This window comes from Pogona vitticeps, chromosome 10 (assembly GCF_051106095.1).
Source record: "Pogona vitticeps strain Pit_001003342236 chromosome 10, PviZW2.1, whole genome shotgun sequence".
Taxonomy (NCBI): Eukaryota; Metazoa; Chordata; class Lepidosauria; order Squamata; family Agamidae; genus Pogona; species Pogona vitticeps.
Window position 1 is genome coordinate 1 of NC_135792.1, and position 217,783 is coordinate 217,783.

The 217,783-nt window shown below is 50.9% G+C and overlaps 7 protein-coding genes, 4 long non-coding RNA genes and 1 other non-coding gene across 26 annotated transcripts; 4 read left to right on the forward strand and 8 right to left on the reverse strand.

Moving 5' to 3' along the window:
- The first annotated feature begins 2,225 nt into the window (after positions 1-2,225).
- On the forward strand, positions 2,226-9,886 carry LOC144584379 (uncharacterized). Of its 3 annotated transcripts, none has more exons than XR_013538582.1 (3): positions 3,426-3,620; positions 4,998-6,782; positions 7,643-9,886. It is a non-coding gene; the product is annotated as an uncharacterized LOC144584379 (long non-coding RNA). The 3 variants fall into 3 exon arrangements; XR_013538583.1 differs by lacking the exon at positions 7,643-9,886 and having other exon boundaries at positions 4,998-6,401; positions 6,627-7,458; XR_013538581.1 differs by lacking the exon at positions 7,643-9,886 and having other exon boundaries at positions 2,226-3,620; positions 4,998-7,458.
- LOC140701834 (uncharacterized) lies at positions 4,340-14,440 on the reverse strand. 2 transcript variants are annotated; one of them, XR_013538585.1, is made up of 5 exons: positions 14,266-14,440; positions 13,245-13,348; positions 12,820-12,973; positions 6,059-6,376; positions 4,340-5,130 (listed from the first exon to the last, which is right to left on the reverse strand). It is a non-coding gene; the product is annotated as an uncharacterized LOC140701834 (long non-coding RNA). The 2 variants fall into 2 exon arrangements; XR_013538584.1 differs by lacking the exon at positions 6,059-6,376 and having other exon boundaries at positions 14,266-14,426.
- A 2,364-nt stretch (positions 14,441-16,804) lies between these two features.
- On the reverse strand, positions 16,805-48,553 carry KIAA0513 (KIAA0513 ortholog). 6 transcript variants are annotated; one of them, XM_078380414.1, is made up of 14 exons: positions 47,442-47,471; positions 42,391-42,443; positions 33,986-34,522; positions 32,172-32,271; positions 30,459-30,532; positions 28,978-29,048; positions 27,789-27,996; positions 26,695-26,735; positions 25,968-26,055; positions 25,424-25,501; positions 24,867-24,896; positions 20,934-21,014; positions 20,360-20,454; positions 16,805-20,189 (listed from the first exon to the last, which is right to left on the reverse strand). In XM_078380414.1, exons 3-14 carry the CDS (start codon positions 34,342-34,344, stop codon positions 20,140-20,142), a joined length of 1,275 nt encoding a protein of 424 aa, XP_078236540.1. In that variant the 5' UTR covers positions 34,345-34,522; positions 42,391-42,443; positions 47,442-47,471; the 3' UTR covers positions 16,805-20,139. The 6 variants fall into 6 exon arrangements, 4 of the variants coding, with proteins under 4 accessions (XP_078236540.1, XP_078236542.1, XP_078236543.1 ...); XR_013538586.1 differs by lacking the exon at positions 42,391-42,443 and adding an exon at positions 23,367-23,578 and having other exon boundaries at positions 20,058-20,189; positions 47,442-47,580; XM_078380416.1 differs by lacking the exons at positions 42,391-42,443; positions 47,442-47,471 and adding an exon at positions 48,439-48,553.
- Positions 48,554-50,288: 1,735 nt separating this feature from the next.
- Positions 50,289-62,533, reverse strand: FBXO31 (F-box protein 31). 3 transcript variants are annotated; one of them, XM_078380411.1, is made up of 10 exons: positions 61,973-62,533; positions 59,418-59,489; positions 58,332-58,451; positions 56,646-56,722; positions 56,040-56,207; positions 55,843-55,917; positions 54,775-54,884; positions 53,732-53,885; positions 52,599-52,972; positions 50,289-51,853 (listed from the first exon to the last, which is right to left on the reverse strand). In XM_078380411.1, the coding sequence occupies exons 1-10, from the start codon at positions 62,457-62,459 to the stop codon at positions 51,631-51,633; spliced, it is 1,860 nt and encodes a 619-aa protein (XP_078236537.1). In that variant the 5' UTR covers positions 62,460-62,533; the 3' UTR covers positions 50,289-51,630. The 3 variants fall into 3 exon arrangements, with proteins under 3 accessions (XP_078236537.1, XP_078236538.1, XP_078236539.1); XM_078380412.1 differs by having other exon boundaries at positions 58,365-58,451; positions 61,973-62,532; XM_078380413.1 differs by lacking the exon at positions 58,332-58,451 and having other exon boundaries at positions 61,973-62,528.
- Positions 62,534-63,507: 974 nt separating this feature from the next.
- On the reverse strand, positions 63,508-63,580 carry TRNAM-CAU (transfer RNA methionine (anticodon CAU)). Its single transcript has one exon. It is a non-coding gene; the product is annotated as a tRNA-Met (tRNA).
- A 2,837-nt stretch (positions 63,581-66,417) lies between these two features.
- Positions 66,418-72,040, forward strand: MAP1LC3B (microtubule associated protein 1 light chain 3 beta). Of its 2 annotated transcripts, none has more exons than XM_072980636.2 (4): positions 66,418-66,595; positions 68,597-68,652; positions 69,485-69,591; positions 70,445-72,040. In XM_072980636.2, the coding sequence occupies exons 1-4, from the start codon at positions 66,556-66,558 to the stop codon at positions 70,617-70,619; spliced, it is 378 nt and encodes a 125-aa protein (XP_072836737.1). In that variant the 5' UTR covers positions 66,418-66,555; the 3' UTR covers positions 70,620-72,040. The 2 variants fall into 2 exon arrangements, with proteins under 2 accessions (XP_072836737.1, XP_078236544.1); XM_078380418.1 differs by lacking the exon at positions 66,418-66,595 and adding an exon at positions 67,557-67,850.
- A 458-nt stretch (positions 72,041-72,498) lies between these two features.
- On the reverse strand, positions 72,499-104,627 carry ZCCHC14 (zinc finger CCHC-type containing 14). The gene is made up of 13 exons (XM_020788346.3): positions 103,917-104,627; positions 99,266-99,389; positions 89,981-90,054; positions 84,772-84,843; positions 84,473-84,582; positions 82,073-82,167; positions 81,911-81,965; positions 80,520-80,802; positions 78,787-78,878; positions 78,412-78,536; positions 77,968-78,108; positions 76,423-77,895; positions 72,499-75,885 (listed from the first exon to the last, which is right to left on the reverse strand). Exons 1-13 carry the CDS (start codon positions 104,478-104,480, stop codon positions 75,830-75,832), a joined length of 3,264 nt encoding a protein of 1,087 aa, XP_020644005.3. The 5' UTR covers positions 104,481-104,627; the 3' UTR covers positions 72,499-75,829.
- Positions 104,628-118,270: 13,643 nt separating this feature from the next.
- JPH3 (junctophilin 3) lies at positions 118,271-162,210 on the forward strand. Of its 3 annotated transcripts, XM_072980925.2 has the most exons (5): positions 118,417-119,113; positions 134,056-134,833; positions 156,164-156,288; positions 157,475-158,394; positions 160,579-162,210. In XM_072980925.2, exons 1-5 carry the CDS (start codon positions 118,732-118,734, stop codon positions 160,657-160,659), a joined length of 2,286 nt encoding a protein of 761 aa, XP_072837026.2. In that variant the 5' UTR covers positions 118,417-118,731; the 3' UTR covers positions 160,660-162,210. The 3 variants fall into 3 exon arrangements, with proteins under 3 accessions (XP_078236545.1, XP_072837027.1, XP_072837026.2); XM_072980926.2 differs by lacking the exons at positions 156,164-156,288; positions 157,475-158,394; positions 160,579-162,210 and adding an exon at positions 135,716-135,998 and having other exon boundaries at positions 118,412-119,113; XM_078380419.1 differs by lacking the exons at positions 134,056-134,833; positions 157,475-158,394; positions 160,579-162,210 and having other exon boundaries at positions 118,271-119,113; positions 156,164-156,278.
- LOC140702222 (uncharacterized) lies at positions 128,110-150,657 on the reverse strand. Of its 2 annotated transcripts, XR_013538589.1 has the most exons (4): positions 146,712-150,620; positions 133,038-133,180; positions 131,610-132,027; positions 128,110-130,236 (listed from the first exon to the last, which is right to left on the reverse strand). It is a non-coding gene; the product is annotated as an uncharacterized LOC140702222 (long non-coding RNA). The 2 variants fall into 2 exon arrangements; XR_013538588.1 differs by lacking the exon at positions 128,110-130,236 and having other exon boundaries at positions 131,572-132,027; positions 146,712-150,657.
- Positions 162,211-164,344: 2,134 nt separating the features above from the next.
- Positions 164,345-175,877, reverse strand: KLHDC4 (kelch domain containing 4). Its single transcript, XM_078380420.1, has 12 exons — positions 175,555-175,877; positions 175,104-175,195; positions 173,774-173,852; positions 172,602-172,700; positions 171,825-171,961; positions 171,017-171,109; positions 170,131-170,290; positions 168,761-168,830; positions 168,193-168,401; positions 167,493-167,910; positions 165,370-165,525; positions 164,345-165,130 (listed from the first exon to the last, which is right to left on the reverse strand). The coding sequence occupies exons 1-12, from the start codon at positions 175,657-175,659 to the stop codon at positions 164,961-164,963; spliced, it is 1,788 nt and encodes a 595-aa protein (XP_078236546.1). The 5' UTR covers positions 175,660-175,877; the 3' UTR covers positions 164,345-164,960.
- Positions 175,878-183,693: 7,816 nt separating this feature from the next.
- LOC144584380 (uncharacterized) lies at positions 183,694-185,932 on the forward strand. Its single transcript, XR_013538590.1, has 2 exons — positions 183,694-184,797; positions 184,936-185,932. It is a non-coding gene; the product is annotated as an uncharacterized LOC144584380 (long non-coding RNA).
- A 4,420-nt stretch (positions 185,933-190,352) lies between these two features.
- On the reverse strand, positions 190,353-217,007 carry SLC7A5 (solute carrier family 7 member 5). Its single transcript, XM_020788388.3, has 10 exons — positions 215,916-217,007; positions 208,277-208,402; positions 200,654-200,759; positions 199,897-199,941; positions 197,754-197,877; positions 194,756-194,859; positions 194,480-194,576; positions 193,719-193,868; positions 192,958-193,135; positions 190,353-191,153 (listed from the first exon to the last, which is right to left on the reverse strand). The coding sequence occupies exons 1-10, from the start codon at positions 216,505-216,507 to the stop codon at positions 191,098-191,100; spliced, it is 1,578 nt and encodes a 525-aa protein (XP_020644047.3). The 5' UTR covers positions 216,508-217,007; the 3' UTR covers positions 190,353-191,097.
- Positions 217,008-217,783: the final 776 nt, after the last annotated feature.

The following is a 217,783-nucleotide window of genomic DNA, read 5'->3' on the forward strand; positions in this document are numbered from 1 at the left end:
CCCTAACCCTAACCCTAACCCCCTAACCCTAACCCTAACCCTAACCCTAACCCCCTAACCCTAACCCCCTAACCCTAACCCTAACCCCCTAACCCTAACCCCCTAACCCTAACCCTAACCCCCTAACCCTAACCCTAACCCCCTAACCCTAACCCTAACCCCCTAACCCTAACCCCCTAACCCTAACCCTAACCACCTAACCCTTACCCTAACCGGAAACTGGAAACCAGAAACCGGAAACCGGAAACCGGAAACCGGAAACCGAAACCTAATCCAGAAACCAAAACCAAAACCGAAACCGAAACCTAATCCCGAAACCGAAACCTAATCCCGAAACCAAAACCACAACAAAAACCACAACCGAACTCTAATACCAAAACCACAACCGAAAGCACAACCAAAACCACAACCGAAACCGAAACCAAAACCGAAACCACAACAAAAACCCCAACCGAACCCTAATCCCAAAACCGAAACCAAAACCAAACCCTAATTTCCATAATTTCCATAATTCCCCTAATTCCCCTAATTCCCCTAATTCCCCTAATTTCCCTAACCCTAACCCGCTTGCGTTCAGCCTGGAGGCAGGCAGTACATCACGGCCTCTCCCAATTTGAAGAGACCCTTGTCCAGCAGGCTGAAGCAAAGAGGAAGTCACAAAGGAAGCAAAACCAGGAAGCTGGACAAGGGACAGATTGGATTTGTCTTCAGTGTGGAAGAGATTGCAACTCTCGAATTGGCCTCCTCAGCCACACTAGACGCTGTTCCAAGTCCTCCATACAGAGCACACTACCATAGTCTTTCGAGACTGAAGGATGCCTACACAACCCTCTTGGTGGCGCTGTGGGCTAAACCACAGAAGCCTATGTGCTGTAAGGTCTATAAATCTGCAGCTGTAAGGTCACATCCATGCGACGGAGTGAGCTCCCGTCGATTCTCCCAGCTCCTGCCAACCTAGCAGTTCGTAAGCATACAAATGCAAATAAATACGTAGGGACCACCTCGGTACGAAGGTAACAGCATTCCGTGTCTAAGTCGCACTGGCCATGTGGCCACGGAAGATTGTCTTTGGAGAAAACGCTGGCTCCGTGGCTTGAAAACAGGGATAAGCACCGCCTCTAAAGTTGAACACGACTGGACAAAAATTGTCAACGGGAACCTTTACCTTTAACCCTAACCCTAACCCTTAGGGTTAGGGTTAGGGTTGAAGGTAAAGGTTCCCGTTGACAATTTTTGTCCAGTCGTGTTCAACTTTAGGGTTACGGCACAGTAAGAGCAGGGGGAGGGGTGGAGCAGAGGGTGGGGCAGAGGAGAGGGTGGTGCAGGGGAGAGGGCGGAGTGGAAGAGAGGGCGGAGCGGAGCAGGGGGGAGGAGGGGCAGATTTTTGGGAGGCACAGACTTGCACCTGCTTCGCAGAGGGCACGGCGGAGCCGAGGGAGGGGCAGATTTTTGCGAGGTGTGGGTTCGCCCTTGCTTCGCCGAGGGCAGGGCGGAGGAGAAGGTGGGGCGGGGCGGAGCCGCTGGAGGGGCAGATTTTTTGGCGGCGCGGGCTCGCGCGCGCGCGCGCGCGCGCGAGCCCGCGCCGCCAAAAAATCTGCCCCTCCAGCGGCTCCGCCCCGCCCCACCTTCTCCTCCGCCCTGCCCTCGGCTCCGCCCTCCGCTCCGCCTCCCCTCCTGCTCCACCCCCCCTACTCTGGCCCCTCCCTACTCTGCCCCCTCAGCTCCACCCCCCCCTCCTGCTCCACCCCCCTACTCTGCCCCCTCCCTACTCTGCCCCCTCCCTACTCTGCCCCCCTCAGCTCCACCCCCTCCCTACTCCGCCCCCTCTGCTCCACCCCCCCTACTGTGCCCCCTCTGCTCCACCCCCCCTACTGTGCCCCCCTCCTACTCTGCCCCTCCCCTCTACTCTGCCCCTCCCTTCTACTCTGCCCCTCCTCCCACTCAGTTAGCTGCCATCCACCTCTACAGCACCTAACCTACAGCTCTCTCCTTATAACATTACTACAACCCGATTGCTATTTAAAACCCCCAATCCTGCAGCCTTCTAGGTCACAGTGGGCTCAAAAAATTCCATCGCGCCTTCTATTTCGGTCTGTTCACACTTCTTTTTCGTCTTCCACTCAATTGCCCACCCCAACTCTCTCCTCCAATTCTTATTTTTACACCAATCTTGAAAAACATTGCTAGAAACCCTCCACGATGCATTATGGGACCCTTTTACGCAGATCATGCATTTAAACCCTTCCAACCTCAACTCTTGCAGCTCACGTTCAGTTCAACAAAATGCAACTTCCTTGCTTTTTCTTACGCTTTCACTTTTAGCCCTTTTACACTCTTTTTGCCATCCCGACTCTCCCCTACCATTCTTGTCTTTACATAAACCTTTCAATCCTTTGTTACAAACCCTCCTCCATGCGTTCCACAAATGTGCTCGCCAAAACCACATTTCAAACGATTAAACCACACGAACAAAGCCGCACCGAATTTATTCACATCTCTCTCAACTCCAAAAATACACCTTGCGCTACTTTAACCCAAACCCTACTTTAAAAGCTCATTTCTCACCACGCTCCCACAATGCATTGCACACCCCTTACGCCGATTTTTTAAACATTGCTCTTCACATACACACTCCGGACCGCGCTTGGGATGGCGCTAATTAATACGAAACGAACCAGAACTGTAAACCCTAAGGAACACAAACCCACATCCTATTTATACCGATCGCTGTGACCTCAAACAATTCACCTTAAAGAGCTTTAAATACCTCGCTTCCAAATCACCGTCCCGTAATTCAGTGACAACTTCTTAGATTTTTTTTAAACATTTCTTTTCAAATAAGAATTCAAACGCACAATTACGACGGCACGAATAAGTAAACCCTAACGAACAAAAACCCACATGCAATTTACTCAAATCACTGCCGCCTACAAGATTTCAGTTTTCAGTCATTTAAATACCGCACCTCCGCAATGCCCTTTAACAATGCAACACGGACCCCTTTTCCTTTCAAAACCACAACTCAATCCCTTTTCCTTTCAAAACCTTTCAAATTTTCAAAAACCTTTCCCAGGAGATGTAAAACCCTCAAACGCTCCCCCTTCACTTGATTCGTAGAAACAGGGGCACCTCCCCAACGGAACCCTAGACACTCTTAAGCTCTTCTCTCTTTTGCTTAACCAACGAAAGAAACAAAAACCACCTCTGGCACGGCACAGTCCCTTCATTAGTACCTCGAAGGCTTCCCCGCGTAGAACTCAACCCCCCCCCAGCCCCCGCACGAGAACGACCCCGACTTGCTTTCGCATGGGAACCCGAAGTCGAAACACCCCTCAAGCGGCATTTACCTCTCCACAGCACCGCCTCCTCCCGGGTTTTTTTAAAGCCCATTGGTTGAATTCAATCCACTGCCCGATACGCCCCCCAATTAACTGGGCAGTCTCGTGACGTAGAGCCCCTCACCTCGCGCGTTTCGGATCAAAACTAAACGGGAGGGGTGGGGTTTGCTGGCTGGCCGCTGTGTCGTCAACCGGAGGAGACCGGCGGCGGCGGCGGCTGCGGCTGCTGCTGCTCTTGCTGCTTCTTCTTCGCTTGCTCCACAAGTTCGTTTCGGATTTCAGGTAGCCAAGCCTGACCAAGAAGGCCTTTTTCTTCAGATCAACGTTCAAAGTTTGTTGGGGGGGGGTGATAAATTGGGTGTTCAGCGGGGCGGGGGGGGGGGGTGTTTCCATCTGACGAGCCCCTAGAAAAGGTTTGATCCACCTTGGCAGCCTTTTCTACACAAAGTCAAGCCGTTTATTACCTTCCTTTTTAGTTGCCTGCGGTTGTTTGGAAATCTAGGCTCTCTCTGATAAAACTTATAGTCGGGGACCTGTGTTACTCTCCTGCAATTCCCCCCCCCCAGGAGGGTCTCATCTACTGTCTGCCAGCCCGACCCCATCAAATAGCCAAACAACCTCTTTTTAATGGATCTTGTGCTGTCCAGAGGTTTTGGCTCAATAATTTCAAGGACTTAATGGTTTCCTCTGTGTTGCACAGACTATTAAACTACAGCTTCGTTCAAAATATTTCCTCTTCCATGATGACAGGCTGCTACAATGACTCAACCGCAAAATGAAATGAACCTGCAACAAAATGAATATGTATTTCTGAATAAAAATAGTGCTGCCTAAAAATACTGTCCTCCTATTTTGGCTTCTCGGATGAAACATCAGGCACTGGTCAATCGTAGTTTTCTTCAACTGGGGTGTCCAAATCTACTAAATAAATCGGGAACTTGGAATTTCTAATTTGGCCATTCTAAGTGTGTGTTAAAAAAAACACCAGACAAAACAACGACTTATGCAACGTTGGCTTTATTTCAGGGAATCGAATGTTGCCTAAGGAATGTTCTTTCCCCCCAAAACCTCTTTCAGTGGGTGTGGCAAAAACAAAACAAAACAAAAAAAAGAAGACATTCCCAAACAGGAAAATAAAGCAGTGGGTTTCTCTCTTCTAGGCATGTACTTAATAAACAAAAACTGGCAGCCACCCCTGCCTGTGTCTTCTGGGTGGAAAAATTGTATGCAAGAAACAACGCCTAGGTTTCAAAGTGCATGATACCAATTTTCATCCAACAGCAGAATGTTAATTCAATGCTCTTGTTTAATTCAATGTTACTCCTCTCGGTGGGTATTTGAACCCAGGCTTGCTGATTTATTAACGCGCTCTCTCTACTACAGCAAACTGGGTATTTTTGTTAACAATAATCATGACAGGAATAACGATGTTCTACAAATTTATGGGTTAATGACTGATTTTAACTGTTAAATATTGTCTTTTAATGCTGTGAGTCCCCTTGGGTCCTGTTTTTAGCAGGAAGACAGGGTAGAAAAACGTCAAATGAATAAAATCTTCATCGTCATCTAAGTTGGAGGGCTGTTTGTCAGGTTCTATGGATGAAGCGGATTTGTAGGAAGCGATCCGGTGAGACTAAATATTTTACTTTGCTTTAACAGGAGCATCGGAGACATGAGGAGGAGGTGCTTGCAGCTTCATGGAGCCACTGAAAGTTCTTCTATGAACGTGTGGACGAGGAGCTTCCGTTTTCTCTATTAGTATTAGTGTTCTTATGCTTTATTTTCTTGTTCCCTGCCAAAAGAGAAAGAAACAAAATGCAAAGGAATGCTTTTCATGTTAATGTGCCTCTTATCATTAATACGGCAAGCTTAGTTTTTTCTTTATTGGATGACAGGATGAAGGCAATCCCTTTGTGGGCTTTTCTTCAAGGATGCTTTGGTGTCTCTTCCTATATAGAGGAAGGTGTAAGCATTCTATAGCTGTCTTTTCGGCAGGGGAGTTGGTGCACGAGATTTAATTCTGTATTTTTCTTTATAGGATGACGGGGTGAAGGAAATCCCTTCATAGATTTTCCTTCAGAGGCTATCCAAAACAGACAGGATACACTCTGCAAGTACTTACTAATCTTCACTTGGAGACAGTTGCTCATCATACATGAGAGTAGTCGTAAGACCACATAGGCGGGATATAAAATAAATAAATACACCCCTGCCTCTAGCCTTGAATCAGCGTTGCTTCTGAAAGAGCCCAGGAGTCTGGCCTTCCGTGGGGGTGGAGTGGGGGTTAATCATATACGGGCAGTGTATCATAAGGAGCCACTGTAGGCTCAAGAAGTACCCATTATTGTAGCTTAGTAATCAATCTAGAGTGACTAACACAGTGGTTCTTAACCTTTGTTACTCAGGTGTTTTTGAACTGCAACTCCCAGAAACCTCAGCCAGTAGACCTGATGGTGAAGGCTTCTGGGACTTGCAGTCCAAAAACATCCGAGTAACAAAGGTTAAGAACCAAGAGCAGAATGCTTAATTTAATGCTCTGTGATGTTTCTCAACGAGGATTCCGGCCCGGATTTCCTGATTTCTTAACGTACTCTCTCCACTACACAAAACTGGATGTTTTCGTTAGGAATAATCAGGATAGGAATAACGATGTTATACAAATTTTTGGGTTGATTGCTGATTTTGACTTATAAATATTGTCTTTTAATGCTGTGAGTCACCTTGGGTCCTGTTTTCAGCAGGAACACAGGGTAGAAAAACTTCAAATGGATAAAATCTACACGGTCGTCTTAGAACTCATAAGTTGGAGGGCTGTTTGTCGGGTTCTCTAGACGAAGCGGATTTGTAAGAAGCGATCCGGTGATACTAAATAGTTTACTTTCCCTTAGTAGGAGCGTCGGAGACGTCGAGAGGGAGGTGCTTGCGCCTTCGTAGAGCGGCCAAAACGTCTTCTATAAACGTGTGGAATAGGAGCTTCCGTTTTCTCTATTAGTATCGATAAAGGAACGTGTGCTGTGGTGGTTTCTTTTTCTTAATACCTGCCAGAAGAGAAAGAAACAAAATGTAAACTAATGCTTTTGATGTTAATGTGCTTCTTAACGTTAATGTGCCAGGATTAGTTTCTTCTTCTTTGTACGATGACGGGACGAAGGAAATCCCTTCGTGGGCTTTCCTTCAAGGATGCTTTCGTGTCTCTTCCTATATAGAGGAACGTGTAAGCAATCTATAGCTGTCTTTTTAGGATGTGGATTCTGTACAGGACATTTGATTCTGTATTATTCTTTATAGGCTATCTTCCTATGGAGATCCATAAACAGACGGGATCTGCTCTGCAACCGCTCAGGGATCTTCACATGGAGGCAATTGCTCATCGTACATCCCACGCCTCTGGCCTTGCGTCGGCGTTGCTTCTGAAGGAGACCAGCAGTCTAGCCTTCTGTGCAGGTGGAGTGGGGGTGGGAGTTAAGCCCATAGGGGTAGTTTATCATAAGGAGTGATTGTGGGCTCAAGAAGTACCCTTTATTGTAGCTTAATAATCAATCCAGATTGGGTAACAGGCTCCAACTGGTCTCGTCGATAGAAAGTGTCAAGATACTTCCGCAGGACTAAAACGTGGTGGCCGGATTGCGGACTGTGGTTCCTGATAGGGATCGCCTTGCCCTCGTGTTATGGCAGCTCCGCAGGCTGCCGATCGGTTTCTGGGCTCAATTTAAACAGCTGGTTTTGACCTATAAAGCCCTTTCTCTTCAGGCAACTCTTCCCGGAGTGTCTGCCTACCTAATTGTGGTTTTTAGGTGGATTTTCATGCATTATACCTATGACTGGATGTTTACTACTACTTGTGTTTTGCTTTATTCAGCGTGATTTTACTTTGTTCATTTATAATATTCACATACTGCTTTTACCTTTAATATAATATTTTGTTGATGGAAGGTGCCTCTCTGTATTCATTGGTCCTAACTTTAAATATGGCCTTTTAATGATGTAAACCACTGTTGGATAGTCCTTGTTTCTGCTTTTAACTATTGTCTTTCAACAATGTAAGAGGCCTCTTTAAGGAGAAAGGCGGGCTAAAAGTATTTTAGATAAAATGAATAAATAAATAATAGTGTCTTGGAAACCTGAATTTCAGGATATTTTTTCCCACCTCTGCCCCTGGCTGTCAACTTTGTGTGACATCCTCTCGGTAAATGGACGTGACCTTACTCTGTTGGCGTTGCCCTGCATCACAACCCGTTGCTGTCCAATTAGCGCTAGTTTGTTACAGTCGTTCAAATATTTTTTTTTTCTAACTTTGATTGAAGGAAAATGGAGAAAACTGCAGCTCCATATGGAACCTCCATCCTTATGAGAGCCTCGTGGTGGACTGGTTAAAATGCTGTACTGCAGCCAAAACTGCTCACGACCTGGGGTTCGATCCCAGGTAGCCGGCTCAAGGTTGGCTCAGACTTCTATCCTTCTGAGGTTGGTAGAATGAGTACCCAGCTTGCTGGGTGGGGGCAATGTGTAGCCTGCATAATTAACTTGTAAATCACCCTGAGAGTGCTTGAAGCACTATGGGGCGGTATAGAAGCAGCACACTTTCCTTTTCTTTTTTTGCTTTCTATTTTTCGCTTACTGTGCCTGGGTCTTTTTTAACAGCTTGGTACTCTTGATCCTCTTATGGAAAAACTGGTCCTCCCCGCCTCACCTCCAGCCATGGGAATTTCGGTGGGGAAAGCCTGAAGAATAGGGCTCCCCCTCCTTGGAAGTCATCCAGGAGTCCCCCAACAAATGCCTAAAGGGGAAACTTGTGATCTTAAAAGCAGCACAGGTTCTTGACTCCTGAAATGGACCTCAGTCCACAAGAACTAACTCTACCCTTTACAAGGACACAAAATCTTTGGTTTTGGCTGTGAAAAAACAAACCCGGTAACCTGACATGATGCTTTGCGAGCATCTTGCTCCTGGTACGCTGCATCTCTTCCCTGAAAGGAGAAGTGTTCTCCGTGCTGTCCTTGTCCAAGCAGGTGGAGACCTGTCTCTTCAGGCAGGCTTTTCCTCAATGAATAGTGTTCAGTGGGGTGGGGGGGTTATTTCCATCTGACGAGCCCCTAAAAAAGTTTGAGCCACTTTGGCAGCCTTTTCTACGCAAAGTCAAGTCGTTTATTACCTCTTTTTTTAGCCGCCTCCGGTAGGTTGGAAATCTTGACTCTCTCTGATAAAACCTCTCGTGGGGGACCTGTGTTACTCTACTGCAATCCAGTGGTTGCTCAGGAGGGTCTAATCTACTGTCTCCCCACCCGACCCCTATCAAATAGCCAAACAGCCCCCTTTTTAATGTATCTTGTGCTCTGCAGAGTTTTCGGCTCAGTAATTTGCAGGGGTTAATGTTTTCCTCTTCTTGCCTATGTGTTGCTGAGAGTGTTAAGCAGCGTCTTCGCTTCAAAGATTTCCTCTTGAATGATGACAGGCTGCTAAAATGACTCAACTGCAAAATGAAATGAACGTATTGTACAACAAACTGAATATGCATTGATGAATGAAAATAATGCTGCCTAAAAATACTGTCCTCCTATTTTGGCTTCTCGGATGAAACATCAGTCACTGGTCAATCTTAGTTTTCTTCAACTTGGGTTTCCAAATCTACTAAATAAATCGGGAACTTGGAATTTCTAATTTGGCCATTCTAAGTGTGCGTTAGCCTTGGATCAGCGTTGCTTCTGAAAGAGCCCAGGAGTCTGGCCTTCCGTGGGGGTGGGGTGGGGGTTAATCATATACGGGCAGTGTATCATAAGGAGCCACTGTAGGCTCAAGAAGTACCCATTATTGTAGCTTAGTAATCAGTCTAGATTGGCTAACACAGTGGTTCTTAACCTTTGTTACTCAGGTGTTTTTGAACTGCAACTCCCAGAAACCTCAGCCACCAGAGCTGATGGTGAAGGCTTCTGGGAGTTGCAGTCCAAAAACATCCGAGTAACAAAGGTTAAGAACCAGTGGGCTAACAGGCTCCATGTGGTCCCGTCGATGGAAAGTGTCACGACACTTCCGCAGGACTCAAACGCGGCGGTCGGATTGCGGACTATGGGTCGTCATACTGATCGCACCGCCCCTGTATTACGGCAGCTCCGCAGGCTGCCGATTGTTTCGGGGCTCAATTTAAACAGCTGGTTTTGACCTATAAAGCCCTTTCTCTTCAGGCAAATCTTCCCAGACTGTCTGGCTACCTAAGTGTGGTTTTTAGGTGGATTTTCATACATTATACCTATGACTGGATGTTTACTACTACTGGTGTTTTGCTTTATTCAGATTGATTTTAGTTTCTTTATTTATAATATTCATATATTGTTTTTACCTTTAATATAATGTTTGGTTGATGTAAGGTGCCTCTCTGTATTCATTGGTCCTAAATTCAAATATGGCCTTTTAATGATGTAAACCACTGTTGGATAGTCCTTGTTTCTGCTTTAACTATTGTCTTTTAACAATGTAAGTGGCCTCTTTAAGGAGAAAGGGGGGCTAAAAGTATTTTAGATAAAATGAATAAATAAATAATAGTGTCTTGGAAACCTGAGTTTCAGGATATTTTTTCCCACCTCTGCCCCTGGCTGTCAACTTTGTGCGACATCCTCTCGGTAAATGAACGTGACCTTACTCTGTTGGCGTTACCCTGCATCACCACCCGTTCCTGCCTATTTAGCGCTAGTTTGTCACAGACGTTCAAATATTATTTTTTTCTAACTTTGATTGAAGGAAAATGGAGAAAACTGCAGTTCCATATGGAACCTCCATCCTTATGAGAGCCACGTGGCGCACTGGTTGGAGCAAATGAACTATGAAACTCTGCGATCTCATGGACACAACGACACCTGCTTAAGAGGGGAAAAATACAGTTATTCCAAATGACAAGTACAAGCGCCTGTAAAAAGGGGGAGAAAACCAGGGGGCAGCGGGTGGAATTAAAAGCAGTAGAAATGAGCCACAACCCAAGGTGCCCTTGATGCTCGGAAGAAAAAGACGGCTCCCTCGCCTCTCCAGGGTGAAATAATAAAATCGCAACACAAACAAAAAGCCCAGAGTGGCCTTGGCTGCCAGAGGGGCATTATATAAATCAAATAAATATATAATTAAATAAGTAATTAAATTTAAATATATAAAAGAAGGAAGCATGAAGAACTTCAAGTCATTTAATGTGAGGGCGACAACTACCAGGATGAGTCCTGCCCTGCATTTCCCATGGGGTTTGGAGGCAAAAAGAGGGAGGGAGGGAGGGAGGGAGGGACCGAAATCCACCGAGACCCTTTTAATCCTTTCCTTCAGGGCCAGCCTCATGGGGAGGAGACCAACCGTAACTCTGCACATGCCCAGAGATTTGGTGGCTTTTCCCACCTTGGATCATATTCATCTCCTAAAGGACTACAAAGCCCATCATGGGGTGGGGGAGAAGGGTCCCAGCAGTCACCCCACCCTCCCCCACGGGCCTCCTTACCCAGCCGCCCTCCCCGGTCGGAGCGGGGCAGCGTCCAGCGCAGGCCGGGTCTGCCACCGACCTTGCAGCCGGAACAGCCTCTGGGTGCCGCAGGGGCAGGCCGGACAAATAATGGGGAGACACGGGGGGGAAGGAAAAGCGTGACGCACCGGCCTTTAGCGTCCCAGCGTCGCCATGGCAACGGGACAGGAAGGGGCGGGCCCAGAGGACCTGCTCTCCGAGTGCAAAGGGCTAGAAGGTCCCCATGGCGACTTGCAGGAAGAGGCGGGCCCTGAGGACCTGCCCTCTGATTTCCATTGGCTGGGAGCGGCTCCATGGCGACGCGACAGGAAGAGGCGGGACCAGAGGACCTGCCCTGTGAGTTCTGAAGGCTAGAACATCAGCATGAAAGGCCCTCTGAGTCCAAGCGTGCTAGACGGTGCCTCTACTCCCTTGGCCGGCCACTTCTTCGCTCCCTCTGCTGGCAGCCTCATGCCGGAGGACCCTAGCCATTTCAACCAGCCCCCCCCAGGCTTCCCGGCTGGGGGAATTAAAAGCGCGGCTCCTAAAGGGCTCCTGCTCGATGGGGGGGGGCATATCCTGAGAGGGACCTAGGAGGAGGAGGAGGAGGAGGAGGAGGTGGAGGAAGAAAAGGAAGGGCGCCTCGCTCTCCCAGGGACTGGGGAGGAGGAAACCTCCTCGTGTCTTTTTTTCCTGGTTCGTCTCCCAACGTTCAAGAGGACGACTGCAATTCAATGAACTTTCGGTGCTTGTCTATTTCACCTGCTTTTTATTAGTAACCCCCCTCCCCTTTTCTCCTTTATCAGCCACTTGTAAAGGTGGTTTTAGATATCTGTAATTTCTCATTTGAACTAAGCGTCCTTTCTTTAAATTAAAATATTTGTGTGCCTTAATAAGATTACTGCATGAAACGGTAATAAATAAATATAGTTATAAATGATTATTATTGTTGCAGTTATTTTTATTGTTCTTCTTCTTATTATTATTGCTTTTTGCCCTACTGTCCACGCTGTAACAGGTGGCAATTTATTTCTTTATTTCTTTATTCTATTTATACCCCGCCTATCTGGTCATTTCGACCACTCTAGGCGGCTGTTTAATTGGTACACTGTTTAATCGGAAAGCTACCAGATGTCTGCGCCTGGATCTTCTTTACCGTTGTCCACGCCCCGTAGCTGTGGGTCTTTATGATGGCAATTTTAATTGTATTTTAATCGTATTTGAATTGTATTTTAATCATTTTATATTTTATTGTATTGAATTTTAATTGTTGTAAGCCGCCCAGAGACCTTTGGGTAGAGTGGGAGGCATATAAATTAAATAAATAAATAAATAAATAAATAAAATAAGAGAAGAAACTCATGGTCCCAAAGCCGTTTCCTGAAGTCTAAAAAGTAACACTCGCGCTCACACAAAAGAGAATGCAGGTGGGGGGGGATGAGAATTTTCAGGTTTTATTGGCAACCCTTTTGCATATTCACCATTACCCATTACCCATGCAAGTTCAGATGTAAAACCGGCCGGCGATGAACGTACTTTAAAGAAGACACTTTACTAGGATATTAAGAAACAGATGATTCCAATCCCCCTCCCCACCCTGCCTTGGTGGGCCCTTTCACTGTATTTTTTGAGATTTAGAGAAGGGAGTGGGATCCTATAGTGCCACGACCGAGAGCGTAAGGGGGTCTGCGTCTCTTACAGATGGGCTGAGACTCATGGGAAGAATGCAGGGAAACGTGGGTGCGTTTGTTTTAAAGAACCCTAATAATGGATGACAGACTCCTCTGAAGCACTGCCGCCTGAGCTCTTCGAATAAATACAGCAAAGGCAGAAAGCTGTCTGCTGGCAGCCCGAACAGGGAAAAAGAAAAGGCCTCCTCTGCCTGGCAGATCACGGCGTAGGGCGAGAGGGTCCTCCAACCTTCCTTCGGCCCTGCTCCCCCCCCCCGTGCGCGCTGGAGGAGACAAGAACAATAAAAGCCAGAAGAAGAGTAATAATAAAATAATAACTTACATGAAACACAAAGAAGACGGTCACGGCACTCAGCCCCGAACTGCGCTTTCTCTCGTCCTTGGCGGGAAAGAAGGGGAGATGGAAGTCCTCAGGAATCTCCACCTCGGGACTCGAACCCGAGCTGGGAGGGAGACTGGAGACAGCTCGCCATGTCCTGCAGGCGTAAAGGGCCGAGAGACATACGCACCTGTACACACATCTGCCTTAATCCTTTTTTGTTTTGGACCGGCCATCCTAACGGCAAGTTTGAAAACTGCAACTCTGTGCATGCCCAGGGGCGTCAAAATTACCCAGAGCGTTTTTTTAAATGGTTATTTCACACCTTTCTTCTCTGTTAACAACTACAAGGGCCGTCACGGGGCAGAGGGGCTCGTGACAGACCCGCATGGTATGCCTACCATCCCGCCGGCCCCCTGCACACTTACCCGCCGACCTTTCTGGATCCGGTCGTTCCTCGAGGTTGCAGGGTGGCGCAAACGAACGATGAAGCTCTGCATCCGCGTGAACGAGCTCACTGAAAGAACGACACCTGGTTCGGAAGGGAAAATCCAGTTATTCCAAATGACAAGTACAAGCGGCTGTGAAAAGGGGGAGAAAAGCGGGACCAGGGGGTGGAATTAAAAGCAGTAGAAATCAGCCACAAACCCAGGTCCCCTTGATGGTGGGAAGAAAAAGACAGCTCCCTCTCCTCTCCAGGGTGGAATAATAAAATCACAACGCAAATAAACTGGCCAGAGAGGCCTTCGCTGACAGATGGGCGCCATATAAATCACATAAATCAATAAGCAAATAAATAAATAAATAACACACGCACGCACACACACACACACAAACACACGTAAATACAGACATGCATGCACGCATACTTACATGCATACATAAAAAATAAATAAAAGAAACAACCATGAAGAACTTCAAATAATTTAATGCAGTGAAAAGTGAGGGAGACGACTGCAAGGCCGCAACGCAATCGCAACGCAAACAAACGGGCCAGAGAGGCCTTGGCTGCCAGATGGGTGCTATATAAATCGCAGAACAAACAAACAAACAAACAAGCACATGCATCAATAAATACATGCGTGCATACTTACATACATAAAAAATAAATAAAAGAAACAACCATGAAACACTTCAAATATTTTAATGCAGTGAAAAGTGAGGGAGACGAGTACAAGGCCGAGTCCCGCCCTGAATTTCCTATGGGGTTTGGAGGCAGAGGGAGGGAGCGAAATCCACCCAGACCCCCTTTAATCCTTTCCTTAAGGGCCAGCCTCGTGGGGAGGAGACCAACTGTAACTCTGCCCATGCCCCAAAACTTGAAAAATCCCGAAGACCGCCTTTCCCACCTTGGATCAGATTCATCTCCTGAAGGACTACAAAGCCCATCATGGGGTGGGGGAGAAGGGTCCCAGCAGTCACCCCACCCTCCCCCACGGGCCTCCTTACCCAGCCGCCGTCCCCGGTCGGAGCGGGGCAGCGTCCAGCGCAGGCCGGGTCTGCCACCGGCCTTGCAGCCGGAACAGCCTCTGGGTGCCGCAGGGGCAGGCCGGACAAATAATGGGGAGACACGGTGGGGAAGGAAAAGCGTGACGCACCGGCCTTTAGCGTCCCAGCGTCGCCATGGCAACGGGACAGGAAGGGGCGGGCCCTGAGGACCTGCTCTCCGAGTGCAAAGGGCTAGAAGGTCCCCATGGCGACTTGCAGGAAGAGGCGGGCCCTGAGGACCTGCCCTCTGATTTCCATTGGCTGGGATCGGCTCCATGGCGACAAGACAGGAAGAGGCGGGCCCGGAGGACCTGCCCTCTGATTTCAGAAGGCTAGAACGGCTCTGGGGCAACTGCCAGGAAGAGGCGGGACCAGAGGACCTGCCCTGTGAGTTCTGAAGGCTAGAACGTCAGCATGAAAGGCCCTCTGAGTCCAAGCGTGCTAGACGGTGCCTCTACTCCCTTGGCCGGCCACTTCTCGGCTCCCTCTGCTGGCAGCCTCATGCCGGAGGACCCTAGCCATTTCAACCCCCCCCCCCCAGGCTTCCCGGCTGGGGGAATTAAAAGTGCGGCTCCTAAACGGCTCCTGCTCCATGGGGGGGGGGCATATCTTGAGAGGGACCTAGGAGGAGGAGGAGGAGGTGGAGGTGGAGGAAGAAAAGGAAGGGCGCCTCGCTCTCCCAGGGACTGGGGAGGAGGAAACCTCCTCCTGTCTTTTTTTCCTGGTTCGTCTCCCAACGTTCAAGAGGACGACTGCAATTCAATGAACTTTCGGTGCTTGTCTATTTCACCTGCTTTTTATTAGTAACCCCCCCTCCCCTTTTCTCCTTTATCAGCCACTTGTAAAGGTGGTTTTAGATATCTGTAATTTCTCATTTGAACTGAGCGTCCTTTCTTTAAATTAAAATATTTGTGTGCCTTAATAAGATTACTGCATGAAACGGTAATAAATAAATATAGTTATAAATGATTATTATTGTTGCAGTTATTGTTATTGTTCTTCTTCTTATTATTATTGCTTTTTGCCCTACTGTCCACGCTGTAACAGGTGGCAATTTATTTCTTTATTTCTTTATTCTATTTGTACCCCGCCTATCGGGTCATTTCGACCACTCTAGGCGGCTGTTTAATTGGTACACTGTTTAATCGGAAAGCTACCAGATGTCTGCGCCTGGATCAGAGGCAGGTAAATTTGATTTTAATTGAATTAATTAAAATCACAGGGTGAATCACTGCAAACCAGATTGACTCAAATTACTGGAGACCTGCACTGCCCAAAAGTACTACAGGTTTTTATTTCCTAGGTCAAAATTAGGTCTTTGAAATATTGCACATATTAAGTGAAAATTTACCAGACCTCCATGTTTTTGAAAATATATTTTCAAATAATAATAAAAGGCATAGCTCTCAGAGGTTTGATTATATGTGATTTTTTCTTTCTTTTAAAGTCAGTGATTTTCACCTCTTGGTGATGCAGCAGAAAGGCCAGTGAATTATGTCCTGGATGCAACCTGACAGCACATAAAAATAACTGCACTCTTGCCTCCTGTGATCTTGGTATGCATTTCTCAGAGTAGATGTTTATTAAAATCTTCTCGCCTAGGTGGATTCTTCTTCCAATAGTTGACACTTCTAGCTGAAACCAATAGCAAGTCACCAACAACTTTTAGAAGGCTCAACTAACCAAACCCTGACTGAATATGGGGGCCTTCTCTCAGTGCAACTTACTAGGGGATTTCAGACCCTAGTGCGTTACTGTGTCTACATTCAGAGGGAGAGGGAAGGCCTTGATTTTTGTACACAAATTTTCAGACAGGGATTAGGTGGGCTTGCCTCTTCCAAACACTCAGCTGAAAGCTATCGGGTGGTTTTTAACAGAGTTTCCAAAAACTTCATACATTTTATCATAACCTCGTAGGGCAAATTTGAAAAATGTGTATAACACATTTGAAATAAAAATTGTCGTATTTTATATGAGTAAAAGAAGCATGCTAATGATAAAAGAAAAAAAAAGAAGAGAGGCCAAATGACGCCTGCAGGAAAGCCCGTGAGGGCATTTCCTTCTCCCTGTCATCCTTTAAAGAAAAATACACAATCAAATCTCCTGCACCGACTCTCTTGCCTAAAAGACAGTTATAGAATGCCTACACCTTTCTCTCCATAGGGAGAGAGGCCAAATAACCCCAATAGCTGCCAATAGTTATGGCAGGAGTTTTCACTCAGGGTTTTTCTTTGTAGCCTGACAGGGAGAAGGAAAGCGAGCCTGAAAGGGGCTGCCGAGGGGTGGTAGATATTGTTGTATTTATATATTTATACTATTCCAGTGAAACAAACAGCAACTAATATTGTTTAAATTAACTAATATTAAAAACATTTCCTTTTAAAATGTAATCTATAAAAGAAGAAAGCCTTTGCATGCTAGGATAGACTTGGGGGTAAAATATAAGGGCACATTTGTGTGTGGCATAGAAAAGCGCATATAAAAGAGACTGAATTCAGTGTGAGTTTAAAAAGAAGAAAGGAAATTTTATTTCATTTCTCCAGTCTTTACATAACAAGAACCTGAAATGCTTCTCAACACAAGTTAAAAATAGTAAGGGTCCACAAGAAATAACAAATCATGCACTCTCTGCGCCACTTTTCTTCACCACAAGCTCATATTTAAGACATCGATACAAAGTTTTGCATAGGATCCAGTACAACAGAACTTTGATAAATAGACCTTTAATATACAAAACAGTCAAACACAGTATGTAATATTCCAGGGAAACTCAAGTAGCTCTATGGAGATGATATACAGGAACACTGCTTTATCATTGTACTATACATTTATATGTCTGAGGGAGAGGGAGAGAGATTCTTCACAGTAAGAAATTTCTAGCAATGTAAGATAATCAGAGCTCTATTTGGAAAAGGGAAGGTGGAAGATAAGCAACAAGACAAAGAATGCCTTTCAAATGACACATTAGTAAAAAATTTGAAAGCAGAAAAAAGGATAATGGGTTTTTTGGTGGGCATATCTAGTTTCAATCCTGGATAATTAAATAAATGTAAATATCAGTAAATCCTTTCGCAGCATAAAGTTAACCCCTAGAAAGATATCCCTTTTGTTCTGTTCTTTCAAACCTTGAAAATAAAAGACACACACACACACCCAATCATAGAGGACACAACACGAATTCCCAGTTTAACCCTAGAATGGATATGATGTTCCCAATTTTTGCATGCATCTTGGAAGGCTTGAGTCACAGTATAGTCATCACTTGACACTTTGCACAGGAGATTAATACAGACCTGCTGTGAGACAGAAGGCACGCGAGAGAGGGATGCCCCACTCGCTGGAGAGCCCCCCCACACACACACAGCGAGGATCAGGAGGAGGTGAGTCCCCAGCCGGCGCCAGGACTCTGCGGCAGAAGCTCAGCAAGGGATGGAAATAGAGGAGTGGACTGGGAACTCGCAGGTCCAGGAGGGAAAGGCAGGAAAAGAGAGGAAGGAGGAGGTGGAATTTGAGGCAGGAACAGGGGAGGTAAAAAGGAAGGAGAGTCCGTTCCACCAGTGCCAGGCTGGGAATGTGTGTGGATGGAGGACCCCTGGACAGGATGATGGGAGAGGATGAGAGTGCCTAAAGATGAGGTGGATTATAGAAGAAGAAGGGAGATTCCCCCAAGACCCTCTTCTTGGGGAGAAGCCAAGGCGAGAGAGTGGAGGAGGAGGAGGAGGTTGAGAGAAAAGAAGGAAAGAGTAGAGAGAGAAAGGAGAGAGAGGCCAGAAGGGAGATGAGGAAGAGGAATTACAGGGAGGACCCTGGGGGGATCGAGACCCCCCGAGGGATGAACCCTGTGGAATCTCGAACGGGAGGACATGACTGTGCCCTTGCTGGAAGGTTTGACGGAGCAGACCGTGAGAGAGACTGGGTCCCTGCTGATTGACCGGGACCCGGGAACAATAGTGATGGCAACCCATTCGCACCTGACAGCGCAACAACATTTGAAACAGAGCCCTAGGAGGCTCAACAGATCTCCAATTCCATACTTGCTGGTTACAGCGCATTAAAAGATTGCATCCAGAAAGAACTATCAAGGCTTCCTGGGAACAGTACAAAGTCTATTTGCCCCTGCTCAGGGAGAGGAGGAGGAGGAGGAAGTCCTCAGCCTGGTACCCTCAGAACGAGATGATGCTCTTGTCCTCCCAGCCAGCATTTTGTGCTGGACAAGGAGGAGGGAACTTGCAGTCCAACATATGTAGAACTGAAGCCCATGTAGGGCACAGAACCTAATCTCAATCTCTCTCTCTCTCTTTCTCTCTCTCTCTCTCTCTCTCTCACACACACACACACACAGAGAGAGAGAGAGAGAGAGAGAGAGAGAGAGAGAGATCAAAACCTGTTGAGGTTCACTACATGCAGAAGGGCAACCATGCAAGTGTTTACATCCACCATTCGCCCAGCTATGCAGTCAGTTGCACATTTGGGGCACAGCGAGATGTTGAAGACACTGACAGTTGAACAACTAGGTAGGTAGGCAGGTAGGTAGTGGGTGGGTGGGTGGGTGGGTGGGTGGGTAGGTAGGTAGGAAGGAAGGAAGGAAGGAAGGAAGGAAGGAAGGAAGGAAGGAAGGAAGGAAGGAAGGAAGGGACAAACAAACACACGCACACAAACAAGCACAGGGCTAACATAGTTGGATTTTCTGAATGGCTGCAATAGTTGGCACATATAGTATAATCTTCTGAGAGTGGTTATCTGACAAACACTCCAGTTGACCCCCCCCCGAACTTTCACATCTGCTAATAATGTTTTATTGCAAATGGCTGTGGGAAGTGGCAGCACACCCTTCCTTTCTTGCACCAACAAGAAAGGTTCCAAGAAAAACACACACACACACACACACACACACAAAAGAGTGAAATGTGACACAGATATGCATTAACTAAAAGGTATGCCGTTGAGCGCTCCAGGATCTTTTTGGAAAGTGGATCCATAAGAGGGCTTGAAAGCAACAACGGTCACCTATCCGGGCAACTCTCGGCAGCTGTTCTCCCCCTCTGCTCTGAAGCAAGCAGGTGGGCAACAGAGAGTGCCAAGCCAAAAGACATCATGGCTCCCTGCGTTTAAACACTCTGGGAAATTAGGTTTTACATACAAAGGACGTATTTTTTGACATGTAGTCCAAAACATACTGATACCCCTCACCGCCCCACTTTTGCACCAGCTTCTTCACCTAGACAGAAAGCTCTGTCTTTAGAATGGCTGGGTTTTCAAACAATAATACTAATGAAGGAAGCATTGCCCTTTTCCCTCTGCTACAATTCCGTTCTTTTATGTTTCTGCTTCGCAGACATTTGCTGCTAAATATGTTCTGCAACAGTACCTGGAAGGCAGGAGAGAAGGGTGAGGCCCATCCAAGGATGAGCTTTTCCCTTTTAGAAATAGGCTGTACTTTCCCATCCCTGCTTGCACTGCTCTACATGCAGATGTTCTTGAAGAAAATTATTTAGTCAGTCAGCTTACGCAAAAAAAGATATACGGGAGGAAGCTGTAGAGAGGAGTAGGCAGCTTAGATTGCCAAGATCCTGCATCTACGGGCGACACTGTGCTACTCTACACACTTGGATGACAATCATGCAGGTTTATCACAGTGTCTGTTGGTTTTGCTCTTTTTTTTCTTTTTCAGTCCACCTGAAGCTTCACATCATCTCAGAGATGGGAGGATGCACATTTTCACTTCACTGGCTTCTGTTCTCTCTTCATCCTTCTCTTTCTTTCTTTCTTTCTTTCTTTCTTTCTCTCTCTCTCTCTCTCTCTCTCATCCCACGTTGCAGCAGGCAGGTGTTAATTCTACTCCGAGGCCATTTGTTCAATGTGGTCACTCAGGAGCTTGTACTGCTCTGTAAACATAGAACCAACTCGAGGAATTGATCTTTTAGGAGACACAGTGAGTATTAGAAATAAAAAAAAACTCTGTTTACTGGCACTACATTCTATCCATTTACAGAAGGAGGCTACAGTCCATGAAAGCTAATGTGGAATAAAACTCTTCCCAGAGAAATGGTCTTACCTTCATCTAGGTTGCCAATCACTGCCTGCTTCTTCAAGAAGTCATTACAAAGCTTCTTGTTCAACCCAAAAGCCAGCATGTTATGAGTGAAAGTGCTGCAGCAGAAAGAAGAAACGGGCCTACTTAAGAACACTGATTGATGGGCTTGCTTCAGCTGCAGAAGGTCCTGGATTCAATCTCTGGCATTTAGATCAAAAAGATTTCCATTAGCAAGTGGTTGGGAAATCATCTCTGACACCCTGGCAAGCGACTACCCATCGAAAGAGATGTTGGCGCTGCCAGACGGGGGGTCTGGGCGTTGGCACCACTGAATGTGTTCCCTAGGGTTGAGAGAGCCACAGCCCAACACATATGGACATTCAGGGTGTCACGACAGGAGGGCAAAATTTTAGTAATAATTTGTTATTCTTATCTATTGGAAGAAATGGGATTGGTGTCTGCAGAGATTTTCTGTCACCCGCGTCAAAATAAGTTGGCTCCCACTGGTCAGCACACATCTTAAGCCAGGTTAGGGGCTGAGAGAGGTGGACTGCCCTTCACTACTTTATCCCAGGTCAGTTTCTTCCACACTTACCCCAGCTGCCCGAAGGTGATATTCTCATTAAACCGCAGGCTATCATCTCTTTCCTCTTGGGTCATGTGGCACCATTTCTCCCTGCAAACATATCAACAGACCTTGTAACCAACACACAGAGTCATGTTTAGCCAACATCCATCAACACGGGGCAACTTATGGGAGCACAGGATGTACACGCCACTGATTTGCCTCACTTCTAAAGCAGGACATCAACCAGGATTTAGTAAGTAAAGAGGCAGACTAACTGGTACAGTCTGTAGACTAGCCTGTTGCTAGCTTCACACCTTGTATATTTTACAACTAAAACTAGGACAAAAGCAGTTGTTTAAAAATACACATCTCTATTTCCTTTAGATGCTTGCATTTTTCACCTTCTCTTCTCTTTTAAAAGGGAAAAATCTCCAAATGGATACCTTTGTGGTTGTTCTCTCTTACTTGTCATCATTGTAAGTCTATCCATAACCCCTGAATTGCCATTTCAGGGATCAAAAAGAGGGAAAGACAACCCCATTAGTGAAGGGTGAAAAGAGGGAAAGAACAGGTGCAAAACGGAATATCTCATTAAAGGCTCTTCATAAGTTGGCATATCCCTAATAACCTGATGAATGCTCTGCCAACTCCCCTTACACAGATAGAGGAACCAAGGTTTTGACAGAAAGCAGAAGCCAAGGAATAAGCCTGTAGCCAGCACTGGATTCAAACCAGGTTACTAAGTCTGGCTGCAGCAGCTCTTAAAAGCAACCAAGAGTCTTATCGCACTTCAAGGACTCATCAGTTTTATTTGGCATTAAGTATTTGTGAAGTGCTGCCAAACTGTCTCAAAGGGATGGCTGCATGATGCAGGCACTGCAAATATCTGAGGCGCCATCTGAAAAGTTTATGCCAAATAAATCTCATGAGCCTTTCAGGGGCTACAAGACTCTTCACTGCTTCCAATCACTCTTCAGTTCTTGGCAATATATTGGTTAAAAATAGCAGGCTTGGAGGTTGGAAGAACTCCCTCCTTTGAATACAACTGACAGAATCCTCAGCCAGTGCAGCAGCGGCCATTCTGGCGAGGGAATTCTGGACACGGTCACCCAGAAAGCAGCATTTCCAAGCCCTCAGTTCACAAAGCACTGGAGAAGTACTACGAATCTGAGTTGCCCAACCTCCAAGGAGTCAAAAGTTAGACTAGCTGTTAAACCCCTGTTATGGTCCTACACTTCACCAGTTCCAGTAGAAGGGAGATCCCACAGGCCAACTCAGCATCAGAAAAAAAAACCTCGTAACTGGAAAGGAACATATATGACCCTTCTTTGTGTCCTTACCGTCTTCTTACCATTTAAAATCCCCTACTACTTTTTTCTACAGAAGAGGCTGGAAAGATCCTGCTCTCTGCTGTATAAACAGCCTTTCAATAATCAGAATTCCACTGTTCTTATTGGTACTTTACTGATGCTCAGTAATGAGTCCTCTAATGAGTCAGGGACGCTCATTATAACTAGCCTAGCTGTCTGTTTAAACCTATGCTAATACTTTTGATACATATCTTCTGTGGGAGTTTCAGAGACCGGCATGTTACACAGCTATAGATCACCCCTTCTAGCTGGCCACTCATAATTCTTGGAAAGAGAAATCAAGAGCATGCATGCTTCTAGATTCTCACCAAAATACCAACTTAGCCCCATGTGCAAATGTCTGTCAAGAATCATGGTGGCTCAGAGCTGAGCAACAATGGGTAGAACAGTCCCTTCTGGGCTATAGCGTTTGAGACTATTTCTTCTCTGGGGAGAAAGAACTGTGGCATTTCTTGACAAGTAATTAAATACATTTGCACATATAGAAAACTTCCTCTTCAGAGGAAGGCTAGGTCAATATCCCCTCAGATGTATTAGCTTTCTAAATGCAGAAATTCTTTATAACTACAAAAACATTAGCAAGAAGCTGTCCGTCACTACAGGTGGGACAAAACTCAAGGTGGGTCACTTATAGGATGCTTTTTGCTTTGAACAAGAGTCTGGTAAAGCTTGCAGACATCAAAAGAGGCAACAGAAAAATGAGGGAGGATGTGAAATTATACAAAGAAGGGAATAAATGGAGGAGGCACAACTGGAGGAAACAAAAAGTTGGAGCAGAAATTGTAAAGTGTGGCCTTGTGCACAGAAGATGACAACAGACTGAATAGGAGCAGACTGGAGGGAGAAGGATTTCTGAGCAGGAAATTCAAGCCTGTAACCCTGAACTGTTCTTCATGGGAAACAGGAACTTGTGAACATGAAGTTTAAGGTAAGAGAAAGATCTCAGAATGGTGATCACACTGCCTGAGTCTGAAAATGTCCAGAAAGCCAAAGGTTAATTGATTTAGCTGGCCAAGGATTGATGGGTTCAAGGAGTACCCAGCTGGTCCACTCTGCTAATAAATGCCAATTGAATCCCTCAAATGCTCACCTTCTCTGCACTTTGCCTGATTTGATGGGAACTGGGTTATTGCTGGACAGAGGCCCAATGCTGGCCTGCCATCCCTCAGGCAGTCAGCCAAGTTTGGTACTCAAATCTCTCTGGAAGTTTATCAGTGCAAATATCTGCCATTTTGGAGCGGCTGCTCCTGAGGTGCCTTCAGCTTCCCACCTTCATGTTCCGACAATAAGACATTCACTGACCTAGCATAAAAAGGAGGGGAGATATGCATACTGGTGATAAGCAAGGCAGGGGCGAGGTGGGGAGGGGAGACTGGACACATAAAGCAGGCATTATAAGTGAATGCAAACAGAAGGAAGAGAACGCCAAGCAACAGAGGCAGCAGCATCTTGAGAGAAGAATTAAAAGCAAAAGGAAACAAAGAAAAGGAGGTCAGACATCTGTACTTAGAACTCATTCATGACTGAAAGGAGCCTGGATCAAACAACAACAACAACAAAAACCAGCCACAGGGACTGACATGGAAAATGGTTGTTTAGGAGGTCTTCAACCTCACAGGTTTACTCCATGATAGGGAGAATAAACATAAAACCACTGAAATCTGCATAATAAATGAGCTGCTAGGAAGGGGGCTTCAGTGTTCCCAGAGTAGAGAGGTGGAACCTTGTTTCTTTGCTTGTTTGTTTTGGGAGGAGGTGGGGTGACTTGTAGCCCTGGAGCCTGGCGTCTGAGCCCTTGGAAAGGCCCTCTGAGGTTCCCTATGTGACTAGGGCTTCTCCCTCTAGCACCATGGCTTGGCGGCTTGGTTCTTTCCCCATTGGTATGGGGTTCTCTCCATTCTAAAAAGTTTAAGTTAAAAGGTTTCTCCTAAATCTCCATGACGGCAGTAATAACTTCTAACTAAAATATGTTTGCATTCTGGATTCCTCCTTTTGGCTTTGGCTTTGGTTTTGACCAACACTCCAGGGTGAAAAAGACAGTCCTTGTTTTAAGAGACTTGGAAAGCGATTTGAGACAGTTCCCTTCTCAGAGTTTAGCACTGATATTCATTTTGTCTGGTCCAGCAAGTTGTGCAGGTTTTGAAAAAAAGATGCAAACGCCTGCAAAGTACACCTACCAAAGGGAACAGTGAAATTAGCAAAAATCCAGCCTTAAAAATACGTATTTTAACCAAACAACAATACATTATCCACTCTTGAGTCCAACAATACAAAGGAGGACACACTATATGAACAATATTTGCCAAACTGGTTTTCACTATAACTGTACTTCAAGCCAAGAATCTTCAGGTGCACTTTTCAACTCCTTGATGAAAGAAAAAATAATCTACTGCCATTTCCAGTTTTTAGTTTATGCGGCTTTAGTTGTCAAGAGCTCAGGTTTCCAGTTTTAAATTGTTCCTGTCCTCCAAGGGAATTTTTTGCACTCCACCAAATACTGTGCAACCTCAGTGGCCACTTTCTAGACCCAAAGTGAGCGGACAGGTAACTGTTTAGAAAGAAGGGAAGAAGTAAATGTGGACAGACACACCTCGTTTCCTCTTCCTCTCCAGCATTCCCTCTGGAGTGGCAGCAGAAAGGGCCAACAGAAGGATACATGTTATAACCATGCAAAAAGTATGGATGTAGAGAAAGAAAGGGTGGAAGAATTGACCAATTTAACAGAACAGAACAGAGAAAAAGAGAGATTATAGACACAGACAAAAAGAGAAAGAGATATTAATCGTTGGGGTTAATTTGTTTCACCCTCCGCTTCCCCACAAAGCAATGCAAGAAGTGGTCCTTCCGGGGCTCTAAGATTCCTGCCCGTCAGTCTCTTGTTTGATCATGCTATCAAACCAAATTGCTGTGTTTTCCCCTTAAACCTTCTTTATAGCATTTTAAAAGACTGGTGCTTCCACCAGTGACCCTGACTGCCCGCCAATCAAATCAATGGAAGGGACACAGGCCTGATCGACAGTGGAGGATGGGAGAAAAAAATTGCCAACCTATAAATCAAAGACTGTTCCTCACCCACCGCCACATAATCCCCACACTGTTATCCCCTGTTGCAGAGAAAAAAACAACAACAACACTGGACACTCCAACCTGGTGGTGGGCGACCGCTTCCGCCTCTCACAGTGGACCGCATCAAAGAAGGCTGCATTCCAAAACCGCAGAGTGTGCCTGCAAAATGGGCAGGGACAGGAAACATGTTGGGACTGGAGGAAGCGCTTATTTCAATACTGAAAGTCTAAACAGAGCCATGTTTCAAAGGATTGATTGCAAGTGGGGGCCAAGAGACATGATTTCAAGATATATTTTAAACTTACTGCTAAGAAATTCTTCAAGTTTTTTGCTATTTCTTTATTACTCCTATGGTTTTTGTTTTTGGAAAACAGAAAAGAAACATTAAGCTAAGAAGGAGCAACACATCAGTTACTTTTACATTTTTGTTATGATTACAGTGATAAAGTTCTTTACAAGCTTTGACAACAGGGCTAGAGGTGTGTGCCCCAACCCCTCCCACTACACATGGCTTCTTTTCACTCAAGAGAAGAAATGTGCGTGAAGCCGGCCGCAGCCACCTCCCTCAACCTACCCTGTGTGCATGGGCTCCAGAAGGGGGGCAACAAGGACATGTGAGCCTTACCAGATGGGCTGCTGCTTCAAGTGCATGTACAGGTAAATCTTCTCCCCTGCTTTCTCCTCCTCTGCCTCCTCAGGACTGTACAGAGAAACTGTAAAGTGATATTGGTCAGGGACTACCCCGTATATGCCAAAACATATGCCTATAGGATGCCTGCCTTGTTATGAAACTGGATGAAGGGGAAGCTCTCCAGAAGATGGCCTGCAGAAATCCATGGGCCGGTCATCTTCATGAGAGCTTTCTGCGGGGGCAGCTCCTCAATTGTGGAGTACAGTACCGTCAGAGTCACAGTGAGCCCCAGTAGTGCTCATTTTAAGGACATGCATGAAAGAACACCTTCCTGGCTAGCTTGTAAAGGCATTTAATAATTACTATGGCTATTTTCATTATCTGTTTATAGACAAATCTGATTTTATTGAAAAACAAAACTTAAAACAAAATTTAAATGGTTTCATGGCAGTATCTGTTTTCTGTTTCCTTCTTTTTAATCTCTTTTTTAAATTTCCCAAAATACCTTGAACACTCTTCCATAGTGGAAAGGCAGGGCAGTAAGGATTATTTGGTGAATCAACTCCTCTGTCATTTCCACTCATTCAGTAGAGCTACTCCACTTGTGACTTACTGTGCTATATAAGATGATTTGCCCTTCCTGCCGCTCTGTATGTTAATTATTCGAAAACAATCTGCATTTTAAACTAAAAACAAAGCGAAGATTGTCAGTGTTACATACCTGATTTCTGGATTTTCTCTCTCTGTTTCTCTTCACCATTGCTAGAAAAACCACCAAACAAATGTAGGGTTGTTAGTGAAGAAGAAGAGGCATCCAGACCCTCTGGCTAGCCCTGAGACCCTGTTCCAGAGAAACTGGTTTGGTAAGGGACTACTCATAAATCCTAGTGGCAAAGAGGGGAACCTTCCCACTCTTTGGTGCAATAAAATGGCAGGACTCTTGTTTCTAATCCACCATGAACCATGAGAGAGCAGTAGAGCCTGACAGCTTCTCATGGCAAGACTGGAACAGACTCCTGCCTGGAATCTGGAAGATCCAGAAGCCCCTTTGCTGGACGGAACTGGACAAGAGGACGTGGGAACAACAGGGGGCAGCACAGGCTCATGTCCTGCTTGCGAGCTTCCCACAGCGGCCCTAGGAACAGACAGACACCTGGGTGGGAGGAAGCCGCTACCCTGCTGACCCAGCAGCCCGGCTTTTATTCTCTTCTCTTCTCTTCCTCCCCCCCCCCAGGCACTCTACCCCTAAGCAAGATCTTTTGGATGAAGTACAGGCCACAGGCAGAGACCAGGGTTTGACGAAGCTGCCTGGGGGATTTGGAGAGCTGTACTCCATGACTGCCACTCTTCTGGATGTGAGCAGAGGCACAGCAGTGTAGATAAAGGCCAGCTTTAGTGGTCTGTCTCAAACAAGATGCCAGTTCACACATGGGGGAAATGGATGCATTACAAGACTTGATATTCTAGGGTCAGAATGGAAAAAAAAGAAGGGTCCTGATGGACGGATGCTAGCAAAGAAGATGCCCCCCACCCCCCCAAAGCAAGCTACTCCACTCTTGAGCCACTTGTCCTATGCCTAGGTTTCTCCTCAAATTTAGCCTACATTGGCTGCCCTGAAATACCCAATGTTGGTTCTACACACACTTTTGCAGCAAGAGAGAACAAACTTGCACCCTCTTCCATTTGGGAGATCTTCAGTATTTAAAAAAACTGCTAACATGTCTCCCTTAATGTATCTCTTTTCCTGGCTACATGTATCCCATATTTTCCCACTGTTCCTCCTAGAATCTTCTCTACCTCTAGAACTGGACTCACTTATTTTTCTTGGCCACAGGTCCTTTTAGCTTGCTTTCAAAGCTTCCAAAAAATCCTTTCACGTTCTCTGTCTTGACAGACGTGTTCTTCAGGAGCCGTTCCGCAATGTCTTTCTTTTCTGCCAGCCAGGTATTAGCTGACTTCAGGTAAGAGTCAATGCTGCCGGTGGGCTTCTCCTTGGACTCTGGAGGCAGCGCTTGAGGCTTCCCTGGTGGAAGATAACCCCCCAGAGGGTTAAGCACACACCTTAGCATGGCTCTACATCTCCCAAAACACAAAGTCCGTCCAAGACTAGTTTATTCTCTCTGTTTATTTTTAAATAAACACTACAAGCCCTCATAATTGGATGGCCAGATAGTTGAGTCAGTTAGCTGCCTGGCCACAAGTCTGATTCCTCACTGGGCCTCCCAGGAGAGCAAACCTATGTGGACTTCTGCACAGCCCTAGAAGAAGGGAATGGCAAACCCCATCTGCGTTCTCTGCACCTAGGAAACCCTGGCTCTAACCGTAACTACAAATCAACTGGACAGCATGCAATTATTTTTATTAGCCCTCATATTTACAATGGGACTTTGAACTGAGATAAATCAGGCTAAGTAGTTGGAAATGTCAAAGCAATAAATGAACAGAAAACCATGACATTTCTCAGCTCTTGTCCATTCAGAGACGACATACACCACATACACACGTCCGGGTCTAACTGTTTTTTTTTTTTGAGATTTGGAAGGAGAGCCTAACAAAAAGTTATGGGGAATGTGAAAGCTTGCGTGCCATGCCGAAACCTTTGGGCTGGTCTTAATAAAAGTAGTGTCTGACCTTGGATTTTGGGGTTAAGGTCCAATTCCGCCCCCCCAGCCAGGGAACCCACCAAGTCCAAAGAACTGCCACTGCTTTCTGCTGCTCTCCACAACACTGAATAATTTCCAAATGCTGAGCAATGAAGGACCCCTGAGTGCCAGGCACTGTGAAAGGCTCCTCTTTAGGCATCAACAGTGCAGGCAGTCTCTGTCAACAGACCACCAGCAGTCCTCAGTACATCCACCTCAGTGGACGCTCACTGGGGTGTTGAAAACCTTATTAGGATTGCCACAGATCTGACACAGCTAGAGAGCATGTAACAGACTAGATGCACCCTCTCACCACCCAAGCAGGATGAGACGCATGCACAGTGGGCAAGAACATTGCTTACCAACATAGTAGTAGGTGAAACACATGGTCATCAGGTTCTTGGCAGGGCTAAAGTCATCCATCTGGTGACACCTGAACCATTAGCGAGTTAAGAATAAAAGAGATGCTGAAGAATGAAAAAAGACGTATCATCTCCATACTGCAAAATACTAGCATGACGGCTTGGTGGTAGGAAAGGGGAAGCATAATCTGCTCCAATGCCATGTGGCAGAGACGCCCCAGAGAGGGGTTGATGTAGACCAGTGGTTCTTAACCTTTGTTACTCGGATGTTTTTGAACTGCAACTCCCAGAAACCCCAGCCAGCACACTTGGTGGTGAAGGCTTCTGGGAGTTGCAGTCCAAAACTCCTGAGTAACCCAAGGTTAAGAACCAGTGATGCAGACTCTAAAGGCCTGGGTTTGAATTCTCACTTGGCCACCAAACTCTGCAGGTGCCCAGGGGCCATTAAACATCCCCCAAACAGTAACCCAACAAACTATCTCACAAAACTACTCTTGGAACAAAGGGGTGGTGCTGAGAAGTTACCTTTATTGACTGACCCATTGATTGACAGATTGATTGGAAGAATAGCTTTCCCTCCCTCCCTCCCTCCCTCCCTCCCATTTATACCCCACTCATCTGGGAGGGTAACAGCAGGTAAAAATACAACTACACACCCCAGCCCTCAAAAATATAAATAATGAGACCCAGAGAAGATATTAATAGCCCAAATAAGACAGCCAACCAATATCCAATACATGGGTCCACAAAGATGTCAAAGGGAGCAAAGATGTTTCCAAAAGTCTTCAAACAATATACCGTGTTTCACCAAAAATAAGACAAGGTCTTATATTAATTTGTGCTCCAAAAATGCATTAGGACTTATTTTCTGCAGATTTTTTTTCCCATGTACAACCATCGGCATTTATTCACACACAGTCCTGTCATCTTCTTCTGGTTGCTGCACAATGAGTCCCTGGTGGAGGGCAGGGTTTCACTTAACTGGGGCTAATTTTTGCGGTAGGGTTTACATTATGAGCATCCTGAAAAATCATACTAGGGCTTATTTTCAGGTTAGGGCTTGTTTTCGGGAAAACAGGGTAGTTTTTACCCATGGGATGAAAATACTGAGATAAAAATTGAGGCAACAAAAAGAAGAGATAGATTTGGGAGTCATGTGGCTTTCTAGCCTCAGCTCCCCACATATAAAGTGAACCAGCTGGGGGGAGGGGGGAATATCCAGAGTGCTATTAAGTTTTTAAATATTTCTCATGGGTTGATTCTATTGCATTCCAAACTCAGTCATTTCCTAAAGCAAAATCATGTGAAGATACAATGAACTAACAACCCTGTGATGCTGGTTAGACTTGAGTGTTAGGAAATGTAACCCAAACCCTCTGAACCCAAAGGCGATACTGCCATCCTATACAGACTTTATCTAGGAATAGGTACGACTGAACAAAACGGGATTGTCTCTTGTTCTGAAGCTTGACCATACTCACTCGAAAAGGACCACAGCAAAAGACTGCACAAGGCGATAGAAAGTCTGCTCTGAGACACACTTGGAATTGCAGCGCTGGAAGGAAACAGGAACCAGAAGAGGGTCAGGCCTCCAGTGCATGTCCACGGAACAGGCGTTTTTGCCGCAGTAAGAACTGCAGGCAAATGTGCACACCTGGACTACACTAGCAGACAGGTTGGCTGAAGTACTTTCTGTTTCTTGTCTTTCACCAGCCGCTTGGACAGTTGCTTCAGCAGTTTTGCAGTACTTTTTAAAGTGGAAGGGCTTTTAAAAGATCTGTACAACATTTTGGAACCTTTGAGAGGCCTACTTTGCAACCTAGGTAAGAGCGACACGATCAGAAGTTGGCAAGTTGTTCAGTGATTATAAGAATCAGTTGTTGAAAAGAAATAGCCATGTAAGTCTGTGTCAGCAAGTTGGCAAAATTAAAGTGAAACGGAGAGGAAAGGGCGGGGAGGGGGAGAGACATAACCAAAGGACAAAATACTGTAGCCCTATAAAAGATAACAGGTTTGTTTTGGTGTGAGCTTTTCCGGATCCAAATCCACTTCCTCAGATCCTTGGAATGCTCCTATTTCCCTTCTGTATTTATACATACCCTAGTACTGGCAGAATCTGACCAGATGATACAGGCCAAAGACAAAGTGGCAATGCACTGGGGACTAAAGAGGATGACAATCAAGATATTAACTGCTTAAAACTGGAGGCAAACCTGGGGTGTTTATCTGTCTGCCAAATAGGTTTGGTTGTCAAAGAAACACCTGGAGTGCTTTCTAGAGTGAGTTCAGCTTCTCTCCAGCTCCCACTTCTGAGAGGACGCCCCCCAAGCTCTGTCCCAAAGCAGCCTCTTGAGAGCAGCTTTCAAAATATTGCACAGGGCGCTTTAACATGTGGCAAGCCTTTTACAAGGTTCAAAACCCTGCCCCTCTCCCTCAGAGGCTGATACGTATACTGTACAGCGTTATCCCTGGCTCCTTCTTGTTGTCTGTTCTGGTAATTACATCGTGGACACACTGTATGTACCGCTGTTTTTTTTTCCCATTCAATAAGAAAACGCTGAGAGTGGATACTGATCCTGTGGATAAAGAGGTCCTACTGTGTCATGCCTTCTGCCACATGGGAATACAGGAGCCCCGTGGCTCTTCTGAAGCAGCCAGGAATTCCCCAGAACATTTAAAAGTAATTCAGTGATGCTTGAATTACAGAGTTTGTTGCCATTAATACTGCACTGTTCAAAAATGAAATTTGCTGCATCACTTGCTACACATCCCTAAAACTATCTTCAAAATGTAACTATTAACATTAACGAGAAAATATTATCAGTATACCAACAAAGTACCACTATTACCACTTTTCTGTTAATTTTAACATGTGACTTCATCATCATCATCATCTCTCTCTCTCTCTCTCTCTCTCTCTTTCTCTCACACACACACACACACACTCAAAACCCCACCAAAAAAAAAAACCAAAACAAAGAAACTCATCCCATCTCAAAAGCTCCTGACCCTATGAATACAAGGCAGAGAGCTGTGTTACCTGTAACTTGTTGTTTCCATGGTTTGGGGCTCCCTGTCAGTGGAGGTCTGCTATCTCTGGATTGTGTAATCAAGTTTGACAGGAAACAGAACCGGGGGGGGGAGGGGGAACCCAGCTCCACCACCCAGACATGACACCCTCTAGGCCTCCTTACCTGAGCACTCACGTATCTGGCAAACCATTCCCTGCCTTTGGTGTTCTCCCCACTGCAGAGTTCCCCAAATTTGGCCTTCTCCTCTTGGTCAAATTCCTCTCTGGAATCACAAAGCCACAACACAGAAACCCACTTGTGCCATGAGGGCAAGAACACCAACTCTCAATAGCCTCCCATGTCAATCTGGCTACTGCCAGGACCTTCTGGGAGAGAATGCTATGTTGACTCATGTTACTTCCCCCCCCCCGCCCGATACCTCAATTGTGTTGCGTTTTTTGATCAGATAACAGAGCACAGATCTGTTTAGTGGGCAATCTCTCTCCAGGGCCTACCTTTCCGATTCACCACTCTTTCCTTTTTGTTTTGCCTTCTGCCACCATGGACAGCAATCTTTTGATTTCTCAATCAACGTCAAGTACGAGGAGTGTTGCTATTCCCAGGTTCAAGGGGTCATCTACTGGTCCAGAGAACTGTGAAAGTCCTGACTGGCTGAAAGTGCACTGGGGAACGGTCCCTAGACTAGCTGGGGATCCCAAATCCTGGAGAGTGCTGCTTGCTTGCTTGCTTGCTTGCTTGCTTACTCGCTCCCTCCTCCCGCCTCCCTAGGAGGAGGAGAGCAGGAACACGTCTATCTCCCGACGGCAGGAGTGACTGGCTGCCCCTACGCGACAACCTGTGGGCCAGATACCCCACCCTGCCTCCTTAGTTAGGATTTCAGGAACCATGTCGAGAAGGGCTGTATCTCTGGGGAAGGGCCCCTGCTTACTTTATGGGTGGAAGGTTCTAGTTCAGTCCCTCGTGCCTCCAGATATACTGTAGCTGAGAAAGGCTTCTACCTGAGAGCCTTGAGCAGCACGGCTGACCTTTGCATAGTCAGGTTCATTTACTCCCACCCACAATGCATTGCTACAAACAGACCAATACATGGTTGCTGTTGCTGAAGCCCCTGAAGGACGAGATGCTGGACAGGACACCTAAGGAGCCTTCCCTTTGACATTTACCATTTAAATAAGGAGGAGGATTAGGGCACCAGAACCAGCCTAGCCCAAACTGGGATCATCAGAATACAGGGATAATATATGTGACAGAGTTGATAGCTCTTTCTAGGAATAAGCTAGAAAGATGTGTGAAAATGCAATGTTTTTGATACAACTAAAAAAATAACCCCAGAAAAAATCCATTATATCAAATTAGGCCATGATTTCATCTAGGGTCAAAATATCCGGAAGCCACTAGGCTGAGAGAATCCGTGGTATGCTAGTGATGCCACATTCACTGTGGCTGGATGGATCCGTTCAGTTACAGTACATGCCATGGAAAGCTTCATAGGTTTATTTATCCATAATCCCTCTTCTTTATCAGTATGTGATTATTAAAACATATATCTAAACCTGAGAAGGCCAAACCTTTTCAACTCAACCATTTGTTCTATGGGATGCGGGCGCGGGGGGGGGGGGAGAAACTACTGTGGAAGGACAGGCCAGCGAGTGCCTACTTTGCGTGCAGAAGACTGGTGCTCCAGATGAGAGGTTTAGCAAGTGGGCCGCACAAGAGACACCTCGGCCAGGCCATTGAGCCGGACCCACCAGAGGAGATACAGCTGGAAGAGAGCAATTGTCCCGACATAGGACAAGGCAGTAGCTCCCCCTGTTTCTAGGCTGTATCTCCCATATTCCTCCAGACGGTAACAAGGCCCTGGAGCAGAACTAGCCTGCAGGCAGGGAAGGGGCCAGCCCAGCCTCTCTGCTGCCTCTCCAGCCACCCTGCTATCCTAGTCCGTCCCTGTTGAGAAAAACGCCCAGCCGCTCACTCACCCGCCAGCGAAGAGCTTCTCCACGTATTGCCGAATGAACTCCCTCTGTTCTGCTACCGCCTCATCCTTGGATGATTCTGTGCTTTGGTTGGATGAGGAGGACTCCGAGGAGGAACGGCGCTGGTGGCTCCAGCTCTGATGGGTTGGTGAGTCTGTCGTGTCATTCTCGCTGTCAGCAGATTCGGTGGCATCGCTCTCCTCAGCGACCACAGCCACATCCGCCTCCTGGCTACCCAGCAGCAGCAGCCCACTGCCACTGGTGGCAAGCGGGGCAGTGGGCACAGATTCAGATGTGTCCGTGGTAGAAGGCTCAGAGTCAAAGTCAATAAGGTTCCCCACAGGGACATCAACAGCCTCCATGACTCCAGGAGAAAAATGTGCCAAACACCGTGGATTGGGGTCCCGGACTCTGCCTCCAAATGTCCCTATTGGGTGAATATGGAGGCCATCAGATGGCAAACAATGCCAAAGGAGCCTGGGAATGGTCCCTCTGGCTGTCAAAGCATCCTTCTCTCTCTGCCCAGTCTCTTCAAGGCATCTAAGGGGGAGACAAAGATGTAACAGCTTCTTCTGACAGCAAGCTTTACAGCACTCAGAAGAAATCAGACAAAAGGAATTCAAAGGAGCTCTCCAGAGTGCTGGCACAGCCCTCCATTTCACTGACCATTTAATGCACGAGGAGTTGTTCAAAGTGACACAGAGAAGGAGACAAGCACCCATCATCTTCACTGTGATCCTGTCAAGAATGTGACCCCAGAGGCTGGGCAGGGAAGGGCCCCTCTTCCAGAGGAATGTCCTTGCAAAAATAAGCTCCATTTCCCACCTTCTCTTGGGTAACCTTCAAGTGCCAGGGCAAAACCTCCCCTTTTTGGGAACACTTCAGCCTCTGGTTTTCATTTTTAATGTAGGGTTTACCATTTATTGCTGGCTCTCTTTCAGCTGGTTTATTTTTCTTGCAAAAAATTATGCATTTCATTTATTACAATTGTTTTATGTTTGTAAATTCTCAAAGAGCACTGCTAGTTAGGTGATGTATAAAGATTTACAATGAATGGAATAGTTCATGTGAGAATGTATAGATTGAGCACCAAAAGAAAACTCTCATGGGCTCCAGCAACATTCATCTCTATAGGCAGAAATTGCAAAGTCACTGACTCAGCACCAAGATGCCCTGGCATGCTATGAAACCTGGTGCTCAGGCAGCAGAAATGCTAGCATGGTGGAGGCACTAATACAGTAGTTAAGTCAACTATTAAGAAAGAGTCTTGTGTGTATTCACCATGTTTCCAAACGTTCTGATGTCTGCAGCCTGTACAAGTGATTTAAATTAGTGGTTTATTTTGCATAATTTATTTGGAATTCACCGGAGTGAGGGAGGCTACCAATCATGGAAGTCCCTGATGTATTTCCTCTGTGTGTGCCTTCCACCCCCTTGCAATAATATTCCAGGCACGTGGAAGCTGGGCTTTGCAGTCTTGAGGGCTGATGACGTGATTAATTTTTTAAAGGGCTGCAGTTTACTGGAAGGAGAATTCAGTATCTCATTCAGAGTCCCACACTGCGCAACCACAGCTCTCAGATCTGCAATGAACAACAGGTAGCTCGCCACAACTGGACCGTAAAGGTACAGTAAGAGCCAGGTATATGTGGATGCTCCCTCGTCTGTTTAAGTCCATCTCCCCACTAAGCTAGAGTATTCCAACACCTTCTTTTGTGAGCTGTTTTCCCACAAGGTTAACTTCCAAAACCTTGAATTTCAGTGTATTTATCTCCATCTATTTTTAAATAACACAGCCTGCCATGGGACACACTGGATGTCCAACAGCTGGTAACTCCCCGCCTCTGTTTCTTGAGCCTGGCACAAGAAACACTTCCTGTAAAGCAACAAGATGTCTGGGAAAGCTCTGACGGACGAGTAGGTAGCACACGAGCCTTCAGTGCAGGGACTGCAATGTGAGGATAGGTGTTGTCCCAGTCAGTGCACAGCATGCCAAACAGCCCTGATCCTGACAGGGGATCACATGAATGAGTGTTCCTCCAACAAAAACAATTCAAAAAGCCCCCCACACACACACAAACACACACACAGATGCTTATCACCAGCCTTCACTCTCACCCCTTCCCGGTAGGAGACCCTACAATCTACAGGGAGGGGAGGGCAATCTCAGCTTCCTCTAATCTCAGATTGCATTGCCCTTTCCCAAACTCCTTGTTACACACTGAAAACCAGAGTACATCTGTGTGGGGATGTTTCTCTCTCAGACAGATGCCACGTCCAGCCCTCTGTCGTCCAGCAGCAAATGGACCAAAGCAACTGGCAGCCACTGTTGAAGAAAATGCACTTTGTTCTCAAAAGCAGAAAAGCCACAAGAGGCCCCTGAAGAGAATAAGTAAGAGGATGCCTCCTAAAATCCAAGGGGCACAGTTGTCGTCCTCTACGGATCAGGGCAAGCAGAGAATCTGCCTCCCTCGTAGGCCTTTGGCTAGTCTTTCGTATCAACATAGAACTGCTTGCTGGAGATACGAGTGCTCGCAGAGGACAATACTTGATAGACGTATGCTCCCTCCTGTTTTGTGTTTTATTTCAAAGCCACAAAACGAGTCACGTGAGCAGGTGGACAGAAAGCTTGTCTCCAGGTCTTTGCAAAGCCAAATTAATGCATAGGACATCACGCCCTGAACCTCGAAAGGCCTGGGAAGCTATTTCTGGACTCCCACTCTCGGATTCCACAGGGACATCTGCTGAGCTCTGGCCAAGACTGCCAGTTGGGAGCGTTTCCCTGGATTAAGGAGGCTTCCTGCCCAGTTCCGAGGCAAGTGGCTCTTTGGCTCACTTGCAAAGTGGGGTCAGGGCTAGGATCTTTTCCTGTCCTTGGGGCAGTTTCGCTACTCCAAATAGGCTCCCACCTTCCTGAGGCTCTAGGAAGCTGAACCCTTGGTTCTGATACCAGCTGCTTCAACCCTCCTCCTGACTCTCCGGTTTGTGGCTGCTCCTCAATACCTGCCGGTGGCTCTGCTCCAGGCTGGGCGCCACCCAAAGCCAATTGTGCTCCTCCTGTCAAGGCGGGGCAGGGAAAAATGGAAGCACAGCAGCTGCAATTTAAATGGTTCTTCTTTCTCCACCACTCAGCCATTCAGAGAATGAAGACGACTCCCTGCCCAAAAGAGTCGACTCTTTTCCCAGCTGGGTTCCCGATTCTCCTTGCCGCCTGCATGACAGACTTTCTCCCTCCTTCTCTGAAACACATCATCATTACAAATAATTGCACACGTTCAAGTGCCAGGAGGGGATGACAAGCAGCACTGGAAAAGGCACGAAGCAGCTGCTGGTGTCGGTAAGCAAAGGCCCCTGTTGTTGGCTTCTGACCAAGTCTTTTCAATCCTCCCTCAATGTGGAAAGACGAGAAAAGAAAACCAGCACTTTCTGCACAAACCAAGCTCAAAGTCTCAGCGCCACAGCCTTCCTCTAATCAACCCAAAACCTGTTCCTGGAAGCACAAAGATCTCCTCTATCTGTGCAGCCAACTGGCTTGACTGTGGAATAGGCTGGAAATGGGAGAAGGAGTGCCATGAAGATGGGACAGGAGCGCCCATTTCGGAATTCCAGCTACACTGTCCCGTCCCCAACATCCAAAGCTCCATGATAAGGAAGTGGAAGCCGTTGAAACCAGCCCCATGGTTAAGAACAGGAAGCACAGAAAAAAATGGTCAAACATCACACACCCGCATTTAAATGAAACTGAGAATAGTTTGTGAAGCAAGGATGCTTGAGGGGTGGATGTCCTGCTTTGCTAAGGCACTGGACTCCTGGCCCTTTCCTGGTCTCTCCAGAAGACCCGAAGAGGGAGCAGCAGTGGAAGGAAGGAGGACAAGAAGAAAAGATAAAGTAAATATACTCAACTATGATGTAGGAGAGAGAGCAGGACATTTTGTCTGGGTGTAATTTTGTGTATAGGAAACAAAGAAGGTGGGATGGGGGAAAGAAACAGGCAGAGGACCACCGTCAGTTGCCTTATAACCCTGGAATATTTAGGCATAAAAATGGCCACAATAAGGAAAGCAAGAGGCACCCAAATCTTATTTCCTGGTGGGTCAGAACCAGCATGAAACCTGTGGACTTTGCACCTCAGCATTGTAATAACTGTAAAAAGTTCCTTGTACTGTATTTTATTTCCTTACTTCCCATTTATTAAAAGCAGGCAACATGCTCTCTCTGTGCATCTTTCAGATCTCTCTGGCACCTGCGGAAAGGCACACTGTGTAAAACGCACTCTAACACACAAAGACAAGAAACAGGAGGAGGAAAAGAAGACTCAGCACATCCTGTTCTAAGCACTCCAGCGACCGTCACCCACTTGCCCATTGCTGGCGTTTGCTGCACACCCCAGTCCTCAGATGTGCCCTTCCAGGGGAGCAAAGCAAGGCTGCTACCCATCAGGCCTGTGAAGCCAGCTGCACTTCCCCCTCTTCTTAGGATTGCTTAAAACCAGCACCACATGGCACAGGGACGGTCTCTGCCTAAAAGTATCCCTCCCACCTCTCTGGCTGAGAGATCACATGCAGGCATTTGCTTCCACGTATTCACTGCTTGGAAATAAATAAATAAATAAATAAATAAATAAATAAATAAATAAATAAATAAATAAATAAATAAATAAATAAATTCTTTCTTTCCTTTCTTTCTTTCTTTCTTTCTTGGGGGAAAGACTATAATCTCCAAAATCACTGGCTATAATGACTAGGGTTATCTGAGAGTTGCAGGCAGAAAAAGGAATATTTCCATTGTCTGCGTGGAGACGCCAACATGGATCAAGAAGTGAATGGTGCCCATTGGAGGAAGGCAGGAGGGTGACGGCCTTGGGCATGAAGCACTTTGCAAGCAGAGATGATCCCTCTGCAGTCTGCTTGGCACAGCTGGTCTGAAAATTCTTCTAGCTTTGCACTGACCAGAGAAAGAGGAATCGTGCTAAGCCCAGGATCAACAAAGCCAGAGAGCACAGATAATGACCATCTCAATGCAACACCCTCCTCCTCCTCTCTCTCTCTCAGGGAGAGAGAGGGACTCTGTAGAGAAATCTGGGACAGTGGCTTGAAGGGAAATTACACAACTGGTGACTCATATCCAGTGACATTTAAAAATACAGGAGGGGGGAAATGTCTTACCAGGATTCAGGAGAGGCAGCAGCTTCCTTCTTCTGGGAACAGCTTAGGAGGTGAGCTGCCTTCGATCTACCTTATAAACTGTCTTGCTCCTGTAACCCTAAGACTCAGGGTCCACCGCAGGAACCAAAAAAGAGGCCACAACAATATTCTAGAGACCTGGAGCTGTTCAGTAGGTTAAAGTCTCACAGCAGCTATGTCATGTTTTTAAAGGAACTAAAGAATTAAATGTTTAAAGAAGCACATGGAGAAGACATTTATATTTTATATAAAATAAATAAATAAATAAATAAATAAATAAATAAATAAATAAATAAATAAATAAATAAATAAATAAATAAATAAATAAATAAATAAATAAATAAATAAATAAATAAATAAGACCAAAGGAAAGAAAGAAAGAAAGAAAGAAAGAAAGAAAGAAAGAAAGAAAGAAAGAAAGAAAGAAAGAAAGAAAGAAAGAAAGAAAGAAAGAAAGAAAGAAAGAAAGAAAGAAAGACAGACAGACAGACAGACAGACAGACAGACAAGCACTGTGATAACAGGTGGACATGAGCTCAAGAAAGACCACCTATGACAACAAATTTCAGAGTGGTTTCAGCTTGCTAAGATACAACAAAAAATACCCTGTTGTTTTTACACCATATGTCCTGTTTGAAACCAACTAATTAATTTTCACCAGCAGGAGGTGCATGCACATGCATGTGTGTGTATACACACACGCCAAAATACACACATACATCCACACATACTGTATATTGAAGCAGATACACCCAAGCATCTTAGAGCTTCTACTTGCCTTTGGGGAGCCACATCAGACGACCTCTGACACCGAAGCAGCTGTATGGAGGCCAAGCCATTCCCCAGATGACCCTTTGCTTTCCTACATTTATTTTAGGGGCCCCCAGTCGAAAACCTGCCAACCATCTTGGGCTCTTGCTGGAGACATTGCCAGCATGATCACTGACCTGAATGATGTGCCGCTTGATTTAAACGCACCAGAAAAAAGATGAGGTGTAATAATTTATGGTTTCAGCTCTCTCTCTCTCTCTCTGTCTGTGTGCGTGCGTGTGTGTGTGTGTGTGTGAGAGAGAGAGAGGGAAAAAACCCAAGGCTCTAAACTGTAGCAGCCCTCTTGCCCATGTCTTCTTTTGACTAAGGCAGAAAAAAACCCTTCGCCCAACAGCCTGGATGTTTGAATCCTGCTGCTTACAGGCCTCTAAGCAAGCCCACCAGCACCCACCCATGGAGGCAGGAGGCAACCCAAGAAAAGTCTCTGCCCAGCCTGCCTCGTGTCAAGCCAGGACACACCATGGAAGGTTGTCACTTGCCTCAACTATGCTTTTTCTTCTCCCTTTTCCATATTCTTCTATTACAGAAATTAAGTTAAAAAGCAGGAGGATCCCTAGTCATATAAAACCTGTGGCTGAGCTTCTGGAGCATTACCCTGGTTTTGTTTTCTACACAGTTCCCAGGAGAATTTAACATCCAGAAGTGCAGCCCAGGGATATTATTAGTAGAAATGTGGAAGGTTTTCACTGCTTTGGTCTCTGCAGGGAGGAGGCGGTGAGGGTGGAGCCCGTACAGACCGTGCAGGTGCCACAGAGAGGCTGGCACCCCTGTTTAGTATGGCCTTAACTAGGAATGTCAAAAAGGCAAAGAAAGGCGACCCAGAAATAATGAACCAGCCATTCTGGATAGTACTGCCCCAGGAGTCATAGCTTAGTTCCAAGCAGGGCAAAACCGTACTGTGTTTCGAAGGGGAGCTGAAAGAGAAAGGACCACCTGCCAATTTGAAGATTATCTAGAATAGCATGAGGTTTGTTTATTATTTTTTAAGAGAACAGATATAGCGGCTGATGACTGTCCTGATATTTGTAGATACACAATACGTAACTCGTTTTCTTCTTCTAGAGAAAGAAAGAATGCTGGCGGACGTTCCTTAACAACCAGATCTAGATTGTAGTGATGCTAATGAACAGGAAACCGGTAGTTTGAGCTCAATTCAGAATGCCCCCTGGAATGCTTTCCACTCTTTGAGAAAACATTGATATTTTGCCAAAAACAAACAAACAAACAAACAAAAACACCAATGCAAATATTGACATCTGAAAGGGAGAGGACAGGAAGGTCTTAGAGGAAGTCAGGCTGTGTGGAGCAAAAGCCCACACCCTGAGTCCCTCCAGGTGTTCTGGACTTCCGCTTCCCGAAGCCCCAGCATGAGCATCCCTCCCGAGGACCACACAGGCAGACTGGCCAGGGGTGGCGGGAGATAAGAGGAGGAAACATCTGAACCCTGCCAGGTGAGGGAAGGCTGGCCTAGATGTGGTTGCGCTGGATGCCTACCTACAGAAAACCGGCCACCTGGAAGCTACTGTCCCACAGCAGCCCCCCCTTCTTCCCTCACCTGAACACTTCTCCCCCTTCAGTATCACAGGCCCTCATACGCAAACTACCACACACAGGGGAATTGTGGGACAACTCTGCAGATATTTTTCTTGCCCAGCTGAAGCCTGGTTTCTCTTATGTATGTATCCACGGATTTTAAACTAGAGAGGAGTGAGGTTATACTTTTCACCAGGGAGAAAAGACCCTGACGGAAAGGTGCTAAAGGGAGCATAACTCGAGTTGTGCTCTATGCAGACAGGAAGCTCAGCCCCCTGCTAGCTGGGAGCTTCCTTTTGGAGTAGGAAACGAGAGTAGAGGGAGGCCTATCCTGCTAAGCCTTGTCACCAGGTGAGTCAGCAGGTGTGAGTCTGTCAGGTGGACCTTCCAGAGTAGAGAATTATGGGATTTGTAATCCAAAAATATCCAGACCCCATGCCTAGTGCTCCAAGTTCCTGCTTTGTTCATTCAGAGGTTTAATGCTATAGGAGGAAACGGTGGGAAAGATTATTGGCCCACAGATTGGAAAAGTTCCCAGAATTCCACCAGCCACTGTTGTCAAAAAAAGCACTCCAAAAAGCATTTACTCTACAGAAAGAGAGCACACCTTGCTGAATCTCAAAAAACACGAATGCATGTAGTCACAGGTCCAAGTGCCTGCTGTAGTGAGATAAGCTGTAACATCACCAAACAGTGGCAGCCCCCTTTTTCTCCCGGCTGGGGGGGGTGTCTCAAATCTTTTTTCAGTGATGTAGTAAATCATTCCTTCCTATTGAGCGTCATCTCCCAGCTTTCCAGCTGGACCGCCCTGCTAGGCCAACGACTCAAGAAGCAGGGACGAGAGGCAGGTTTCAAGCTCACCAAATTCTCAAGGCTGTGGCTCCCAAGCGAAGTCCCGGGGCGCAAAACGGAGCCTGGAGAGGGAAGGGGGGCGGGGGGAGGGGAAAGGCAGTCATTTCAGATGCATCGCTCCCTTAATTGCCCCTGGAATAGGGCAAGTGGGTCTCTCCCACCCAGCCCGTGGGCAGCCAGGCAACAGTGGTTGCCCACTCTTTCCACCCTGCTTCCCCCGAGTCACTCGCATTCAAAAGGGCAGGGAATCTGGCCATAAGGTTTGTGGTGACCAGACCAGAGCACAGAGTGCTGTCCTCTGAAGATGCCCATGGCCACAGAGACTGGCGAAACGTTAGGAAGAGCAACCTTCAGAACAAAGAGTCAAAGAGCCTGAAAAACCCACAACAACCGTTAGAACCCGGCCGTGAAAGCCTTCGCGAATACAAAAAGCACAATATCTGACAGGAAGCAAAGAGCACAAAGAGACCAGAACCTCCTTGGCACCCAGAGGGGCAGGGGAAAAGGGAAGGGTTCAGTGGGCTGTGCCACTGTTGCAGAAATAACACAAAGGCTTGATCACGGCTTTTCCGCTGAAAGTGAGAATAGAAGCAACTTTCTGGGCACAGAACAGAGATCAGTCCAGAACGTCAGCATCTCCTGAGTCGTGACGACTCTGGCGGGACTTTCTTGAAAGGTGGCAGCAGTCTGACACCAAGCGCGACAACGGCACACATTTCCCCATCCCAGGAGACACGGTCGCTGGATGTTGCCTTTTCTCTGGGAAAGGGCTGAGAGGCCACCTTCCCCAAATGGATGGCAGGACTGAGTCTCAGTCCAGCAGCGACCCAGATCCCATCAAGGCGGGAAAACCATAGGAAGGATCAGCAGCCCCAGGTTTGGGGCACCAAGCCGATTCACAACTTAAAAAGAGAGGAGTTGGTGGTAAATGCCAAAACAAGACCCAGCAGAACTTCCCAGTACAATCAGAAGGCCAAGAAACAGGGATGTGAAAAATCTCTCAAGCCTAATTTTGTGGCTTTTCTTTTCATCCCACCTGCATTTATTTTCTTTCCATCTTTTTTGTGTGTGTGTGTGTGTGTGTGTGTGTGTGTGTGTGTGTGTGTGTGTGTGTGTGTGTGTGTGTGTGTGTGTGTGTGTGTGTGTGTGTGTGTGTGTGTGTGTGTGTGTGTGTGTGTGTGTGTGTGTGTGTGTGTTAGGTTATGAGGCTGCTTTTTCCTCATGCACTACTTCTAATGCACTGTTATACAACCAGACCGATGCATTTTCTCAACTGAATGCCTTGTAATGTGCATTTTAATTTCTGATACTTGTCACAGGTGATCCAGTTTTAAAATGTGCACATTGCTTTGTGCACAATATCTTTTTTTCTAAAGTGCCCCATAAAGCCTCAACAATGTATGAAATTTGAACATAATATATGTGTCTTTTTGAACCTAATCTCCAGAACTGTGGAGATGCTACATTTGTTAAGGCCAGAGAATAAAACAAATGCATTTCTGCTTCCAGGCTGGAAACTGTGCCCTCCATCATCTCACATGCCACTCCAGTTTTCTCCACTTCTGTACCACATGCTCCTCTAAAGGGGGAGGGGGGGGAATGGTGAACTGCAGCAATGCAATCTCTAACTATGGGACAGTTCAGTCGCTATGCTGTCAGCTGAACCAGTGGCGACAGACTGGGAGGAGGAAAAAGGAAAAAGAAAGCAGATGATGCTATTCTAGTGCAGTGCTGTCAATTAATAAGAACCAATTAAAGAACCTAGTATCTTTGGTGCTAGAGTTTAATGGGATTGGGTTCAAGCTCTATCAAATATTTTCCTCTCTCTCTCTCTCTCTCTCTCTCTATCCCCACCGCCCCCACCCCAAAGCAAAAGAGAATTAATCAGATGGAACAACTTTTGTCAGCTGGATGGTCACACAGTGGAAAAGAAAGCCTGAGTGGAAGATGGCCAGGAGGGATCAAGCGCACAAGGTCATTCCATTGGAGGCACAGTGAAGACAATCCCAAATCCTGGCAGCCTGATTGTTCATTGCAAGCTGAGCTACGTTCACAAGTTCAGCCAGACCCGTCGGCACCCTCACAGCCCACCGTGGAACAGCTTGGAAATCAAAAGACCATTCCTTCCTCCCTCGGGTTCTGTTTTGAGCAGAGTCAGGAGAATGGTTCAACTGAGCTGGAGTAAAGTGATACTGTACTAACTTCCAGTATCCAAAACAGCATCTTAAAAGGAAGGGAAATGGAATGTAAATATTGAAATATGAATCAATTGCATGTAATGATGAAATGACCATAGAACACAAGCCTTTCTCACAAAATGTTTTACACAGGGTTAAGCTTCACTCAGAACTGCCACTGTATTGGATCTCTGAACCTTTAGTGACCTTTTGTCTCAACTGTTTACAGTTCAAAGGAACTGTGTATTATTCAACACTTCAGCTTACACAACTCAACAGCAGGCTGTTCTAGCAAAAGTACTCCTTAGTGCACCTTCTTCTGCCTGAGCTGATCATGTTGAATTTCACACAACACAGCACAGAACCCAACCAACCAATACAAATAAAAGAAAGAAAAACCTTTAAATCAAAAACCTGTCACCTGCTTAGAAAACAGCTTGGTTCTTATACTCTATTTTCTCAGATTTAATATTTAAAAAGGGAACCTGGTTCAGTAATAAAACAAGAGGGTTGGGGGAAAGATACTTCAAGCCTTTTTTCTAAACACCACTTCATTTCCAGATTTATAAACAAACTTGACAAGACACATTGCCTCATTGTGTCCATTCTAAGCTAAGCAACATTGTTGCTAAAATGCAAGAAGAATACATCCAACAGGATGTATTCAGGGAAGAACCTTAGAATAGAAGGTGGCTAATTCCTGCCACTAGGAAGAAAGATGCCAGTCATTGGAGAAATGGCCAGAGAGGATCATGGCCCACCTGGACAAAAGGAGGCATGGCCAACGGGCAGCAGCCAAGCTGAGGGCAAGCCTTCCGCAAGGTGCTCAACACACCCACTTTTTCTTGAATTCATTTCCATACCAAGGAGAATTCTAGTCCTGATCACATAAAGCCTGAAGTCCCTCTAGAAGGAAAAATGACTAAGCTAGGCTGTTCTACTTTGGGCACATCATGAGAAGACAAGACAAACTGGAAAAAAGACAACAATGCTAAGAAAAGTTCAAAGCAAGAGAAAAAGAGGAAGGCCAAATATGAGATGGACGGGCTCCCTAAAGGAAGCCACAGCTGCGCCTTGGGTTGCAAGAGCTGATCAGGAACTGTTGAGGAAGAGGGCCTTTCGGGGGGAGATCTCTCATTCGTGAGGGGCCCGACAGGTGGGGTGGTGGGAACCGCAGAAGACAAAAACATAACAAGCTGCCTCCCTGTCACCTGAAAGGCAACCAGCCATCCCTACGATTGGCTGCAACAAGCTCTCCCTGGAGCCAGCAGACCCCCTACTTCAAGGCTGGAGGTACAGAAGACTCACTTTCCACCATCCAAAAGCCGGGACATCCCATTTATTTAGGCAGGCAGGTGCGCCTCTTCTCACAAAAGCGCTTCCAAACCTTACAAACCTCAATGTATTCGTGAAGGCTTACAAACCTCCCTTGCTCAGATCTCTGACTAGGGGCCATCCTGGAGGCCACTTCTATCAGCTGGAATCCATCAACGTAGGAGTGACCCAAAGTCTGAGGACCATTCGCCCAAGCCTTGGCAAAGGAGATCCCTTCCCCTTTCAATTCCTAAGGAACGCATGGCCCACGAGAGGGGGAATGGCTCCTTCCAGCAGCTCAGGCCTGCCAGGCAGGCTTGGCGTGCACACCGTTCAAGAGGCAGCCGAGAAAGAGCACTCTTTGAGGAGCTGGCCTGGCTATCGTCAGGCAGAGCAGTGCAGCACAGCCATGCCCCCGAATGTGGGGCGAATCCTCCTCTCTGGAACCTCTACAGGAGCTCCTTCCTTCTGCTTTCTGACCCTCAAGGAGATGGTGACACCACGTTCCTGTTGCATTTCTCGTGGTGCCCGGACGACACAGGTGGGCAAAGACCAAAGAAAAATAAAATACACAAAGAAAACAAAGAAGTTGCAGCACCTTATAGACTAATGGTTATATTTTAATGTCAGCTTTGGAGGCCAAGGACGCCTCCACTGATTTCAAGCTTCAGGCGTGGCCAAGGATCATGTGGCCATACTTACAGGGCCATTAAATCAAGGGAGCTCCTCCAACAGGGCTAGCCCTAACCAGAGTGGACACACTCATTCAATTAAACCTATGTTAAGCGCTGACTTATCCCAGCGCCAGTGATTCAATGTTCTACTCAGGTTGGGACAAATACTGGATTTAGACCATTCATTTCAACGGACCTGCTACACATGTGGCACACTTTGAATCCGATTCTATGAAGTCTGCGCACTTGCATACAAGGTGCGGGTCGCCCCTGCCTTGGGCCTCGCCCCTGCCCAGCAAGAAAAAGACGTTTTGTGGACAAATCACTTTGCCGAGGAATAAAACTACCAGGCCACAAACATCTGCAGGAGGAGAGGCAACGTCCTCTGAAACAAGGCCACCAACCGCCGTCCTGCCGCACCGCCGTCAGGGCAGGAGCCCCGGCGAACTCCGGCGCCCGCCACGGTCCGCTAAAGAACGGTACTCTGTTCATGCCTCGAGGCTTGTCCGCCAGCCAACCCGACGAGCAAACACTGTAAGCAAGAGGGTGGGGGAAAAGAGGCAGGAACTCCCACCTTGGCTGAACATTTGGGAAACTGAGGAACAAACGGCCTTTGGCGAAAGGGGGAAAAAGCCACGCATCTATTTGCCGGGGCTTTGGAAGGACGTCGCCACCTCCCGCTCAGGGCCCTCCGGAAGCTCCCTGGGCCGTCCCTAGCTCCCGGTGGCGGAAGGAAAGGCACTCTGCACGTGCGCAGGAGCGCCCTGCACGCCGAATAGGCAGGCTGGCCCAAGCGCAGCGACGACACGAGGATTCGCCCAGCGGCGGCGCGGGGGTGGGCGAGGAGGCCCCTTTGCCCCCCCCGCCCCCCGGCTCCGCGGAGCCCCCCACTCACCTCCTGCCGCCGCCTCTCTGCCTCGCTCCCCCGGCGGCTTCCTTCCCCCCCCCCCCCCCAGCCAAGCGTTCCTCCCGCACCGGCCCCGCCGCGTCCTCCGCTTCCTGCGGGCGGAAGGAGAAGCGCAGACTCGGGTCCGTGGCTGCCACGTGAGAGAGAAGACGGGGGAGGAGAGGCGGGGCGGGAAGGGAGGCGGTCTTCCCGGTCTAGCACATCATCCGGTGCCCTCGAGTCCGCGCTGGATGACGGCGGCCCTTCTCTCCCGGAGGAGCGGGCGGCGGCGCGGTGGTGGCTCTTGCTTTTCCCAGCCCGTCTCTCCCTCCACGCCCGGAGGAGGAGGAGGAGGACCCCGCCGTCGACGGGAGCGCAGCCTTGGCCCCTAAGCCCCCACCCCCGGCTCGGGCGGTCCCTCTCCTTGCCCGCGGCGCGAAGCGGGCGGGCGGGCGCTCCGTGGGCCTGATCCCGGACGGAAGGGACCCAGGGAGCCCTGGCCGCCCCCCCCCCCCGGCGGGCAAGGCGCTCGCTCCCCCGTGGGCGCCTCGGAGGCAAGCGGCTGCGCCGGGAAAGGAAGGGCCGCCGCGGGAAGGCTTTCGTGCCGGCGCTTTAGACGAGCGGGCGGTCCCGCCGTGGGCAAGTTTCCTTCGCGCGCAGTTGAGAGCAAAGAAAGGCAGCCGAGGGCGGCGGGGTGTCTTGCCAGGCCAGGGCCCCTTCGGGCCAAGTTGCCAGGCCGTGCTTTCTTCCCTGCGGTCGAGTGGGCGGCAAGAAGAACCCCCCCCCCCCCCCAGGCATGTCGAGGAATCGAGAGAGCGCGAACCCGCGGCAGACCCGGCGCTCGGGTCAGACCCGGCGGGCGCCCTGCCTGCGAAAGGCCGGGCGAGGCGAAAAGCTGCGGGGCCGCCCCCCCGCCCCCCCCGGGTGGCCGGAGCCGGCAGAGCCCACGCGGGACGGGCATCGCCTCCGCCCCCTGCCTCGCTCTTTGGGGCCCGCCGCTCCCCACCTCTGACGGAAGGCTCGACTGTACGTTCCTCGCGATCGGATCTTGTCTCTCTTGCTTTGCTGGCGTGGCTCCCGGCTGACTCCGCCCTTGCTGAAACGGCAAAAAGGGCGAACGCCGGAGGAGGAGGAGGAGGCCAGCTCTGCCAGGTGCGTTACTCCTTTGTAGGAGCACCAGATCAGTTTCCTTCGGTTGACTCATGACGCCTCCTGGGCAGTCAACATTTAATTGAAAAGCTATGCTCTAGGGTTGGATGCTCTTGGTGAAAACCACGAGTCAGCACCCAGGGGGAGACCAGGCGCCCAGTAGATCTGCAGGGCCTGGCTCTGCCGGGGGGGGGGGAGGGAGTGACTCCGAGGCTGCTCAGCCCCCCCCCACTTGCTGCCCGGGCAAAGAAATTAAACTGGCCTTAAAACAAAACACAATCACTTTTGCAGCTTGGCTGTTGGTTCTCTGGCTTCCTCTTGCACATGGCAAAGGCCTTGTGCCTTCTGCACAAGCAAACCTCTGAACTGTGGGAAAGGCAGACACGTGTCTCACAGGGGCCTTAGCAATGTTAACAACTTCATCTCTGCTGTTCACCTTCGACTCTCACAAAGGGAGATGGCAGAGGAAATCCTCTTCCAGGCAATCTACAACTCCCAAGTTCCAGAGAGCCCAGCAGACTTCAAGAAGTGGACGAAAACTGTCACGAAGCCTAAACCTTCTCCCTGCCGCCTGAGCTGTTGGGAACCCCACAATCCCAACGTTGTGATCCCTCCTGTAATCCATCTGGGCTTGTCACAGCCCCACTGGGCTCACTTAGTCTGAATGCAGGGACCGGATGTCAGCTGGAGGGTAAGGCAGCCCCTTCCACACAAAGGCTCTCCAAACCAATACAAGACCTTTAAGTTCTTTTCCCCCCTCTCCCCCACACGTGTGTGTGTGTGTATGTGCACACACACGCGCGTGCCTGTTTCAGACCAACCCACCCACCTCCAGGGCGGTTTATCTGCCTTCCCCTGGACCTTATTGGACTAAATCAATGGGGTTTAATTGGGCTGGAGTTTAGCTCTGGCTCCACTCATTTTGCCTGCTGACGGTGCCTCCCCACTTTCCCAGGGCTGCGTGAGGTCTCCCAAAGGATGTGGCTTGTTAACAGAAAGGGCAGTGCATCTTATGGGACAGAATTCAAAATACAGTGGAAAGCACTGACACAGCATGAGCATAAAGCAAAGAGTAAATGCGTCTGTCCTCAGCCCAGGGGAAACCAACATCAGAGGAACAGAGAAAACATCTAGTCATGTTTGTTTCCTTGGCCCTATGACGGACCGTATTTGGGGGTTTCTAATAGAGCTTTTGCTAGAGATTCCAGAGAGCAGCAGCAGCAGCAACAGGAAGGGAGGGGAGAAATGCCCATTAGACATTGGTTTGCCATCTCCAGCTGTCTAAAGGGAGATTCTTTTGCCAAAGGCCCCGGGGACAACCGAGGGAAGGGACAGCCGTTTTGGAACAAGCCCTGGCACGCTGGACCAGGGCCAAGCTGCTTCCTGCAGGCTTACTACACAAGCTGCCCAAGGTTTCAGCATGTGAGCCAGGCATGCAACGCCAAGAGAGGAAGGCCCCTCTTTTCGTGGGGGTGGGGGTGAGATGCTTGGCCTTAGGAAGTCCCGACCCTGAGCAGATCTGCTTCAGGCGCCCAAAGGGGGCCTCCGCTTCGAGCTCTAAAAGGCTGCTCTGTGCAGAGTCACCAGGGGCCCAGCAGGTCTTCCCAGATTTGCCCAGTCGGGTCGATGGACGCCTTCCCTCTTATAAAAAAAAAAAAAGGGGGAGGAAGGATCCAGATCACCACTGATTCTGCAGAAGCCCTCACATAAGCCAAGAGGCCTGCCCCGTTTATTTGCCATGGAACACAGATATTGTCTTGGGTGCTGCAGAAGGATCTGTCTTTAGCCACAGTAATATTGAAAACACTGCAAATTAATCAAGGAAAAAAAGCGCCTCCCCACCCCTCCCCAAGGAGTGGCCACTTGGACCTGTGAGGGTCTGACCCACAGGCAGAAAAAAAAAGAGAAGGGCTTAGAGCAGGGTTTCCCAACCCCGGGGGGGGGGGTGGTGGTGGTGGTGGTGGTGGGAGTGGGGGAACTATTTTGATTGCCAAGGGGCTCGGCAAAGTGTTTTCTGAGGAAGTCACAGGTTGCTTTTAGGTGTTGTAGCCTTTGCTAAAGCCTTTCTTCCTTGACCTTTCAAAGCGGGATATTAAAGTTAGCCTATACTGTCAGGTGTCTGAATGAGCAGCAGGCCCTTTGGGGAAGGAAAGAAGCCTCTGCTTTCTGAGAAGGGATGATTTTACTCCATTAAAAGTGCCTTTTTATGCAAACATGGTGGTGGTGGTGGTGGCGTCACAGGTTACTTGGCTCAAAAAAGGTTGGGAACCCACTGGCCTAGCGGCTCCCTCCGCCTGCATGACCCTCAGCCACGACAGCGGCACCTTATAGGCCAGAAGAGCTACGGCGGTTTCATCAACAGAGAAAGGGAGGCAAGACCACCTGTGGAGTGAAAGGCCAAAGACGGCCAATTGTTGGCCGAGGCGACTGGGCTGGCCTGGCCTGGCCCCTCCCAAAACCCCTGCCAGCTTTTACACTTCACAGTGGAAGAAAAGCATCCCGGGGGAAGTGGGAGAAGACTAAGCCCTGCATGGTAGGAAGGCTCAATACCCATCACCCTTTTAAAGCGCCATCCGTGGGGTGTCCTCGGAAGAGAACGCTGCAGAATGGCTTGAAGAACGAACGGCTGCCCTGTCCAGAGAGAACCACCCTCAGCCATCATGAGTTTAATAAGACATGGGCTCACACTTGCCGCTCAGTCCCATGTGCTGCCTGCAAGGCGAGGGAATCCTTTGTCCGGGGGGAGGGGGGGGTCAGCAAAGCCCAAAGGGGAAGGTGGGCCAAAAGCAGGTGAGCAGGCTGCCTCCTCCAGCCACCTATCCAACAGGCAGAGAACACTCTCTATATTACAAACTAGACACAGCATACAGGGGAAGTACCGTTAGTATGCGAAGGAGCAGGTGAACATTTGGATTAAAAGGCCGTGTGGAGAAGTGCATGCTGTCCCTCGCCATGAGACCCCCGAACCACCTCCCCCGCCCCTCCATGAAGAAGAGAACGGCAGATCCTCTCGTGGTCTTCTTGGAGGAGGCCCGCCACCTCTCCTCCATCAGGACGTCAGCAACTGAAGGTTCTTCAGCATTTCATCAAACGCCTCGCGGGAGGGTGGGTCTGCGTTCTGGAAGGCCACCTTGATCCGGCTGTAGAGGCTGAAGGACTGCAGCTCCAGCCAGATGAAGCCAAAACGGTCCTCGTCAAACAGGACGAAAACCCCTGGCGTCTGCTCCGGACTGGTGAACCCGTGGCCAGCGATGAGTCCCATCCCGTAGAAGCTGAGGAGCACAAAAGAAAAACCCAGGGGACGGTGAGCGTTTGGGCCGCTGGGGTTCTGCTGCGCTGCCACACGGCCCAGGACGTCCCGTCGGGGAGAGGGTGGCCCCCGGGGGTCTCGCCCACCCTGGTGCTCGGTGGTTCAGGTCTCATGATCTCTTCCCCCATTCCAGAGTTCAAGGGGGTCTTTTAAGTAGCACTGATTCTTTCTGCAGCTACAGGGGACTGTGCTGACGACTCAAATCAAAGCCCCCCTCCACAGGAGAGCACAGCCCCTCCCCATCATGATAGTGCCCCATTTCCTGCTTTCACTCAACAGTTTTGGAATGGGGCATATTTCTCCCATGTGATGCTTAATTATTCTGTTCCTGCTTTTTTGCCCTTCTGTCATTTCTTCCATTACTGAAAAGCATCATGAGAAATTTTTGATAGAACTGAAAGGCCCACTAAAGCAAAACAAGGTTGCCACCCCATGGGCTCCTGGGGAAAAAAAGAGCCCTCCCCCTCCCGTCCCCCAGGACACAAACCAAACAGCCTTTCTCTGTGTCTAGAGACACCGTCCGTCCGTCTGTCTGTCCGTCCGTGAGCAGCGCCTGAGGAGCTGGAATTCTTTGCGGGGGCTCAGCTGGATGGCCCAGCAGACCGGGGGGGGGAGCGACACGGGTCACAGGCCGTTTCTCTCTTGAGCCCCCCCAAAAAGCTAAAGCTCCTCCCTCCCTCCCTCCCTCCCTCCCTCTTCGTGCTTACCAGGCTCTGCAGGTCCGGGGGTAGTCTTCGTTCCTGGAGGCGATGCCACCTGGCAGCACGAAAGGGCAAGGGGCCGGCGGGGAGCCTTGAGCCGCGGAGCCTGGCTCATCCACCGCCAGACCCTCTCCGCCTCTGCCCGGGCAGGGCGCCTCCAGCTGCGGCTCTTCACGGGGCAGCACCTGCCCCTCCTGGGCGGCCCCCTCTTCCTCAGCATCCTGCCGCCTCTGCTGCTCCCGCTGGACCTGCTGCTGCACCTCCAGGACAAGCCGGGACAGCTCACTGAAGTTGCTGAGGTTTTCGATGTCTGGCAGCTGGATAGGATGCGCCAGGTCTATCTCGACCGTCTGTTGGCCAGCTGGGATGTTTGGGTCACCCTGGAGAGGGAAGGAGGGAAGGGGGAGAATAAGGGAAAGAGAACAGAACGGCTCCCCACCACGCCAACCTGCCGCCACCTCAGCCCTTTCGGCTGTTGCCCTTCCCTCCTCCTCCTCCTCCTCCTCCTCCCCCCCCCTTGGCCTCCACTGACCTCTCTGCTCTTTCTGCCAGGCTGCTCTTTGTGACCAGGGCAACCACGCCATACTTTCCAAGCACCCAGACACACACACGCACACACACGACGTCTCGATTCCCAGTGTACTTGATTCTTAGACAAAACCTCTCCTCTGCCACCAAGGCATTAACCCCCCCCCCCACCCTCAGCCTGGGGAAAACAGAGGAGCCACTCAGGTGGGCAGTACCATCCCAAGGCAAGTGCGCCTGGCCAAACCTCTGTTACGCTCGTGGCACTCACCCACAGCATCCATTCTTCCAAAGACCTCGGGAAGGTTCTGCCCTATTTCACTGCCTATTGGGAGACCGGCTGTGCAGATAAATGGCTAGCCCCAGTCAGCCCAAATCCATGAAGAAAGTCCGGGCAAAAGGCCTGTCGGCCGGAGCTGCGCTAGCTGAGGGTTCCTGGTTGCAAACATGACCCCCCACACACACCCAAAGCCCCTCTTTGCCCCATCCCTCCACCTGGCCCCCTCCGAGCAGGTGAGGGCAGGCGGACAGGCAGGCAGCCCCCATTCTGTGCCCCCAAAGGCAGGGCAGGGCACAAGGCCCCCTTCCTGTGGGAACGGCCCAGAAACGCTCACCGTGATTTTTGTCCCTTTGGCTTTTTTCCCATGGAAGCTGAGCATGACGATTTCGAGGCCGTGGCTGCCGTAGGTCCCCTTGAACAGGCCCGGCTTGATGAGATCCTCGGAACTCTGGGGAGGGAGGTAGATGCGTCGGTACGTCAAGCAGTTGCTGGAAGAGGAGGTTGAACAGAAATGAGGTGAGTTTCACCCCCAACCCTGAGTCCAGCCCAGGGATGGCCTGCAAGGCCTAAAGGTTGACGTGCAGCACCAGGGCGTCTCTTTTGAAGCCAGGCACCCTTACCAATGAAGCTTTTTTCCAAAGGGAAGGGGATGCCCAGAGGAGAAGGCCAGTGGCTGCCCACCCACGGAAGTGTGTCAGACCTCTGGCCTCCTCCCCCCCCAACCCCACCCCTTCCTTATTCCCTCTGCCGGTGATCATCTCTGTTCCTCCCGGTCAGAGCCCTGCTTCAGGCCTGCTCCTTTGCAACCCTTCGGTTTTTGCCAGGGAGATCTGGCACATTTGAGAATCAACTCCGAGGAAGAGGCTTTTGCCAAAAGGAGCTTAGGATCAGTGTCGTTCAAGGCCATTTCTTTTTGCCCAACTGACTTCAGCAAATGGAAAAGTGACACTGGCCCCCTTCTGTGCTGGACCAAAATATCCTCCAGGGCAAGGGAAGGGGCAGGCTTGGGTGGCCGGCGATGCCTGAAGAAGGGAACAGGAGACCGAGAGGGAGGCTGGGCCCCTCTCACGCATCCCTCAGCTGCCTGGTGGCTGCCTGGCTCGTGGCCTCCGCGAACCATCTCCCAATTGGTTTTGTAACTAAAGAAGATACGTCTGAGGCCCAGACGGCAGCCTCTGCCTCTCTGGCCAAAGGAAGCCAAGCCTCGGCAGCCTTTTCCCCTTAGGAGCTTCCCCATGCTTAGCGAAGGGCATCAGCAGCTCCCTTTTCCTAGGCTCATTTATTCTTGAATCAAAACAGTTCACTCTATTTTTGGCTGTGGCAGCAGAAGAACACGAGAGGGTCCATGGACACCCTGCTTCTCCTCCCCCAGCTTACTCGTATTGGCTTGTGTAGATGAACTTCATCAGGATGAGCTCCTGCATGTGTTCATGGAAGATGTCTTCCAGCGTCCGCCCCCACTCCTCCCGCAGCCACGTCCGGAACTCCTGCAAGAGCCCAAAAGAGGGAAAGCGCAGCCCGTGAGCCTCCACACACGTACGCACGCACGCCTGCCCGGCACGGGGTCCAAGCTTGGCGCAGAGTTGCAGAAACAAACCAAGCTGCTCCCAGCAGCAGCAACGGTGGCTAGTCTTCCACTGGGGTTCACCCAGCTTCCCAGACCTCTCCAGCGGATTGCCCTTTCTGGCATCCCACTGAAAGAAGGTTGTGTCTTGAGCTGGCCAGTTCATGGAGTCTATGGCACAGAGTGACAAAACCCCTTCTGCCATGACACACTGCTCTCCCTATGCATCTGTCGTCCTCTTCACACATTTCCAAAGCTGCAGCTCAAGCGCTCAAAGGACTGGTGGGCTGGGAGTCCAAAAATCCCCTCCCCTCGACTGTGCTAGCCTCTCCAAAAACGACTGTTTCCTCCTTATGCCCCCACTGACCCTCAGACCGGCATGTGAACCCCTGCAGGGGCCACTGAAAAAAGATGAGCCTCAGGCAAAAGGGGGCCAACCCTGAGGGCCCCAGCGGGAAGGTCCTGAAGGCAGTGTCTGCTGAGGCCTGTGCTGGCCCTGCAGAAAGAAGGTGGGGGTGGGGGTGGGGTGGGCTTAAGTAGGTCTGCACTTTTCAATGCGTAAAACTTCCCAGGGGCACGGAGAAAAACAATGCTTCTCTCCCCCTTGGGGATTATTTTCTTTCCAGAGGGATGATGTGTGTGGGGGGGTACCCTAAGTTGCCACCCCTGGCCCAGATGCAAGACGCCATTGTTTTAGGCCAGCGTATGAACACAAAGAGGAGTAAGCTCAATGGGGCTGATTTATGAGGAAGCAGGTAGGGTTTCTCTGCAAAGGCATGGGACAATTTCCCTCCTCCTCCTCCTCCAAGGCCAGCCAGAGAGGACAGTTCAGGGGGGTCCCTCTGTCTAACAACCCCCCCCCCCCGCCAGGCAGGGCTTACCTCTTGTCTTCCCCCTGACATTCGGTGGTGATCGGTCTGGTTGCACTTGGTGGAAAACTCGTCCTTCTTCACAATCTGTGCAAATGAGAGAAGCTCAGCCAAGCCTGTCATGCTCAGAGCCGCACCCCAGACGGAAAGGTCCAGGGGGAGGCCTGGCGGCTCCTCCTCCAATGCTTCAGGAAGAAGCAGGGGCTCACCTGGACGTGCCCACTGTGGGGCCCCTTGTGGCCATACATGCATTCCACGGTGGCGCTCTTCCTCTCCATCAAGTGGATCCGGAACAGGGGCTTGAACCTCATGGGATCGTCCACGTGGGGGTCGTGCGGGGGCAAGTACATCCAGCCAATAATGAACAGGCCATCCACCTGTCAAGGGTGAAAGGGTGAAGGCTTCAAGACCCATCTGGCTTTCCTCGCAAGAGTGATGCCCGGTGAATGGCTCTTCAGAGGAGGAGGAGGCACCGCCCAGCCATCAGGCAGGTTCCCCTGAGCTGCTCGGAGGGCAAGCACATTTGCCAAGAGGGGAAAAGAGGCACTTCTCTCCTGGAGCTGCCAGATCCAGATTTCTGCCAGGCCACGTGGCCCCGATGGGTCTCCGACCCCTCTCTCCTTCCGCAAGACCTTCTGCAGGGACCTGAAGGGCTGCCCCTTCCTCAAAACACACGGGCGCTTCTAGCACCTCAGTACAAGCACAGAGATCAACCGTCCAGCTTTCAGCTGGAACCAGACCTCCAACTCCCTCCCGCGGAATGAGGAGGAGAAGGCTGAAGTGAGTGCCTTGAGGCGCTTTGCCAGCATACTCACCACCACGTTGAGCAGTCCCCCATAGGGCCCGATGTCTGGTTGCCAGAGACCCAGGATGTGCCGGTATCGGTGGAGCACTAGAGAATTGGAGGGAAACGCCAGGATATCAGAGGAGAGAGAAAGAAGGGACACGTTCTGAAGCCAAACAGAAGTGTGCAGCTGGGGTCAGAGAGCCCCGTGGACAAGAAGGACAAGGAAGCAGGGCGGCCAGCCCGAAACCCACCTCCTCCGTAGGCAGATCCACTTATTGGGCCCAATTTACTCTGCTTCTGCCAATCCTGAGGAGGAGCACAGATGACAGGGAAGCCAAAACCCTCACCTCTCCCCAATTTTAATGAAAATCCTTGTATTAATACGAATCCAGTTCACTGCTATTTATTTCAAGGGATGAGCCAGTTGAGGCATGGACGGGGGGGGGGGGGATACCCAGGAAATCTAGGGCTGGATCTCTGCCACTTGAGGTCTGGGTGTTAAGAGGAGGAGAACAACGAGTTTCAAGTCTGACGCATTATGGATGTTAATTTTAATATTGCACGTTCCCTCTTGGCTTCCTCCTTCTGGTTGCTGACCATATGCACCCTGGCCCTGCTGTAGCCCCAGTGGGTGCAGCACTGGGAGAGCCAGTGCCACACAACAAGCCCTGAGGCTTCAGCTGGTCCACCGTGCAAAGCAACAACTGTAATGACTCGGGTCATTATTCTCAGTAAACCCTTAGCACCTGAAACCTTTGGGGAAGCCAACAAAAGGGAAGCTCTAGCAAAAGTAAATGGCTTAGAAGACTCCTTGAGTTCAGCAGAACAGCTGGTGAAAGCATGTGAAGGTTCCTTGACTTGGCTCAACTGCACTCTCCACTAATTACTGGCCAATGAATGGCTACTGTAGGTCTAATCTGAATATTTTTGGACTTGGACACAGGATGTCCCATTGCCCGGCCAGCATAATCAGAAAACCATTCTGTACTGAAGAATGCTAGAATATATGATCAGACTTCTTAAGGGAAGGAGAGCTTTCATCCAAACATCTGACCTGCTTTCAAAAACAGAGGAGTCGTCTTTCTTTTTCTTGGTTCTTCCTCTTAGTTTCTGGTTCAAGTTCATTTGAACACCTGCAGCTCAGCCTGCTTTTCTGCCTTGAGACTTAACCAGATGCAGATTTCTTTACATGAACATTAGAAGGCCCTTTCCTCTTCCTTCCCTTCCTCCATTTTCCTTTCAAATCATCTCTGCTGTAGAGCATTAGAGCACTCAGAGGCTTACACAACTAATTTGCAATCTTTCTGCCAAGTTGGTGAAAGGAAGCTATGGCAAGTACGGCATTAGTTCCCATTAAGGCCAGGTTTCACCCAGTCCATTCTGGGTTCAGCAGGGACTCCTCTAGCCCCAAGGTCCGGCAGCAAGTCTTAGAAGACCCAATGCAGAATCCACAGGATGGAGGTATGGAGATACAGAATGCTAGGAGGCAAGCTGTTCAAATCCTGTTCTCCTAGCCAGGGAGTGTTACACCTTTGCAGTCATGCAGACTCTCAGGCCCCAGAATGACATGACAGGGGCAGAAGACTGATGTTTTCAGACTCTGCTGACTCCTTACAGTGACACCCGGTGTGGGCAACACATACAGCTGGCCTCCAATGGCCCGGAAAGCTCTACTTGCTAGTTTAGTGGTCAGACAGGCACACACCATGCTTACACAGAAATGCAGAAAGCATTTGCCAGTACATACGACAGGTGTAAACATCTCGGTATTCCATATGCTCATAGTCGGGAAGGATTTTCATAAAGCGCCCTGACTTCACTCGTGGATTTATACCTGAACAGACACAGGAGGCTGAGTATGAGAACTCTGGTCCCCATCATCACCCCCCCCTACTTCTTCCCATGCCACACCCACATCTACAGCACTGGGGTGCTGCTGCTGCTGCAGAAAAGGGGATGGAGTTTTTAAAGGTAATAATCACAGAAGACATCTCAGGGGGCTGCAGGAAACCTTGAGGGAAAAAGCAACGTGAAAGTAAGAACTTTCTTTTACAGAAGGAAATATAGCCCCCCTCCCCGTTTCTCACAGAGGTGCCAGTTAAATCAAACCAAGGACAGTCAAGGGTTCATCCAGAGAAGCCAGTGTGAACCTCCTCTAATCACATTTTTGCCTAGGTAAGCTGAACCAACATTAGGCTCCACTCAAGAGACAGCCAAGGGCTGTCAAGGGCTAAGGAGGGGTTTATTTATTTGCTTCTCCTGGAAAAAGGTTCTGGTGCCCCCTCCGCTGTGACAGCCATGTACCTTTGGACATCCCAGAGATGGGCACACACTGGCATGAAGCATGAAGAGGGTTTGGCTCAAAAGGCAGGGGCTTGCATGCTGACTGGAATTGTCTTAAGAACAGCTGCACAAAAGTAGGTGATCCCTTTGATCTGAGCAGTGGCATCGGTCCAAAGCCTGGCCAAAAGGCTAAGTAAGGAAGCTCGCCCAAACCCTGGCCTGAACCACCACCTGGCTCATCCATGCAGACTTGCTGCTAAGCCTGCTAATAATGAACAACAAGAATCAGGCCCATCATTATATTTAAAGGAAGTGGGGGCGGGAGAACAGCTTCAAATATGGACATTTCTGGAGTGCACAGATAATGAACTAATATCATTGGGGCTTCACAGGTACAATCATCCAAATACATGACACCCTCTCCACCTGACCCTTTTTGAGTCTTTCCAGTCAAAGATCAGGGCAAGTCCCCATTCAGAAAAAGAGGTAGAGCAGGGCCTGCACATAGAGCACTTACGTTTGGCATACACATCTCGACATGACACTCCGGTGATCTCCAGTTTCCTCAGATTTTCACAGACACCATATTCTGCAACAAGACAAAGAAGAGCACATCAGTAGTATAATCCCTTATAGTACTCACGTCAACAGGAGGAGGAAGGAGTCCCTGTATGGTGCCATTGGGAGAGGAACATTTCACTGCCTTGCCCGGCGAATCTGAGGGACTTCCACTCAAGGGACCAGCCTCCTCTTTGCTCTCATCATATCATCCAGAATGAAACCACCACCGTCATGGCCAAGTACCGTTCACTCTCTTTCCTGTGTTCATACATGTTGGCTACAGTCCCAGAATTCAAAGGACTGTTTTTGAAGTTTGGACAATAAGCCTCCTGCAGCATCTCAGAGGAGATGTTCTGACCCACAGTTTTGTTACAGCTCTAGCTTTCACAGAATATAGCTCAATCCATCAGATGCATGGAGCATCTTCCAGTGTTTAAAGTACATAAAGAGTGCCTATGGCTAGAGAAGCAGACCGTGCCTAGTGAGGTCAAAACACTTTGTGCATCTGATTGGTCATGCCACAGTCCAAAAGAGGCAAAGCTACTTTAAGGCTTTAAAATTATACAGGAGTGTGTTGTTTCTCAGCAACAGGATAAAGTGTGTCCCCCACTTTGATGTTTAGGCAGCTCATGAATGGCTCATTTGTGTGCTTTGCAAGACAAAATTAGGGGTGGGTAGGCTTGTAATGATGGGTGCAAGTTATAACAGGGATTCTGCATTTCGATGGAGATGTTTCCTCGTGCAACAATAGTGTAGAAAAGAGTGCTGCTGAAGTTTGCATAGGTTTCCCTTCACTGGAAGACACCAACAGAGATAAGTATCTATTCTGCTAACCAAAGTGTAAAAGGTAAAGATTGGGAGCAGGGCAAGAAGGAAGGAAAGATCATTCAGATAACCCACAAACATTTAGCTGTTTTCGGAGGTAGCTAGCTGGGGGTTCGGTCTGCCCTGAAAATATTGTCATAACGACAACATTGTTACGTCAAGGACCTTCTCCAATTCAAAACTCTGGGGAAGTTTGTGCTTTTTGGAAGCTTCCTACCTCACTTTCAGAATAGGGCACAGAGCTCAAGAGGGCAAATTATAGCAGAAAAAAACAGGCAGGAGAAATTTGAGAGCTTTGAACAATGCAAAGTCCTCATGACACCTGAAACACTAACAAGTTCATAAACTTTGTTGGTTTTGCTGTATAAGGCCACACAACAAAGCTACAGAACAGGAAAAAAAAGTTTGAGTATCTCTCTTCAGGATCAAAGCCAAATAAAAAACTAGCAAAAATAAATTCCCCATAGAAGTCCATTTTAAAAAGCATCTATACAAATTTTACTAACTAAAAGGTACATCAGCATTTCTGAGATTTCTAACAGTTTTGGCAACAATAACATTAGGAAAAGGTGGCATTTTTTGTTTTTAAATCCACAAACTGAATGAATCAATGATGGTCTGACTACATACAGGTTCAAATGGCCACAGAGATCATTCAGAAAGGCGGATGACAAGTTACTCTTTTTATTCATGCCGAGTTAAGGAAGTACAAAGTATGTGTTTATACATCAGTGAACCACCCGGTGCCAAGACAGCAGCCCTTGGGCTCTGCCAATGTGGTTTTCATTTGTCCCAATTTGCTGGAGCATTTAGTCCCTACAAGAACTTCCAAAGTCAAAAGCCAGGCTGGCTGAGAAACTGCCATCGAATCTACCCAGGTTAGAAACAGGCTTTTCAAGTAAGGGTTTAAAGAAAAGAAAAGAAAAGAAAAGAAAGAGCAAGTACCCAAAGTTGCCCTCTTTCTATGTGGAATGCCTTCGATAAATGGCCAGAGATGAGCCAACTTCTGCAATTTGCTAGTAGGTCAGCCTCAATATACTGTAGTCCTGTCAGCTCAAGAGCATGATTTGCTCATGCGTCACGCTTTATTCCTTCTCTTACCCTGCTTCAAACTAGCCCTTTTCATTGGGAGCAAATGTCAGGCTCTTGACCAGCCATGCAAGTCTCCCTAACCCACAGAGCTTTGCCTCAGAAAAAATAAGGATAAAAACATGGACCGAGAAGAGAAGTGGCAGCTAATCAGCTCTAACCGAGGCATCCCTTTCCTGCTCTCAAAGCGCCCTACCGCCCTGGAAGGCCTCCTCCTCCTGCTGCTGCTGCTGCTGCAGGAATGGACAGAAAAGGGGGTTGTCGGAGGAGAAATCCCACAACCCGGAGGAGGAGGAATGGGGGGGGGGGGTTCCGGGGATCGCCTCCTCCCTCCTCGGCCTTCACGCAGCTGGTCGCTCTTCTTCTCCTCCTCCAAGGGGCCGGCAATTCCCCTTTGGGAGTCAGGCTTGGGGGTTCACTCAGCCCTCCATCCTTCCAAGGTCAGTAAACCGACCGGCCCAGCCGGGGACACCCCGAAGGGAAGGCGGGAGATCATCGCCGCCCGCCCACGGGAGCGCCCCTGCCCGGCTGGTCCTCCCTCCCTTCCCTTCCCTTCCCTTCCCTTCCCTTCCCTCCCTCCGCGGGGCGGCTGCTGACCTTCCCGGCAGCGCCGGCGCCAGATGGTGTCGGTGCGGAGGAGGCGGCGGAAGGCCCGGCAGACCAAGGCCAGGCTGGGCAGGTCCGGGCCCGGCAGGGAGCCGAAAATCTGCACCAGCAGCTCCGGCGGCAGCTCCAGCAGCGACAGCCCGGCCGGGCCCCTCCGCGGCGGCGCCGCCGCCCTCCCCTCGCCCTCGCCCTCGCCGCCGCCGCCGCTTCCTCCGCCTCCTCCCGGTCCTGCTCGTCCCGCTTCCTCCTTGGGCCTGCCGTCCTCCTCCTCCTCTTCGTGCTCCTGCTCCGGCGCCGCCTTCTCCACTTCCACCGCCTCTTCCTCCTCCTCGTCCGGGTCGGTGTCCGGCTCGCTGCTGTCCCCGGCGGCGGCGCTGGAGGAGGAGGAGGCGGCGGCGGCGCCCCCCTTCCGCTGCGCTGCCCGCCGGCGGCAGCCCCTGGTCGCGCCCACCCCACAGAGCCGCGCGCAGACCGCCATGGCCGCGGAGCCGCCTCTGCTGCGGAGGGCCGCCGGGCCAGAGGGAGCCGCCGCACGCGCAGCTCCGCCCCAGCCAATCCTAGGCCCAGCTCGCTCCGTCGCCCCGCCCACCAGCGGGCCACCGCCCCTTCTCTCCGTGTTCCCATTGGCCGCGGCGCGACGCCAATCACAGTCACCACCTCTCCCCGACCGCTCCTGGCCATGGTCCGCGCCGGCTCTCTTGCTCCCGCCCGGGCCGCAAAGGCTGTCAAAGCGGCCACGCCCTACCGGAGCGGCTATTGGAGCGCAAGCACGCAGGCGCCCTCCTCTCCTCTATGGAGGCCACGCCCCCGCGGCGTCCACGGCTTAGAAGAGCGCCCACCCTTTGCGTCACGTCGCCCCGCCTTCTGCCTCGGGGGGACCCCGAGGTCATCTAGTCGCTCCCTCGTCAGTGGAGCAATTTCCGCCTGGTCCCGAAACAGTTGCCACTCGCCGGCATTATGTAAAATCGCGTAAAACAACGCCTACGGGATTTGCTCTTTAATCTGGCTGAGATTGACCTTGATGACGTTTATTTAAAAGGAAAATGCAAGTGCTTGCAGAATCAATAGAATAATAGTTTAACGAGCCACTTGCTTGAAATGTTAGCAAAATTTATTAGTAGCAATTTATTACTGAGCGAGCAGAACATCGTCTCTGCAACGGCTCTCGTCTCCCCGGGAAACCCTGGTAAGGTGACGCCCAGCAGGCTTGCTTTTTTGCCAGGATCCTGGTCATCTCGGTGCGGAGTAATCTCTCTCCGCGCAGAGGGGGAAGGGAATCCCAGGCAGCCACCATCACCCTCGTCTTCCCCCACCCAGCACGACCCAGGTGAGCTTCTGAGCTAGATATCTAGCGTTTCCGTTTGCTCCCTGTAACAGGAAACGAACGGCTCAGGCAGCCCGTTTTCCTTCGCCCATATTGCTTATTCTACCCCCACCGTACCACATCCCGATGACTTGCTTGTTTCTACTGCATTGCAAGAACAAAGCCGAGTGAAAGAAAACGCAAATCGCAACAAAAATATACTTGCCCCGTGTGAGGCTCGAACTCACGACCTTCAGATTATGAGACTGACGCGCTGCCTACTGCGCCAACGAGGCTGTTGGAAGCTACACCTCCCCAGTGTTCTTGCTGTTTGTGGACGTACCTTGCAACGTTTATATCGCAAAACGTTGAGGGCCCCCAGCATTTCCTGGAAATAATTTGTTGTTGCTCAGTACAATATACAGTACTTGCAAGAAATCGTCACTTTTGTCTTTCATTTTCTTAGGAACTGTTATAGCCAATGGAAGAGACTATAACTCAAACTTAAATGATAGGAAACTTGAGTAGACTAAGTGATAAAACTGATTTGTCACACAGCATACAAACAGTATATAAGAATTTCTAATTACATAGTACAATCCTATACATATCTAGTCTGACCAAAGTGCCCCTATGATGTGTGTGTATTTCCTGCTAGGTAAGGCTGCATTGTATCCTTTATAAACATGGCAGAAAGTTTGTGGGTAGGTTTTTTGGTTTGGTTTTCCTGAAAGCTTCCAGAGCAATAATATCTAGAAGCATCAAATCTCAACCGGCCAGGCAGGTTGGAGGATTCCAACATGTGCCTATAAAATGTGTAATGCATTTACCTAAATGATCTCTGAAATGATAAAAGCTGGGGGGAGGGGAGTGCTGTGGGAACTACTAATGACTACTCACAGAATGGGGTAATTATTTTGCTGTTTTAGTTGCAAACAATTTGGGAGTCAGAAATCATTGAAAAGCTACCACTCATCACTACCAGTCCATTCAAATTCTTTCTTGCCTCCTCTGTCTTGATCTGGTGATGCACAGGACTGGGTACCAGAAACCACTGAGCCCAAATCAGTTATACCGACTGCAAGCATTTAAAAAAGAAATCAATAACCATTAAAGATTGATCACACAGGAGACAAACAGACATCCTTTCCATCAAAGTGCACAAGGCAGTAAAGGCTCCTTCCCCTTCAGAGTGCTTCCCTCATAGGCCTTCTAGCGCCACCAGACTGGATTTCTATAGGCCAGGGAAGGCATCCAGGTCTCCAGCAAGCCTGGGATGGTTTGTCAGTTCTACAAATAAATACACGAGAAAATACTGTCACAGAGAGGGGTTTACTTTGCTGTATTCTTCATATTGTCTGTGAAATATTTTCTACATTCCTCTTGTTTTATGATCAAATGAAACAAAAAGGTTAATTAAATGGGTGTCTGCTTCTCTGCCTGCAGAGCCACAAAATGGTCAGTAACCAGGAATGGCAGATTATAAAGACCAGCAAAAAAAATGGCCCACAAATCTGGGGGGGGGGGGAGAAAGATTTTAATGCCAGTCTGAGCTCACAGGAGGAAAGAAAAGACGGGAATATACATGGAGGAGAACTGCTCCCAGGCCTGAGATAAGAGAAGCCCTGTCAGGCAGCCCAGCCACAAGCATGCCTGTCTTCCCTTTTCCAAGTCTCGGGAAGGCCACCAACAAAGCATTGCCAGGGTCTGTGCAGAGCTTTACAGCCTTAATTTGGTGTTGGAAATGGACCACTCATATTTTCTCCCTGTTTCTTTGGAAGTGCCAGATTACATCTCTGTTCTGTTCCAGAACATTCAGCTGAAAGTGACATCTTACTTGAGAGAATGAAATTCGGTCAAGCAACAGGGGAAGGTTTGCTTTTCTCTTCTTATTTTGTTTCTTCCTGATCCATCCTCCCAAGCCAAGGAGATGAAACAAACATTGTTAATGACAATGACCTGAATGACAGCTCTCATTAGAGCTCAAGAGATGCCACTGGCACTTGCAGTGCCCATAAATTATGTGGTGAAACAACTGGAGGAAATAACTTGGCTTTGAGTAATCAGTAATTCAGTGTCTGCTGATCTATTCTTGCAAATATTGATCAGAACATCCTGCAATGGACTTAAGTGTTGCCTTCTTGCCACAAACACAACTGCAACACATTTACTGTATAGGCTATGCAGACAAAAACAAAGTAAATAAACACAAACAACCCAAACACTGTTGCACCTTAAGACCAACTGTCTTATTTCACCATGAGTTTTGATAGATGAAGCCACTTCTTCAGAGACGGAGGAAAGTCTATTTATCCAACAAAGCGCTTACTGAAACATAACCGCCTTTAAGGTGCCACTGTTTTTGGTTTTATAAATTTTGTTTTCTAATGGCTATGTTTGTACAGACTAACACAGCTACGTCTACGAAAACTGTTGGCATCACGGCCCTGCTCCACAACGAGAGAGACACAGAGTCTCCTTAAACAGGAGCAGATGTTCTGCAACAGACTCGAGCCGGTTTTAGAGAGGTTTAAAAGGGGATTAGAGCCACGCACGGCTGGGGGCGAAGGCTGACTTGTCACCAAGGCTAAATCCAGCCTTTCGGATCGGAGGGAGCGGGTGTCGTCTCGAGGTCAGCCTTCGCCTCTCCAGAACCCTACAGGGACTTCCATGGGGGGCTGCCGGGTGCCTGGGGAGTGAGAGGACGAGGCGGAGGAGGAGGAGGCCGGGCTTCTCCCGCGGGCTTCCCTTTCCCCGGCCCTTGCCAAAGAGGCGACGCTCGGCGTGCCACCAACGACAGCCACCCTCGGAGGGCTGCCCAGCGTTTTCCGGGGCGCCTCCGAGGCCCCAGGCCGCTTCTCGGCCCGCGAGACTCTGCGCGAGGATTTGGGGAGGGGTTTGTCTGCCCTTTCCTCCGCGCGTCACGCGCTCAATCTTCCTCTCGCGCAGGCGCACTCGCCTCACGCCTGCCCCTGCCTTCCCTCTCCTGTCCTTGCCCAGGCGTCGAAGGTTCATTGCCGCGCACGCGCCAAGTCGCGAGGCAAGCCGTGGAGGAGGTGGTGGCGAGGCTGATGACGTAGGCCCTCCTACGTCACCACCCGCCGTTCCTCGTCCCCCCAGTCCTTCTTTCTCCTCCCTCCGCTGTGACGCCAAGCGCCGCGGGTCAGCTGACTGGTGGGCGGGGCTTGCGCGAGAAGCTCCGAGCGGCCACCGAAAGGGAGGAGGGAGAGGCAGCCGAGGAGCCCGAGCAGGAGCCGCCGCCGCCGCCGCCATGCCCTCGGAGAAGAGCTTTAAGCAGAGACGCACCTTCGGTGAGCGGGAGGGGGGGAGACACCCCCCCACACCTGGCTGGGGAGCGACCCTCCCCCTCCCCCCCTCGTCGCGGACTGTCAGGATGGCGGTGGGGGGAGGGGAGGAGGGGGACCCCTTCTTTCTCCTTCCCCCCCCCCCGGAATGGCCGGGCAGGGGGAGGGGGAGGGGGAGGGGGAGGGGGAGGGGGAGGGGGGCGTTCCTCGCCTTCCATTTCCTGTCAATACCTCTTCCTCTCCCACCCCTCCCCCGCAGCTCCCCCCCCCCGTTTCGCGGGCTCTTCTGGGCAGAAGGGGAGGGAGGCGGCGGCGGGGGGGGGGAGAAAGGAAGGGTAAATTAAGGGTCTTTGTTTCTTGGGGAGGGTCTGAGGCCTTGAAGGGGGCGCTGGTGCTGCTGCTGCTGCTGCCCTGGCCTGGCCTGGTGTGTGTGTGGGGGGGTCAGCATTGGCCCCGCCTGGATACCGGGCTGTTGGGGGACTGGAGGGTGCAAGCCTTCCTCAGGGGTGGGGGTTCCAGCCCATTTTCTGGCGGGTGCCTTGGGTGGGAAGAGGGACTGGTTCCCCCCCCCCGCTGGAGGGGGGGTCCGCAGGCAGGGGAGGCAGGGCTCGTAGGGAGGGCCTTTCCTCCCACCTGGCCTGAGGAGGTCAAGCAAAAGAGGCGCGTCCTCTTCTTCCTCGGCCTTGTTTGTTTCTGATCTGCTGTGTCAGCCGGTGGTGGTGGTGGTGGTGACGACGAGGCGTGCTGGGTTGTTTGTTTGCTCGCTCGGTGACTCAAAGTGGTGATCTTGAGAGGATGACCCTGTCCAGCTCAGGACAGGCTGAGCTGGAGGCAATATTGCGTCCCGGGTCACCCCAGCCCCAGGAAAGGAGGTGTGTGGCTTCCCTAGGTCCCACCTGCAGGTTTCTGCCTTCCTGAAGTGGCCCAGGCAGCTCGGCGGACCAGCACACCCTGGCCGGGCTGAGTCACAGCGTCCTCTTTCTTTCCAGTAGCCCGTTGGAAGAACCCAGGAAGGTTTTTTGGTTCTCCTTTTTGTTCTGCCTAAACTGGTTTTCCTGCCTGTGTGTTAGGATGGAACAAGAGTCATGGCTTTGTTTGGCTGTTGCACCACTGAAAAAGAACAGAAAGGTCATCCTTGCCATGTGTTTTGTTTGACAAAGCAAGTTTCAGGCACTTTTGGTCTTGCAGGTTTAGTTTTTAAAAATCACATTTTAAATGATCATTTTAAATGCAATGCAGATCTTATTTCAGAATCACCAAGGTGAGAAAATACAAAAACTGATCTAAAAAATTCTTCTGATGAGACTTGTCAGCCAGGCTATTTAGACTGTAAAACTGAGGCAAACAATTGGTCAGTATTGAAAAGACGGGAACTGAAAATGGATGAGTCTTGTTTTTGTTTGCTTATATTTATGTTACTGCTAGGAAGGGCTGCTTTTCCCCATGATAGCATCAAACAGTAAGACTTACTTTTCTACCTCTGCCCCAATCTGCCTATCTAGTACACCTCTTCCCACTGGATTTACAAATTTTGCCACAAGACTATATGCTAGTGGAAAGGGAGGAGAGTTGATCCCTTTCTTTCTTCTGTGGCTGCAGCCTTATGCTTTAGTACCTGCCTGACAACTACAGATGGCCGTGAATTCCAGGTGGGCACTAGTAGACTGGCTAGGAAAGGGAGAGGGTTTTGTCCTTAACTTTAAAAGCATTGTGGCCGATTTGGAGGGAAACCCCTCCTCTGCAGCCAGCATAGAAGTTCACTGCTGCACCACTGGTCGGCCTCTAGCGGGGCAGGCACATTTCTGGGCTTCTTTAAATGACTCCCAACTGTCACAGCCCAGCATGGGCATTTTTCCCCCTAATAGCTGAAGCTCCACCCATTTGAGACCATGTAAACATGTATTGAAAGGCAAGGAGGTAGTAAAGAAATTGGATATTCAGAGCAGTGGGTTTTCTGTGAAACTGTGTTATATCTTTTCAAAACTCTCTGGGTTTTTTTATCTGCAGAGCAAAGAGTTGAAGATGTGAGGCTGATCAGAGAGCAGCATCCAACAAAGATACCAGTGAGTAGACTTCCATTTGTTTTGACTATTTCTTGGAGAAGCCAGAAGATCTCCTCTTTAAAGATGTAAAAGAAAAATACACTCTTGTTAGTAAGTTGGACTCATTTGTGGTGAGGAACGGCTGAAGACAGGCTGAGATCCTGGTTCCTCCCCTGCCATTTTATTTTAGACTCTGCAGGTTTTTTTTTTTTTCCTTTTGTCCTCACTCCTCCTTCCCTGTTACAGTATATGGCAACATGGAGAAAAGAGGTGTAGTGGCAATTAAGATAATAGATGGCGAGAAAGTGGGCTTGCAACTACCCCAGATATCTGCAACCATGGTGGGATGGGGGGGGAAATGACTAATTTCTCCCCTCACCCTGCATTTTTGCAGGCTCTTTTCCCTGCTCCAGCCAAAGAAGTCTTGTATAGATAACTGCTGTGACAGCCTTCAGTAAAAAACTCAGGATATAATGCATAGTAGAAACAAACAAACCAAAAAAACCCAACCACTCAAAACCACATCAAGGTAAAACTGCAGAAGCAGTATTATATACAGTAAATGGTGTGAATTTGGTAGACTGCATTAAGCCACAATTGACACAGGCTTAGACGACAGGCTAATGTGCCTTACTTAGAATGGTTTTGCCCCAACACCGGAATGATAAAAAAAAATGACTTCCCTGAGGAAGTTATTTCATGGACAGAGCACTACAACCTCTCAAGTGGGTATTGCCTGGCAGACACTGTATAGGATGGAGGCACAGAGGAGGCTTCTAAAAGCCAAAGGATTCTAGCAGCGGTGTAGAGTAGAAGTTGTGTGTTATAGCTCTGCTCTGGTCCTCTTTTGCAGGTAATTATTGAAAGATACAAAGGAGAGAAGCAGCTTCCTGTTTTGGATAAAACTAAATTCCTAGTCCCAGATCACGTCAACATGAGTGAGCTGATCAAAATTATCAGGTATTTAACTGAAATCCTTTTTGTATCATCTGTGGCCTGCTTTTTGGGGACAGTCTGTAAATAGGGAGGGTTACACCTGGTGAACTTTGTGGATTTCTTTTACCTGTAGCAGCTCAGGTTGGGTTAGAAGGAGAACAAGATAAAAAACAGGGTTAGGATTGTCTTCTATTCTATTTGACGTACAGGAAATGTATACTGAATGTGCAAATATAAAGACTGGTATGTATGTGTATGATAAGAGGGGAGGAGCCTGTAGTGGAAATATTGGGGGAGATAGAAGGGTGTAATGATGGCTGAAGATACTAAGTTGAGATGGGAGGAATTAAAGGGGAAAAAAGCTTAGGTCTTCTGTGTGTTTGGCCTGTGTGAGCACAGGACACAAACAGCAATAGAAAATTGATGTGTAGGAAAGGCATGCCTATAGAAATGAAGATAAGCCCCTGTTTGTGGGGGAGCAGAGAGATAAAATGTGAAGCCTGTCAGTAGCTGGAATGTAGGTTTTAAGATGGGAAAAGCCCTCCATGCTGTCTAAAGTCAGCCAAACTGCACACCCCTCCTCTGTGGTACTCTGTATGTTCCTTAAGGCCGTCTTCAGAAGGTGGAGGGTCCCTTTCATCTCAGGGAGGTGCACCAGATGGTGGGCTGCAACTCCCCGCATTCCTCTCTTCTTGCTGCCATAGGGTTTGGGTTGACCAGAGTTGCCTCCAGTGACATCTAAAGGCTGCTCTTTGCTTGGCCGTGTCTTAATCCACTATATCGTTTTGCAGTCAGTTCAGGGCTATGATGGGGAATGGGATATTGCTCACCATAGGATTTCCATGGACAGCTCTGAAAGGCTTGCTTTATTTTTCAGGCGTCGCCTACAGCTGAATTCCAATCAAGCTTTCTTCTTACTGGTAAATGGACACAGCATGGTGAGCGTTTCTACACCGATTTCAGAGGTGTATGAAAGCGAGAAAGATGAGGACGGATTCCTGTACATGGTCTATGCCTCTCAGGAGACCTTTGGTATGATATCCTCTGTGTAAACCCTACCCAGTGGCTTGTAGCCTAGGATAGTTTTTACCCCTTCCGCCAAGAGGGAAACGAAGGAGTGTCACCAGCCTGCTCACCGTAGTTGCGATTAGCAGGTGTTCCCATCATACTTTGCTTTTGTTTGTGAATATTGGAGTGCCAGTATGGACCAGCCCAGCTTCATAGACCTGCAACAAATTCACACAGGCAGATTTGCTTTTTAAAACCCTCTGGAATTTGACTGAAACCATACCATGTGTGTTACACTGACAATAAAGGGAGATGTTCTCATGACTCTGATCGTAGGAACTGGGCTGAATGATAAGTAACACTCAGAAATACATCTTTGTGACATCTCCTCTGTTAAATCCTGCTTGAGCTCCTAAAAACTGTTTTTAGAAAGGGAACAAACAGGAGTAAAGGCTGGCTTTAAATCCATGGTGAATTTTGATAAGTCAGTGGATATGGTGGGGAGGGAGGAATAATCCTGGTATAGCTACTTTAGATGATTACATCAGATTGCTAATTATTTCCATATATCAAATGCCACAGCTTCAATCTAGTTTTAGGAAATGTGTACTTTAAAGCTAGGTTATGTATGATGTAACAGTTATCTAGGAAAAACCTCAGCCTATTAAGATCCTGTTGTAATATGTTGTACACCTCCTCAAGATTTTCTCTGTTAACCACACCACCATCCTGAATCAAAGAGGACATGTTTTTGTCCTTCAGGTGTTAGTTGAGCACTTGACTGAAAAGGGGGATTTTGAGAGAGAGGGAGTGAGAAGATTTAAAGGATGATCACAGAAAGTTTTATTTGTTTGTATGTATGAAGCACAGTAATCTTTCTACAAGTCCTTGATTTTTGTTCAAAAAGGTGGAATAGCTTTTGAATCACGCCCTTACTAAAAACTCTGGTTTCTCTCAATATTACCTGCAAATTCAAAGCATGCCCTTATGTTTTAGATTGGCTGTGTTTGGGTAACGGGAGCAGCCGAGAGTTTGGTCACTTGCCCTTCCTGCCATGTGCATGGGAACTAAATCTCAGCTTTGTTGTAAATAGGATGTTGTCCTATGCAAAAGGAATAATTCAGTTAAGTGGCTAACGTAATGAAATGTACTAAATATATCCTTGTATATTCATGTCTGTGAGTTTAATTATTTTTATAGCAAGCTTCCACTAATGAGAGAAAAGAGCAATGCTTAATTTTGGCACGCTGTAGTCCCTCATTAAGTGACGTAGTTTGTTCCCTCGCATGCATCTGTTCAGTGCTTGCTTTTATTTGTTAAAATGTTCACTGTAAGCTTTCACTTCTCTGTAAAATTTTAACATATTCTGTTCAGTTTAATATCTTCAAGACAGCCATCCATATAACTGATGCTTGTACAAATGTTTTTTTTAAAAAAATACTAATATGGACGATTCCATCCTGAATTGATTAGAAGCGTGGTCATTCACAAGTCCATTCCGATCTTAATGCTATGTCTGAACTAAAACAACAACAACCCATAACCACCACCCAATTTCTCCAAAGTTTTCACTGATACAGAAGTGAAAGATGCCATGGCCTCATCTGTGATCTGTGAAAAATTACCTTTCCTACAAATATGGCAAGCATCGTACTTAGAACAGGGAATGCTGCCGTAGGACTGAAGGAATTTTTTTTTTTTGCTGGAAAGGACCTTCTATTATCCAGTAGTCTAACTTGCTGAATAGACAGCTTACAGAACCAAAGCTGCTGCCGAGCTTTGTAGTCACTATTTTGAGATAAGACATTGTTTGTTAACCTTTGGTTTAATCTACTGTGATTATTACACCAAAGCCTCATCATTTTTTAAATCACCAATGCAAAATTGGGATGTCTGAACAGAGACTACTACTATGGTCTTTCATTTTTTTTCAGTACATTAAATTTACTCAGATAAAAACATTCTAAAAATGTACAATTTTACCTTTAACAAAGTATAATAAACATAAAAATCCCAATACCAGAATACTTGACATGTACAGTCCAAAATCAAGTTAGATGAATATTAAATATTTACAAAACCTTTAATATTTATATAAAGTTACATGCATGTTTTGTAATACTAGATGTAAAAGAAATGGCTCAAAATGGGCAGAATAGTTTCCTTCATTCCTAGTGGAAAGTTATATTTGAAAATAATGTTAACCTGCACTTTTGAAACCTAGGTGGTTCCTACGGCTAATAATTTATTATACAGAAATAGTCCCAAGGCTATAGTAATACTGTAAGTTGTTTGAATGTTGGTAGGTTTGTGACTTACCATGATTTCAGGTTCTGCCTTTGGCCGTATCCAGTACAGCAGCTTTACAACAGCTGCAAGCATGGCATACCTCTTAGCAATAAAAATACCCTCTACCAGCTTAAGAAATTAAGTCAGCTGCAGAGACTAGGGCTTTAACAGAACAGTATCCTGTACCCTGCAGAATATGCCTTTCCAGAGACTTATCTTTGTAGCTTATCTTTGGCTACCTCAAGCAGTTTTTTTTTCCTCGTGGGTGCACAAAATGTAAGCTTTTATCAAGCGGTTCAGGCAAGGGCTTCTTTAGTCAGGGCTGTGCTGCAGTTATCTACTGCTGACATGGTTCCCAATCGTCAAACTGTGTATCTTATACTTCAGTCACATGTTGCAAGTGGTACTTCTCCAACATAGTCCGTTATGCTAGACTGGGAGTCAGGAGGGTCTGTGCTTCCTACTATCTTGTCTGGAGCTATTGGTGATTCTGCCTTATGTGCTACCACATCCACTAGTTCAAAGTTACAGCCAAACTAATATACACAGTCTTTTAGGAAAATGTTGATTTTCCTTTGAAGGAGGGTTGTATGAATCCCCATCAGCTATTGGGCTGAAGTCAAACAAGGGGAAATAATGACAGTTTCCCTAACAGGTTTGCTTTGCATGTCTCAAATCAGTACTTTGGGAAGCAGACATGATCAACTCTCCCGTGATCTCCTCTTGGACTCCCTTGGCTTTACAAAGTGAGAGCTGTTGTCCATGCCATTTGAAAACAAAATGGCTAGGGCACAGACTGTTCCTTCTGCCTGGAAAAAAAGGCAAGAAAAGAAATCCACAGGTTTTTGGGAAGGCCAGATGTCACAGGAACAAGTTTGAGAGATTTTTGCAGTTAAGGTGCCTGAAAGTTTGAGTAGCATTAGATGGTTCCTATTTTTAAAATGAATATTTGGCTTTCATCTGGCAGATATTCCAGGCCAGTTGAAAAGTTCATCTCAGTAGTAATCATAAAGGTGCACTAAGGAATGATAAGTTGCTTTTACATTAAAGCAAAATAAATGGCTGTGTTTCTTCTCATTAACATCGTAGGTTTTAAACTTTTACTTTAGAATTACAGCCGCTGCAAACATAACTCTTATTTAAATGTTATATGCTAGGGTCACACAAAGGGAGCTGAACTATGATCCTACTAAAATCAATGTCGCATAATTTCCTGATTGTTTTCATTGGGGAATAAATTCAACTAGCTTAGTCTCATGCCTATCCTATGTAATACTGCTTGAGTGAAACAGGGCCAAGGATATGACATCTCCATTGCATAGAAATAACTGAAGTTGGATATAGGGTGCTAGAAACCTGATGCTTTTGCAGCTTTGGACACGGATTTCCAAAAATCTAAGCAATGCAATAAATCTCCTTGAAAGGTTTTCTTACAGAGGTTAGTTTTTATGCCAACCCCCTCCCCCAAGATGCCTCCAACCAAGCGAACATCGGGCGTCTGTTTCTTAAAGGCAACAGGTATGACAAGCATAGGGCTATCAAGACATTATAAAAAGCAAAACCAAATGCCCCATCCTCTGCTCTTCCCAGTATCCTCTTCAGAGCAAGAACCTCTTGTGCAGTGAAACAGCCCACAACTTCAAATCTTGTTGTATTTCCAGTGGCAAGATCTAGTCAAGTCACACAGCCACCCTGCCTAGGCTCACAGTTCCCATTACAGCAATACTAATTTGCCAGATCACAAATTAGGTGTGAGGCAGTCCAAACACTGACTCTGCTAATGAAGCGAAACAATGACAAGAAACACACCAGACAGAATTAAACAAATGCCTCCCTTTAGCAAGATGAATTCACGTTTTTCCAAGTCTGCCCCAGGAGTTTTGCCAGCTTCATCCTAACTTGGATTTAGTACAAAAACCTACCTAATCGTCAGTGCTAGTACTTTATAATGTATTTCAGTTCTAAGAGATCAATGATAACCCTTTCCAAGATGTGAGATAAAATATCCATTGTGACATCTAAATTGGTAGCAATGCAAAACACATCTCAAACCCTGCTGTCAGAGTTTGAAGTCTGAAATTCATTGCAAAGGCAGAGTAACTTCCTGTGGCAGAAAACAACATGTGGGTAACAGCTTCTCCAGTGGTAGCTGTGATGAATTTTCTAAAGCCCCACTTAGGAGTTCAGTGCCTGGCAGTAGACCCTTGGAAATTAAATGTATTCCACAGCTGGTAACAGATTTCCACTTAGAAACAAATGCTGACAAGCAGAGTGTAATGGTTTCCAGAATGAACCGAAATTTTCACCTCTGTTCTTTTGGGGGAGAAAGGGAGTAAGGAATAAAATTTATTTTATCTGAAGTTCACATAACCTGCTGGTGCCCATTTCCAATGGTTGGAATGTCTCTTGCACTGGTCTGAGGCTGCCATAAGTGCAGAGAATAAGAACAGAAGGATTCATTCTTCTGTAGTGCAATCCTGTAAAATCCCAGAGTGTAGTGCCCGATTTCTTTCAAGAAAAAGTAGGCAAGTTTACCTAGGCTCAAAATGTCAAAGTCCAGCTGGCAAATGGCTGCTGGACGCTCAGCCTCTGGCTTTCACTCCCGATTACAACATCACTTCCCAGGAGTTCACCCTTCCAGTACAAAAGACCAAAGCAGGTCATCTTCCCTTCCGCCCAAGGGCTGCTGTTTGTGTGGAACAGAAAAGACTGTCGGCCAGTTCCACTATCCACGAGAAGGTCCAACATTAAGATCCGTGTTATAATTTTGGCAAATGAGTAAACGGGTTGACAATGCCCCCCACCCCCCATTACAGTTCCTTCTTATGTTGACATCAAGCACCTTTGGATTTAAAAAAATAATAAACTCAACAAGTGGACTGCCCAGGTTCCAATTCCACGTTTCTTAATTAATCCATGGCTTTTGCCATTAAACAAAACAAAAACTACGTCTGTAAAGTTAGTGTCAGTCTGCGGAATCTAAACTTTCAGCCGGTGGAGCATATTTTAACCGAAATGTACCTGCAGGAAGAAGAATGGATGCAGGTCAGTTGCATAAGGTTCAGACAGGGTAACCAAGGACACATTATATAGTTCTGAGTCAGATGTCTTTCAAGAGAGTAACAAGTTAAACATGAGAGGTCCCTATTTGTGAAAGAAACCAGGAGCAAGGCCTTCTGCCTCTGGGATGCCAACAGCCTTCAACCTCACAGCTGAGAAACCAAAGAGCAGGCCCTTCCTCCCCCCCCCCCCCCGCCGCAGGATTCTTTGGGCTCTGTCACAGGCTCACTCCACAGTCACCCATCCCCCTTCCTTGTCCCTTCAGCATTTCAGGCCAGCTGGATTCAGTTTGTTTCCACGGCCTGTTGCTCCAGTGAAAAGAGCAGGGTACTGGCAGAATGCAGGTGAGCTTTTTTAGTGAGCGCCACCTGCATGTTCTTGCATATATTTATCGGCTTAAACCGATCGTTTTTTGGATTTCCCTTCCTCTGCCCAAACAGTCATATTGGAACCCATATTCTGAGCAGTGGATCCCCTGCAAACTAATCGGTTCCTCACCTTGCCGATTGAAATCCATTGGGGGCTGCTTGCAGTCTTGCGCGCGATGCCCACTGGCTCCACAATTGTAACAGGAGAGATTCCCGTTCTTCTTATGGCCTGTCCCTCCACCGCTGCCGCCCATCATGCCGGGGGCCTGATACACCCCTGCTGTCCCTGCCATAAAACTCTGCATCGGTGGCACGGCAAAGGTGGACGGTCCGCTCATGACTGAGTCGGCTCCGATGCCACTGCTGTACGGAGAGGGAACCATCGGAAAAGCAGAGCTCCCGCTGTACTGCTGGGTGTTGAGATAGCCATTGCCGCACAAAGGGTTGAAGGGCAAAAATGGGAAAGTAAACATGGACGGGCCTGAAAAGGGGTGCTGGAAATAGTTGGCATAACTGACCGTCATGCCACTGGAACCACAGTTTCCACTGCAGCCACAGGAGCTGCACACCATACACCCTGGGGGTGGGGGCAGCGGAGGCTGCTGGTGTGGGTGTGGGGGGTGGTTATTCTGGTTTGGTACGGGAACACTCCCTGCTGAGCTGCCGCTGCCACCGCCACCACTACCACTGTTGTTGTAGAAACTGTTCTCGGCAGCTGGCGACAGGGTGGGACTTGAGCTAGGAACAGGGCAGGTGGGGACATTGCTCAGGTTTGCAAAGGAGGTGGGTGGGTGGCTGTTGGAAGAGGCAGTGTTGCTGTTTGCACAGAAGCTGCTGCTGGGCATGGGGGCAACGGGCATGCTGCTCATCGCAGAAAAGGCCACTTTGGTGTTGGCTGTATAGAGAGCTGTCCGGGGGCTGATTATTGCTGGGGACATACTGAATTGCATACTATTGGAGCATGATGATGGGCCCACAAGGGTGGAATCAGTAGGAACGGAGGAAGAGACCAGGAGTTTAATGGGGGGTCGTGCCATGTGGAAGACGGTGCTGGCAGCAGCGGCAGTGGCAGAGGAGCTTGTTTCCACCAGGATTCCTGGCTGTGCTGCTGTTTTCACCATCCTGTCTAGGGTGGAAACGTGTCCCATTTTGGTTCGCGGCCCAAAGTTCACTGAAGGCGCTGAAGAGCTGTTTTCAGGGACTCCAGAGAGCACTTGGATGGACTGATGAGACGCTGGCATCCCTTCCATAACCGTGTTTCCAAAACTCTTCTCCATTTTCATGCTGCTTCGAGGTAGCCCCAGGGAGTATTTTGTCCTGTCTTCCCCAGACAAAAGCGAGTGCATAGATGATGATAGGAGCTTCATGTCTGTGGCTCCCCGCTCAGATTTGTGCATAGAGTTCAGTATTCTCATTGGAGTGATGTGAGGGGAGCCTGCAGTCATCAGCTGGATGGGCACAGGGTGATATGTGGACGGACTGGAGCTTGCCTCATTCTGCACAGGCAAAACCTGAGCAGTTGGCCTGGTGGCACCAGAGCTGAAATGATTCAGGATTGGGATTGGCTTCTCCTTCTCAGAGGATTCCAAGGGGATCTCTAAACCTACAAGACAGACAGAGGTCAGCTATAGCCCACCAGGTAAACCCTGCAAGACAATGAGGCGCCTTTCCTTACGTCTCTCACTCTCTTCTGCGCTATCTGAGCTCTCTTCCCGGGTCTGGATTCCCATGGGGCTAGAGGATGAGCTGGAGTATTCTGAGGAGCTTCCTTCACGGGGGTTTGGAGGGCCTGGCTGATCCACCTCGACACGTAGCTCTTTGGGGGAAAGAGAGAAAAGGGCAATAGGTTTTAGAAGTCCAATGGGGCGCACTCTTGCATTTCTTTGAAGAGACACACAGACAACCTATGGGTGTTACTGGCTATATGGCACCTTGCAGAAGATTGTGCAGGAAGGTCAATGTGACAGAGTGCCACTGTTTTGGATCACTTTTATCTCAGAGCCACTGGATTTCTCTTTACACAAAAAAAGCCAGTTGTCCACCCTCACCATGGCTGAATGAGCAATATTTAGGATTTCTTGGGGAATAAACACTCGCCCAATTCATGCATACGATTTACCTGTTGTATGGTTACCACGGATGCTCTGGATCGGGGCCAAGTGTGTTGTAGGAGGAACTCTGGCCACCCCTGTGCTCACAGAAGAAGAGACAGCTGGATTCAGGGTCCGTTTCTCCGACTTCTCCCTAAGGTAGAAAGTTGTGGAAATCACTACATAAAATAAAGTATCTAAAATCTGACTGTGTCCTCTGGCATTATGGGGCTGCATTCAGATGTACTGTTTTTTTCTCTTCCAAAGAGTCACGGTGGGTTTTGATATGAAAAATAAGACTGTAAAGGTTGACTCTAGAGAACAAGCTTTGGAGTTGAGCAAAGACAGAAGCAGGGCTTTGCTTTCTCCTTGATCTGACACGTGTTTTGTTCTTGAATACTTACTTTTCCAACTCCAGCTGGGTCTTGAGTTTCTTTTTTGCTCCCATGGTGAGAGATTCAAATTTATTCAGATCTTCTTCTGTAAGGCTCAGGAACTTGTACAGAAAATAAATTAAAACTCAGTTTTATGCTACGTCACATTTACAGACATAAAAACTACATTGTGAAAAATATACATCAGCCTTCATTATGAAACCTCTGAAAATAGTTCATTTACATAATGCTCCTTCTTGGGATACACTGTGTTTGAGCAGAATACAAGTGTACATGAGACAAGCCCAACCCTCTTCCCAAAGGTCTCTCTCACACATCATAGCTTTGTGTCCATAGTTTTCACAAGAGTTGGGTTATGCACTCCTTGACTTCTGTGAATACTGCAGGGACTCCCTCTTAACTGCATTTAACAAAAATCTGGCAGCCAATTTCATCTCAATATTATGTGCAAGTACTCAATAGTTACCTATTAAACTGTTCCCTAAAAACACTCATCAAACTGAGAACATGTAATCCAGCCTTTATTGGGAGTCTTATTAACAGTTATGTTTCAATAAATCATACAAAATTTATTGGAATAACAAACCACAGCCTATTATAAACTTTAATTTGTCTATTATGAATTCTTTATAAAGTGTCTAAAACATACTAAGCACTGTACAGAATGACATAACAAAGTAGACTGAAAAATTAAAGATTTGCTTTTAAGAAGCAAAGAGATCCACCAGAGGGCACCGCAGACTTTTGACATCATTAGGTTACAATGCATGGGAGAACAGCCGCAAATAAACCTCCTGATGAGGTCCCATTTCTGTGAGTAAAGCACAGGTGGGCATCTTAACACCTGCCCCAATCATGAGGAGTGGTGGTGGTGGAGGGGGGAAAAATACTGTGTAGATCAACTTTTGAAAGCAATTAAATCAAATAAACCACCAGCTAAATAGTGGTTGAATGAAGACGGAGAGGTTAGGATAGATTCAACTATCAGTTTCAACATGCACAGGTGTACTGAATTACTGAAATTTACATGTACAGTGGTGCCTCGCTTAATGGGTGCCTCGTTTAACGATGAATCCGCATAGCAATGGATGTTTTGCAATCATTTTTGCGATTGCATAACAATGTTTCTAATAGGAAAATATCGCTTTGCGATGATCGGTAAGCTGTTTCGCTTACCGATTTTCGCATAATGATGTTTTCCCAACAGCTGGTTGATGGTTCCAAAATGGCCGCCGGCTTAAAAAAATGGCTGCCCGGTGTGTTTTCGTGCCCATTCCTCGCTTACCGGGCAGCGAAAATGGCGGCCGTATGGAGGATTTTCACATAAAGGTAAAATTTTTGCCCATAGGAACACATTAAACGGGTTTTAATGCATTCCTATGGGCTTTTTTATTTCGCATAGCGATGAATCCGTATAGCGACGATTTTGGCTGCACGGATTATCGTCGCTATGCGGGGCACCACTGTATTCACTTTAAGAAGTCCAGTTCATTCAAGGAGTCAGTTTTACTCCCAGGGGGCCAACCAGTGCCTTTAGTCCACTTGTTTTCAGTCCTGAGAGAATAATTTTGCATAGGACTTGTATAGAAACATGCTAATCCAGAACAAAGGCATGCAAAATAGCAGGAGACACCCTGTGCCTCCACCTCTGTCTGCCTTCCCACTTTCTCTCCTTCACTGGGTGGAGACAACAGAAGGAGGGAAAGGCCATGGCACTCAGGGAGCAGGCCCAGGATCCTTACCTTCTCCATTGTGAGCTGCTTGAAAACGGGATAGTACTTGTGCAAGCGCAGCTTCCGCAACCACTCCAGAATCCCGTTTTGCTCTTGGGCCTGTGGGGTCTGAGAACTGGAGGCCAGCAAGACAGGCAAGGAGTTCTCCAATGGGGAGCGGCAGGCCAGAGAGGAGCTCGTCCCACCTGAATGTGTGCCATGGGAGAGCGTAACCGGGGTGGCTGCTGGATGTGACACATGATGCTGCGGGTTGTTCTGTGAAGACTGGATTCCAGCAACGCCACAAACCGGCCTGCAAAGAAAGAATGAGACAGTCTTACCAAAGCAAACGCACCTCAAGTACATTCGCCAAGAGAGCAAGGCCAGCCCAAAAATGATCCTCCGGACCTGGGAGGCACATCTTCCTTAGGACTCAAGATGGCAGTGAACACCACAAGGAGGGCCATCCAAAAGGCTACCACTGCAGAAGCCAAGGACATGCTGGGTCTCATTTTTCCTGGGCAAGTCGGCAGACACACCCAAGAACCCCTAGGGCCAGGGTCAGGGCCAGGATGGTGATGAGGATCCTGGGGTCACCGGCCATCCTATACACTCACTGCAGTTCAAGACACTTCAGCAGAAATGGGGACTGACTTCAGCAGCTTAGCAGGGAGCTATTTACAGTATCTCTTCAGGGCTGTTGGAAAGTAGATTCCCATGGGGTACAGAAAATATTACATCAGAACTGAACATCAGTATGGGCTGGCAATAGCAACTTCAGACTTTTCCCTACAAAATATTCATAAAGCACACCTGCCATGCCTTTATTTTTAACCACAAAACAAAACTGCTGAGAAACTCAGTCCTTTGGGGTTTTGTATTGGGCCCTTTTATCTTGCTCAGTTTTGACAAACATTCCCAGCAGAATGTGAATGTCTCACAGCTTAGCTTTAGGTCACCTGAAAGACAGCATCTCCCTTTAGGAGCCTCTACAGGTTTTAAGATGTTCTGTTCTGGGGAAGCCCTTCGCTCCGGTCTAGAACTCCCTAGTCAAGACTTGAGGGACGGCCTTTTCAATGGCTGCTCCTGAGCTGCAAAACCCCCTTCCCAACAATGCCAGGCTGGGCCCCTCCTTGCTATTCATCTGCTGGCAAGCAAAGAACTTGCCTTCTGGGCATGATTCCAGCCCCTCGTTGGACTGCGTGGAAGGGAGTCACTTTTAAGTCTGTGGTTTTTTGGTTTTAAATTGTTTTAAGTTTAATAGCCTTTTGATATATTACACATTTATTGTAATTGCATTCTTAATATTTTGAAATATTTATCTGTCATCACCCTCCTCTGCCATTTTATAAGCCACCTTGAGTGAGTGAACTGGAAAAAAGGCCAAATTTAAATGAAATGAAACAATAAATAACTCTTACCTTCCAGAAGCAGCCAGTGTTGTACCCACTTTATAAAGGGAAGTGTGACTGGGACCTTTTAAAAAAAGGGATAGAGCAGGTGGTTGGACAGGTGAAGACCAGTTGCACTTCCACTAATTCCATGCTTATTGGGGTGGGGAGGAATGAATCATTAAAACTCACTTGAACTCTGAAACTGCTGTGAATGAGATGAAGTGCTGAAAAATTTCTTGACGTGGTCATTCTTCCAGATGTGGGAAGGTAATGATGCCAAATACCTACAAAATGAGTTGAACTCAATAATGACTTCTTTGCATTTGGAACACAAAAAGGAAAGCTGCATGGTTTTAACTGCAGAGAGGGAATCAAAACAGAAAGGGCTCCTTCACACCCTCTGGCAACTGTCACTGAGACATACAGAGGAAGAAAGAGCCACAGTGGATACCTTTGGCAGCGTAAGAACGTCTCAAGGAGACAAAACAGCTACTGAACCTAGTAATGTGAAATGGGTTGTACCATCACTCCAGGGCTCTTGAAATTCTCACACTCTGCCGCTACCCTACTGAAATGTTTCAAAGAAAGTCAAATGGAGAAGTGACATGCCAAGGAGCATGGAAGGGTTACTGTTTCCCTAAAGAAAACACTTGCATTAGGCCCTGTCTCTCGCTCTGAGGAGAAAGCAGCAGAAAGGTAAGGCTGTGCTCCCTTTCAAAAGCAAAGACAAGCAGGCAGCTTGGGACTCCCCAGAGGCACTCCATTGCCATTCCCACAGCCACCTGCCATTCTGACTCACAAAAATTTTGTAACGTCAAATAAACCCTGTTGTGTTTTTCTTTAAAGAAAGACTCTGGATTGCAGCTCAGTCAGGAAGGTGAGGCATCAACCAACTTATCCAGTTTAGACTGAAAGCACAGAAGATTCTCATCCCTGACAGCTGGTTAGATACCCAAGGGCCCAAGTAGTTTCTATCATTCACCACCTCCTGTTAAGGAAACATTTGCTTTAAAGGCTGGAATGAACTAACATTAACCTCTAACTTGGTTTTGTTAACACATCTGTTACACTACTTGCCTCAGCCTTGGGAAGTCTGGAGTAGTTCTGCTAGTCCTTGTGAGACGTGAAGATAGACTTCCCTAGACTTTAAAAGGAGGTTACTGGGTGGAGTTCTTTCCAACACACCACTGCGCAAGAGATACTGTGAACTGATCCAGACTTAGTCAAGGCTGGAGTCAAACCATTATAAGGAACAAGATTCACATCACTCACCAGGAGTCTGTGTTGTGCTTGACCCTATGCTAAGCACGAGACAGTCTAAAACCAACCTGGTCATGTCAGTAAAGGCTCACCAGCTCTTAAAGGTAGGTGTGTGTGTCTGCGTGCGTGCCTGCGTGCGTGCGTGTTCCGCCTTACACTCATTTTAGTTGCCACTTTGACTGGTGCTTCTGTACAGCTACCATCCCATCTTCCAACATTCACTCTTGCTTGCTCCGCAACCTAGCCCACCATCTATTGCCTAGACAATCCATTCCTGTAGCTGCTGCAATGCACTCAAATTTCTTGGGTCATCCTCAGAAAAAAATGGAAGCATTGGGACCTCCTGCAAACAAAACAGCCCCCTGCTCCCACCCTCGGGGAAGAGCAGCCTCTCTCAACATTCTTTCCCACAACCTCCATGTTCCTGTTGACTCTACTCTAGCCTTGCTCTTCCAGTCTTCTGTTTGGCCAAATCCCTTCCTTTGCCTATTCTACTTGGAATGTGTTTTTGGTGCTGCTTTTGCTTTTACTGTTTTTAGCTTTAAATATTGTCTTTTAATGATATAAGCCTCCTTGCATCCTTCTTAAGGAAAAATGTGAAGTAAAAATATTTTAAATAAATACATGGATACATTTCTGACTCCTTGAAAACACTCTGATGTCTAGAACAGCTCCTCAGAGAGCTCACCTCCCTCCCTTTTCCCCCAAATCCTTCTTCCAAATTCTCTTTAAGATTGAAGCCTTTGCAACAATTTCCTAGCCCAAGGTCCTCCTGTAGCACTGGCCAAGGAACTGTGAAATGAAAGAACTGCAACACCATTCCTGTTTAACTCTGCCTTTTCCCTTTGCCTATTTGTCTGTCTGTCTGCCCGCCTGCCCATCCCTTCATCTATTTAGAATATAGGCACCATCCCCACCCTGTTCTTTGTAAAGCACTCTATGCATGGATGGCGCTGTCACAATACACTTCCCTCTGTAACAAGCAGTCTGTGCCTCTGAAGGGCCAGCTGAAAGGGCCAACATGAGATGTCAAGAGAGAGTGGGAAAAAAAGCGTGCAAGACCAAGGTAACAGCACGACAAGGGCTGGCAGCAGGGTGGGTCTAGAGGGCACTAATGTGCTGCCTCAAGGCTGAGAGAAAGCCCTTCCTAATCTTTGCAGGTGGCCATATGGATGGAGGGAAGGTCGCCTAGCCTTGTGAGAATCTCTCTCCCCCAAGTAGGCCTTCTCTCTCTCCACGTATTTGCTACGGGTTCCCTTTTCCATGAGGTGTATGTAATGGGTTTGCGTGGGAGAGAAGCCATTAAGAGGGAAAGATTTCCAGATATACCTAAGGTCTGATTCCAAGTCCATGTGGTTTCTCTCTAGGTAAAATGAATCTGGACCAGCTAGGCAAGGAATAATTTTCTCCAAATTTTCCTCTGGGCACAGCTGACCTAACTAAGAAAGAAGATGTTAGTTGTGAAACCAGAAACAAAAAGGACAAAAGACAAAGCAATAAACTTACATTAATCAGATACAATTCGTTTAAAAACAGAATCCTGCAATTGAACACTGTATGAATTCTATTTCAAAATATATCTTATTCTCTGGAAATAACATCAAAACCAAAGTCAAGAAATCTTTTACCTTTGAAATAAATTCCATGACCTCAGCAGAAGATTTTGTCACCAACGTCACTGATGAATCAGACCATAAGACCTTGCCATACAAAAATAAATAAATAAATAATCATTTTATTTTTTTATTAATACGACTTAAACCTACTACCACACAAAAAACTATTAAAAAAATAAAAAGAATACAAAATAATAAAATACAATTACACATGTGCTCCCATCACCTTCAGGACTAGCATTACACTTCATTCAATCCATTTTCACTCCAAAATTTTATTGTTTCTTCCCTCGGTGTATCACCCTTCCCTCTCCAAAATACATATTCCAAAAATACATTCCATATTTTCTTAAAATCATTATTTTTCAATTGGCCTCCTCTTATTTTCATATCACATGCCAGTTTATTATTAATTGCAATATCCCATAATTCTCTATACCATTCCTCTAAGTTAAATTGATTATCATTTCTCCAGTTTCTTGCAAAAATTAACCTTGCTGCCGTAATCATTATTACTATTAAATCCTTATTTTCTTTCAACAATTGATCTTTCTTAATTACATTCAATAAAGCCAATAAAGGAGACATTTGAATATTCAATCCAATTATTTCAGATATTTCTTTAAAGATTAAGTTCCATTCTTTCTTTCTTGTTTCACATAACCACTACATGTGTAAATACATTCCCTTCTCTTTTTTAAACCTCCAACATAATGTTGACACACTTTTATCCATTATATTCATTTTAACCGGCATTAAATACCACGTCCATATTACTTTGTAACAATTTTCTTTTATCCTTACTGACATGTTCTTCATAATTCTCTGATCCCATATTTTATCCCATTCTTCACCTATTACTTCTTTATCCAAATTGTTTTGTCATTGCATTTTAATCCTTGTATACCCTGTTCAGCTTGCATTAATAATTTATATATCTGGCTTACAGTTCCTTTTCTTTCTGTCTTTTCCTCTAATTTTAATCTTTTTTTCCTATAATCTCTTCAAATTTTGTCATTTTTCTACCTTTCCCTTCTTTAGTATTCCATTCACTTGTCCACCTTTCTAATTGAATTATATTTAACCATGAAATCCCCTCTCCTCCTAGTACCTTTTTTATATCTTCTTTATTTCTTATCTTTTCTGTCCAATCTTTTAATCTACTTATCCCTTTACTTTTTTTTTAGATTTTCCGGAAAATTCCTTAGTTCCACCACCTGAGATAAAGGAGAGATCGGTGGACTCAATATACCTCTAAATTCTTTCCAATTTTCCAACATATTTTTAAGGAAAGGATTATTAATCTTTTGAACCTCTTCTCCATTTTTTTCTTTAAACAATATACCTTCCACTCTTTTTTGTATACCCTCCATCTCTATATCTGTCCAAATTTAATTTTTATTACCCTTAATTATATCTGGGATATGTCTAAGCTGATTTGCTATATAATTTTATGTTAGGTAATCCAAGACCTCCCTTTTTTGTGTAACATACCATAATTTTTTATTGATCCTCCCTTGTTTATTTCCATTACAATAACAATTTATCATTGTCTGCCACTCTTTCAGTTGTTTTTCTGTAATCTTTATAGGAAGCATCCAAAATATAAAGTTCAATTTAGAAATTATTTTCATTTACATAATGCCACTCTACCAAACCATGAAATCTTTAGTTTCTGATATTCTTTTATCCTTCTGTTTATCTCTGTTTTTAATCTATCCAAGTTTATTTTAATTATTTCTTGTAAATTCCAGGTAATATTAATCCCTAAATATTTCATAACATTTCCAATTTTACCTTCAAATATTATTTTCATTTTTCTTCTCTTTTCATCTGAGTGACTTAACAATAAACATTCTGACTTTTCCCAATTTACCCTTAACCCCGTATTTTGATGAAAGTAACTAAAAATCATTTTAGTTACTTTCATCAAAATACTGTATGTATATCTAGAACAGATTTTACTGGCATGGATTTTCAGAATCACCTGCCCAAAATAACATATTAAAAGTAACATTGTTACTCCCTTTCACTTTTTTTTTTTTAAAAATAACAACTGTTGTTAATTGTTTCAACATAAAATGGCATGAGAAACAACATTAACAGTGAAAGTTTGTTTCAAGTCTACTCCACACCTGGAAATGTTAATAAGAGGTCATTTGGGGGTGTTTTTAGCCATTCTACAAAACTGAAATGATTCCCCTGCCAAAAAAATTATGTAACAATCACAAACACATTTTTTTAAAAAAGTATTGCTACTTCTAAACTTTAGCTTTAAAAACCACGATTCCAAGCCTTGTGACAGAGTGACCACATGCATGGAGGAGTTGCGGGCCAGGAGGAGGGCCACACATCCCATCCACCTTCTGATTCCATGCTGCCAGAGAAGGAAGAGGCACACTGTTAAAATTTGACATGCCTGAGTCTCTGCAGGCTTCAGTTGCTGGATTTATACTGGCCTTTCCACACAAAACACACTTCAGGTGGACATGACAAGCCAGACCCATCTCTGGAGCTATCACCAGAGCTTCATCCATGCCATGTGGCTTCATGTCAGCCTTCCCTCTCCAGATGTGCTGAACCAAAAGGCCCATCATCCGCCACCACCACACTGGCTGGCCAGGGGGCACCAGGCTCTGCAGAGAGGTTGGGATTCCCCCACTCTCCACTGCCAGAAACAGAACGCCAATGCCACCCTCCACTCCTATCCTTGCTGCTGTATCCAGCATGCCAGTGGCAGCTGCGGCTGCGGTGGTTTCCTCAGATTCAGTGCAGAGGCCAGGCTAACTAGGTGCCTCTTTTGCATCCACAACATATCTGATGGGCGCAAAGGCCATCCTGAGAACTCAGTGCAGACTGCCCAAGTCATAGCCATTTCCAGGGCAGGTAGCAAATGAGGCCACTGGATGGGAGGATGGGGCATGCTGGAGACCCTGCAAACAGGGCCTGCCTCAGGCCACTGCACAGGCAGCACCGGTCTGGCCTCTGGAATTGTGTGCCAGATGATTTGCTCAGCCTGCCATTGCTCCGGGCCCCTTCTCCACATCTGCAGTAAAGCTTATTCCACACCTTGACCATAAATTGGCAAAGTGGCTGACTGATTTAACTGAACTGCCTGAAATTTCAACAGAGTGCAGAGTGATCTATTAAGCACTCTCAGTTTCTATTATTCTAGAGTACAGACTGATTTGGGATTCATGGGAAAATCCTGCCTTCATCCTTGGGAAGGAAAGAGGGTGGAGGAAAAGAGCGATCTTTTCACATGACACTAGTCTCAATGACAACCCAATACACATGTTTTTCCAGCCCTGCGGATGCTGCCAAAACACTGCTGAGTTTCAAAATACATTACGTAATAGAGGAATTTCCTCTTCCCACCACTTGTTTCACCAAAGCCAAGAAACAAAGAACAGACGGCTTCTAGTTGCACCTCAGGCTTTATGGATCAGAGAGGGAGAAAGAGAGAGAGGGAAACAACAGGAGGAAAGAAGCAAAACAGACTCCCAGGACTTCCAAACCCCTGCAGCCCTTGATGGCCCAGGATTCCAGAGACACTGCCAACCTCCTGTGAGTCAAAAGGCAGGTGAATTCAAGAAGCAAACCAGAAAACAAGAAGTGGAGGACAAGGAGGAAGAAGCCATCCAGGAGGAACATTTGGACCAAAGCAGCGGAGGCTGCACAGGAGAGTCTAAAGCAGGGGAGCACACCAACTGGGGACCCCTGGGCTGTCAGACTACAACTCCCACAATCCCTTGCCACTGATTGTGTTGGGGAGGCTGATAGGAGCTGTTGTTCAAAGCCTCTTGACGGCAGCTGGTGGCCTCCCTTTGATTCAAATCAAAAATGGGCAACTCGAGGGGAAATAGGGCAAAACTGTTCACCTCCAGTGCCCCCCCACTCCACCTTTGAGTGCACTATCCTGGAAATGGCCATTTTCAGCGATCTTTTTCTTTTAAGCATAAAGAGAAAGTATCCACATGGAGGCACTTCAAGTTTGGTTTTTATACTAGGAAGTAGGGAGTTTGCCCCCACCCCCAAGCCCAGGTCAAAAAACAATGCTCCTACAGGACTTTTTGTAGAAGCAGCAGCCACAAGAGCAGCAGCAAGAACAGCAGCAACAACATCAACAGCAACAATTAATACTACTCTAAAAACTTACAGTGGACCCTCGACTTACAGACGGCTCGACTTACAGACTTTTTGAGTTACAGACTTCTCTGGCTGCAAAATTTAGATTCGACTTGCAGCCGGAGAATCGACTTACAGACCAGAAAACCCCCAAAATGGAACAAAAATAGAATAAAAACCGCCAGTTATGGGATTAATCGGTTTTCAATGCATTGTAGGTCAATGGAGATTCGACCTACAGACTTTTCGACTTGCAGACACCATTCCAATACGGATTAATTCCGTAAGTAGAGGGTCCACTGTAGTACATGGCTTGGTCCGAGGCCAGGGGAGAGGCACACATGGAGCCAGGTGGGATGAGGACCTTTTTCCTATTAGGAGTAGCAGATGTGGGTTTAAAACAAAAACAGAACTGCATCTGTAGTTGGAGTGCATTTTATTTTCTATTAATATATTAAGAGTGGTTCAACTCCAGAGAAATGGTATTACTTCAGCTAAATGGGGAAAATGTCTGGCCGTAATGAGTTGTAATTCTTGCAACTCATTCTGAATATAAATAATTGTAACTGCCTTTTACTATAAGGGGGGGGGGAGCTAGGCTTCCTACATCTTCTGAGATCACATATATCAAGAAGCAGTACCTGCTGTCATATACTCCTAGAACCACAAAGTTGGGAGGGGCCTATAAGGCCAACCCCCTGCTCAAGGCAGGAGTCCAAATCAAAGTGTCCCACACGTACAATTCTGGTGTCTGAGTTAATGCAATCCAATCCATTTTTCCCTGGACTTGGAAGCTTACACACACAAGGCTCTAGAGTACAGAATACTGCAAGAGCTGAAAGAGTTGACCCCTTTCACCGCTCTTTAAAACTAAACTGACTCTTTCTTTGTTGCCAGTGCCTGCCAGAGTTTGCTCCACCTTGCGTGGCTCCACTCGTGTGCCTCCCATGACCTTAGACCATGCCGCCTTGGGTCCTTAAATGGGAGAAGGGCAGCATACCAATGAACATAGTAAATAAAAAAAATAAACCACAAGGCAATCACAGCTGGCCACCAGCTAAGCTTAATAAAATTAACTGTCTTCAGAACTCACCTCAAAGGAGTATTCAACGGCTCGATCATTCTTCTTGGGCGTAATTCCCTTTAGTTCCACTTTTTCAACACTCACTGTAGGAAAAGAACACACGGCATGTCACATACCCCGAACAGGCAGTCCTGTCCCAATACCAGGAGGTGCTGCTTCACCCCAACTCCCAGATGCAAACAGCAGCCAATCTTAAGAAAAGCTCTGCACTTTTACAGAGAATATTGCCCACTGAGTGGGCTCTGCTGGTTTTTCTTGGGTGCCAAACCCAGCGTGGCCAAAGGTCAGTTGGCAGCATCTGACACATGCTATTCAAGAAGAAAAGGTCAAAGTAGCAATAACATGCACTTTGTTAAGAGACTGCAGGGTTACTTCCCATTGGATTCCAGTTTATCGTGACCCACACAGCACGGATATGCTTCACATTCACTATGTATTTCCACCAGTGGGGACAACAGCACAGTCAAGGTGGAAGAAGACAAGAGATGGGTGGTATATAAATCTAATAAATAAATAATAAGAGCCATGTTCACTCGTAAACTGGCAAAAATAGGAAGAGAAGATAAATGAATTGGCTACGAATTCTACAATGTTAAACTGTCTGCTTCTCTCCAGACAAACAAAAACAAAAACAAACAAACAAACAAAAACACCTGAAGGATGCAAATGCATATTCTTGAATGCTCTAATCTGCTCCATGCTGGCCGCCTTCCTGCAATAACAGTAGAATCAATCAGGTTCATCTTCAGTTTATCCTGAAAACCATATGAAATACTCTTAGGAGGAATTAATGGAGGAAAAGATTTCCAATGGCCAAAGCAACCTGATTCTCTCAGTACCCATTTCTGGGGAGCAGAAGCAGGGGGAATGGATGCAGCCACCCTCCTGTCCTGCTTGCTGGTTTGACACTGGGGCAAGGGGTTGGCTACGGAAGGAACAGAAAGCTTGGTCTTTATTCTGACCCCACGTGCCTCTTAGGCTCTTCACACGGAGCATCCTGGCACAAATATGGCAGAATTTGTAATTGCTCTCCAAGGGTGAAGCACAGTTCTGGCACCAGAAACAGAAGAGAGGTCCAAGCAGATTTTCCACAAAGGAAGCAGCCCTGACAACAAATTATCCCTTTTGTCATGAGCACAACAGCACTGAAGGAACTACACCGCTCATTCACGCTCCAATGTAACCAGACCTTGCTCAGGGGGAGGCTTTTTGCCATCTCCCGCATATTCAAATCCTTATTATTATTATTATTTTAAAAAAGAGTTGAGCAACTGACAGACGCAATCCCAAATTAGCGCTTCTTGAAAGGGTCTCAACTCTGAAAGATTTTATTATATTTGGAACAGCTTTGAAACAGTTCATGAATTGTATTTTTTTTAAAAAAAACAGGATTTGTTTGATTTTTCACTAACAAACCAGGAGAGAAACTCAATGTGTCTAAAGACAACCAACTGTGTACATTTTTAAAGTGGCCGCCATCCCAGGGGCACAGCAAGGCCTTTACTGCCATGGTCCTGCCAGTACCTGCACACTTCCTGAGGCATGCTGAGAGATGGCCGTGTGCGACCAGTGGAGTGAGCGAGGGCCTCATCCTGACCTACTGCAGGACACTGCTTGCATAGGCAGGCCTTCATATTTCAGGGCCATGGGATAGGCTGTGGCCTCCCCATGCAAGAGGAGAGGAGGCATTCAGCAACATAAGGTCTGTGCGAGGTCCCTTTCAGTCAAAAGGATTCCAGAATTCATTTCCTTCATCAGCTGAAGAAGAAGCAGAGATTACTTGTGATCAAATCTAGTCCAGGAGGAGGAGGAGGAGGAGGAGGAGGTGTGGTGCCCTCCAGAGTCTCAGATCACAACTCCAGCAGCCACAGTCAGGAGTTGTGATCCAAAACTTCTGGAAGGCACCACATTGCCCACCCATCTCGTGTGAACTAATTCAAGGAGAAACCATCTCAGCCGATCCTTCTGTACAGTAAATATAGTTATAAGCAGAGGAATACGGCCAGCACAATATTCTTTAGTGCTACAGGAACGCTCTATTTGCTTTAGCTGCCCAGTTGGGCTTTCTCTCTCATTCATCATTCAATATCATTCAATATCAAAACAACACAGAAACCTTTAGACTTAAAACTTTATAATGCTTGGCATACGGGAGACACAAGATTCTTCTGACACACATTAACTTGCTCCACAAAAAATAATAAATAAATAAATAAATAAAAAGAACCTAGTTAGAAGCAGAAATGGTTCTGCCCCTCCTCATTCCACCGGGGGGGGGGGGGGAGGAGCAGGGGCTGCAATGCAATCCTAGGATCCTCAAATTGAGAAGTCAGCCACACTGGAATCAATGGGATTTATTCCCAGTTTAAGTGAGTGTAAGTGAGATTAAGTTAGAAGCCTAAATATAAAGGGGTGGGCTGGGGGGGGGGTGTTACAGAATCAGCAGACACTTCTCATTTTCATGCCCTGAAACATAGAGAATGTTTTACCAATCAAGGGATGGAAATTTAGAGCGGGGGGGAGGGGAGAGAGAGAAGGCTGTTGCTGGACTGCAGTGCCCACCAGCCCTCCATCAGCATCACCCATAGCCAGGGATGATGGGAACTAAAGTTCAAAAATGTCTGGAGGGTCAGATCCCCCCTGTATTATGGGCTTCTGGGAGCTCACTCTGTGAGGCAGACTTTCTGATTATATTTGCATCTGAAAGTTATTTCAGAATAAACTTAGGAAAGCAGAAATGGAGGCCCACTTGGCAAGCCTATGCCTCATAAGGCATTTTGATGAGAAGATGGGACCAACTGTTCCCCACTCTTTAGAAACAGGGATGTTAGGTAAAGGTTCCCCTTGACATTGAGTCCAGTTGTGTCCCACACTCTAGGGCACTGGTGCTCATCCCCGTCTCCAAGCCATAGAGCCAGCATTTCTCCAAAGACAGTTTCCATGGTCACGTGGCCAACAGGAATGTTACTGTACAGCAAAATGAAGGATCATTCCTGGCAGCAGCAGGGCCAGGTTAACATTAACCACCCTTCCTCAGTGCAGAGCAACCACCACCCATGAGCAACTAGTCGTTACCTTCTTAATGAGCAAGGTTCCAGAAAGGCTGTGTGCTCGTGCAAACAGTTTAAAATAAGAGTTGGTTTACTGCAGTAACTGTCCTGATAAAAGCTTAAGGCAAGAGCAAGTTCTGTCAGGTATCAGCATTACACACTCCCCGTCTTTCTTCTTCTCCCTGGAAGAATCATGCCAGAAACACACGCAAATGGGAGACAGGCTGCCCCAAATCATCTTTGGGTGCACGACGGTGGAACTGCCCCACAAATATGTGAAAACATCTCAAAGAGCAAATCAGCTTCTTTCTACTACAACTAAAGCTACTGGCATAAAATGTAAATATTGCTACCTGCCAAAATGGTTCTTCTGCACTGCATTCAGAGGGGAACTTGAAAATACTACCTGCTGACACCACTGTGGAGCTTAACTTTTGTCTTCAAACAAAAATATATCAAACACTTTGCTTTGGGTATGATGAGACATCAGCAACATGAAGTCAGCAATAGCTAGCAATGGCAATCTCAAGAGAACAGTCGTTTAACAATTGCTGGGAGACACGAAGGGCTAAATCTGACTGTGAGTCCCAAATAGAAAAGATCGAGTGACTAAAAGTCAATCTTGTCCATTCAATTTAATCTAATCCTATGGCCTTTTCCAGAATGCTCACTCACCGAAGCAGCAGATGGAGCATGTTATATTTACTTGCACTACTCCCAACTTCTAAATCACACTGCAAATATTTTTTCTAATGTTCCTGTTTGGTTCTGGTTCTTGGTTCCTTTTATGTTTCAACTGTGAATAACTCTTTCATGTGCCTCCAAAACCAGTACTTAAATGTTAAGAAATGGGTATGTATCCTCCACTTCTTACCAAAAAAAGACAAAATCAAAACAAACTACAAATTCAATGACCAGAGGAATAGTAAAGTCAGCATCTTAGCTAACCACAAACCCTGCCTTAATAAGTATTCCAGAACTTTTAATATATTAAGGATTATGAGAAAAAAATAGTTATGCTTTAGAAAAGGAATGATTCACTGCTGGGACAGGAAACTGAAAACCAAATGAATATTATTTTTGCAAAAAACAGCTGAGTTCACCATACTGAGTTTTGAAGCTACAAGCTAAAGAGACAAAGTTTCGCGTAAGAGTTTCCTGGATAATGGAGCTAAGTCTAGTGCTGACAACACAACTATACACTCTATCTACTGAATTAAGTTATTTGTTTCAAAAAAGTAACTGATTTAATCATCTTGTGTGGAAAAAAAAAACAGAGTTCTGTGCTAACTCTTGATATAGTAGGAGCCATATGTTGCTCCCCTGAAGGATTACTTCGTATGCATTGCAGGCCAGGACTACGCAATGCAAAGAACAGGGAGGTGGGATAGAAAGAGGTCACAATTTAATGGATACTAAAATCGGTTTTTCTGTTTTCAAGGCAACAGAAGAACACATTTACCTCCCGAAAAATTTGGCCATCTGTAGCTCAGAGATCAGTTCATAGCCTGCTGGCAAAATACAGATTTTCCAAATATAGGAAATATATATTTAAAATATGCCATTCAAGGCATTCAGCTTCATTATCTGGGAAGCAGAGACATTGACCACTTGAACTTGGCAATGCCAAGAACAGCCGCTCCCTCCTGCCCCTTCCCCCGAGTAGTTTTGGTGCTTGGGAAGCAAACCTTGAAGCCACTGAGTTATGGATAGGGCTGCTCAGGGTGAACTGTGCAACCCATCCCTTGCACTGTTTTTTCCACAGGGAAAGGACTTGGCTTCATTACTGCACAGAACAAGGCCTCTGAAGCACAGTTAAGAACCTTATTACGTTCACCGTCCAGCTACCAGGCCAAGAAAGACCACTTGATGCAATGTGGTAGCTACCTACATCTTGAGATACTGTTGTGGTCACCTTCTTAGGAAATGGTGCTAAACAGTCAGAACAGACATGCTGAAGGTAACGGAGGGGCATTTCCCTTATGAAAAAGGATGGGCTGGTGGGAGAGGTAACAGCAAGTTTATAGGGACAAAATAGGGAGCAGAAGAATCTCCTGCATAGAAAACAAGGCATCTCAGAGGAGCCTTCAAGTAGAAGCCACACCCACCCACCCATCCCTGCATTCAGTCCAAATATATGGCTATCCCACCACCACCACCATGATGTAAGGTAGCAGAGTAACAATTTTATCAGGGGACTGACTGCTTTCACAGACCAGTGCATGTGGAATTTCCCTCCCCATGCACTGTTCCAAGGAGTCACTTAGGGATACTCTCAAGTGATTTTTGTGATACAGACCACTTTCTCTCAGCTTCATATGTAAATGACGTAATTTCATCAGTGCTTTCCCCTTGAAGTTATTGTTAAAAATAGCTCAGGCATGATACACGAATGAAATGGATACATTCAATGTAGTGAGGTAATGCAATAAATCAACCGTCTTTCCTAAGGAGCATAACACAAATTAGCAGGCAGAAATGCTCTGCATTTTCTACTTGGACCCTTCTTCTCCCCTTTTCTTTCTCCTTATTCAGACCAAGCAAAATGACGCCTGTTCAAGCTCCGATTACAAAAACAAGAGAATCTTCCCTTTGGGAAACGGGGACACCTGAGATTCGGTATCTAGCGAAACAAGTCATCTTGCTGCTTTCTCCATACTTGGCATTGCATTTCACATCAAAGGGAACGAGAAAGACTCCAAAAGGATGTTTTAGATCTCGGCTCTCCAATTTGGCAAATAAGTTTCACTGCTCCACTGACCTCCATTGCTCTGAAAATGGATCAAAGTCTGCATCAACCTTTCCTAAAGGTTTAAATTTATACTTTATCTGGTCCATGTAGTATTAAAGTAACAAAGTTAATAAAAAGAGAATAATTATTTATCATAATCAACACAATAGGCACAAAGAAATTTAAAAGTATGCAATTAAAGTAAACTACAAGAATTAATAAAATACAGTTGTAAATAAGCAACAGTCAGTATTCACTTTAATCTTAGGTTGTTTGAAAATGCTACTTCATGTCCGGCTGCCCAAGGCTCACAAAATCCATATTTTGCTATCAAAATTAAAAGTACCAGCAAGCCTACACCTACATGTTCTCTTGGTAGTCCTTGGAAATCCCAGAATCAGAAGGCCAAACAAGGCACTTCAAGGGCGAGGGACGGCTTCTTTTCTCTGGGCTTGGCCTTGTTCTCCACTTGCTATTTATTTATTCCCTGCATCACATATATTGTTTTCATGCTGGGCTCTGGCCCTCCCAAGTTAAGGTCCGCATACTGTGGTCAGAAGCTGGTGGTTGATATAACTAAATCTGGTACTTCCCATTGTGAGAATGCATTGGCAGATGCAGTTTCTTGAATGATTCTAAGTCTTCTCGGGAGAACTGGGTCAAATACATCTTCATATGTGAAACATACACCTTCAGTAGTTACTGATGTAAACTAGCTAAATAAAACAGCCTGGTTTCAAGCAGGCTTCAGGAAATGGTATAAATAAAACACTTTTCCTGTTCTTGCAATACTATTATGTTTATCTGACTTACAACTGAAGTTAAATGCACCTGGACTTATGAATAATAATTATGTTCATGACATCTCAATTTTCTCTAAACCAGCATACTTCACATTTAATATTTTAAGCAAGTCCAGTAGAGAAACAGATGCTTATAAAAGGAACGATAGCAAGTATGTGAGTAGGAGAAGGGCTATGGGGCAGATTATTGGCAATGACAGTTAAAAAAATTGTTGATAGGAAGGATGCTTCCACTTATTTAAAATTTAACCAATTGAAGCAAGAAAATAGCCTAACCGGGGGGGGGGGGGGGAGAGGGATTTCTAAGGGGACAGACAAATCCTACACTGAGTCAATAATCGGTATGCCTTGTTCCATGGTGCATGTATACCATCTTGCACAGTATCACAAGGTTCTTTGTTGCCATGGTTTCCCGAGTTTGGAAGCTTGTTTTGACATGACTGTGTATCTGATCTATGTGCCTCGTTACTGGCAGTGGGGGAATCATTTGAGAAGAAGACTGAGTATGCATAAGGTTGTAGTTAGTCAAGTTAACAATCTGTATGTCCTCCATTATGCTGCGCTACTGGAAGAGCTTATCGAATGTAGATTTCAACATCTGGTTTAATGTACTTTATCCCACACTGTGCTATTGGAAAAAATGCTGTGGTCAAGACATCTGACGAAGTTTTTCAGAAACAGGCTCCAGGAATAGTACAATATGGCTCCAGCTGCTGAGAGCTGGAGCTGAATTGTTTTGTTTTGTTCTTTGCCATCAAGGTTATTAATTTCAGCTTTCCAGATAGATAGGAGGAGTTTCCATGGTTTACCAAATACTGAATTGATTAGTTTCCATTTATAATTTTTAGTAAGAGAACTTTATACTTAGCTATTTATAACTCATTCACAGGATTATTTTCAGAGTGAGATTTTGGTTGTGTTCTGTCCATATGGCCACAGAGGTAAAAAAATGCTGTGTTCAAAATTTTACAAGCTAGCTCAATTTACCATTTATCACTATTTAGGAAGTTTAGCCTTCATATATCACATGCTGCCAAGAGGTCATATTAACAGGCGAAGCTCTGCCCCATCAAAACAGTCTCAGATTTCCCATTACAAATTGCCAGATGTTCTTTACATAGGAAATGCAAGTTATTATCATTTGATTCTGTGGAAAGAACAGTTGTATCTGGAGGAGAGGGTTACCTCAAATATACTCTAAGATGTTGTTAGATGTACTTTAAAAAGAATACACAAAAGTTTTCAGAACCTCAGAGAGTTAAGATTTTGCTTAACCAAAAGTTGCTCTCTAAAATCTCAAAGCAAAGGGAAAGCCCCAATCCATGCTCTATTCAGGTGCTGAAAAGCCAACTCAATGAGTCTCTACCCAATTTCCCTGATAAAGGTTTACTTTTTGTAAGAGAAGCTCTTCTTGTGCTGCTACAATACGAAACAGCTCTGAGTCCCACAACTTGCACAAATGACAAATTATGAAAACACCCATACCTGGGTAAACATGTACAACAGTAGGCATGACCTATGCTGCTATGCTCACCTCAGTAACCAACTACAGAGTGAGAGTTTGTGTCTCCTGAAGATGCAAAAAGGAATGAAAGAGGGAGGAGTACAGAACTCAAACCTTCATGTCAACCTAACAAAGAAGAGCCACTCCTATCTTCAAATCTGAAATGGTGAGTGTGTGTGCTACTATAATCATCACAGAATCATGACAAAATCAAAAAAGAAGAGAGATTTGTTTCTTACACCACGACTGGCAAAATCACACAAGACAAAAGGTGCCTTTCCTGGATTGCTAGTAGATGGGGCATACCTTTCTGATTAAGAGCAGCAAGACTGATGAGGTTAGAAAGACTACTTTAAAAATAAATTTTGCCCCGTCAAAAAACTGAACCTAGTGAAAACTGTTGGGCCTTCTTATAATTATTGCTATTTTACTGCTTAGGTTCCAAATCCAAGGCCATTAAAAAAAAGGTAAAATGATGTGGCTTCGCTCTTCTAGCCAAGATGGATTTTTTTGCCACTAAACCACAGTCCCTGGTATTCCTAGCATTCAAAGTGAGCACTACTGCCCTCTGTGCCTAGAACAACATCATCTACATAGGAGGGGGCAGCCATGGGCTTCAGGCAGTTCACAACTCACCAGAATAAACACTTTGGAAATGAAAGGGAAGTCTAAAAGGAAGGTTCCTTCCAAAGTGACCAAATGGAAAACAGACAGGGTGGGGATGAGATCAGAAATTCAGACAGAAGGCATGGCTGACTGGAATAGTGGAAAGGATCACTCTATATCCCCGTGAAGGGATACAGGCGTCAATCCAATTCTTCTTCTTCTAAATACAACATGTTCACCAAAGTATTACAGTATTGCCATATTCATTAGATAGATGAAGGAATTGAACTACAAGTGCTTATCAGATACTTCAGGAAGAGTGGGGGATCTTTATTGGTTAACATATACAGACTTCTAGACCAGAATTCAGTCAATAAACAAAAGACTGACCCAAAGCCTGCAGAGGTCTAGCTGCTCCTGGAGGCTATGCACACAAGATTCCTAGAAACTGAGCAAATCTTTTACATACCTAAGAACACCAACAATATTTGGGAGTATGTATTTGTCTAGAGTTGTTTATTAAGTAATTTTCAAGCAGTCAGAAATGTGTTTTTTTTTAAATCAATAAATAGGAATATAAAACAAAACATGCTGATGCACCTTTGGAGTGTTTTCCTGAAGGCCTCTTGAGCAATGACTCCTCAACGGAATGTGCTGATGTATGTAGTGCATTTTCTAAACTGTGACCGACACCATGTACAAGGGGCTCAGATCTTGAAGTGACCTAGGGAGGAAGAAAACCACAAGAGAAAAAAAAAAACTAGTCAGCTTTACTTCTCCAAGAGAAAAATGGTCTGTTAACATTACTATTCTATTCTGTTACAAATATTGCCAGGATATTTATGCTGTTTATCACATTACCATTGTCACCCCCTGTGTCTAGTTTCACTCTGATCCCCTCCAACCTAGCTGTGTGCCCTCTCTGTATGCACCTGAAGCTCAAACATCGTATCCTCCATGCAGCCAAGCAAAATTAGCTGGAATCCACAAATGTCCCTGACATAATTAATCTCAAAAACTCTACATGGCTGTTTCTCAAAAACTGTTTCACTTGTTTCACTTGTTCCACTGCCTGCAAACTGAGACCAAATGGGTTTTGGTCTTGAAGCCTCATTTGCCCATGTGTGATTCTGCTGTTATCACAACTTCAAATGGGTACCTCATTTCCGGTGAGATTCAATTTAACTGGGATATGTTAAATCCTGCCCTCCTTTTTTACAACCATCCTTGATTCAACTAGCACACTGATTCGCGCTTATAAAATACACAGAGAAGCAAAAAGCCCCAAACCATCAAGCAACTGTTTCTGCTGAATGTCAGATCCTCTGATGCAACATATGGTTGACATTCTTGGGAAGGAAGAAATGCAGTGGGACAGTTGTTTACAGCTGAAGTGAGGAACCGTATTTGTAGGGAATAAGAGTAATTCTTTGACAGCATCAGCAGCATCCTCGGAGACCTTCTCTCTTCTCTTTACAGTTCTAGAATGCAACTGCACAGACACGGGCCACTGCCATACAAAGTGATGCCTCACAGGTTCCTGTCTCAGCGGCACAGGCCTGCCTGCAGCTAAGTCCATCTTGCTGGCATTCCTCATATGCCTTCTCTCCTATTACTGAAAGAACCCTCAGCCCAGGACCCTGATAAGCAGTGACCGATCCTCTCTAGCAAATGGCCAAGATTATGCTATTGAAGTAGCCTGCTTCTGGTCAAAAGTAGTCTAATTCACTTAACTTTGTAATGTTTCCCATTTTACCTGTACTGTATTTTATACACATCCATAATTTTAAATGGTGCAACATTCTGATACAAAGAAAGAGCATCTTATACCACCTGCACTTCTCCCCACCACCACAGTCAACACCACCTCCCTGCTACCAATTTCACTGCCAAAACACTTCCCCTACTTTCCACAAAGATTCAGGACCCCTGCCATGTAATGTCCACTATTCTAAACAGTGTTCACACATCCACTGCCTTTGTTACAGTCCTTGAGAAGATGCTCAAGACACACCCACTGTTCCAGTAAGAGACCAACCTGAATGCAATTCTCACAAGTCATCTAGTCAACCTTTACTCTGTATAACAAACTAAAAGCTGAAATTAAACACAGAGAGGGAGGAATTTGAAACAGTTATCTCAGGAAAGAGAACCTGTTCTATTCAGGGGCTCCAGCTATGCCCAACTCCAGCTATGCCCAATTTCTTTCTAAAGGGCTAAATTCCTGCTCTCCTAACTATGGTTAGGAGGGCAGGAAAGCATGGCGGGTAGTTGTGCTTCTTGTGCCCCACTCCTCACAACTCATGCTAAGATTTAACCCTCTCTTCTTTGGTGTGCTTTGTTTAAGCAGGTATTTACTCTTTGCTCACTATTTAGTCTCTATCCAGCCAGATTGTTTTGAACCTTTTGTGTTTTACCATCACATTTCAAGCCACCAGTTTCCAGCCAACAGAAATGTGCCCTTCCTACTTCCATGGTATGATTTAACTGCATATAGACTTATGCCTGTATCAGTATTAATTGAGAGTCTCGTGGTACAAATTTTCCCTTTTCGTCAGTATTTGATATTGCACTTTAAGCCCTTCTTGTTTGGAAGTGTCAAGGTATGTGCTAACCATGGCGAGAATTAAACATTCAAAGCACACCAAAGAAGAGAGGGTTAAATCTTAGCATGAGTTGTGAGGAGGCACAAGAAGCACAACTACCCGCCATGCTTTCCTGCCCTCCTAACCATAGTTAGGAGAGCAGGAATGATGCCCACAAGAGGGCTGACCGTGGATGCTTAGATGGCACTTTCAAGCAGCCAGCAGTCTAAAGAGCTGCTTTGAATATTGCTTTTCAAATGTCTACTTTTTTTTCTTTTAGATTATTTCAGGAGAAGAACTCACCACAATAGTTTAAATTCATACTGATATTATGTTGGAATAAATCAGATATGTAAACATAAAGGAAAATAACTGAAAATGTTCCTCATATATGAGCCACAAATGCTGTAGAAGATACATTTCTTGTCCAGTTCTATCCTGTCCTGTATTTTGCTTCCACTTTTCTCCAGTACATCATAAAATAATATTGACAACATTTAACCGATTTTGTAAATACCAAAACTAATGGAAAATATGAGGTACAATATTATTTTCTTCCAATGCTGACAGTGTGTCTGGACAAGGTTGACATGTTTTAATACAGTAATACCTAAACAGAAGACTGACTAATCTGCAAAGTTTGTAAGATAAGAGGAAGGGATGATCAGCCTTTGGCTATTTCATGAACGACCAAGTGAGGGGAATGCAGGTGAAGCTACTACTATCCTTTTGCAGTTTTTCTAGATATTTGCAAGATGTTATGCCAGGTATATGTCATGGGATAAAATGTTTATTGGAAGGGCTTCACTGTACTTGTTAGTACAGTAGGCAATTCCATTTTAGCTGTAGCCATGAGTTAAAACAACCAGTGAAGATACTTGTTGCTCTTTTATACAAAGCCAACCATATGCTAAATGAAGCCCCGGTTCATCTCTGGGCCTCAAGAGTGCTCAGGGATTCCCCTTTCATAGTCTGCAGCTCAGCTGAGCTCATTTTTCTAGCTGCTCCTGCAAATCCTGACCATTGCATGAAACACATCTCACATTCCTTCTGGCAATGGTTCCAGCATAAGCTATGCATCCATGTTTTTTCCTGTCCTTGTTTCATAAAAGCACATGGAGGTGTTTTCAGATATTTATGAATAGTGTACCTTACAAATGTGTGAACAAGTTCTCCTATCTAAAAGCACATGGGATGTGAACTCAGATTGCTAGAAAATACTGTCAGCTATTTGTCTTAGCAATAGATTTAATCCAGTGTTTCAATTTTAAAAACAATTTATTGAACAATTTAAAAGAAGTCAAATTATTTTAAGAAATGAAGCTTAATTCCTTGGAATACAAATTGTGATAAATATCGATAAATACTGTATAATTAAAAACAAAGCAGAGTGTCTGTTTCCTGGATGAAAAGAAAAAAATAGAAGGAAGGAAGGAAGGAAAGAAAGAGCACTCAGACATGATACTGCTTGCTTCTTTCTATTTTTATATGACATTCACAACAAGATGTCTGTTTTGCACCTATTAGAAAATGAAATACTACAGAAAGGTAAAATCCTAGCTACTTTCAGAAAGAAGCTTCCATTCAAGATCATCCCTTCAGTTTCAGATCAGACCAGAATGTAATTTGACCAATACTAATATATCCAAAATAGATCCCCAACAATAAGTCTATACTGTAATGGCAAAAGGAGAAGCATGTTTGGCTTAGACCACTCCTAAAAAATTGAATCTGAGAGGTAAATGTCTACCCAGAAGTTTCTTGATTCAACTTAACATCCACTCAGTGTCTCATCTTTGCCCAACAATCTAATATTTTCATACACAAAAAGCAAAGTATACTCATGGATAAAAGCACCCCGCTATATTTAAGGCAGCAGTACTTAGGCAACAGATACTACTCAAGAACACCTGTAAAAAAAGCCCATCAACTTCTAACACTAGTTTAGCAGAAGCAAGTTGCATGAACCTTTTCAAACAAAACTGTTACTCATTTTTTTTACCAAGGTTTAATCATGTTTTTAGTTAGATGCAGCTAAGATTAAGATCTGAATCACTAGATGTGCAATCAAGATGGAATTCCAGCCCATTTGTCTTTGGCTTGCTGTCTGTTTACCAGGACTTTTCAATTACACCATGTGGGAAAACAAAGGCTTCTGTCTCTCCTGCTTCAGCTAGTCCACCAAGAGCAGGGAACCATTATTTCAGTTCAAGCTTGTCTTAAGAACAGCTGGTATGCATCTGTTACATACATCTGTGTGGCTACTTCTGGAAACCACCTACCCCAGGATCTGGCACTTCCAAAGCTACCAGAGCAAGGAAAGAGAACAAATGGATCTTCCCAGGATGGCTGGACTTCAGTTCCCTTGATTCCTCACCACTAGCTATGCTGCCGAGGCCTGATTTGAGTTGCAAAACCAACAGCAACAGGACTCCTAACCATTCAGAGGGGATAATAACTCTTGACTGAAAGAAACAGGAAAGAGATGCACAACGGGACATTTCCCATAGTGTGGGCAAACCAAGAAGTTGAGGCCTGCACTGACTTATCTGCAGCTACCTGTTATCCACCCATGGATCACTGCAGTGACAAGGTGCTCTTCTGCAGCAAGCGGCAGAATCCTTCCTAAGCACACTGGAAGAGACACCCTAGGACTGGAAACCCACCTTGTGGCAACCAGGGCACGGCCCCATGGTGCTGGCAGCAGGTGTCTCAGGGCTCCTGCTGGTGCTGGCCACGATATTTTGGATCTTGGTAAGCTCCTGCCTCAGCACTTGCTTCTGGTGGAAGCTAAAGGCCGGGTGGTTGGAGGCCATGGTGAAGAGCAGCAAGAACTCATCACCTGTCCGGCCTTCGTTGAGCTGCAGTCCATAGTTGTGAATGACCGAGTCAATGTGGGTGAGGGTGCGGAAGAGGACCCCAGCTGCCTCCCGGTGGGAAGAGCCCAGGAGGGCCAAGGAGACCAAGAGTTTGCTGCGCACCACCTCATCCGTCAAGTTGGTGAGGCTGCCCAGGTCTGCAGGGTTGTTGGCCTTGATCTCAGAGTCCCGCAGGGAGTGGTAGTCCTTGCGGGCCAAGTCCTCCAGGCAGGCGCCCAGGAATCGCAGCTCCAGGGGGATGCACAGGTCCAGCAGGCCACAGAGGAACTCCACTCGCTGAGGAGAGGGCAGCTCCGAGAACCACCGGTAGACAGTCTCCCTCTGCAGCCGTGGGCACCGCTTCTCTACCATGCTGCTGGTGGTGGTGGCACCTGCCCCCCCTCCTGGAAGCAGAAGGACCGGCACCCCCAGGTCAGAGGGCAGCAGGGCCCAATGGTGGGGCGGGAAGGGACCACGCAGGGGGTGCACCTCCCTGGCTGCAAAAAAAGAGGAGGAGGAGGAGGAGGAGCAAGAGAAAAGAGAGAGGAAGAGACACCCCCCCCACACACACCCCCTAGGCTGGGGCCTGCTCCCAAGGAGCTAGTTGGAAGAGGAGGCCAGCACTATGGGGAAGGCAGGAAATCCTGCTCTCTCCCCCTCCCCTCCGCAAAACCTCACTCACACCCCGGAGAGGAGAGGAGGGAAGGGAAGGCGGCCGCAGGAAGGGGGGCTGCTACCGAGGGGACGAGGGGGGAAGCCACATGATGCGGCGCGCGGGAGGGGGGGGCGGCGGCGGCGGCGGCGGACAAAGCAGCCCCCCGCTGGGGAGGAGGAGGAGGAGGGGCCGCGGAGGGGCCTGGACGCCCTGAAGGGGGGAGGGGCCGAGAAGGGCGGGGTGGGGGAGGGGCCGGTGCTGAGGCGGGGGTGGTGGGGGGGGTGGCGGCCCGTGAGGCGGAGCTCAAGCTCTCTCTCTCTCGCGCGCGCGCGCGCCCGGACCCTCCCCCGGCCTGAGGCCTGTCTGTAAGGACGTTTCCCCCCCCCACCGCCTCTGTTCGCCTCACGGGGCTCCGGCGCCTCCCCGTCCTTCGAGCCGCCTCAGCGTGGCGCCCTCCATCCTCCCCTCCCCCACCCCACCCCGGCCGGGCGAGGGCCGCCGCCGCCCACGCGCGCTCCCGCTCCCTCCCTTCCTCCGCCCGCCGCGCCCGCCCGTCCCCCGTCCCCGGCCGGCGCGCTCTTTCTTGGGCTGCCTCCCGCCGCCTTTTCGCGCGGCAAATAATCCCCGCGGCCGGCGAAGGCGGAGGAATCCCTTCGTGCCGCCGCGAAGTGAGAAGGCCCGGCCCGCTGAGGAAGGCGGAGGAGCGGGGGCCGGAGGGAGGGGGGCACGAAGGAAGGAGGGCGCTCGCCCCGCCCACTCCTCCGGCGGAAGTTTCGCGATTGGTTCGCGCTCCTCCGTTCCCGCAGCCCCCTCGCCGCCCACCTAACGGGAACCGCGGGACCCCGTCGGACAGGCGCCGCCGTCCATCAACCCTGGAAGCCCCTCCCCTCCTCGGAGCCAGCCATTCGCCCAAGCCTAAGGAAGGGGGCGGGGCGTCGGGCGCGCGGGGGCGGGGCGGGCCGGTGTCTGTTTCTGTCCGTGTCTGGGGCACGTGCTGCCTGGGCTCGGCGGGGAGGGGAGGGGAGGGGAGGGGGCTGGTTGCCTAGCAACTGCTCCCCTCAGAGATCGCTCCGGGGATCTGGGCCGGGCCGTGGAAGCCGAGCGGCGCCGCGGGAGAGGCTCCCTTGTTGCCGCGGAGGTCCCGTTGTTCTCGGTGAAGCCCTTCCCGGAAGGTCCCGGGCTGGGAAGGAAGGCGAGGAGGGGCACCGATCCCGGCGTCGTTGTTCCTCGGAGGAGAAGGCGGGCCGGCGGGCGGGCACGGCCGGTGGCGATCGTGCGGTTTTCCGAGCCGGGCGCCTTCTCGGCCGAGCCCTTGCCCGTCTCCGCTGAGGTTCCTTCCGACGACATGAAAGCGGGAGGAGGAGGAGGAAGAGGCCGTGAGAAACTGGGTCAAGGGAACGGCAGTTCCGGGCTGCCCAGGGATCGCCCACGCTTCTAGGCCAGAAGGCAAGAACCGCCTCCTTTCCTTGGGAGCAAGCGCCGCTGAATAGAGTCGCCTGACTTCCGAGTAGGCCTGCCTAGGGTTTAAAGAAGCTATGCCTTCTCAAGTGTGGCCCGGCGTGAGGCCGATCCCTCCCGGTGTTTTCAAGGCGTACAGTACCGGGAGGTGGCCGGCCGACGGACGGACGGTCCGTGCTCTTTTGGGGACCCTCCCCCGGCCTCCTGGGAGGCACAGCGGGGAGTTCATCCTGACCCCTGGCTCCACAGCCATGGGGGGGGGAGGTGGCGGGGGTGGGGGGGCTCCGTCCCATGGAGTGATTCCGCCCGCTGTGCCTAAGCGGCGGCGGCGGCGGCCTGTCTTTCTCGGCTGTGCCCGTTTCAAAAGGGGGGCCTTCCACTGGAGGGCTGGATTTTGTAGGAGGGTGGATTGTTTGAGTAGACCTTGAGAAATTAAAAAAAAAAGAAAAAGAGGAGTCAATCGGTGGAGGTTTTAGCCATGTTGTAAGGCTGTTAGTAAGAACACTGGCGTTGTTGTTGTTCAGTTGTTAAGTCGTGTCCGACTCTTCGGGACCCCTTTATGGACCAGAGCCCGCCAGGCCCCCCTGTCCTCCACGGCCTCCCGGAGTCGGGTCGAGTTCATGTTGGTCGCTTCGATGACCCTGTCCACCCATCTCGCCCTCTGTCGTCCCCTTCTCCTCTTTCCTTCACATTTTCCCAACATCAGGGTGTTTTCCAGGGAGTCTACTCTGGCATTAGAAATGATGAATTCCCAATTAGCTAGACAAACTGATACACATTGCATGGGTCAGATAGAACCCCGGATATGTTTCTGGTGGCCTTCTCTTTGCTTGGCAAAATGGCCTGTTTCTCTGTCCGGACCTGCTTGAGGCTCTGGTTCCCGTTCTGTCCAGTCTTCGCAACAGGGACTCGCCTTCCATTCAAGCTGATTCATGCTTGAAGTCTATTCCATCTCTGAGGCTGATGATACAAAGAAGAAATCCACCTGCTGGGCTCATGAAGTAATAGTAAACAGCAGGGCTGAATAAAAAGTCCCTGTTATTTTGTGCTGTAACTAAGGATAGCAGCTTCAGACTCTTCTTTTACGCTATTTTAATTTTTTTTTTAATTCTGGGACTCGAATTGAATAACTCCAAGGAAATACTGATGCAACAGAGCAGTCCTAAGCATGTTTATTCAGATACAAATGCCACTATATTTCATGGGGTTTGCTGCTAGGGGATAGTGCATAAGATTGCAGTAGCAATATATGATAATACTGAACACCAACACAAAGGCCATGCTAGATATATTATTAGAAAAGGCACTGAAAATCATAGCAAAACATTACCTTGGTACGTATCTGTAATATAGCTATCTTTGTAATGCTCTCTAGTACTGTTTGGATCAGGGAGATCCTTCCTAAAAGAGATAATGCCTGCAATTTAGAATCTTGTCCTTCTGAAAGAAAGGTTGCTACAAGTAGGAAGGTCGACATGCATAAAGTTATTTGTTAGAGCAAGGAAAAATAAAGTGTTGGCCTCTTGATATTGTTCAATACCCTCCCTGGGGTTCCTTCCTCTCGGCTGTGCTTGGTAGGATTCTGCTGCCCAACAACCTAGTTAATAGCTTGCACTGAAACTGAGAGAATGATTCAAGTGCCACTTGTTGTGTTAATGTCCTACTTGCCATTTAATTTGTTGGAGAGCACTCAGCTTAAAGAAAACCTTTTCAGACTCCAGCATAGCAACCACAGGTGAGGGCACTTGCCTCCATGCACAGACTGTGGGCTTTGTGGACATTTGCAGATGGTCACTCTAAGGTGAGGATACATAGGTCTTACAAAGCATCAGCCTTTCTTATTCTTGTGAGTAATAAATGTTCTCATGTGCAGGTAAAGAGTACAACTAAAAAGCAAGAGGTCCACCGGCTGGATAGCTCAGTGAGTCAGATACCTGGCTGCAGAGGCAGAGATTGGGAGTTTGAGCCCCCTCTGTCCCTTGCAGAAGAAAAGCCAGCCTGTGTAGCCTTGAGCAAGCTGCATAGTCCCAGTGACCCCAGAGGAAGGGAATGGTAAACCATAGTCCCAGTGACCCCAGAGGAAGGGAATGGTTATGCCTAGATAACCTTGGGAGCTCTTTCCATACATCAGAATTGACTTTACACCATACAGTTATTATTGTTAAGGCTTAAGTGCCCAGATAGGCAAAGTAGGTCTTTCTGCTTGTACAGTACTGTATGCTGGTATCCTCTAGTGGAAGAGATGTTATGGCACATTGCTGTAGATGGTTTTCTTCTAGTGTGGCCTATCAGTAGTGGGGTAGAAACAACCAAAAATGGGCCTACACTTAGAAAAAAAATGTAACAGAAGCAAAGAAGGTTTTGAGTGAAATGATACAGATGTGTCATTGAGCCAGTTCATCCCAAACCTAACTTTATGAATGCAGTCCTGTTGCTTAGCATACAGTATTACCTTGCACTAAAGTAAGCCCATTTGAATCAGTTGAATTTACAAGGAATTGTCTTACAAGATCCTCATTGATAGATTACTTAATCAGTTATGTGACCCTGTAGCAGTGACTGAAATTGAAGCTGCAACACTAAACAATCCAATTCACAATAAGCACCTGCCAAACACATTTCTAAGCAAGTATGTCTAGGTTTGCACTGTAAGCCTTAATTTGCCTTAAACAGAAGACCCACTTATTTATTAGTTTTGGTTGCACTGAACCTGGGGCACAGCTGAAACCCCACAACCACTGTCTGATGACAGAAGGTGAAGTGGCTTTTGTTCTGCAGCCACTCCAGGTAGCATCTCGCTCCTGTGGAGCTCTTTTGGAAGAACGTAACCATTGATGTATGGTCGAGAGTGTTGGTTGCCAGTTCACTGGGGGTTGCCCAGCACTCTCTGACAATGAGGACACCTATCACTCACAAACAGAGCCTGATGGGGGTATCCATCATGCTTCCCACCCCCACCTCCAACTCTTGTTGATCAGAGCCTCTGAATATGTCTGTTCCATTCCTTGCGGTTAGGGATATTTGCCACTGACAGCTCTGTCTTCAAGGAAAGGTAATGAAAGGTGAAAGGGAGGGAGGAGTAGGAACGGAAGGCCAGAACTTTCCCCTTGCTACCAAAGGATCACCCCCCAGGCCCAGAGTCAGAGATGAGAGAGTCTGCCGTTCACATCAGGTGCCCTTTGGGTCGCTGGCATCTCCGAGCCAAAGCAAAGATCTGGTCCTCCGTATCTATCTTTTAGGATGTTTACTACCAGTAAGGGATAAGTCATTGGTGCCTCAGGCTTCGCCTAGCCCAGATCAAAGTGTGCCACAAATGGGAGGAGCATTTTAGGAAATGGCTTACAGAGAAAATGAGGGAGGCAGTCGATCCATAGACCTTTCAGTTAATGAAACTTCCTGCGGGAAGGTTTTTAAATGACATATGAGACCAGCAACATATGTGATGGTGCCATGGGGAGAGAGATTTATAACCCTACATAATGACAGCCTCTGATTGCAGCAAGTTTTAATTTTCTAGCAGTACCTGCCTTTTGTATAAAAGAAATTGGAAAGGCTGTTTCCTCTCTCATCCCAAGTTACCTCTGAGCCTCAGCAGGACACAGGCAGATGCAAGGAGCACATCATAAAATGCACACTTGTCTTCCCCCCCCCCATGCCTTCCTCTCTTACCACATGCACCAGTCATGGGGGCCACATAGCTAATACTGCAAGTATAGTTCAGTCATTTATTTATAGACCCAAACTCTGCACAGGACATTGTTGGTTGTCACTATGGAAACTGGGGCTCAAAGAGTACTCAAACGATGTATTCAGAAACGTTTGAAACCAGCACAGGGGCTTCAGAAGCAGGGGGCTTCTTTCAGCTGCTGAGATGTGGGTTCAAGTAGTTGCCACTTTGAGCCCACTCACCCCGGAAAACTGCAGGCAACCCTAACACCACATTTTTCATAAAATGCAGCTATTCCAACCCTTCTAAGAGGGCTGTGCTAGCTTGCTCTCATTTGCTCAGCATCTTAAGACTGGTATAGTAGGGGGTGTCAAGGTTGAGTGCCTTCAAAGTGCTGCTTTGGATCTTGAAGGATCCCTGAGACCTGTGCAACCGAGACGGTCCTGGTTTGCTCTTGACAGTCAATCAGCACTTTCTCTGGGGCTTTGCCTCAAGGCAGGGAGTAACGGTGTCTGCTTTGGGGTTACTGCTGTGTGACTGGAAGGGCAAGGCAGGGGTGGATGGGTGAGTAGCTGTTGTCTTTCCTCCAGATTTCCACAGGAGGGAGCCCTTGGTCTTTAGCGGCAAGGTGGTTCTTACAACAAAGTACTGTACTGTAGTGCCACATGGAGTTGGCCTGGGTAGCCTTGAGCAAGCTGTGCAGTAGTCCCAGGGCGCTCCCAGAAGAAAGGAATAGGAAGACCCTTTGAGTAGGAAACCTATATAGAAAACCCCAGACAGGGTCACTATGGGTCAGAACTGATTGCAGCCAGGGTGACCTTAGACTGTGAAGAGCAGATCAACAGGTCCCTTTAAGGGGAATTCCTTTTGCTTGAACTCTTGAAAATGTCATGGAGGTTCCTTTCTGGCCTTTCGTGAGTGTCTGTGTCTGCCCTAGGCAGTACTCCCTTCCTATTTTGAGAAGGCAATAGAAGAGAAATTGCAGATCGTTTCCCACCATTTCCCACAAATCTAAATTTTGGAATCAGTGCTCTCCTATGCACAATGTGCTCCCCACCCTGCAGACCTTAGAGATGGTCCATACAATGAAAATCAGTCATGCTATCCTGAACCATACCTTGTAGAAACACCTGGTGCCACGAATGTCGCCCCTGGGCAAGCTGACAGGTCATCTCTGCCATCGTGTGACAACCAAGGTGCCCCCTCCCCTCCACCTGCTGGGATTCTGATTCTGGCTCCAGACCTCCTGCTCTGGTTCTGTGCCCCGAGTGACATCTGTTTCATCATCCTCTGATCCAGATGGAGCTGCTACAACATTTCTGGTTGAGACCATATAAAACCTGCCTTTCAGACTGAGAAGTTATTCGCTAGTTGCTTCAAATGAAGGGCATGAGAGATGCTTGCACAGATTCATAGGGTGCAAAGATACTACGAGATTGCTTTACCTTGGGTTCTTTTTAAGAAGAAAGGTGGGATTAAAATATTTTAAATAAATACATAAATAAATAATAAGTACCTATCTCCCCTCGGTGAGCAGGATTATTGTGCTAAACTCCATCCATGACAAAGGGATATTCACGTCTTTCTAGTAATGGGAACCATGTAGGATGTGGTTGGTCTTCACATCTAAATGGTATACTGGACCTCAGACCACCCTATTTGGTCTAGCTCCTTCTGCTGTCAATTTACCATATCGTGAAATGGCAGAGGAAGAGAGTCACTTCAGTATATTGGCAAATATACTGCTTCCTCTGCTCTTCCATGGAGGGGAACAGGCAGTTCAAACATTTAGACTCCATCACAGCACCACAGATGCGCTGCAGCATTTGTAAAAAATAAATTTAAAAAAAAACTTTCAAAACAGCACACTTCCTTGAAGAAGCAGGAGGGGCAATGAGGGGCATTCCCCCCCTTTCTTTGACTTGTCCAAAAGGTCAAGACAAGTACCTGTCATCATCTGGGCCCAGTGCTGAGTACTTCCATGGAGGAGCAGAGGAAGTGTTTTTTCTTCTTAAACCACTTCATGATATGGGCAAATTGACAGCTGAAGTCTCAGTCTGGTTTATTCCTAGCAACTGCACATGTTGGAAATGAACCAAAATGGAGCAACACTACCTGCACCAGAAAGGTAGAAGTCCCTGACAGGGACCCGGGAAAGTGTGGGTAGGAACGCTCTGGGGATGGGCTGGCTCACCCTAGCAACTGCTTCACCTGATTGCTGGAAAAAGGAGCAAACCAAGCCATCCCCGTAGCAGACCAAATAGCTTTCTTCCTAATGTGTAACTGGAACTGCAGGTGCCAGAGGCTGAGGCTGAGACCTCTGCATGGAAAGAGTTTCTCTTGTTAGTGAGCTGCACCCCTGATTTATTGTTTATATTGGTGTGAGTGAAAGAAGGGACAGGGCAGCAGCTATGGAGATAAGGGCGCTGCCTACCTGCTTGTTTGCTACCTAGGGCTTCAAACAACATGTTCTGGGAGCTTCAGTTTTCTGAGCAGATGTAGCCTTCTCAGCTGGAGAATCTTTACTCACTCATATTACTCTAGTTTTCAGGGTCATTTGGCAAAAAGCTGGCCTTCTTTCCCTTCCAAAACATCCTCTACTCCCCTCTAAGGCTCACCAGTCCTGGGACACCTCTGGCCACACCACAACCATCTCTCCGCACCACACAGTGTTGACACATTTCCAGTTTGCTTGCCGACATCTCCTGACTGACGGCTGAACATGTGGATCCTCTTTGTCATGTCCTGATGTGCAGAAATCCCACTGCGTCTCGTCTGTGGTGTTTGTTTCACATGTGGATGTTTTTCCTTGATGGCACAGTGCCTGAGAGATACACACACCTCCTTTATTGCAGTACTTGTTCCATCAAATAAATAAAGATATCCCTACCTTTGCTGCACCTGATGCGACAAAACATTTAATTCCTACAAAAGTACACATTCTCCTGTAGGCTGCAAAGATGTACCAATTCAATTTTCTGAAAGGAATTTTGGCTCTCATTTTCCTTTTTTAAAATTTATTGTGGGAGAGAGATGTCCTGCCCTCTATCCTGCATTAACAGCTTGAAATCCAGCCTTCTTTCCGCTGTGGAATAGACAGTCTTGAGAGGTAGGCTAGCACGCTCAAGGAATGGTTTTGTGCAGGCTAATTGTCCAGGATGATTAGGTGATCATTAATAGGAGCTAAAAAGGAAGCCATGGCTTAGAGCTGCAAGACCTGAGCAGGGCTATTTAATTCTTAGGGTCACAGACCGCTTAAGGGCACAGACCGGCAGCTCATAAGAAGAGCGTTTGGTCGACAGCTGAGCTCCGTAGAATGCAAGATCGTAGAATGCCAAGAAGCAGAAGACGGTGACGCCTTCGAAAGACCAACAGATTTTACTTGGCCTGTGAGTCTTTTGTGGATTTATTAGTCTTCAAAGTACTCTAGTACTCTGCTGTTTTGCTGCAATTGTCTGGCATCCCGCTTCACCCCCTGGAAAAGGTCCATTTGACAAAAAGTGACAATTGCCTGCTTGGCCCTGGCAGAAACATTATTGGGACTTGTTTCTGCAATTTGAATGAAAGCACACACAGAAAGAGAGGGAATCGGGTGGACAGAATTTGGACCTGTGAGTTGGCAAAATGCCTCCTATGGGGCTGGCTGATGGGCTTCCTACTCTCCAGTGGGGAGGGGGCTCTCTGCTTGCCTGTTTGTAGTACATAAACTCTGCTCCACGTCTCCAGCATTCTCTCATCCATGAGAAACTCAGCACTCCTGCTATGTTGCTGGAGTCTCTTACTACAGTACGTGGGGAAATGGGGGGTGGGGACACGTGACCCCGTAACAACAGGATCTGGCCTGTTTCCTTTTTTATAAACTTATTTTACTAAAATGAATTACACAACATAAACCTACTACCACACAGAAAAAATAAACAAAAAACCACAATAAAATACAATTACATATCACACAGTGCCACCTTCACCTGCAGGATCAGCATTAAACTTCATTCAATCCATTTCCCCTCCAAAAATACATAGTTTCTTCACTCGGTATATACCCCTTCCCTCTCCAAAATAAATATTGCAAAAATACATTCCATATTTTCTTAGAATCATTATTTTTTTGATTGGCCTCTTCTTATTTTCATATCATATGTCAGTTTGTCATTAATTGCCATGTCCCATAATTCTCTATACCATTCCTCTAGGCTGAATTGATTAGCATTTCTCCAGTTTCTTGCAAATATCTATCTTGCAGCCGTAAGGATCTGCCCTATTTCCCTTGATGGTTCTATCTGAGAGGACGAATCTGTATGTGACCAGGTCTACCTCTGCTCACCTCTTCCCCCCACCCCTTACTTCCTGCTGTAGTGACCTGCCAGCAATGTGGGAATGACTCATTCCATGCTTGTGGCCGTCCACAGTCCACGCCTCTTTTAACACTTCTATTTTAGCTGCTGCTCTGAAAGGCAACAAGAATGGGGGAAGCCTGGGAACAACCGGGAGGGGGGGAAGCTGAGCATTGGACTGCCTCACTTGCCTCCAAAATGGTAGAAGAGATTTGGGGTGTGTGTGTGTGTTTACAAACCATGAACTTAGATCTGCCAGGAGGAGGAGGAGGAGGAGACCAGCAGCCAGCAACCACAGCACTTAGGGGCTCCAGATCTGCCGTTCACATCGGCTGGATCCACTACCCTCAGCACAATAGGCTCCTCTGCTAGATGTGGGAGGCAACAAGGGGGACCACCCTCTTCTCTTCTCTGGTAGAGGGATAGCGTGGCTACCTCAGCAAAAAGGAGGGCATCAGTCACCAAAGAAGAGAAGAAAAGAGGTTACTAAGGTGAATAAAATTGCATGTGGTAATTAATGTGCACAGATGCAACATAGGAATGGTTTATATAATCTGTTAGCAGAGTTACAATCTGCCCCATTCACGCCAGGAAGACAGCGCCCGGAAGGCCCGGGTGGCTGCTGGAGGTCCTCTGCAGGTGTTGCTAATGGTTGATGAGCGGCTTCAAGACATCTCCCTTCTTCTGGTTTTTAAAAAACAAATTATTTGATCGGAAGCGTCCTTCAGACACATGCCATCTTTCGAGAAGAGGGCTGTCCTCTATAGACGAGGGCAGGTGGCCTTGATATCTATGAAGCACAACAGTTCTCTTGCTCCCAATGGCAAGATGACAAACTCATTTGACTGGAGAATAGTTTTTTCCAAAGACTTTGTGGCCAGAAGCCAGAATCGAGAAGGCTGGAATGGAGAAGGCGCTCTGGGCAGGGAGTCATAAATGGCTGCTGCTGCTGCTGCTGCTGCTGCTGAGGTGAGGCCTCCCTCCATAGCCCCACTCATCTAGAACTGCTCCTAGCTTGTGCCTCTCCTGCAGCCTGGAGTTGGGTCCTCCCCAAGGATCTGGGTTGCTAGGCTGCTGCTGGGGCACATGGGCCTTGGTGACGCTGCATCCCTTGAACAGTGACCCTTCCATGCCTTGAATGATCCAGCCAATGGACACATCCATCAGCCTTCAGTGGCATCTGTTCTCCCTACTGGCATCCCAAAAGCTTCTTGTGCCATAAGATGAGTTTAAAATATCACTCAGATTGTTCATAAATGTACAGTTCCTTCTTACATACATTAAGTAACTAGGAAACAGGATCAAGGGTTCCATACTTGACGGGCTTCCTTTCCATCAGGCCTTTCCTTTTCCTGAAAAGACATGTGGTGATGTTTGTTGTTTGGGGGTCTGAAGCTTTAGCATCCTCAAGCCCTTCCCCTTTTCTCTGGGCTCTTCTGCTGCTCCAAGAACCTGGGCCGGCTGGGGATTCTGGGGGTTGCAGTCCATGGAAGGAACTTGCCTTTGGGGAGCCTGGCCCTAGGTGTCCCAGCAGAGCAGGGCCTGCCCTCCTCCTGCAGTGCAGGCAACAAGGTGCCCGGCCCACTTCCCGAGCTTGCTGGCTGCTGGGATCAAGAGCCACTGCCCTCTTTTGCGATCCTTGTTGAGCCTCTTGGTTTCTGTGCAGAAACTGGCTCTATTTTTATCTGACTAAAGAAGATCCGCTTTGCAGTAATTGGCCAGATAAACAGATACTCGCTGTACCAACCAAGTTAATGGGATACGCCGAGAGTCCAGGGAGCCACTTTACGGCGCTTTGCTCCCTGGAACTAGCTGGAAGAGTTATGGCATCCATTCTGGTAACCTATCCAATGAAGACTCTGACGAAGCACACACAAACACACACACACACACACACACACACACACACAACACTGCGTATCCCCTGACCCACAAGAAGGCCATGCATTCATCAGGAGTAAATTTAAAGCATTTCCGGAATACTGCTAAAGCTCTTAGCAGAATGGCATTAGAGACAAACACGTGCGGGAGTTTCTCTTTGCAGTTCACCCAGGTCTTGACCTTCATTGACCTGAGAGAGATTATGGGGATCACCCTAATGGGCCCCGTTATTTACTTCCAGCAATTTCATGGGCAAATCTCTGTTCTTTCCTACCAGTTGCAGATATCATGAATATAGATCCTCAGTTAAAATTTACAAAACAAAATGGAATAGAATAAAATAATGAAACAAGGCTAAACTGTGCATCTCCCTCCTTCCTGTAGCAGTCTTCAGCTGCCTGCTCTGGGGGTCGAACTGATACGTCAAAGTCAGAATGGAGGGAGAAGTCATCCTGCGTGAGTTTCGCGGGGTTTGAAAAAGACTGCCTTTTGGACCACAGTTTTTTGTACAATTCAGGTCGGCTTCTCTTCTGAGCCTTCCTGTCCGATGCAGAAAATTCTCAGGCTTGAGAGTGAAGCTTGGAGACCAGAAGCCAGCCAGGTGTCTACCTCCCATTTGGGTCTGATAGTTCTGGACTTGGACATGAAATCACTACACACAGACATAAAGTGATGGGCAGAGATGTAATAAAATGAAAGAGAAACTTGGAGCTTTTGAAATTGTTTTATAAAGCCCTAAAAAAGAAGCAAGAACCCTTCCATAGGAAAGATTGAAGGATACATTTAAAAAAAAAGAACTTGAAGAAAGGACTAACAGATGAGGATCGAGGAAAGAGGCAGGACAGTTACTGAGCTGGGAGAACGTGTGAACAGGCCGACATCTCGCCCAAGGTGCCTAAGCGCTCTTTTATTTGCCCACTTTTCCTGAAGTACACGCGACTCTGCTCCCCCCCCCTCCGCATCACAACCCTCCCGTCAAGTGAGAAAGCCACCCAGAGAGATTCCGAGCCAAACAGAGCACACGGTTCTGAAATCCTGCTCTGGCGACTGTTTCCCCCCCCCCCGGTCCGCCTGCCCCCCCCCCGGCTCGAGCCCCAGGAAGCAGGGGTGGGAAGGCCGGCCAGCTATCCCTCCCGCCCGTCTTTAGAAGGTCGCCTTGCTTCCTTTTGAAAAAACGACACCGCCACCGCCACACCTTTCTCCTGGCTTTGGTCGATCATTCTCCTTTCGATCCCACTTCCATCGCTACAGATGAACTGGAGGCCCCTCCCTGGAGAGGAGACTGACACGCGAAAGCCCTTCACACGCTCAAGCTTGCGAGCGGCCCGATCCCATCAGCATGACATCCGAGTCTGGTGCCTTTTACGCGATACCGGTTAAAATTTGGTGGGAGAAGGAGAAGAAGAAGAGGAGGCAGCCCCACCCGGCTGTTCCCACCCATCTTTCCCGCCTCCCCCCCCCTCCGGCCGAGCTCCCCTGCCCCGAAACCGACGCCGCGTGCGAAGGGAGGGGCCTGGCCGAGAGGAGGGCGGCGGCGAGGAGCCTTCCTTCCCTCCTCCCTCGTCTTCGGGGAGACCATCCTGTCCCTCCCGGCCTCGCGCCCCCGGCCGGCCCGGGAGCGTTCCCGCCTCCCGCCCGTCTCCAAAGCGGCGCAGGCGAGGCGGCGGACTGGGGGGGAGGGCGCCCGGCGCAAGTCCTGCGCAACGCCATCCAAGAATTCCCCTCAGAAGCAAGACTGGGAGCCGGTGCTGGAGGGGGGGGGCGAGGAGGAGGAAGAGGAAGAGGAGTAGGAAGGCAGAGGACGGAGGAGGGCTGCCCCCGCCTCCTCGCCGGCGCGCCTGAAGCAGGAGAGCGCCTCGGAAGCGCACACGCCGCGACCCCTCCCTGCCTCCCTCCTAGCCCGCTTCAGAGGCGCAGCGGCCGCGCGGAGACCGAGGCTTCGGCTGGGCGGGCGAGCGGGCTGCGTGTGCGTGTGCGAGCGCCAAGGAGCCGGAGCGGAGGCAGCCGCCGCCGCCGCCGCCGCCGCCGGAGGAGCCACCGCATTGCCGCTGCGCCTGCCGGAGCCTCGCCAGCGCGCCCCCCCCCCGGCCTCCTCCTCCGCCGCCGCCGCCGCGAGCCGTCCGGAAAATGCGGGCGCTGGGGCCGGGCCGGACCGGGCCCCCTCGCCACCTCAAGGGCTGCGGCCGCGGGCGGAGGGCGTCCGGGGCCGTCTAGGAGCCCTGCCTGCCTGCCTGCCTGCCTGCCTGCCGCCAGGGGGTCCGGCTCGCCTCCCCCTCCGCCGCCTCCCCCTCCGCCGCCGCCGCCGCCGCCTGCCTCCGATGGTCCTCTGGAGGGCAGCCCTTAGGCCCCCGGTGCCGCCTAGCTCGCCGCTCCTTCCGCCGCGACCCCAGCCCGTCTCCTGGCCCGGAAGAGCGGAGGACGGATCCTGCGCCTGCCTCTGATCGCCTTCCTCTTCCTCCTCCCGGCGCTCCCCCAAGGATGCGGGAGCCGCGGGCCCGGCCTTCCACCGTCGCCGCGCTCCGCCTTTGGTGCAGCCTTTAAGGGGTCCTGCCTGCCTCTCTCCCTCGGCTCCGACGCTCCCTTCTGCAGCCCCCCGTCGGAAGCGCGTTGCCCGCCCGCGTTACATGCATGTCCAGTGGGGGCAGGTTCAACTTTGACGATGGCGGCTCTTACTGCGGCGGCTGGGAGGACGGCAAGGCGCACGGGCACGGCATCTGCACCGGCCCCAAGGGCCAGGGCGAGTACGCGGGCTCGTGGAGCCACGGCTTCGAGGTGCTGGGCGTCTACACCTGGCCCAGCGGGAACACCTACCAGGGCACCTGGGCGCAGGGCAAGCGCCACGGCATCGGCGTGGAGAGCAAAGGCAAGTGGGTCTACCGGGGCGAGTGGGCGCACGGCTTTAAGGGACGCTACGGGGTGCGCCAGTGCACCGGCCACGGGGCCAAGTACGAGGGCACCTGGAGCAACGGCCTGCAGGATGGCTACGGCACCGAGACCTACGCCGACGGAGGTAAGCCCGGCCGGGACCCCCCCCCCCCGGACACCGAGGTCGTCCAGGGAGCGGCTCTGCTCGGGCGGCTGCCCTTCCCGGGGGTGGGGTGGGGTGGGGTGCCCAGCGGCCGCCCCTCTCGGCCCAAGGAGGGCCTGCAGTGTCCAGGCGGGCGGAGAGGGCGCGCTTGGAAGCGGCGCTGGGGTATCGGCGCAAGGCCCAGAGGAGAGGCCCCGGGGCTGGGGCTGGGGCTGCCGTTTGTCATAAGGCTGGCCCAACCCGGGAGAGCGGGGTCGGGGGCCCCCGGAGGCCCCGCGCGGCCCGCTCTTCGGCCCTCTTGCTAGCAGCCCCTCGTGTGGCGGGGTGGGGGGGGAAGACGACGCCTGCCAGGCCCAGGGCGGGGCGCGGAGCTTTAGCCTGGACGCGTCGCCTTCCTCGCCGGGGGCTCGTTCCTTCCAATCCCTCCCAAGCCCGGAGCTGGGTTAGAGACACCTCGGTGGACCGGGCTGAGGCTCGCCCTCCGTGGAGGCTCCTTTGGCAGCCCGAGGAGGAAGGCACCGGTAGATGCCCGCAGGTGTTGGTGGCGCGCGCGCGCCGGGGGGGGCAGCGTCAGGAGTCATCAAGCTGGGGAGGGAGTGTGCGGGAGAGAAGGGGATGTTGCGCGGGATCCCCGCGGTTTGAACGGGCTGGGCTGATGGGGGGAGAGTCGGGAGGAAGGCCAACCCGGCTGCCTTTCTCCTCCGCCCCCCTTCTAAGGGCCGAATCCCTCCGTCTCGCTCAGCTAGGCCTTCCCTCGGAGGTTGCTCTTGGCCTACCTACGGAAGCCCTGAGGATGGAAGGAAGGGGGTCTCGGGCAGAAATGCTTGCGTCCAGCACCAGCATCTTCTCCTCTCTCGTCCCCCACCCCCACCTTGCCTCAAACGTGCTAGCAGGGGAAAAGGCGAGGCCCCGGGCCTTCCCCTGGGAGAGGGAGAAAGAAGGGAAAAGCAAGCCCTAGGAGCAAACCCCAAAAACACAGCAGCCCTGTGGGGCAGAGTGTAGTGCTGGGAGTGGATGGGAATCAGCCTCACCCAGCTGGACCGATACAGCCTGTGCTGTGTTGATGAAAGTCCTTTGAAAGGGTTGTTGCTTGGGCACATGGTGAGCACATCGTTTTTGGAAGAAAGAAAAAAAATAACAGGCAGAGCATGGCTGGGACATATTCTACATGTTCGCCTCTATCCCTGTTTAAGGAGATGTAGTTAGATTCTGCCGCCAAGTTCCTGCAGGCTCCTAAAATTGCTCCCCCAAGGAGGAATCCTGGAGAGGACATTCCACCTCCCCAGGTATCCCCAGATACCAGGGGGTAGGGCTGTGTGGTAGCAATTGTGGTTTCTAAAGAAATGTGGATGAAATTTCCACAACACTGAAAATTAATGTGAGAAGATAGACACTAGGAATATAAATTTGCTGGCTTGATAAAAGGATTTCTGCCCCCAACATTAGGAAAGATGTATGTGAGGGGGATAGCAAGGTGACAGTGAAAGCCATTTGAGAAGAAAGGGCTGTCCAGGTAGTAAAAACGTGCCAGGAGGTTGTGAAGAAAATATTTGCTCTGTGTGTGTGTGTGTGTGTGTGTGTGTGTGTGTGTGTGTGTGTGTGTGTGTGTGTGTGTGTGTGTGTGTGTGTGTGTGTGTGTGTGTGTGTGTGTGTGTGTGTAAGCACACAAGTTCTGGTTGTGCCACTCAGCCAAACCATGTTCCACCTGTATTGTCTCATCAGCACTTTTGCTTATGGTTCACCTGAAGAATTTAAAGAACATCCAGTGAACTTTAGCTGGACTCTTGGAGGATAACACAGGATGTGTCTTTATTCCATGCAGCTGGAGTTCCCAGAGTAGCTCCAAGGAAACCATCTCCATGTTTCCTGATGACCAGAATCAATGGTTCCCCCACATTCCCACAGTAACAGAGACTGGACGTGCAGGTGGCCCTGATGGGTCACCAGGAATGAGTAACCTCTGGTGATCATCCTATGGGAATTAAGACCTGCCCTCTCTCATCCCCCTGGTCTCTTCACAGCAGGACTTCTTGGGACATCAAAATAATTTGCCACCTATTTTGTTTTTGTTTTTATTTTAAAATGATACATAAGTCACAGGCAGGTTAACTGTCACAGTGTGTGTAGAAAAAGAGAAGTCAGTGTTTGTCAAAGGTTTGACCCCCCCCACCAGTTCCATCTCCAGTTTCTTCTGAAAGAGAGGTGTCTAAACTCAAATGTTTTTTTTGCAGATGACGCCTTTTATGATTAAAACGTTGATGGGCTGTACGATTCAGCTTGTCTGCAAGACAAGGGGCCCGAAAAATCTGTTTCCACCCATTGCTCACCTCAGCCAACGTAGGCACCCATGTCTCTTGACTTCCTCCCACAGTCACCCTTCTGGTCCAAAACCACAGAGCAGGTGTCCTTTCCTGCCCTCCTTTTCCACCCTTGACATATGCTGGCTCTTGCAACTTGAACCCAGGGACCCATCCTGTATTTAGGAGCATGCACAGGTTCACACATGCACTCACACTCCAGTGCTGCCATAGACATGATGCTTACCCCGGGTGCATGTACCCACTCACAGATGCTCACACTCCCTATTTAATTCATGTTCCAGTCATAAACAGATGCCTCAATCACACAAAAATACTGCCTATTCCCAGGGCAAGAATACTGTTTATATTAGCTCCCAGCCATGCAGGTGTATCACCTATGTGCAGTAGGGGCTTGCAGTCCTCTTTTTGACAGAAGGGGGAGGGGGTCAAATGCAATAAATAAATAAAGCTGAGCACGAAGAAATGGCCCCTTCCAGCCCCATGGTGTTAAAAGGCCAGCCATATAATTTGTTTCTTTGCATTGCAAAGAAGGAGGAAGATTTTTGGTTTCTTGAGTCCAGACCTTTCTAGCAGCCAAAGCAATGGATTTTAGAGTGATAGAAGAGGTGAAGGAGAAAAGCAAGCACTCATTTCTAAGTCTGAAAATTATAGTGGTCTAAAGAAAAGCCTTCAAGCATTTCATGTGCGGCTGCGATCTCTATTTTAGCTGCTTTATATTTGGAAATTCAAGCAGAGCTAACTGAACAATACGGAAAAGGCAGAACAGTTCTGGAAATAACGAAGCAATACAGAAGCGCCTATGTCAGGCTGACGTTGGTGACTTAAATTAGCTTAGCCAGTCCTCAAGACTCTAATTTCTTTCAATCCTGTCTCAAAAGAAGCACACATCATTTCTTGATCTTTCACCTCATTTGAAGAGCTGTCGTATTTCAGGACCTCGGAGAGCACCCGCGCAGCTGCTCCAGAAGCGGCTTCAGCAGTGCTGCTTGTGCAGCCCTGCAACAGCTGGCTGGCCTGAGGGTGGGGGGACCTTTTCCAGCCTGTACCATTTCGGCCCCGGCCCTCTCTCCCAAAACTCCAGCTGTCCAGAGGCCAAAGGACAGGACCCAAGAGCACGTGCCTATCTGAGCCCAGGGCTCTTCCTGTCAGGAGCAGAGTCTCAGGAGGAGAAGGAGCCTTTCAGAAGAAATAGAAAATGGGAGAAACCATTGAGTTGTAGCCTTCAGGAAGAAGGCATGGCCAGCTGCAGAATTCCAGGGGTCTGGTTTTGACTTCTAGGAGGTCCACATTTGGCCCAAGGGCCTCAGCCGCCACCCGAACCCTGCACCCTCGGCTCCGAGAAAACTTCCTTTGATTCTACTCTCTCTCTCTCTCTCTCCTTCTGTCCTGAAATGGTTAAATGGTGAGGGTGAAGTATTTGATGGGTGGCAGCTTACAGAAGCCCTACCTAGTGACCGTTGTGGGGGCAGGGAAGATGCACGGAACACCTGTTCGACAGGTGTGCTGACTCCTGTCTTCCTCCCCCCCCCCCAGTCTCTGGAGGTCCCAGGCTTTTCCCTGCAGCAGCAAGTCAAGAAACAGGCTGGCCACACCAGGCAACCAGGGCCTTCCTTCAGGACATTCTCAGGTTTTACTTGAGGAGCAATGGCACCACTTAAGGGAGGTGTGTGCCTCCTGTCTGGGCTCTAGAGTTTACAACCCCTGCAGCCAACTGCCTGTATCTGGCTTCCCCTCTGTCTCATAGCCACCCCAATTCAGGCCAGCAATGAAACAGATTTCTCCCATTTTGGATTTTTGGGGGGCAGAGGATACGTCCTCGTAGGAGAGCTCTGTCTCTTGTACTGATGTGAGAAAGCTCTCTCCCACCTGGGAGTAGCCACCAAGTTGGGACCAGCCATGAGCAAAGAGAGAGGATGGCTGTCTCGGAGAAGATGTTGGGAGACAGCCTCAGCAGCACTGGTGGGCTCTTTGGGGTCCCCGCATCAAAGCAAGGGTGCCTGAACATGTCAAATAAAATGTGTGTGTTTGTGCATGGGAGTCTTAGCCTCACACTGTGTGCCTTCTGCCTGACATGGGATGGAAGTCCAGGGTCTTTCCATGGTATTCTGTCCCTCTGCTTTTGGGAAACTATCTATTCCCCTAGTTCATATTCCCATAATACAACTTATTCCAGATCACTGCTCAGCCAGGAAAGATGGAGAGGTTGTTGATAACCTTGTCCCTGTGTTAAGAGGTTTCCAGCCAGGATCCTCACACACGTTGATTGCCCACAGGAAAAAGTGTGCATTCCCTTCCCAGATCAGTAGCAAATGAGGTGCACAGAAATATTTAGATGGTGTGTACTGACATCCACTTGCATTATGAGACAGACTCCCCCCCCCCCCGTTTCAAGGCTTAGGTTTCATTTTAATTCAGCCCAGTGGAGAGAACTGGTTCCAGACCTGAATCAATGTATGCTAGTGTGTATGTAAGAAGAATGAATGCTGTTGCTCTTCAGCAGGAAAAATGAGATGCACAAGTGCGAAGTGGCCTCAGGCTTGGCACTAGCCTGTATGGAAAGGCCTGAGAGTCACAGCAAGCCAGCAGCTAAAAACTGAACCCAGAGCATGATGATAGAATTATAGATTTATTTTATTTTATTTAAAATATTATTACCCTACCTTTCTCCTAAACAAGAACTGTAAAGTTGGAAGGGATGTGAAGGACCATCAAGTCCAACTCCACTATCAAAGCAGGAAACCCACAGCTAAGCATCCCTGACACAGGTGGGCATCTAATCATTGTGAATATTTGCAAGGTGAAAAAAGCAAAAGCAAAAAGAGAGCAAAAAACAAAACAAAACAAAAATCAAAACAACCCCCCCCCCAAACAAACTATTAAGGCTTCTCAGGAGCAAAGTAAGTGCTGTGCAGATACAGAGGCTCCTAGTACCCCAAGGAAGCAGGTAGAAAAATTGAAAAAAAGAACAATTCATTTTTATTCAGAAACTGAATGTCCAACATAGAAAAGCCTCAGCCTTAATTCTGTCTAGACAGACATGTGCCTTGGAAAGCCCAGGGAAGAGGGGCAACCTCACATCGGCTCTTCGGGGAGCCAGAAGTGAGAGGGAGAGACGCCAAAGAATATCAGTCTAACAAAGTTACAGGAGGGCGTAGAGACTGGGGAGTCAAACTCTCACTGGCCTCTTTGCTGCCAAGGGCCCCTTGTGGCCATCTGGGCTGGATTGGTGCTGAGGGGGCACTGCTTGGAGCATGCCAGGTCAACGCTAACCTCCGTGTAAAGGCACCGAAGCAAAGAGAGTTCACCAGTAGCCAAGGCATTGCATTTTATCCAGCATAAGGGGGGGGGGGGTTGATGCAACTCTTAGGCTATAGTACAGTAGTGCAGGGCCCAGATCAAGGAAAGCTGTGACTCTGCTCTGCTCTGAGATCTGGTCTGGCCTCACCTGGAGTCTAGTGTCCAATCTGGGCATCACCATTTAAAAATCATTTTGGGGAGCTGTGATATGTCCAGAGGAGGGTGGACGAAGGGATGGCATGAGAGATGTCTCCATAAGGAGGCCAGACTCCATGAAGAATGGCTGAGGGTCTGTTTAGGGGGCCTGTTTAGCCCAGAGAAGAGGAGACTCTAACAGGAACAGACTGGGCCTATTGGAACATGTAGAGGACTCTCCTATGGAAGATGAAACAAGCTCATTTTGAGCACCTCCAGAGGTTAGGCCCCAAAGCAGTGGGTTCAAATTACAAGGAAGGAAATTCTGCCCAAGGGCTTCCTGAAGGTAACAGCTGTGAGAGCCGAAGAACAGCTGGAATGGTGATGGAGGACCCTCATTCATTTCTACAACAGGCGCCAGGTGCCCACCTGCCAGGGAGGCCTGGGCTGGGGCTTTCCTGCTTCATTCAAGAGCTGGAGGACTTGATGGCCCTTTTAGAGATCTCTTCCCCCTCTGCCTCTGGGACTTGAGAATTCTAAGTCTGCGGCAAAGGCCAAAAGGCACATTCTGCTCAGATGGGCTTGGAGGGCATGAGGCCCAGTGCAGAGCCCCAGGTGGCCTTGGCTGCGTGAGCTGGGAGCCACAACACAGCTAGGATGCTCAGTCAGTCGTTCAGGACCGAGGCTGCCTCATGGAGAACTCGGAAGAGTCACAGTTTGGTGGCCACACACCCCCTTGGCATGCAGGAGGGCCTGAGTCTGTTTCTGAACTGTCATCATCAGCACTTTAAATGGAATGTGATTGCCAGCTAGTGTGAGTCTTTTTGAGCCGGCATTGTGTGGCTGTGGCACGTCATCTCATCTCGCGTCAGCTTCAGGCTCCCATGTTCAGTTCCCCACTTACAGGGCCAGACCGTAGGCAAGGGGGTGGTCTTGGCAGAGGGCCCCGAGGGGCTGGGGCCCATCACAGGATTCGGGGGTGGGTGTGTCAGCCTGGTGCCCTCCAGAAGTGTTGGGCCACACAGCCTATGAGTGCTGAGCAGCTGCAGCAGCTGCAGCAGCCCCAAACATCTGGAAGCAGGCAGGAAGCTCATCCCTAGATGCACCCGTGGCTTGACTCCGACTACAATGTCCAGGGTTTTGTCTGAGGGAAGCAATGGAGCCGTTAGTGACAAGGGAATGAAGCCAGCACAGGTTGATGCTGTTGGCTGTGGCTGAGATTCAGCTCATGGCAACTATGGATCTACATCCCCACAGCCCTGTTTGTGGACCTCACTGCCTTCGCTCCCAGAACCCAGCTATGATCTGCAGTTTGGAAAAAGAACTTAGATGGCTTTGCCAGAGGTCAGAGGGTGGGTGGGAAGCACAGGAGGTCTTTAGCGAGGGTTTGGAGGACTCCCCCAAGGTGCCTGCCCCAGGGTGGCTGCTTAGGGATGTGGCATGGCTCTTAAAGAGGCCTCTCTAAGGGTGGGACCCTGCGCCCCTCGGATGCAGAGGCCCTCTCCTGAAAGGTTGCTATCCACTGAGTTGGTGAGAGTTTCCCTGGGGGGGGGGTATGAGGTGTGTGCCAAAAATGGCTTTGTTTCCTCTTGTTGGTATTTCTCCTTTTAGAGCTTCCTTCCCGATCACAACATGGCAACACATCTCGGGCAACCCTCCTGCAAGAGCTTTTCTTGAACTGTTTACAATTCACCTCAGCAGGCTAGTCACTGTTTTGTAGGTGTTGCATAAGAGGCCCAAACGGCCGGCCGTAACTCGGTTGAAATGGGGAGAGGGAGGAGGGAGGGAGATCATAGAGTCGGTAATGGGGATTATTTCATTTGAGGATTAGTGGAGAAAGAGAGAGAATTAGCTGATATCTACTGTATGCTGTGAAGGAAGCATCTTAGAAATAATAAGGCAACCGAAGGCATTTGGGAGCATTTGCCACAAGACAGACTAAGAGCATCAAGCAATCTGTGGAACGGATCCCGCCATTCAGTGCTCTATTCATGTCGGGGTTGGCGTGTGCCCAAAGCCTGGGAAAGTTACTTTTTTTGGCCCACCACCCTCAGGTTCCCCTTAGCCAGCACAGCACCTGCTTGGGCTGGCTAGGCTCGCTGACGGCCGGCCGTAGCCCCCCCCCCAGAAAGGCAGGCGTCTGAGTTCTGTTTGTGGCGCACCAAGCCGAGCCCTTCGGGCAAGGAGTTGACAAGCCACGAGGAGGAAGCCGGAGTGCCTCTGCTTTGCTTTTGTGGCAGGGTTGCCAGAATGAGAAAGGCCTCAGAAGGGGGAGCTGCAAACCTACAAAGCCGCGGAAGGGCGGGCAGGCGGGCAGGTGGGGGGGGGTTTCTTTCTGAGAACTCTGTGTCCTCTTGCCCGTCCCAGCGCCGAGGTTCCTTCCCAGGCGAAGTCAGTCTGAGCGGCCGTGGCATTTTCTTCCTCAGGGATGCCAAGCTTCTGAGGATCTCTGTTCAGTCGCTCTTAAGCTCTCCAAGCAGCCTGCGTGGATATTGCCATAGATACAACTCCACCCCCCACCCCCACCCACCGCCTGCCATGCCTCGGCTGCTTCAGCATTGCTCTAGTGATGCCGCCGCCGGTTCCTGTCGCCCACATGCACTGGCAGCGCAGAGAGAGCCTCCTGGGCGCGTTTCCCTCATCATGCCTGCCGCTTGTTCTATACCGAGGGCTCCACTTGGGGGGGGAAGCAGGCCGGCCGAACCTGGTCGCCCAAAAGCCCGGTGGTGGTGGGTGGCTTGTTTCAGGAGAGCTGTTGCATTAAATGCTCACCCAAACTACCCCCTCCGCCCCACCCCAAAAGAGGGAGCGCAAGAATGTGTGGGGTCATGAGGGAGCCCCAAGAGCATCTTAGGGGGGAGACCCAAAGCTGGCAACCAGTGCCAAGAGGAGATGGCTTTGAGATGGGATGGTGTCTGCCCTTCAGTCACCGTCCTGGGGGGGGGGGCAAAACGGACGATGCAACAGGACCTGCGGTCTGGTTGCTGGGAGGGATGAGGGTGGGCAGGTCACCCCCACCGCTTTTTTCTGAGAGCCACCCACAAGGAAAACTTGTTGCTCTCCTTTCGGCAAGGGGTGTCTTCAGATTGCTTCTCGTGGTACATCTGTGGCAGGTGGCCAGCCCAGACAGGGAGTCTAGAGGAAATGTTACTTTGCCTCTTGAGTCGGCAAGACTACGGTCTCTTAGTGGTGGCTTTAGTGCAGAGCAGTCAGGGAGAGGGAGAATTCTGTGATTCAAGCAATTTGTTTACTTATTCATTTTATATCAAACATGTCTCATTTTTCTTCTAAAAAGAATCCACAAACAGTTCCCCAAAGCACCAGAGATCTGTGCAATGTAAACTAAAGGATTTTCCCACCCAAGTAGAATGGGGAGGGATGAGATGGCCTTTCTCAGGTCTCCCGGGATTCTCTGAAAGTGGTTGTGACAAGACATGCACAAGGCTTTACTGCCCTTCTGGTTAGCTGTGGGTCCTGCAGCCTTGGGAGATGCCAAGAGAGACGCCTGGGGCTGAGGGTTCTCGGTTTGGTGTTTCTTTTTTGCCTGGGCAGAAGCGTCTGGAGAGGGTGCCCACCTCAAGGCAGGCGGGTTTGCTCATTCCAGTGCCAAATTTCTGTGTCAAAGCCACAGCCATCCCACCCTGGAAGAAGATCGCCAGAGAGCAGATCTTGTGATCCAGCAGGTTTGTGGGATGACAGAAATGTAGCCTTAACTTGAGATATACAAGTGGTAGGTAAATTAATCAATATGTAAACAGCAGAGAAGGTAGCCTTTAAAATACTCTTGTCCCACGCTGAATATGAACAAAAGGTGGCCATGTCTGAAGAAAGATGCGGCATGTTAAGGCAGGCGGGCAGGCAAAAATCCCACTGGCCCTAATGCTACTGAATGCTGGGTTATTTCAGAAGGGGAGGTGTGTGTTCAGTCTGCAGACTGGCTCAGATCCCAGGCAGGCCACTTGCCCTGGGCAAATAACCTGCTCTCACAGCCTCACTTTCTTCATCTAGGAAATGAGCTTCCTAATGAACTGGCTTTCAGGGCTGGTGCAAGAATGGATGACATGCAGAGAAAGAGATGTGGAGGCACCCCGTCATACAAAGCATCTTATAGGATCTTGCACAAATGTGCAGTGTGATTGTCAACATCCTATTAGCTTCTAATAGAACTTAAAGCCCTGAGTAAAGGATATTCCCCACCCCCACTCCCCGCTTCCCTGCAGTTCCACTCCAGCAGAGGACAAGGTTCTCCCATGGGGGAAATCTATGGGAACAAGCCTTTTTCCTTGCGGGAGGGGGTTTTAGGGCAACCCTGCCCTCACCTGCTCCTGGGCTTAGCAAACCAACAGAAGGCTGGAAGGAGCCTTCAGAGTGCATCACCCAAGATACAGGCTGCTGATGGGCTGCAGGTCAAAATACTTCCGTGAACAGATAAATAACGTTTGTGAGGTTTGTTGTAGTGAAGAAATAAGGGGAGGGGGGTAGCCCTGATGCCAAATGGACCCTTAAGGACTATGTTCCACAAGCCAGGGAAACTTGCCGTCTCTTTGCAGGGAAAATAGCTGGGATGGCATCTCCAAAAATTCTCCTAGAAGAGCTGGCATCTGGGCGGGCAGGTGGGCATTCTTGACTGGGGCCCTTTTGCTTCCAAGAGCTTCTTGCAGATTCCATCTCCTGCCCCTTGTCAGGGAGAATCAGGAAGGTGGGTCTGGTGCTGCCAGCAGATCCTTCTGCAGGGAAAGGGGACAGACCACGTGCCAGATGTCTGAAGGCTGATGGGAGTCCTTGACCTGGAAGACTGGCACGATCCCTTTGCTGGGTCCAGGTGCCACGACCGTGGCATTTACTGGTGGTTTCAGGACCTTCTCTTTTTTTTGCTTTGTTTAACATTTTTAGAAGCTTTGCACTCCCTTGATCAACAGCCAAGAATAAAATCTGTGCATCCTTGCTTTGTGTGTGTGTGTGTGTGTGTGTGTGTGTGTGTGTGCGTGTGTGTGTGTGTGTGTGTGTGTGTGTGTGTGTGTGTGTGTGTGTGTGGTGTGGGGGTCAGGTGGAGAGGGGAAGGGAGGGGAGAAGAGCTTTGCTAGGGAAAGGGGCACTTTCTGTGAGTGGGTTGGTGACCCCCACTCGAGGCCAACTTTGCTTTTGAGGGCAGTTTTCAGCCCTCCCCCCCATCCCACTTTTTAACGGCCAGCAAGCTCGATGCAAGTGGCTGGCTGGTGGCGGTGGTGGTGGTGGCAGTGGTGGCTCTTGTTTTCTAAAGCCACCTATTAGATGTCTGTGTACGGAGGCTGTTGAGATGAATCCTGCCCTCTGCCACCCTAGTGGGGCGGCCGTTGCAGCACTTTCCTCAACCTGCCATTCAAAAATTGAAATCCAGGTCAAAGGCAGCTCTGGTGCAGTGCGCGCTTTCCTCTGCCTGCTCGGCAAACACGAAAACCCTCCCTTTTCCTAGTGAGCCCTCCCCCTCCCCTCCCCTCCCCTCCCCCCCATGCTCCAGCATCCTTGCTTTCCCATGCTCTCAGAGTGAGTCAGTTTCCTCCTCCTCCTGCTGCTGCAAATGCATCTATCAAGATTCCTGCTGCAGAACATTCTCTGCCATGGCGCTGACCGTCTGCCTTTTGCTGGAGCCATTTCTTCCCTGCCATCTCTCATGAGCTCCTGCTCGATGCAACCCTGCTGTTGGCTGCCTGATCCCTTGGGGTTTTCTGAAACACGCTGTTGCTTAGACACCTGTGGTCTGGAAGAAGCCAAACTGCTCAGCCTCTCTGGTGGGAAGGAGTCCCCACATCGCCGGCTCCTTTAGAAAGCACAACTAAATGCCTCCGTTAGAAGGCGAAACTCAACAACACTTTGGTTGTGGCCAAGAGGATAGCCAGCTACTGCACTGACGAGTTGGGAGTGAAGTCTCTCTCTCTCTCTCTCTCTCTCTCTCTCTCTCTCTCTCTCTCTCTCTGTGTGTGTGTGTGTGTATGTGTGTAGATCCAAATTTCCATCAGTTCAACAAAGGGGGGGAATGGGCTCATACAAGCTCTAAACGCTTGGCGACTTCTTTTTGGTTGCCAAAGCCAGGGATGGCCTCTGGTTTCTGGGCTTGTTAATGAAGCCCTCTGCCTCTGAGCCAAAGGACATCTCATACCATCCCGATAGCTGAGGTATGTGTACTGAGGGTTTGGGGGGGTGGCAGCCCCCCATCTGCCCAAACAGTAGTAGAGCTCCCCATTTCTGCCTCAGATATTGTCCCGTTTTCCTTGGCCCCTGAGGGAGAAAGAAGGGCAGGGAAGAATAGGATTAAATGTGACTAGTTAAGGCAGAAAGGTCCTACACTAACTCCTCCAAAAGCATCTGAGAAGAGCGCCAGAAAGGGCGTATGTGAGTGCACCTGTTGGAGGCGCCTAGAGTGGTCCTGACCCGACCAGATAGGCGGGATATAAATAAAATAAATAAATAAATAAAAATAAATAAATGGCCAGAAGTCTTGTGGTGCCTCGAAGACCCACATGAAGTATCGCATGAGGTTTCCCTGCTTATTCATCAGCTCTCTGATGTGTTTCCTAGCATTTCAGAGATGCATGGGGAAGCAACAGGCGGTCCTGCAGCACCTTAAAGAAGGACTGATTCATTAGATATTAAAGACAATCAGCCGGGGTTGGGAGAAGTCAGGCTAGAGGAAGTAGGAAGACACAGGGCTGACAATAACTTTTTTTAAAAAAAGACCATTCACAAACCTGCTGCTGATAATTGCACAAACATCCTGGCAGTAGCAGCAAAGCCACTTAACATGTGACACATGAGCGGAATCTGTGCTCCCTTCCGCTAAATCTCCTGCCACGAAAGAACTGCTTGCCCTTAGAGTTGCTCTCGGACGTTGTTGCTTTTGCTGCCGTCGCCAGGAACAGCTCACCCCGTGAGTTGGACAACGGGCTGTGAAGGGAGAGGTGAGGAGTTGGATCCTCCGTTGGGCCTCCCAGGAGAAGAGCTGGTCGCTTCCCTCAGGATGGAACCGTTTTCTCTGTCGCTTCAACCAAAGGGCAAGAAGTTGAGAATGAGGTCACCATCCCAGACGGGTCGGTCGGTCGGTCGGTCGTGCTGGCTGAGTGATGAACACAACAAAACAGATTGGGTGACTCTGAAGGAGTTCAAATCCTGGAGGTCAAATTGGAAATTTGTCATTTTAGTTATGTGTACCAACAAACAAACATGTTCCAATTCACAACCAATTTGTTTCAGTCAGATTGGACAACTGTTGATGGAGCAAGCATGTACAGTCCCACTCTGTTCGTTAACTGGATTCCTAACCCATGTCCATTTGACATGCCTTACTTAATTGCATCAATTCAAATTGAAGCAGAAGTGTTTTATTTAATTGAGATTGCAGGCAGAGAAGTCCAAACCTGCCAACTCTCCAGGGTTCAAGGAATTCAACAGAGGCATGTCAACATCCTCAGAGGGCTGCCCAAACCCTGTGTCGAAAGATGCTTCTATTTATAAGAATGTTAGGATGTTAGGATGCAGCTCTTGAGAGAAGAAAACAGGAGAGAGGATGGGTAATGACACCCATTCCATAGTCCTCTCTCTCTCTCTCTCTCTCTCTCTCTCTCTCTCTCTCTCTCACTCACTCACTCACTCACTCACTCACTCACTCACTCACTCACTCACTCACTCACTCACTCACTCACTCACTCACTCACTCACTCACTCACTCACTCACTCTTATTGGGAGTTGTGTGCAGTCCAGTCCAGAAGAAGTAGCTTTCCAACTGTTGGTCCCAGAGGAGAAGGTCCAGGACAAGGAGGGTCAGCCACAGTCCCATGCTTTAGATGGCTTCTAGAACTCACTCACTCCCTCCACCACCCCTCTGTGTGTGTTTGCATGAAAGGGAGTGGTGGTGATTCCTGTAATGGCAAGTGACCCAGGGGTAACTTACGATGAGCTTGCCATGGGCTTTACTAGCCACAGTCACTGCAGGGGGAGAGAGTGACATAGCAGCTGGGCATCATCTGTAGCCTGAACAGCTGCCCACATCAGTGCTGAGAACCGGAGGCCTGGATGTCTCTCCGAGTTCTTTCTTCTGTCAGGCAAAAGGTCCTGCCACCACTTTAACATGCCCTGCCACTTAGGTCAGCCTCCCTCTTCAGATCTTGGCATCACTTACCTCTTTTCTTGAGAAAGGCTGTGAGCTTTTACCTGGTGTTGACAGACAGTGGTTCATCAGGTGTAGGTTATCCAGGCATTGAGATGAAGTTAGCAGCACCTCTTCAGTGTCTGCAACAGTCTGCTGGCAGGAGAGGGGGAAAACTGCAATAGAAGGCACCCTCAGATGAACAGGAGCCGCAGCGCTCTCTCTCTCTCTCTCTCTCTCTCTCTCTCTCTCTCTCTCACACACACACACACACACACACACACACACAGACACACACACACACACACACACACACACACACACACACACACACACACACACACACACACACACACACACACACACACACACACACACACACACACACACACACACACACACACCCTGGGGTGGCCCTGAGGACCTTCCAGCCCAGAGTGGGGAAGGTGCCACCTGCCAAAGGTTGCAGGACTAGCCCTCTGTGCGGTGCCCTCAGCAGCATAGCTGGTGTGTGCGTGTCTGTGGGGCTGGGGCTGGTGCTGGGTGCTTGATGCTCTCCCTCCTTCTGAGTAGGAGTTTTCCTGGCTGGTCATTGTTTTTTCTGGGGAAAGTTTGTTTGGACTCCAGTTTGTGGCTGGCACTGAGCTCTCCTCTTGGTCCCCATCCTAATTGCTGATCATTCCCTGTTTCCTGCTGCTAATCTTCTAAATCCTCTATTAATCCTTTCTGTCTGCTTCTGTTACCTTTCCCTGCAAATCTGTTTGTAGTGTCTTGGGGTGTGTGTGTGTCACAAGCAGCAACCAAAGGAAGGATCCGTGCTTGGAAAAGTGACTTTCTGGGACTACCTCTCCCAGAATCCTCATGCAGCCAGGCTGCCAGAGACATGTGGAGAGTTCTGTTCCCAAAAGTAAATTTTCCCAGCTCCGGGAGACCGCATTTTGACTGGCTCTCCTGTGATGGGTGGTCCGGCTGGTAGCCCTGAGCCCAGAGTGGCCACCGGTGTGGGGCCTGCCAACCCAGCTCCTTTCCTCTCTTGCCTCTTTGCTCACAGGGACGTACCAGGGCCAGTGGGCTGGCGGGATGCGCCAGGGGTACGGCGTCCGGCAGAGCGTCCCATACGGCATGGCTGCAGTTATCCGGTCTCCATTAAGGACCTCCATCAATTCTCTGCGCAGCGAACACACCAATGGCACCGCCTTGCACCCAGATTCTTCCCCTGCCGTGGCCGGGAGCCCAGCGATCTCTCGAGGGGGGTTTGTCCTCATGGCCCACAGCGATGCCGAGATCCTCAAGAATAAAAAGAAAGGCCTCTTCCGCCGGTCGCTGCTGAGTGGGCTCAAGTTGCGCAAGTCCGAGTCCAAGAGCTCGCTGGCCAGCCAGCGGAGCAAGCAGAGCTCTTTCCGCAGCGAGGCTGGGATGAGCACCGTGAGCTCCACGGCCAGTGACATCAACTCCACCATCAGCCTGGGCGAGGGGGAGGCAGAGCTGTCGGTCATCGAGGACGACATCGACGCCACCACCACCGAGATCTACGTGGGCGAGTGGAAGAACGACAAGCGCTCTGGGTTCGGCGTCAGCCAGCGGTCAGATGGGCTCAAGTACGAGGGCGAGTGGGCCAGCAACAAGCGCCATGGGTACGGCTGCATGACCTTCCCGGACGGGACCAAGGAGGAGGGGAAGTACAAGCAGAACATCCTGGTGAGCGGGAAGAGGAAGAACCTAATCCCGCTGAGGGCCAGCAAGATCCGCGAGAAGGTTGACCGTGCCATGGAAGCCGCCGAGCGGGCAGCCACCATCGCCAAGCAGAAAGCCGAGATTGCGGCCTCCAGGTAGGTCCACTCGCGCGGAGGGCCGGGCAGAGGGTTCAAAGCGGTGTGTTGTTAGGGCTGTTTTGTATGCGTCATTTTGGCCTTTGAAGGAGTGGGGGAATGCAATTGCCCTTTGAAGAGGAGTGGGCTCTGCGGGGGGGGGGTGTTAACCATCATGGACTGCAAGTGCCTGTGTCCTTCTGATGTGTGGAGTTACAGGCTTGGGTGGGAGAAAGATGGAGGCCAAGAGAAATGTCAGAGGTACAAATGCCAATGTTTATCCTAAGAGAGGTCAAGTCTTGGGAGGGAACAAGGAGATCCTGTCAGGGGTGAGCATGAAGGAACTGGGAAAAAGAAAAGAAAAGAAATGCAAAGCATGGATCATCGTCTGGCCAGCATGAGCCAGAGAGAAACAGACTGAGGCAAGATTGATGGGTGTGGGGTATAAACAAGGTTGGGCTGAATGTGGAATTGTGGATCTGTTTCTTTCTGAAGGCTACTAGAGGTTAAAAGCAGAGCTTGGAAGAGTTCACTTGTCTGGAACTGATACTATATTTCTTGAATCTACAGGTTTGAAGGGAGGCAAATGAGCCCAGTGTGGCTGGCGGGTGTGCAGCTGGGGTGGGTCCCATGGGCTTAGCTGGGCTGTTGCCTAAAATGAGGCTTCTGCCCCTGGGTGATACTGCTTTTCGGTCCCCCCTCTCTGCGGAAAGGAGGCTGTCTCTACAGTGGGATCCTGAATCTGGGGATGCAATTTTGTTTTTCCTGCCTAGAGATCTGATGAGCGGATGTGTCTTGTATGTGAAGTGGCATCAGATGCACCTGCAGAAGGGGTGAGAATGGCCTTTCCTTCCATTCTGCAGGAAAATAATCACCTGCCTTCTTTCTCCATCTTGGTTTCAGGCAGGCTGTCGGATGCAGTATCCCAGATCTTGGCCACTTTTCAGGCCTTGTTGCCAGAAAGCACAGGTTCACATATAAAATAAATAAATCATGCATACTCTGGGAAGGCACAGACTGTGTCTGCCCAAATGGAGGAGTCCTGCTGATGGTAATCATAATCACAATCCCGGAGCAACGCCAGGCCCCGATGGGACCAACCCAATTTTACACCTGTTCTTTAATTAAACAGATATTCCAGATTTAATTATATATTTGAAATAAAGGAAGCAGCCTTTATTGTAAACCTTCCTTTACTTTCTTCTTTCCGAAGAGAGGGTTTTTGATCTTCCTGCTTTTCATCACAGAGCTGAGGAAGTTACGTTTTTGGGAGAGCTGTGCCTTCGCGGCAGCTCTTCTGGATCAACAGTAATATGTTTTCCTGAGGGAACCTGGGAATTGTTGTTGTTGTTGTTGTTGTTGTTGTTGTTGTTGTTGTTGTTGTTGTTGTTGTTGTTGTTGTTGTTGTTGTTGTTGTTGTTGTTGTTGTTGTTATGTGTTTGCGTAAGAGTGAGAGTAAGCAGTGTTAGGGGTAAGGAGAGACAGAGGTACTGACCAGAGAATTCATGGCAGTAATATCAAGCTAAATGTTATCATTTCTGAAGAGAAATCAGGGAGGGGTCACTTTGCCCAGAGAGAGCCAGGAGGACTCCGAGGAGGAGTCACCACGCACCAACGGGTTCAGTTATTTCCTTACACATGTGGATGCGCGCACACATGCACACACAAGAGTAAGCGCTTCAAAAATCACAACAACAATAAAAAAAGAGTAAGCACTTCCCCAGGTGTCAGTTAACTGGATAGAAGTCAGAGTTCTTAGTAGAACCTTTGAGGCAGATGTTGGCAAATGTTGTTGGACAACAGTTCCCATCAGCCCAGCCAGCCTAGGGAATGATGGGATAAGGGGTGGGAACAGCTGGAGCCCCCCCTCCGCTTGCCCACAGGCCTGATTTGCCCTCTGCATGGAAACCTCCTCTCTCAGCATCCTCTCCCCACCTCCAAAGGTGTTAAAAGTGAAGCGGGGGGGGGAACTCCCTCTGAGGAGCTGGTTCCCCCCCACACACAAACATCATGGCCTTGCGGGAGAGGCTGCTTATCCCAGAGAGCCAGTAAGTCTTGAGCTCACTTTTTCTGAATGGAACTGAGATAAATAGAGCCAGGCAAGGAAGGGGGGGGGGGAGGAGGAGGAGGAGGAGGAGGAGGAGGAGGAGAGACCATCCAGGCCTAACTGGATTAGATTAATTGTGCATCTCAATCATGTTGAAGATTCAAAGTGACGCTTAAAACCCTTTATCAGAATGCTTGCCAGTTCTCTTAGCCCCTGTGGGGATGTAACACTGCCTAGTGCATGCACATTTGTGTGCGTGTGTGTGTGTGTGTGTGTGTGTGTGTGTGTGTGTGAGAGAGAGAGAGAGAGAGAGAGAGAGAGAATGGGAAGGCAGAGGGTTTGTAAGGATGTTTGATTGAGACAGGAGAGGAAACAGCTGATGGGAGCCTGACAGAGAAGGACCGCTTCCTGCTTGTGGTCGCAGCGCTCGCACACAGACTCCCTTTGCCGGCGTTGGCAGGAATACGTGTGGATGGCAAGGAAGAGTTGCTTCCTTGGATAAGAACCCTTAGCCAGTGTGTGTGTCAGAGGGTTGGAGTCCAACAACGTGGCTTTCCTAACGTTTATGGTTGGGCGGCACAATTGAACCTTTATCCTTCCTTATGATGTGCGGAATCGCTATGGACTCTATATTGCGTATGCACTCCTCCCCGGGGCCATTCCATTGGAGGGGTGTGCAAAGTAATGTGTGTGGGGGGAGGGAGCTGGGAGTGGGGAGGGATTTTTAGTCCAGGGCAAAGGATGGTTGAGCGAGGATGCCCATCTGCAAATATGTGAGGAAGGGCCGCCGTGCTTGTTTTCTGCAGCTCTAGAAGGTAAGAGTGGAATGAGTAGCAGGAAAGGCAATTTCCACTAGAAATCTGGAGGGACCTCCTGAGTGGAAGAACGGACTGCCTTTGGAAGGTGGCAGGCTCTCTCCTCCAATGGGAGGTTTCCAGGTAGAGGCTGGACAGCCAGGGATATGGGGGGGGGGGGGTTGCTTCCCAACTCCGGTGTTCCAAGCAGCCACGTCAGTCTGTGCAGTCCAGGGGAAAATGACACCAAGATTAAAAAATGCCTCCTCCTGTCTGAAGGGGTGGATGTATCCACAAAAGCTCACAATGAAATAAAACAGTCTTTAGGGTGCTACAGTGTTTTTCATTTCCCCTTTTCTTTTTTCAACTCTGCAATTCTACAGTTCTATGATGCTCTTTTATATATAAGAGAAATAAAAACAAAAGAGTTTCTTCCCGCTTAATGAATGACAGGTTCCCCTCCAAGTGAGCTTCTGAACTTTATAGCCTACTTCCTCAGATGTGTGGAGCATAGCAGTTAGAGCCGGTAGAGGGGTGGGGAGGGAAAGAGGGAGGGAGGGAGGGAGAGAAAGAGGGTGACAATCACATCGGTCAAGGGCTTTTGAAATGACCACGGCCTCTGCCACCTTTGTCGTGGGTGTCCCTCTGCCTTCTTCGGAGGGCAAATGAAAGAATCTCTGAGCAAGAGAACAAGTGGACGCCCATCTGACCATAGAAGTGGCCATGACAAAAGACAGGTGCTGGGCGCGTCAGCCTCCCAGGACACCGAGGGGGAGGGAGGTGCAAAGGGGCAGAGTCCCAGATTCTTGTGTCCATAGAGGGTCTCTTATTAGAAGTTGTAAAAGTGAAGGAAACTAGCTGGGATGTCTGACCATGATTGATAGAGCATTTCTGTTTTTGCTGCACCATCCATCCAGAGCTCTGTGCTGCCCAGCCTGAGGAAGACCCTGTCTGGGGTTGAAAGTGGTTAGTGGGCTCTTAGTGGTCTAACAAGGGCATCCTCCCCCCCCCAAGCCTTGCCTTGGTAGAGTTCGGGAGAGTTACTGTGCTGTGGCTACAGTTCTTGGAGCTGCCCAGCCACGAACACGTGGCCGGTGGCTGTGCTGGCTGGCTGGGGAATTCTTGGTGTGGCGGCCAGAAAAGGAAATTTGCCAACCTCCAGCCAAGGGGCAAACAGGTGCCCAAGGCTGGAGATCAGCAAAGTGGCACAGAGCAGGGCAGCATAAATGTCAGTGCATGGTTCAGAGAGTGGCCGTTTTCCTCAGTCTGCGGAGGAGGCCTGGGTCACCCTGGGTGACCAGGATGGGGGGAGAAGGTCCTCCCTGGCCCCCTTTTGTGTTAGAAAAAGTTATGGGGGAAAAACAGGGCCTGGCTCTTTGGGGAGGGATGTGAGTGACACTCCAAACATGGAGGACGATTACGCAGGCGGCCGCGACCCCAGGAGGACAGCCAGGTTGCACAGGGTTTCTCCTGTGGCCTTTTCTTCCTGCTCCTCTTCTTCAATTTTTTGAATGGACGTAGTGAAGGGGAAAAGACAGAAGAGAACAGCCTGGCACTGAGAGAAGGCAGGGGGGTGGGGTGGGGCGGGGTGGGGGCTGCCTCCTTTTTTGTCTCTGAAGGGGGGAAACTGCCTCTAGGGTAGTGTGCATTGTAAAAGCTCCTTGCTGCTTCTTTGTGTTTTTCTTTTTCAGAAAGGAGAGAGGGGAATGTGTGTGTGTGTGTGTGTGTGTGTGTGTGTGTGTGTGTGTGTAAAAGAGTGGAGACATGCCGGGGAGGAGGGGTGTTATTGCGCATGAGCCAGACAAATGCACACACACGGAGGCTCTGCTCAGTTGTTCAGCCCAGCACTCTCGGCCCTCTCCCAGCCTTCACACACCGGGCCTCCGACAGGTTTAGCTTTCAGCATCTCCAATGTGCCAAAAACAACAACAACAAAAAACCCCAACACTCGTGTGTACACACACACACACACACACACACACACACACATGCACGCACGCACGCGCACACGCACGCGCGCGCACACACACACACACACACACACACACATATGCACACTCTCTTTTTGGCCTGTGCATGGTCAGGAGACGTCACCGACGAAGAAAGGGAGCCATTCCACAGCCCGGGGGGGGGGGGGGCTCTTGTTTTGTTTTCTTCAAGGCTTTCCTCTTGGGTCTGAGGTGGTTGTAAGCAGCTCCTTTCAAAAACCAACCAACCAACCAGCCGCCTGGTGGAAGGATGCCCCTGGGCCTGGCCCCAGTCTGTTGGGATGAGGAGGGTAAAGGGGAGCGATTCTGTTTTCACTGAAAGACTCAGGGAGCCCCTCTGGCCCGCAGCAGACTTGGGAGCAGGGCCGCTTTCCCATGGGGGGACCGAGGAGGAAGCAGCCCCTCCAGCCCAGCCCTGCCCCACCCCTGCCTGGGGGCTGCTGTCCTGGGTTCCTGGGGAAAGGCTTTCTCCAGCCTGTGGCTGAGCTGCTGGTGCTGGCCAGGGGTTGGGGCCTGGGGCCTTCTGCATGCCACGCAGGGGCTTTTCCATCCATCAGTCAGCCCAGCCGTGGTCTTTCCTACTCCGAGCATCGGGTGTAGCATTTTGACTGGCTGGCTGGCTGGAGAGCTCAGAGGCGCTGGCTGCTAGGAGCACTTAACAGATGGAGGGGCTGGTGAGGATCCCAAGGACAGACTCTGTTGGAAGCCATTTCCATTCCTAGGACTGAGGAAGAGGCCAGATCCCAAAGGCTGGGCCGGAGAGGGTGGTGGCTTTCTCTGGAGCTGGCCCAGGACAGGCACCGCCATGAACACGGGCAAAAGGGAGAGGGCTCGCCTGTCTCTCCTTGGGGCAGCGCTCCCTTTGGGGCCGAGGGCAAGCAAGATGCTCCAGATGCATTTTAAGGTGAACTAGGTCAGAGATAAATAGGACTCCACCGAAGTGTGAACGTTCATCGTTTGGGAACATTAGCTGGCACCTGCCCTGGCTCCCCTGACCCATTTTGAGCAGCACCGTCATGTGGAGGGGGGGGGGGCAGAAAAGTGGCTGTGAGCAGGAAGGGTGCACCTTCATGGCTGGATGCAGGCAAAGGGCCCCGAGCAGGTCACCGATTGGCATAAGAGTGCATTTAGATAGGTCTTCTTTCCTCGCTGCCACTCACTTTTCCGTGTGTTGTCCTATGCCAAGGAGAGGTGCAACATTAGGGATTATTGCTAGGATGTAAGCAGAATTGCCCTTTCTCTCCTGAATGGGGAAGATTGTGACCAGGTGGGCTGCACACCTGCCTCTGAGGTGGCCCACTGGGTGGGGGAGGGGTGCCCCACTTGGGGTTAGAACAGGGCTGGGCTGGCTTGGCGCTTTGTGCCCAAGGAAGGAAGGTGGGATGTTGCAACCCTGTCCCTCCTGGCCAGCCTTTAAACAGTGCCAGCACCGACCCTTCCTGGGGAAGCAGAGGGGAGGGATGTGTGCGTGCACACATGAAGTCAGCTTGGCACAGAGCACCATGCCCTCCAATTGGCCAGTGCTGCACGCTCTCTCTCTCTCTCTCTCTATGCCTCCCTGCCTCCCTCCAGTACCTGCTGCCTGAGGCACTGTGCTTTGTTCTGCCTTAGGACAGGGCCGGCCCTGTGTCAGAAGACTGATACGACACCCCCCCCCCCTGGTCTGACCCAAAGAAAGAGGCCAAGGTTTTGCAACGGGATAAGGGAATGTGTCTGTGCATGGTTGGGTCAGTGGGGGGGCGGCACTGGAGACCCAGAAAGCAGGGACATCTGAGGAGGGTAGCCCTGGGAGCAGGGAAAGACTCCCACGGGGAGGGTGTGGAGGGAGGAGGAGGAGGAGGAGGAGGAGGAGGAGGAGGAAGACGCGCTGGAGGCAGAATGTTCTGTTTCTGCAGCCTTTGGTGTTTTCAAGCCAGAGGGCCAGATGGAAGCAGGCAGGAGCCGCCCAGCGGGGTAGCGAGACAGGAAGGAGGAGGAGAAGCCGAGAAGGAGAAGCAGCCGAGGAGGAGGTAGAAGAAGAAGAAGAAGAAGAAGAAGAAGAAGAAGAAGAAGAAGAAGAAGAAGAAGAAGAAGAAGAAGAAGAAGAAGAGGAGGAGGAGGCCAGTGATTCACTCTTGGCACTGAGCGGCACTGCCTCTCGGAGGAAGAGGGCAGGGGGGAGAGAGAAGGGATGGGCAGGGCGCACGCAAGAGAGGCGTGTAATCGCTCTTTCCTGGATGCAGCTAAGCTGTTGGATCCCGTCGTGCTTCCTCCCCTTCCCCCCCCTCCTCCGTGCCACTTGCTTCCTTGCCTCCGCACCAGGGGCTCTCTCTCCATCCACCCCCTCAATGCACTCATGCACACACACACACCACACACCAACAACAACAACAACAGCGCAGATGACACGGTCTCCTGTCTGCCAAGCACTGAACTAATCCTTGTGCCTTTCCAGTCATCGCCGCCTGCAGGAAAGGTGGCATTTTAGGGTGAGCAGCGGATATTTGGAGGCCGGAAGGGGTGTGACAGTTTGGGAGGGTTGGGTGGGAACCAGATCTCCCTAAATTCCTACAGAGAATCCTACATTCCTCCTCACAACTACAAATCACAGGATCCTTCAGGGTGGAGTTGTGGCTGTTACAAGTGCGACCCAAGACAATTAAAATACCAACTCTGTAACAGTGCTATGTCGAGAGAGTTGGAAGGACGGTCGCCCTTTTCCGGCCCCCACCCCCTTACCTGTCCCGCGTCCTAGATGGCGCCTCTGGAGTGGGAATAGGGAGAGGCTTCTTTCCTGATGGCAAAGGTGCTGCCCTCCCCTCTCTGTGTGCATGCACCCATCTACATGCAAGTGGCCATGCATCCTCCCTCCACAGTCACACACCATGCCACCCTCCTCTCTGGGTGACTAGCCACAATGGGGACAGGGTACAAATGCTGCTCATACAGGAGAGGGCCTCACAGATGTTCCCAGGCTCCAGAGTTTGGTCCTTCTGCAGGAAGCCCAGCAGAAAACTGTGCACTTGTGCTACAGCAACGCTGAAGGGGGGGGCTTTTTGTTCTTTTGTGGGGTGCTTTAATTGTGGAAACTTCACTGGGATGTGACAAACTGGTGGCAGAAAAAGAAGGCTGTTATACAGAAGCGTAAAAGTGCAATCCAGTACATGCTTCCTCAGATAAAGATGCCACAGAATCCAGTAAACTTTCCTGTGTGGGACTCTGATTGTAGTCTAGGGTGCTTTAAAATAGGGAAGTGTATGCAAAGTAATCAGACGTATGCTAAGATGTTTCTAATTAGTGTCTTGGTAGATGCATGAGCTATCAGGTTTTTTTGGTTGCTCCCCCAAAATAATCACTGAGATCGTGTTTGTGTTTAAAGAAAATATCCAGATGATGACTCTATCCATCCGTCCGTCCGTCCGTCCGTCCGTCTGTCTGCCATCCCTCCATTCCATTCCATCCATGAAGTCAGAGGTTTGAGGGTGGCCATAGGTGCCTCTGTGACCAGTGAAAGGACAGGCAAGAGGCAGGGTAGGGGGCACTGCACTTACACCTGGAGAGAAGGATGTCTTAAAACCTTCCTTCTTGCTCCTCCTCCTGTTTTCTGGCCAACTCGGGGCAGAGAAACACAGTCCCCTTCTCCTGGCACAGAGTTTCTAAATAGGCTGGAGTTATCCTGAAGAAAGGCCCCACCACCCCTGCTCCCCAAACTTTTTGAGACGAGCAATGATTACACCTGTTCTAATTTCAACTTACTTTAGTGTAGCAAGCAATAGGATTTGGCCCAAAGAGAAAGGTGTCCATGAAGGTTGGGAGGTCTTGGAAAGTGTGAATGTGAAGGGATGGCAACGTGTGAACAGGGCTGAAAAGTGGGAAGGATCCCAAGAAGTGGGGATGGGATGGGGGCAGGTGGGCAGGCTCTCTGGGGTGGTGGGATCTCAGAGGAAGAGTAGAACTGAAGCGCCAGCACTTGTAGGGAGGAAGGGGTGGGGGTGGCCTAAAGAACAGAATCACTCAGATTTGCAAGTGAGGTTAAAAATAACAACAACAAAAAGTGGGCGGGGGAGGGAATTCAACTATTCTGGGAGCAAGAGAAAGAACAGAGAATTGGTCACTGAGAAGTACTAATGGGGGGGAGAGAGAGAGGCTGTTCAACGTAATGCAAAGAGAATAAGAAAGGAAGGGCAGGGCCTTTTCTAGGAAGGGAGGGGATTCGCAAGCACTTTGAGTGGAACCTGTTCTCCAGGGCCAGGTGAGTCGGATCCGAAAGGAACCTGCAGGTGCAGTCTTCCAGCTTCTGCCTGAGGAGGCTGGTGTGTGTGAGTGTGTGTGTGTGTGTGTGTGTGTGTGTGTGTGTGTGTGTGTGTGTGTGTGTGTGTGTGTGTGAGAGAGTGAGTGAGTGAGTGAGTGAGTGAGTGAGTGAGTGAGTGAGTGAGTGAGTGAGTGAGTGAGTGAGTGAGTGAGTGAGTGAGTGTAAGAGAGAGAGAGAGAGAGAGAGAGGTGGGGAAATCTCCCCATCTTCAAAACGGGGACAGAAGGGGATCCAGCCAAGTAGGAGCTACGTAGCTTTGCAAATGTTAGGAAGAATGGTGACAGAAAATATCAGTAAACGGTCGGTCTGTACACATTTAGGTTATGAATAAAGGGATCATTAAGATCTGGGAGGGATTCGTCAAAAGCCAGTCATCCCAGACTCGTTTTATCCCTCTTCTGACAAGAGACATGAGGCTGGTAAATGAGGGATATGCTGTGGAAGTCGTGTCTCCTGATGGCAAAAGGGTTTTCAGTGAAGTCCCTCATTATATTCTTCTTGAGTTGTGGTTCCTGACCTTGGGTAACCCATATGTTCTTGGACTGCAACTCCCAGAAAACCTAGCCAGCACACGAAGGCTCCTGGGAATTGTAATCCAAAAACACCTGGGTTACTCAAGGCTGGGAACCGCTGTCCTACAGGGTTGTACTATTTCGGCTGTAAAAATCAGATACACAAATAGAGGATGGACGACAGCTGACTTGGCAACAGCAGGCATGAAAAGGGTCTCGGGGTCTTGGGAGACCATAAGCTAAGCCTGACTCAACTGTGTGATGCAGCAGCAAAGGAAGCAAATGCAATACCAGGCTGCATCCACAGAAGTGCTGTGTCAAGATCGAGAGAAGGAAAAATACCACACTCTTCCACTTTGGTCAGACCTGAGCCAGATTACTATGTTCAGTTGTGGGCCACACAGTTCATGAACGATATCAACCGCCTGGAATGTGTCCAGAGGAGGGCGAACGTGTGCTGGAAGAAAAGGGGGTGGCAACCAGTGCCTATGAATAATGGTTGAGGAGGGCGGGTAGCTTAGCCCAGAGAAGAAGAGAAGGCTTTGAAATGGGACGAGGCTCATCTTCAAATAGATGAATGAGTGGAAGATGGGACAAGTTGTTCTGTGGGGTTCCAGAGGGCAAGACCCAAAGCCACAGAGGAAGAACATCCTGCCATTAAGTGCAGCTCAGACACAGAAGGGACCACCTCGGACCACGATGGACTCTCCTCCATGAGAGGCTTCTGAAACAGAGGCCCGACGTTCATTGGTGAGGGTGCTGTAGGCCTGCATCTCCTGCTTCAGCAGCAGGTTGGACCTTGGCAGGAGGAGCCACCCTACCCCCCTGGAAGCCTGTGGACCCCAAAGAAAGGAGGTGGGTGGAGACGGTCCACGCACCGTGAACCACACCGGAAGAGCAGACTCAGGGGCAGCCAAACCTGGCCACGGTGTCTCCCAACCTGAGTGAGATGGATTGGCATTCTGTGTAAATTGTAAATATATTTTCTAAATGTGTGCCTCTGCATCTAAATTAGCATTTGCAGTTTTAGAAAAGCTTATGTTGTTACTGCTTTGTTTGTCAGTAACATGTGATGGTCCCCACACCACAAAAGCTGGGTTCTCCCCTCTGAAAGCAAGAGAACCCCCCCCCCATGCCCTTTGCTTTAAAGAGCCCCAGCCACATACTTTGGGCAGGGTGTGTGTGTGTGTGTGTGGGGGGTAGACTAGCTCTGGATTCATTTTGTAATCCAGGAAATTAAAGGCTTTGGCTTCAGATGCAGCTCAGCCAGCTTCAAGTAGATTTAACGCACATGGATCTCAGAGATTATCCTGCTAATATCATGACTAAAGAAATGACCAAAGGACGCTGTTGTGCTGTGCTCAGGGGGGGGGTCAGCAACGGGACGTGCCCTAGAGACTGCTGGAACCTCATGGAAATCTGGGCAGGGAGATGTGCTGTTTTTAACACACACACACACACACACACACACACACACACACACACACACACACACACACACACACACACACACACACACACACACACACACACACACACACACACACACACACACACACACACACATCATAGTTTTCAAAGTTGTAACTGTTGTTAGTTTGTGCAAGCATATCAGAGCTGAAATTAAACACAACTAAAAACAAACAAGCCAAAGAATACTGTAGAGACAAAAATGTGTGGCACCTTGAGGACTAAACTAACTGCTACATTTTTATATATGTCAACAAAAGTTAGTCAGGAGCCACAATGTTTTTGTCTCATGTTTCCTGTTCTGTTGGGTCTCTTGTCTGATATACACCCTGCCCCCACCCCAGTCATTGCATTGCTGCAGAAGGCGTCTGCAGGATCTTCCCGAGTGGCCGGATCCTCTTCCACCCTCCCAGTCCATACAAATCCTCTGTTTAAAAGTTAGTTTTTCTTACAGATGAGCAAAACCATCTCTGTTCACCAGTTAAGAAGAGGAGATGACAATCATCAAAGAAGCTCTCAAGGAAGCCCAAAGGAAGCACCCTTGAACCCTCTCAGGTCATGGTGGGCCCCTGCCATGAGTCGTGGGTGGCCCTTGGAGATTGTCTCCCCCTCCCCTCCCCCCCTGCCCCCTGCCGCCTCTCCGGCCTGGCCAACGGGCAGGGATGTAAGGAACAGCAGCCTGCCAGTCCCGGAGGGCCAGCTTTGCCTGCCTTGGGCTTCTGAACCCAAAGCCCAAGAGTCAGAGAAGAGGCCCTGCTCCCTCTGGCCACACCAGCCCCTCCCTCTGAGCTACTTACAAGGTTGTTGTAAAGCTTCTCGAGAGGAAGGAATCTCTGGAGCTCTTGACATGGTGCTCAGCTGCTGTGCAAATGCCAGCTCTTCTGAAATTAGGGAAGAGCCACCCTTCATTTTTGGAGAAATCCAATGGATGTTCGTCTTTTGTCCCAATTATACCTGGCAGGGAAGATGGGCCTAATGGGCCCCTACTGGGATGGGGAGGGTCGGGGTTGGGGCTGAGGGTGGGGTGAGGGCAGCGGGGGACCCTTTGTGCTTGCCTTCCCTCCTGCTTTGCTTTCCCCTGGATGAAGCAGGGACCAAGGAAGAAAACCCACCCGGAAGAGAGGCCAACCTGGAAGGAGAGCAGAAAACTACTGGCCCTTCTGGTGACAGGCCTGGAATGATAACGAGGAAAGAGCCCACGGGTTGTCATGGTGACAACAATTATCTCTGTTATGGACAGCACTTCAATGGAAAAGGCCGGGCCTGGCAGGGTCTGTGTGCTGAGGCTGCTTTCTGGGGCAAAGCAGAAACAAAAATGCCGGCCAACAGATTCCAGACTTTGCTGTCCAAAGACAGAGGGGAGTTCCATCCTGGCACATTCCTTTCCCTTCTTTGTTCTCCAGAGTTCCTCTTGAGCATCTCTGACAATTTTTCTTTAATTTTCTCTGGCTCACCAGCTGAGGCGCCTGCGAAAGACATCCAAACATTCAGTAAACCTGAGCAGAATTCTGCTGACTTTCATGCCAGTGAATTTGGGGATCATCCAGGACGAGTGTTTGTTCCCTTGTCTGTGCTTGACTGTGGGCTCGCGGGATTGGTGCTTTCCTCACTGTTCAGATGACACAAAGCTTAGACCGGTACCAACAGTGGCGAAGAGTGGCAAGGCTTTGCATGGTTTTTAAAAAACACCTCCTGAAGGTGATTCGTTGGTTTTCTTTGCTTTGTACCAGAGAGAGTTCAGGCAGCAAGAACTTCCTGGGTCAGAAGCTTTCAATACTGCTAACAAAGAGAGAGAGAGAGAGAGAGAGAGAGAGAGAGAAGGCATAGAAGAAACTTTTAAAGGGTTTGCTCACAATTCATAAGCATTATTGAGAAAGACAAGTAATTTCCAAGTTCAGCTGGCAGTTCTGGATGCTACCGTTCCAGCGGTACAATGGAGCTCAAAGCACCACCTTACATAAAAATCCATTGATGGTTATGCATCTTTACCTGCCTTCAGCTTCCACCTGAAAGATGCAAGAAAACCTATGGTCTGCACCCAAGCCCTCTGATCTAATGACATCTGCTGAGAGCTATACAGCAGAGACACAAAGCTCATGGCCCGACAGCAGGCTTTTCTTAAACTGCAATAGCTGCCCAATTAGTGGGGAGACAGGGCTAAACAGAAACAACCTCTTGCAAGACAGACCCCCAAGAGGAAAAGACAGCCAACACCTATGGCTCCCAAGCGACTGCACTCAGAAGTATTATTGGGGATCTACAGCCCATTCTGGACAATCCTCCTTCCTCCTTCTAGAGTCTGAGTGGCCAGCATGTCCCAGCCTACCTACAGACACCAACTGACATGTAACACAGATGTGGCACAGATATGGAGGCCAAAACAGGAGCCTACCACAGCCTCAGCTGCCTGCTGGGTCCTCCTGTCTCTGCGGGCTGCACCCTGAGAGGCCCTGGCCCTATGGCTCACCATCTCTGGGGTGGTGTTGACCTGTGACCTGTGCCCTCCTGGCCAGCAGCGCCCTTCTTCATTCTCCGCAGGCAAAGAGGGCAAGGTCCGTGCAACAGACAAGACCCTGTCCTCTGAAACAGCAGCAGACCAAAGGGTTAGGGTTACGGGTGCTTCAGCCTCCCAGGACTCTGCGTTGCAGGTTGCAGGGGAACTGCTGTGGAGAAAAGAACGTGGGACAGAACGTGGCAGCTGAACTGGGGCCACCGTCACAGATCCCCAGGGTGCAATAACCCTTATGGGTGCTGTCTCAGCACCTGTATATAATATAATATAATATTTATTTATTTATTTGTTTGTTTGTTTGTTCGTTTTTTGTTTCCATTTCATATGCCGTAGCACTACGCTATTACTGCTGTAATAATAACACGGGATTCATCCACAGTTTGGGGGACAGCTCTAAGGGAGATGTTCCCTGTTTCTGGTGTAACCCTAACCTCAGTGTGCTTCCAGAGAACGGTCTGATTGCTGATCCCACGATGTCTGTGTAATCAGGACTTTGACTGATCATTCCCGGTGTCCTAGTTGTTTTGCAGGCACATAACCAGCGTAACTGGCCCTGCTTTTGCCCACCTCGTTTAGTCATGGCAGAGCTGGCTTCTTTAAACCTCTCTCCCAACTCTCCTGCTCCAAGGGGTTGACTGGCAAAGTTGGTGGAGATCCACAAAAGTTCATGCTGAAGAAATAAAGACATTAGTCTTTAAGGAGACACAATTCTTCTGCTCTTCTTGTTGTGATGCAACTAAAAAGGACTAATATAGCTCCTTTGAAATCCACTGAAAAACCATCCAAATGGAAGCTTTCGGTAAGAATGCTACTTTAATCTACTTTAAAAACAAAGCACACAAAACCCAAAACCCAGAACAGAAGATTAAAATGATTAAAGTGTGTCTTCAAGCTTTTTGAAATAATTTTGAACACTTCTTTAAAAGACGATGGCGTCTTAAAGAAAGAAAAGCAGTGGGGTTTTAGGAACAAGTGCCGATGGAAACCACGTTATGATCTTGTGGGGAGGAAGGAATGGCTTTTCGGATCCCCTCCATGTTTTATTGGGATGAGCACTGGATCAAAGGAGAGGAAAGGTGTGGAGAAAAGGAGTTCCAGCTGCAGTTCCTCAGCATCAGGACAAGAGCCCAAGACGCGCGTCCTGTCCAGTATGTACGGGATATTGACCAAGCACCCAGCCGCTGCCACCTCGGATAGAGTCCCGTGGATGAAGACAGTGAAGAGCGCAGGGGCCTAGCAGATTTTGTTTGGTATCCACTTCCGTGGGTTGGAGACCACAAACCTTGTGCTGGATGCACCTTGACAGCCTTTAAGGGGTCACAGGGCATTGGGGGGGGGCTTTCTGCTGCCACAAATGCATGAAAGCATAGGAGGGCCTTTAGTTAATTCCTTCCTCTTCCTAGCGCTGGTGGCATCTGGTGCTTCATAAAAGGAGAATGCGGGGAAAAAGGAAGAACCTCAGGCAGCCACTGTGGTCCCCATTTCAAGGTCTTTTCCTGCACCAGAACATGCCCATCATCTTTCTCCCTGCCCACCCCTCCCCCTTGATTGTGCTCTATTCAAGGTGACAGACGGTGCGAATGGCAGCTCCCTCTCCAGAGGTTAACGAAGATGTAATCTGTAAATGACGGGCAGACTCACAGTCAGGACAGAGGCTTCGCATGGCAGGTTGCCCGCCTGACGGAGCCACCCAGTTCTCCTGACTCAGGCCAGTGGTTCTGCTCTGTGACCTGTTGAACTCTCCGGGAGAGTGTGTGCTTAAGACCCGTGCCAGGACAATTTAAGAAGGGATTTGTGCTTTGTCTGTTTCCCTGTCTAGATCTGAGCATCCTCAGACCTACAAGTCCTGCCGAGGCAACAGTTAGACGTGTGTGTGTATGGCTCATTAAATCACCCCAACACTTGTATTAATTGCAGTACAACTTCTCATGCATATCCGCGCACTTCCTGGACGGAAGGAAGAGAAGGAGGAGAAGGAGAAGAGGAAGAGGAAGTCGGGGGGGGGGCAACCTTCCCTCTACCTAACAAACGGCCATTCATTTCTGGAAGAAAATGGCCACCGGCTACTCTCTGAGCAGCTGCCCTTCCAACATGAGCTTGCCCCAGCCCATGTTAGCCCTAAAAGTGGGATCCTACCTACGACACTGGCAGTGGCGCTTTGGCCCCAGCTGGATCCGCTGAAAACTCCTGAAAGCTTTCTCTGGTCCACGCCAGCAGCAGCACCCCCACCCCCACCCCCACCCCCACCCCGCCTTCCATTCACACTCCAGGTCTTCCTGGAGAACAAATGATCTGGTGGTAAAAGAGATGGAAACCTTGGAATGTGCTTTGAGACCTGAATCTCCCCCCCCAAACATTCCTTAAAGGCCCCCCTCCTGCTTTGCTCCATCATGACTCAGAACTGTAGCTCTGATACTTTACATTAAAAAATGAGAGATTAAATATTTATCTGACCTGATCTCATTTGTGAATGAGAAAGGGATGAAAATAGGCTGTGAAGAAAAGAATCAAGGGGCTGACGGGGATTAGCCGGGAGGGAGGGAGGTCGGTCGGCAGTACTGGCGGCAGCTATAGCCTAATTTAAATTATTCAGTGACTGAAAGAGGGGGTGCTTCCTGGGCCAAGGAGGGAGAGCAGCAAAATGCCCTCAAAAGCTCACCCCAATCCAAGAGCCGACCGGAGGCCCCATTCCCTGGAGGCTTCCCTTGGTGGGGCCCACTGCCCAGAAGGGCCCAGCCAGCCTAGTCCGTGGCCAGCAATAGCCAGAGGCTAGGTGGGCTGGGGGATTCTCGGACACTCAGCTTTTCCCATCCACACCTCCCCTTTGTGGTGGGAGGCCTCCCCCCTTCCAAAACCTTGGCATGCCCTGCCTGCCACGGCCGGCCGTACACGGGAGCCCCTCTGAGGGGTTGATGATTGCCCCATTGGGCGCTCTGCCTTGACTTTTCCTCCCTGAAGGCCTCCATTCGGCTTTTAGAGCCTCCTGGCCCGACGACATCGAAGAGCAGCCAGTTCTGTGAAGGGATCGATCACCTTCCTTGCCTCTGACGACGGGTGGCCTGTGAGATATTCCTCAAAAGAGGGCACGGGGACAGGATGACCTGGAAGGAGCAGCCCTCCATTTAAAACAAGAGCCATCTCTGGTTTTGCCAGCCCCACTGCACAGTCCCTTGCAACCCGTCTCTGTGAGGCCACAGCTGGCGCATCCACGGGCACCTCCAAAGCCAACCTCTGCTGCTTGCTATTCGTTGCCCACCCTTGCCCACCTTTGTCATAAGGTGTCGGGAGCCGGTGTTTTCGTCGGCATCCTATTGCCCCCCACAAGAGCTTGCATTTGCTGCTTTCCCTTTCCTGGCTCAGGGGCCCCTTCCAGTGACCAGGCAGAGGAGAGCACAGAGTTAACCGGGGAGCCAGGCCCGTCTGTGAGGGTGAGCAGGTTAATTTTGAAACCCTTCTAGGAGTGCTAATTGCTGTGGCTGATAGTTCATTTGCCAGTCCTGGTACAGTATTGGATTACTGCCTTCATAAGTCGGGGGTGGCGTTTCTTTCTGCGCAGAGGACAGCCTGGCGAGGTGGAAGGCATAAGCCAAGTGCCCGGGCGCAGACCAGGGAAGGCTGATGACAGCTGTGGTCAGATGCCTGGCTGGCCCATTGTGCCCCAAAGGGCCAGCTGTTGCGGTTTCTCTGGGAGCAAGGCTGCAGGGCCACAGCTCTGACTTCTGTGCCCTTGTTAATCTGTGCTGATTGTCTGATTGGGATACTGTTGAGCCAGGAAAGGTTTCTGCCACTGCCTGAGATTTTGTGATGGCCCCTGTCCCTTTTCCTCTGTTCCACTCCATGTACCCCATGAGCTCCATGCCATGCAGCCTGACCCATGTGAACATCTGAAGGGTTTGTGCTTGTTCCTAGAGGGTGGAACCATCTCTTCCTTCTCTTGTGGCTGTGCAGGAGCGGCTGCTCTGTGGAGTCCAGGGTAAGGGCTGGAGCTGGGAAGGGTATTTTTGGGACCATGACTTCGATCATCTGTCAGCTACGCTCACTGGGGAATTCTGGGAGTTGTGAAATTTTGGAAGAGGTAATTTTTGAAGCCCTGGAAAGGATCTCAGAAGGAGAGGGTTCCCTTAAACCCATTCTTCCAACAGCTGCTGGTTTCCTAAGAAATGCCATGTATGGCAAGCAACTTTTGGGTGACCTGTCCCCAAGCAGGAGAAGATCCATCACCTGGGGGGGGGGGGCTCACGAAGTACAGGTGCCAAAGGCTTCAACATTTGCCTCTTCCTTCAGCAGCCACTGTCGACTCCCACTTAAAGCTGCAGAGAGAAGCTGGGGCGTCTGCAGTGGCCATGAATAATGCAGTCCCCCCTCCCTCCCTCTCTGCCCGCTTGCCTTCTCCAGCCGGAGCCAGAAAGAGCTCAAGCTGCTCTCGAGACAGAACCTGAGACAGAGGGAGCGAGCGAGGGGGGGGGGGGAGGCTGGCATTTCAGGAAATATTCCAAGAGGCAGCCAGTTTGGCCTGTTTGGCACAACAGGAAAGGAATCTTGTGGCACCTTTAAGATGAGCAGCTTACTTTACTCTGGACTTTCCTGGACACGAATTCTATTAAAATAAATCCATTATTCTTAAAGGGGTTACAAAACTCTCAAAGATAACTGATGAGTCTGGACTGTATAGTTTCAAACTGCAGGATAAAATGCCCCTAATAGGCATGTGTGCATGCATGCACACACACACACTCTGCACATCGCCAACAACTATGTCAGAGCAAGAAGGTTCCTCGGTTGGCCTTTTGCCTGACACCCCTCCTGTGGGTGGGGAAGGATCTGCCTCTCCTCTCCTAGTGTGTCTGCAGTAGAAAGAAAAACCTGACCCCCCTGCCCTGCCCTGCCCTGCCCTGCCTGCCCTGCTCTGCTCTGCTCTGCCCCCCCCCCAAAAGAGGGAGAGGACTTGAAAACCTTACCTGCCTGCAGATTGACTCGAGAGAGAAAGAGGTTTCCCTGAAACCAGCCAGATCCCCGAGCAAAAGGCGGCTTAGCGTTGCCAGAGCCTACACTCCGCTGCCAAGTCAGGGAAGGCTGCTCTGGAGGGAAAAGAGTCTTGGCCAAGGAGCCTTCTGTCAGGGAAGGGCTCTCCGCTGCACGGGGACAGCCGCTCCCTCCTGTGGTGCCCTGGGATCTGGGGCTGAAAGAGGCCCTTCGAAGCTTTGGGAGTCCTCCCCATGAGGGCCGGCCGGCCGGCTGGCTGGCCGAGAGCTGCTTCCCACAGCCTTCCAAGCCTCAGGCCAAACGATGACACTGGGGAGTCCTCAAGGCGGTGCCGGGGCAGTGGAAGGGGTCTCGGTGGGGGGCCAGGATGGGTCTCTGTGGCCAGGAGGAGGAGGAGGAGGAGGAGGAGGAGGAGGCCCTCCATGACCTGGCTGACTAAACCAGGGGTGAGTGCAGTCTGCTGCTCCAGATGTTGCTGGAGTGCCGCTCCTAGCATCTCCCCTCATCGGCCATCCCTGCCGGCTAGGACGGATGGGGGGAAATCTGGTCCTGTAACACCAGGGAGGCTGCGCCTTCCTCACCTCTGAAGCAGAAGGCAGCTCGTGGCCCCTGAGTGCCTTTCTGGGCTCCTGCGCTACCTGCTCTCGGCTGGTCTGCGAAGACCGCCAGCATGGAAGTGAGAAAGCTTTGAAAAAGAAGGGGACGTGGGACCCCGTGCCTTCCCTGTGCTGTGTAGCATTTTCAAACAGGACAAAGGGCTGGATCTCTCGCCTATGTTATACGTACATCCAGGAGGAGGTCCTGGGCACTTCCGGCTGACATGGGGCCCAACCAAAAAGGGGCTCCGGCTTCTGCCTACGGCCCCTCCTGTCCTCCCAGGGACTGGGCGTCCCCAGGGCAGGCCTAAATTTGGAGGGATTATCTAGATCCATTTCAGTCTGGTTTCAGGCTTAGTTATGGGATGGCAACGGCTTTGGTTGCCTTGGTGGATGACCTATGCCGGGAGCTGGACCAGGGGGATCGTGTCCCTGTTGGCTCCTGCTGGACCTCTTTTGAGACCATCAGACTTGGTAACCTTCCGGGCTGCCTCTCTGGGATGGGACCTGGTCTTTCTTGGAGGAGAGAACTCAGAAGGTGGTGCTTTCTCTCTCTCTCTCTCTCTCTCTCTCTCTCTCTCTGTGTGTGTGTGTGTGTTTGTGTTTGACTGTGCATGAAACCGCTGGGAGAGATGGCCTGGAGTCTCGGGGTTCAGTGTTTGGGTCTAAGCTATCTCAAGGACTGCCGCTGTAGCAATGGGTAACTCTCCTAATCCCCCCCATTACATGACTGAAATACTCCAGCTCTGTGAGTTTTCTGTATTTTGTGATTTCGTGGTCTGTTCACTGTTGCTCTCACCCCTTTTGAGTCAGTAAATTCTTAGCAACTCCCTCTAATTTACATTTCCCAAGGGGGTGAGACTGCTTCATTAAGAACTACTTAGCAAGCACACCCTCAGACTTGTGAACTCTGTGTTTCTGGGCACAAAGTGGTAGCTGCAGTTCCAGACTTGGATTTCGTGTGATGGAGGGGAAGGGGTGCTGAGCCTTGGTGTAGGGATGTGGTCAGCCGTCTTGAGTGCGAGGGGGTTGAGAATTAGCAAACACCCCCCCTGCAATGGGGCTCTGAAACGGTCCACTCCAGCAGACGCTGCATTGTGGGAAGGGCCAGGATGGACGGGGGGGGGGCTCAGCGGAGCCAGAAACATCGGTGAAAGCCCCCTTGGCCTTTCTCGTCCCCTAGATTTGGGGCTGAGGAGGGCTGCCTCCTGTCACCCTGTGTGGCATCTGTTGGCAGCAGTCCAGCCCGTGGAGCAGCAGCCGGCAAAGAGGTGGTGGGAGCCTTTGTTTGTGAGAAGCGTCTTCCCCAGATTCCTCTGGCCCACCAGAAAGCGACCGCTGGGAGAGCTGTGGAGCTCCTGGCTGGAGCAGGATTTGATACCGAGCAGGGATTTCTCTCTCTGCCTCAAACGGGCAGCTGCCCCGGGACCTGTCTGTGGCCGCAGGGCTCCCTCCGGCCAGCCAGAAGTCTTCCTGTGGTGCACTCCCCCCCCCTCAGGGGCCGCTTTTTCTGTCCCTCCCCCTCCGTAGATCCAGGCAGGAAGGTGGGGGGGCTTCCTTCCCTTAGAGGTGGCTTCTTCCACAGAGACATCAGGGCTACAAAACAGGGGAAAAGCAATCAGACCCTGCGTGTAAGTGCTGCGTCAGCAAACCTGCTTCACCATGAAAATAAAACCAAACCATTAACAGGGGAGTTCAGGAGATGAACGAAAGAAAGCTCAGCCTATGGAAGTAAGCAGACCTGAAGTGCTTTTACAGCAAATGTACTATGCAAATGCTAAACAGATTAAATGCATTTATTGGGGCTGCTCCAGCTTCTTGCAGTGGGGCCACATACATGGATCGCCTTCATCTTTCTTGCTGGAACATCCCCCCCCCCCGGGGATCGGCCTTTGTGGGGCATCCTGGTTTTCAGTCAATCTTTGTTCTCTCAACTTTGGCTTGAACACGGGGGGGGGGGTTTCTCTCTCGCCGGCCTCAGCCTCTCGTGGGGGGTTGCCTGTTTTGTCGCCTCCTTTTTCCTCCCTGGTGGAGACAGATCCTGCTTGAGTCGCTCGCTTGCTATCTGAGGTGCCACACTGGTGCTTGTTCCTAGAGAAGGTCAAAAGGCCACGGAGGACTGTGCAGACTTTTGACCAACCCTCCGCCTCTCTTGCAGGACGTCCCATTCCCGGGCGAAGGCAGACGCAGCCGTGAAAGCAGCCCAGAAGGCGCAGGAGGAAGCTCGGATCGCCCGCATCACTGCCAAAGAGTTTTCCCCTTCCTTCCAGCACAGGGAGAACGGTGGGTGCAAATCTCCAGTGTGGGACCCTCTCCCCCCCCATCCATGGGGTCACCACCACTGTGGATTTTAGGCCCCTGCGCTGGGACTTAGCAGGGTGAAGCCACGTCTCTCTCTCTCTCTCTCTCTCTCTCTCTCTCTCTCTCTCTCTGTGCGTGCGTGTGTCTGTGTCCCTCTTTTTCTGAGCAGGACCAAACCCCAAAGAGGTCTGGCAGGAGAAGCTGCAGCCATGGAGCCGCACAAGAATCCATGTGTGTGCCTTTCACAGGCACCCTCTTTGCTTGCCTTCTGCCCTCATTAGAAGGTTTTCGTGAACCGCTTTCCCCCTTTAATTGGTTTAAATTAGACGTTACGCATCTCCCTTACTCCCAGGAACTGGGGATCTGGCTGGTGATGACTCATTTTGCTTCTGATCCCTTCAGAGCCTTCCCCCCCCCAGACTGCCCCCACCATCACCACCACAGCCCCCCCCCCCACATACCAGCCCAGCCCAGGTTTCGTTCTCTCAGCTACACCCACCCATGGGTGGATGTAGCTGAGAAGACTGTGCGCTCCAGAGCATTTCTTAGATTTAGGGCTTGAGTTTATTTCTTGGTAAATAAGATCAAAGCGTTCTTTTTCGAGGATTGTTGCTGTTGTGGTTGGTGGTTGCTGTGCTGTCAGGTCGCCTCTGACTTATGGGGACCCCATGATTTACTCATTTCCAAAAAGTCCAGTCTTTAACGGTCTTGTTCAGGTCCTGCCAATGCTAGGCTGTGGTTTCCTTTAGGAAGTCAACCATCTCCTCTTTGGTCTTCCTCTTTTCCTGCTGCCTTCAGCTTTTCCTAGTTTTCAAGGACTGTTCGCCAGGAAAAAAACTGCATTTGCAACACACACATACGAAACCTCTTCAGGGAATTCCTAAAGGATCTCTTCGGACAGGCTGACTTGGAGGCTCCGGTCAGCCGCCCGCCCCCGTGTCTCTTTTGCGCCCCCCCCCCCCCCATGGCGGTCTCTGGAGGCAGCTTTGGGTTCAGGCGGAACCAACTCTCCCAGCTGGGCCCTCTCCGCAGGGGGCCCCTCCCTCCCTCCCTCCGCAAGGGCATCCCTTTTCCTCTGCCTTCCTCACGAGCGTTTCTCTCTTTCCCCCCCTCGCCCCTCGCCCCTCGCCCCGCTCCCCTTCCTTCCTCTTCCTCTTCCTCCCTGCAGGGCTGGAGTGCCAGCGGCCCAAGCGGCAGAATTCCAGCGACGAGATCGAGGTCCTCTCGACGGGGACGCCCCTCCAGCAGGAGAGCCCGGAGCTGTACCGGAAAGGGACGACCCCCTCGGACCTGACCCCCGACGACAGTCCCCTGCAGAGCTTCCCCGCCAGCCCCTCGGCCTCGCCGCCCCTCGGCGGCGGTGGCCGGGGCAAGGGCGCCCCCTTCTGCCGCCAGCTCTGCCTGGACGAGGAGCGGGGCGGCGAGATCCAGATGCTGCTGCTGGAGGGGCGCGCCAGGGACTACCCGCGGCCCAACAGCTGGGCCGGCGACCCCCCCGGGGGGAAGGGAGGGGCCTCGCGCGAGGACCCCCGGGGAGGAGGAGGAGGAGGACCCCCCCTCCGGAGCGGCGGCCCCAAGCCCGCCGCCAACCACCACCACAAGCCGCGGGAGCGCTGGGCCGACCCTCCGGGCCCGGCCGCCTGGACTCACCACCCGCGCGCCCATCATCCGCACGCGCCCGGGAGCAGCCGCCTGCTGGAGCTGGACGAGGAGAAGCTGAGCACCTACGAGATGGAGATGAAGCCCCTCACGCGGGTGGAGCCTTACGCCCACGAGGCGGCGCCCCCCTCCGCCAAGAGACCCCCCTACCCGCGAGCGGGGCCCGGCCGGAGCCTGGCCGAGGACTTCGGGGTCCAGCGGCTGCGGGCCAAGGGGGAGCGCCCCCGGGCGGGCTCGGCGGCCGAGCCGGCGGTGCAGAAGCTGGAGAGCCTGAGGCTGGCCGAGCGGGGCGGCGAGGGGGGGCGGCAGCTCTTGCGCTGGGACCTCACCTGCTCCCCGCCCCAGAGGTCCTCGCCGGTGGCCCTGGACGCCGCCGCCGCCGCCGCGGGAGAGGAGGAGGAGGACGGCGACGAGCTGAAGGCCGGCGCGGTAAGAGGGGGGCGGCGTTGGCGGCGGCGGAGGGGGGGGCTCCTGCCGGGGTTAGAGCGGGGAGGGCAGGGTCTCTGGGCCCGACCCCTTTCGCCGGGAACGGCTCCCGTCGTGGCGCACCTGGTCAGCCCGCCTCCCTCTAACCAGGTAGAAGAAGCGGGGGGGGGGGGGGAGAAAGGTGCTCTCTTGCACATCCTGGCAGCCCTCAGAGGGATGGAACCTTGTGCCGGTTCATTAGCAGGCAATGTCCATCAGTTTGTAAGCTCTGGGACCCCCCAAAATAGTCATCTTATTGTTTGGGTGCCGGTATTTTTGAAGGAGCCCTTCTGTCAAAAGGTGCAGCTCGAGATCCCTGGCCAGGTTCCAGAGTCCAGGAAGTGGGAGGATAAGCTGCCTAGACATACAACTTGCATTCATTTATGTAATGCTCCCCTAAGCATAAGGCCAGGCCACAGAGACTAGGATGCCTATCCTACCGGCCTGCTTTCAGGCTGAGCAAGAGACGTCAGCCCTTTGTATTCTACTTTGTGAAGTCAGATGTGAAATCCTCCCACCGAGTGAGGATGCAAGACCTCAAGGCTGAAAATTAAGGTTGTCCAGATTCAGAAAAATTTAATTGCAAAGAACCCAAGCTTCTGCAAACAACAGTGTTTTTTGTGCAGGATAGCTTTAATTAGCTTCAAAAGGGCTGAGGTCATTATCGCTTGCTTTGGTCTCATGGCCTCAGTTCCTGGACTGCTTTTCCCCATTGCACCAAATCAGGGTTGTGGGAGGGGAGCTCCAGACCGAGAGCGAGAGAAAGGACTGCGCAGGGTGAAGGTTCTGGTCATGTCATTAGTATTCTTTCCCTGCCTGGCTCTGGCTTCAGCCTGCCGTTTTCCAACATCTGCTCTTCACAGTCAGCAGGTAGTGGCAACAGGTACCACAGACCTCAGAGACCGCAACCCCAGGTCCCAGCAAGGCCACACCTCTGCATTGAAGGATGATTTTAACTTCTTGTTTCTGCAAAATGGGAGGATACAAGGGAGGAGGAGATGAGGATGCTTTAAAGAGGCAAATTTCAACTATGCTTTGTCAGTGTAACTTATATCTTTTTGACCTTTTAAGAAGATAATGGCAGGGTTTATAGAATTCACCCCCTGTACTTGGGGTGGCAGAGCTCAAACCACCCACCTGGGTTAGGCTGAAGTCCACATGCCTGCTTAACAGCTCGTGGACCGGCCTGGAAAGGTGCTTATACAGAACTAGCCAGCCAAAACCAAGGGCAGGGTGGCCAGTGACTGGGGTGGGGTGGGGTGGGGTGAGCTGGCCCTCCCCTCCCCTGCCCTCCCCTGCCCTCTGGGCAGCTCAGTCACGGCCTTTGCCTTCCTGGCTTTGCAACAGCCCAGTTCCCAGGCCTCCCAGGACGCCAAAGCCTCCCCACCCCTGCATCCACCCCCCGCCTTGGGCTGTGACAGAGCCTCCTTTCCAGAGACAGCTTAACAGGCTGGTTCGAGTCACCAGCACCCGGAAGTGGATGAGACACAGAGAGCTCTCAGTTCTGGTGGCAGGTTATCTCAGAGCAGGGGGAAACCTTTGGCCCTCCAGATAGGGCCACTGTCTCCCTTGCAGGGATGGGGGTTGCTGGCCAGGTGTGGACAGGCCAAAACATCTGGATGGCTGAAAGATCTGATGCTCACAGACGCTGATGGCAATCTACAGCTGGCAGGATTTCAAAGGCTGGAGGAGCCCGGGCCTTGTGGGCACGGATGGCGGGACTTTTGAGTTGTCCCTCTTGCTGAGCTGGGGGCCAAGCTGCCGAAAGCCCCCAAAGGGAACTCTCTTACATATATATGCTCAGAATCAGCTCCTTGCCACAGTAGGAGCCTCCTGCAGCAACCCCACCATTGGCAAATGAACTGGCTTGGTCTGCGGTTGGTCACCTGGCAGTAAACAATGCCAATTTTTGGATGCCCGACTGCGCAGAGATGAAGGTCTGCCCAAATCGTACCTTCTGCAACACCCATGGGGCTCAGCTTCTAATGAGGGGCATTGGGTCAGGCAGAGTTCGATCCCATGCTAGCTGGCAAAGTAGCCTCAGAAGGCTCTCTGCTCTGGTCTCCGCTCCCCTCCTGCTCAGCCTGTCCCCTCGAGCTGGCCTTTCCCTGCTGTTGGCTTATCCCTTTCTCTCTTTTCTTCCTGCAGGGCTCGGCTCCCATCCTGGTCGTCATGGTGATCTTGTTAAACATTGGCGTTGCCATTTTGTTTATTAACTTTTTCATCTAACTTAAGACTGTCTTGTTTGCAAAAATTAAACAGATTCATAAAAAATAAGACGTACGAATGGGGGATAATGAAGTGGACAACAGAGAGCAAAAAGTAGAAGGGGAACAATCTGGTTTTTCTGAACTGTCCTGCAACAACTTCCGAGTCTTTTCACAGAAGAACAACAACAGATTGAGCATCACTCACAGTTTGCCTTTCCCCCCCCCCTCTGGGTAATGTTTTTGGATTTTAGCCAAAATTCTTTGCTTGTATAACACTTATGCTGTGTGGCATGGCAGAATGGTAACAGCGCTCCCATCCGCCCAGGGCCAGGCTGGATGGGAACGGCTCCTCATCAGGAAACGTCCGTCAGGGTGGCAAGTGGTTCCATGCGAGCTGCACGGTTCTGGGAAGCAGGGGGGAATGGACCACGCAGGCGGAGCTGCCCTGCCACGGCCCAGCGGCGTGGAAGGCCTGCCCTGCCTCAGACAGGCTCCCAGGCAAGACCCCGGCCACGGGGTCACGCCCAGCCTCTGCATGATTTGGGATGCTTGGTGGGAAAGTCCTCGGAGGTTTTTTGCCAAGAATGTGATTTTGGTTAACTGGTTGCTTCTTCCATTCCATCCAGAAAAAAGAGGAAGATGGAAATCAAGTCAGTTTCCACTAAGAGATTTTTACAGAAACAAAATTCATTCTGCCCAAAACATTTTGATTTTTTTTTGTAAGTTTGAGCTAAAAGAAAAGTCTTAAGCATTTGCTTTTCTTGTCCTCCCCTCCCCCCGGGTAGAGACTCCTGAAAAAGAGGAGCACAATTCAGCTCTTCAACTTCCTGTCCCAAAGCAATGCTTTTAAATTAACATACACCAAGAAACCAACAGCACACAGTTGCACATATCATCCTATTGTAAGATGGCAGGTACAGGTAAAATCCTGTGCTTGTTTCCAGAAAGTTACAGCTCCCTCCCTTTGCTTATTAAAATGCTCACATCCATCCTTCTTGGCATGATTAAAACTTGACCCAGTCAGATTTTTTAAAGAGGACCAAAGTTCTCCGTGACATGCATTTCTTCTAGTGACAAACCGGGCTCCAAAGCCTCTACCAGGTCCTGGGAGCAGGGAGCGCCTCAAGGGGGCAAAGAATTTTACACACCGTCTTCCATCCTGAACCCTGTCCCTCCTCCCCCTTGCCCCCTGGACTGTGGGCACCCCCTGCCCCTGCTGGGCACCATTTCTTGGGAGGTTTGCTTCAGGAGCTGCCCTGGCAGAGGAGGGGTATGTGTGTGGCCTTCTGCCACAGGTGAGGAATCAGGCGGGATGGGGGACCCCGTTCCATCTTGCCATCGGCCACTTCCAGGTGTCATGCTTGGCCTCTGAGCATGTAGTATTTTTGCACTTTGTCTGCAGGATGTATATTCCAGCTTCCAACATATCCCTGTACAAAAAACAAACAAAAACAAAACATCATTGACAACAGCAGCCTCTGAGTACGTAATGCTCTTTTTATATTTTGTTTGTTTTCCTCTTCTGTGTATCACTTAATTTTGGTATGGTTCAAAACATCTTTGTAAGATGCCTGCCTTCTTTCTTTCCTTCTTTCTCTTTTTGGGGGGTCTAATCCGTCTGGTCACCCTTGGCTCATTAAAGCTGCAGAACCCCTGGTCCGAGCCATCCTTGCCCCACCAAGAGCACGACACTCGCTCAGTCCAGTTGTTACAAAACCAACTTTACGGGAATGAAGCTGTTTAGGCTTGTGTTCTGGCGGCGTCAGGCCTCCTTCTAGATGCTGTGCTCCATTGCAAGATGCTGTTGTTTAAAAAAAAAAAAGCAAAAAAAAAAGAGGGTCCATTTGCATGAGCCTCCAGGAGGTGCAAAAAAAATAGGACACCTGACCCCGTTGGGCCCACAGATGGCAGGCAAGGCGCTCGCAAGCAGAGAAGCTCCAGGGCGGAGGAGCTGCAGAAACCCTTTTCCTAGCCCAGGGTGGTGGCTGATGGGTTCAAGGGACAGTTGCCACTATCAGCACAAGGACATGTGTAAAAGTATAATTAATTTCAAAGGAGAGGTCCAGTAGATTGTGGGCCCCCAACATATATATATACACACACGGATGCTGGCCCTTCCCGCTCCTTGAGACATCCATTGGACATGAAACAGGTAAGGAGGCTGTTGGAACAGGTGATGGAAGCAAGCAGTGGCACAAAGGACTCAACAAAGTGAAGGAACACATAGCGCTTGAGTTGCCATCCGCTCAGGCCACGGGCCGCAAGCAGAGAGCCTGCAAGGCAGTCGTCAGCCAGCACGTGCCCTCGGGGTGCCTGCTGGAGGGCGGCACCTGTGGCGGGATCCCAGGAGTGGCCGTGGGGGGTTCCAGCAGCAAGAGGGCCATTTGGGCTGCCCTGGCGGCAAGCAGATTTCCAGAGCGGAGGATATTGAGGCACAGGGCTCCTTTGGGCAGCGCTCTGCTCCCCCCTGTGCGCCCCCCTCCGCATCCTGAACTACCTAATCTGATCCATGAGATTTTGTGTAAGAGGGCTGGGGTGGGCTACGATCCCTCACAGGTCTCACCTTGGGAAGATCACGACCCACCAGCAGGATTAATAGACACTGTTCTTTATCATTTTAAAATTACACTACCATCCTGTCTCTGTCAGGAAATTTATGGCAGCGTGTACCACTCTGCTCCTTTCCTCCTTATCCTCACAAGAACCCTGCGAGGCAGACCAAATGGTCCCAGAGGAGATGTTGCACTCGGAGACAACACAAGCAGGAACACTCCCATCGGCAGTTTGGTTCTGCAGCTGTGGCTGGAAGGAGGTGGTGCCACTTTCCCCAGAACCTGCTCTGGCGCAAGAAGAGGACAACACGAAGCGGCCCCTGGAGCTGGCTGGACAGACAGCAGAGAACCTGCCCCTGTAAGGGGAGACGTTCCCAAACCAGACAGGCCAGAGACCCCCCCCCCCAACGCCAGGATTTCCAAAACAGGCAAACAATGCCAATGAACGAGGGAGCTGTTTGTCCAAGAGCTGCAGGAACTGGCACGGTTCCTCTCTTCCCCTTTTGTAACAAAATCTAGGAAAGTTACAGAAACTCAGAGGACCACTTCAGCCAGTGTGGTTGCTGCACAGTGGCTAGGGGACAAAACCCTTGACACCCCCCCCCCAAAGATGCAATGCTCCAACCCCTGCACTTGTGCTCACAGACAGAGGACCAGAGTGGGTTTTCTGCAGGAGCCACTTGACCTACACCGAAGTAAGCTTAGTCTAGGTAACAGGTCAAAATCAGTTCAAAAACCACAGATGGAAGCCTTGCAGCTGGGCACAGCTCAGGGGTCTACGAGCTAAGCTTATATCTATCTGCACGGGATGGCACTCGAAACGTCCTGTTTCTCCCGGAGGGGGGGGGGGCTTCCCTCAGGCAAGGGCTTTGAACCCGAGGCATCTCCAATGCCTCTCATAAGATCTTTATGCTATGAATCCATCAGCAGCTGCCCCACCCTCTTTTTTGTTAACTTGAAGAGGTCAGAATGAGAGCTTAGGGAAAATCTAGTCTGCATGTTTGCCACGCTAAACGCTAAATCCGCTAGAGGAACGCATTCCGAGGGAGACAAACGAAAGTCTTGAGGCTGGCGTGCTTGATCTCCACAGAGCAACATTGGAGAACTTGCCACACTCTGAGTGAAAGGTTTCCCATTCAGGAGACAACTACCCACTGGCAGAACAACTTTTATTTCTACATGTTTCAAAACGGGACGTCCAGGGTTCCCGGGTGGATGACCAGGGCAGGGAAAGGGAAGCGGCCGAACATTCTTGGACGCAAGACCTTCTTGAACCTTAACCAGCTCTCGACGAGAACCACTGAGCTTTCTTAGGCCAAGACGGTTGGGGAGGTGTGCGGGGAGGCCCCCAGCTGCCCCTTGCCCATGCGTTGCCACAGGCCCAGCTCAAACCTCTGTCTGCCCCCTGACACACACACACATCCCACCCATAAGTGGATGCTAACCCACCTCAAAGCATCAGCTGCCAAGAAAAGCTGGAGTGACTCCAGTGCAGCGGGGGGGGGGGACTACAGCATGGCCAGGATCTGCTCCTCCCCAGGCAGGAAGCCCCCCCCCCGCCCCGTGGAATACCCTTCGCACCACTTGCCCCTCTTGGCCAAGGCTGTGCTTCAGCCAGGACTTCTCTCTGGCAGGTCAGGCCCTGGGCCATCCCCTGGTCTTTGCGAGGCCCAAACAGGAAGGGAAAGTCTCCAGTCCTCGGCGTGCCCACCCTCCCGTCACAATCACTCCGCCCACCGCATGCTTCTCATGGCAGGAAGAGTCCCGGCTAGGCCAGCTCTGCGTGGAAGGCCTTCGCCATGGCGTGTCCCACTTTCACTGCCGTCTTCTCCTTGGCCCCCGGGCCCAGGTTCTGGCGGGCCAGCTTCACCCAGTATTGCTCTGTCCGGGAGAGGTAGTCCGGGTACTTCTCCTCGGGCTGCACGGCAGGGTGGCCTTCTGAGAGTGAGAACGAGAGAGAGAGGTCAGGTTCCTTGGCCTTTAACCTTTCCCAAACCCAATTGCTGGAAGCCGCCCAGAGACCTTTGGGTAGAATGGGCCGCATACAAGTTAAATAAATAAAATAAATACATTTAAGGAAAACTTATTGAGTTGCAGGGAGAAAGTTTGCCAGCGCTTCCAAAAGCCCCGAGCGTGAAGGCATAACTCTTTCCCCGGCCATTTGGCTCAGCAAGTACCTTCCTCTTTCTCTTCACTCTCCTCATTGTCTGAGGCCTCTTCGTCGTCTTCTTCCTCCTCCTCCTCCTCCTCCTCCTCCTCCTCCTCTCCCCCTTCAGCCCCTTCCACGGCTCCCTCTTCCTCAGACTCCGATTCTTCCAGCCATTCCTGTGTTTCTGCCACAGGCATTGGAAAGCAAAGAGAGCAAGAAATGAACAGCAGGGTCCCACTAAGAACATGATGCCCAGGAAGGAACCTCTTCTGGGCCTGGCTTGACAAAAGCAGTGCTTCTAAACCAAGGCGGGGCATGTGTGTGTGTGTTTGCTTTTAGGGAGAGGATGGCCCAGGCCTCCTCCGCCCCCCAAGGAGGACACGCGCCATTCCAGGGGTTGCCTGCTGACATGTCCCCTAAAGGGGATATCAGGGAGGCAGAAAACAACGACATTCATGGGGTGGGGGTGGGTTTTTTGTGTGTGTGTGTGTGTGTGTGTGTGTGTGTGTGTGTGTGTGTGTGTGTGTGTGTGTGTGTGTGTGTGTGTGTGTGTGTGTGTGTGTGTGTGTGTGTGTGTGTGTGTGTGTGTGTGTGTGTGTGTGTGTGTGTGTGTGTGTGTGTGTGTGTGTGTGTGTGTGTGTGTGTGTGTGTGTGTGTCCCAGGACAGTCAGAAGCCCCTCCCCCCATGAGCCACATAAAGAGCCAGAAACAATACCAGGAGTGGGAAAAAGCTCCCTTTTGGGATGGCACCTTGTTCGCTCACCCTCTAGTGGGAGGAACTCTGGGCACAGAACCATCCAAAAAAAGAGAGGGTCTTCTCCCAACCCCAAGAACGCTGGAGGGGCAACAGCATGTTATAACACAACCCCTGAGGGCATCTGAGTGGCTCCCATCAGTTTTTAAAAAGCTGGTGTAGAATCTGCCAGGCTCTCCAACCCTCCCCCCCCCACTCAGCGGCACCCCTAAGCCCTCCTCCAGAGCTTGGAGGAGGCTCTTTCTGGGGGAGAGGCCAGGGCTGGGACAGCATTAAGAGGATATCCCCTCCCCCGCATCCTTATTAGGATGCTCTCCCACCCACTTCCTCTACAACGCAGGCAAATGACCTGGATGGAAGGTCAGGGAGTTAGAGTCTTCCCCTTCCAAGAGAAGGGAACAAGGAACAAAGGTTATTCGGCACCTCTCGGGTGACTCTGCTGTGATTAAGGCTAAGACTTTGAGACTGAGACACGCACACAGGAGGCCAGGCAGCTTAAAGGGCCTGGAAAAAAGGTCTTCCCAGGGATTAAGCAAGGCCAAAATTAGGGCATGTGTCTGCGCATGTGGCACCTTCACTGCTATTCACGGCCCAAAGAAGAAGAAAAAGAGGCGCCAGGCAGCACGGCCGCCCCTTGTCTCCGTGTCATCCTAAATAGGCTTTACTCCCCAGCCTGCATCAGTCGCAGGATAGAATTATAAGCGGCTGTCCTCAGAGCCCAGGTTTCGAGGAACGCGTCTGACGCGAGCGAGCGAGCGAGCGAGCGAGAGGAACGGCTGAGCCAAAGGTTGGCAGCCACACCAAGCGGCGGCAGGAAAGAGCTCTCGCTCTCTCCCTTGACGTTTCCGCAGCAGCGAAGACCGCCAGCGTCTAGGAGTTGAAGCACCTGGGCTTTTCTCCGGCTCCTGGGTCTCAGGCAGCACAGCGAGTCTTCTGGAAAGGGAGACTCGCTGCCATCTATGCTCGTTTTTCTAAAAGCCCACGTGCCAGGAACCCCGCAGCCTCCTCCCCACGGTGTTGCTCCTCTCGGGAGAGCTCAAGAACCACCAATTCTGTGTGACAAAAACAAGCAGTTATGCAGCCCTCCAGAAAAGGGGGGGGGGAGAACCAAGCGGGTTTTTGCACAGAACTTCTGCTCGCCCCCAAAGGCTTCTGGCATCTGCAGGCTTCCCAGCTTCTTTCTAGCCGTAAGGACTAACAACCTGGCTTCTTTTTTAAAGAAATGAAACACAAAGGCTGTTGATTTCTCCACCTAACTAGAGGTTGTGCAACTGCCACAAGTTGAGAACGTTGGGTTTTTGTTTTGTTTGGAGGACATGCTGGCTGAAGAGTATTCTGGGAGAGAAAGCAGAACGGAAGGCAGCCTGAGGGGAAGGAGGTAGGCAGGACCAACTTACTCGGATCCATTTCCACAAGAACCTTCCAGCCGTCCATCTTGTGGAGGTCGAGGGCATAGAGGTCGTTGAGGGTGAACTGGCGGTCGCCCACTTCAAACATGCCCCCGTAGAGGTACAGCACCCCGTGCTTTGTGGCCAGCATGGCGTTCGAGCGTGGGGAGGGCTCCACCGGCGGCCCAGGAGGCTCCTCCCCCCCCGCCCCGTCCTCTTCGTCCTCCGAGCCAGACTTTGCCTGAGGCCACACCTCAGGGGCCGAGACCATCTGCTTCACGACCATGATGGTCCCGTCCTCGGCCACCACCTCCTTTACAATCTCCGCAGGACTCTGGGGGGGAGCCTGCCCTGCTGCTCCCCACTCAGCGTGGGGGTCCTCGGCTGCAGGGCCTCGCCTCCTCCTCTTCCTCTCAGACTTTGGGCCCTGGGGGTTTGGAGGGAGAGACACCGCTGTCAGCTGGGGAGGGGCGCCACTCTGCCCCCTCGGTGGCCCTGGGCTGCAACACCTCCCAGGCCTCAGCCCTACGTCAAGGGGGAAGGAATCCTCGCGGTCGCACCCAGCCACGGTGGGGAGGGTGGCCCTCGGCCCGCCCAGGTGTTGTTGAAGGCCCTGCCCAACAACCCCCACCCCCAGACGGGGAGACGGACGGAGGGTGGACGGGTCAAAGGGCTGCCAAAGCAGGTGAAAGGGGGAGGGGCGTACCACCTTTAATAGGCTGGGAAACCAACGGCTTTTGGCCAGATCGTAGAAGTAAAGGTCGTTGTAGAAGTCTCCTTCGAGGCACTCCTCCTCCTCCTCGTCGTGTACCCCACCAAACAGGACGGACCGGCCGCTGGGCCCCAGCGTGACGGAGAAGCCGGACCTGGGGCTCGGCTTCACACCAGAAGGGTTGATGCGAGACCACGTCCACTTGCCTGGAAAACATACGAGAGATCTCTTGATGGCTGGGGAGGCCCCAAGCTCAGCGGAGGGGCACACGTCTTACACCTGCATGAAGTTCCCACCCACCCCCAATGCTTTCATCCTGCTTTGAAACCTTGTCCCCCCCCCCTCCTCCTCCTCCACCACCACCCTCACCCTGCCCTCAAAGGCAGAGTTTTCCACCCCTCCAGCCGCTCCCCTCCCATCTGCTGAGCAGCCGAAGGATGCCAGAAGGGACCAGACGCCAAATATCTCACATGAGTGGCCCAAGGTGCCAGAATGACACTCTAACCTGTTGTAGGTCAGCTTCCCTGTTTAGGGAGAGGAGGCACGCCTGGCGCCTGCTGCTCACCTGTGCTTGGGGCCTGGAGCAGGAACATGTCAGTGTGGAGGGTGCCTTTGTCAACATCCTTCTTAACTCGCTGCAAAACAAAGGAGGCCACATACTTCTAAAACCTAAAAAAAGACTTCCAAGCCCAAGTTGTTGCCTTCTACCTGAAGGGCAGAAAAGGGCAGACCTGTGAAATGTCACCGATCAGGCATTCTCACAGATTTGTCACATGCTGACAAATTCCACACACATTTCACCTCCGTGAACATCTTCCCACTTTCCTAGATGAGCCCCCCCCCCCCGGCCTGGCAGGCGTGTCCACCTCTAGGAGTGGGGGGGGGGGTCGCAATCCACATGGAACACGATGGAAAAGGAGGAGCCGGGCTTGGCTAGGGAGAGGGATGTGTGTGCTGAAATGCAAACCCTTCGCCCTGCCAGAAGAGAAGAGGCACCAGAAAGGAAGGAAAGGCAAGGGGTCGCTCTTTCCTCTCAGAGTCAAGTGACCCTCAGAGTTGGCAGGAAGAACAACAGAAAAGCCAAGCCACCTTGTGGATCAGAGGCCAACGGAGGCGGGTGCGGGAAGGGGGGTTGGCGGGAGCACGGATCCTCGCCCCAAAGGCAGAAACCCAATCTCTTGCATTCAAAGTCGGTGTGTGTACACACAGGGGCACGCTCTTGGAAATCCAAGCGGAAACTACAACAGATCCTGCCCAGTGAACCAAGAACAAATTAATGAGGGAAAGCCAGGAGGGGAGAGCACAGGGGGAAATTGGAGGGAGAGGAAAATCAAAGCAGGAAACTGTGGACTCGAAACTGGGCAGAGCCCCCACTTGGCTGGCCTTCTTTCCTTGCCCAGGGTACCAAAGGAGTTTGTGTGGGGGGCACCGGGCTCCTTCATTCTCCTCCCGCTGATTTTTCAGCATGTGCTGCTACAGCCCAATCAAAGGAAGGAAGGAAGGAAGGAAGGAAGGAAGGAAGGAAGGAAGGAAGGAAGGAAGGAAGGAAGGAAGGAAGGAAGGAAGGAAGGAAGGAAGGAAGGAAGGAAGGAAGGAAGGAAGGAAGGAAGGAAGGAAGGGCTCCACGGCCATTGGGGGGCCCTCCCCCCTCCCCTCCTTGCCCAGACACAGCTCCAAGTGACCATAGCCGAAAGGGAATACTGGCCAGGTGAGTGAGCCCTTGCAAGCACACTGCTGTCCCCCACCCTCAAAAGACATCCAGCCTCACAGGGAGGGAGAAGCCGCAGCAAAATAATAATAATAATAATAATAATAATAATAATAATAATAATAATAATAATAATAATAATAATAATAATAATAATAATAATAATAATAATGATGATGATGATGATGATGATGATGATGATGATGATGATGATGATGAAGTGGCACCTGCTTAGAGTATCCTCCGTAGACAACAATGTTGCCTTCTGGGGTGGTAGCCAAGTGGCAACCAGATCGTGGAGCGGGGCCCATCCCGGAGGGAGTCAGCTTGGTCCAGGCAAATGTGTCCAGACTGAAGGCATAAACGTCGCTGTAGTAGACATAATCTCTGCTTGGAACAAGATACACACAATAAATGCCCGGTTATTGGGTCAAAAGTGGACAAGACATTTATGGGTCGCTTGGCTGGATCGGCGGCCACCCCACTCACTCAGCTGTTCTGGGCAGGCCCGCATGGTGGAGATGCAACGGAAAGAGGAGCCCCTGCCTGCTGCTTCCTGCCTGGAGGACGTCCGCTGAGAACCCTGGGCCTCTGAACACGGGAACCCGCTTGGGCTCCTGTCACAAATTCCCAGGACGAAATGGGTCCATGGTGTTCAGGATCCATCCTTCCTTATCCAAAGCTAGGCGCGCCACCCAAGGGACAGGCACCTCAGGCCCTGGGACTCTCTTGGGCCACCAGAACCCTCCAGGACAACTGACAGGAGCGCGCGGGGACCGGGACACGACACATTCAGCACCACGGCCAGCAGCCTGGAAGGCAGCCGCTCACCCTTCCCTAAGCAGGCTGCCCGTGTGCTCCAGCGTCCTGGATCCCTAATGATGGAAGACACAGGAAATTGGGGGGGGGGGGGAATCCTGGGGTCTGCCAGTGAGGCAGGCCCAGCGGCCCCTGATGAACTCTCCACGCGTCTTTCAGCCGGAGGGCCAGGGCGCCTCGGAGGCGCTCTTGGGGGCCACAGGCCAGAGCTGGGGCTCAGCCAAACCACCGAGCCTCCCTTTCACGGCAAAGCCCGACAGTCTAGGACACACGAAGCACACGCGACAAACCAACCTGGCACTTTCATGGAATCCACCAAAGATGATGAGCTGCCTCTTGCAGGCCACCATGCGATGCCCGCTCCGGCCCGAGGGAGCACCGGAGGCCCTGGGAGAAACACAGACTGATGGCGTCCAAGGGGCAAATGGGCGGCAGGAGCCCCCTCCTTCCCAGCTCCTGCTCTGTCCCATTTGGGGGCACAACCAGCTCAGCTACGCCCAAACCTCTCCCGCCTGTGGCTCCCTCTTTCCTGCCAGTTGGCACAGGTCTGCTCTCTCGGGAGGCCACGGCTCCCTGTCTCCACTCCCTCCATCCCGACCCCTTAATCTTATCAAGAAGACAAACCCCCAAAGGGAGGGGCACAAAGGAAGCTTTTTTAAAGCCGGGAAAAAAACCCTGTGGATAAATTTCACATAAATATCTTGCCACCGTGGAGGTCCACATGCTCCACGCTCAAATGCCGAAAGCCCGTCAGGCCTTTGGTCCATCGACCATCAGAGGGCGGCCGAAGTGCACAGAGGATCCCTGACCCAGAACAGACATCTGCAAAATCCTGCCTCTGCTCCAGGAGAACCTCAGTGACCTTCGGCACTTGCTCTTCTGAAAAGAGGCTGCAGCTGGAGCCTCCGGGGTGCTTCAAGGATGCTTTGGGGCAAAAGGCGAACCAGTGCCATGGTGCTCCCCAGAGGCCCCTCTCTCTGCTCCCCGCCCCCAGCAAGGGGGTGGGTTGGGGGGCAGGAGTCCTTCTAGCAGCCACGGTGCTGAGGGTGTCAGAGGAGGGTGGCTGCAAGGGGGCTCGGGGGCCGCAGAAGACTTTCTTCACCTGATCTGCTCCCAGGTCCGGCTGGCCAGGTGTAAAACCCACAGGTCTCTGTAGTGATAAAACTGCTCCCCGTCGGGTGATGCAAACTCCCCGCCAAAGATCCAAAGCTGCCCTCCACCCTGGGCCAGGGTGACAGCCTGTGGGGAGAGCAGGGGTCGGGTGCAGCAAGAGAGAAACAGAAAGAGGCAACAACAACAACAACAACAACAAGAGGTTTCAGTGTTTTTTTCTGCAGCTTGGCTGCTCCACCGGTTCCCCCTGGGCCCTCACCAGGATCATCAGGAACCTTCTGGGATACAGGGATCCTGAAGGCAGAGTACAAAGAGCTCAAAATCCAGGCTGGGGACCTCTCCCCCCCCCCCCCCCAGGAGAAACAAAGATTCCCCTTTGCTGCTTTCAAATAATGTAGATAGTCTATTAACAGAAATAAGAGGCCACTATGAACAGGTGCAGTTGACAGAGTAGGGCAGCACCAGCAGCTGGGGATTATGGGCACTGTAGTCCAAGGCATCCCACTGCGCCCAGTTTGGGGGATGCTGGATTACTGTGGGAAGCCTTGCTGGGAAATGGACCATTTGCTGAGCCTCCACCTGCTGGGCACATCCCCTTACAGCAGCAAGAATTTCATGGACCAGGGAAATCCTCCTTCTTTCTATTGGTCACCTTGTATGATCATTTTAGGAGAGAGCAAGAGGGCCTTCTTGGCTCCTGCTGGATTCCCAGCCCGCCCCCCCCCCCCGCCGCCCCCCTGGTCTCTGACAGGGCCAAGCAGCTCACCTGATGAGCACAGCGCCGGGGAGGCGGGTTTGGAATGTCGATTTGTGTCCAACTGTTCTTCCGAATGTTGTAAACAAAGAGGTCGTTGTACAGGAACGTCTAAAGGAGTCATAAGGATGGGGTGGGAACAGAGAGAGAGAGAGGGAGAGGGAGGGCTTGCCATCTGGAGTGGCTTCCTCATGAGGGCTGCATTTTGTTTATTGGCTTAGGAGACAGTCCCTTCCACCCGTAAGCTTGGGAAAGGCCACGAGGTGAACGCATTGTTAAAGAAAACCCAGAATTCCTACGTTTTCAGACTAGGAACAACCCCGTCACGCAGGCATCAAGCCCACACAGGAAGGCACTTTCGCCACCAGGCTGCCTGGCCATCCCTCCAGAGACGATGAAAGGACCACTGTAATTAAGACCACCGCCATGCTGGTCTCTTCCGCATTCCCACCCCTCTCCACACACCCGTGTACGTCTGTTTGCCTACTAAGCTTACACTGGAGAAAAGGCTGCTCTTCTGCCACTCCTCATGCCACTCGGCAGAAGAGCAACCCCTGGAATTTTCTTACAGGTCCCACTCCTTTCCATAGGTCGACTCTCGTTGGCTTCAGCCCCCAACACCCCTGCTGGGCTGCTTCAAAGAGCCGCCTCTTTCTCTTTGCCAGAAGAACATGCAAGAGGGGCTTGCTTTCATCAGAAGGATGTATGTGTGCCTGTGTGTGCGCACGCACACACAGGCACACCATGGGAGAAGCTTAACCAGTCGCCTGGCCCTGTCTCCAAAAGTGATCACCTCCTGAAACTTTGATGAAGGCCAGGCCATCACTCTTGGTCCTCTTAATGGAAAGTGCTTTGCCTCCTGGCAGCAGGAACATTGTCCCCGCGAGGGGCAACGACAGGCCATTATTTTCGTCCAGGAATAACACAGATTCATTTATAGCCTCAGCCCCTCATTAAAAAAAAATATTCGGTCTCTGTGAAATTACTGGAGAACAGAAAGAGGAAGCAGAGTCTCTAAGTGGGAAGAACAGAGGAGGGGTCAGGCAGCCTTCCCTAAGCTGGTGCCGGGAGATAACGGGGGCACCAGAGATAACAGGCATTCTGATCTGACCCTCTGGAGGGCAACAGGTTGTGGGGAGGCTGGAGTAGCAAAAAGGGAGAAGAAACAAAGGAAGATACTTTACTTTTTGGCCATTGAAATATTCACCTCCAAAGAGAATTAGTTCGTCTTTCTCAGGATGCGCAGAGAGGGAAGCGTTGAGCCTGGGAACAGAAAGGAAGGATAAATATCAGAAAGCCAAGCACAGAAAAGTTTTTTTTCTCTCTCTCTCTCAATCACTCACACAGACACAGACTGCTTTCAAACATGGTCCATGAAGAGCCAGATGACTTTGCAGGCCAGGGAACCTTTCCTGCGCTTGCTCAGCCTGCTTTTCTGCCGCCGCCCCTCCCCTCCCTGTCCTCTGCTGCTGCTGCTGCATTAACTGGCAAGGCCAGAGGAAGGGTGAGACAACCCACAGCGCTGCCATTTGGGAGGTCCCCCCAGTTCTGCCTGCCTTCTCCGGCCCCAACGGCCCCAGGCTGAAATGCCTCCCCTCAAGACTCCATGACTGGCATGTAAGCCGCCCTGAGTAGACGTTGTCTAGGGGGGTGGGGTAAAAGCCTAATAATAAATAAATAAAACATTAAAAAGAGCATTCAGCTAAATGGCACCACTGGCAATTTTGGCTCTCCCCCTGTTGCCTTTGGCCTGGCCTGTTACTGGAATGCAGCCCCCGAGGGCTTCGCTGGATTTGAATCCAGAACTGTTGCTTGAAGGTGTTCTCCTCACTCTTGGGCTCGGCTGCCTGAAGGCCTGGCTCAACTCACATGACCCAATCGGTACACTGAGACCTGTTTCATGAATCCTCCTCAAGGGCCCACTATGAAGATGGGCTGGGCTGGGGCAAAGGGCTTCTCCTGCGCTGGCAATGCCAGGCCACCTCTCCTCTCACTAACCTAATATCTGTACTGTTCCTTGTGACCCTGTCTTCGTTTTGGCTCGCGTCCCTGTGCAAAACCCCTCCTCCTCTGACGCAGAAGAGTTTTACACAAGAACAGTAACAAAACTATGATAGACTGCTAAGTAAAATGACAATGAGCCAAACCCCCAGATAATGAGTCAAGCCCAGATAAATCAAGGGGAACAAAGGCATCTACTAAACGCTTTTAGAACCCTTGATCTGTTCGTAAAGATGTATGTTTACTTGCTTTATTTGTGGCGACACAATTGAAGGGAAATGTCAAACCTGACACTCCAAGATAACAATAAAAATACTTAGAATAGCACCAAACGAGGACACGCGTCAAAAGGTGCCATTTACAAAATCTCATAGCAACTTTCTTTTTTAAAAAATGAGTTAAGATGCTTCCTCCCATCATGGATGGCCAGTTTGGGGAAGGGGGAGCAGCAGCCCCTGTTCCTGGGAAGGAGGGACCCCCCCCCCTCCCTCTGTGCCTGCCAGGGCTTTTTACCTGGGCGAGGGAGGCGGGCACGGGGTCTCCACCACTTGGGTCTTTTTCGCATCCAGACTCTGGAATTCCGCGATGAGAGCTTCCAAATCTTCCTGCAAACAACGAGGCCATTTATTAGGAGACCAAAGGACGACCCGCCTCTTCTGGAAGATCCCACCCAAAAAGGGGCCAGGATGACCCTGTTTGCACCCTCAGGCCTTTACCCTCCCCCCCCCCCGCGCGCACCGGAGGATGTCATTCGGGGACCCTCCCCCCTCCCCCTCCCCAAGGGACCAGGCAAGGCCGGCCCTGCTGGGCACCTGCCTCCCCACCCTCGGCGGGCTGGTCAGGAGAGGCTCCAACTCTCTCCCCCCCCCCCGCTCCAGGGAGCCACGGAGGAGCCCGCCCGAGGGGGGCCATCCCCCCTCCCCTCCCCTCCCCTCCCCTCCCCTCCCCCTCTGCCCTCCCTCACCTCCTCCTTCCGGGACCGCCTGGAGACCTTCCGCTCCTGCTTGGCCGCCGCCTTCTCGGCCCCGCTCGGCTTCGCCTTTGGGCCCTTTTTGGCCTTTTTGCCCATCGGGGGGGCTCGGGCAGGCCGGGGGGGGGCTGAAGAGTTGGGGGGGAGAGAGAGCTCGGGAGGAGGCGGCTGCCGCGGGAAGCCCCCCCGCACAAATGAAGATCCCGGGGAAGGGTTGGGTAGGTGGGGGGGGAACTCTCGGCGGCGGAGGGTACCAGGCGCTGCACGGACACTGCCCCCACGTGGCCCCCACCTGCCCAGGACTTCCTCCTTCCGGGGCGGCCCGAGCGAAGGCCACTTCCGGCGGGGAGACTGGAAAAAATAGGAGAGGCGCCCGGTGGCCTCCTGAGGCTGCGCGCTGCTGCCCCCTGGTGGCGCGGAGGCCAGTCGCTACTCCAAAGCCGGCAGAGGCTGCGGGGGAACCCAGGGTTTGGCGGCAGAGAGGACCCCCCCACGCCCTTGGTTGGGCTGGCAGGGGTGGGAGGGGTGGGTCTCCTCCATCCATCAGGATTTGGACGTCGGGCGGGGGGGGTCGTGGGGGGAGCAGGTGCATCGGCAGAGATTCTCTCATCCACCCCCCCCCCCGCTGCTGCCTCCTGCTTTGGCTCCCTGAGGAGGGGGTGCTCTTCCCAAGCCAAGGAGGGGCTTTTTCTCCCCCACCGACCCCCCATCAGGACCAGCTGCTTCGGGGCCTCCTTTGGCTCAGGGGGCCCCAGGTTCCCTCCATGCCACCAGGCGGGCGGCCCCCCCCCCCGCCTGCCTGCCTGCCTGCCTGCCTGCTACAGTGCCGTGGGGGGGGGGGCCCTGGGGTGGAGGTGGTCAGAAGCAGCCCTCCCGAGGAGTGGGGGGGCGGGGGCGGGGGCTGCTCCCCTCAGGCCTGGGCCAGGTGCCCAGGAGGGCAGAAGGCTGAGCACCCCAGCCCACCCTCCTGGGGGTGCCCAATGCCCCCTTGCGTGAAAGGGGCTTAAGATCCCTTGAATTGGAGGGGGGGCATCCATTATGCCTTTCTCTCCAGGGTGAGGGTGGGGAGGCCCACAACTCTCCTGAGCCTGAGTCGGGGGGGGGGGGGAGCCAGTGGGGCGGGTGGATGCTGAGGGGGGCCCCAGATGCGCTACGCACGGCTAGACGGGCCAGATTTCCGTTGCTTTCATAGACACAAAGGTGGGACTATTGGGGGAATGTGCTGACGGGCAGAATTGCCCAGGCGCCCTCTTTTCCCCAGGGTTTGCCGTGCGCAGAGGGTGACCCGACCCCCGCCGGCCGTGGGACAATCGCTGGTGCTGGAGGGCCTGTTATCGCAGTTTGTTATTTCAGAGAGGTTGTGTTCAGTCCTCTGGGAGGTTTGTGCTGTATCAGCACCGCGGGACCTCACAGAAGAGAGGTCCCTCTGAGACATTTCAGACCCACAACGCGCCCCCACCCCCGTTGTGCACACCCAAAGAGTTGCAAATCTTGCAGCCCAGCCCCAAACGCGGGCTGTTCACGAGGGTCCCGTGGCCTTCCTTTGTCCACAGCCCCTTGCTTTCCGCTATAGAGAGAGGAAAAGTGACTTTTGACAATAGCAAATCCCAGAATCTCCTGGCCAGCAGGATGAGGCTCGTTCCCACCCAGGAGAGTCGCTGTTTTGTCAGGGTGTGGGTGGTTTTTGTGTTGAGGTTCCAGCTGACGTCTCCAAGCCGTCCAAGGCAAGACCACTTCCTGGCTTTTTGCACCTCACCAAGTTTTTGGTTTTTGTTTTTTGGCTCCTTTGCTGGGCCCCCCAAAACATGCTTGATGGCTGAAGGGGGGACCCAGGGAGGGCGGCGAGTCCGGGCCTGGAGAGCCGCTTCTCCTCCTGCCTCAGGGAGGGAAAGGGAGGAACTCGGCCGCGGTCGCCCAGGCAGGCAGAACCTGGGACTGGGCCCGGCATTCGAGGCAGGCTAGAGAGCCCCTCGTTAAGCCCCCTAAGCTCTTTACGAAGAATTAAATCTCCACTCCATGTGAAGCTGTCAAGGGCCGGGTCAGGCAGTGGCAACACAGCGAGACTCGGAACGAAATTGATAGAATTAGGGGCCCGCCTGGTCATTTAAGAATGTGAACACTTTGAGAGGGCTTTAATCAGAGCTGAGGTGGGTGTCGGTGTGCGTATGCATGCGTGCCTCCGAGGGGCTTTGAAGCAATCGGCCACCTCCCCAGAAAAGGTCAACCTAGAGACCTCCTGCTACCCACAGGTAACGTGTTGCTGCCCTAACCATGGAATTACTGCGCCCTGCGAGCTGTGAAGGGTGGCTCTGTTTCCATGCTAGTGGGCAGAATCGCTGACCCAGAAAAGGGGGACGCAGATTTAAAGTGACTGGAGGAGAAGGCTGCTGACTTTTCCCACACTGCCGCCCATTGCCCCACAGCTGCCTTTCCCCATTGCTGTGGCCTGCTGAGCCTCTTCCATTTTCCCAGGCTTGAGCTCCTCCCTCGATGGGTCCTGCCAGCCGTGGGGGGGGGGTCTCCCCTCCCGACTCACTTCTCCAGGTCAGGTTTGCTTAGCTTCAAGAAGCTTCCTTTTGACTTACAGCTCCCAGAATCCCCCAGCAGGCAGTCCCAGAACTGGTGGGTTGCCTTTTCTAGGCAAAGGGTGGGTGGATTGTGCGTGGGGGTGGCCCCAGTAGCCGGATGTGCTCAGGCCACGTGGCTGGCGGGAGGAAATGCTTCTCAAGCCACAAGCACAGGCTCCCATGAGGAATATCGAAGCCCCATCAGGTCCAGGTCCTTTACCTGCAGCCGAGGGCAAAGTAGAGAGCAGGATTTCCAACACGTGTGTGTGCGTGCACACACATACAGAGCACACTTTTTATTCTTTAAAGCTGTCGTCATCCTAGCCTGGGCCATCTGTGCAGCTTCTACAGGGAGCACAATTGTGGGAATGGTGCACTTCTGCTTAGACTGTGCATGGTTTTGTGTGAGAACTGGCTGTGTTCGTGCAAGGCCTCTTTTGTGCCATTGCATGGGTTCTGCTGAGGACGCCAGGAAGAGGACCCCCCTTGTCAGGGCAAGGCATCAAGGAAAAGGAGGGCATGGGTCCTTCCGCTTCCTGCTTCCTCCTCGAAAAGGGCAAGGCGAGCGAGCGAGGACTCGCCTCCTCTGGTGCTGATGCAACCTTGGCCAGGATGTGGCCAGACGCCACCTCCTGCAATGAAGAGGGATCTCCGCCAGGGGTCAGCAGGGAGGCCTTCGCTGGAGACTGCCCGAGAGTGGCAAAGCCTGTTCTCTCTCTCTCTCTCTCTCTCTCTCTCTTTCACACTCGCACACATGCACAAAATCCAGCACACCCCTCGCATCATTTTCTCTGTGCATTTCCTGCTTCATCGGGACGTGATGGTGCAAGAGCCACGGCAGGGTTGCATCATTGGGGGGGGTAGAAGGAGGGGGAGCCATTTTTGCTTATGTCTTAATTGTGCTCACAATCTCTTGGACAAAAGGCCTTGCGAAAAAAGGAGGGAGCAAATTCCTGTATCTAAATGTGCCCCCTTCTCCCCCCCTCCCCCCAGGCTTGTTCTGTCTGGTCTGGCCTTCCCTGGGAAGCCCTCCTTTTGTTAATCCTCTGTTTATTTTTGGCATGTTCTGAGCCCAAGCGCAATCCATGTCCTTCTCTGAATAGGCAGCCCAGCCTAAGAGACCCTGACTCAGACCGGGGGGGGGGGATGTGTGGCAAGAGGAGGGGGGTCCAGCCCTGCAGTCTGGCCACTGGCCACGGAGCAGAGAGATTCTTGTAAGCAAATGTTTTATGCGGTCATCGAGACATCGCTTAATTGTAGTGCAACAAGGAGTCACTTTTGTAGCATGAATGCACCTCGTTGTTTTTCACATCACAAAGGGAATATCCCCACTTTGGTGGGTGTGTTTGTGCCCAAGGCCAATGGTTTCAAGCAGTCACACCTGTTTTCAAAAGAGTAACTAGAAGGAGCCATTTTGGTTGTGGCAAACTAAATGCAGTTAATAGGTAATACAGAGTTACCTACCCACCTGTTTTTCAGCCCTGGAGCTGTAACTCTATGTAAGTAGTTTGTTAAAGTAATGTTCCAGTTTCTGAGCAGATCTGTTCATGCTGACCATTGAAGCATCTCAGAGTGTGGAAAACGTACTTCTTTTGGACAGCCAGAATCCACCAGTCAGTTGTAGTCCAAAAAGGTAACTTTTCAAAGCATGGCCCTCTATGTATCCTTGTTGGGTCATGGGTTTGATGTGAAGCCACGATGGTGAACAAGCTTGCTTCCGTGGCCTCCGCGTGGCCCGAAAGGGTTTGTGATGTGAGACCTTCGTACTGAACCTTCTCCGGGTGGGACTGCTGTGGCATTCCCGCTGTGATGCCAGCGTTTGTGGCCGCTTATCCTTTGTGTTTTCAGGAACTGCTGTGGGGAGAGCCAAGTCCTGTGTGGACTGGACCCTACAGTGGAAGGGGCTCCTTGGCTGGCTTGACTTCTCCAGGCTGGTCCTGGTTGCCCGAGGGCTCCTTGGGTGACTCTCGCCGCTCTGGCCGCGGGTCCTCGGTCACGCACTGAAATACTGCCCTCCTGGTTGGCCCCGGGATGCTCTGCACACTCCCTTCTCCCGTTAATCCTCAATGGGAGGAGCCCAAGAGGCCGAAGCCCCTCGCGGAGGGGAGCGGGAGAGAAAAGGGGCGCAAGAATGGGTGGAATCTTTCTCTGAAAACGAGGCCCCTTTTCTTGAAGGAGCGAAATGGCAGGCAAACAGTTTTATGGTGCCAGATTTAAATGTTGGTAGAGTGGCCAGCCTTAAAAAAAGCCCCCCAAAAACTATTGCAGGCTGGACTGGAAACCTGACCCCCAAATGTCTTTGCATGGGTACCTTGGAGGGGACAGTTTTTAGAAAAGGTTGCCTTCCAAAGGCAAAACCAAGAGGAAAATAAAAAAATAAAGAAGACCAGGAGGTGGTGGTGACACCTGAAAGATGACCTGCTCTGTCTTCACAGGAGCTTCCGTGGACAAGTCCACTTCCTCAGACATAAGTGGGACCACTTCTTGGAAAGAGGGGCTACTGTGGGGGGTGCACGTGTGTGTGTGTGTGTGTGTGTGGATTTGTCAGGCAGATGCTAAACATGTTTGGCATTTCAGAACATGAGAGACTGTGGCTAAAGAAGCCTTCGGCTTTCTGTGGGGCCCGACATCATGTCGCTAGGAGTGTCCGGAATGTGGCCCCTACTTAGAGGAGGCTTAAATGGACTGCCTTTTAGGACAAAAACATTTTATTTTCTTGGAAGTGAAAAGATGAAGAGGCTTGAGCTCCTAGCAAGACATTCAGTGCTGATTTGGGCTGAATGTATGTCGTGGGTTTGTGCTGAGCTAGAGAGAGGGAAGGAGAAAGAGCCCTCAACTAAGTCCAAGAAGCCCCTACAGCCGCCTTCCTGGCGTTCACAGAGTCCACCTCCCTGCGGAGAGCAGGACTTCAGGTCCCGTGCAGACATCCTGTGGGGCTCAGGCCTTACGGGGAAGCCCCGTGATGAAGGTGGCCTCCCTCTGCTCCCACCAGCTCCGTCTGCACATGAGAGGGAGCTGGTGGGCACCTATCCAACCATGCCAGGATAAAGGGGTGGCAGCAGTGGGAGGAGGGCCCCCCCATGCCATAAAACTTCTCCTGATCCTCATTGGCATCATGATGCGCTCTGAAGTTTTCCCAAGACCCTCATTGGACCAAGGCTAGGAGATGCTAGGGCCGGGCTCTGGCGCACCTTTCCCAGGCGCATCTCCGCAGGCATAAGAATCCGGGCCCAAGCACGGCAGCTGCTGCATCCTGCCGGGCAAGTGGAGGCTCGGGAACGCATTAAGCAAACCCTTCCATTATCCCTGGAGGTGGGGGGCAGGGGGTACAGGGAGAGATGTAGGAATAAAGGGTGGCGGCGGTGGCCCCTTATCGGAAATCTCTGCCAGCCAGCCAGTCACACACAGGCCTCCACAAACACACACCCTGCCAAGTGCTTTGCACTCAGGCCGATGTGGGCAGGCGGCACGTCAAGAAGTGAGAAGGGGCTTCAGGGCAAACCGCAAAGAAGGCAGGGAGCCCCTCCCGGAGCCCCTCAGCCCTCTGCAGGTGGAGGGGGGGCCTTGAGGTGAGGCTGTCAGAGGAGGGGCGGGCCACCCTCGGCCAGGCAGCGCGGGAAAGGCGGCTCTGCACCCAGGCTCACGGAAACCAGAGCAATAACTGGGAACCGGAGGGAGGGGGGAAAATCAAACCCACATGCGCCCCACCTCGCCCCCAAGGCTGGGATGGCGGGGTAAGAGTTTGGAGGCCTGGCCCAGAAAAAGCTGCCTGGTGATCCGTGGCGGCTTGTTCTGTCTCGCCTCCTCTCCTCTCGTGGGTGAAGCCAAAGGAGAACATTTACTTCCCTTCCCTGGCCCCCTTCTGCTCCTCCAGCAGAGAGCCTCCCTTCCAGACTCCTGCAACCTTTTCAGGGAAGTCCCTGAACATAGTGCCCCCCCCCTCTGCCAGCCTGGGCAAGATCTCCCCCCCCCGCTCTCCCCCTGGCACCCTTCCTGACTGGTGTGCCAGGGCGTTTTCTAGTTGCTGCTGGAGATGCTGTCAGTGGGGAACGGACCCCGCTGGGACCTTTCTGGGCGCAGCTGCTGAGACCCTCTCTGGTCTCCTCGGTCATTCCCTCCCCAAGTGGTTTTCGAAAGAGACAGCAGGAGCGGGAACTGGGCCCGAGTGTTGGGATACTCACAGGTGCCTTCCCTGGAGGGGGCGATGGGTGTGTGTGTGTGTGGGGGGGTGGGATCTGATGGGACCCTCCATAGGCCATGCAGGAGCAGAGCTCTGCAGCCGCAGCCCCTCCGTCAGCCGCCACCAGCTGCATTGGCATGCTGGGCACAGAGAAGAGGTTTGCTCCCCCCCCCAAAAAAAGTCCATGGGGCTTGAATGCTGGGGGGCAGAGGAGGAGTGGGGCCCTTTGTCTCTCTTCCACTGGCCAGCTCGGCTCCCCGTTTCCCTCCCTGGCTCACCATTCCTTGTGGTCTGAGGCAGCCGCCGGGGTGGTGCCTCCACCAAGGGCTGGTTTTGTCTGCCTTTAAGCACAATAGAGGGTTTACATTTTCATTATTTTCATTAGGGTTATTTTATTCTGAAAGTGAGGTGGTCATGCGTACCTTTCTTTGCGTGTTGCAGCCCATTTCCTCTGGAGCCTCTTTGGGGTGAAGGAGGAGGAGGAGGACTTGGAGCAGGCAGGATGGATGGATGGTCCCTGGTCAAGTCATTTAGCATTTATCCAGTAGCCCTTATGCTCTGTATCAAACTATATATTAAACAGTTGCCCCCCCCCCTCAGGCCCTGCCTTACAGGCTCCAAGTAGATTAGCTGGTAAAGCTTCCTAATGACCTGAACATCATACAGGAACTGAGAGAGTAAAAGAAGGGGAAAGAGTGAACGAAGATTGTCAGTTATTCCATTGGGAAGTCGTCTGAAATGAGCATGAATTGACTTGTTTCCTTGAAGACCATCCACCCCAGCAGGGATTGTGGGCAGAAGGGCTCTGGGCCAGATGGAAGTAGAGTTTGGAGCAGTTACCTTTTGGAAACAACAGTTCCCATCATCCACTAGCTACTCCATCACTTTTTACAGCTCTGGGGCAGGCGGGAGCCAAGAGGTTGATGGCGATATTTGGAGTCCCGGGAGGCCAGGAAAGAAAGAAAGACTCCTTAAACCTTTGTCGATGATGATGATGATGATGATGCCTGTGCTACGTGGTGTCCACAGGGGGTGGGGGTGGCTGGGAGTACAGGACAAAAGGCTAACAATAATCCACAGGGGGAGGGAGGAAATGCCTCCTGGGCCCACTTCTGGTTCTTGTTTTTTGGCAGATAAGATTTTTATAGCAGTCCAAAATCTCTTTTATCTCCGACATTTGTGCTTTTCTTGGCTGCCCAAGAAAGGGGTTGTTTGTGATGATGGCGGAGGCCATTAATTGAGCTGTGCGTGGGTTGCACAATGAGCAGGTGGGAGCAAAAGGGGGCTCCCTCCCTCCCTCCCTCCCTCCCTCCCCCCATTCCTGGGACTCAAGTGGGGCAGGCTCAAGCTTGGAGGTGCTTTTCCCAAAATGCCACCACTTTCTCCTGATCTCGGATCGGACCCTCTTTAGGGCAGGAGGGCCTTTGGAGGGGGAACAAAGGACCAAAGCAATGCTGCAGGACCACAGGTTTTCGGACAATGGGCTGTGTATGCCTGCACCATGCTTTGGTCTTCAGGAAGGGGAGGGGTGGGAAGCCCACATGCTGGGACACGCTAGCTCTCCAGTGGCTTCCACGTCGTCTTGCTGACGGTGTGGTTTCAAGGGCCACACGCATCACAACCAGCCCAGCTACGTCGGGATGGTTTGCCTTAACCCACATTTTACACCATCTTTGACCAATGAAGAACTCGAGAGAACAGGAAAAGGCACCTGAAGATGCCCGTGGCCACAGAGAGACGGGCGAAACGTTAGGAAGAACCACCTTCAGAACAAAGAGCCAAAGAGCCCGGAAAACCCACAAGGACCATCAGATCCTGGCCATGAAAGCCTTCGCAAATACAAAGGCATCTTTCTTTAACTTTTTAATAGTCCACCCAAGGCCTTACCCAACCTAGATCTTCATTTCTAGGGTTTTTTTTAAAAACTACTACTAATCCCACAATTCCCTGTGGCTCTTTGGACTGGAGGATTCTGGGGCTGGTGGCCCTGGCTGGGGAATTCTGGGAAGTGCAGTCTGGAGAAGCCACATCCCCAAACTCAGCGGTCATCTGCCGGGATGCCCACTCTCTTCTCTTGCTATTCCGTTCAGTACCCATCTCGGGTTGTAGGGTGTGGAGGGTAAAGGAACGCAAAAGGGGCCGCAGATAATCCAGAGGTCTAGTGGTGTGGCGTTCTCAGATCACGCAGCACGTCATCCCACGGCCATCGTTCTAGCCAAGGGAGCTGCCAGGTCAGGTGCATTGCAATTGCTTGCCCACCCGCCCCCTGGCATTTCCAGCCCAGACCAACTGGAGGTGTGTGTGTGTGTGTGTCTGCCATCCTTTGACAGCGAGGGTCATCCGTCTTCTACATGTGCACGGGCATTTCTTCCCAGGATGCTTCCTGGGCCCTCCCTGGCATTTTTACCTCTGCAGCCACACAGAGGGGAACCAAGGCAGCTAGTTGTGTGACCGGAAGGCAAGGAAGGACACAGAGAAGCAGAGGCAGAGGTAGGTAGGTAGGTGTGTGTGTGTGTGTTTGTGTCCCCTCCCCTTGTCAACTCCCTTCCCTCGCAGCTTCAATGACCGGGCGCGCACACCCAGAGAGAGGTACAGGCTTTTGAACAAGACTCTCATTTGTCTTGGCAGGTGCGGCCTAAGAAAAGCGATTAGAGAGTAAATCCAGGATTTGGGAAACGGCAGCATTAGTTTGATTTGTGAAAGTGCTGAAAGAAGAGGCCAAACCACCTGCAGCTGCCGGCCCCACCTCTCCCCCCCCCAGCCTCTCCATCTCGACCTCCACCCAGCTCCACCCTCTGGCAGGGCCCGAGTGGTGTTACTGGGAGGCAGGGTCGATCCTCTGGCCTGCTCCTCTCTTTCCCTGCGCCCGAGACGGGAAGGCTTCCTTGTTGGCCGCAGTGTCACCCCAAAACCTTCGCCGGTTACAGGCCGTGGTGTTACAGCCTGGGCTCAAAGAACAAGAAGGCGCAGCTCCCCCCCCCCCCCAGCGGCCGCTTCAAGTGCACTGTGGAGAGAGGCCTAAACTCCTCCCTATTCTCAGCCGGCAGGGGCTTCGTTCTGCTTCCCTCTCGGAGTAAGGAAGCAACAAGGCACAAACACTGCAGTTGCCTGAGACGTTGTGGAAAGAGCAAAGCCGAATTATGATGAAGATGATTTTTTTTAAGAAAAGCAAATACAGTAAATAAAAAAGTCTTCAAGCCAAAAGACCAATGTTGTAATTCAGAATATTTTGTTCAAATAAAAACCAGGACATTCAAAGTGTAACAGCAAATGGTTAGTCAGGAACACTGGAGAGTCCCAGGGAACACAGGCAGAGAGAGAATGAGAACGAGAGGGAGGAAAAAAGACACACACTCTTGGGTTCAGTGCTTCCCTGTTACAAGGCCAGGCTGAGCAGAACTGAGAAAAACTAAAGCAGCACAAATCTGGAAACAAAAACGCTACAGACAAATGCAACAATAAAATAAAATGCAACATTGTAACAATAAAACCTCACTTTCTGTACTGACATGTTTAAAATATTTACTCATTTGAAAATGTAGCAGTCATAAAATTAGTAAAAATACTTTTTTCGAAGTGTAACAAAAAAAGAAACTCTTTAAATTAGGTTTACATTTTTCTTATGTTGCAAACATTTCTTTAAAAAAAAACACCACTAAGTGAAAGAAAACAGATAGTACCCAGCTTGCTGGGGGGGCAATGTGTAGCCTGTATAATTAAAAATTGTAAACCGCCCGGAGAGTGCTTGTAGCGCTATGGGGCGGTATATAAGTCCAATAAATAAATAAGGAGTCACAGAGGATGCTGAACAGCATGAAGCCCCCCCCCCTTCTGCGTCGAGAAGGCCCAGGCCAGGAACACCCGTGAGGGCTTTGCTCTTCCTGACTGGAGGGAGCAAGGCAAGACCGACTGACCGACCGACCGACCGACCGACCGACCACCTCTTTTCCACGGCTGACACAGAGAGGAGAGAGAAAGTCAAACTTCCTCTCCCAGCCCAGTGAGAAAAGGCCAGAAGGGCCGTCAGGATTCTCTGCAGCGAAAGTCTCTTGGCCTGCAGGGCTCCTCACTTTGGGCCCTTCAAGGGGTGTGTTTTGGGCTGCCGCTCCCAAAAGCCCCAGTAGCCAGCAGGGCTAATGGTCAGTGACTCCAGCAACAGATATCCACCAACACGGGAAGGGAAACAGGCCGAGGGCCGCAGACTCCCGGGCCCTTTTCCTGGGGTTCTGCATGTTGTCTGCACCTGACAAGGGAACTGGTGAGAAAAAGGGGTGGCCAGAACCCCACGCTGGGCCCCCCACATCTGGTCTCCATTTGGACACGTGCCCCACCTCTGCCTTCCACGCCGCCCTTCTTCCCTTGGGAAGAAGTAGTCGGAATTAAAAGGGTTTTGTGCAGGAACCATTCGCGTCGGAACCCACCCCAGGCACAAAATCTTTTGGGGCCCAGATCTGGGCTACGCTGCAGGAGCTCTGTGTGGGCCACTCTAGGGAAGGAGGGCGGGAGCTGCCAGCCCAACGCCACGCGAAGGTCTCCAGGTTGGAAAAGATTTTTGCCAAAGTGCAAGGAAAGGCACCGGCTGAGCTTTCCGAGGAAAATGAGACATGTTTCTCATTAAAAAAAACCTGTTTTCTTAAACTGAGAATCTGCCACAGGTAGCCAGGTTTTGACCCAGTACTGTACTCCCTTTGGGAACGGGAAACATATTAGCAGCAGATTCCTTTGAAGCCAAAATGTGGAAAACAACATAAGTAACACGGATGTTGCAACAATGGAAATGGATGAAATATTTGTTGCACTGTTGCCCCAGGACACTATACACAATGCACAGCAGTCACAACAAATGAGAAACACACCCCACAGCCATGTGGCTCCACCGTGGCGCCCCAGCAATGAAATCCTGTCTTTCTTGGCACCACAACAGACAACAAGACAACCCATAACTGGCTATTCGTCTGTCTGTCTTTCACAACGCTACAACTCTGATGGGGAAACAAGGATATTTCAGAACCCTCGTGTACAATATTCAAGAAAAACTAGTCACCAAAATACGTTGCGAGGAAAAACGACTGGCTTGCTCTGGTCTCCGAGTGACGGACCTCCAGGCCCATCTGGCGGCCTTTCCCAGGGAAAAGCCAGGGCACATTTGTAAGTGCTAAGAAGTGGGATTCATGAGGGCAGCTGCCTCCTTTTTCATAGGACCTAAAATCCTACCGTGTTTCCCCGAAAATAAGACAGGGTCTTATATTAATTTTTACTCCAAAAAACCCATTAGGGCTTATTTTCAGGGGATGTTTTATATTTTTTTTCATGTATAACCATCTACATTTATTCAAATACAGCCCTGCCCTCTTCTTCTGGTTGATGCACAAGGGTGGAGGACGGGGTTACACTTCTGGGGCTTATTTTTGGGGTAGGCCTTCTATTATGAGCATACTGAAAAATCATATTAGGGCTTATTTTCAGGTTAGGTCTTACTTTCAGAGAAACAGGGTAATACTGTATGTCTTAACACGTTTGGAGATGTCAGGCTCACTGGCCCTTCTGGGCACCCACCTGTCTTGGCCTCCTCTACTTGGGGCCCTCACTCCCCCAGGGAACTGACCCTGCATGACCGCTGCAATCCTTTACTTTTGGGGTCCACATCCAGAGTTTGCCACTGGGGACCAGAGCCAGCCCTTCTGTCCACCGTGACGGGGGGGGGGGCAGCCTGAACAGCCCAGGAAATCACCCGGCAAAGCAAGAGGGCCCTCGCGGGCCTTAGAATGAAATAGCTGGTCACCTACCCAAGGCTTCTTTAATGGATTTGTCCTATGGTTCTATCGCCAGGGCCAAACCCAACCAAACCAAGAGAAAAGAGACCCCTGATCAGGCAGGAGAAAGTGGCAGGAGGGCAGGGACCAATCCAGGCGTGGGTGCAGGAGATGCCCTTTCATCACACGAACCCAGGCAATGCTTTTTGCAGAGGGGAGGGAGGGGGACGGTAGAGAGAGTCACAGGGAAAACCACCAACATGTTGAAAGCACCGCTCCTTCTTCAAAATTATATTTAACTGAGGGTGCACTTAATTACCTAAAACTCACTTGATTAGTCAGGTGAGGTTTCTTTAAACGGACAGCTGCCCAAGGGCACGGCTGGGGAGAAAAACCCACTGGAGCATTGAGACTGGCATTTCCCACCTCAGGCATCTCAAAATTACGGTGATAAAATCGTTGAAAAACCTCTCCGCGGCAGCAGAAGCAGCAACAGAGGAGTGTATTGTGAAACCGAGGACACTCAATACGGGCCCTGTGCTTGAGCATGGGATAGCTTGGCAATGCCACGAAGACGACAAAAATTGCAGGGTTGTACACATTTAAGGAACAAGCCGTGCTGACCTCCACAGGACTTACTTCAGAGTAGACCTATGAATGTGCCAGGATGCCTGCTCCTCCTCCTCGATGGTCTCCCCATTCAAAAGCACCAGACCTTATACCACAATCACAGTGTGTCAGCTGTACGAAAGGAACTGGATCTCTGGACTACATCTTGGGCACCCTGACTTCTTACAATAACAACAACGTGGGTGTTTCATCCCAAGGAAAAGCTGTCCGACGGGACTTCCCTGCTTTCTTGTCTCCAAAAAATCCAGGATTTTCCAGGGAAGGGCTGGACTGATGGCACGTCCACACCAAGTGAAGAAAATACTGTAAATGGCTTCTCAGCAAAATGTTTACAAAGGTCAACTGTTGAACTTTACGATGGTTGTAAAGCTGCAGTAAACTCAAGCCACCTCTGTGCTATCCATTTAAATCTACCAAATTCAGCTCTTCTGACCCCCAGCCTATGCTGAGCACACAAAACCTCAGCTCTCCTTCCCAAAGCTGCTGTTTGGCACTTAAGAGAAGCCCCGGTTAGTGCCAACGGTTGACTGAGATGAAGCAGAACATGTTTGGCTGGGAGGCAAACTCAACCATTTGAGAGGTGGAAGGCCACCTTCCTTCTTTAAAGAAGGGGGCTTCCTGCCTGCAAACGCCAGTCCCACCACAACTTATGTTCCGTCAAAACAATCAATAGGTGTTAGGCACCTTAGAAATGACTGATACAGAAGACTGATACAGCTGCATCTGTGGAGGCATGGATCCCATGAAACGTTTCATGGATGGAGGCCACAGAGAGGAAAGTGGTGCTATGGAAGCTCCTGCCAGCTCAGCGACAGCCCTCCCCGTCCAAGCAAGTGGGACAGAATGGGGCCAATGAGCCCAGGAAGCCCCAGGCCTTGGACAGCAGGGCTCCCCAGGGTCATGCTGCCCCCCTCCCCCCCTCCCTAGCGCCTGGAAAGCTGGCCTCCCTCAAACACAGAAAGAGCTTGCTTTCCGTCCGTTCTCATCTCACCAGCAGCGAAACCAAACCAAAATACAGAAAATGTGCACAGAAAACAGACAATCTGGGGGCCACCCTTTCCTCCTGACTTACAAAGAGGTAAAGTGGCCACCAGGAGGGCGAAGGTCCCAAGCCCAGAGTGGTCTGCTGAGCTGGTGGCAGAGATGCCCTGGAGGGTCAACGTGCTCAACCACGACTGCCCAGGGGACACGGAAGTGCCACAAAGAGCAACCCTCCTGGAAAGTCCACATTCTGCCCTTTCCTCACCCCACCCCCAAGGATGGCTGAACTCTTTCCCCTGCGACACCACCACGCAGGGACCTTATTCTGACCTTCCAAGCCGTGACATGAGGGCGTGCCACATTCTGTGCCAAAAGAAGAGTAATGGAGGGGCTGAAAGGTTGGGGGCCGACGGTCGGTGGCACCTGGTCAGCCCGTCTTCTAGCTGCGGATCCAATAGGGAGGGGAGGCCAGGCAGCAGAGGGCAGGCTGGGGCTCTGGTTTCGGTCCGATGCCATGCCAGGGGCGCTGCCGACATGTGGACTTCCGGTTCCATCGCAGAGATTGTGGAGGCGAAACATGGTGCCGCACGGGATCCAGAGCGCCTCTGGCGGGATATTGCTTTTGCTGCTCCCCCAAAGCATCAGCGAGAGCAGCTCAGAAGAGTCGTGAGGTTGCAAAGATAGGAACGTAAAAAAATGTTTATTTGAAGTCATCATAACCCAGGACTACAAGGGAGGCGGGGAAAAAAAGTATTAGATTCCCTAAAAAAATAATTAGTAACGACGATAACTTTTAACAGTTCATGTCGGGGCAGCCAAGTCTGCGGCTGTCAGGACTCATTGATGGATCAGTTTGTGGTTGTTGTTTTTTGGGGGGGGGGGGGTTGTGTGTGAGAGGGCCTTTCTCTGTGTGCACCAAGGAGTGTCGTGCTTAGGACAACCTTCCCCCCCCCTAAGAAAACCCTGCACGGCCAGATCAACCGGTTTTCGTTCTTTCTGCAAACGCCAAGACAGCGATGGGGGTGGGGGTGGGGTGGGAGAGGCCCTCGCTGGCGATTTCTGTGAAGGAACGCAGGATGGCGTAACTCGTTGGTTGACTCAACGAAGGGACTCAAGAATTCCACGCGGCTCCTGTGTAAACGTTGCCCCGGGTTCTGGGGCCTCCTTGAGGGTCCCGACTTCTCTTCCCAAAGAGGGGCCACTTCTCCTCCTGCTTCTTGTCGGCCGCCCGGCTGGAGCGAAGGAAGGTCGTCAGGCGGGATGGGGGTGGGTGGGAGAAGGGGCAGGCGGCACAGGGCTCTGGGGCTCCTCTCCACGGGACCCCGGCTAGGCTTTTTCTTCTTTGCATGAGGAATCAGACATACTCGTGTTCGGAAAATAATATTGTGCGTTGGCTTGATCCGAAGGCGGGTGCGTTTTGCGACCTCTAAGACTCCTGTGGGACGACCTCCATCACCTTCTGGCACAGGACCGTGGTGGAGTCTGGGGAGGGGGGGGGAAGACAAGAGGAGGAGGAGGAGGAGGAGGTGACATTTCCGGGAGGTCTCCGCCACCCCCGAAGGCGAAGGCGGCGTCCATAGCAGAGGGAGCTTCAGGGGCCCTTGCCCCCCCCGCCCCTCGTTTGTGCCGCAAAGGGCAGGATGTTCTCCCTCACGCAGGAGCCCAGCCTTGGCCCAGCCTTGAGGGGGGGCACGGGGTGGGGGTGGAAACGGGAAGAGGCAAGAGCAGTCCGGAAGCAGAGGGAGACCCAGCCAGGGCCTCTCCGGAGCCAGCCTTGGCCATCCACAGCCCAAGGGCCACTGGCGGCCTCCATCTTGCCCTCCTCAGGAACGGGCACTGCCTCGAGTAATGCAGAGCGGCTCTCGCCTCCCTGACGAGGAAGGGCCCTTGGCGGTGACACCCCCTTCCACAGCTCTCCCTCCTCCCTGGGTGACGCGCGTGAGGACAGAGGGAGTGACGCCGCTCCCTGCCTGCCTTCTCCACCCTGTCCCAAACTCAGTTTGCAGAATCGGCTCCCAGACAAGCTGCCTTCAGGATGTGAAAAATGGTATAAATCAGGAAACGGTGTCTCAAGTGGCTTTTTGTTCCTCTGGCGCAACAGAATGTGCTAGCCTTTTGGTCTCTCAGAAAATAATTCCCTAAAACCTGCTTGCTCAAGTACCAGTGGGGAAAAAAAAACACAATATGGGCTGTCACCCACAAACTGGGCTCCTCTGGACCTGTTGGGACTACACCTCCCCACATCCCCACGCAGGACGGCCATGAGATGCGAGGCCACGGAGACCTCCCCGAGGGAGGCAGAGATGGCAAGTGACACATTACGCTGGAGAAAAACTTTCCAATTAATTAATGAAGGTGCTCGTAAGGGATTAATTCCAACTGCCCTGGACTATTCTTCACTCGCTGATATTTGCACCCACAGCTCTTTCGAAAACTGCTTTTCTGGGAGCAAGAGAAAAAAGGGGTGTGTAGGGGTGTGTGTGTGTGAGAGAGAGAAAGAGAAAGAGAGAGAGAAACACAATTCTTCCCAGACGGGAAGGGCCACAGAAAGCTCTGTCCAGACTGCCTGAGGTCAGCCTCGCTTGTCGCTTGTGCTTGGAGGGCAACGGGGGAAAGCCGTGGGGCATTTCTGGCCTTGAAGGCAGGGGAGACCTGAGTCCCCCCTCAAGGAGAGTCTTCCTGACTCAGTTCGCCAGAGAAGCTCTTTCCTTCCTACGTGGAGCACACAGAATGCAGCCCAGGAGCCAGGAGGGATCCCAGCGTTGGCTCCTGAGGAGGAGGAGGAGGAGAAGCCAAGGCCTATTGGTTGGAATGGCTGAAAGCTTGGTAAAGTTACTTTTCTGGACCACAAATTCCAAAATCCTGCACAAGAAGCTGTAGCCTTAGGGGGGAAAAAATAACTTTTCCAAGTTTGAGTTAAAGCAGATTGTAGCATTGTAGTAATTTTTCACATGCTCCCTTAAGGAAATGGAGAGAAAATGAATTGCATGTAATTTACCCTGGGTTTATATCAACCCGAGGCAAATTCTTCTTTCGGCTCACAAATCCTGGGACCCTTTGTTTTCCGCAGAGGTTGCCACGGGGGTGGGGGTGGCCCTCAGCACCACTGGTCTGCTGCAGCCCTCGTGTGACAACGGGCAGGCTTGGCGAGTCTCGAAGTCCCCAGAAGACTCCTGGCTGCAACCGCCCGGGGGTTGGGGAGGATTAGCCCCATCCTTCCCTGCGGGTGACACCCCCCCCGACCCCCGACCCCGCCCCCGCCCCGGAGGGCCCTTGCGTCACTCACAGATGCCTTGAAGGAGCCACTTGGGTTTGTTTTGCCACCAGACACCCACGTAGTAAATCGGGACCCCACTGAGGATGATGGTGAAACCGATGGCACACTCCTTCGGGGTCATCCAGAAGGAGACGACGATGAGGAAGATGCAGGCCAGGATGAAGAAGACCGGCAGCGCAAGGTTGACCTGCCCACGAGAAGCCCAAGGAGAGAAACGATCAGGGCCAGGGCGGGCGGCTCAGGAGGGGCCCAGAGTGGACGCCGCGTGGCTTTGCACAACCGTCCTTCCCTGGAGGGTCTCTGCGAGAGACGCCCACGGGCGAGAGGCCGAGTCTGCAGTGCTTTCAACTGTCCTCCAACAGTTACTCTCTCTGCGCCACATCAGCAGAGCGAGGCAGGAGGAGGATCATCTGGGCCCCAAGATAAATGCTGGGCTATGCCTTACAGAGTCTGCCTACCTACAGCTGGAGTCAGCCAAGTTATGCTTGGGAACGAACCTTTTCTCCCAAAATTAAGCCACAGGCCCAAACCTAAGGCTGTGCCAGAGTGCAGAGTGAGGAGATATGCCTCCCCTCTCTCTTTCTCTCCCCACCCCCCAGGTCCTACCAGGTCTTTCACTTCCTGAAGCTTATTATTTGGTCCTGAAGATGCAAGGTGAGCCCCACCCCTCCTGGTCAAGTCTCCCTTATGAATCCCAGAAAGGCAGCCTTTCCAGAGCGGAGGAGGGCAGCTGGCTCCCGGCAACCGAGGGGGTGCCGCACGGCTCTCACCTTGATGGGGCGCTCCAGCTCCGGCCTCTTGTAACGCAGCCACAACATGCCGATGATGGCCAGGGCCACGCAGAGCCAGTTGAAGAAGCTGAAGAAGTTGATGACCGAGAAGATGTCGTTGGAGAAGGCGTAGAGCAGAGTCATGATGCACTGGAAGGGGAGCCGAGCAGGGAGAGGAAGAGAAGGAGACCCATCACATGCAAGAGGGAAGAAAGAAAGTCTTCCCCTTGAGCCCCCCAGGGTTTCTTCTGTATTTCACCCCGCCACCACCACCACCACACCAATCCAGCTGTCGACTTGGGCCAGGTGAACCAAGTAAAGCGCAGGTCCTGAATCCAACAGGTTCAGCCTCCGGGCATGTGTGGTGGAGGTGGGTCCCGCCCAGAGTCAGGAAATTTCTCTTCCTGAGACCCCCACCCCAAAAGGCCTTGGGCACCCTGTACCCAGATGCCATCACCAGACCTGCAGGCTGGTTTGCAAGCCCCTGTTCTGATCTCACAGGCCCCCAACCCCCAACTCCGTGCCCAGAAAAGGTGTAAAGCGGTGCCATTTGCCACCCCTGCAGTCCTTCAGACCAGAACTCAGCCTGGGCAAAGCCTATGAGGGTCGAGGGGGAGGGCATCCCTCTCCCCCCAAAACCCCATCGCTCATCAGTTTTCCTTTCGCTTCCTTTCTTGCTATGTTGTGGGTCAATCCAAACCTTCCCCGGGGAAATACAGCCTTCCTCCCACGCCCTGTCCAAAGGCAGCAAAGGTCCTTACGGTGAAGATGAGCGAGGGCACCGGGGTGAGCAGCCTGGGGTGGATCATGGAGAGGAGGGAGGGCAGGTGGCCCTCTCGGGACCCAACGAAGAACAGCCTGAGGGAAAGAGGGGCAGAACCCACAGTCAGTTTGAGCCGCTTGGGCTGGAAAATGACCAGCAGGCGGCTCTCGGAAGCATCACGGGCAGTTTGGGGCCCCGACAGCAGCCACAGGCCTTCCCCCCATTGACTGAAAGGGGAAGATCCGCCCCCCCCCCAACGGAGCCAGACACGTACCGAGAGGAGGTGAAGAGCGACCCATTGACTGAGCCAAAGCAGGACAAGCCGACAAAGACAGGGATGATCCAGGCCATGACGCCCAAGTGGTAGTTCCCAAAGTCCTGGGGAGGGCAAAGGGGGTGGGGATGGGGTGGGGGAAGAGAGATCACTCTCAGAGCCAGCGGGAGGTTGCTTGTGCTATCCCTCTTGTTTTTAAAACAGCTTCAAAATGCAAACATTAAGACTCACAAAATGACCTGCCCACACCCTGGACATTTTCGAGATGGTGTCACAAGAACCAAGCAAGGAAAAGAGGTTACCTACCTGTAACTCTGGTTCTTCAAGTGGTCATCTGCGAATTCACACTAACAGGTTAATCTGCGCTTTTCTAGCTTGAGCACATGGTGCCGGGACCTCCCCAATGCTGCCTGTAACTCTGCCCCCAGCACCAAATGCCTCAGTTCCATGGAACTGACCGCCACTGCCCAGCATGTGACGGGCAGCGGGGAGGAAGGGCGTGGCGGGAATTCACAGAGGACCCCTCAAAGAACCAAAGTTACAGGTAGGTAACCTCTTCTTCTTCCTCTACTTCATGGTCTCTGTGAATGCACACTAATGGGTGACTAGCAAGCTCACTTACCTGGAGGAGGGACGTCACAAAAGTGCCAACGCCAGGATAGCTTGACCTACCGTAACCTCAGCCTTGGCCTGGATATCTAGGCAGCAATGGGAGATGAAGGTAGATGGAGTGGCACATGTGGCAGCTCGGCAGATGTCTGCAATGCCTACCCTGCACAGAAAGGCCATTGAGGACGCTACAGCTCTTGTAGAGTGAGCTCTGACTGGGCCTGGAAGAGGAGTCTCAGCTAAATATCATAGGCAAAGCGGATGGTCTGGACAATCCATCTCAAGATGGTCTGACAGGAAGCTGGTGCACCCATAGAGGGACAAGCAAAGGCAACAAAGAGTCGTGTCGTAGTGTCATGAGTTCAGCCGAAGAAGATCTGGAACCAGAGGGGTTAATTACAGCTGAGGAAAATGCTGGGCAATTAGAATCATGGACAGCTGAATCACCACCAGATTCTCCTCCCCCAGTAGCCAGAGTAAGGGACAAGCTTTGGCAGAGACTCACAACATGAAGATCTGAGGCTCGTATGAATGCTTCACACAGGAACATCAGGTCGACCAGTCCTGAGTTTTAACAGGATGGAATGTTTCTAAGAGTTTGATGATTGTTGCTCCTATATAATTTGTACCTACAGCCTTGGAAGCGTGTGGAAGCAACAAGTCAATTCTCCTGCTTGTCTTGAACCTTGCTCTCTTAACCCTTGGTTTTCGGATTCTGACTTCTGACTACGGTTCGTGTTTTGGCTTTGATGATTTGGCATGTTTTGTATATCCCGGACTACTGACCTTGGACTGGCTTATTGGACTCTCGCCTGCTGAATCCCCTGGGAACGTGACACGTATGGAAGGTGGCTGTGTGGTGGATATAATACGAGAGAGCTCACTTGACATCTAGGGAGTGTAGAGCCTTTTTGAGTGGTGAGGTTGGTGAGGGAAAGAAAGCGGGAAGCACAATTGGCTGATTCAAGTGGAAAGAAGATGAAACCTTGTGGAGAAAGGTAAGTTCCGGATGTAGAGTCACCTTGTCTGGGTGAAACTGCAGGAATGGAGGGTCTGCCCTCAACGCAGCTAGACCTCCAGCCCTCCACACTGAGGTTATTGCCAGGAGGAAGGCAGTTTTGAAGGACAACAACAAGCGGAGCAGAGCAGAAGCCAAGGGTTCAAAGGGAGGCCTTATGAGTCCTCGAAGAACCAGTTGGAGTGACCACTGTGGCGTTAAGGGGCAATGACCGTGAACCGATCCCCATGACGTAACATGTGAATAACAGACTTGAGCGAAACCATAGGAGATCTGCGAGGAGTAATGAAAGAGTTCAGGCCGTGAAGATTAAGAATCAGATGGAGGCCTCCATCCTCTTGGAGATGGTAAAGTAGCCTGAACAGAAACTTACTGAAACATCAGGGAGATGCCAAGGAATAATGTCATCTTTCTTTAGTAGGGCCTGAATTTCATCTTCCAAAGGGGTGGAGGACTTGAAATGGCCTGTGATGGGGGGGGAGTATTGAATTCTATAGTGTAGCCAGTGGTGATGATAGATAATACCCAACAGTCAGATGTGATGGAGTGCCAGGAGTGCAAGAAAGGGGTCAAATGGACTGACGAGTCAACAATAGAGAAGTTGTAACTATTAAAAAGACTGCTTGTTTTTGCGATCTTGTCGGTGGTTTTGCTGGCAGGGGTGTTGCCTGCCCACTTGCCTAGGAGGTGCAGGTTGGTAGCTTTGACCCTGGGGCCTCTGATAGTCTTGATACCCCCTAGGTTGGTAAGAATGCCTCCAGGTGCGGATAAACCCATTAGTGTGCATTCACAGGGACCATGAAGAAGAACTCTCAATCATCTTGAAGGCGGACATGTTTCATTTGGCATCAGCTTTTGTAGGACTTTCCCAGAATCAGGCTGGCACCCACCAAAGCCCCTGCCACAGAAAACGTGTCGAGGCCTCAAGGTACCATATAAAAGCCACTCTCTGCTTTTGCTGCAACAGGTTGCAGGCTCTCCCTCTTGCAGCTGCGCCTCCATGAATGAAGGCGACGACCAAGCCAGGGGTCCTTTAAGCAGCAGCGCATGTCAGCGGAGAAAAGGGGCAGCTCCCGCCCCAAGCGGATGGGAGCGCTTGATGAGCAGAATGTCACTCTGGGGTGAGTGATCCCGAGAGGACTTTGCTGGGGGCAGCCCTTCACCTTTCAAAGCAGAGGCACCCCCACCCCCACCCTCCTCCCTGCTTGCCCTGGCTTCTCATCACGTCAATCCTGGTGGCCGACTGGGGACACGGAGGACGCAAAAGGTTCAGCCCCAGCAAAAGGCAGAGACTGCGCGGCCAGCGCTCAGAGTGTCATCTAGATAACAACCAGACGCTCTTGCTTTCCAAATGAGTCATTTCATATTTACCACGGCAACGGCTTCGGACGACAGCATCTCGTCCACCGAGAGCGTTGTGAAATATGCCAGGTTGGTCAAGACGTAAACCAAGGTGACAATGGGGAGAGAGATGATGATGGCCAAAGGCAGGTTTCTGAGGGGGAAAACAGGATTTGCATTAACACACCGTGAGGATTCAGTTAGAGCTTGTGCTAGCAATTAATTCTCAGATCAGCTTATGGGTCGCCTGGCCTGCTGCCTAAGCACACCATTATTCCAGCATGCAAGCAAAAGGAGCCTGGTGCCGAAGGAGATGAATTTAATAGTTGTTTGTAGTGAACTGATGTGTGTCAGAAGGAAATATACGTATTTGCTTACTTGAAGTATTCACTTATCATTTCTTCTGCCCACCAGGCTTCTCAAAGTAAAGTATAAAAACCAGATTTAAAAAAAAAACAGATGTAAAAGAGGCTCTGCAAGTCCGTTTAGGAGTTCAACATTAATCATCATGACCAATGGGGTGTTGCCTGTTCAGACAGCCGGAGCACCTTTTGCAAAGGGACATTGGCCTCATGTTCAGGGCCAGGTGGCTCACACGATTCTCAGTGCAGAAAAAGCAGCACCAGCAGAACCGGCTCACAGGGGATGCCCCTCCTGCAGACCGGGAGAGCATCCACACTGTGGCGGTGTTGCAGTCTGACATCCATGGACAGAGAAACGCCTACTCTAACAGGGCCAGTCTCTACACAGAGGTCAGTCCAGCAAATCTGGTGGGGCTTCCCGCCAGACAACTGCATCGTAGCAGGGGTGGGCAACGTGGAGGGGGCAGGCGACCGGCAGGCCTTGGCACCCCTCCCCGCAAATCACCACTAATCACTGAAAAAGATAACTGGGCTCACAGCGATATGATTCTCCTGTGAAACAAGGCGCATACATGCCCTGGGGCTTTATTTTGTAGAAAGCAAGGAGTGCCTGCTTTGGGGGGCGGGGCGGCCCAGTCCTCGGTGGCACCTGGAGGAAGAGGAGGAATGCCCCTGGGCCCCCGAAATGTGCCTGCCCCTGCCTCTGGTGTATGGGATTGCACCCTGCGTGACCCCTGACTCTCGCTGACCTGTCCCCTCGCTCCCCCCCCCCCGGCCAAAGCCATTCATTCAGAGGTCTGCCCGCAACGGCGCCCTTGCCAGCCTGTGGCTTTAAGCCCTGCAAAGCCACCCCCCCCCCACCCTGTGAAGAACATGACCCAGTTCCCACAGAACAAAGAAGAGGGCCATTCTGACTGCCGAGGCCTGGCTGGGTCAGCTGCTGCAGCCACCCACGGCCGGAGGGCGGCAGGCGGAGGGGCTGGGGGGGTGGTGGTGGTGGGGACGAGACACACAGGGAAGCCAAACAAACGCAGATGCCAAGAAAAAAGGAAGACAGTCTTGTTTGCTTCCTAGTCTGCGAAACCAACCGGCAAGGCAGACAGCCAAGCACACGGGCTGCTTTCCACCAATTAATTAGGGAGCCACAGGGGTTGGGGTTGGGGGGGGTCAGGGGAGAGAACACTTCAAAGGTTCTCAAGGGCCCCCTTCAGGGGGTCGGTTGAAGGAGGAGAGCCTCTGCCCAGCCTTTGTAGCCGGGACTGGGGGGGAGGCAGCCTGAGCAATTTCTTGGGTGGGGGGGGGAAAGGCAGAGAACCCCCAGAGTGACTCCAAGGGATCTCCTGGTCTTGAAGCCCCCCAAGGGTGGAACGGAAGGCTGCAGGGTTTGGCTTTAGACACTTGAACTCCAGGCCAAGGGAGGAAGACGTGAAAAGAACAGAACAGGTGATTCCCGAACTCGGAGCAGCTCCTTCTCTGGGGAAGGCCACTCTCCTCCTCCCCCCACCAAAACAAAAAACAAAAACAAAAAAAAACCAACAGTGAATTCCTGGAGTTCTGGTTGAAGAGGCAACTTCTTCAAACTCCGGAAACGGCACAGCCCGGCCTTCTCCAGTTCACTCAAGGGGCCCCCGTCCGGAGGAGACGGATTCTCCCACTTGTGGTGCCCCCCCCCCCGGTCATGGTCAGGGTGAGTCAGGGAAGCGCTCCCGGGACAGGGGGCCCTGCCGGGTTGCCTCTCACCCGCAGCCCAGCCCAGCCCAGCCCAGCCCAGGCTGCTCCCCTGAGGTTTGGAGAACACATCGGGAACCTACCTGTAAGGATTAATCATCTCTTCTGTGACAAAATTCAAGTAATTCCTGCAAAGGAAAGAAGGGAAAGGGCAGACCGGGATGGAGGGGTGGCCGAGGGCTGCAAGTCGGGGCAGGGGAAGCCCCCGCCAAAGGTCCTTCGGCCGCAGGTGGGCTGGGCAGGCGGAGGGCCAGCCGGGCGGGGAGAGGGCCCTGCCGCCCACCGAGGCTCCCCAGCACGGGCGCTTCCTCCCCTGTGGGGCCGCCCCAGCCCCACCTTTTGCTGAAGACTCGGAAGCTCCCGGCGAGGTTCTGGGGCAGAGCCTTTTCCGCAGCGGCGGCCCAGCTGTGGGGGCCGCCCTCTTCTCCTCCCTGGGAGGCCCACGGTCTGAACGCTCCTCCCGGCCCATCCCTTCCTTTTCCTTCTGGCCCACGGCGCCGCCCGGACCCAGGGCCCGCCGACCTTTGCGGCCCCGGCCTTGGATGGGAAGCTTTCCTCGCCCCACCTCCGGTGTGGACGGCCCCTGCTGCGAGGCGCCAAGACTCGGGGGGGGGGCTTCCTCTGCTTGCCCCAGCCCCCCTCCTTCCCAGCTGCCTGGGGCCCCACGAGACCTCCTTGGAAGGACCCCGATCTCAACTCCCTCCTAGCACCTCCTGGGGTACATTCCAACCATTCCCCCTCCCGCTCACCAGGAGAGGGAAAGGGTCCCTCGGCTTCCTCCCCACCCACCCATTCCTACACACACGCACACACACACACACACACACACACACAACTTACCAGCCTCCATAAGCGAAGAGGCCGCTATACAAGGCCAAGACAATATTCCCGACTTCTGTTTTTGTGCCATCAAAGGAGTGTTCGGGGCTCAGGTTGGAGATGTCGCCTGCAGAGGGAGGGAGGGAGGGAGAGATGCAGGAGGGGCAAAGCCTTCAAAACCAGCAGCAGGCATCCAACCTACCCACCCAGAATCCCCGAAGCAGCATGCCATGCCTGGAGGAACGAACCAGGGGTCTCCCCCCACCCCGGAGAGGATGCCACGCGGCAGCTGCCGTGCCTGTCATCTCTCGGCGAAGGCCAGGCTGGGGATGGTGGCTGGGAGCAGCCGCCCAACCTTGTCGGGGGGGGGGGCTTCCCCTCCCTTCCCCAGGCTGGTCCCCTACTATCTCCCGAAGCGTCACTCCTGCGATCCTTTGCAAAGGCCAGCCGGCAGAAGGCATGCACACCCACCCACACACCCCGGGAGGGAGGGAGGGAGGGGCACCCCTTCCTGGGGCCAGAAGGCCTGCTGGCCTGAAGGGGCGCGGGGGGGGGGGGAGGGAAGGATTCAGGCACTCCGCACGGAGCTCACCTGGGCTGAAGCGGTTCCCCCACCTGCTCATTTTGGCATGTGCCACGCTCGGCACGTGTGGCCAAAAGTCGCCTGTGTGCGTAGCCGGCAGGCTTGGCCACCGATGGTGGCAGGAAGTGGACTTGTTGGCACCGATCCCTGCTCAGAAGGGGGGGTGGGGTGCTCTTGACTCTCCTCCTCCCCCTGACCCCGGACCTTGGCCTCAGAGCCCAGAGAAGGTCCACGAAAGGCCAAGCCCTCCTTGCTTCCGGGGCCTCCTCCCTCCTCACCCCCTGGCTTCTCCATCTGGAAGGAAGGGGCAAAGAGGGACCAGCTGGGGGGGCTGGAGGAGGGAGGTGCCTCAGGCCACGGGTGGGCTCAGCATTCGGCCGTTTCCCCCACCCACCCACCCAACCTGGCACTTGCAAGACTTGGAAAAGTGATTTTTCTGGAGACAGACTGGCAGGACTGCCCATCTGCGAGGCCCCAGAAACATCCCTTGCGGAAGCTCCGAGTGGCGGGCACGGCATTTCTTGGCCCCTCTCCGACCCACAGGGTGGCCAGTCCTGACAGAGGGTCGGCTTCTTGCCGCGCCCCAGCCTTGGCTCCAAACAGCAGCCGTGGGGTTCCCAAAACAAGAACTCCAGAAAACTCAGAAGCACAGGAGGAGTTCCTGCCAGAGTTCCAGACCAACACACACACACACACACACAGAGAGAGAGAGAGAGAGAGAGAGAGAGATGCACAAGAGTGAGAAAGAGAGAGCAAAGCACCCAGCCTTATTCCCACTCAGGGTAGACATGACGGTGGTGCTGAGAGAGAAACCCTCAAGTCTTCACGTCTCCACAAAGGGTGGGAAGACACCCCCCAAGAACACAAATGCAAAACAGGAACTCTCCTGGTGAATGGAAACCGCCCAGGGAAAAACAGATGTTAATGTGTGTGCGTTTTTTTTTGGGGGGGGGGGCTCTGGCTTCTCTCTTGAAGGTGGTCTCCACAGGACACTTGCCCTGTTTATTTTGCTTCCAGGGCAGTCACGGTATAAACAGTCTGGTCCTTTTGATCTGGGAGGGGGCCAGGGTGGGGCCTGGTTTCCCCAGCTCCCTTTGGAAGATGGAGCCTGGGAAAGGGGGGGCAAGAAGGAGCACAGAGGGGGGTCTGGGAAGGGCCGCAGGAGCCCCTGACCGCCCGGCTGCCTCGCATGTGACTCGTCTTAGGGCGCTCAGAGCTTGGGAGAGCCGATCACATGCATGCTTCTCCCTGACCGGCCAAGCCCGAGGGGAGGCTCTTCGCCCTTTCCCAAACCCTGGCATTCCAGTGACTCACAACGAGGGGAGGGGGGGACAAAATGGGGGACCGGGGTGACGGGAGGAAGGCCTATGCAGAGGGAGAGAGAGAGAGGAGAGAGGAAAGAGCTCCCCCAAAGAGCCACGCAAGGAGGCTTTCATGAATGGGGCCCGCCAGCCTTTGCTCCACTCCATGGGTGTCAGTACAGCGGCTCTGATCTTGCTGGGGCAGCCCGCTTAATTTCGGACAAAAAAAGGGCATTAATTTCTGTGTTTTATTATTATTGTTCTACATAGCTACGAGCTTCTCCAAATTAAATGAAATACACCACAAGTTGCACACAAGTCAAGACACAAACGGATCCCTGAAGGGAAGGCGCCAGAGGAAGCCAGTCTTGGACTAGCCACAGAATCCAGCCCCGCTTGGCGGGTGCAGCCCCCCCCTTCCTGGGCACTCCCCACATTCCAAAATGGGCTCCTACGTTGGCAAGGGTGCTCCTCTTCCCCCCCCCCCGACTCCAATCACACCACCCTCTTCTTCATGAAACCAGCTAACCACACAGGCCCCCAGGACAGAACAGCTGCTTGACAGCATGCCCACGCCAGGGCGCCAGGCGGATCCACTCCTCTGCCCACGCACAGCCGTAAAATTAACCAAAGCCAACACAACAAGTTACAGCGGAGCCTCTGGCCTGGGGTTCCCGGGGATGGGCAGGTGGGCGAGTGGCTGATGTGTGTGCGTGTGTGTGTGTGTGGACATCCCCCTTCCAGCACCACAGGCGGGGCATTTGGAGCGTCTGGCGGTGGTGGGAAATTGTGCTGTCTCACGCTCACAGCGTTTCGTGTTCCAGTCTGGCATGCCCTCGCCCTCATGGGTCGAGCACATCAGCCGAAAAAGGCACCCTCCTCTCATTTCACAAGACTGAAGGCCAACCAGGACGGGGTTTGATGTGTGTCTGTGGGGGGGTGTGGGGTGTGTGTGTGGGGGTGTGAGGAGCAGGCTTCAAAGGGCGCTCAGCGGTCTGAAGCCCTCAAACCCCTGAGGGTCGGTTGGCAGGTTCGGGCTCGGCAGCTCTCTGCCCAAGAATGCAGGAAGGGAGTTGGGGCAGAGGACAGAACGAACAGGGACGTGCCCCCCCCCCCGTATGTCTCTCCCACCAGCCCCAGTCCGAGGGGACGGATGGCCCCTGTGGACCACGGAGGAGCCACCAGTTAGGGAAGGTGGACTGAAAAGGGGATCCTGACTTCAAACCAGCCTGGAGGTTCTTCTGGGAGCCCCTGGCCAACTTTTGCAAGGTCTGCTCCAGACTGGAAAGTGGGGGGGGGGGGGCTTCCAGGTCTCCCTCCCCTCACCTCTGCTTGGAACCACAACAAGGGCCGCAACAAGGGGAACTTGCTCCTTGTGGGCAAAAGCCCCCCCCCCACTTGGGTCTTTTTCTCCTGCCCTTCCCTGCAGGGCGGGAACGGGCCAGCCCAGCCTCTCCACCAACACTCCTCCAGCCCTTTTTGGAGACAAAAGCCACTCTCTCTAAGAGCTGGCAGGCCGCCTTCTTCCCTCCTGCTGCCCTGGTACAAAAAGTAACTTCCTCGGCCTCTGCCCCCCCCACCTCAAGAGGAAGGACCCAAGCATGACAGGGCCCCTCTGTCCCCCCCCCCTGCTGCTTCATCTCCCCCCACCCCAGTCTCCCAGCCCCCTTCTCCCACGCCGGGAAGGGTAGCCCTGCAGGCAAAAGGCTCCACAGCCCCCTGACTTGCTCCCAGGTAAGCCTATTTCCTTGGCCTCTCCGGAGATTTAAACCAGGATAAAGAAGTCGGGAGCCGTCCAAAAGGGCTCCGAAGACGGACGGACGGAAGGCCGGCTAATTAGCGAGAGCTGTCCAACCCCCCCTGCCCCCCCGGGGGCTCTGGCCAAAGGCCAAGCCGAAGGAAGACACCCCGGCTGTTCTTGGCTCTGGCAGAACCCCCTTCCCCGTGGGGATGGGGCTGGACAGCTGGAACAATGTTCTGGGGATTCTGGGGGTTGTAGTCCAAAAAATAAGAACAATGAAAAAAAAAAGACCCTTTCCAAGCTCTGCCACGAGGATTTCTGGCTCCCTTCCTTTAATTCCTCTGCCAGTTGAGGAATTAACAGGATCATCCTTGCCATGGAGCTGTGGAGGTGGGGAACCAGGATTACTTTCAAACAGGAGAATGGAAAAGAACACACGTCCCATGAGGATGCTGACCAGCTTTGCCCAACGTGCTGGATGCCAACCATGGGATTAGGCTGGGCAGCTTTTCTGCTGGAGAGCGCGATTACTCTCGCAAGACCGAACCGGGCAAGAGGGACCCTTAAGCAGCCCCAGGCTCTGGCCAGCCCTCGTTGAGTTGTAGCACATGAGGGGGCCTGCCCCGCTGATTCCCCTTAGGGCCTGGCCTGGTTTCCCACCCACCCACCTTTTCCCTACTCCCGGGAAGAAGGCAAAGGAACCTTCTTCCCGGGAGCCTAGAGGCATTGGGAATGGGCACCCCAAAGGGGGGGGGGCAGGCCTGGCCAGGTGGACTTGCTTCTCACCTGGGCTGAGCCCAGAGTTTAAAAAAAAAAAAAAAGAGAGAGAGAGAGAGACCCCTCCTTGTTCACAGCAAATGCAGGCCGTGGATGGGACACCTGGTTGGGAAGCAAGGATGCTCCTCTTCTAAAGGGGTAGGCGGGTCCTTAAAGCAAACAAGCCCATCAGAAAAGACCCTGGCCAAGAGAGGAACGAGTAGGCAGTGCACGGATGCCTTCCTCCAAAGCGAGTCTGGAAGGAGCCCAGCAAAAGCAGCTCAGATGAAGGGTTCAAAGACGTCCACAGAAACTGTGAGCAGACGGTGGCGCGTTTTCTTTTGTTCCTTTGCCAAAAAAAATTTCTGATGCAATTTTAAAAGTTCCTTAAATGCAGGTCCAGTAACATGATAGATGCTAATATTATCAGACTTTTCCCTGTTCCCAAAGGAGTGCTGTGCCTTTAGAATTAAGAGAAGGAAGGAAGGAAGGAAGGAAGGAAGGAAGGAAGGAAGGAAGGAAGGAAAGGAAGGAAGGAAGGAAGGAAGGAAGGAAGGAAGGAAGGAAGGAAGGAAGGAATAGAGAGGAAGGAAGGAAGGATGGAAGGACGGAAGGAAGGAAAAGGAAGGAAGGAAGGAAAGCAAAGGAAGGAAGGAAGGAAGGAAGGAAGGAAGGAAGGAAGGAAGGAAGGAAGGAAGGAAGGAAGGAAGGAAGGAAGGAAGGAAGGAAGGACGGAAGGAATAGAGAGGAAGGAAGGACGGAAGGACGGAAGGACGGAAGGACGGAAGGAAGGGAGGGAGGGAGGGAGGGAGGAAGGAAGGAAGAGAGGAAGGAAGAGAGGAAGGAAGGAAGGAAGGAAGGAAGGAAGGAAGGAAGGAAGGAAGGAAGGAAGGAAGGAAGGAAGGAAGGAAGGAAGGAAGGAAGGAAGGAAGGAAGGAAGGAAGGAAGGAAGGAAGGAATAGAGAGGAAGGAAGGACGGAAGGACGGAAGGAAGGAAGGAAGGAAGGAAAGCAAGGGAAGGAAGGAAGCAAGGGAAGGAAGGAAGGAAGGAAGGAAGGAAGGAAGGAAGGAAGGAAGGAAGGAAGGAAGGAAGGAAGGAAGGAAGGGAGGGAGGGAGGGAGGGAGGGAGGGAGGGAGGGAGGGAGGAAGAGAGGAAGGAAGGACAGAAGGAATAGAGAGGAAGGAAGGACGGAAGGACGGAAGGAAGGAAGGAAGGAAGGAATAAAGGAAGGACGGAAGGAAGGAAGGAAGGAAGGAAGGAAGGAAGGAAGGAGAGAAGAGGAGAGCAGAGCAGAGCAAAGAGGAGGAGGACGGCCTGGCCGGACTCCAAAGCCTCCAGGCTTCCCTGGGGGAGCGGTGGGTGAAGGATCGCCCTCTGGAAAAACTGCCAGCAGAACGAAGGGTTAGGCAAGAGTTACAGGCAGTGATGGTGGACAGGCGGGGGGGGGGGGAAGAGGAGGGAAAGAAAGTGCATTCTCAGAAAGAAGGAAGTGGAATGGGGGGGGAAGGGGGGAGCCCTTTCCCTGCCTTTGTGGCTCAACAATGGCTGCTTCTTTCGCCTCCTCCTCCAGCCTTATTTTGTTTCAGGGAAGGATAAATTCATCCACCCGAAATTTATCTCCCCATCCGCTTATCTGTCCCTCAGAATCTGGAAGAACAAAGACATGGAGTGGGATTTCAGCCTACATCCCAGGTCTCTGCTGGCAATTTGTGTCACGAGGCTGCCTTCGTTAGGGAACAAGCACAATTAACAAAGTTAGCTCTATTCTTGGAAAAGCTGAAGCAGGAAAAAGAGGGCGATCTTTCACCTCCTCAGAGCTCCCAAAAAGCCAAAGAGGGAACCGGCTGACCCAGTCGGGGGTCCCACTTCCTGAGCCGATGAAGGGGTCCCCCCACGAGCTGCTTTGCCTATGGGCCACGGCCGTTAAGAAATCGTCCCTCCTTTATATATTTACATAGATCGATCGATTGATAGTCAAGTATTTTTCAACTCCAAAAGGGTTTTAAGAGGAAGAAAGGCAAGAAAGGAAAAGGTTTCCAACCTGGAGGAGCAGCAAAACAAGCAGTCATAAAAGCTGCCATAAAAACAAGCCATAAAAACAAGCAGTCGGACATGCCTACAAAACAGATGTGCAAAAAAGCAAAAGGAAAGAAAGCCCCCCCCCCCAAACCAAGAGCAACTGTCTTGCCATCCTGCCCTGAAGATGAGCAGCAGAATCAATCCCGCTGTCCTGGCCAGCTGGAGGAGGGAGGGGGTCCTGGGGGGGGGAAGAGAGAGATGCCCCTCCCAAGAGCTGGATTTTCCCAGCTTTGCACAAGACTTCACATTTTCCAGAAATTGGTTCCACGTGGAAATGACTAGTTTCTCCCAAACAGAGAGAGAACTACACTGGACCATCAGCATCCCTCCAGCGAGGAGCGATGGTGATGTCACTCCGTCTGCAGTTCGTTCAATGGTTCCCTTTTCAGCTCCTGCCTACCCCGCTCAGCTCCACTACGGAGGCTGAGTCACCTGCACGGTGGACGGGAGGGGAAAACACTTCATGCCGCGGCCCGGAGGCTCAGAGGGCGTCTCAATCCATCCCTGTGCCTGTTTAGGTTTATGCGTAACTTTTGAGAAATGAGGAAATGTAACTCTCGGGGTAGCCGCCACCGCCGCCTTCCACCTGAATGGGGAGCTCGTTGGAGCTTTTAAAAACTAGCCCCTGAAGCTCCCAAACCCGGTCCCTGCCTTGGGTATCTCAGGCGGAGGGGCCCAAGCCACAGGGGCTGCGAGACCCTTCCCCGACCAAGCGCTTGGGACTTGGTGCAATGCAAAGGGGAACCTGGCAGGCGCCAGGCCATGGATCGCTCCTGCTAGGTAGGAGCCAGAGTCAGAGCCCCCTGATAGAGGCATTCCCCCTGAAAATGGCCTTTATAGGTTTCGGTTATTCAACTGATTCAACTGACATGGAGTTCTCTGTATAATCATGGGCTACTTAGCCTGGCCTACCTCAGAGGACTGTTGTGATAACAGAGGGAGATCCCTCCACCTATTAAGCTTTTGGAGCTGGACCAGCAGGAGACCAATGTGGGGGGAGAGAAAAAGACACCTTTTAAAGTTGCACCGCTCTCTGGTGGTGGTGGCCAGAGTCCTCCCCCACCCCACCCCCTGGAGCCCCATCCCCTCCTCGCCAGCCTTTTCTACTCCACCAACCTTGTCTGTCTGTCTCCCCCCGCTACCCACCCCCCCATTTTAAAAAGCAGGAGCGGCGCTCACTTACCCTTCCCAAGCTGGACAAAGCCGAGCAGGATGATCAAGGTGAGGGCCAGGAGCTTGGCCGCGGCGAAGGCATCTTGAACTCGAGTGGCGGCTTTCACGCTGTAGCAGTTGATGGCCGTGAGCAGCACTGGAGGGGGGGGGCAGAAAGCAGGGATGGAAGGAGGTCAGCTCTTCTCCTCCTGAGGGGAGGCTTCGCAGGCAGCCTGTCTTCCTTTTCCTGTCATTCAGAAGAAATCACCCCAAATCCCTCTGGCGGGAACCCCTTCCCCCCACCCTAAAAAAACCCTTCTGACAAGGTGGAGAGCTGGGGGTGGATGAGGGCGAAGGCCTTTATTTCCAAGCCCTCCCCCCCCGCGATGCCCCCTGCCAGCCATCGGCACCAGCCCTTCCCTGACTCCCTTTTCACTTTGCGTCCATATTGTGGCTGCCTTGGCTCTGTGCCCAAGAAACGGGCCAGGCGGATGTTCTGTGTAAAGCACCTGGCACACCTGCGGGGCCGAGCCCTCCCCTTTCTCCCTAGGACGTGAAATGGGAAGCCAGCGTTGCATCATCCAAAGGGGGTGGGGGTGGCAGTGGCGGCATCTTTTCTGTTTCAATCTGAAACGATCTGACGCAATTAAGGCCGACGTGGGCATCTGCCCTGTGCCTCTTAATCACCTTTGACGTGCCTGGAAAACCCGAGGCAGGGGCCGCAGCCCCGACTCGGCTTCTCAGGTGGGTAAACGAAGGAGTGAGGGAGAGAGGAAGCAAGCGAGCAATTCAGCCTCTTCCTCAGTTTCCTGGATGACTCAAAACTGACTCTGGCAACACGAGAAGGGCCAAGGGGCCGGCTGCATCGGCGTGTGCGCGCACTGCCAATCGGCAGCCTCCCTGGCAGGCCGGACGGCACCTTCTGCAGCACCTGAGCGTCCTGGTGCGAAAGGGGAAGCCCCGGGAAAGCCTGCCCTGAGGCATAAAAGGTGTCCACCCAAGCCGCCCGCACATAAAGCCAGCATGCATTTGTTTGCCTTCCTGTCTCCGAGCAGCTCCTGCCAGGCTCCCCACCCCACCCCCGCCGGCCCTTGAGAAGGTAAACGAGGAGCCGAGGGTCAACTTGCAGAACTCAGGAGAGGTCCTTGCTTGAACAACCACCCCCAGGGCATACTTTGCCTCCTCCCCCCCCCGACCGTCCCTTTCTGGGCTGACCCCTGGTCCCCTTAGGAGCTGAGAGCGGAACGGCTTTCCCCAGAAAGAGTGTACGCCAGCATGAATGACTCCAACCACGATGCAACATGCTTTGGGGTGACAATTAAGAGCCACTCACTTTACAAAAGACCTGCTCCTTCCTACAGGAGATGAAAACCACCAAGGACCAATTTCTTAACTGTGGAACTATCTCTTGGGGAAAAAAAATCTTGCTCTGTTTTGCTGCTGACATTTTAAATTAAGTTTATGTGTCATTTCAATCAACAAACTGTCATTTTTTAAAAAAGGATAGTTCTGTTATCTGCACTTCAGTCCAATGTCATCCACCACAAAGGACATTCGTCGTCGTCGGAGGAAACCCTCCAAAACCAAGCAGCCGCCCACAAGTAACGGTTTCCTATCAGGGGCAGAAGAGGAACCCGAGAAGCCAGAGGGAGCAGCAGCTGCATGCCCTGCCCCACTGGTCTCCAAAGCAATGAACCGCCGAGAGGGAGGAGCACCGGCTGAGTTTCAAACCCGGGGCCTCACAGGAGTGGCCCAAGGGGGGGGGAGGAAAGCCACCCACAGGCACCCTCCGCTCCCTGGACACAGGCAAACATTGACGCACCTCCTGGCGGAAGCAGGGCAGCCACGGCAAAGCCTGGGCCTTCTGGGCAGGGGCGAGGATGGGTGCAGTCTGGATTAAGCCTTTATGGGGCCATAAAAACCAAGGAGCTCGATGGCGAGGATAAACAAAAGGGGCTGCTTGAGAAACTCCTCCAGGGACAAAGTCTGCAGAAAGTGGGCGGCTGCTGGGAAGAGATGAAGGGACCACAGGGGACATCTGTGTATGTGCATGGGGGGGGGAAGGTCACTAGAGGAGACCGGACGGGCCTTGGGGTGAGACCACCACTGGATCATCCAGAAGTGTAAATCTGGGCAGGGGGGGAAAGGGGGAGGGGAAAGCGACATAAACGGCCCTGTGGATGGTCTGCGGCTCCCCCTGCCTTCCTGGGTGCAAAGAGCCGGCTGGCCTCCCGCGAGGTCTGCTTTGAGCCTTCAAAGGCCAAAGGTCCTCCTCCCATCCAGGGCAAGGAAGGTAAGAGACCGACGGAGAGGAAAATCCAGGGAGGGCAGAAGAGGCTGAGATGGCCAGGAGGAGGCCAGAGGACCGGGGGGGGAAGCTCAGAAAGAGGGAGCAACGCAGGACCCTTCTCAGGGTTTCAGATGCCCAGACAAAGCGCAGAGACTTCTGCCTGGCATTCGTCGCCCTCCCCAGGCTTCGGATCGGGCGGAGACCAATACAAACGAGCGCAACAGAGTCTGGCGCTGCCTCAGTAAACATGGCTCTGGCAAGCTCCCCCCTGGCACGGAGCCTTTTCACCTCCAGCATCTGGGGCAAAAGAAGCCCCAGGCCAGGCAGGTGTCCTTGCCTGCAGAGGAGCCCATCTGGAGGAGAAGGGGCGCAAACCTTCCCTGTGGATCCAAGCCACTGGCGACGGAGGGGCCGATGGCGGGCAGAGGGCTGCCGCCGCCACCACCACCATCCCGTCGGCGGCTGGAACCTGCTGGGCAGCTTAACCTGGGACTGAACTGGCACATGTTAAAAGCCCTGGACACCCGCCAGCTCTCTTGCAAGCAACAAACGTCTTCAGGACGAGTAACATGAAAGCGTTCCAAGAGCACAACAAAGGTATGTGTTTCTGGAACTCACTTTCCAGAAGCTGCCTTGTCAATTCTCCTCTCCTTTGGACCCGCTTGCTTGAGTCTGTGCAGCTGGCAGATCACGGGGGGGGGGGGGGGTTGGGGGGAAGTGGGCCCCAGGGAAAAAATGAATGTCAGCCGCATCTCTCTTTACTGGTCGCCTCCTTCCTCTGTGTTCACCCCAAGATCAGCCACTTTCGTGAGACGCCTGCACCACAGTTACCCAACCAAACCAACACAGGGGCTGAGGAGGGGGGAGGGGAGCCTACGTCAGCCTGGAACAAAAATGGAAGGTGGGAGTCGACTTGGGAGACACGTCATATGCAATTGCTAGGCAACCACACCATTGTCTCCTATTGATCCTGTTATAATTCAGCCGCGACACGGGACCACGTGCAGCTGCATGGCAACAGGGCACCATCCATGCTGCTGCGGCTGCCAGTCTCTCCCTTCCTTGTCTCCAGGTGGCTCAGGTAGGTCCGCCCGACATTGGCGCCTCTTCCTTCTCCTGCTCCTGCATCTGCCAGACCAGAGAAAAGGGGAAGGGCAACATGGGGCTCCCAGGTTCACTTGGGGCTGAAATTCAGCTAGAACCAACCTTTTTGGCTATACTTTGGACAGGTGCAAAGCATGGAGTTAAGAGAGACTCCAGGACTCCTCAAAGAATACCCTGAAGTGTGTAAATCAGCAAAGCAGGCGAGTTCATCAGGAAGCAGGGTGTGCCAGGAACAAAGAAGAGTCTTCACCCAAATCCTGGGGGGGGGGGGCATTCTGCATGCAAGTATAAAGGCAAACACCATCCCTGCAATCAGTGGGGAGGATTTTGTTTGCCTTGGCTCACATTATCGCCCAAGGCAGTGGTCCTGAACATGCTTACGCAGAGCAAAGCGACTCCTTATGTCATTAGGATTCCCTCCTACGTAACATACTTTGGATAAAAGTGGACCGGCTGGCTCCATCTTCCTTTAAAGCCCAAGGGCTGTTTTCTGGACTGCTAACCACAAGCTGTCAATACAGAAACAGCCAATCCATCGTAGCCTTGGAAGAATTCTTCCGAGCAACATAAAGGGACTGCTTCAGTGCTCACTCAAAACTCAAAGGCTGGAATTTGGGGAGGGGGGAAGAAATCACATCAAAAGGCACCAGTTAGCAGAGGGTGGGGTGGGGTGGATTAGCAAAACCAGGGCAGCAGACACCAGCCTTCAAAAGCAAAAGAAACACACAGCTGATTTAATTCAAAGCTCAAACGGGGGAATAAATCTAAGGCAGGCGCACCATCACCAGACTGGAAAAAGGAAAACCGCCTGGGAAAAGCAGCTGGCTGTCCAAAAACTATAGCAGAAACTGTGTTCCCGAGGACCTTCACTTCTAACGGCTAGTGTGGAACAAGGAGAAAACACCGATTCCTCTGCTGGTCCTGGGCAAGACAACGAACCATTAACGGTCACTCAAGCCATCAAATAAGACTTTCTATCAGTGGCATGGGGGAGGGGGTACCTTCTGAGCCCAAAGAAATCCCAGGGTTAAGCAGAAGGCCAGAGTTGAATCAGTGGATCTTACATTTCCTGAACCCACTGAGAATTTCTAAGCCAACCTCATCCTGCAGGAGACTAACCTGCTGACAAGCAGAATAGGTCACTTTTGCTTCTTGGCATCCCAGCTAGCCAAAAACCAGCATGGGACTCCAGTACGTTACACTGGCTGGGGAAAAAAGAGCCAGCCTTCAAACTTCTTGTCCGAGATGTTTTTTTCCACCTGTAGAAAGACTCATACACAGCACGCAGCTGAACCTTGGCGAGTGACTGTGTTTACCGTTCTTCCAGCAACAGCCTCCTAAGATGCCCACCTGGTGGGTCCTTTCTAGGTGGATTTTGCAACAAAAGGTGACTTGGTAATACAGGCATATCAGATCCCGTCTCCCTGGATGAGGCTCAAAGACTGTGAGCTCTTGCCCCCCACCAACTGCTCTTGCTCCAGGTCCCTGGGGGAAGGGGGGGGGCTTTTCCTGCCCCCAGTTCTGGCCAGCAGCAGAAACTCTGCACCTAACAAAATTATGCGCTGTTAATAATACGGCAGTCCTCCGGCGTGGCAGCCTTGATTTGCCCAAGCCACGACTGGTTGCTCTTGCCCAGCTCCACAAGCCGTGAGTTCAAAAGGTGGCTCAGCCGTGGAGTTGGGATCCAAGGCCATCCGAAAGAGGAAAGGAGAGGGGCTTCATTCCAAGCACTGCTCCTCCACCCCACTGCACCCCAAACCATCTGCCCCACACTGGTCATGCCCCTTCCAGCTGCAAAATGTTAACAGGGCCCACCCGGGAACTTCTGTTCTCCTTCTTCCACAGGGGCCCCTTTGCCTGAAGGTGGAAACCCTGGATTTGCAGCCTGGAAAGGCTAAGAAAAAATGTTTTAATTTGGAACACCTGAAGTGGCCAAAACAAGAACAAAGCAAAGTCATCTTGACTCAGCTCTGTGGACCCTCTTCTTGTGGCTGCCTGAAGCTACCCAAGTGGCTGCTGAGAAGCAAGGCCCTGCAGCCCAAATATTGTACAATAGAAGCTGGCAGATTCCAGATAAGCCACTGGTTCCTTGAGTGTCCCCTGTACTGGGAACTGCTGAACTGCCTTCTCCATGCAGGCGGTGTCACAGAATGCTGGTCCAAAAGGCTGTGGATGATGAGAGTTTTAGTGGAGGGTACCAAGTTGCAGAAGGCTGAACCGTTATAAAGAAACATCCCCAAGTTGCAGCTCCTCTCTCTGCAAGCAATGGTTGGGTGGAAATCTAGAGCTGTGGGACCTAGAGGGGAGGGCCAACCCCTCCTAAAGGCTAAGGGGTTGACTGCCCCCCGCCCCCCGTTTGAAAGCTCAGGCTCTGAACATGGGACAAAGAGTTCTTTCTTGGCCGTAGCCCCTAAGACCAGCTACTGCTGCCGGCCAGGGTCATCCCCACCCCTGAGCGCAGCAAGCCAAGCGTCTCGCCTGGTCTCTGGCACCTCCTCTAGAACCTGGCTATGGAAACACTCTTCAAGAACTCCCTGGGCAAAATGGGGACATGAGCTTCCCTAGCACAAGTGGCTCTGCATCCCCCCCCCCCACCGCTAGCCCTGGGCCCAGTTAAACTGGGGATGTGGCGGGAAGGAGAGGAAGGCCGATTTCATGAAGGACCCCGGAGGAAAAGTAAAGAGGTACAGCCAGGGAGAGAAGCACTGTTTGGGAACGCTACCTTTGGGCCCACAGCCCCCCCCCAGCAGCACAGCCATGGGGGTGGGGGGAGGACAACCGCCCTTTCCAAACTCTGCAAGAAACACACACTGAACAACAGCACCTGCACCCCTCAAATCAAGGGAGCAGGGCACGCGGAGGCAGGGCGACCCAGGGCGCCTGCCAAGATCCTGCTCCTACTATCAAAGCCAGACACTTGGGCTGGGGGTGGGTGGGGGTGGGGGTGAGAACACAGAAGAACCAGCACAAGCACCAACAGAAAACAGCCACCAGCAGACAGCCTGGAAACTGATAAAGAGCCCGCCAGGGCAGCTGCCGCCGAGCAGAACTCAAGAAAGATTCACACACACACACACACACACACGGGCAGGAAAGGAACCACTCTCTCGGGGGTGGCCAGGAGGGAGCCAGGCTCCCATTCCCAGCAGGTAGAGAGAGAGAGAGAGAGGCACATGGCCTTTGGCAACCTGGCCGGACGGGAGGAGGAAAGCTCTGCAGAAGCCCCTCACCCTCTTCCTGCCCACAAATAAAAAGGAATCACTTACTTACTCACTAAGTTACCTTTATATTTTGTTTTTCCTCCCAGGGCCAACAAGGTGAGGGCGAGAGACTGACAACACCCCCCCCCCTTGGCCTAGGGCGGGGACTCCCTGGCAAAAGGCAGGAGATCTCTGCCCCTGGTTTTTACAAGCAGCAGCAGGCAGACCGAAGCCAGAACCTAAGGAACCTCTCCCTCCGCTTGGAACACGCATCCCCTCCCCTTCTTTATTTCTTTTTTTTTGGGGGGGGGAAGGACTCCTACCCCCGTTGCTCTTCTTGTCCGAAGGACCCCCCCCCATTCCTTCCCCCCATTCCTACAGCAGGTAAAGCCACCCCTCCTGGCTGGGTTTTCCCGGCCCTTTCCGCACAGCTGCCCTTCAGCTCCGATCTGCCGCCCTTGCCTCGTTACCTGCCCCAGGTGAGCTCTGGGCCACACCTACCCTCCGCCGCCGCTTCCGCCCGGAGGAGGAGGAGGAGGAGGGCCGGCCGGGCACCTTCCCGGATGGCTGCTTATCAGGCTACCTTTCGTGGGTGCCCAACTCCTGCACCACCTCCCCGGGGCGCTTCCGCAGAGGAAGGATCGGCCCACCGGGGCTGCCGGCTTTGGTCAGCGGGTGGGCAAGAGATGCCCGGAGCAGCTCAGCCCCCCCGCCCCGGGAGGGGGTCCGTCAGCACCGCACAGAACGGGCCCTCGGGCTGCGACTGGCGGCCTCCGCCAAAAGATGCCCTCTCCCTCCTGGGCAGGGGCGTGTGTGGGGCGCGCTCGGCCGGGGCTCCCCGTGCGTGCTCGGGGAACGAGAGCCGCGCCGCCTCGGCTGACACGAGGGGTCCCTCTCCCTCGGCACCCAGGCCCACCGGCCGGGCGCGTGTCCTCTGGCCGGGGCCCTGCCTCGCCTTCCGGCCCCGCAACCGAGCGCCGCTGCCGCCCTCGCCACGTGCGCCGGCCCACCGGCCGGCCCGCGGGCCAGCGGGCGCTCCCTTCGCCTCCCCGGGGCTCGCAGGCAGGGCTACTCACGGACGCAGAGGCAGGCGACGAGCTTGGCGGCCTCGAGGGGCACCGGGCAGTGCGGGAAGACGGGCTTGAGCAGGTAGGTGGCGAAGACGAAGGCCACGATGTACTGCGAGGAGGGCCGGATGATGAGCAGCTCGACCCAGAGCTTGAGGAAGGCCGGCAGCGGCCCGTAGACCTCCAGCACGTAGGCGTAGTCGCCGCCGGACTTGGCCAGGGTGGTGCCCAGCTCGGCGTAGCAGAGGGCGCCCACGATGGAGAAGACCCCGCAGGCCGCCCACACCACCAGCGCCAGCCCCGGCGAGCCGGCCTCCTTCAGCACCCCGGTCGGCGTGACGAAGATGCCCGAGCCGATGATGGTGCCCACGATGATGGCCACCCCGTTGGCCAGCGTGATGGTCCGCTGCAGCGCCACCCCCTCCGGGGCAGGCCCGCCGGCCGCCGGGGCGCAGCCGTTCCCCGCCGCCGCCGCCGCCCCCGCGTCCTCGCCGCCGCTCCCGGGGGCCGCCGCCGCCGCCGCCGCTCCGTCCAGCATCCGCTTCTCCTCCTCGGGCGAGGAGGCGGCCGAGCCGCGCTTCTTGATGCCGCTCGCGGCCATGGCCGGGGCGGAGGGAGAGAAGGGCAGCGCCGGCAGGCAGGCAGGCAGGCAGGCAGCCGAGTCCCCGCACCGGCGCCGGTCCCACGCGCGCTCGGCGCCGCTCCTCTTCTCCGGCCGCCTCCTCCTCCTCCTCCCGCCGCCGCCGCCGCCGCTGCTGCTGCTGATCTTCTGCTCGCTGGGCGGCCGCGACCTCCTTCTCTTGCCTGGCCTGGGACTCGCTCGTTCCGGCCCGCCGGGAGAGGCGATCGCGCAGCTTTTATGGCACCGGCCGGCCGGGAGGGCGGGAAAGGAGGAGGGCGGGCAGGCGGGCGCGCCCCCGGCCCGCCCCCCCCGGAACACGTGCGCGCCGGGCGAGAGGGGCCTTGCCTGCCCCGGGCCGCCCCCGCCCCTGCTCCGAAGGACCGCCGGGGTGGGTGGGGGGGACGCCCGGCCGGGTGGGTCGCCCCTCCCCGGAGCGCGCCGGCACCTGCCGCCCGGAAGGAGCGCCGGGCCTGGAGGCCGAGGACGCTTCGGCGGGCGGGCGGGCGAGACCGGGAATCGCCGGGCCTTGCGCGCGGGAGGGGCGGCGGCGGCGGCGGCGGCGGCGGAGTTCGCGTTGTTCCCCCCCCCCCGCCTCCCCCGGCAGCACTCAGAGCCTCCGGCCCTTTTCGGGTCGGAGGGAGGCCGGCCGTCTCGCTGGCCGCTCCCGGGCTCCCGTCAATGCCTTCCTCTTTTGCCCGGCGGCCAGGGCTGGCGGAGGGAGCGGGAGGGAGCCCCGGCCGCTCTCGTCACTTCCAGGGCATCATCCTTCTGCCTCCCACCGGGTCCTTCTAGGGAGAAAGACGCCGACGCCGCTGCCTTTGTTGATTAGAAATTAAAAAAAATTAAAATTAAACAACGATTGCATAGAAACTCATAAGATTAAAAACACCGAATAGAATGGTCTCTTTAAAAATCGTTTCAATAAATACGTGAATAATTTCAGCGGGCAAGGGAACCGAAAAGGATTTACCTGCCGGGAAAGAGCCAACCCTGCTCTGCCAGTTCACCGGGATTTGATCATTCCATTGATTTTGGGTGTGTGTGTGTGTCATGGGTGCGTTTGAGGTGTTGCAACGTAACGGTGACCCTAACAGGGTTTTGAGGGAATGTGAGAAGGGGTTTTACCCGGGCCACCCAGCGGGGCATCCTCGCCTGGCACTCTTGTCACGCCGGTCCGAGCGCCTACCGTCTGATAGCTGTGAGGTGCTATCAAAGGTTGCCCCTGTGGATTAGGAACCTCCCCAAGGGCCGTGTG

Excerpts from the sequence above, each read along its gene's own strand:
- MAP1LC3B (XM_078380418.1), top strand. The coding sequence starts at position 67,805 with ATGATCATTTTAAATGCAATGCAGATCTTATTTCAGAATCACCAAG. Across the intron at positions 67,851-68,596 it reads CTTATTTCAGAATCACCAAG|AGCAAAGAGTTGAAGATGTG; the intron begins GTGAGAAAATAC and ends TTTTATCTGCAG. Across the intron at positions 68,653-69,484 it reads AGCATCCAACAAAGATACCA|GTAATTATTGAAAGATACAA; the intron begins GTGAGTAGACTT and ends CCTCTTTTGCAG.
- SLC7A5 (XM_020788388.3), bottom strand. The coding sequence starts at position 216,507 with ATGGCCGCGAGCGGCATCAAGAAGCGCGGCTCGGCCGCCTCCTCGCCC. Across the intron at positions 200,760-208,276 it reads CTTTGTCCAGCTTGGGAAGG|GCGACATCTCCAACCTGAGC; the intron begins GTAAGTGAGCGC and ends CTCCCTCTGCAG. Across the intron at positions 194,860-197,753 it reads CGTCCGAAGCCGTTGCCGTG|GACTTTGGGAACTACCACTT; the intron begins GTAAATATGAAA and ends TGCCCTCCCCAG.
- ZCCHC14 (XM_020788346.3), bottom strand. The coding sequence starts at position 104,480 with ATGGTAGAGAAGCGGTGCCCACGGCTGCAGAGGGAGACTGTCTACCGG. Across the intron at positions 80,803-81,910 it reads ACACTGGCTGCTTCTGGAAG|GCCGGTTTGTGGCGTTGCTG; the intron begins GTAAGAGTTATT and ends CTTTCTTTGCAG. Across the intron at positions 78,109-78,411 it reads CCGTGGTAACCATACAACAG|AGCTACGTGTCGAGGTGGAT; the intron begins GTAAATCGTATG and ends TTTCCCCCAAAG.
- FBXO31 (XM_078380411.1), bottom strand. The coding sequence starts at position 62,459 with ATGGCGGTCTGCGCGCGGCTCTGTGGGGTGGGCGCGACCAGGGGCTGC. Across the intron at positions 59,490-61,972 it reads GCGCCGGCGCTGCCGGGAAG|AATATGGTGTCTGTGAAAAT; the intron begins GTCAGCAGCCGC and ends GTCTTGTTGCAG. Across the intron at positions 54,885-55,842 it reads TGTCAGGGGGAAGACAAGAG|GAGTTCCGGACGTGGCTGCG; the intron begins GTAAGCCCTGCC and ends GGGCTCTTGCAG.
- KIAA0513 (XM_078380416.1), bottom strand. The coding sequence starts at position 34,344 with ATGGAGGCTGTTGATGTCCCTGTGGGGAACCTTATTGACTTTGACTCT. Across the intron at positions 26,056-26,694 it reads AGAGAAAATCCAGAAATCAG|TTTCTCTGTACAGTCCTGAG; the intron begins GTATGTAACACT and ends ATCACTTTACAG. Across the intron at positions 25,502-25,967 it reads TTGAAGCAGCAGCCCATCTG|GCACACTCTGCGGTTTTGGA; the intron begins GTAAGGCTCACA and ends CCCATTTTGCAG.
- KLHDC4 (XM_078380420.1), bottom strand. The coding sequence starts at position 175,659 with ATGGGCAAAAAGGCCAAAAAGGGCCCAAAGGCGAAGCCGAGCGGGGCC. Across the intron at positions 171,962-172,601 it reads CCCGGCGCTGTGCTCATCAG|GCTGTCACCCTGGCCCAGGG; the intron begins GTGAGCTGCTTG and ends CTCTCCCCACAG. Across the intron at positions 165,131-165,369 it reads GAGTGAAGAGAAAGAGGAAG|AAGGCCACCCTGCCGTGCAG; the intron begins GTACTTGCTGAG and ends TCTCACTCTCAG.
- JPH3 (XM_072980925.2), top strand. The coding sequence starts at position 118,732 with ATGTCCAGTGGGGGCAGGTTCAACTTTGACGATGGCGGCTCTTACTGC. Across the intron at positions 119,114-134,055 it reads CGAGACCTACGCCGACGGAG|GGACGTACCAGGGCCAGTGG; the intron begins GTAAGCCCGGCC and ends CTTTGCTCACAG. Across the intron at positions 156,289-157,474 it reads CTTCCAGCACAGGGAGAACG|GGCTGGAGTGCCAGCGGCCC; the intron begins GTGGGTGCAAAT and ends TCCTCCCTGCAG.